Source organism: Astatotilapia calliptera, chromosome 18 (genome assembly GCF_964374335.1).
Source record: "Astatotilapia calliptera chromosome 18, fAstCal68.1, whole genome shotgun sequence".
Classification (NCBI taxonomy): domain Eukaryota; kingdom Metazoa; phylum Chordata; class Actinopteri; order Cichliformes; family Cichlidae; genus Astatotilapia; species Astatotilapia calliptera.
The window spans coordinates 1,831,062-2,062,500 of NC_137439.1; the positions used below are offsets into that span (position 1 = coordinate 1,831,062).

General features: G+C 46.3%; 3 protein-coding genes and 1 long non-coding RNA gene across 33 annotated transcripts; 2 read left to right on the forward strand and 2 right to left on the reverse strand.

The window, feature by feature from the left end:
- Positions 1-11,097: 11,097 nt before the first annotated feature.
- Positions 11,098-74,733, forward strand: rasal2 (RAS protein activator like 2). 7 transcript variants are annotated; one of them, XM_026149132.2, is made up of 19 exons: positions 21,370-23,758; positions 38,480-38,607; positions 38,691-38,817; positions 53,297-53,403; positions 55,355-55,467; positions 60,871-61,024; positions 61,382-61,480; positions 61,661-62,215; positions 62,617-62,761; positions 64,099-64,243; positions 66,544-66,783; positions 66,860-67,061; positions 67,740-67,939; positions 68,311-69,259; positions 69,338-69,472; positions 69,558-69,760; positions 72,506-72,593; positions 72,722-72,752; positions 73,991-74,733. In XM_026149132.2, exons 1-19 carry the CDS (start codon positions 23,266-23,268, stop codon positions 74,125-74,127), a joined length of 4,251 nt encoding a protein of 1,416 aa, XP_026004917.2. In that variant the 5' UTR covers positions 21,370-23,265; the 3' UTR covers positions 74,128-74,733. The 7 variants fall into 7 exon arrangements, with proteins under 7 accessions (XP_026004919.2, XP_026004917.2, XP_080148467.1 ...); XM_080292341.1 differs by having other exon boundaries at positions 67,761-67,939; XM_026149134.2 differs by lacking the exons at positions 21,370-23,758; positions 72,722-72,752 and adding an exon at positions 11,098-11,740.
- Positions 42,360-43,583, reverse strand: LOC145421735 (uncharacterized). Its single transcript, XR_013903099.1, has 2 exons — positions 42,924-43,583; positions 42,360-42,785 (listed from the first exon to the last, which is right to left on the reverse strand). It is a non-coding gene; the product is annotated as an uncharacterized LOC145421735 (long non-coding RNA).
- Positions 74,734-75,705: 972 nt separating the features above from the next.
- On the forward strand, positions 75,706-85,718 carry LOC113010216 (uncharacterized). The gene is made up of 2 exons (XM_026149191.2): positions 75,706-75,987; positions 78,263-85,718. The coding sequence occupies exons 1-2, from the start codon at positions 75,807-75,809 to the stop codon at positions 80,254-80,256; spliced, it is 2,175 nt and encodes a 724-aa protein (XP_026004976.2). The 5' UTR covers positions 75,706-75,806; the 3' UTR covers positions 80,257-85,718.
- dlg1b (discs large MAGUK scaffold protein 1b) lies at positions 85,315-186,413 on the reverse strand. Of its 24 annotated transcripts, none has more exons than XM_026149166.2 (27): positions 185,625-186,413; positions 182,052-182,183; positions 163,017-163,180; positions 158,488-158,559; positions 124,456-124,620; positions 119,280-119,426; positions 103,434-103,529; positions 102,744-102,797; positions 101,978-102,028; positions 100,834-100,958; positions 99,985-100,154; positions 99,379-99,515; positions 98,234-98,378; positions 96,485-96,614; positions 96,127-96,283; positions 95,803-95,905; positions 95,300-95,414; positions 95,040-95,216; positions 94,580-94,646; positions 92,289-92,385; positions 90,245-90,286; positions 89,085-89,135; positions 88,873-88,974; positions 88,619-88,791; positions 88,417-88,526; positions 88,249-88,340; positions 85,315-87,592 (listed from the first exon to the last, which is right to left on the reverse strand). In XM_026149166.2, the coding sequence occupies exons 1-27, from the start codon at positions 185,641-185,643 to the stop codon at positions 87,486-87,488; spliced, it is 3,000 nt and encodes a 999-aa protein (XP_026004951.1). In that variant the 5' UTR covers positions 185,644-186,413; the 3' UTR covers positions 85,315-87,485. The 24 variants fall into 24 exon arrangements, with proteins under 24 accessions (XP_026004951.1, XP_080148471.1, XP_026004946.1 ...); XM_080292345.1 differs by having other exon boundaries at positions 92,289-92,388; XM_026149161.2 differs by lacking the exon at positions 92,289-92,385 and adding an exon at positions 91,947-91,980 and having other exon boundaries at positions 185,625-186,412.
- Positions 186,414-231,439: the final 45,026 nt, after the last annotated feature.

Sequence of the window (231,439 nt, forward strand, 5' to 3'; positions counted from 1 at the left end):
CACACTATATTATCCAATATCATATGGCATTATATTATAATATGTTATATTTTATCCTCTTTCACATTAGAGCCACAACAGGACCCACTAGAACATGGGAACAAGTAAAAGTGAAATATAAGAATATTCTACAGAATGGTAATATTTATCACTTATATTGCTTGTCGTCTCTTGGAAAGAGACCCTGAAATAATCTGTTTGTTTATAACAGCAACCAAGAAAAGGGCAGAGGAAAAAAAGACAGGTGGTGGTCCTGCACCCCCTCGTCAACAAGTTGGTTAAGTAAATAATACCCTCACGGGAATATCGATATCTCTCTATGAGCACACTGTCGCGCTGAGCTAAAGGATCCTGTCTATCCCGCAATATACGCTGAATTCTGAGGACTCTCCTTATCAATCTTGCACCTTCCACAATGGGTGGCTCGCGTATACGGACAGGACATGGCTGCGACAGACTTCCCAAATCCACCTTCGCTTTTATAGCCGTGGTCTCTCATCTTGATTACACAAAGTAATTTACTATTACTACTCTGAAATATGAATTACATCTGTAATAATCACATACATGTGATAGAATGTTAATAGTACATTTCCCTTTTTTTAGGAAATGACCTGTATGTATCTGTGTGACATCAATGAAAGGATCAAGTGCTGCATTATCTTTAGTTACATTGATGTTATTTATTTATGGTGAAACAGTGGTGGAATATTGCTGTTGCTTTCGTATGAATGACGCGGACATACCTGCGTGGCCGCGATCTAATCCTGTTTACATAAAGTAAACCTGCTCCCGAGCAGGTTTACGCTTACGGCTCTGTTGCTATGACAGCAAGTCCCGGATGAGCTTCGGGGAACCGAACGATCCAGGATCACGCGAAATCGTCAACAATCTCATCCAGCTAACTCACTTAGCGCGGTACGAAGAACAGGCCCCAGCTGTTTAAATCAGAGCAGATGTGAAGAGGGATGTGCACGGTGTTGTTTCAGCCTCCTAACCACACAGAGAGACAGTCCACCAACTGAAGCAGCATCATTCAGCACGGACAGGAAAACCAGGCTGCTGCTCCACACACCGAGACAAGAAGCAAACAGAGAGACAGAGAGCTGTTTTACATAAAACTCTTTATTATAAAGACTCAACACTGACACCAGCACACTCACCTGCTTCTGTCTGCCGTCGTCAGTCAGCTCTCACAGTGAAACTCTCCACCATTTGACCTTAGAACTGAAGAAGCTTCTCGGATGAGAGGTGAAACGTCTTCAAGTAACTTAAAGAAGTCCAGACACTTTTCTTTGCAAGCTCCTTTGACCTCACAGTGAAACTGAGTTTACAACCCAATAAAAACTATGAAATGATCCATATTTAAAACCGATGTCTATGAGTCATGGTTGCTGTCAGCACCTCAGTTCACCGTCAATAAAAGTACTGCAGACAAACGTCTTGATGCATGCTCAGTCATCCAGGTGAGAGATACTGCAGACAAACAATGAAGCCCCAACTTTAACTTTACTAAAATACAATGAAAAAGTACATCAGCGCCTTCATTGGTTGATATATCAGAGGACTGATGGCTCACAAATCTAAAAGCAGCTCATAAAAGCAGACATGATGCTATTTAGAGAACAATCACACATAAGCAACACTTTAACACTTAGAGTCCCCCGAGAGCAGCAGTGCCCAGCCTTCCACCTTTCTATCTTTAAAACCCGCCTTCCAAATGGCTGGTAGGCTTTTAGCTAGGCTTTAGCTTCAGCCAAGTGGAAGCTAAATTGTCTAGTCATTCATATGTAAATTAGGTTGTTACCTGGGAATTCTGGAGGGGAGTGGGGGTGTGTGAATGAGGGGGTGGGGGGGCTGCTAAAAGCTGTGAACTTCCTTTTGTGTTCGTCTTGATGCATTCTCAATCATCCAGGGAAATAAATCTCCAAAAGTCACCAACTTGGAGTGTTTCAGTTTGCCATCTTAGGGAGAAATCAACACACATGGGTGTAGGTCCTTTGTTGCTGAGATTTATTGATAAAAACAGTACAAAAAACCAACCATTTGTACACATATTTACAAATAATAATAAAAAGTGAGTGAGTACTGTGGTGTATTCATAATTGTCTCTGGTACATTTGTTGTATGGGCAGTATGTGTTCACTGTTTGATTGTGTAATTACGTGTTACGCACTGGCAATGCATGCCGGTAGATGGTCATACAGAAGGTAAAAGAGATGGTCTTACCGCACACAGTGGTCCCGCGTACTTATTCAGATTCAGAGTAAGAATCACACATGGTGTCAGAAGTGCTGTGTGACTTGTAAGACTCCATACATCTGCCGAGTGTGAGGAGAAGAGGAAGGTGGAAACACAATGCCGAATGACGACGTAGACGATCGTCCGAGGGCAGGAGTTAGCACCGCGGCTAGCACTCCCAGCGCTACGTTTAGCATCCAACCACCGGAGCCCTTTGATTTTTCCAAACCACACGAATGGACAAGATGGGTCCGTCGCTTCGAGAGATTCCGCCAGGCAAGTAATCTGTCTGCGAGCTCGGAGGAAAATCAAGTGAACACTCTCATATATTGTATGGGAGACGAAGCGGATGACGTCCTGAGAGGACTAAAGTTAAGTGATGTACCGTATTTTCACGACCATAAGGCGCACTTAAAAGTCTTAGATTTTCTTCAAAAAGTACGGCGCGCCCTATAGTGCAGTGCGCCCTGTGTGTTGTAAGGAGGACGTAGTAGAGAACACCATGAGAACGCTAAAGGGTGAAGTGTGGGCGCAACCCTGAAAATGGCAAAGAGACACGCTTATGAAGCACAGTTTAAACTGAAGGCCATCAGCTACGCGGAGGAACATGGAAATCGAGCAGCGGCGAGAGAATTTAAGATTAACGAATCGATGGTTCGCAAATGGAGGAAGCTAGAAAACAAGCTCCGGCAGGTCAAGAAAACGCAGCTGAGTTTCCGCGGACATAAGGCGAGGTGGCCCGAGTTGGAGGAAAGACTCGAGTGGTGGATCATCGAGCAAAGAACGAGCGGGAGAAGCGTTTCGACGGTCACCATTCGGCTAAAAGCAGTTTCACTTTCACTTTTTATGAAACGGTGCCATTTTTCCATCCGGACCAGGACTACGATAGCGCAGCAACTTCCAGCGGATTATAAGGAAAAGCTGGCCATCCTCCACTCCTACTGCAGCAAACACATCGGCGACAAACACATCCAGACCAGCCACATCACAAACATGGACGAGGTCCCGCTCACTTTTGACATCCCGGTGAGTCACACTGTGGAGGAGAAGGGGACCAGCACGGTAGCGATACGCACAACGGGGCACGAAAAGTCTTCTTTTACTGTTGTGCTTGGCTGCCATGCTAATGGACAGAAACTGTGGTGATTTTTAAGAGAAAGACTTTGCCTAAAGAGAAGTTTCCAGCAGGAATCATCATTAAGGCAAATGAAAAGGGCTGGATGGATGAGGAAATGATGAAAGAGTGGCTGAGGGAGGTGTATGTAAGGAGACCAGGTGGTTTTTTCCACGCATCACCATCGCTCTTAATCTCAAATTCAAATTCAAATTTTATTTGTCACGTACACAGTCATACACAGTACGATATGTAGTGAAATGCTTGGACAACTGCTCGTGACCTAAAGAGAACAAAAAAGGAAAAGGCTATGAATAAGATAGGAAATAAATATGAAAAATTAAAAAGGGTAAATTTAACTAGGAAGGAATAAAATATAAATTAAGGTTAATTAATTAAGGTAATCTGTGACTCTATGCGTGCCCATCTCACAGCCGATGTGAAAAAACTAGTGAAACAAATGAACTGTGAGCTTGCTGTCATTCCGGGAGGCCTGACAAAGGAGCTCCAACCGCTGGACATCGGTGTGAACCGCCCGTTCAAAGTAAGGCTGCGAGCGGCCTGGGAGCGATGGATGACCGGTGGAGACCACAGTTTCACTAAGAGTGGAAGGCAGCGCCGGGCGAGTTACGCCACAATTTGCGAATGGATTGTAGATGCTTGGGCTAACATGTCTGCTGGCACTGTTGTTCGAGCTTTCGCAAAAGCCGGCATCATTTCCGAGGAGCCGCACGGCACGGAAAGTGACTCTGACAGTGAAGAAAGTGAACCTGGCATGTTTGATGGAGATTTAGCGCAGCTGTTCAGACACAGAGGATGAGGACTTCGATGGGTTTGATTGATGATAAAAATGTGAGTACCAAACTTTGTTTTGCTCCTGCTTTATTTTTAAGTACGCACACTTGTATGCTTGTGTGTTGTTGATGATGACGATTACTGGTAATAAAAATGTGAGTAAGGTACCGAACTCAGGTTTGCTCCCGCTTTATTTTTAAATACGCATACGGTACTTGTATGCGCCCTATGATCCAGTGCGCCTTATGTGTGTGTTAAATACAGTAATGGCACACATAACTGAGACTGCGCCTTTTAGCACAGTGCGTCTTATGGTCGTGAAAATACGGTAGACCAACGGGACTATGCTAAAGTGAGAGATAGCTTCCACAACTTTTTCATTGTCAGGAAAAATGTTGTTTATGAGCGCGCACGTTTTAATATGCGCAAACAAGAGCCGAATGAGACTGTTGATGCATTCGTGACTGCCTTGCATGCATTAGCAGAGCACTGTAACTACGGACCGCTCCACGATGAGCTGATAAGAGACAGAATAGTAGTGGGCTTGGCCGACACGAGGCTGTCTGAGCGCATGCAGATGGAAAAAGACTTGGACTTGGATAAAGCTATACATATGGCCAGGCAGTCAGAAGAAATCAAAAAGCAACAGTCAGCTTTGAGAAGTGAAACAAATGTAATGCATGTAAATGCGAAAACAGTTGACAGAGTGATACAAAAGCACGACAAAACAAAGTTCAACATGTTCAAAAATAAAACTGTCAAAACACAACAGCAATATAGCAAGAGACAAAGTAATAAATGCTACAAGTGCGGAGGCTCTCCACATCCGAAACCTGAGTGCCCAGCAAATGATGCAAAATGTCATTTATGTGGAAAAAAAGGTCACTACCAGCGAGTCTGCAGACAAAGCAAGACAGTGCAAAGTATTGAGGAGGAAGAGGAGCAAGGTTTCTTCCTCGGCTCAGTTTCCAGTGACGGCCAGGCGTGGACAGCCATCATACAAGTGAAAGATGCAAAAATCACTTTCAAACTGGATACTGGAGCAGATGTGACTGTAATAGCTGACTCGGACTTATCAAAGATTTTTGCTAACGAACACAGACCAGTCCTCCAGCAGCCAGAAAAACCTTTGTTAGGCCCTGGAAAAACACCACTGGACGTTGCAGGTTTTACAAAGCTACAGCTCAACTACGGAGCGAAACAGACAACAGAGAAGGTCTATGTTGTAAGAAACCTGAGCACTCCACTGCTAGGCCTGCCCGCCATTACAGCTCTTGGCCTGCTGGTGCGAGTTGACGCGGTTTCAATGGACACTCTGAAGACTACTTAACCTAAACTTTGCAATGGTCTAGGGAAAGTGCAGCGGGCCTATCACATTAAACTCAAACCGAATGCTGTGCCGTACTCACTCACAACTCCGCGAAGGCTTCCTCTGCCTCTGATGGGAAGGGTAAAAGAGGAACTCCAACGAATGGAAGAGCTTGGTGTGATTACCCGAGTTGAGGAACCAACGGATTGGTGCACCGGCATGGTTGTTGTTCCAAAGAAAAACAGCCCTAGGCTAAGACTTTGCGTAGACTTTACCGGACTAAATGAGTATGTGTGCAGGGAAAAATATGTGCTGCCATCGGTTGAACAAAGTCTCGGAATGCTCGCAGGAGCCAAAGTGTTTAGCAAACTGGATGCCAACATGGGCTTCTGGCAGATTCCCCTGTCCGATGAGTCTGCCAAACTCACCACCTTCATCACACCCTTTGGGCGGTTCCACTTTAACCGCCTACCGTTTGGGATCAACTCAGCGCCCGAACACTTTCAGCGCATGATGGCGGAGGTCATCGAGGGTCTCGAAGGAGTGGTGTGTCACATTGACGATGTGTTGGTGTGGGGACGTAACCATCAGGAGCACGATTCCCGTCTCCATGCTACACTGCAAAGACTGGAAAAAGCAGGGATAATGCTGAATGTTGAAAAATGCAAGCTCTCCCAGAGCAAGGTTGCTTTCTTGGGTCACATCATAGCGGATACAGGAATCAGTCCCGACCCGAAGAAAACGGAGGCAATTACAGAAATGACAGAGCCAACTAATGTGTCAGAGTTGCGCAGTTTTCTGGGCATGGTGAATCAAGTGGGCAAGTTCATCCCCCATTTAGCTGAAAAAGACAAAGCCCTGCGAGATCTTCTTTCCAAAAAGAACGCATGGTATTGGGGAACTGACCAAGTGAGAGCTTTCAAAACATTACGAGATGCCCTGACCTCACCCCCAGTGCTCGCAATGTATGACCCCAACAGAGACATTAAAGTATCAGCAGATGCTTCATCCTATGGTCTCGGAGGTGTTCTTTTGCAGCTGTGGGAAGAAGGATGGCGACCAGTGGCGTATGCATCGAGGTCCCTTTCTCCTACAGAACAACGATACGCACAAGTGGTAAAAGAGGCACTGGCATCTACATGGGCGTGTGAGCGTTTTCGTGATTTCCTGATTGGTAAACATTTTTGTCTTGAAACGGACCACAAACCTCTCGTTTCCTTACTGGGAGGACAAGCTCTGGATCTCTTGCCACCCAGGATCCAGCGATTCAGAATGAGACTCATGCGTTACTCGTACACTGTGCAGTACGCCCCAGGGAAATCGCTCTGGACAGCAGATACTTTGTCCCGCTCACCTCTGAAAAAACCAATGAACCTGTCAGACAAAGAGCTGATGGAAAGCACAGACATATATGTGGACAGTATTGTAGCAAACATGCCTGTCAGTTCATCATATATGCAAACACTGAAGGAACAACTGAAAAGCGACAGTGTGTGTGCTCGCGTCATGGACATGTGCACCGAAGGCTGGCCAGAACATGCAAAACAAGAGCCTTTACTGCGAAATTACTGGCCTGACCGAGCCACGCTCACTGTTGAAGACGGCCTTTTGTTAAAAGACACACGGCTTGTCATTCCTTCAGCAATGAGAAACGAGGTGCTGGAAAAACTTCACGAAGGACACCAAGGTGTGGTAAAATGTAAAGCTCGTGCATGCCAAACAGTGTGGTGGCCCGGGCTGAGTCAACAAATCTCTGAGATGGTGCTCAAGTGCAAAACGTGTATTCAAGAAAGACACAATAACAGTGAGCCACTCATGCCAACAGAATACCCTGCCCGCCCATGGCAGAGAGTGGGCACAGATCTTTTCGAGCTGGGAGGGAAAACTTACCTTCTCGCTGTTGACTATCACTCTAGATTTGTTGAGATTGCTTTGTTAAACAGGACAAAATCAAACGACGTCATTACTCACCTGAAATCTTTCTTTGCCCGTCACGGCATCCCAGAGGTCCTCATGTCTGATAATGGACCACAGTATTCAGGTCAAATCTTTACAGACTTTGCAGCAGCATACGGCTTCAAACACATCACAAGCAGTCCCAAGTTTCCGCAAAGTAATGGAGAAGCAGAACGTGCTGTGCAGACTGTAAAAAATCTTCTGAAAAAAGCAGCTGATCCTTATCTAGCTCTTCTTGCCTATAGAGCTACACCACTGCAGTCCGGATACAGCCCTGCAGAGCTTTTAATGGGCAGACGTCTGCGAACCACACTGCCGATGCTTCCATCGCAGCTGGAGCCCACACTGCCGGACAACGCACTGCTCGCTCGAAAGGAAAGGGAGAAGAGGATGATGGACATGGCAAACTTCAACAGGCGCCACCGCGCAAAACCTTTATGCAGCCTGTCCCCAGGAGAGCAAGTTTGGGTGACTGATGTCAAAACTACAGGCACTGTTATCCAAAATCACTCTACACCCCGATCATACACAGTGGAGTTACCACAAGGGACTGTGAGGCGTAATCGTGTGCATTTGATTCCTTTAAGTTCACCTGTGCATGAACCTGCTAATGTGCCTGTGTTGCAGAAGCCTCAAACACCCAGTGTGACCCCTGCTACACCTGTTAACACTGATGTGGTCAGAACCAAGTCAGGGAGGCCAATAGTTAAACCTAAAAAGTTAGATCTGTAAGAGAGAAAAAAGGTTGTTGTTATGTAACTGTGTTATAATGGTTTTGTAGAGCACAGTAAAATAAAGCTAAAAAGAACAAGAAAACAAAAACAAAAGGTTAAAAATGTAATGCAGATTGTTTGCCAGATGTTCTTGTATGGCTTTGAAAAAGAGAAAAAAAAAGAAACAAGAGGTAGTCTGGTTGGAAGTTCTGTCCTGAGAAAAGTAATATTCTGTTTTTGTTTAAAAGGGGAGATGTGGTGTATTCATAATTGTCTCTGGTACATTTGTTGTATGGGCAGTATGTGTTCACTGTTTGATTGTGTAATTACGTGTTACGCACTGGCAATGCATGCCGGTAGATGGTCATACAGGAGGTAAAAGAGATGGTCTTACCGCACACAGTGGTCCCGCGTACTTATTCAGATTCAGAGTAAGAATCACACAAGTACATTTCAACATTTTCAGCAATCACTCACAATCCTGGCACTGCCATGGTATCTGTAGTCTGCATTTACCACATGTGTATCTGTAGCAGTGAACACATCGCTCAGTGGCATGATTGTTCTTGCATTTGTGTTTGACCTGACACGTGGCTCTTTTTCCAGGGCTCGGTGTGGAGGGTTGTGTCCAAAGCAACTGTTCTTTTCTTGCCTTCTTCGCAGCTACATGAGAGTGAGCCAACTCTCTTGCAAGCTCCACCAGGAAGTCCACCCGTCTTTCCTTCGTCCCGGTGCATGCTTGATACAGCACATGTGCATTCAGTGCTGCCATGTCAATCATGTTGTAAAACACGGCGACTGGCCAGCGCCGTGTTCCTCTGCGGACAGTGTACTCCCGAACCATCTGGTCCATCACATCCACGCCACACTTTGTTTTGTTGTAAAGGGTGACAGTGTTTGGCTTCCTTTTGGTAGTGTTGGGAAGCTGGGAAGAAGGCAAGAAAAGAACAGTTGCTTTGGACACAACCCTCCACACCTAGCCCTGGAAAAAGAGCCATGTGTCAGGTCAAACACAACTGCAAGAACAATCATGCCACTGAGCGATGTGTTCACTGCTACAGATACACATGTGGTAAATGCAGACTACAGATACCATGGCAGTGCCAGGATTGTGAGTGATTGCTGAAAATGTTGAAATGTACTCACTCACTTTTTATTATTATTTGTAAATATGTGTACAAATGGTTGGTTTTTTGTACTGTTTTTATCAATAAATCTCAGCAACAAAGGACCTACACCCATGTTTGTTGATTTCTCCCTAAGATGGCAAACTGAAACACTCCAAGTTGGTGACTTTTGGAGATTTATTTCCCTGGATGATTGAGAATGCATCAAGACGAACACAAAAGGAAGTTCACAGCTTTTAGCAGCCCCCCCACCCCCTCATTCACACACCCCCACTCCCCTCCAGAATTCCCAGGTAACAACCTAATTTACATATGAATGACTAGACAATTTAGCTTCCACTTGGGTGAAGCTAAAGCCTAGCTAATACGTTCATAGTTGAAGTGCTGATGACGTGAAGTCCCGCAGCGTCCAGCAGGGGGCATCAGAGCGCTGCTTCGGTGCCTGTATGACAGCGTGAGGGAGATTCATGGATGCAAACACACACAGAGCGCGCACGGACACGGGAGGACATGTTTTACTGCTGCTGGGACACGTTTTTAGTGGGTTTTTAGGATCACGTGATTCCACCGTAATTTAAACGTCCAACGTGTGACGTCATGAAGGATTTTAATCTGGAAGTTTCTGATGAGACTCTTTAAAAAGTTTATGAATGGATTATTCAGTGACTGATGAGTGTTTGTGTTGCATTAAATGTATGTTCGTGTTAAAACGATATAATAAAACTAAGTCAAAGTGTTTATTTGTCTCTTTTGATCTGATTTTGTGGAAGTATTCATCTTCTTCATTTTCCATTTTTATTTATTTATTTGCATCCTGTTGCTGCTTTCTGAACACGCGGTTGTGATGAATGTGTTTTCTGTCCTCTTGTGATCATTTGGAAACTTTTTAATTTTCTTGTGTGACGTTTTTCTGAGCTCGTTTTGTGTTTTTATCGTTGTTCGAGTTGTTCGAGGGCCGCTTTGTTCTTGTTTCATCATCGGGCCTGTTTTGTGTCAATTTGTTATTTAGCATGTTTGTGAGCTTGTTGTTTTGTTAGAATTCATTTAATGTTTTTGTTGGATTGTGTGTCCACAGGTGTTTGTACTTTGCGTCGTAATAAAATGACGGTAAAAGGCTCCGCCCACTTCCTATCCATGTCTTACCATGCAACGACTCTGTGAATGGACTGGAGAAGTGTAGTGGTAGAGTCCTCCGTCAGGAATGAGATATGTGTGTCGACTTTTTATTCTCCCTTAAAATTATTATGCCATAACGCTGCACAGAGCAGCTCTGCTAACAGTTTTTTTCATCTTTTTGATCGTTTTCATTATTGTTTGTTCTTGTTGTTCTTGTTTGTGTTTATATAAAGTATTGTTGCACCTGTTTTCCTCGTATTGACGTGTCTTTCTGATCTCGTGGATCTGTTTTGGCTGTTTTGAGGCCCTTTTTTGATCACCCGGGCTCTCTGGACTCGTTTCGGGCTTGTTTGTTAGTTTGGTGGCATTTTTAAAGTTATTGAATAAATGTCCTTTTGTTCTGAGTCTTTGTCTCAGTGGGTCACTGGACTTGTTTTGCAGGTCATCTTGTCACTTGTTGTGTGCATGTTTGTAATGTGAGTGTTTTTGTGGATGTTTATTACAGCTTGCAGTCGGGTTGGGTTTCTTTTCGGGTGTTTTCGGTCGTTTGCGTGTCTGTGGGGTTACTTTGCTACACCTACGCGGTCTTTTGTGTCGTCACGTTGCGTGTCTGTGGGCTGAGGCCGAGCTCTTATACAGCCGGACCTCAGTGCGGATGCAGAAGATCCTCCGGGCTCATTAGAACCTGGTAATACTGACTCGTGTCACGTGGTCAGGTTCAGGGAAACATCCCGTCAGCCAGACGTCCCTGCGCGCTCCTGACTCTCCTGGCAGGAGCGCGCCCGGTCAGGCTCGTGCCCGTCCCCGTGCGGTGGACTGTGAGTAGCGGCAGCGGCAGAGAGGGGCAGCCCGCCGGAGGCACAGAGACCACCGCGTGACTCTCGGTGTCTTCCAGCGGCTTTCGCGGACCTAACGGCTGCCTCTGTGTGGACTTTTCTCGGGGACAGAGGTAGGGCGCTCCCGGTCTCACCTGGACGCTGGTTTGGAGGAAGTTTGCCCCTTCAGCTACGCCGAGAAGCGGAACAATGAGGGAGAGCCAGCCGGGCAGCCGGACCCGAGCTAACGGCTAACAGGGAGCAGCTGGGCGGTGAAAGCGACCAAACTGTCCCGTAACGGATCCTCCCGACACTTTTTCCGCTTCCTCTCCGCGCGTGGACACTTGGACTCGCCGCTCCGGGACTGTCTCACACTTGTGGAGGGACACTTGAAGCCACAGCAAGTTTTTTTTCTCTGCTTTCGGACATGGAGACGGACTCGCTTCCAGGCGACGTGGATTCTCTGCGCGGCGGGCTGAGCCTCCTGGATCCGCTGGTGGACCGGATCCTGGGGGACGCTGTGTCACAGCAGCAGGGCTGGCTCCGGGTCTACGGTAAGAAGAACACACTGGGGGGGCAGGACCGAGACCCGGCGGCCGGGCGGGTCTCGGGACCGGGGTCAGCAGGTAGAGAGGGCACCGGCCACCTTTCGGATAGCCAGGTATCCGCCTAGAGCCCAGGCCGAGGTCATGGAGGCCACCGGGGGGACCGGGAGCTGCAGCTCCGTGAGGTTTCGACTCAGCCTCCTTGAGAAGGGTTCCTGGGGCCAGACTCTTAAACTGCTCTGGTTCCCTTACCCTCTTAATAATCCCTTAAAACTTTCTTGTTCTCTGAAGGTTCAGGGTTTAAAGCTTAGACCTCCTGAGACAGACTGTCCTTACAGGAAGCACTGCAGCGTTTAATCGCAGCTGAAGCAGAAAAGGTCTCCCTGAGTTTAGTTTGTCAAAATAAAGCAACAACACTGCTCTTAATCTGCACTCAAACCAGCTGACCTCAGTAATCTGAATCGTCGGGGAACCTCTCAGATTAGATTAGGGTCACACAGTCCTGCGTGTATTCAGGAAGCGGCTCAAAACCACAGAAACGTCCCAAAACATTCAAAGTAACCATACAAATGCCACAAAACAAGAGTGTTCACAACGCGATGCAAAAACACCACAAAAGCCCACAAAAAACAAACAAGTCCCAAGTGACCAAAAAGAGACGCAAGATGAACCAATAAGGATGCGAGATAACTTCAGAAACGCTTAAATCTTATAATAATCAAAACATGACTAAAGTCTAAAGTGTCCAGATCTTTAGAATGAGACGTAAAGTGATGGGAAAGGAAGTGCAAACAGTGGCGTTAGTCCTGAGCGCTGAGTTTATCCGGTGTGTTGAGTTTTATTCACAGGTGGAGTCGCTGATGTTACTGTTTTAAAGCGAACAAACCTCAGACACCCACAATAAAGCCACATGAATACAGCCACAAGTTTCCAGCTTCCAGTGTGTAGCGAACGAGAAGCTGACAGAAAGGTCAGAGGTCGCTGAAACTGTAAGGAGACGTCTTATTCGCAGTCACATGGGGCCGTGTGGGGCTGTGACTCACAGCGGCGTCCTGTGAGGCAGAAAACGGTAACATGACTCAGTTTTTCTGCGCGGACTTCACACGAGAGGCCGGTGCTGCAGCTGCTGTCTCATGTTTCCCTGCAGGACTGCTGCTGCTTCACTTCCTAAAATAAAAGCTTCAGAGCTCTGTGAGACCGAACAGTTTTCCAGGACAGGCGGTCACATGGCGGCGTTGGCGAGGACTGAGAATGCACTGAGTAATCACTGATGGCTGCAGTGAATTACAGAAACTCTTCTGTGTTTATTTAAATTCACCTGAGGGACACAGCCTGCAGGTGATGTTGATACTTTCAAAGGATCCTGAAAACATGGGAGAAATGGGCGTCTGAGTCGCTGCTCTGAGTTTGGACCCGACCCTGATAAGGATGAGCAGAAGAGACTGGATCGTGTTGCTTAATGTGACATCAGAGGGCGAATTTTAGTGTTTTTCTCCTTTCAAATCTCCTTTTAGATTCAGAATGGAAAGTCAGAGTCATCCAAAACACTCAAAATAACCAAAAGACATTCAGAGCAGCAAAGTGTTCAGAATGAGACGTAAAGTAACTGGAAAGAGTCTCCAAATGACCACGAACACGTGGAAAGTCATTTCTTAAACACTCAAAATGAACAAAAAAAGAGACACAATGACAAAAGAAACACAAACAACCACAAAGAGGCTCAAACTGGCCACCAAACAATGAAACACGACTCTAAAACACAACATGACGCTAAAAATGGAACAAAATGATCACAAAGGGATGTAAGCAAAGAAAGCCACAAAAAACCAAGTCAAGAACTACCAGACAGATGCACAAATTAATAATAATAAGGTGCAAAACTAAAAAACCAAAGTGTTGAAAGACAAAACCAGCACAGAGTGAAAACACTGAAGAATAGTCTGACTGCCTTTAATCACCTTAATGATCCCAGTTATAAAGTTTAAAACTTCTAAATTCATTCAGTCTCAAACTGAACCCAGAGTTTCTCGATGTTAATGTAAGAATAAAGTCGTGTTTGTCACTTTAGACCTAAAGGCTCCGGCGGCCCATGAACTCATCCGAAACTGGGAATAAAGTGGATGAGTGAGGCTGAAGTGGTGGTGACGTCCTGTGAACCAACAGGGTGGAGCATTGAAGGCTGCTATGACCCATCACTGATGTGTTCATGAACCTGAGCGTGATTATAACTCGGTTTATTTTGAACGTAGATGTGCACGCTCACAGAGGCCTGAATGCAGCGCTGCTATCTGTAGCTGCGAGGCTGCATCAGGATGTTTGCTCTTCCTCCTCCACCTCCTCCACCCTCCCGCTGTTGGCAGGGTGTGATGTCAGCAGCCAGTTTGTGCCGGTGATCTCACCGGGCAGGACTCCGGCTCTGGCATCGGGTCCTCGCTGCCCTCCGCGGCTCGCATTCCTCAAATAGATTCAACAATGGCTGCCGCCGTGCTGCCTTCAGGTCCACCTCACTGCAGAAAAATGCAGCGGCGGGTCGTTTGTGTTTTTCTGCTGCATTCACGTTACATCAGAGGGTGGGGTCTCCTCCACCCTGCCGGTGTATTTACAGAGCAGGCTGGGGCCTCGTGTCAGACTGTGTTGAGTTTGTGCTGCTGAGACGCTGTAGCAGCTTCCCGCTCAGACGGGAGGAGGTTAGCGCTGGAATTTCTAATCAAAGAATACCAAAACCTGCACTTCCTCTTAACGTCCACTGGAGGCTCCAGCTGTGAGTCTGTCCTACAGATGCCTGTGTTAAAATGTGCACCTTTACAGCAGAAACAAACGTCTTTTTAAAGCCTGTTTAAAGTTAGCATGATTAGGGGGTGTGGCCTCTTTGACCGACAGGTGGATGGCGACTCAGGCGGCTGTAGCTGCTGGCGCTCTCCTAGCTGTCACCCCTGTACCATGTTGGTGCTGTTGGAGCATTTTAATGACATCATGTGACCTATAACGTTCCTTCCTTTCTGAGCTAACCAGGTGTGAGGTGATACCTCAGTGATCCACCCTCTGGTCTGTGTACAGTCTCCTCTGGGCCCAAGAGTCCAGCCTGCCCGATCCTGAAAGCAGAGAGTGTGTCCGTGTTTGTGTGTCTGTGTGTGTGTTATGTTGTGTTGCAATAACTTTATTTGTGGTGGGCGTTCTGCCCCGATGGACGTACGACACTAAGAAGCGACGAAAGAGCGATCGATGCGAGACGTTGATCAAACTGCAGGTGAAGCTTCCTCCTGCCGCTGTTTGGATCCAGCGTCTCTCTGAAAGCATCGACAGAGTGCATTATCCAGAGAAAGGCTGCTGTACGTAAGCCTATTAAAGCTGACCGCAGACAGACGCTTAAACACATCGCAGAGCCTCCTCCTCCTCCAGCCCACCGGCTGAGAGTGTCAGGAGTTAACACGAACGTGTTGTGTCATTTCATCCCGTCACGGATTAATCGTCAGGCCGCTCCGAGGATTTATCCGGAGAAGAAACGATGATGTTGGAGGTGTCTGGACAGCAGACTCGCACTCCGAAGGTTTCCTTCCTCCTGCTGTCATGTTGAAGCCCCACTGAGGTTCTCAGCCTCCATATTGGACGGGGATTCTGGGAGTTTGCTGCCGGTGAGCCCATTCACACCTGAGCTTCCTGCGGGACTGACGGGACGTCACGTTCCTCTGAGGCTGCACGTGAGAAACGAGCAGAAACGGATGTTTTCTTTGGCCGAGTCTGTTCTGTAAAAAGCGTAAAGCTGTCGTGAGTGGGTGCTTTCCCAACTTTTGGGATAAATATAGTAGATCTTATCTTGGAAAACAGGATGTTTAGGTCCAGAAAAAAGGTTTACTGATGGGACAGATGTGCAGGAAAGACGAGCCGGTACATCAGCTGTGGTTGTTTTACTGAAATGCAATCAAAGTTTGAGAAAAACAAGGTGATGGGTTGTTTTTTTCTTCCAGCTTTGATCAGATTCCTTCAGATGTGAAGTGGAATAAAATCCATCTGCCTGAACATGGATACAGAGCCACACGAGCTGATTATTTAACAATATGATGGTTTCTGTCAGCGTTTCAAACTCGTATTGAAATACTTCAATTTTCTGATTCCTCCTGAGCTGGAGCTGTCTGCACGAATCAAAGAAGCTTTTATAAGCAGGAAGAAGCTGGAGAGAAAGGGGCGAAGCAGTCTGTGAGCAGTCTCCAGGGTTGTGGACAGACTCGGTCGGTTGCACCACGTGAGAAATCTGGCTGGAAATAAGCGGTTAGCTCAGGGAACAGCTCGATCTTCTGTATGAGTGTGTGTCGTCTGTGACGGCTGAGAAAATCCTGGATCTTTTGTGTGTGTGCGTAAACAGACGGGACAAGATTTAGAGCTGGATCCCAAACGCAGGATCCAACCACGGGGCTCGCCTCAGCGCTTGGCGTGGGCGTGTCCGTGCCTGACCTTTTGATGATGAGTTGGTGAGGACTGAACGATGGATGTGATCCACTGGCGTGTGTTTGAAGTGCTTCGTGTTTGACGTGGAGGCTCCGGGGCAGGAATGGAAGACGCGGTCGTTTGCTCTTCAAACTGAGACGCATGTAAACATATTTTCTAAGAGTCGGATTGATCTTCGCGGATCTTCAAGGAATCTCCGCCCAGAGTCTGCGTGTCTGAGTGGCGGTGTGGTTCATCAGTGTCGGGGAATGGGTTCAGGTCTGAGCGGTGGTCTGCAGGACAATGGAGGCCGATGGGAGCAGGAAATGGAAAGTTCCTCACAGGCCTGGCTGTTTTCAGGATGGGGGCGGTGAGGCAGGATTTCCTCTCTGAAACAAAACAGGAGCAGTCCTGCTTCTCTGGACCAAAAAAAGCTGCTGTCTATTTCAGGGCAGGGTGGGAAAAGCACCGGAGGATCCTCGGGGACGACACGCACTCGGCGTAATCACACAGCGCTGGATGTGTGTTTTTATTTGTCTGATGCGAAGGGAAATCAGTGCTGTGGTAATCAGGGTTTGTTTTAGATTCAGGAGAAAGAAACCATGAATAAAAAGATTTGTGTCTGTTATTTATAGATGTCAAATGAAATAAAATGATCGTTCATCCTATACCTTTACAAAGAAACCCTCTCTTATGTCTGTGTGTTTTATATACTTTGCATTTTGCTCTTACACTCTACCAGACTCCATTCACAAAATCTATGATTTTACATCTCATAACACACAAGCTGTTTGTCTGCCTCCTTGAATGATTATTGTTAGTAGTCTTGGACCTGAATGTTTTCACTGTTTGTTTGGGATCTAAACTGACCAATAAAAATGCAAAAGTCACACAAAGTAAACCAGCAAGGCGGTTTTTTACCTCGAGGTAAAAGATGCTGTTGTCAGTGGACTGTGGACTGCAGTGAGTTAAAGGGTTTTAGTGGGTCAGTCGCAGCAGTTTTGGTCTCTATAGCTAATTTATCTACCTCATTATAACTGTGGGGTCAGGTTTTTATAACACACCTGATTCAATTGTATTAGGGCCTAAAGTTTACAAAAATAGGGGTGTGGCCTCTTTGACTGACAGGTGAATTTTCCAGATGCTTCGTATTTTTCTTCCCTTTTCAGACGTTAATGAAGGGAAACCAGCTTTCCTGTTTATGTGTCACATGATAGCAGGCTCCTGCATTCAGCAGGAAGTAATCAGATTACTTCAGAGGACGTCTGCCGCTCTGAAAGCTGTGAGCGGAGAGCAGAAGTGGATCACTGTGTCAGAGCGGCTGCAGATTAAAGCCTGAGTTGTGGATGAAAATTGGATTAGTCAATCGTCTGAGCACCAAACGCTGCTGCTGTCTGAGGAGGACGCTCACGCCGCCAAACAACCAATCAGACACCTTGTTTGTAGTTTAAATCAACACCTGAGTGTTTGGGCGATTAAGCCGCTCAAAGTTAACTTGACCTCGAGAACATCAGCCGACTCGCTTCCTGTTTGTCGCTTCACGAGGCTCTAACGTAGATATTTTCAGCTCTGTTTAGCTTCAAACTCGGATTAGAAGTTGACTTTATTGCCTCGGGGTCGGTGTGTTAGCTGCTGTGGCTTTCAGTCACCTGCCAATTAATTTGGAAATAAGTAGTTTATCCATCAGAGGCTTTTATTTTAATATGCTCCTGGAAGAATCATTGATTGATTTCTCCAAATGAACTTGTGACTTTGTAAAATGTTGGACGGGCCCCTCTGGGTTTTAGCTAATCTGAAGTATGTGTGAATGATGGGAAGTAGGGCTGAACGATATATCGCATTTGCGATAATATCGCGACATGATCAAGTGCAATTTTCTAACCGCAAAGGCTGCGATTATACTCTGGACATGTCCAAATTCATGGGCTGCATCCTCCTGAGGCCGCATTTGTAGACCGATTACGTCACAGCGACGCGCCGAAGGCTGTCCAAATTACTACCATATCCCAGAATTCATAGCGCGGCCCAGCCAAACTCCAGTTTCCAGCAATGGCGGCCGCTACTAAGTTTTAAAATTACTCATACTAATCTTTCTGGGTCACAAAATAAACTTTTAACATATTTTCAGGCGAGAAAGTAGTTGTGTAAACATCAAATATCTGCTCGGTTTATCAAGATATCCCATATTTGCAAAAGTGCTTCGACGTTTTCAGAGGCGTCTGCTACCCACCAGCTCGACAGCTAGCCGGGAGCTCGAGGGTTACTGATGCGGCCGAGAACGGCACAACTCCCGGCACATCATTTTCAGATCACCGCGGAGTTTCGCTGCTCGGGTTAAACGTAATATATAAGTCACTTAGACAACCTAAAAATGTTATTGTTGGGCTTTTTTCAGTGTTTTGTTTGTTCGTGAGTAAATCGGTTTGGCTGAGATTAAAGTTATTAGATTAGATAAAATAAAACTTTATTAATCCCCCGGGTGGGTTCCTCCTTGGTTTTCACACAGCTGACTAAACGTCAAACAGAAAACTTATTAAACAGAAGTATGAGACAGTCGAGAATTTACACCAGTGTCTGGTTATATTTTAGATAGCAAGAAGCAGACGGCCGAGTTTATTAAACTCCACCGAGACAGCGGTGACGCTAATCAGAACTAGACCGTCCAATTCCACGCCTTTAAATTTTAAAGGCGTGTTTGTGTGTGTGTTTATACAATTGCTATTATGTTTGCACTTTATGTGTAATGTTACTGACTGCAGAGATCAGTAAGATGTGTGTATTTTTTATTTATTAGTTTTATTTATTTAATATTATTTTTTAATTGAATGACTGTCTAGTAGTTCACAGATGTCGAAAAACTGAGTGTGGTAAAGCCACTGATTTTGTTTATGTATATTTCTGCAATCTGCACATTGTACTGACTTTCATTTTAATGTTTACACCAGGGTTCCTTGTCAGCACTTTATGCTCAGATGTTTGTAAGCTAAAAATAAACTATTGTGTATGTTCAAATATACTGTTGTGATTGAAGAAGTTAAATAAAAATGTCAGTCATCAATTCATGCATCACCTCATGTCATCATAACAGAGGTCTGTCTTCCAGGAAAGAACAGTTTAAAATTAATGTAATATAGTATTGGCCATACTATATGATGTATTGCTTGTCTTTGTTTAATAATACAGAAGACAAAGACCTTAAAAAATAATCGCATATCGCATCGCAATCGCAATATTGGGGCAAAAAATCGCAATTAGATTATTTTCCATAATCGTTCAGCCCTAATGGGAAGGCGGCGTGTGGTGGTGTCACAGACCGCTGCGTTGATCTACCGTGCCACTGCTGTCACAGGCTAAAATCTGGAGCTGCTTCGGCTCCTTTCAGATGATGTTTTTGAGTGTTTCATGCGGCCTCCTCACATCCAGCCGCTGATCTTGAACTTCCTGTTTTCTGGAAGTGTGCTCCGTCCTCAGACCGTCGAGGGCCAGCCCGCCGGCCTCCAGCTGAGACTCCAGCCTGGATTCCTGAGCTCCGAGTGGCTTTGGTGCTATCAGCTGCTGATTTACAGCTCTCTTTATGGCTGCGAGTTATTTTTAGCTGGAGGCTGCTGCCGCTGCCCGCTCTTCTCCTGGCTTCCTGCAGGACGGAGATGAAAAGTGAACAAAGTGGTGCCTGATGAAGGGACCAGCAACTTTAAGCTGTTGCCCCGGGTCAGTCCTGCAGCCTGTTCTGCTCACTTTGCAGCAGTTTTATGTGTAAACATGTGGGCCTGGAAGATTTCTGCATCACGTCTTGAATGAATGCAGACACATTAATGAAGAATGAGAGAAAGTGAGCAGTCGAGTCTGTCAATGAGGAAAAACGACCGAACTAAGGCTGAGCTGAGTCTGCAGTCAGTGAGAGGTTTCTGTCGCTGAATCTGACAATCGATCACGGATCAGTTTGTGCTTCTGATCCACTCTGATTTTGTGCAGAAGTTTTCATAACACTGATTCATTTTAATGCAATAAGACTAAATTATACCACAACACTCACCAGAGAAGTTTTAATCCACGTCTTCCGTGTCACTGCTGGCTTCCACCTGACTTCCTGTTTGTCTCCTCTCTTCCTGTTTTGTTTCCTTTCTCTGGAGGAGCATAAATGTTTGTAGGACTTCCTGTTTGGCCTTTAAACTCAGGAAATTGGGGAGAAGCATCAGTCCGGTTCAGTCAGAGTGAGCTGTTAGAATCGGGGCTGGTATCTGAATGCAGGTGAAATGAGACCTGCCTGAGCCTTGATGTTCTCTTTGCTGCTTGATGGCTTTTGGGCGACTTTTCAGACGAAACAAAGGACTCAAAGCATGCGTGGCTTCTGAACTGGCGGTCCACTCCTGGAAATTGTAATTTAGATTTGTAATGTTGTCTGAGGTATTTATGTTTGACGTTAGCGAGCCGGTTTCGGTCTAAAACGTCCCATTCCTTCGATCTTATTGGAAGTTTATCCTGAATCCATCCATAGAAATCTGTCCACAGCCTCTTAAGAGGAGCTTTCATTATTTGTAAGATTTGTTTTTTGCATTTGGCCTTTTTTGGACAGCACGGTGTAGATCGGAAAGCAGGGACAAGTACGAAGGAATGAAACGCAGGAAACAACCTCGGGTGGACACGATAGCTTTCGTTTGCCTGATCAGTCAGGTGAGCTGTAGCAGCGCCCGTGCTCTCATTTTTTAATTTCTAAAGGAAGTGTTTACAGTTGTGCGTTTAGCTGCTTAGACTTGGCGTGAACATGTGTTTAAACTGACGTGGAAGAGGAACCGCTCGTCCTGATGTTGACCTCTGGCCTCAGACTCGGTCAGTTGCCGCTGGCTCGAGGAGGACTTGCCTCCCTCTGATTCCGCTTAACCTCCCCGAGTCTTAACTCTGACCTACATGCAGCGTCGCTTCATTATCCAATCAGGGCTGATATGTGGGTCAGCCAGGGCGGCGTGCCTTTAAAGTCCCAAGAAGAAGAAGGTTGATCTGAGAGTTGGAGAGAGTTTGATCTTTTTCCTAACTGCATCAGGGCCACGAGGAGCACATGTTTGAATCCTCCAGGAGCTCAGCTCTGTTTTCTGTAACGCAGTCTCACGGCAGTTTGTAACTAGTCAGGGACTCTGAACATGATCGTTCATCCGTCCGCTCTCTGTTTGTACCCATTTACACAAAATGAATATTCTCAGAGGTTGGAGATGTTGGGGTTTTGCTGCTCACAGACCACATGTTGATTCTTAAATGTGTCAGAAGTTTCTATTTATTTTGTATTATTTTGAAAATGTTGGCATTATTAAAATATGTTAGTAATAATCATTAAAACTATTTAGAGCGACTTTTTGGGTTTAAATTCTAAAAAGTTAAAACTTCTCCCAAAGCGCCGTTTTCTTGGTACTGCGTGCTCGCCAAAAACTACTCACAGGAAATGTACTTCCTGTTACAAAGCCGCACTGACCATCTCATAAAAACAGGTCAATTTGTGTCCACGATCAGGGACAAACGATTTTTATGAGACCAAGCCGACCAAGCTGGTGAGGTCATTGTTGCGGGTCCCACAGACTCCTCCTCCTCCGCGTTGGGCTGCAGTAGATCTACGTGTCGCAGACAGGGATGGTCCTCCTGTTCCTGTGACCTGAACGGTCACTCTGACCAGAACCTGCCATAGGTGGAGAACTGGTTCATGAGCCATGAGGTGAAAACTATCATCACAAGCTTCGTTCCACAACAGCGGAGATGGAGTCCACTTCCAGTCCGGCCACTGGGGGGAGGAGCTTGTTGGAGAGCTGGTTGATATTTGTTTTTTTTACTGTCACAAAGTGTGTGATGATATGTATTCGGGGGTTGTTTGCAGCCTGAGATCGCCCTCAGCTTGTATCTTGGCCACGTTTGGCCTGCTGCAGGTGAACCTCCAGCTCCACGTGGAGGACTGAACGCTCTCACATGTAACCTGCAGCCTGAACAACAACGACAACAAACCTCCTCATTTCCATATTATGAAACTCGCGGAGTGAGCTGCGGGGATTTTTCTATCTCGCTTCTGCTGCTTCAAAGCTTCTCTATCAGCGGGGCTTGAATAAAGTGTCCTCAGAGCTCCTCCCTGCTCTCTGGGACTCTGCTCCTGTTTCCTCTCTGGTCACAGAGGCCTCGGGGGGCGGGGGGACATTCTTCAGTCCTCATGAATATTTAGGGCTCACAACATGTATGGAGGCCTGAGAGCTCAGAAATTTAACCCAATAAACAGAGAATGACTGGCCTGAATGTGGGTAAGAGCTTGACTAAATTACACTCAACTATACCAGTTAAATGTTTTTGTATCAGCGCGTCCAGATTGTGTTCTGGCCTGTGTTACTTTCATAGATAGTAAACGTACAGATCTTGCCTCCTATTCTTCAGATCCTTCTCTGCTGCTACGTGTAGAATGAATGGAAATGGGTATTATAAATATTAGAGGATATCACTGACTGAATTTGGCACTCTGTGGGTTACTTTTAAGCTACCGAAAACCTTTTTCTTTCCATCCACCTACTATTTCCAGCTGCCCACCCTACACCACAGACTACAACCCATCCTGGTCCCTCGCAAAGTGCATAAATCGCCAATGTGGGAAGTATGAAAGGGGGATTTCCCGCCTATTTTGGAGCAAAATTCAGGCTGTTTGCAAACTGCAGCAAGTCTACAGATCTAAATCCATCCATATGATTCATTATGAGAGCTCTGCGTCATCGTCATCGTCGTTGCTGCTGAATAAGAACCAAACCAGGAAACTGATCAGAAAAAGGAGAAGCTGATGCTCGACGCTGTAGTCTTCATAGGGGAAACCACAGTCTGCTGCTTTGCCTTTGCTCAGCCCTGATTGGCTGGCCTCGGTCTTTCTCTGGCTCTTGACTTCCTCCCAGGAAGACGAACGTCAGCCCACAGAAAGCGAGCGAACGGCAGCTCCAGCTCGGCGTGCACATGAGGACAACCTGACGAATCCTCATCCGTCCGACCCGCCGGGGTCGTGTGTCCGTGTCACAGCACAGCTGTCGGCGAACCAGCAGTGACGGCCATTTTGGGGGCCTCCATCTGCTCGTTGCTGCCTGGAGGAAGCTTGCGTGTGCTAGACTATGAGTGGAAGTGGCGCCCACCCTTTGATCGGTGAGGGTCTAATCCAGGGGACCTTGTACCACTGGCACTTTTACAGGAGGCCCTGGCGGAGAACCAACACCCCACCGGCTTCTGAGCAGTTATTGGACAAATACAAATGGGAGACATCTGCTCGCCAGGCGCCGAGGTCGGCCGGTACGTCCACTCCCGAGGGCAAAGCACAAACCATGGAGCCTTCTCACCGGCGATTGCTCAGCCTGCCGAGGTTCGGCACCCTCCCAAACCCGAAAAAACGTAGCGGGGAGCCCGGCGCCCTGCAGAGGATCTTTCTCCGGTCGATGTCCGAGCCCGGCGCCAACAACGACAACAATAGGGAACCGCTCAGGAAGGTAGAATCGGTCGCCGAGAGGAGCACGCCATCCGTCAGCAGCTTCTTTAGCTCGCTGTCTCGAAGGATCGGCAAAGTCCTGAGGGAAGAAGGCGGAGGCAGCGAAGATGAAGGAGGAGAGGACGGTAGGGGTGTCTACGTCATGCTTGTGTCCTCTTTTAAAAAGTTTTCTTTTTAACAGCTTCATTTTCACTTAACATATTAAAAGCACGATGAGATGAAGAGAAGACAGTTGTGTTGCCTCCGGCTCAGAAGCTTTGACGCCAACACAAATAGACACCAGGAACTAGCCTGAATTATTCTCTAAAGGGAATCCCCCAGAATTCTTCCCGGGTGGTTTTCTCTCAAACAGCAGAACTTTCAGAATAAACAGGAACCTCGTTCGGGGGGAAACCGAGCTGTTAAAACAGAGTTTTAAATCCTTACCTGAATGTTAAAGAGCAGTCCGTTGGTGTGTTCGCTTCAATGTGCTCAGAGTTGGTTTGTTTTTTGGGATCAAAGTTTTGCATTCGTAGGGGGATGGCCTCTCTCCCTGGCAGGTGGATGGAGACGCAGGCGGGTGTAGCTGCTAGCTGTCCACTAGGCTTCACCACAGCTAGTTGGAGGCCCTGAGCTGGACCTCTGGGCCATGCTTGTGCTTTTGGAGCCTTTCAGAGCTTTTTTAATGACATCATCTGACCAGTTATGTGGCTGCTGTGAGGTTACTGCACTTAGACCGTCACTAAGGTCTGCAGGGTTCTACGATTTTATTTGGGCATTAATTAGCAGGTATCTGTGATGCACCACATGCAACACATTCAGCATAATTTGTTTGTTTGTCTGTTTTCTTTTTCTTGAACGTTGTAATGTCGCTCTGGCCGTGAAAATCTCAGCGGTCAAATTAAATTAAGAGCAGTCCGATTTAGCTGGATCGCGCAGGTCTATAAAAAGCATTAGCATCATTTGTGTGAATAAGGTAGAGCGAAACATTAAAACGCAGTTCAACCAGTCTGTCTTATCAATATGGTATAATTACCTCCTCATTTACCTCCACTAGATCACTGCCTCAGAAACTGACCTGAACTATTATTATGACGATGATACAAAAATTCCCACATGGTGAAGTTAAAGCAGAGTGATGTTTCTCTCCTGTGGCCCCTGCAGCTTCATTCTACTCTAAGGGAGGAAAACCTCGGCTGTCCTTTGTGCTCTCAGAGAGGTTTCCTCCTCCTCCTCCTCCTGCTCCTGCTCCTGATTGAAGGCTGGAAATCTGTCTGCAGCTGCTTCACCAAACATTTACATTCATGCAGAGTGTGTAAAGCTCAGACAGGCAGCCAGTCTGAAGGTTAAGTCATGCTAATTGCAGTTTCCACTACAACCTCACATGAGGAAACATTTAGAGCCTGCAGATAATAAATGTGTGTTTTCATGCAGAACTCGCTGCTGCATCAAGTCCCATTAGTTCTCCAACACAGCTCCTCTGAATATGAATAATTGTCTGAATTAATTTTCTTTGGCTGATATCAGAGCCACAGAGATCTTTGAATGACGAAGTCTATAGAAATTCAGAAAACACAATAAAATACCCATGTATGTACGCAGAAGCAGCTTTTGAACATCAGGGAAAAAACAGACCCGATTCTGAAATCAGTTTTATGCAATCAGAAACGAGTCATTGCAAAAATCCATCTCAGTCCAAATTCAAGATTTAAACCAGCCAAGTGTGAAGCAGTCCTGGAGTCCAGTTTGTTCGGGCCTGAATTATAAATAATTTCAGGGCGAATGAAACCAGGAAGTAATGAAAGTCGCGCTAACCTGTGCACAGGTGCACCGAGCAGAACCGGGTCTGCTTTATCCTTGGTCTCCTTACTGCTGTGCAGGTTTGGATCTTTGGCAGCGTGCCGGATCTCCTCACCTCGCCGGCTCTTGTTTACCATCAGAGCTCAGGCTGTCCTTTTAAATCAGATGCTGCACGTTTCACAGACTGCACATGCAGAGTAAATATTTCATGCTCAGGCGCATGAGGGACTGAAACGCTGCTCAAAACACGTGATGTAAAAAACACAAAGCAGCTGATCTGAGTTCACCGTGAGCTTAAAGACATGCACATACATGTTCCTGTGAGCTTACTGATAAAAGGATTCAGGGTTGGGACCTTCTCATAGTATCGATGTGTGAACTCGAATATTTTCTGACTCCAGAGGTTCCTTATCACAGATTTTATTCCACCTCCTGTCTGTGACCTCTGACCTCTCTCTCACTGAAAGCTTGTGTTATGAGGGAAATGGGATCTGTTGTGGTACACCGTTCTGGTGACCGTGTCAGATTAATGTGTGCCTTTGGGCATCGTGTCTCTGCTTCGCCAGAGTCCGACCTGTTTGATAGACGCATATATTTCTGTCGTCATCCATCATCCTGAAACGGAGATGATGCGTGTTATCTGTGAGCTCCCAGCGTCCCCGGCATGCCACGTTCATCGGAGCGTTCAGCCTCGCCGGAAATTTGAACACAGCATCGAGGAGGAGGAGGAGGAGAGCTGATCAGGGATGTAGAAAAAGATTTAATTTAATCTGTCTGAGCTGGTGGTTTATGGGAAACTGGTGTGAGAGCAGAGTCAGAAACAGAAGCTGCTGATGTGCTGGGAGCACTGGTGGGAGCTCAGAAGCAGAACACATCTCAGCCTGCAGAGGCCTCATTTGCTTTACTTCTAAACCTGCTTCAAATTATTAACTCAAGTTCCCATAATGCTTTGGGGAATGTAGAACTGTAGCATGAACTGGGTATCAGAAGTTCCTGCTTGTGGTTTTACCCACAGATGTACAGAAAACTGTCAGATTTTTACCTCAGTACTGACGAAAACTTAACAATTCTCTCTGAACTCTTTCTAATCAGGTCCTGACCTGGTTACTGACATGATGCTCAAAGCAACCTTAGAGTGCTCCTAAAATCAGTCCAATACTATGCCCAGAAACTGGTCTGCAATAAGTTTAAAACCAGTTCTAAACTGAAATCAAGTGTGGAACTAGTTTTAAAGCAGACCCCACAGCCTGGGTTTGGGCTTAGGTTTCTTTACTCATCACCTGCTCCATCCCAGTCTCAAATCTACCGTAAAACGTTTCTAAAAAGTCCAAAGTCCAAAACATTTAAGCCCGTAAGTGGTTTAAAACCAGTCTGAACTCAATCCCAAAATCAAGTTTGAATCCAGTTTCAAAGCAGTGCTAAATTAGACCTAAAACAAGCCCAGGCTACAGTCCAAATTCAGTTCCAGAGCAGGTTTTAAACCAGTCTTGATTCAAACTGGGAACCAGTGTAAAATCAGTCATGAACAAGTTTTAAAACTTGGCCTAAAATCAGTTTTAAAATCCGGTCTGAGCCGGTCCCACATGCGGTTGTGATGAGTGGTAATCTGACCCTGGCTCAAAACTTCAGTTCACCAGATATACTCTTCAGGGTCGCCGTGCCCTAGAGCCCGTCACAGGGCGAGAGGCGGGGCACACCTGCACAGGTCAGCAGCCTGCTGCAGGCTGTTCTTCCTTTTACTTTCAGTCTTGTGTCAAACTATAAACTACAGCTCCTACAATGCTCTGGAGGCTGTAGAAAAGTGTGCGTATTAGTTCCTGCTGTGGTTCACCCACAGATGTACAGCCAGCTCGGTGTATTTCTTAAAAACATGTGAACGCTCGGGCAGGTTCAGCACGCAGAGCTTCTGGTTTCTACACCGTCGTGTGGTCGCTCAGAGCGGCGATGCCCCACCAGCCGTGCCAGCAGGGTTAGTCAACACGACATGACTGCAAACAAGAAACTAACCCAGGTCTTTATTGTGAAAACTTTTTCCCTCTACTTTATGATCTGTCAGTTTGTTCTGCCTGAGACTTTGAAGTAGTGAAACCCAAACAGACCAGAGTCTGTGAGAAAATTCAGCATTTTAACAAAAATAAATAAAGATCGGCTTTCCTCTGCTTTCTGTTGCTTAACTTTAATCTGCAGAAAGCCTCAAGTCACTGTGTTTGATTCTGCTGTGACTCAGCAGTAATGAAGAGCACACAGAGCCGTACAGCGTGGAGCACAGTGAAGTATTTGTACACAGTTTCAGGACTGCAGTAAATGTGTCTGCGTGAACAGAAGCGGCTGTAAACAGACACAGTGTGAAAGTTTCCAGCATGCCCAGAGCATGCTGGGTAATCAAAACCACAGAGCTCTCACTTCTGTAAACACACACACACACACACACACACACACACACACACACACACACACACACACACACACACACACACACACACAGAGTTGGGTTAATTAGACCCCACTTAGCAGTAGCTGTTCATTTTCACATGGAAACTGAGTGTGAGAACTGGGAGGGTGAATCAGGCTCTTTTCTCTGTGTGTGTGTGTGTGTGTGTGTGTGTGTGTGGCTGAGGCAGGATATGTGTGGTGGTGTTCTGGCTCACGGCATCCTACAGAAACCCTGTTAATCAGCCGTGTGTGTGTTTGAGGCCAGGACAGCTCCTGCATACTCAATGAGGTGTGTGTGTGTGTGTGTGTGTGTGTGGCTGGCTTCAGAGCCAGCTCAGCTCGTCCTCATTCCCAGAGATTAAATGAAGCAGTCTTATTTGGTCTGCCTCACCTAACTCTCCGTTTTTCAACCCTAACCCAGTGTTTTTATGCCTAACACTGTTTGGTGTTTGGACCTCGTGCACGTGAGCACAGACTGTAGCGCCACAGACTCTTTATCAGTCTCTCAGCTCAGTCTCTTACCAGACGTTATCTAACATAACCAGTACATCAAGGCACAGATACAGAAAAGTGTGATGAGGCAGAGTCAACGCTGGTCAGGTTCAGGGAGGAGGTTTGTGATCATGTGACCCTGTGTGGACAGGAAGTTCAGACAGCACTTCCATCCTTAAAGCTAAACTGAAGGTCCAACTGATGCGTTATGTTAGCGAAGGTCCTCACACTGACAGAACAACGTGTGTGTGTGTGTGTGTGTGTGTGTGTGTGTGTGTGTGTGTGTCTTCCTTTTGTATGTAAATTGGCCCTCCACAATAAAAGCTTCTGGGTAACAAAAGCAGCCCTGAGCTCATTAACCTTTCGGTGCTCCGAATAGCGGCGGTGGGAACGTGGAGGCTCCCACATGAATGCGTCTGAAAACAGGTTGTTTTGTGTTGCAGCCAGAACCCTCCAGACTGGACTGTGTGACGGCGCCGTCCTGCTCCGGGTCCACAGGCGTTTGGCAGGATAAACCCTTTTTAAGGGGAAAGATTTTTTTTTTTTAACCAGACTGCTGAATATTCAATTCAATTTTATTTATACAGCGCCAAATCACAACAACAGTCACCTCAAGGCGCTTTATATTGTACAGTAGATACAGAGAAAAACCCTACAATCATATGACCCCCTATGAGCAGCACTTTGGCGACAGTGGGAAGGAAAAACTCCCTTTTAACAGGAAGAAACCTCCAGCAGAACCAGGCTCAGGGAGGGGCGGGGCCATCTGCTGCGATTGGTTGGGGTGAGAGAAGGAAGACAGGATAAAGACATGCTGTGGAAGAGAGACAGAGGTTAATAACAGATATGATTCAATGCAGAGAGGTCTATTAATACATAGTGAGTGAGAAAGGTGACTGGAAAGGAAAAACTCAATGCATCATGGGAATCCCCCGGCAGCTTACGTCTCTTGCAGCATAACTAAGGGAGGATTCAGGGTCACCTGGTCCAGCCCTAACTATATGCTTTAGCAAAAAGGAAAGTTTGAAGCCTAATCTTGAAAGTAGAGATAGTGTCTGTCTCCTGAATCCAAACTGGAAGCTGGTTCCACAGAAGAGGGGCCTGAAAACTGAAGGCTCTGCCTCCCATTCTACTTTTAAATACTCTAGGAACAACAAGTAGGCCTGCAGAGCGAGAGCCAAGTGCTCTAATAGGGTGATATGGTACTACAAGGTCATTAAGATAAGATGGGGCCTGATTATTGAAGACCTTGTATGTGAGGAGCAGGAGTTTGAATCCTGGATTTAACAGGAAGCCAAAACAGGAGAAATCTGCTCTCTCTTTCTAGTCCCTGTCAGGACTCTTGCTGCAGCATTTTGGATCAGCTGAAGGCTTTCAGGGAGTTTTTAGGACATCCTGATAATAATGAATTACAGTCGTCCAGCCTGGAAGTAATAAATGCATGAACTAGTTTTTCAGCGTCACTCTGAGACAGGATATTTCTAATTTTAGAGATGTTGCGCAAATGGAAGAACGCAGTCTTACATATTTGTTTAATATGTGCGTTGAAGGACATGTCCTGGTCAAAAATGACTCCAAGGTTCCTCACAGTGTTACTGGAGGCCAAGGTAATGCCATCCAGAGTAAGAATCTGGTTAGATACCATATTTCTAAGCTTTTCAGGGCCGAGTACAATAACCTCAGTTTGATCTGAATTAAGAAGCAGAAAGTTAGCAGCCATCCAATATCAAAGCAAATGTGATTTTTAGGATCAGAGACTGGAAAATATTGATGGATTATTCTTTTCTGTTCTCACATCTGTGTCTCGTACTGTGAGCAGTCCTCTTCCTGTCGAGGTCTGCAGGACCTCCTTTGAGGGTTATCGATCTCTGATCTGCTGTTCACTCGTTTGCGAGGCCGATACCCGTGATGGACTCGTGCCCGGGCTTTTCTTCATCAGATCGAGTATTTGACACTTTACTGAAACGTTAGCTGTGAGCTGAACTGACCAGCGACTGAGTTTGAGTGTTTACGGAGGTGTCAGAGGGTGCGCTTGATTTATAACACGGGAAATTAAAAAAAGCTTTGCGGTGAAAAGTGATTTTTTTATTTTTAATAATTTGTTTTCTGCTGGAAACTAAAATTGCGACTGAAATCAAAATCCAGCTAATCTTGCGGCTCTTACGTGGACACCGCACAGTTGAATGAGGTCAGGATACTTTCCACCCCTCCCACAGGACATGTGACAGCTGCGCTCATCGGCATCTCGTGACATCACAAGAACCGGTGGGTTAAACAAAGCCGTCGTACCGGACGTTTCCACGTGTGCTGCGGCGCCTGTGTGAACACAGCAAACCTCCTTCAGTCCTTCGGGAGCTCCTCTGCTGCTCCCTCGGGTGATGGGAAGCGACATTGCCGCTCACCTTTGACCCCTTCAGACCGCCCCCCTCTGTGCAGGCTGCCGCCATGATTGACAGCAGAGAGAGAGAATCTGCTTTGCAGATGCAAATGCAGCAGAGTACAGCTGAAGTCAGCACGTTTAAATATTAAACCAGCCGCCTTCACTTCAGGCTGAGCATCAAAGAGCCGCCGTCGCTGCTGCCAGGACGCGTCGAGTACAAGCGATAACAAAAAACCATCGATTAATGATTGATTGGAGACTCAGACTATTTATTCATTATCAGAGCAGCAGCAGGAACAGTGTGAGGGGCCAGCAGGCTGGAGCTTCACACATAATGAGATGTGAGAGAATCAGATTTAGCTGATTCATTTTCCACAAACCAATAAAATAAAATGAACTCGACATGATTGAGCAGGAAAACTGCAGCTTTCCCCGATCAGCAGAGCGGAACTTCACCGTGTCCCTCGGAGTGGGTGGGGGAGGTTGGGGGTTGGTACGTGTGTTTAGGTGGCATCCACACGAATAACTGGACCCAAAGTTTCCCAGCAGAAAGCTTCACTTTAACCAGGCGATCAGTGTTTTCAGCCAGCGATGTGGCTGGTTGGTGGGCCTCGGGCGGCCTGTTTGGGCTGTGCTCGCTGCTCTCGCGCGGCTGTTTTTGCAGGTTTAAATGCAGCGAGGAGCTGCAGCACAGTTCAGTTTCTGCTGAAGTAAAATGTCATAAAAATGACCTCCAGACCGTCCCTGTACGCGGCGTGAGGAGCTGTTAGCAGACTCGTGTTGACGTTTCTGTGCTGCTGAGCTGAGTGCTGTCTGCGTCCTCTCCAGAGAGCAGCGCTGACATCAGGAGGACCTGCAGCAGAGCGAGCTTCGGCTCATCCGGCACATTTTTACAGCTTGAACTCACAACACAGCGCAGCGGCTTCATGTCCCGTCCCTGGAAGTGTTAGTGTACAGATCCTGCAGTAAATTCCCCAAAATGAGCGCACTGATATTTCTAACAGCCCTTTGTTTTATTACGTCAGTCTCACGGCAGCTCTTACAGCCATAAACTATAAAGTGAACCTTTAATTTTACACAACGTCCATGTACACGAAGGGAAGTTGTTAAATCAGGAAGGTTTAGACACGTGAAAGTACTGATCCTCAACTCATAGCGCCACCATCAGGCCAGAGTTTAAATTTGTCACCTTGTTTATATTGACATTTATTAGCTCCAGCTCTGTCTGTGATTGGTTAGGTGTGGAAACACCATCGCCACCTAGTGTCCAGGAGGTCTCATGATATATTTACATAAATCCGAGTTTTGGAAACTTTTCAAAGATACTTCAGTTTGTCCCCTCATCGATCATGAAAACACGTTTATTTCTCACACTTGCAGCTTTAACGTCTCCCCGCAGACGTCCACAACCTCGACGGTTTTTTCCTCCTCCCGCCTGGACGGAGGGCAGCTTTATAAAAACACTGTTTCTCTGTCCAGGCTGCTAATTGCTGTAATTTCCTCCCTCGGACAAAAGCTCCCCTGCAGCCTGTTTAACACCTCAGAGCTGCCGATGGCTCCTCTGGGTTTAACGGCTGAACAGCTGCCTGCAGAGAAATACCAAAGCACGGTTTCCAACTGTGCGCCACAAGCAGACAAACGCTGCTATCTGCAGGTTGGCTAATGCGATGCCGTGTTTGGATCGGCTGTCGCTCGGCTCAGAGTCGTTATGGTCTTCTGTCAGAAGACGACTGCGGCGGTTATGCTTGATGTGTTGGTCATGTTGGGGTGTGCACAGCTAGTTGACCGCATGGTTCAACCTCACTGGTCACAGGTCGGTGTCCTCCATGTGCCGATCCCAAGCACGGATAAATGGGAGCTTCTGGAGTAACATGTGTGCCGAATCAAACGCACGGCTCCATCTGCTGGAGCGATTCCTCAGGAAGGGGAGGAGCTGGCCGTACCTTATTAAATGAATTATCTTCATTTTTATTTTATCGACTTCCAGCGACACGTTTAATCTCCTCTCTCCCATCAGCACGCCAAAAATAAATTCTGCTCTTATTCCTGTGAATTTTCTGCTTTGCTTTCCTCGTCTTATCCGATCACGTGATCAGTTTTCACCAGGATCTCTGCACTCCCGTGAAAAACTCCACCCTCACTGTTAGGACTTAGGAGGGTCAGCCAGGTGCTCGTGATCAAACACATTGACTGATCTCTGCTATAAGAGCAGAGCATTTGTCAGTGTGCAGCCCTGGAGCCTTCTGGTGGGATACAATCTTCAAGCTTCAGAGAGCTGTGCATAAACAAATACCTGCAAACCTCAATGAACTGAATCAGCGCTGTAACGAAGAGTGGGCCAACTCCCTCCACAGTGATGCGAGAGGCTGATAACGCCACACAGAGTGCTGCTGCTGAAGGAGGCGCCACACGGGGGGAGCTCAGGTCTGCACAGGGTAAACCCCTCTGACTGCATGTCCAACAAATCTTCCCATCAAGCCTGAACAGCTGCTGGAGCAGCAAATATTTTATCATCATGCAAATATAACAAATATTCTCTTGTTTACTTCTCCATTACTGGTTTGTGCTGCTTCCCTGATGTAAGGAGGACGCATGTTCTCCCTCCATAATCACGTTTTCCAGAACTGCGGCAAAGCTGCACAGAGTTGATTATATGTGTGTCACATCAACATCGGGGCAAGCACAGGTCTCTCAGAACATTTGTAATCTGAAGAGTTCCGTGTCTTCGTTAAGTGATATATTCGATTACCTTTATTTAAGTCAGGAAACAGTTGAATTAAGTTTGTGCAACATCTGAGGAGGAGTTGAACCTTTAGGTGTCAAAGTGCAGCCTTTCACCTCTGACCTCCACGTCTGATCAGAACAGGAAGTGTGTGCTGGTATTGATCTGTGTGCGTTATCTGCAGCCTGGGTCAGTCTCGGTGACACACCCCTCTCTGTTCTCTTTTTGGTTTCACCTCCCGACTTCCTGTTGGACCGTCCCATCTTGATAAAGCAGCAGTGTGATGTCACCGCAGTATGATTGGAGGAAAGCGTCCGTGTTTACCGGCTGCTATAGCAACTGGGCCTGCCTGCTGCTACAGGTTGACAGACAAAGCGGCCTGTGTGTGTGTGTGTGTGTGTGTGTGTGCGTGTGTGTGTGTGTGTGTGTGTGTGCGTGTGTGTGTGTGTGTGTGTGTGTGTGTGTGTGTGTGTGTGTGTGTGTGTGCGTGTGTGTGTGTGTGTGGGAGCTGTGGTGTCCCGGCAGGTGTTAGACACGACTTTGGGAACAACACAGCAGGATTCTTATTCCCTGAGTTTGACTTTGAGACTTTCGTTGATCTGTTTTTGAACGATTTGGGGAGAAACTGGTTTTAGTCACACATGTATGTTTTTGTGACGCGCTAACTTCACCTGTCTAACTTTTCATTGGTCCGCATTTTTGGGCGGCGTGCAGGTGTTCGGTTTGCGGGGTCGGGTTTCTGGCAGGTGGAGTTTCAGCCTCCGTCAGTCGGCAGCACGAAAATAACCGTGTGAAAAAACAATTAGAGCGAGTCCAGATATACTCATGTAAACACAAACACACTGAGAGCGTCACGGGCACGCCCAGGGTGTGTGTGTGTGTGTGGAGAAACCTGACTCCGGCCAAACCTCCACTGGGAATGTCTGAGAGTCCACCACCTGTCCCCACACACACGCACGCACGCACGCACGCACGCACGCACGCACGCACACACACACACACACACACACACACACACACACACATTGGGATGTCCTATCTTGTGGGGACATCTGATTGACATACTTTCTCTGACCATAACAACTGTAACCTGTTACTCAAACCACATTTTGTGTCTCAAAAATGTCTCTAAATTTGTGGGGACGTGGATTTTGGTCCCCACAAAGATACGAATACACACTCTCACACACAAACACAAAGTTTATTTTGCTCTTGCCTCGTTGTGACCACTGCAGGTGCTGTGCTCATGGGCACGTGAGCAGTTGATACGAGTGATTTGAACACAGTGGGAATGAACGTCTGTGAGCGGTGAGGGGAGACCTGTTCGGTGTTTTAGACCGTGAGTTTTGGAGCGTGTCCACCTGCTGTGTGAACCCAGGTCGAGTTTTTTATGTTTCAGTTTCTGATATTTCTGTGATGAGCATCAGAAGACTTTTATCTGCAAATAAATGAGTCGTCGTGTCAGTGTGTCTGCAGCTGGAGTGGGACAGGTGTATCCTGGTCTCAGCTGTGACTCAGAGGTGAAGAAGCTCATGTTCGGCTCAGACGTTGGCCATAAAAAGCTGGAATCCATGACCCAAAGTGCACAGAGCAGTTCAGCCCGACACGCGTCCGCTTTGCGTGTGAGTGGAGCGCATGGATGACGGAGATCCAACATCTCACTTCGCAGTCGGACGCGCCTCGCCGCCGACATCGAATCGCTTTATAAGAAGAGTTCATCAGACCATCACGCGGCCTGTTTGGCTCATCAGCTGATTAACGCTCTGCAGATTGCGGCGTGTCCGGTAGCAGCAGACAAATCGTTTTCACTCTCTGGTGAGCTCGTCATCCCGCCGGCCGGTTCTGACCTTTTCACCGGGCCTGGATCATCCAGCCGCTCGGCAAATATAGAAGCTTAATCCATCACGCAGGCAGGGAGGCAGGCGGCAACAGAGGGGGGGGACTTCCTGTGGACCGCCACCTCACAAAGACCGCAGCGCAGTTTCACAGACGGAGACCGAATAAGTCGTCTCCACTCGTGACGGAGTGCAAAAGTCCGATGTCTCCGGCTGCTTTCAGTCTTCATCACACGAGCAGCTTCAGGTTCTCGTTTCCTGGAATCCTGCCAGATGAGTTATGGCGGCGGTTAGCTGCTAATCTCAGCAGATATGGCGATATGAAAACGTGTACAGTGATGACTCTGCCCCACGCACAGCTGATGACACAAAAAGCTTTTTGTAGCCGAACACCGAACATGTTCAAAGCTGTAAAGTTGGATGTTTTAACGTCGGAGCCTCTGAGGCATGACTCGCTTGTACACCTCAGAGAAGGTGCAGCTTTTGGAGTTTCACTTTTTTAGCCCTTGAAGTTGAAGTTACTTCTTCAAATTTAACGAGCCTCATGATTAAAAGTTAATAATAATAATCAGTTGTGAGAGAATTGTGAATATATGTGGAGCATGTCAGATAGAAACTGGGGAGGAGTGATTTCCCTGCAAGAAGCACGAAAACAAACATCTGAAGCTCCGCTGGTCTCTGATGGGTGGAGCTGTGTGGAGCTGTGTGGGGTTTAAAGCAGACGAGCTTTGTCTCTCTCCTCCTCCTCCTCCTCTCCTGGCCGAGCATCTCCGTGGCGGTTCAGGCAGGTTCGTGTTGTTATGTAAGGCCGGCGTGCGGCGGCGTCCCATCTCTGCTTCCTGTCTTTGTTCGGCCCTCTGAGGCGTCCACATGTCTCATCAGTGGCAGCAGACCTGAGATCAGCTAATTATCCGAGCTGGAGTCCCTCGTGGACAGGACGAGACAGAAACATCCAATTATCCTTCTGTTCGTGCTCGCCGCTCTCTCGCTCGGCGGCTCTGAGCAGAAGCAGGTGTGCGTCCCCTCGCCGTCTCGGGGGCTTTGGAGGCCCGAGCGTGACGTGGGTGATTTAGTATGCAGCCAGAAATAGTCTGCTGAAAATGTAGCTGCTCAGCTGCTTTCTGCAGCAGCACGGCATCCTCGGTGTTCTCCACCTTCTGCTCGGAGCCCAGACACAAAGGTGGTGCAGGGTACCTCCACAGACCTCCACCTCAGAGTGACCCGAGTGTGTTTGCAAGATTGTGATGGAGCTTTTGTGTTAATAAAGTTACAGATTCACAGATGAAGACCGGTCTGGTTTCACAGTTCCAGATAAATCGACCCAAATAACACATCTGTTTGGTTTATTCTTAATTATGTTGATAATTATCCTACGAAATAAAATCCTTAATGAACTTTTTGTGTATTTGCAGTGTGTGAGTGTAAATAACAGACAAACTTTGGGTTTAGTTCTTTTTTTAATTAGTTTTAAGCTAATTTAGGTTGTTTAGTTACAAGAGGACGTTTATTTAATGATGTATCTTCAAGTAAAGTCATTAATTAAAAACAGCAGGGGGCCTAAACTTGAACCTTGTGGTATACCTGATGGAATATGAGGAGGAGCAGAGCTGAAAGCAGATTCTAGGAAACTTGATCCTAATCTTTAGACGATGAAGGACTTAAAGAGGTGACGCTAAGAGCCAGACTGTAGATTTCTGCTTTTTATTTCCACCATGCTGAGTTTTGAAGAATGTGGAAGTTGATAACGTCTGCTTGTCTTCCCTTTTCTCTGCAGCTGTAAATTTAACCTGAAAGGGAAGAAACTATAAAAAATGTGGAACATCTCGAGCTGTTAAAAATATTAAATATTTACAAAAACAATAAACACGAACAAGTGAATTAAACAGAACAAAGCCACAGCCTGGATACTGTGTGTGTGTGTGTGTGTGTGTGTGTGTGTGTGTGTGTGTGTGTGTGTGTGTGTGTGTGTGTGTGTGTGTGTGTGTGTGTGTGTGTGTGTGTTTGCTTGCAGAGCCACACAAACACTGAATGATCCCAGCACAATTAGGCGCAGTGACAGCACTGTCTGTTTACTCGAACAGACGCCGGCACACACAGCGTTGTCCACCTCTTCACACACACACACACACACACACACACACACACACACACACACACACACACACACACACACACCCTCACCCTCTGCTCTGCTTTTACCCGTCTGAAGGTTGATGAGGTTGATTGTGTCAGGTTGTGAAATCTGTTTCCCTAGAAGAAAGTTTCTCAGGCTGTGATGAACCTGCGTCAGCACATGAGCACAATCTTCATGTAACAACAGTAACATAATAACGACTGCTTCAGTGAACGAGCCCGTCAGCCTGCAGCGCAGAGCTGTGTTCGTGATGCTTACATCATCGTGGGAACTTTTTTTCTTCTTATTAATAATTTAACAACAAACCAACAGCTGATTGGCTGAAAGTAAAAGTGAGAAATCAGAGCTGAGCAGCTGGAGTGTGAAGACTTCCCCTTTAATACACAGTGACGTGACCTCTGACCTCTGCTGAGTCAGCTGATGCCTCACATCACTTTCGTTTTTATTTGCCCTTCTTCCTCCTCTCCTCTGCTGGAGCTGAGAGCAGGCTGGGAAGTTTAGATCCACAGCGCCCCCTGCAGGAGCAGCCAGAGCTCTGCAGGCTTCAGTCTGACTGCAACCTGCACATTTATCCACCCATCCATCGTTTTCTACCTCTTATCCGGGTTGTGGGGACAGCTTCAGACCTTCTGTGCTGATATTAGACTTTCAGTGGATTTGACTGAGATTAATATAGATTTGAATGCTGGATTATTTCTGGATTAATAAAGAATTTAGTGTTTCAACTCTGGAATTTTAATATAAAAAATATTAAACTGAAACAGAGATATATATGGAGAGAGAGAGATCTATATAGATATTTAAAATAATTATTTTTGCCAATAAAAACAGTTATCTTAATGTTTTTTTTTAAACTTGTTATTTAAATTCTATGAAACGACTGGAGGCCTTTCTTTGTTTTACGTGAGGAAAGTAGAACGGGAACAATTCTTTGCTCAAATTATTCTCATGTTATCTCTCCATCTTTCTGATGTGTTTGACGCCACTAATCGTAATAAAGTCGTCTGTCCTGCGTCTGTCGCGCCTGACTGGCAGAAATCTTCCTCTGATTTGAGCTACTTCTGTTTCCAGATGTTAAAGGTCCTCCGGCTCACCGATTCTCCTGCGGTCAGAGCCCGTACACCAACAGCGGCTCCTGGGACAGGAAGTTCTGCATCCTGACCGACACCCAGCTCATCCTGCTCAACAAGGATGATGAGGTAAAACTGAGCAGCTCCCACAGGTCGTGACCTCTCCACAACACACTCTCTGACTTCCCTCTCCTCCTCTTCCTCCCCCTCAGGTTGCAGGTGACGCTCAGGAGAGCCCCACAGACTCTGCGAAGGCTCGCAGCCTCCGCAGGACGGTCAGCGTCCCCTCAGAGGGACAGTTCCCGGAGTTCCAGGCAGAGGGCGCCACCACCATGCTCGGTAAGATCAGAGCTGGTTATGTAATACCAGGTGTGTGTGTGTGTGTGTGTGTGTGTGTGTGTGTGTGTGTGTGTGTGTGTGTGAGGCCAAACCCTGCTGTCATCAGGAGGATTAGAGTGAAAACAAAAGAACGGCTGTGATGAGGAGGGTTTGAGTATCTCTGTGACGATGTTCACGGTCATGTGATCACAGACAGAAACCTGCGTCATGTGACGTCACATGAAGCGGAAGCTTCATCCTGGACTCTTCAGAGCTCTGTGTGTGTGTGCGCGCGCGTGCATGTGTGCGCGTGTGCGCACGTGTGTGCGCGCGTACGTGTGTGCGCGTGCGTGTGTGTGTGTGCGTGCACGTGTGTGTGTGTGTGTGTGTGTGATTAAAAACTATAAAACAGATAAAAATTATTTTAGCGTCGAGCTTTTGTGCTTGTTGGCGTTTTCGGCGTCACGGCGACCTGTGGTTTGACTTTAATACTGGGTTAAACACTAATCCTATATTGGTTTAACTGTGACGTTATACTGGGTTAACTAGACTGGAGAAATATATTTATACTGGAGACTACTGGGACGATATTTGCTTAGAAGCTGGATTCATACTGGTTGTTGTGGTGGTTTGTATGAAGCTGGGCCCTGATGGTGTCAGTCTGGGATTTATGTGGGTTTGAAACTGGTTTTACCCATAAACTCGGTTCTATCCTTGGTTTCATACTGGTTATTTGATTTTTAGTGATCCTGTTTTCATGACGTTTGTCGGCATCATAACAATCATTGTATTAAAGATTTTTCTACTAAATTAAGGATTCATATATATTTTAAATATAAGATTTAAAAGTGTAAAATATAAAAAAGTCTTGATTTTATTCACTTTGTTTGCATCTAAAAGAAAAAGCGAATATTTTCATGATGTCTCCTACACAAGTTTGAAGTTAGAAACCAGTCGTGGAGCATTTCTGGTGAATTTCTGCTGGTGGATGTTTCAGCTGCCAGATGTTCACAGCTGTCTGAGGCGTGAGAGTTTTTGTGTGCAGTTTGGGAGGTTTGTGTGTAACCTGTGATTGCAGCTCTGGCTCCTGTGACGTGTCGGCGCGCTGCGTCTCTCAGGTGGATGTTTGTCTGCTGTAATGAGGCGTTCGGGTGCAGCCTGTAATTTTGCGGCTCTGTGTGGGAACGTCGCCTCTGACCGAGGAATGCCTGAGGACAAAGCGTCCAGTGTCCGTCCGTCTGAAGGAACGCGGGTGACCCCCGCTGCCCCCGACGCCCGGGCTGAGGGGATTCCCACCCAGAGCTGCAGGGGTCCGCGAGGCTGTCGGGAAACAACACGCCGACAGTTTAAAAAGCTTTGACTCGGAGTTACCCGCATTGATGAGTTTATTGATCAGCTAGAGGACTGATAGAAGCCCCCCCCCCCCCAAGCTCACCCCCACGCTGACCCTCACCCATCATTCAGCCACACAGGAGCCCATTCATTCAATGACCTCCTTAATCCCCCACCACCCACCGGCCCCTCACAGGGGGGAGGTTATTTATATGTTAATGTGGCCGGTCTGCCCCCACAAAACAGGCCCCTAACAACCAGTATGAACTGGATCTCTACTGGGATTATTCTGGTATTAAATCAGGCAAGTGAGTGTGTGGATACTGGTGTAAATACTTGTTTGAAAAAAAGCTTAACTGGTTTAATACCAGGCTACTGGTGGGAATGTAACACTGGTTTTTAGCTTGGGTACAATATCAGATTTATACTGGTTTCATACTGGAAATTTACAGGATCTAATGATGGAATTTTCTGGGTTTAATGCTTCATTCAAACTGATGTCATTGAAAATGTTCCTGTGTTTACAGTCAATACAGCATTTATACTGGGCAACATTTATACTGGGCAACATTTATACTGGGTAGGGCTGCCACAAACGATTATTTTGATAGTCGACTAGTCACCGATTATTTTTGCGATTAGTCGACTAATCAGATCATCATCCACTGGACGTAAAACTACAGCTTATATAACTATCATTAGCTTACAGCTTTAAGTGTTTCAGGTGCTAACTAAAAATAAAGACAAGATGATAGTTTATTCAATTTTAATGAAATTTGCAGATTGTTTCGGTGAAGTTTAATAAACTCCTTGCTATCTAAACTATAACAGGACACCGGAGTAAATTCTGGAGCATCTCACACTTCTGATAATCAGCTGTCTGCTTGACGTTTATTCAGCTGTGTAAAAACTATAACTTTAATCTCAGACAAACCGATTTACTCAGGAACAAATAAAATACTAAAAAAAAGCCAAACAACAACATTTTTAATTTATCTAAGTGACTCATATATATTTAACCTGAGTAGTGAAAGACGGCGGTGGGTTTGAAAACAATTTGCCGGGAGTCCGGTGTTCTCACGGCGCTAGTGACCTAGCCCCCGGCTAGCTATCGAGCTAGTGGGTAACAGACGTCTCCGAAAACGTCGGAGCGCTTTTGAAAATATGTGGTGTCTTGATAAACTGAGCAGATATTTGAGGTTTACACAGCTACATTCTCGCCTGAAAATATGTTAAACGTTTATTTTGTGACCCAGAAAGAACAATAAGAGTAATATTAAAACTAACTAGCTGCCGCCATTGTTGGAAACTAAGCTGGGCCGCGCTATGAATTCTGGGACACAGCTACTTCTTCTTCTTCGGGGTTTAACGGCAGCTGGAATCCTTGTACGTGCAGTGCTGCCATCTTCTGTTTCAGTCCGTTATTACACTCTTAAATCCTGCTATTATTCCTGCGTCTTTCAGGATCTTACAAAGCTTCAAACGACGCGTCGACTATTAAATCAGTCGTCGACGATTTTGATAGTCGACGTAATCGTGACTAGTCGACAAATCGTGGCAGCCCTAATACTGGGCAACATTTATACTGGGCAATCGTTGGTTTAACACTGGAGTTTCCTGGTTTTTATTGATGGTCCAGCGCAGACTCACCCTGAGTTTATACTGGTTTAACTGGGTTTATAATTCTGGGTTACAACTGGTTTTATCTGCAAAAACCATTTTGTTGTAGTTACTGGCAGATCTGGATTAAAGCTGGATTATGGCTGGATGATGTGTTTGTTACTGGGGATGAAACCAGTGTCTGTTGGCTGTTAATACTGAATCTGCGGTTTAATACTGGGTTGAATGTTTGATTTTAAAGGTCTGAGGCAGTTTAATAAGTTATACTGGAAATACTGGAAATTGTGCTTGATGAGTCACTGGTTTCACACTAGAATTTTCCTGTATTTCATGCTGGATTTAAAGTGGATTTATTCGCAGGTGTAGACTGTTCAGGATTAATACGATGAGCGATCTTTGTCTGTATCCTGTTCCAGTGCTGTTAGATTTATTTGTTCTGTGTTTTTAGCTGAATTCAGTCTGGAGTCAAACTGATTCGTCTTTACTGTTCAGACTGTGTCCAGAGCGTTTTTGAATCAAACATTTCTGACCCTTTCTCTGAGTTCACTGGATGTTTTGAAACACCCGACGCTCTCTGAGACTTAAAACCAGGGCGTGAAGCAAAATACTAATGCAGGAAATTAAACCCTGTTTTATTCTCCTCCTCCTCCTCCTCTTCCTCCTATGCTTCTTTTTGCTTGTTGTTTGCAAACTGAAGGCCGAGCAGCAGTGACAGAGCTGAGATATAATTGTAGTCCTCTGTCTTCGGTACAGTCTAATTACAGTGCTGACTGTGTGCTCATTAAGTGTCTCAGCTCTGCAGCCTCCTCCTCCTCCTCTTCCTCGCTCTGACACAGGAGCGTCCAGCTGAGGTTCTTCCTGGGCCGCGGCCTGATCGCAGCAGATGATCTGTTTGTGAACGTAGCCCCAGGCCTCAGGTCACGCCTTCGCTCACCTGTGCAGGTGACTTCCTGTCAGGCTGCAGGTGGTCACAGCAGGAGAGTCTGTAGTTAAAGGTCAGTCGGTCAGTTTTGAGGGTCACGGGACTGGAATCCAGGCTGTCAAATAAAAGCAGCACTGGTTTAACTGGAGTAATACTGGGTTTAGGTAAGCTGGACTACTGTAGTACAGATTTATGGTTTAACCGTCTGACTGAGGCTGAATGATGAGTTTCATACTGTGTGTGGCAGACTCACTCAACATTGGTTGGATCCATTCGACCAATCAGTGTTAGTAAAGACATGACTGCTGAAGGGTCGTCTCTCTGGTCACGTGATCGCTGTCGGGCTGCTTTTGAATCGTTTCACAGCTCTGAGATTTTCACTTCTCTCAGCCAACCGGAGTACGAGCTGGAAGTCACACAACACATTTTCAGAAATCCCAGGAAGTCCGGCGACACCTTCTCCTCTGCTCCGTCCCGTCTCAGTACAAATGCACGGGAATTTTTTCAGAGTGGCCGTACGGGAACCATTGCACTTCCTGTTCCCCGTGTACTTGTATATTATAGATACATTATTACACGTGTCTTATTACACACGCACAAAGACATGATTGTGAAACGTCTTCGTACTGAGTTAACGGCACGGTTCTCCTTCATGTGTTTGAAGCCAGACCTTTAACCTGAGCTCTCGGAGTGCTTTTCAGTGTGCCTGTCTCTCCGCGTGGGTCCCACACAGGCTCTTTTGTTTGGGGCTGTTTTTAAAGCTCTCGCCACTCTTTGCCGCGCTCTCTGTTCAGCTGCTGCAAAAGTCTCCAAAACGGGTTTTTGTCTTCGCTCCTCGTTGTTGTTTCAGGCTGATCTCTCGTCTCGCTTCATCTCTGGATCTGCTGCATTCCTGTCTGCTCTCCACCTGTCTGCTCCACCACAATAAAACCACCACCTCCTGCTCCAAACTCACCTTCAAAGTAAAAGTCTGTGACACAAGTCTGGATTCAGTCCATAAATTCCTCAATAAAACAAATGCTGCTGATATTAAAAGTGCTCCCTCAGGCTACATGTGACTCTGTCGTGTTCACACAGACTTAAATCATTCAAGTCAGATCAGTTCGGTCCATCAGCAGCAAAACTACAAATCTGAAAAACACCATTTATATTTGCATCATTCAGATTTATCTGTTCTTTGACGTGTCCTCGGCCACTGATATTTAAACTGAATGCACTGATACTTGTTTGTTTTTTTCACTCTAACGGTTAATTTTTCCTCCCGCTGGACGTGGCAGATTATAAAGGGGCTGTCCACCACACTGGATGTGATGTAACTGCTGGTCTTGAGGGTTGGCGAGTGTCTGCAAACACTCTCCAACTGCTCTCTAAGCAGGTTTAACATCTAAACATCACCTTTTTTTATTTATGTCTCCATCATAAAAGCCTCCGAGAAGCTTTTGTTGTTGTTTTGTGAGGTTTGAATTTAACTTGTTGAGCTCGTTGTGTAACGGGACACAAATAGCAAGAGAGAGCCACGAAAATAAAACTGCCAACAAGCTGCTTTAAATGCTGGCTCGTTGTGTTAGAGAGCCGTGGGTTGTAAATGATGTTATCACAGTTTTATACTGAAGGCCGAGCGCTTCGCTGACAGCGCAGTTTCCTGGTTCGGACCTTTATTGTGAAGGTGCGGGGGAAGTGTGCGCTGAGCTGCTGTTTGCTGACGGAGTGAGACCGTCCGGACTGAGTGAGGACATGACTTTAGAGTTATCGCGGTTGTGATGGACTTTCCGGGTGAGTGTCTCTCTCTAACCCTCCGGTCGGACCTCCGGAGGTCGGGCAGACACCGGGAGAAGCTCGGTCTGCTGCCCGCCTCCGGAGCGCTCTCCGCCGGCTGCGTTCGGGCGCGTGTTCGGTTGAAGTTTGCCTGCAGAGCTGCAGCTTCAGGCTCCGCGAGGAGTCGGACCGAGAGGAGAAGTTAGTTTCTCCGATCAGCAGCCTGGCATCAGTTATCGATCAGTTATCGATCACCATCAGAGGTGAACGTGTTCAGCTGATGGATCAGTCGAGCTGCTGCTGGTCTGAATTTTATTCAGACATGAAAGAAAAGAGACGTTCAGCTCTGAGCTTTAACAGGTGCAGTCATAATCTTTCTTTATACAGCGCTTTCAAACACAAACGGCACAAAGAAGTGACGACGAAGATGTGAACAATGATGACAACGTTGTGATGATTATTCAGGAGAACACATTTCTGATTTCTCAGGCCCCAGAATTTGAATTTAAGCTCGAGTGTCTTTTAGTAAGATCCTGACAGTCAGCAGGACTGAGGTGATGAGAACTGCTGGGTGTTTCTGCCTCAGACGTCTTTGAAGGGATGACTGTGCATATAAGCACTAAACAGTTTTTATGTCAGCTCTGTGGGTTTTGCTCTGGAGGAAAGCCAAAACAGCACAGTGGTTAGCACTGTTGCCGCACAGCAAGAAGGTCCTGAGTTCAATTCCACCATCAGGCCGGGGTCTTTCTGTGTGGAGTTTGCATGTTCTCCCCGTGTTTGCGTGGGTTCCCTCCGAGTACTCCAGCTTCCTCCCACCGTCCAAAGACATGCAGCTTGTGGGGATAGGTTAATTGGTTAATCCAAATTGTCACTAGGTGTGAATGTGAGTGTGAATGGTTGTCTGTCTCTGTGTGTTGGCCCTGCGACAGACTGGCGACCTGTCCAGGGTGTACCCCGCCTCTCGCCCTATGACAGCTGGGATAGGCTCCAGCGCCCCCCGCGCCCCTGAAAAGGATAAGCGGAAGCGAATGGATGGATGGATGGATGGATGGAAAGCCAAAACCTCTCTGTTATGTGTTCATGTCGTCTGTCCTTCCCCTGCTCTCGGCTCGCAGCGATGCAGCTCCTCGCACACGGAGTGGAGCAGGCAGTTAACGACATGCTGTGTTACTGTTATGGTGCAATAAAAGCTTCCTAACAAGTGTTAACCTAACGCAGCGAGCGTGCCAGCAAGGTAACGGGCTGTCGCAGCGCGGCACTTTAATCACCTTTTGGTTCTTTGGTCCCGATCATTGCATCCCTGTCCTGCAGCTCGGGTCGTCAGGTGTACATGAGTGTGTGATGTGGGCGGGTTAAAGCCCTGTATGTAACAGGAAGTCTGTGCAGAGTAGCTGAGGTGGGGCTGTGTCAGAGTCCACATGATGGAGGCTCATGTTCCTGGAGAAAACATGGCTGCGGCCCGTTGGTGATTTGAATGTCAAATCAAAGCTCCGTGTCAGAGGTCACGCCCAGACTGCAGGCAGGATGCGTGATGGCGGAGGACAGGTGAGAGTCAGAATCATTTAGACATTAAAGGTAAACATGTATTTAGAAATGATGATGCATTAAAACCTCCACGCTGAGATCTGAAGCAGAACCGACTTTAGCTTTCAGATCGTGGTTGAACTTTAAAACCAGCTCTCGGAGCATGCTGGGAGTAAAACCTGCTCCAGGGTTATTACACTGGACTGAGACTACAGCGAGTGTGTGGAAAAGAACAAGAGCTCGACTGTAGGAAAAAATAAGATCGACTAAACCTGTATTTTATCAAACCGACCATTATTTCTAACCAGGTCGTTAGAAACCAAGTGCACATGACAAAGGTTGAGAAGGCTGTGGCCCTCGCTCTCCTGACTCACAGTCCTCTGACTTAATCAGCAAATAAATGTTTTCCAGCTCGTTTCTCTAAAATAAATGATATATATTTAAGTGTGAAGCATCAGCTGACAGTCAGCGGGACGTTGTCAGTCCTCAGTAATGCAGAGGTGTGACCTCAGCCAGTCCTGTAGTCACCTCAGCAACAAATCTGGTGACACCTGAGGTCAGGATTCTTCCTCTTATCTCCGAGTTCATTCACAACACATGATGTCATCTTGAGAAACCGGGCGAGCCCCGCCCAGTCTCTTCTGCCTGCGGTCTGTCATCACTTCCTGTGTGAGGACAGTTTAAAAAACAAAAACCTGTGTGGCTGCAGCACCATGGCAACCATTATCACAGCTTACAGTCATTCACTGCTCGGAGTCGTCAGCGTCCGTCCCATGATGCACTTGTTGCTCCAATGCAGAGCCGCTCGTCATCAGGGACAACAATAAAGATCAAAGTGACCTCTGAGTGACCTCAGTTTCATTGTTATTAGTGCTCAGTAATGACCTGCTAGTTAAAGCGTATTAACGAGCTCATTGATGATGGTTACTATAACGGCCAGCCTGAGTCACACTCAGTGTGCAAACATGACTTCAGCCTCTCAGATCTGGAGGTACGCTGACGTCTCCTTACTGCGGGCGCCTGGTGCTCGGCGGCTCTCACGTTTCTTCCGGCTCCGTGCGCTCGGCTGCTCGTCATTATTAACGTTAGCCTAAATCGCGGCGCTCCAGCTGTCCCCGCTCCTGCTATGATTAGATCATTGTGTCCCAAATTTCCCGAAGACGACTCCCATCTGAGGATGCACGCAGCATGACGGGAGCTCCCTTTAAAGGAGCACGCCACTGTTTCCTGCAGTTTTGTTTTTAGAGAGTTTGACCTTTGACCTTGCAGGAGGCGGCGTTATGAAAGACCTACAGAGATGCTTCGTGGCAGCAGAGACCACGCGTCTCCACAGGCGCCTCGCTCGCTCTGATCGAGGCTGTAACTGTGATTCTGTCACTCTGGAGTTTAATGAGGGCGGCGTCCTCGCAGCACGGGAAGACGACTGACCCCAGGTCAGATTCGACTGTTTGTAACAGGAGTTTGCAATAATAGGACGAAACAAAATAACATTTATTCAGACTAAAGGTTTATTCCAGAACTTGGAATTAAGAGCTGTGGAAACAAATCTGAAGTCAGCCACAAATTCACGCTTTACATTCGAGCTGATCTGAAATTAAAGTGTCGCAAACAATAATGTAGAGCTCAGAACAGCAACGGGACTTTAAAGAAGCTTACCAAATAACAGAGCAGCAAATGTTTTCAAATCCAGAAACATTTGAGTTAAAAATCAGGTGAAGACGGCGCAGCGTTCAGAGGCTGAGCTGCCAGGAAGTACCAGGAAGCTCCCGGCTCACCGTGTCTGTGCTGATGTTAAAGTCAAATTCTGCAGCTACTGAGTCAGCAGAGCGGCAGCAGAGCGTCAGCAGAGCGGCAGCGACTTTCATGCATTAAACTGCATCAATGTCCCTAAACACGACTCAGCAGAGTCGCTGCCGCTCTGACATCAGCACAAACGCTGCACCGCGGTGGCGTCCTGTTGCAGCCCACGCTCGAGTTCACGGAGCTGGATCTCGTACACCTGTGGCATCCAGACTGAAAACACCTGAATTCAAAGATACAAGCTGCGGCTCAGGACTGCTTTTAAATGATCCCAGTTTGAGCTCTGTAGGTGAAGATGACCTGATGCTCCACACTGTTAATGAAGCCACAGCTTCAGGAGGTCTGATGAAGCAAGAACGTTTAAGGTCTGCGAAATGTGACAAAACGATCAAAACTTCAGCTTTGATTACCTGTAATAGAAATAATACGTGTAACTGAGTGTGTGGACCAGCTGTTTATTATCCGACACTCGTTCCAAACGTCTTAAATCTGCCCCGACATTCCTCATGACAGAAACAAAGCGAACGACATCCGAGCCGATCGGGCAGGTGACAGCAGGTTGAATCCTGGCGCCGTGGTCGTGGTTTGAGCAGCGGCAGCGGGGTGAGCTGGTGGCTCAGAGTTTCACTGATACTGTTAATTTATTCAGAGGAATGTGAAGCGACGCGAGAGGAGGCGGCCGACGCACACGGGCCGAACGAGGCTCGACAAACAGAACTGGTTTCATTATGTGAAAAGAAATTCTTTGAATATTTGTTGTGAAAGCGGAGCTGAGTGTGAGGAGGAGGGCTGACGGGGTCTCGTTGTTTTTATCATTCCTGCTGAGAAAAACTCTGATGACAACTGAAGAGAAGGAACAAAGCCGGCACAACAAGTTTAAAAAAGGCGAACGCCAGAGAACGCGGTCGTAGCCCTCCACAGGATCCACGCTGTTCCTACCGTCAGTATTTTCACATTCAAACACTTGAAATTGTTTAAATGTGGAAAGAAGTGATCCCTTCACCCACTGTCACTCTTCAGTGTTTTTTGTTACACGGCTCCGTTAAGAGGAATCTTTTAGTTTGTTGTTTTCTAATAATCATATAAAATATGTGAGATTTGCTGCAGGCTGACAGCCGTTAATACAAAAAACGTGTAAACACTGATAAATGATGTCATGAGCCATCAGACCTGTGATGTAACGGCCGTGAGCCCAGACGCCTGATGATGTTTGGACATGAGGCTGTTTCACCTTCATGCAGGCGCTGTGGCCTCACGGCTCTGCTCTTAGACACGCTCCCACTTTGGGAAACATTCGCTAAAACCAGGACTTTCTGGGAATCTCACCTTATACCTGCTGCTGTGAAAGCTCCGCCCACTCTGCCCTGCAGACAGCTTCACACAAAGGTTTCTTTGTGCAGCAGACTGGTGTGTGTGTGTGTGTGTGTGTGTGTGTGTGTGTGTGTGTGTGTGTGTGTGTGTGTGTGTGTGTGTCAGGTGTGTCAACTCCTGAATGAGCCAGAGTTCAACATAGGTCAGCTTCAGCATTCCTCGCGCTCCTTTCTGATGACATCACATCCACCCATTCATCTTTTCTGAGCGGTGTCACACTACTGACCCACACACACACACACACACACACACACACACACACACACACACACACACACACACACACACACACAGGTGACAGGTTGAACCACTTATGATGGGAGGAGGGTGCTCACGGTTCAGTGTTTACCTGCTCGCTGTCTGCTGAGATGTGATTGGTCAGTATTACCTGGTTGTTTATGTGCAGGTTTCTGTTTGTGGAGGTTTGTCCTCACAGAGCTGCTCATTCATCAGGCGGTCGAGTCGATAACTCAGACATTAAACTAATCAGCCAGCTGTGAGCGGACAGATGTTCAGGGAGCCCTCGGAGGCCGACGGGATTTTAAACTCAAACAGGCTGAAACCATCGCGTGCGCCGACACCAGCAGCTGATGGATGACTTTCTCTGACACCCGATAGCCTCCTCCTGTCCCTCGGCTCTGCCTCTCTCTGCCCTCAGGCTTATTTTTAGCAGCGGTTTTCCCACGAGTCCGTCCGGGAAGCTCGATACCTACGAGCCGACACGTGAGCCGATTTAACCCAAAGTCGTGGTGGTCAGAGGGAGGGCGGCGGAAAGATCCAGCAACTGAAAGCCGTCCAGAGTCCCTCAGTGTGCATCTGTTCACACGTTCATGCTTTTATACCTGCAGTTCCTCTAATGACCACTAGAGGCTCTGGCAGTGAGTCAATGCTTGCAACATGTTTACAGCCTGCTTAAAGTTTGTATTATTGGGGGCGGGGCCTGTTTGACTGACAGGCAGCTGTAGCTGCTAGCTGTCTGCTAGCTTGACCTGAACTGGACCAATGGCGCGTGTTTGTGCGGTTGGAAGCTTAATGACATCATCTAGCCAATAACATGGCTGCTGTGAGGTTACTGCTAACAAACGTGGGTGTTAGCACTAATTAGCAGCTAGCTGCATCAGCTGACAACTTTGTTTTTTTTTAAAAGCATATTTAGATGAAAAGGTGCAAAGTTTCAGAAGCAGTGCACGTGCATGGTTTTACCTCAGTCTGTTAGCTACAGTGTTAGTGTAAGCCACGCCCACAGGTCACAGACCTAAGCAAAAATAGACCAAAGCACCAGACTGGCGAGCTGCTGGTCTCTGGTTTGACCGTGACCCCGTCTGTGAAGGTCGCGGTCTCTGGTGGATCCGCTGAAACGACAGATTGAGCCGAGTTCCCGCTGATCAATATCTCGTTAGCAGCAGCAGGAGGAGGAGGAGGAGGAAGGTGAAAACCTGAGCAAACTGATGATTACTGTTGATCACACGTCACATGTTTGCTGGTTCGATTCCTGGTGTGGCTCATCTGCTGATTACTTGTCTCAGAGTACAGATATTTGAGACACAGCTGATCAATAGATATTTATAGATGATCAGAGGATCCACTGAGTGTGACAGAGGACACTTGGTCATGAGTGGGTTTAAATTTTGCTGCACTGAGTCTACCTGTGTGCCAACAACAGCAGGTGTGGACTGATGCTGATGGTCTGAACGACTCAGGTGCAAAAACAGGAAATAATATTTAAGCTGAACAGCAGGCAGAGCGTCTGCAGACGCGTCTGATTACTGTTTCATAGTCTGCACGCAGCTGCAGGTACAGTTTCTAAAAGTTTCAATAATTTTCATTTTAGAGCAGATCATTAAGAAACTCTGAAAGTCTTCAGACTCAGAGACAGGCGTCGGATCCTGTGCTGAATGGTTAAAGAGCCAGAGTGTGAACATTTGTGTTATTAAAAAGCGTCGACTCTTCAGTGCCGGGTCACCGATGACATAAATTATGCTTTTGAAAGTGATTAATGGTGATTAGCGAGTGATCGGATCAATGAACAGACTCTGAAAATAGAGTTAATTTGCAGGCCTGATGTGATTCGGCCCCCAGAGTTGTGTCCCACATCAGCCGGCTGAGGGGAAACTTATTTGGTAATTATCCTCCGAGGGCAGCGATAAACGCAGCGAGAGAGGAAGAGGAGGGAGAGGGAGGTGCTGCAGAGACAGAGAGAGAGGGAGAGGGAGAGGAGGGTCTGCAGAGAGGAAGGAAGACACGAAGAGGAGGAGGAGAGACAGCAGAACGGAGCAGTTTGTGGGATTGATTGAAGAAATGCGGTAAAACCTCAGCGAGCGGACGAGCGAGACTTAGAATTACTGCTGAGTGGAGAGAGAGGAGGAGGAGATGGGAAAGGAGGCAGCGTGAAGGAGGAGGATGCGGTGCTGAGGAGGGAGGGGTGGCAGAGGGGAGGGCTGGGGGATGCCAAAGTGGAGGACGGGACAAAGACGGATGTTTGCAGCTTAACCTCATTGGCTGACAGGTGGCAGCGGCTCCGGCCAATCCCGTCTGACTCTGTGTGTGTCCTCTCCTCAGATGATGGGGAACAGCTGCGATCGAGGTACCGTCTCCCTCTCTCTCCCTCTGTGTATGTCTCTGTCCGTGTCATGTGACCGACCTGTCATACCGGGCTTCCTGCCGCATGTTGCCTCAACTTTGTCCCGGGAGTGAAAGACCAGCGCTGATGGCGTCCCCGTCAGCGCTCCTCTTCCTCCATCGTCAGGGGTGGTTTGGTTGGTGGGGTGGGGGGGGTTGCATGAAAGTTTGTCCCCGGCTTCCTCGCAGCGCTGCATGCCTGCGGCGTGCATGCGGCGAGCGCCTCGTCCTGCAGCTGGAACCTGATACAGCTCCCCGCTGCTGCATGCTGCGCTCACTTCCTGTTGCAGAGCAGCACGTTTTGTTTCCTCAGCATGTAAACATCATGTTGGCTCCATACGCTGCCGGTCGGACGCCAGCGTCTCTCGAAATGTTGTTCTGGTGTCGCCATGACGCTGCTGGCTCCGTATAAGGTGGCGGCGGCCTGAGCTGGGTCGGGGTGGAACTCCCACAGCTGATTGTGGCTCGTGTGTGTCTTCATGCTCCAAACGGCTGCGTTATGAACTCTCATACAGAGGTGTCAAACATGTGGCTCGGGGCCCAACCCGGCCCACTGGATGTGTTTGCAGAGAGCTGCAGAGGAGGACGCGGAAATGTTAGACTCTGGTTTCTGCAGCAGGAAGCTTGGCGAGCTTCACAGACGGGCCGATACAGATTATTAAAGAGGAGGAGAGACAGAGGAGCGATATCTGAATGATTTACAGGTGCAGAAAGAATCCGGCGTCATGCTCTCATCACTGATGTTATTTATTATTAGTCGTGTACTTTTGAATCCTCTGTCATTGAGCCGTGGAAATCCTGGTTAGTGTTCATATTAAATAACGTAGAGATGGTCCCAGCACTGCTTCTGTCTGCTCCTCTTCTGTTTGCTGTTCACATGTTCAAGTTTTAGCTGAGCTGGTTTCAGGAAGTCTGAGGCTTCCTGTCCATGTAGCTGCTAGCATAATTTAGCCTTTTTGCCATTAGCATAGCCGCTGTGGCGCCGTCACAGCTGATTTGTCTCCATGTTTTAAAGTTTGTCTCATTAAAGTTACTCTCTTATTATCGTGACTCTTTCAGCTCATTTGTTTTTGCTGCTTCAGACTGAATGTGTTTCTCTGTTCTCAGTTCTGATTGGCTTTTACTTCTGATGTGTAACCAATCAGACTCTCCCGTAGACCTCATGTGGAACATCTGCCTTGACTTACAGTCCAGTAAATGTTTAAGTTTCAGTTAAATGTTAAATCAGGACACGACCCATAAGACGTGGCGGCTCAGATGATTGCACTGGTCAGCGGCAGTCGTCATGGTTACGTGCTGTTGGCGCTCTCTGGTTTTCTTCCTATTTGAACCTTTCAGTCCGTTTGCAGCACTTTGGTTGGTGAAAATGACTTGAAGTGTGTTGGCGGCGTGATTACTGGAAGAACGTTTGACAGAAGGTGTAGATATCTGCGACCCGATGTCTGTCCACGTCCTCCGTCATGTCTGAACGTCTTCGCCTGTCCTCCGTCGCTCAGCTCAGAGGCTGATGATGATGATGCTGGTTAACCCTCCCTTTCTCTCTCTCTCTCTTTGCAGAAGTTTCTTCGGAGAGATCTCCGAGGAGGAGGAGTATTTCCGGTTTGGGGAGCTCGGAGAAGAGCGTCGCAGTCGACAATCCAAACACGTCTCCGTTCAAAGTGCCGGTGAGTAACGGGAACGCGTCTCTGCATGTATTTATTTACTGCACGCCATCACAGAGATCTCAGGCCCGTCTCTGCTCCGTCGTCCTCTCTGGTGTTCCTCCACCCTCAGAGCACGGACACGTGTCGCCTGTTTGCTGTATATCAGGCTGTACATAAGGCAGAGTTCCTGTTACCAGCAGGTGGCGCTAAAGTCTGAATACTTGATATTAATAAGTTACGTGTGTGTTTAGGTCGTGGCATCACTCATCAACGCCTCGTCAGTTTTTCACAGCCAGAAGGGAGGGTGGCATGCTAATGCTAACTAGCTTGGTTATCAGGTTATCAGGAAAGTGCTCAGTAAATAAAATGTCGGTGCAATCGAACACAGGATATTACTGCAGCTGTTGTTTTTGTTACTGCAGCTGTTGTTCTGTTAGTTTCCAGCGTCTCTGAAGCTCTGCTGCGACTGTTTTCCCGTCGTTAGCACTTTGAAGCAGAGCTGAAACTCTGTGCTGAGAGTTTGTGTCGCAGCTCTCAGGTCGTATTTTTAGTTTCAGACGTCTTCACGCAGATTTAAGTAAACACGGCCGGGGAGCATGCTGGGAGTTCATCAGTGGTGAGGAAGTGACACGAAGCTTTCAGTCGTCTGTTCAGCGATCCTCAGAGACCAATAATCGTGATCAATAGGTGTGATTGGCTGTTTGGTGGAGGCGGTTTTTAAGGGTGCAGGCGGCCTGTTTGAAGTGTTCCTCGCTCTCTGGCAGGATGCGTCTTTATTCTGATGCATTAAAAGGAGCCAATGAGCCTGAAGGGAGTCTGCAGGGGAGGGGGGGAGGAGGTGATGCGTTTGAGGATATTAATATCTCCGGAAATGAGGCCGCTCACTTCCACAGCTCTGCACGGGGCTTTTATTGTGACAGACGACCTGAGAGCTGAAGGGTTTGATCAGAGTTTGATCATAGATGGAGATACAGGGATGACTCATCAGTGTGGAACCAATCAGCACTCAGCCTGAAGCAGGCCTGGGTGGTGTCGGTGTGTTTAGATGTCAGAGTGATTTTTAATACCAGCAAAACAACAGACACATGAATCTTCTACCAGAAGTCTCAGAGTGGCTGAGCTGAAGACATTTATTGTTTCTCCTGCATGAAAACGCCACCAGGGGGCAGCAGGTGCTGGTCAAACATGCTGCTGAGCTCAGCGACCTGTGAAACATTACACTACACTGTGCTGTGGACGACTCAGACCCCACTGCCTTTCACTGCAGCTGGCGCAGGCGAATATCGCTGTAGAACTTGGAGTTGTGTCTTCAGTGCAAACGTGACGGAGTTACAGTCGCTCTAAAATGAGCTGAAACGCACAGGTGTGTGCGGATGCTGTGCTCACGTCATTTATTCCACCTGCATGAAAACACCACCAGAGGGCGTTTTCTAGTCGAGGCACGTCCACCTGAGCCCGTTCATCGCTGCTGAATCGCGTACAGTAATCACCAAAATAATGAGATTAAACCTGACTGCAGCTGAAGGTGGTGGTTTGTGCTGAGGACTGAGGGTTGGTGCTGCTGCATCAGTGTTTCATCTTTCTGGTGGATCACCTGGATCCCGTGAGTTGAGTTTGTGAGGTGGAGGATGGAGAAGTGTTTCTGTGAAGGACCTCGCTGGCTCAGAGCGGAGCTTTGTGTGAGCCACAGCAGCATCGCTCACAGCGAGGCTCTTGTGACAGAAACAGGATGGAAAAAGGACGTGTGAGACGCTGTTGAGAGATCTGAGAGTTTTTAGGGTGGATCAGTAGAAACAGGAGCTGCTTTTATTCTTGGAAGGCGGTTTGAGGTTACAGTCGAATATCTGAAGCGATTACTCACCGATCCAATGCTCATGAAAGTCCACGTTAACGTGTCTTTGTGAAGATCAGTGCTGCTCTCGTGAAAATCACCATCTGTGACTGATTCTGACCTTTGCTGTTTCTCCTTCAGGGGTTTTTCAGTAAACGTCTTAAAGGCTCCATCAAAAGGACGAGGAGTCAGACCAAACTGGACAGAAACACCAGCTTCAGACTGCCCTCCATCCGGCCCGCCGATGCCGACAGGTAACACCTCCAGAGCTCGAGCTGTTCTTCAGCTGTTCTTCAGCTGTTCTTCAGCTGTTCTTCGCTCAGATTTGAGTCTTTTACTCCATTAAATCTAAACATAAACACACTCCAGCCTTGGTGCAGACGGGATGTCTGTGCACAGTCCTTCCTCCGCCTGCAGCCTGATGATCTCCACCCGCAGGCGACGCTGTCAGGCCTCCTGTTGCGTGTTCGGGGTCCACCTCGGGCTCTCTGCTGGTTCTGCAGGGTCCAGATGGACGGTTCAGACCCCCCTGCTAGAAACAGGACAGCCTGGCCTGGAACAGGCACTGAGGTCCTGCACAGTGTGTTTCCACGTCTGTTCAGTTTAATTTCATTATTTAGGACAGTGCATGTTAATGAACATAAATGTAAACAAATTACATGAATTTACGGACAAATGTTCCTAAAATTCAGAATTTATAAACGTAAACTGATCATATGAACACAGACGAGCCAGGCTGAGTGCTTTTACCCCTGATATGAGCAAACAGCATCACGTCTGCCTTTCACATGGGGGTCTGTGGGGGCGACTCACTTCTGAGCCTCTAGTGGACTTTGGTGGAACTGCAGGTTTGCTCAGGCCTGCGGGGTCGACTGAGTCGGTCTCTAACAGCGTTTGTTATGAAGGAGGAAACTGGCTCCATAAGAGGTCTGCTGGGAATCGTGATGTGACGGTTTCCTTCGGTCTCGGCGAGCCGGTGACGGTTTGATTGGTTTGTTAGAGAGAGCTTCTGACTGTGGGCCGGGTCAGAGTCGCGGACGCGTCGGTTTGAGTGAATCTGCAGTTCGTTCATGCTCAGTGACGCTGAGCAGCAGACTCTGATATTGCAGCTCATTTCCTGCTCTGGCTGCTGCTTCTGGTCGCTCTGCGTTTCCTCCAGTAATGACGCCCGGCGTCCTTCTGTCACATGTGACAACTCTGTGCGGCAGACAGAGGGCGGGTCGGAGAATATGCAGCAGGTCTCTCCTCCTGCCGATGGTGGAGGTTGTGGGTTTTCCCTCTTTCCATTAACCCGCCCAGCCTTCCCAGCACTGCCTGGAGGTGGTTTTACTGGAATCTGCTGCACTCTGCAGAGGTTTGGTGGGTTTGTAAGAGAAAGGTTCCTCCTGAGTGTGTGAGTGTGTTTTCATGAGATCTTTTCCCTGGAAAACTTCCAGGTATGACTCTGTTTTCCTGTTAAATCATTTTTAAAGTCGTGAATGACTCGTTTCCTGTCTGAGCTCTGATCCATGTGTGTCACCAAGAAAATATGTCATTCAAAAACGTCCTTTAACAAAAATGTTTTTCGTTTCCTCGGCGATTTTGATGATAGTAAACAAAGATATTTGACACAACAGCAGTCGGACGGTTTGTACAGCTGTAAAGACTCGACACCAACCATCACCTACAAGCAGCACTGGTGACAGTGAGGAGAAGAAGCCCCTTTAAGCAGGAGCAGGCTCAGAGACGGGCTGCCGTCCACCACGCCCTCACACGCTGTGGTAGCACTTCCTCTCATTTCCTGTCTGCTTTTTTTAAGCGACAGTTTAACCAGTCCAAGATTATTTTTCCTTTGAGGGAAAATAATCAGATTTAATCCGAGCATTACAGCATTTATCACCATGGTTACTGAGTCCTGACTTATTAAGACAATCGGCACTGTTAGAGTCAGCATCGAGGTGAGTGTGTTTCCTTATATGGAGAAATGGGGGCGTGGCAGATTTCAGACCGCAGCGATTAACCTGATTCACCAACATGAGAACAAACATGGTAGGCGTGCGCGTGTCATGACAGGAAACTGTGAGTGAGGAATTAATCCAGATGCAGGTCTCCTCCTGGATTCATGCAGGTGTGGGAGGAGCTTCAAGCCTGAGCGAGGTTTAACGGCCAACAGGAAGTGTGTGACACCAGGAAGTGTTTGCTGAACCTCTGCACAACATCTGTCCCAGCCTCTGTGTGCGTGGTGCTGATGCTGAGTGCAGCTTTATAACCGACAGAGTGACAGCCAGCTGGACATCAGGATAATGCTGCACACTCACACACTCACACACACACACACACACACACAGACACACACTCACGCACTCACACACTCACACACACACACACACACACTCACACACAGACACACACACACACACACTCACACACACACACACTCACGCACTCACACACTCACACACACACACACACAGCCTCGCTCTCAGTCAGCTCTGAGCTCTGACTCCTGATGGATGGTTCGTCCTCTCTCCTCCGCAGAGCTCGGATAGCTCAGCTCTCCAAATCGCTCCGATTCAGGTAGGACTGCACTCGCGCGTGTGAGATGAAAACGGTGCGTTGTGATTGGTTGACTGACTCCTGCTGTCTTTGGACGGGAGTCTCCGGGTTTGTGGGCGATGGAGAAGCGCTGACAGACGTCTCAGATGAAGTTTGAGGTTGAGCTGAGCCGCAGGGAGCCGCACCGCGAGCTCCGGTGTTATCTGAGCGCAGCGGCTGAAGTCGAGCTCGTTACGGAGCAGAGTTAATGTCCTGTGGTGCCGCAGAACCCACGCGACGGGTCGACAGCCAAAAATAAATCTGCGAGCAGCCTCAGAACCGTGAAGGTGACCCGGTCTGCCGAGCGCGGCCTCGTTGCTGTTTGCTGCCGCTTCAATAATGTTGCTACGGGAGCCCCGAGGAGCCAATACTGTACACAGAGAGGTGCACTGTGGGAAAAACTTTTAAGAAAACTCTGGATTTCTGTGTCTCCTGGTCTCACACCAGAAGATGTTCTGAGCTCTCGACTTCAGCGAACTGAAAACTTCCTCTGATTCACCCAGCTGTGCCCTTCATCATCATCATCATCACAGGAATTACCATAGACAGAGATTGTGTGTGTGTGTGTGTGTGTGTGTGTGTGTGTGTGTGTGCGTGCGTGCGTGCGTGCGTGCGTGCGTGCGCTTAGACCTGTAAGTGCTTCCTCCTCGTCTTCCTCTGGCAGCAGAGTGGATCAGGTTTCTGTCCTAATGCAGGAGACCAGCCCTTCCTGTGTGTGTGTGTGTGTGTGTGTGTGTGTGTGTGTGTGTGTGTGTGTGTGTGTGTGTGTGTGTGTGTGTGTGTGTGTGGTTGTGTGTGTGTGTGTTTACACTCTGCTGACACTCAAAGAAGCAGTCAGGTTGTGTGTTTTATGACTGTCTCTTTTATTTGGTGAAACATGGCTTACTGTGTTTCACCGATGGAGCGTTGCGGCTGCAGGTCACATGACCAGGCAGGTCTTAGCAAACGTCTTCTAACCGGAGCGCTCGATTCCTCTGCTCGTGTTTGAACTCGCGCTGAAACTGCAGGTTTTTGGATCTAAAGCAGGTCGTGAGCGTGAAAAGTTTCCCACTCCTGGGTTTGTGTTGATGGGTGCCAGCTTCTGCACGTGCTCAGTAGTGGTTTAGTTTTAAAATTGTAGTACCACAGGCGACCACCAGGGGAAATTAGTCTCGAGGCTAGGAGCTGCCTTCAAGGTTAATTAATGCATCCACAGTCTGAAGCTTCGAGCTGCAGGGATTTCCAGATAAGGAGTTTTTTCCTTTAATCATCCTGACGCACACCTGATCAGAAATCAGCTGACGGGACAGGAAGTCAACCCCACAGACTGTATACAAACGATGCGTGTGCTCACACGTTGGTTTCTGCACTGTGTCGGCATCTTGATGAAGTCCTGCTGTAAAGCTGGATTTTAACAGGCCGGTGTATAAGACCTGACTCACTGCTGGAGCCTCTAGTGGACGTCAGAGGAACTGCAGGTTTGAGTGAAACTTGGCGAACTGCTGACCTACAGATAGATCTGAGGTTATTTGTCGTACACCTGAATTCAGTGAAAGCGTGACGATGCTTTAAAATGAGTGAAGAGCTTCTTCTGGTTGGTGCTTTGTGGACGGAGAGTCAAATGTCTCGGATTAGTCAAATGCACAGCGATGCTTCCAGCTGAGCGTCGCTGTTGGTTTGTGACCAGCCTTGATCAGGATGGCAGATGATGAAGCTCGTGCATCGCTCGGTGTTTAACCTTCAGTCTCAGCTTTAATAAAAGCAGTTTTTTAATCACGAGGCCGACAATGATGGAATCTAACGGTCAGAGCGTTTAATTCAGCATCATGATGTCACAGCATCACTGCTGATCTCAGGCTGGTAATCCGGGTTTATGTAACTCATCTGACACAGCGGGAGGATTACACACACACACACACACACACACACACACACACACACACACACACACACACACACACACACACACACACACACACACACACGTTTCCATCACATTGATTAGTTTCCTTCTGGTTTAACCTGGACGTCTGCACAGGAAACCGTGATGATTCACTTCACGCTGTTGTTTTTGTTGCTCTCAGTGTGACTCTGCAGAAAGAGCTGCGTCGTCACTGCATCAGCAGAGAAAGTGCACAAACACACTCAGTGAATTCGAAATGACCCCTGATCTCATGCAGAGCAGTGAACGCTTACACAACACGCTGTGGTCTGCAGATGCTCCACGGACGGGTCTCCATCTCATGATCCAATCAGAGGAAACTCTGGTGTCATAACCGTGTGTGTGTGTGTGTGTGTGTGTGTGTGTGCGTGCACATGTGTGGGAGGGGGCTACGAACCAGCCGACCCTTCGATGAGCTTCGGGGAAACATTTGGAAACCAGCGCTGGATAAACACGGGGGAAGTGAAACCACCTGAAACAGGAGCTTCTCAGAGACGCAGGTTCAGATTTTATCTGCAGAAAACTTTGTTTGAGGCTCAAATAAAAAGCAGAAGTTGTGGTGTGGCTGATGTGAGCGGGTCCAGCCGGTCGGAGCATTAAAGGTAAAAGCAGCTTCACCAGTTTCTGTTTAAAAATCAGCTCTGAACTGCAAAAGCGCCGTCGGCGCCGTCACGTGACCGTGAAGCCTCGCTGCAGAGTTTATTCTGATTTATTGGAGCTGTATTGAATGATTCAATATTCTTCTGCTGCTCGTAGCGCTGCAGCTCTTCCTCGTTATTGCGTCCTCTGAGACGCTCCTCGCTGCGTCACACTCGCTGCCAAGCGCCGGCTGTCCCAGCGGGGGCCGCTGCCACGGTTACGGTCCCGCAGGCAGGATGCGATTGGCCGTCTCAGGATTTGTTTACCGGCTGCTGGACTGTGTGGGTGAAGCGCGGCGGCGGCGGTGACCAGAGCTGCTGCGCGTCTGCCGGAGGGTCGAGGTGGGAGGGATGCTCTGGGGCCCCCCCCTCTCCTGGCTCTGTGGTTGTTTTTCGTAGGTGCTCTCGGCTCGGGTGGAGTTTGGTGAAGCCGGTGGCGCCGCTTACCGGGCTCAGCGGCGCCCCCTGTGGTTTAAACTCGCCCTAACATCCGTTTACCTTTCCATCTCCTTCCTGTCTTCCAGATCTCGCGTGCTTCCCAAGCTGAAGGAGTCGAGCTCCCATGAGTCTTTGCTGAGCCCGGGCAGCGCGGTGGAGGCTCTGGACCTGAGCATGGAGGAGGACGTGTTCATCAAGCCTCTGCACAGCAGCATCCTGGGACAGGAGTTCTGCTTCGAGGTGAAGCACGGCGAAATGTCTGAGCTGAGCTTCAGTTAAAGCTGATGATTAACAGCAGAAAGATTTTCTAATTAATTGTTGTTTGTGTTGGAGGGCAGCGTTCGTTTTTACTGACGCTCGTGAAGTGGATCCACGCTGCTCGTTGTGACTGATGTAGCTCCACTTTCACGTCACAAAACTGATAAACGATGAGTTTGATCAGGTCCTTTCAGCGCTGTAGAATAAATAAAGACGGATATAGAAAAGAGCAGATATGTTTTGTTACCTTTGGATGTTTTAGCAGGTACCTGTAAGTAGTCGTGTCACTTTGCACCCCTGGTCGTTTCGATGACCCTCCCTCTCTGTCTCACCTGTCAGGTGACGTACTCGGGCGGCAGCAAGTGTTTCAGCTGCACGTCGGCCTCAGAGAGAGACAAGTGGATGGAGAACCTGAGGAGGACGATTCAGCCCAACAAGGTGAGACGAGCTCTAACTAGAGTTTGTTCAGTTCAACCCCGACTTCCTGTCCTGCTGCACCCATGAAATATTTACTTCTGCTGTAACGCCTCTAGTGGCCATCAGAGGAACTGCAGTTGCAGGCCGTTAGTTTGTGCTGTCACAAAATCAGTTTAACAAACGGTGTCTTTGCGTTCGCAGGACAACTGCCGGCGCGCCGAGAACCTGCTGCGACTCTGGATCATCGAAGCCAAAGACCTGCCGCCTAAGAAGAAATATTTCTGCGAGCTGTGTCTGGACGACGTCCTGTACGCCCGGACCACCAGCAAGACCCGCCACGACAGCCTGTTCTGGGGCGAGTACTTTGACTTCTCCAGCCTGCCCGGCGTGCACAGCATCACCGTGCACATCTACCGCGACGTGGACAAGAAGAAGAAAAAGGACAAGAACAACTACGTGGGCCTGGTCAACATCCCGGTGGCGAGCGTGACGGGCCGGCAGTTCGTGGAGAAGTGGTACCCGGTGAGCACGCCCACCACCAGCAAGGGCAAAGGCGGCGGGCCGTCGATCCGCATCAAGTCGCGCTTCCAGACCATCTCCATCCTGCCCATGGAGCAGTACAAGGAGTTCGCCGAGTTCGTCACCAATAACTACACCATGCTGTGCTCGGTGCTCGAGCCCGTCATCAGCGTGAAGAACAAGGAGGAGATGGCGTGCGCGCTGGTCCACATCCTGCAGAGCACGGGCAGGGCAAAGGTCAGAATCAGCCACGCTGACGTTTGACTTCCTGTTAGCTAAACATGTCGACCCAGAGGTTTAAACTGCAGGTAGCGCTCGCTCTGGACCCGCCTTCACACGGGTTCCTGAATATCAGCATAACAGCAGAAAATCGGACCCAAATACGACGGCGTTTCCATAAATGCTCGCTGCCGGAGGATTCCCATCCTCGATGATTCCAGTGAATCCGTGCAGATTCAGTAAAAGCCCAAAATGATCCATAAAGCACGTTTACTCCATTAACATTAACCAGAGTTGGTCAGTGAAGCTCATGTCATGGATCACAGAGGAGGCGTGCAGCGTTTGTAAATGCACCAATGTTGTAAGTGAGCCGATTAACTATGATGGCGCCCTCTTCATCTCCGCCTCTTCTTCCTCAGGACTTCCTGACAGACCTGGTGATGTCAGAGGTGGATCGATGCGCCGACCACGACGTCCTGATCTTCAGGGAGAACACGCTGGCCACCAAGGCCATCGAGGAGTATCTGAAGCTGGTGGGACAGAAATACCTGCACGACGCGCTGGGTGAGCCTCGCACACACCTGTAACCTGCCGTCTGGTGGGCGGAGTCACCTTGTTTATCCTGTGAATTTTTAAACTGTTATTGGATCCAGAGGTTTACAATTAAGAAAACAAAATATCCAAATCTAGTCTCAGAGAGGTCTTAAAAATGATAATCAGCTGTATTGATAATTGGCAGTTAAATAATTAATTAGCATCTAATCAATGAATCAGAGTTATGAGCAGCGCCGAGCTGCTGACTAACCGTGCAGTTTCACACAGTTTTTGTACTCTTGGATTCGTACGATGTCATAGAGATGAGGTATCCTTTTATAGTAATCTCAGAAGCCACGCCCACCCGCCGTTTCTGAAAGTTGGTTTAAAGGAGGAGGAGCTAAAGCTGCTTGTTTCAGACAGGATAAACTGAGGAGCTGTACAGAGTCCTGGTGTCAGATAAAGGAGGATTATTATGAACTGTGAGTCATGCAAAGCTGCTCCACAGAGCAGACGCCACCTCGCCGGCAAAGCTGACGCCACGAAAAAGAAAAAAACACATGAAGAAGAAAGTCGGTGAAGATTTTGTCAGCAGACTGAGTTTTTAAATTATTTTTAATTATATGTTTGCTCTGCTGCATCATCCTCATCCTCCTCCGGCTGATTCTGCTCTGCTGTGAAGAGACGCTGTAAATAGTCGAGGCCGTGACAGCAGAAGGCCCGCTGAGACCGCCGCCATTACAAACCAATAAAGCTTCTTCAAACTGTTACTGAGAGACGCTTCAAAGACACGAGCAGCGTCACCCTCGTTAAAATATTTATAGCTTCATGTCTGGAAATAGAAATAAGTTCCTGCCTCCTCGGCAGGTTTCATCGATTAAAGGCGTTTGATTGTCACAGCGACTTTTTATTGTCGTATTTTCAGCTCATCAAATTTTCAGCTCGCGCTCGCCGAGTCATCGCGCTGTGTCGCCCGTTAAACAGTCATCAGGTTCAGAGGGCGACTCATTAAAGATTAACAGGGATGGAAGCTGTAAATACAGAGTTTCTCTGCTGACAGTGAAGGCCTCACTCTTAATGAGAGAGCCAGAAAGGTGAAACCAGTCGCTCCAGTTCATATTTAAATTCATACTGGTTTGGACCTGGCTGCGTTTCACTCTGAAACAGCATGTGTGACAGGTGGCTCCTCAACACAGGTGCTCAGATAAGATAATGTGCTCAGACGTGCTGTGACTCGTGAAACGTTAAGAGTATGAAGGGAAGACGTGTCCAGTAAATTCAGCCGCCTCCTAAAAAACTGTTTCCTGTGTGGTTTGATTCGCCCGGTCGTCAGTTTGTCTTCATGCATCGTCCGTCTGTGTCTGCAGGCGAGTTCATTAAAGCTCTGTACGAGTCGGACGAGAACTGCGAGGTGGACCCGAGCCGATGCTCCACCGGAGACCTGGCCGAACATCAGAGCAACCTGAAGATGTGCTGCGAGCTGGCCTTCTGCAAGATTATCAACTCCTACTGGTACGACTGGGTCCCAGCAGCTGAGGGTGTTTGAGAGGAGTCTTCAAACTTCTCTCAAACACCCCCTAAAGAGCTTGGCTTGGTATGAAAACAATGGCAGGGCTACAGACCAAAGCTAAAAGTAATATCACGTTAGAGGGGTTTACCTCTGACAAACGTCTGGCATCAGTCTCAACAGTTTTTACCTGCGTTTTGAGAACTTTGACTGTTCTAGGCAGACCGGCACCATCACTCCCCCATCATGTTGTATTGATGGGGGGGTAGCTAATCTCTTCAGACACACTAAGAGTAAGAGTCCTGGACCTGACAGCGTCTGTGGACAGGTACTGAGAGCTTGTGCAGATCAGCTGAGTGGGATTTTCACCTTATCTTCTCACTTTCTTCAGAGCTACAGACGGTGCCTCAGCTTTGGAAACATGCTGTCATTGTTCCTGCTGCTGAGGGCAGTTCTGCTAAGGCACTGAATGATGTTAGGCCTGTGGCTCTGACTTCTTTAGTGATGAAGACATTTGAGAAGATAATTAAGAAGATTTTAATGCATGTTGAACACCATCTTGACCCCGTCCAGTTCGCCTGTAGAGCAGGGAGAGGTGTGGAGGACGCTGCTGTCACACTCCTGCATCTTGTATAAGCATCTTGAGGCCCCCCACACCCACGCAAGATTATTATTTGACTTTTCATCTGCATTTAATACAATTCAACCCTCTTACTTGCTGACAGGCTTTACAATCATTTTAAACTAGTGTGGTCGGCTGGGTGACAGACTGTCTGTGTGAGGGTGAATCATGTGTTTCCTGATGTGCTCTCCTGCTCTGCTGCATCACCCCAGCGTGCTGCCTCCTTCTGTTCATTCTGTACACGAGTGAGTGTCGCAGCAGTTTCACAAACAGACACATCCTGAAGTTTGCTGACGACACAGTGATCGTCAGTCTTCTAGTGGGGGCGAGTCAGGCCGTGGACAGGTTGTAGATGATTTTGTGGATTGGTGTGATGAGTCCTTCCTTTCACTTAATGTGTCAAAAACTAAAGACATGATTATAGATTTTAGGAAGTCCTCTTATAGCTCATCACCCTCCATCATTAAACCCGCTGATATTGGGATCGTTGAGAGTTATAAATATCTGTCTGTGGTACTTGATCATAAACTGTTTTGAATCTCATGCTGATGCCACTAAAAAAGTTCAACAACGACGGTTCTTTTTAAGGAAAAGGAGATCTTTTAATGTCTCATCTCATCTGTTGTCTTTGTTTTATAGAAGTTTTATCGAATCTGTGACGTCCTTTTGTATCGCTGCCTGGTTTGGTAACCTGACGGTGAAGAATAAGAATCGGTCGGGACTTCTGCTAAAAACTGCTAGCAAAATTTCAGGGCGCAGATGGACTTTGGCCACTTACAAAAGAAACGTGCTTAGAAAGGCTCATTCTGCTGTTAGTTGTTCACAGTGAGTTTGAGTTGTTGCCTTCCAGCCGCTGCTTTAGAGTATCTGAGAGGAAGACCAGACGACTGCAGCTCTGCTTCATCTCTGCTGCATCTTGTCTCATTAAAGGCAAATAACCATTATTTATTTACCTCTAATTTTATTTACACGTGCGCGTGCGTGCGTGCGTGCGCGCGCGCGTGTGTGTGCGCGTGTGTGTGTGCGTGCGTGTGCGCGTGTGTGTGCGTGCGCGTGTGAGGACATTTAAAAAGACAAAAGAAGCAGAGCAGGAGTAACTGTGTTACTAACGTGACAGCATCAGGGATCAGATAAAACCAGCAGAGCTCAGTGAAGGTCGTCTACCGTTAACCTCTGCCCCCTGCTGCCACCGGGAGGCCTGTTTGTTCCTCTGAGCTGACCTTTGACCTGTGAGTTTAATCAGGGTCACAGCAGGTTAACATGGTGATTGGATGAAACGGCAGCAAAGTGTTACAGGAAGTTGTGAGGTGGCGTCTGATGTTTGAGCTCTGCTACTGAAAATGAGCGAATTAAAAGCCTTTGAAGGTGAGATGTTTCCTGTTTGTCCAATGAGCAGCCAGACGACGGCGCTCCGGCTTTGATGGAGACGTTTTATGTTTTCTGGGGTAAATTAAAGTCGTCCTCCTTCAGATGCTCGAAGGCCGTTCGGTCTGACCGTGAAGCTGTCGCTGGGATCGGTTTGAGTCTCAGAGACAGGAAGTTGGGATCCGTGTGTGTTGGCGTAAACGACGTTATCCTGCTCGCTGAGGCGTATTAAAAGCCTTCAGCGTGTGGCGGGAAGCAGCAGCTACCTGATCCTTCCTTCCTTCTCTGAGTGCTGTCGGCTCCTTCCCGTCTCCGCAGCGTGTTTCCTCGTGAGCTGAAGGAAGTGTTCGCCTCGTGGAAGCAGCAGTGCGTCGCCCGCGGTCACCAGCAGGACATCAGCAAGCGCCTCATCAGCGCCTCGCTCTTCCTGCGCTTCCTCTGCCCCGCCATCATGTCGCCCTCGCTCTTCAACCTCATGCAGGAGTATCCCGACGACCGAACGTCCCGCACGCTCACGCTCATCGCCAAAGTCATCCAGAATCTCGCCAACTTCACCAAGTGAGTATCTGCAGGTCAGCGGCGCCGCCGGGGTTGTTCTGAAAAAACAAAATCTCACTTTGCGTTTCCTCCAAAGGTTTGGAAACAAGGAGGAGTACATGGCCTTCATGAACGACTTCCTGGAGCACGAATGGGCGGGGATGATGCGTTTCCTGTCGGAGATTTCCAACCCGGAGACGCTGACCAACATGCCGGGGTTCGAGGGCTACATCGACCTCGGCCGCGAGCTGTCCGTCCTGCACGCCCTCCTGTGGGAGGTCGTCTCTCAGCTCGACAAGGTACAGACACACGAACCACCAACACAGTGTGTGTGTGTGTGTGTGTGTGTGTGTGTGTGTGTGTGGTGAACACTGACTCACACACAGCTCAGGTGCTGCAGACTCAGCAGGATGTTGACCTGATGCTGAGCGAGTCGAAGTGTTCCTCTAAGTTTTTTGAGCAGTTATTAAAGCAACATGTTGCAAACTGCACGATGCTGGACTGAAAACAGCCCGACCAGGCCGGTAGCAGCCACGGGCGGCGTCCTCACAGGACACCCTGACCCCGCTGGATGACATCACTGTGTGCAGAATGTGTCTATCAGCTGATCGCTGAGTGGTGTGTTCGATGTGACATGTTTGACTTCATCTAACCACATTAACGCTGCGTGGCTGAACATCACAGCATGGCCTGAACTGCTCCTCCCCCACCCTCCAGCTCACCCTCCACTCCCCCCCTGCCTCACCCGTCTCAGCATGGCTCTGCTGTGTCGGTTCTGGTTCTGTTCAGTAGAAGCATGTCGTTCTAGTTGTTTTCGTTCTCATTAAGTTTCCCTCATGTTTTTTCCTCCCCCCCCCCCTCTTTCTGTTCACTTCCTGTCTGTTATGTGCTTCCCCACCACCACCACCACCGCATCTTGGTGCTTCCATTCAAACCATCCACGAACAAACACACAAACGCACACACGGCGACCACAGGGTGAAAATTCCTTCCTGCAGGCCACCATAGCGAAGCTGGGCCCGCTGCCGAGGATTCTGGGAGATATCACTCGCTGCCTGGCCGCTCCAACGCCCGTCCAGCAGCAGCTGCGACGCTTCCAGGACCACAGCTCCGCCCACAACATCAGCGGCAGCCTGTCGTCGGGATTGCAACGAATCTTTGAGGACCCCAGTGACAGGTAACCAATCAGCAGACAGATCAGGTGTTTAACAGGTTTCTGGTGTCTTCACCACAAAGATTCATCAAACCCGCTTCTGTGCAACACTTCCTGTTCCTGACATGCATGAATGTTTAAATAGGTGCACAGCTGTTTCAAACAAGCTTAGCTTCATAAGACATTTCTGAAATATGTCAGAAGAGATGAGATTTGCAGAAGATGGAGGTATAAAGGGGAGTCATCAGAGACAATGCTGTTGGTGTGATTATCAGAGACCCCAGAATCGGTCCCTGAGGGACGCCTAACTGCACGAGGCTTTCACCTGAAACGTTTGGAATCAGCCATAAAAGTTTCATTTTCTCTAACTGCTGTTCACGTCTCACTTCCTGCAGCCGCAGCGAGGTTCGCAGTCTGCAGACACCAGTTCGGGGTCAGCGCCCCCTGTTGCCTCAGCAGCATCCCTCCAACCACACCAGCTTCTCCGACCAGGAGGAGCGCGACACGCTGCTGCCCAACGGTCGCAGCATCTCTCTGGTTGACCTGCAGGACGCTCAGAGCCTCCACGGCCACGCGGGGCCCCCGCCACACCACGAGGCCCCGCCCCGTCTCAGCAGGGTTGGCTCGCAGGCCTCTGTCGGACATGCCGTTGCCCCGGTTACCTACTCCCACTCCAACCCTCTCACACCTCAGCCGGCACCACACCAGGCCAAAGTCCCGCCCAGAGATGGACAGCCACAGAGCGCTCCGCAGGTGAGGCGGCCACTGCACGCCTCCGTCAGTCAGCAGCGCAGCCTGCAGCCGCTCTCGTTCCAGAACCCCGTCTACCACCTAAGTAACCCCGCCCACAGCACGACAACACGCTCCGCCCACTCGCTGCGGCAGGACTCCAGCTCCGAGAACCTGAGCACCGAGAGCTCCCACAACAGCCACAGCAACTCTGACGACTTCGGCAGCCAGGTGGGGGGCAAAGGTCGCGCGCCGTCCAACAGCAGCCTGGACGAGGTGGGCAGCAGGCGGAGCACGCAGAGCGAGGACTGCTCTACGCCACGCCGCCATGCCCTGCAAGACCTCCCACCCGGCACCGCCACAGCGGTCGCCATCCCTCGTCAGAGCACAACAGCAGGCACCGCCCACATCATAAAGGTGGAGCAGCAGAGCAAAGGGGGCGGGGCAAGGACGCCACGGTCCGCTGCACACAGCGCCTCACTGCGCAGCAGCAGCAGCGCCAACACCGAGCCAACGCCCACCCCTGCCGCTGGCATCATCAACCGCCAACCGTCCACCTGCTCTGTGGAGAACGTGGCTCCGCCCCCAAAGAGCACCACCAAGCAGATGCCACAGGTACGACAGAAATCCGCCGAGTCTCAGACTTTTAGCGTTTCAGGTGTGTTTCTGATGATGTCACTGCTTTGTGTGCAGGTGGCGTCTCCAGTGGAGGCGGTGGCGGTGGCGATGTCTCCCGTGGAGAGGACGGCGGCATGGGTCCTAAACAATGGCCAGTACGAGGAGGAGGGAGGGGAGAGGAGCAGGGAGGAGGGCAGGAACACAGAGAAGGTAACAGGCACACCTGGGCTGCAGGCGAAGCCCATAAGGAAGCGACGAAGGCTCATATCTGTGAAACTGCTTCCTGTTTCCACAGTACGAGCTGGAGATCTCTCGGCTGAAGGAGCGCCTGCGCGTGTCCGGGCGGCGCCTCGAGGAGTACGAGCGGCGGCTGCTCGCTCAGGAGCAGCAGATGCAGAAGCTGCTGCACGAGTACAAAAACCGGCTGGAGGACAGCGAGGAGCGACTGAGGAGGCAGCAGGAGGAGAAGGACACCCAGATGAAGAGCATCATCTGCAGGTACGCACACACAGGTCACATGATGGAAGGGGCGGGGCTGATGTCACAGAAAATGGGCTTCAGGTGTTCAGGAGGAGTTTAAGTAAATCAAACCAGGGTCGTGTCCAAATTCATGGGCTGCATCCTCCTGAGGACCCGGCCTTCGCGGCCTACGTGGGCCGGGTCCTCAGAAGGTCGGGTCGGCCGGAAGTAAACGGCCGTGGAATTGGACGGTCCAGCCTTCAGATCGGCGTCGCCGCTGACTCGGTGGAGTTTAATAACCTCAGCCGTCTGCTCCTTGCTGTCTAAAACATACAGTGAGATGCAAACGTTTGGGCAGCCTTGTTCATAGTCATTATTTATAAATCGTCAGTTAAATACATCATAGAGGAGACGCACGCAGGGATATTTGAGAAGTGAAATGAAGTTTATTGGATTTACAGAAAGTGTGCAAGAATTGTTTTAACAAAATCAGGCAGGTGCATAAGTTTGGGCTCCACAAAAAAGAAATGAAATCAATATTTAGCAGATCCGTCTTTTGCAGAAACTCCAGCCTCTACACGCTTCCTGTGGGTCAGTGAGAGTCTGGATTGTGGTTGAAGGTATTTTGGACTGTTCCTCTTTACAGAACATCTCTCGTTCAGTCAGGTTTGATGGCTTCTGAGCATGGACAGCTCCACAGGTTTCAATAATACTCAGGTCTGGGCTGAGATGAACGTTCCAGGACGTTGTCCTTGTTCCTCTGCATGAAAGCTTTAGTGGATTTTGAGCAGGTCGTTGTCTCATTGGAAGATCCAGCCCGGGCGCAGCTTCAGCTCTGTCACTGATTCCTGGACATTGGTCTCCAGAATCTGCTGATACTGAGTGGAAACCATGTGTCCCTGCACTGCCCCCACAGCGTGATGGAGCCACCACCACATTTTACTGGAGGCAGCAGGTGTGTTTCTGGGACTGCTGTGTTCTGTTTCCTCCGTGCATAACGCCCCGTGTTATGCCAAATAACTCAATGTTAGTTTCATCTGTCCACAGCAGCTTATTCCAGAATGAAGCTGGCTTGTCGAGATGAGATGAGATGAGATGAGATGAGATGAGATGAGATGAGATGAGATGAGATGAGATGAGATGAGATGAGATGAGATGAGATGAGATGAGATGAGATGAGATGAGATGAGATGAGATGAGATGAGATGAGATGAGATGAGATGAGATGAGATGAGATGAGATGAGATGAGATGAGATGGCCTTTATTTGTCAGTTGCAGGTCTTTTGCCCACAGCCGAGATGACAGACCTTGCCGACCGTACATACAATACAAACATCACATTGGGGAGACAGGTCAGGCTAGGTAGCAGGAAAAAACAATGTGTAAGACAAAAGGGTAATACAGGAATGCACAGATATCAACACACCACAGCACAATAAACACAGACAGCAACATGGGGAAGAGTTCCAGTGTGGACATCTGATCTGGGACCGCTGCGATCTTCGACTGCGCCTGTCTGTTTCTCGGTCTGACACTCGAGCCTTAACTTGAGCTGAGCCTGTGGTCTTTGATTGCCTCAATATGTTCGTAACTGTGGAGACAGACGGCGTAACTCTCTGAGGCAGCTTTCTGTGTCCTTCCCACCATGATGACAGTTGTTCTGAGACCCCCGTGTTGCTACTCTTCAGAGGAAATTAAAAGAGGAGGGAAACTTTACGATTGACCCCCTTAAATTGGATTCACCTGTGTATGTAGGTCAGGGGTCACTGAGGTTACCAGGCCAATTTGAGTTCCAGTAATTAGTTCTAAAGGTTTTGGAATCAATGACATGACAACAGATTTGTGCACCTGCCTGATTTTGTTTAAACAATTCTTGCACACTTTCTGTAAAGCCAATAAACTTCATTTCACTTCTGTGTGTCTCCTCTATGATATATTTAACCAACATTTTTTTATTGTAACAACCAACAACTTATGCAGGAAAATAATGACTATTAACAAGGCTGCCCAAACCTTTGCATCCCTCTGTAACAGGACACTGGAGTAAACTCTCGACCGTCTCACACTTCTGTTTAATCAGTTTTCTGTTTGACGTTTATTCAGCTGTGTGAAAACCACCCGGGGCATTAATAAAGTTTTATTTGATCTAATCTAATAACTTTAATCTCAGCCAAACCGATTTACTCACAAACAAATAAAACAGTGAAAAAAGCCCAACAAGAACATGTTTAGGTTGTCTCAGGTACTTATATATTACGTTTAAGTAATAATAAGCCTAACCTAATTCTCGGCGGCTCCAGTGACCCTCCAGCGCTCGGTCAGCTCTCCAGCTGGTGGGTAACAGACGTCTCTGAAAACGTCAGAGCACCTCTGCAAATATGCGATGTCTTGATAAACCGAGCAGATATTTGATGTTTACACAGCTACAGTCTCGCCTGAAAATATGTTAAAAGTTTATTTTGTGACCCAGAAAGATTAATAAGAGTAATATTAAAACTTAATAGCGGCCGCCATTGTTGGAAACTGGAATTGGCTGGGCTGCGCTATGAATTCTGGGATATGGTGGGTCACGAAGGACACACCTGACCCATCCTTCAAATTCGGGGAAAAGGAGGACGCGTGTGTCGGCCGCATTCGGAGGAATTTGGACAGCCTTCGGCGCATCGCTGTGACGTAATCGGCCTACAAATGCGGCCTCAGGAGGACGCAGCCCATGGATTTGGACACGACCCAGATGTTGATATTTAAGGTGATGATGATGATGATGTTCTGTACATTTGCAGACTGATGGCGGTGGAGGAGGAGCTACGGCGGGACCACGCAGAGATGCAGGCAGTGATCGAAGCCAAACAGAAGATCATCGACGCTCAGGTACAGACACACCTGTGGCACAGGTAATGGGTTTCAGAGGGAAGCAGCGATGCGTCGTGTTCGAGCAGCAGCTGTGACCGAAACTTTAAATCTTTTGAAACGTCTCACAGTCTCTCCACTGATTTCAGGTCAGTAACGGATGTGAAATAAACCAATCAGGCAAGTAACTGTAGCCCCGCCCCTTCCTCCTCCGCCACTACCACCAACGCCACGCTGTGTGTTTTTTGTTTTTATGAATTTATTTTTAGGGGGGGAAAAAACACTGCCAACACACCTGACACCTGTTGAACCAGCCAATCAGAGCGCAGAGTTTCAGCATTGAGTTTATCAAGAGCTCAGGATTAGTGCAGCTGTCGGCGCCCCCTGGTGGGCGCCCCCCTCTGGTTCACGTGGGGATAAAAAACTCAATTTGACAAAAGAACGTTATTGTTCACGAACAGCGTCCTTCCTTCAGTCACAGTAAATAAGAACATTTATTAATAATTAAATATTTTCACTCAGCTTCATCTTCAAAGTCGTTCTTGGGCCTCGGGGGCTCCTGTAGTTCAGCTGACGGCTGGTTCCAGCTGCTCTGTAATACGTTGGTGTGTCGGCGTGTTGCGCTCTCGGCTGGTTTTGTTTAAGTTTGGCTGCAGACCCCACCTCCCCCTCCCCACACCACCTCCCATCCCCCTCCCTGTAAACCACCACAGCTTCTAGTTCACCCTTTCAAAATAAAGCGAGTCGTCAGCAGGCTCAGGAGACGGCGTTGGACTTTCACCTTTTTGTTTTTTCGCTGGTTTGAGCTTTTTTGGGCTGCTGTTTATATTTTCGGCTGCTGCCCTCAAACTTCCTGTGGTTGTTTTTGTTTTCACGTCGGGTCAAAACCACGTCGCCGCTTTTATTAAGCTGAACCGTTTTTAGATTTTGTGTGAGCTGGTCTTTTTTTCAACCTTTTTAAATCATTTAATGTTGCGTTAAGAGGCCAAATCGTCCTTTTAAATCTGCATCGTTTCGTCGGTCGCACAGGTTTTATTTGAACGTGTCCGATTAAAGATCTTTGTAGTAAACTTTGTGTCACTGAACATGTTTCACTGATAAATCCATTAGTGTTCAGAAAGCTGTGAAATGTTTTCATTAAAGCCTGATTTGGATTCAGGTGATTTCAGGAGCTCAGGGTTAAGTCGTTTTTATTAAAAATCTTTTTTCTTTAGTTGTTTCTTATCCGTCACCTCGTTTAATCAGTATTTTAATAAAAGTTTCATTAAAGTTTCTTGGATTTAAGTGATGTTACTTTCTATTTTTCCTTGTGTGGTTTTGACCCGACTCTCCGATCAACACCAAACTGCTTTGTTGTTGTTGTTTACCTGTCGGTCTGACTTCCTGTCCCGCCCCCTTTCTCATCTTTATCCAATCAGGAGAAAAGGATCGGGTCCCTGGATGCGGCGAACTCACGGCTGATGGCGGCGCTGACGCAGGTGAAGGAGCGTTACAGCACGCCCAACCTTCGCAACGGCCTGTCGCCAAGCAACCCCACCAAGCTGTCAATCACTGAGAACGGAGAGTTCAAGAACAGCAGCTGCTGATTGGTCCTGCCCTGGGTGGGGGTGGGGTTTAAAGTATATAACTCCCTCGCCCACGAGATGAGCTGCAGACATCAAAGAGAGAATTTAAAGATATAGAATCTATAACACGAGTGTAAATACTGATGTTTGATCTGATGTACAGAGTGTGTGTGTGTGTGTGTGTGTGTGTGTGTGTGTGTGAGAGAGTGAGTGAGTGAGTAAGAGAGTGTGTGTGTGTGTGTGTGTGTGAGAGAGTGAGTGAGTGAGTGTGTGTGTGTGTGAGAGAGCGTGTGTGTGTGTGTGTGTGTGTGTGTGTGTGTGTCACAGAAGCACAGCGAGGAAGAAATAAACCAAAAACTGAAACGTTTTCTAATCGATTTTTTATGAATTCCTTTCGAAGCTTCTGTTTTCGTTTCTCGTAGCGTGGAGTTCCCGTTGTTCTTGTTTTTTACCTGACGAGTTGTTTTGGGTTTTAATTTATTCCCCCTCGTTCTCGTCCTGTTGCTGATCTACTGAACAGACTCCTGGAGGATCAGGGTCAAAGGTCACGCCTGTCTGCTGTCCCTATGTTGACAATAAAGTCTACCTGAAAGTTTGACTGTGGTCCGATTCCTGTTTGGCGTGCTCGTGTTTCTTTGATGCTCACGCTGCCGTCGCTCTTATTTCATGTTAATTTTGTTCTGAAGTGAAAACGAACATCGGTCCCACAGGTGAGCGCGCACCTGAGGAGGATCAGCGCCTCCTTTATACCATCGCCATTGGTATAAACTGCCGTCGGGCTCAGTTTGCGTTCGTGAGGCTGTTTGTGGTGGTCAGACTGCGAGTAATCCCAGATCTACTGCGGCTGTTTGTAGGAATGACGAAAATGGTCAAAGGTTCACCTGGACACGATGTAGCTGCAAACAGACGCTTCACCAAACATCAGCTGTGATTTAAGCCGCACCGTCATTAAGTTCAGTGAAATCGTTAAAAGCTCAAAACTACCCCAACATTCACGCCGCCGAGGCGATGGCAGCGTTTAACTAAGTTTATCATGAAACTTTGAAAGAAGTCATTTTAAGGTGTCACAGTCTCGGGCAGAAGTTTAGGAGGCTGCTGTATTTCCCACTGACACCAGTCTGGATGACATCATCAGCGAGTCATTTCTGACCAGGACATGATCTGTAACTGCTTCTTTCATCTGATCAACATCTCTAAAGTTAGAAACATCCTGTCTCAGAGTGACGCTGAAAAACTAGTTCATGCATTTGTTACTTCCAGGCTGGACGACTGTAACTCATTATTATCAGGATCCCTGTTAAATCCAGAATTTAAAATCCTGCTCCTCACATACAAGGCCCTAAATAATCTTAATAACCTTATAGTACCATATCACTTTGCTCTCATTAAAACTGCTGAGCGTGAGGAGCGTGGAGCCAAAATATGAAACACACTAAAGGTAAAAAATGATCTCTCACTCTGGACTCTGTCACGTTTTATTCTGAAAGGGTTCCCTCTGCACCTCCGAGTTTACGTTGTTTACACTTTTATTGTGAAAGGCAGGAACTGGAAGAATCCCTTTTCGCACATGCGCAGAGCACACCGGGCTTTCCGGATGGACGGCGGAGTTAGCATTAGCTTTAGCTTCACTGAAGTTTAATCTCACGTTTTTCTCTCGGCTGCATCAAAAATGTCTTCCCTTCAACTTCCGGCTGAGTTTGTCACCGAGGCCGTGACTGCTGACGGAGGAGGAGGAGAAGCAGGAGGTGGCAGAGAGTTTGAACAACGCACCGAGGAGGAGATGGACCGCGAGCGCAGGCGCAGACTGCTGGACATCACCTGGAAACTTGATAGGCAGCCGCACCGGACAGGTGAGCAAAACCGGAAACGATCAGAGAGACACTGGCTGTGTCCCAATTCAGGGTCTGCACGCTTGAAGTACGCATTTCAAGTGCGGTTACGTCACCGCCACGCGACGACGGCTGTCCCAATTCGAAGTGTACTTCAAATGCATACTCCAAATGCGCCGTCGATTTCCCCAAATATCACGCTTCGTATATCCCACAATTCATAGCGCGGCGGTGGGTGTGGATAATTTTGCCGCAAAATACGGCAGAAGGGAGCGGCCGAAGAGTGAACTGTCAAAAGTACTGAATATGACGTCACTTATTTATGTGCGAATGTGTAATAATTAAAGTCAGTCATATATCCACAAACACAACAAGCTGAAAGTCAGATATATATATCATAATAATCTGACAATACTAGAATATTGTCAGATTATATTTACATTACCACAGTGAGATGACTTTAGTCTCATGAACATCAGCTAATTGTTATTTACTAACTAATCTTAGTAAAGATTACTAAGATAACTAATCTTAAATGACTGTTCAGCACAGAAATGAAGCCCAACAATCATGTTTTACAGTCCCGTGGTCTCAGCCTCAGATACTCAACTAAAGTGATGTCATGACAAAAATGAATGACCAACAAAACATATTTCTCCTTCATTTCTGTCACACAAAGCTGTAACGTGTCTCGCGGTTAGTATCATGGTTGCTAGGCAACCTGAACAGCGCGACGAAGCGTATGCCGTCCCATTTCACAAGCCTCTCACTTCCGCACTTCTCGTACTTATAGTACGCACCGTACGTAGTACGCGTAGTGCGCGTACTTCAAGCGTTCAGACCCTGAATTGGGACACAGCCGAAGAGAGAAAAGAAAGCGGGTGATCTGCGTCATAAAGGATTCTCCACAGGTGGGCTGTTAAATCTGAGCTCACCTGTTTAATGTTTCCGGTTCACCTGGCGGCAGCTGGGTCATAAAAGCCGATTCAGCTTTTACGCGGTTTGACGACCGTGTTTCGGCTCCTCGTGAAACCTTCAGCTCACTGAACGGGACATTTCCCTCCAGGACAGATCCACAGGAGCCATGTTTCTCTCTCCAGCTGTGAACATCTGTGTGACAGATCCACGAGCAGGAGTTGGTACCTGGCTGTTTGATTACAGAAGTGCATTGTGGGTAAACTGGTGGAAATTCTACAGTAAAATAAAAGTAATTTTTTCCGCATTAAATTCAGAAAAAGGGAGCGTGTGCAGGTAAACAGGTGTGTGTCATCAGCAGGGTGCACAGGCAGGAGCCAATCAGAGCTCGGTGTGACAGCGAGCCTTGCTGTCGTGGTCATTATGTGGACGTCCTGCGTCAGCTTTTGCGGCCATGCCTAAATGTTGCCATAGTTACTTTTAATTGGAAGCTCAGTATTGCTGCTGGATCAGCTGATGCTGTCCTCCAATCATGGGCTGCCTTTGTTTAAACAACAGAATCCCTTCCAGGGGCGGAGCTGCTTGACACCTGGTTGCCAGCGATGGTGGTTAAATTCCCATACTTCCCAGTTCTGCTTCCACCAAAGAGTCACACGAACACTGTACAGCCAACAACAGCTGGATTTAGTCTGCCTCACTATTCAGTCCAGCTGTTCACTGTAAACGTCCTGCATTGGCTCAGGCTGCAGGTTTCCAGATGTTCTCTTCCTTAGAGACATGAATCAACAGGGTCACCTTCTAGCTTCCAGCTGTGCTCTCTTCACCGCTACAGTCTGCTGGTCCACCACTGAATGCACCTGAGGGTCTGCAGGGTTGGATCCAGACTCCCTGGAAGCATCTGTGGTGGACAGGAGAGCCTGTTCAGATCCACACGAGCACTTTTTGCGTCGAAGAGCAACTTGGGGTTTAGCATTTTCATGTAGACTGGATGACCTGCTCTACCTCCTGAGCTACAGGTGGGACTTTACCCAGCTGGTCTGCGTCTTCCTCGTGAGACCTTATCTCTCAAGCAGTGAGCTCTTCAGCTGCATTTCCAGCAGCAAATCAGACTTTTTGCTGCTGATTGTTGGACTTTGTCGCCTGTTGGAGTGATTCTGCTCATAATTTGGGTTGTGGGGACGGGGGGTGAAGGAGTCCTCTCTGGAGGTCTCAGGGTCGAGTAATGACCTCTAGCAGCCACTGTGATGGCTTGCAGAGTGTGAAGTAGTCCCACCTGAGGCCACGGTTGTGATGGACGGCGATGATGATGATTGTCTAAAGGGTTTTAATTTTTTTTTTACTGTCATCACATCTATAACATGTTTGTCTCTTTGTCCTTCAGACATTCGACAGGAGGAGGAAGAGCTCTGCAGCCAGGAGAGGAGCAGCAGTCTGGATCAGGAAGCGCGAGAGCTGCCACAGATCAAAGAGGAAGACGAGGAACTCTGCACCAATCAGGAGGAAGCAGAGACTGAACAGATGAAAGAGGAAGAGGAGGAGCTTTCCATCAATCGGGAGGAAGAACAGCTCATACTGGAGTCTCAACGTAACACTGACAGTAGCTCGAAGTCCGTGCAGCACAGCGTTTACGCAAAAGTGTTTAAGACAGTGTCGCAGACGAAAGACGAGCACACGAATAAAAAATCTCACGCCTGCGAAACGTGCGGAAAGACTTTTAGCAGTAACTTCCACCTGGTGACTCACATACGCACCCACACAGGTGAGAAGCCCTTTGCTTGTAAGACCTGCGGAAAACGTTTCAGCCGCAAGTTCGACGTGAAAGCTCACGCAAGAACCCACACGGGCGAAAAGCCGTACACGTGCGAGCTGTGCGGTCAGAGTTTTAGAAGAAACTATCGGCTGACAGTCCACATGAGAAGTCACACGGGCGAGAAGCCTTTTGCATGCGAATTTTGCCGCAAAAGTTTCAGCTGTAATTCTAATCTGAAAATCCACCTGAGAATCCACACAGGTGAGAAGCCTCACGTTTGTGAAACCTGCGGGAAAAGCTTCAATCGCAGCGGTCAGCTGAAGATCCACCTGAGAAACCACACAGGGGAGAAACCGTACTCCTGCAAGCTGTGTGGAAAATGTTTCAGCAGCAGCTCGTCACTGATAGGCCACATGAGAACCCACACAGGTGAGAAGCCTCACTGCTGCAACACCTGCGGGAAACGTTTCTGGCAAGCAGTGTCTCTGAAAATCCACACAAGGAGCCACACGGGCGAGAAACCGTATTCCTGCCAAACGTGTGGTAAAGGGTTCAGCAGCTGTGACTCGCTGACCGTCCACACCAGAACCCACACAGGTGAAAAACCTTACTCCTGCAACACCTGTGGAAAGAGATTTAGGCAGTCTTCGGGACTGAAGAGTCACATGAGAACTCACAAAGGTGAAAGGTTGTACTCGTGTGAGACGTGCGGGAAAAGCTTCACTAAGAACGTCAGCTTGCTCCTGCACAGGCGGACCCACAGAGACAAGAAGTCTTACACCTGCAGCACCTGTGAGGAAAGGTTCATCTGCCCTTTAGAGCTGGACAATCACATGAGAACTCACACAGGTAAAAAGCTTTATTTCTGCGAGACGTGCGGGAAATGTTTCACTCACAGCTCCACTTTGGCCGACCACATCAGAACGCACACAGGTGAGAAGCCGTACGCCTGTGAAACCTGCACCAGGCGCTTCAGTAGTCGCGCTTACCTGAAAGTCCACATGAGAACGCACACAGGCGAGAAACCGTTTTCCTGCAAAACGTGCGGAAAAGGTTTCAGAAGCTGTACTCACCTGATAGCCCACGTGAGAATCCACACAGGTGAGAAACCTTACACCTGTAAAGTGTGTGGGAAACGATTTAGCCGCTCGTCGGGACTGAAGAACCACATGATGACTCACACAGGTGAAAGCGCCTTTTCTTGTGAAACGTGTGGAAAAAATTTCTCTAGCTGTCCTCCTCTGATAGTCCACATGAGAACCCACACAGGTGAGAAGCCTTACTCCTGCGACACCTGTGGAAAAGAGTTCAGTAGCACCTCTCATCTGAAAAAACACATGATTGTGCACACAGGTGAGAAGCCGTATGCCTGTGATCTCTGCGGTAAAAGCTTCACTAGCAGCTCCTACCTGAAAGTCCACATGCGGAGCCACACAGGTGAGAAACCGTATTCCTGCAAAACGTGTGGGAAAGGTTTCAGCAGTAAGCCGCCGCTAATAGTTCACATGAGAACCCACACAGGTGAGAAGCCTTACACCTGCAATAGCTGCGGGGAAAGATTTACGTATGCGACGGTGTGGAAAAATCACATGAGAGCTCACGACTCTCACACAGCATCCTCTTAGGAGAGGAGCAGCTGAGGAAACATTTGAGGTCATCAGCAAACGGGAAGAATCGGCGCGGTTTCGACCAGGAGGGATTGACTTCAATCTGAAGTGACCAGCACTGACTGGTTCTTTCAGATTAAAGGACAAAACTTGAAGGTCAAGTAAGCTGGAGGCCGTGTTGGAGAACCTTATTCTTTGACCGCAGGCTGTAAAGGCTGATTTATGGGACTGAGTTTTGTTTTTATTCTGGTGTTCGATGTTTTCTCAATACACTGGATGAAATGCTTCATCATGGTTTCCATAAGTGTTTTGTACAGTTTGGAGTCAATGATGTGATTCATGGGCTTTATATATTATAAATGAAACAAAGAATGCAGCAGTGATGCAAAGCTTTCTATCAATAAAGACATTAATAAAAATGAACATCGTGTTAGTCATGCTTACAGCGCCGAGTGCCACAGAGGTGGTTGTAGTTCAGGAGGTGGAGCAGCTCATCTATTATTGTACTGTTTATATTGTGCAAAATCACAACAACAACTCAAAGCACTTTATATTTGAAAGTAAAATCAAATATAAAGTGCCAAATATATACTGTGTGTAAAACAGGGGTCTCAAACTCGTGGCCCATATATTGGGTGACGTTACTTTTTTTGTTCAGAAGGATTTGTTTGTTTTTGAGTGCAATGTTAAAAAAAAATGATTTAATGGAAGACAATATGAGCAGAGTACACAAACACGCAGAGGGATAGGCTGTTAGTTCAGTGAGAGTCAAAAGCTAATGTGTTCACTTATGTCTGCGTTTTTAATGTGGTCATCTGTCTGTCTTCCTTCTGTCACCCCAACCAATCACAGCAGATGGCCCCGCCCCTCCCTGAGCCTGGTTCTGCTGGAGGTTTCTTCCTGTTAAAAGGGAGTTTTTTCTTCCCACTGTCGCCAAAGTGCTGCTCATAGGGGGTCATTTGATTGTTGGGTTTTTCTCTGTATGTATTATTGTAGAATCTACTGTACAGTTTTTTCAAAAAGGTCTCAAAGACTTTAGAGTCAGACCTGTTACAGATCGTCAACTTTTCTTTAATATCAGGTGTGTTTCCAGAACCACTAAAAACTGCTGTAATCAAACCTATACTGAAAAAGGACAATCTTGACAAGACACAAATGAAAAACTACAGGCCGATCTCAAATCTCCCGTTTTTAAGTAAGATCATTGAAAAAGCAGTTTCTCAACAGCTCAGTTACTTCTTAAAACAGAATAACTGCTACGATGCCTTCCAGTCAGGTTTTAGACAGAACCACAGCACTGAAACTGCTCTGACCAAAGTGTTTAATGACATATGTCTGAACACAGACAGTGGAAAAATGTCAGTCCTAGTTTTACTGGATCTCAGTGCAGCATTTGATACAGTTGACCACAACATATTACTCAAACGACTGGAGAACTGGACAGGTCTTTCAGGAACTGTACTAAACTGGTTCAAAACATACGTAGAAAACAGGAAATACTTTGTATCAATAGGTAACTTCACATCTGAGCAGACAAGTATCACATGTGGAGTTCCCCAAGGTTCCATCTTGGGACCCCTTCTGTTTAACATCTACATGCTCCCACTGGCACAGATTATAAACAACAACAAAATAAACTATCACAGCTATGCAGATGACACACAAATATATATCACAATGTCACCAGGAGACCGAGGCCCTGTACAGGCTCTTGGTAAATGCATTGAGGAAATTAATGACTGGTTGTGCCACAATTTTCTCCAGCTAAACAAAAACAAACTGAGGTAATAGTCTTTGGCGCCAAAGAAAAACGATTACAGGTCACCAGAGAACTTCAATCTATACATCTAAAAACCACAAACCAGGCGAGAAATTTGGGTGTAGTGATGGATGCAGACCTAAACTTAGAAAAACACATTAAGACAATAACAATGTCAGCTTACTATCACCTCAAGAATATATCAAGGATAAAAGATCTGATGTCTCAACAGGACCTGGAAAAACTAGTCCATGCATTCATCTTTAGTAGGCTTGATTACTGTAACAGCATCTTTACAGGTCTACCCAAAAAATCAGTCAGACAACTACAGCTCATTCAGAGCTCTGCTGCTCGAGTCCTCACTAAGACCAAAAAAGTGGACCACATCAGTCCAGCTCTGAGGTCCTTACACTGGCTGCCTGTCCGTCAGAGGATAGACTTTAAAGTTCTGATGCTGGCCTATAAAGCTCAGAATGGTTTAGGACCAAAATACATCAATGACCTCCTGACCCAGTATGAACCTTCCAGATCCCTCAGGTCATCTGGATCCGGTCTTTTATCAGTTCCCAGAGTCAGAACCAGACACGGAGAAGCTGCATTCAGCTTTTATGCTCCTTTATCCCTTGGAGATCCTTAAAAAAAGACATCCACCTTTGCTTTTAATGGACATAAATGTCCATTCCCCAAAAAGTGCTATAAAAACTTTATATATTAATATTTTTTTCCACTTTAAATTGGTCAGTCTTTTAAAACTACTTCTCCCTGAAATATTCATATAAAGTTTTAATTATATTTTCGTTGTTTTAACCCTTTAAATCCCAGTTGTATTACACGAGCGCCCTGTTTTTTTAGCCCCAAAAAAACTAAATATTTTCCAAAAAAAACATTTGAAGTAATATTTGATTGTTATTATAATTAGGCCTTTAGATGGTCCAAAGATTGGCACCAAAATTCATTTTGACCTGCCATTATTTTTTTTGCAGGAGCACATTAAAAAAAAAATGCATCCACCTTTAAGCCTATGTCCATTCCCCAAAATGTGCAATAAAAATATTAAATATTAATTTTTTTTTCACTTTAAATTGGTCAGTCTTTTAAAACTACTTCTCCTTGAAATATTCATGTCAAGTTTTAATTACATTTCGCGGATTTTAACCCTTTATATCCCGGTTTCGTCACATGAGCGCACTGCTTTTTTTTGCCCCAAAAAACATAAAACTTGAATATTTTCCAAAAAAAACATTTGAGGTAATATTCAATTGTTATTATAATTAGGCCTTTAGATGGACTAAAGATTGGCACCAACATTCATTTCGATCGCCTTTTATTTTTTTTTCAGGACCAGAAAATGGTCTCCAGGCGGCAAATGCTCCTCCTCTAGGCCGAAATAAGTGCATCTTCCCGGGGTAAGTCGCGACGATTACCGGGGACTCCTTTTTCCAGCACGTACGTCCGATACCACGTGACAACAAATACGTCATTTCCTGTTGACTAAAAAAAAAAAAAAAAAAGCACCCTCTCACGGCCCTAGGGACCGAAAATGGTCCCGCCCGATCAGCGGGCGAAGCCGCTGCTGCACGCCGGAAATGAGGCTTCATTTCCCGCAGGTCTGTCTAAGCAGCCCGGGGTCAAATGTGGAGCAAGGTCGCCACCAGGTGGACAAATAAAAAAATTACAACTCTAAGGCCCGTCCTGCAAAACGAAACGGAAACATAAGTAATCACCAAGACATTAACGGTAATAATTCTGCAGTGAAAAATAGCGTTTATAATGGAAGTCAATGGGGACATTTTTGTCCGAAGAGACTAAGGTGGATGCATCTCTGTAGCTTAGCCATTTTAGGCTAATTCAATGAATTTACACCACAATTATAAAATATAATTAAAAAGAAAATTCTTTGACAAATTTGGCTATATTCCACTCAACACAGTGAAAATGGTTTAAAATTAAAAATGCAAAAGACAATAAATGTCCCTAAGGACCTCTGAGGGTTGTTAAATCTGGAACAAACTCCCAGAAAGCCTCAGATCAGCTGAAACACTCAGTTTATTTAAATCCAGGTTGAAGACTCACCTGTTCTCAGCTGCATTTGAATAAAGCACCAAATCCACACTTTTAAGCTTAAATTTCAAAACTTACGTTTAACTACTGATTTTATGTTTTGATTTTATCTGTTTTGATTTTATATACTGTTTTGTTTGTTTGTTAATTAGTTTGTTTGTTTGCTTGTTTTAATCAATTTTAAATCATGCTTTTATTTGTTCTTGTTTCTAATGTCTCTGTAAAGCACTTTGAATCACCTTGTTGTTGAATTGTGCTATACAAATAAACTTGCCTTGCCTTACAATAGAAAGTGCCTTGAGGCAACTGTTGTTGTGATTTGGCGCTACGTAGAAAAATGAGAAATAAAATGAGAGCAGGGGTGCTGCCACATGTGTGGCCAGAAAGAGGACCATTGTGTTTATTTGGTAGTTCATTGAAGGCTTCAGTTAAGAGGAAGGAAAAAGAAAAATTCACGTTAACAGTAGCAGTTTTGTCCTCTTATACAATATTTGAAATTTGGGAAATATTTGTGGGTGTTTTCTTGTTTGTTTTGCATTATGTGAACACTAAAGTGTCCCTCACATTAGATGACAGTGCCAGCAGTGGCCCACAGCTCGTTTGAGACCCCCGATGTAAACTATATGCTTTAGCAAAAAGGAAAGTTTGAAGCCTGAACTTGAAAGTAGAGATAGTGTCTGTCTCCTGAATCCAAACTGGAAGCTGGTTCCACAGAAGAGGGGCCTGAAAACTGAAGGCTCTGCCTCCCATTCTACTTTTAAATACTCTAGGAACAACAAGTAGGCCTGCAGAGCGAGAGCGAAGTGCTCTAATAGGGTGATATGGTACTACAAGGTCATTAAGATAAGATGGGGCCTGATTATTTAAGACCTTGTATGTGAGGAGCAGGATTTTAAATTCTGGATTTAACAGGAAGCCAAAACAGTAGAAATCTGCTCTCTCTTTCTAGTCCCTGTCAGGACTCTTGCTGCAGCATTTTGGATTAGCTGAAGGCTTTTCAGGGAGTTTTTAGGACATCCTGATAATAATGAATTACAGTCGTCCAGCCTGGAAGTAATAAATGCATGAACTACTTTTTCAGCGTCACTCTGAAGATCAAATAAAAATGCAGTTTTTTCAGCGACGTCGGGACAGACGAGGGTTTCTTCTTCCTCTTCAGAAATCTTCAGGCGTCGTGGAGGACGTCACCCGTTCAGTGTTCAACACGTGTTCAGGCAGGCCGACTGAAGTGTGACTTTTATAAATGAACACACAGGTTTTCTTGTTAAGTTTTTATTATGCTTAAAAAAGAAAATTAAAAGACAGAGGAGGTGGTGATCAAAGAAAAAGAAAAATATATATTCATATTCAAATATCTTTATACTTTTCTATTCATATATGATTAACAATGCAAAGAAAATAATTCCCGTAGTAGTAGTGCTTAAGTAAAGTTCAATATAGACTTTATTATAACAAAATAGGCAGTTTACCGAGGGTTAAATATCTGTCAAAATCTCATTGTACAATAATCGTGTTTCCGACACCTGTGGACGCCCGGAGGTGGCAGCTCGTCTCCGGGCTCGCCGCGCGAATCGCATGATCGACATCGTTTTTGTGGTAAGACACTGGCGACGCTGATGGACGTCACCGCGACGACCGGCGGGGTTCTAACTGCAGAGGGCGCCACTGCATCACGCGACTGTGGACTCGTCCAAGTGAGAAAAAAAAGAGACCAGAATTAAAAAAAAAAAAAATCAGCTGAAGAGAATCTAAAATCAGGAGTTCAGATCTCACGAGACACTCGTTGACGTCGGCGTTACTTCCTCGTGTTGTCCTGCAGCTCTGACGTGCTTTTAAATATTTTTAATTTTTCATAAGTGTTACAGTTATAATTTCATTATAATAAAATAGATTGTTGTAATAAAAGTTAATATAATTCTTGTTTCACTGTTTACAGGAAGTTTTATATTTTGGTAAAATAAAATCTTTTACTTTTTAGGTTTTAGGGGTTATAATAAAATATTAAGAAATCTATTTTGTCCTGTGATTCTGGTGTGTTTGTAAATAAAATATGGATTTGGGATTTTAAGTTATTCTAAACTTAAAAGTTTCACGCTTTTCTAAATTCATTTATGTTAAAACAATTTTAATTTGTTTTGCATTTTCTGGTGATTCAAATTCTTTTTGTATTAGATTATTTTTTCCTTGCTGTTCTGGATCTTTCATAAAAATCTGTTTTTTATTAATTATGAGCAGTTTTTCTAACAGGCGGAAAATGTTTGTAGCATTTTTCTTGATTTTAATATTTAATTATCTTAAATTAGATTTTATCATAAACCATATTTGGCATAATCAGAGTTTCATAAAATTCTGAGATAATTTTCTTTAGTAAATTAAAATAGTTTGATTTTATTAGATTCTTTTGTTATTTCTAATATTGAGATTTTTCTGGTAATAAAATAAACATATTTGGAAATTTCTGTCTTGCATTTGGTGTTTTAGTGAAATTAAACACGTTAATGAATAAAATATTTTTTATAGATATGATTTATAATTTTTGATGATTGCACTCAGCTTATTTTCATCTATAAAAATATTTATATTTTTCTGTCTCTTTGTCTCGGTGGTTTGGTGAGAAACAATTCGACGTCTGCAGAAACATCAGAGCTTTTATTTTTTCATCCCTGAAATCAGAAAATCTGTCAGATTCTTTCTCATTGACAGAAAATTATAAATGTTAAAACCGTTTCCTCTAAAAACAAAGTAAAGAAACTGTCGTTTTCCTTCGTTAAGCCTTGCGGCGCCCTCTAGCAGCAGAGCAGGAACCTCGCAGCGTCCTGACGAACATCCAGCAGCAGCGAGGAGCGAAAATAAAAAACAAATGAAACTTGAGTAGAGTCTAAAAAACGAGCAGAAGAGAAAAGCGGTGACATCAGACGTGAGGCGACGGGGCTGATGGGAAAATAAACGGGATTAACTGACATGCTGTTAAAGCTCAAACGTGCAAAGTTTTGCTTTTTGTGTCTCCGCCTCCTCCGGACCGACAGACGCTGCCTGAGACTGAAACTCCGCCCACCAGCTTACCTTACAAGACAAAAAAAGGGGAAAAAAACCCACAAAGAAAAAACTAAACATAAAATCCACTTCGTACGTTTCTTCTCGTCACTTCCAGGTACCTTCCTCGTCTCCTCTAAAGTTCTCCTCCCTTAAACATTAAGGAGCTGTACCGCGGTGAGTGTGATGTCATCAAACTTCCTGTGTGCTTTGCTCTGCTGGTCAGGAAACCCAAACATGAAGTCTTATCAGGCAAAAAAAGAAAGAAAAGAAGCTAAACTGAACTCGGGTCGGCCGCTGCGTCGCTGATGGGGCGAGTGGAGGGTGAGGCGTGGGGGAGGGGACGTCTGCAGGTCGACTCGTCCGTCAAAACGAGGAGGAGGAGCGGCCGTCTTCATAACTTCTCCTTGGACTGAACCCAGATGAAGGGACCCGACTGCTCCTCGATGATCTGCTTCACCTGGTCATAGATCTCCTCCAGCGTGTCGCCCTGCACGATGGCTGCACACACACAGAGCAGAGTCAGCGGCGAGCGCGTGACATCATCAAAGACGGGCACAGCCCACCTGTACATCACTCATCCCGACTCCGCTGACGTTTATTATCGTTTTTAAATGTTTGTAAATAAAGTTATGATTGGTGCCTCTTGTTGCATCAGCTGTGATGTCATTAGTGCTGTGGACGTGTCAGAGCGCTGCTTGTGTCTGAAACCAATCAAAACACTCCTTTCATCTCGAAGTTTAAAAGCTCCGCCCATAAAAATAAAACTACAAACGTATTTAAACCTGGCTGATCGATCCTTCGAGCTCATTTCTCGGACTTCCTGCTCTCTGATAAGGCGGCGCCATTTCTGCTCGTTATTAAAGGTCCCGGCAGGGTGGTATAGCGCCAGTCTGCGTGAGGAACTTCCATCAGGATGCACGCTCGCAGAGGTGCACGAGGACACGACCTCGAAGAGGAGATCAGCCAAATTTAAAACGTCACGTCTCAAACAAAGACTCGTCATTTCCTCCCGTCTGCTGCACTAATGTTGAGGTGCAGCTCCAGCACGTGACCAGCAGGGGGCAGAGAGGAACCACATGCGAGACTGTAACGTGGTTTCGACGGCGCGGGTGGAGAATCACCTGAGCTGAGGCGGGTGGAGCCAGGGCACTCACCTGTGAAATGCTCGGTGAACTCCTGCTCCAGCTTGTTCGCTCGGTCGAAGGTCTTCTTGCCCTGCTCCTCCGTCAGACGCTTGTTCATCTCCCTGCAGAGAAAAACCACGTCACCTTCACGCTCGTGTGGGAGAACTGAGTGGAGGCGTTTCCTGTGAAGTGACTCACATGATGTTCTCCACAGATTTGGGTTTGATGAAGATGGCGATGGGGTGGAGCTGAGCCAGCTGGAGTCTCTTGATGGCGTTACCTGACACGTCCAGGATGCAGTGTTTGCCCTGAAAACAGCAGGAGAACATCTCAAACCACACGCCGCCGCTTGAATGAGGTCAGAGCGGGGTTAAAGGTCAAAGGGGCGTGTCGCCATTACCTTCTCCGCCACCTCCCGGACCGACTGCACGCTGGTCCCGTACAGGTGGTTGTTGTATTGCCCCGCCTCGATGAACTTGTGGTCCTGGATGTCCTTCTCCATCTGCTCTCTGGAGATCACGAAGTGATAGTCTCTGCCGTCCACCTCGTAGTCCCGCTTCGGCCGGGTCGTGTCTGCGGGCGGGGTCAGCATTAAACATCAGGTGACACGAGCGTACAACGCAGCCTCTGTTTACAGGCGTTCGGCGGACTTACGAGGGACGCAGGATCCGAACTTGTCGGGGAACTCTGAGATCAGGTCGTCGTTGATGCGGTCCTTCATGGGGCCGAGGATGATGACGGGGCGGGTGTAGTTCACTGTGGGACAGAATCGAAGCATGTCGAATATGCAGGAACACCTGAGTGCTGCCTGTGGTAATCAGATTACTTTAAAAAAAGAAAGCTAAGCGAACACAGAGATGTCTCACCTTCCTGCTGAACGACGGGCTCGTAGGACAGCACGTACTCCTCCTGCCCACCTGGAGACACAGAGGTCGGTTAGTTTCAGCGTCCGGAGCTCAGACGGGAGTGAGGTGTGATGAAGGTGAAGAGGAGGAGAGACGGAGGAGAGGAGGGAGGATGGGATCTACTGAGGTTGGTTAGTAGGCGGAGTCTGAACCTGCGGGATTACATCAGTGTGCTCAGGAACTAAAATTCTCCCGTTAGAGAACGGCGACGGGAGCAGAAAGCGTTTAAACAGTTTCAGTTACGGCTCTGGAATCGGAGACGACGCCGACTTTGACGTCTGCACGTCTAACAGCTCACGATCCAATTTTCAGCATGCACAAACGCCGCGACTCCTCACATACTCATGCTTGTTTAATCTGAGCTGTGTGAGCCGCGGTCACCTTACATCAGTGGCGGGGAACTCCAGGCCCAGAGAGCCGGAGTCCTGCAGGTTTCAGACGTGTCCTTGATCCATCACAGCTGATCTAAATGGCTGAATGACCTCCTCAACATGTCTTGAAGTTCTCCAGAGGCCTGGTCATGAAGTAATCACTGGATTCAGGTGATACCTAAAACCTGCAGGACACCTCGAGGCCTGGCGTTCTACACCTGTGCCTCATCTTTATTTTCGGGGTATCGGAGGTTTTCTGCTGCAGTCACAGCTCAGCCTGCGGGCTTTCACTCCCACTGCTGTGCTGCTTCAGATTGATCCGATTCCATGTTTAAAGGAGCCTTTATCTCTGATCGGGTTTGCTCGCTGAGCTCGTTTTTAACCGTTAATGGTTCATAACAGTGCTCTCACAACATCACCCGAGTCTGCAGCGCTCGCTGGGTTACAGGTGATGCTGTGCGTTTCTGGTTTCCAGTTTTAAGGTGAAATATTTTTATAGTGGCTTCATGAAATCAGTGAACTGTGCCGACATGCTCGGTGTGCGGTGTGGCTGAAAGAGTCGCTCTCTGCGAGGCGGCAGCGTCCATGCAGCAGCGGGGGGAGGGGCAGACTGTGAGGGTGTGAGGTCATGCTGTTACTGGCCAATCGGCAGTCTGTGCTTGTTAACGGCGTCAGTGAGGGAGTTAGCGGGTTCAGTGACAGGTCGCGCCGATCGTTAGTGTTTCCTGCGAGTCATCGAGCGGCACTTACGGTAGCTACTCTCACTATCGCTGGCGTTAGACGTCACGTGTTCTGGAATCACAACACAAACAGGACACGACAGGTCACATTGCCGTCCCACAATGCTTTGCCCCGAGCCGTGATCACGCAGGGGGACTCGAGGCGGCAGATCAATCACAGCAACAACCACCGTCCGACTCTTTTCAGCCCAATAATGGACACATTTAAAACATTTCCCAAACTTCCAGGAGTCTTCCCTGACCTCAGATCCAAATATAACTGCTTCACGTTCAAAGACTCGACTCTGAAAACTGGGCGATGTGGATAAAACCAGACTGTATATAAACGATGGAAGCAGCCACCGTGACATCATCCGTTTGCTTCGAGCAGAGCGATTTAGGCTGAACCAGGGAGGGAACTGAGGGACACGGCGCACTCAGTGGGCAGCGACTTCCCCTCCATCACCTTTTAAACATTTTACTTAGACCAAAATTAACTAAATAAATATCCCGTTTTTAACTCAGTAAGACTTAAAACTAAAGACTGAGACCACAAACTCACCAGGACAGCATCGCCCCCTGCTGGCCATTAAAAAGAACGCAGCTTTAAGACGCTTCCCTCCTTTATATACAGTCTGTGTTTTCAGCTCGCTGATGATCATATTCAGATAAGAAAATAAAATCAGATTTTTTCTGGGATATTAAACGTTTTCTTTAGATCGTCAGCTGGACAAACATCTGGAAACATCTGGAAACACCACCAAGACCTGAATACACACATTTTAAACTGTAATTTAACCAAAACTAAAAATGTTCCCTGGTTTATCGATCAGCCGTGTTTGTGGGCGGGTTTATTTCCCGATGACTGAGCGAGCGGCTCGGCTTCAGATCTGCTCGTGTCGGTCGCCGTGTTCAGCTTTTAGAGCTTCCTGTAACTTGTACACGTTTGCCATGAAACAGAAAAACAAAGGTCTCGTGAGAGATGAAGAGCGGAAACTCGTGGCCAGAGTGAAGAGCGCCGGCCTGAAGGATCCACGAGGGTCTGTGGTGAGGAAGAGGAGGGGGAGGGGTCTCAGACTCCACCAGGAACCATCATCAGACTCTTCAGTTTAGCGTCTTTTACGGCATTAAAACTAAACGCGCTGATCCGGGCCTGCCGACAGCAGCCTTCACTGACACTCGACACACTGACATAAGAAAAACTGAGATTTTATCTTCATGTTCTGGATGAAATATAACAAACTGATCCGGATCAGAGCTCCTGTCAGTCGGGAACTTTGAACCTGCTGGTTCTCTGTTACGTGTTTGACTGGTTTTTGTGGTTTTCTGAGTTTTATTTGATAGTTTTGGTCCCATATGCAGTTTTATGAACATCATTTAAAATCTGAATAATCACTTTGATCAAAGGCTGATCAGGAGTCGTTGATGCTTCGTCTGATTTTACTTCACAAAACAAACAAAATAAAGTCGTCTGCTCTAAAACATGAAGCTGCTTTTAATTCAAAACAAACAACCAGTAGAATAAACCTCAAATACAAATCGGGCGGCGTAAAGCTCCGCCCCCAGAGGTTTTAGGATGGAAGGATGCTCGTGCTCACAACTCATAAACTCGCTTGTAGAGCGAGCGGCGTCTGTACGCTCTGGTTATTTAGTGGAGCTCTCGGGAGGACACTGGTGGAGACCGAAGAGGCTGATGGGAGTTTTGGGGGAGGGGGTGTTGGGGAGAGACTTACTGTGTCCTTTGGACAGCACGTCCTCGCTGTTGTCCTGCAGCAGCAGAGCCGAGTGAAGGAAGGAGGGAAAACAACCACAGACACAGTTACTGACAGAGCGACAGACTGAGAGAGCAGAGGGAACGCCGCCGGGGCGCCGCTGCAGGGCGGCCATGTTGGCTCTGGTTTCAGGTTTTAGAAACGGCTTCTAATCAGATCGCACGACCGCGGCCACGCCCTGCAGCGGTGACGACCAGCGCGCGCTCAGCACGCCGTCGCCACCTGATCTCTCTTCCTGTCGCCGGCCAACCTCCTTTCAGACCGCCCGCCCCGCCCGCCCCGCCTCCCCGCGCTTGTACTTACGGTCGACATCGCTGGTCTCCTGCTCGCTCGCCTCTTTGCTCTTGTAGAACGGAAACTTTCGGGAAAAGAGGTTCTTTTTACGCTTGTCATTGAGAGACTGCTGAGGAAGAGGAGGAGGAGGGGTGATGGAGTAAAACAAAAACAGAGGAGGAAGAGAGGGAGATGAGGGGGTGTGATGGGTGTCTGAGTCTGCGTCTGACCGGCTCACAGTTTCAACATTAAACACAAAAATCACAAAGTTTAAACTAAAACACTCGGACACAGAGGCCCCGACCCTGAACGCAACCTGCTCTGACGCCCCGCTTCACACGCCGACAGTGAAGGCAGCGTCGGTCGGAGAGGAGGATGAAGGTGAACATGCTGACGACATGCAGAGACACAGCAGCGACAAGCTGGGAGAAGCCGTTTGGTTATTTCGGCGAATCGGCTCGAAGATGGTGCTGATGCGATGCCTTCAAGTGCATCAGGAAAAGTCGTTCCACAGAGCATTTATGTTCCTTCGTGTAGCACTGAGGAAACACTGGTGCTACAAACCCCAGGATTACAAACGTCCCGTGGGTCGGGCTCAGAGGCCTTCTCAGCTTTACGTGGTTTCTTCATTTGGACTTCTGAAGCTTAAATTTAGCTTCAAGCTTTTGCATTTCGTTTGTCTTGAAGTGTAAATGAAAGCGTGACGTCACCAGTCAGGCTGTAAAGGTTACTGTGGGGTTAACACTGATATTTAAAATAAACTCATCCAGATGTGAGGCTATAACAAAACGATATCGGCTGATGTCATGGCAACCAACCAACAAATATTAGGTTTATTTAAAAAGCGCCGGCAGCTGCAGTCGTCTGAGTCCGGCATCCACCTTCTTTCAGCTCCATTGTTGGTCTCCACCACCTCATGGCTGCAAATATTGATTAGTTGAGGCTACGAACGCTAAACCTACATTTATGTATAAATAGAAGCCAAACACAGAACAGAGTCGTGTCCCTTTTCCTTTAACCGTCTGTTACTATGGTAACAGCTTGGTCTCAGTGGGTTCATTCAAGCTTGTGCGATGACACAAAACCAAAACCAGGAGCTGAAAGGGCCTAAAAAGGTCTGTGTTCAAGTTATTGATTAGTTCAACTATAAATGGGTTTAATGGCTCAACAAGAAGAACAAGCAGACATTTGAACCGCTGCGTGTCGTTCATCAGCAGGAGGCGGGACCTGTGACATCATTAGCTCACATGCTGCACTTTGATGTTACAGAGCAGGAGACGGAAAACAGGGTGAGGAGGGTGAGTGGTGAGGAGGAGGAAGGTTTGAGAGCAGCAGACGTCAATGTCAAGCGTTTCGCGAAGAGGCGGGGAGCAGACCGCGGGCACCATGCACGTTCTACGGTTTGCCTCCCCGCCCTCAGTCTGCCGTGTTAGCGTGGCGGCTGGCGAGCAACGCCGTGGAGACACGTATTAAAGCGGCACACGGTTTAAAGGTGGCGGGGGAGGGAGGGGGAGGCGCTGCTGCGATTTGGTGAAGAAGAAGAAACGCCTCAGAGATCGTCATGCTGTTAAACGGCCGGCTGCTTCAACATTAGTCAAACACTCATTAGTAGGTGGAGATCAGGTGGCTGTGGCTCAAACACACAGAGGTCACATGATGCACACAGCTGGCGCCAAACACCTGAAACGTGTCATCAACCAGCTCAGAATCAGCCGACTTTATTCAAACACGTTTCACCTTCACACGAATTAATCTGGTGCAGTTTAAAGTGCGACACGCCGACGCTCGGGGAAGGTCAGAAAAACAAGCACCCGTCACACTCGAGGTGGCGGGCGCCGCGGGCAGCCATTTCCCTCACTGCCGTGTTTCAAAAAAGGCGGGCGGCGCAGACGGACTTATCCAGTAACGTCCGGTAACTGATGAAAACCCCAAAACCGAGTCGTTAGCTAACAGACTGAAGTCTGTCACAACGGCCCAAACACGCGTGCACTTCAACCGCCTGTACGAAGGTAACACCGCGCATGGCTTCACTAACCTGCACGTTACACGTCACTGCGGGGAAAATAAAGTCGGCTGATCCTGAGAGCATCAGATGGGACGAGTCACTGAAGTCTAAACAAGTCCGACTCGTTCTATCAGGTCGAGTCTGGAAAACTGAGCATCTTTAAAGACGCAGAAATCAAACAGACAATAAAAGCAATAAAAAATGTTTTACAGCTTAAATACAAAGAACAGAAAAACGTCTTTGTGTGTAAATAAAGTCGCGTTACTGGAACTAAAACACGTTTCTGACTCCAGGGACCGTCTACGCCGTCACTCACCCCTCTGTCCCGAGACTTGGCGTTAAACTTCACCGTCTTTAACCTCGCCCTCTCCTTCTTCTCCACCCTGTGGGAAAGGTCAAAGGTCAGCAGAGATCACAAGGGAACCAGACTTTATGCATGAATCTGTCAGATACTCGCGATGAGCTCCGCCTCAGAGCTCGAGGGCAAATCGAGTGAGTCGGCAGCTTGCCGCCACTCCGCGAGCGTTCCTCCAGAAACTGGAAGGTTTTGCCTTTCGAGTCTCTGACGACATCCTGACCTTACAGTCTAACTCTGCCTTTACCCTCGGAGGTCACCTGGTAAATGTTCAGAGCGTCACTGTGAAGCTCTCGTTCGTCGCAGTGACACCTGTACAGGTGCGACCCGGATGTTTGTTTAAATAAAGTTACAAACTCCAGCCAAACGTCCTCTCGAGCTCTGAATCCTGATTGGTGGAGCAGATGTAACTGGGACTGACCGTCTCTTGCTGGGGATGACCCCCACCTCCTCCACCTCTCCCTGTGCCGTCAGCTGCCTCGCCTGCCACCACTCGTCGTCGGAGGCGTTCACCACGTGAAGGATGTCTCCGAACTTAAAGTTCAGGCCCTGACTCGGCAGACCGGAGTCTCTCGTCTTATCGTAGTCGAACAGAGCTCTAAAACACGAACGACAAACAAACCGATTAAAAACAGAACACAGGACGTCAGCACGCGAGCGCCTTCCACGCTTTAGGCCTACCTGACGTACAACGACCTCTTCTGACTCGTCCGCAGAGACCCAGAGCCCGAGCTGATGCTGCTGTTCATCATCTGCTCCCTCAGGTCGTGGATCTTTGCCTCAAACCGGCTGTACTCTGAGCGGACACAGAGGCCATCCAGGGGTCAGAGGTCACAGGAAATTACAGAAACACGTTAGAGTCTCTACAGAAGATTTTTATGAAGCCAAACAGAATCTGAAACTTTTTAAACTGGACTGTTTCTCTGGTAAAATCAGAGGTAACTGCTGGTTTCAGTTTCCCACAGAGATCAGAGCTGAAACATCTGTGAACAGCTGGATTAATAATCAATCATTTTAAAGTGAAAATAATCAAACAGCCAAATATTCTGATACCAGCTGCTAAATGCAGAGGATTTGTTCCCTTTCCTGCTCACACCCGACTGTAAATATACTTAAATGTAGTTATTTTTATTTAAGCTGCTGCTGGAGTCATGTGATCCTGCAGGTGCGTGCTGCTGTCCCACCTTCTGGTCTGTAGTGGGCGACGATGGTCACTGTCTGCCCGGCGTTCTTCAGGGCGGCGGCGGCCTGTTCGTGGGTGGCGTTACGGAGGTCCACGCCGTTCACCTGAAAACACAAAAACAATGTCAGACGCGGAACGACGACTCAATCGGGGAAACGAGCGGCTCAGTCTGATCCAGCACTTCTCTAAAGGTGCAGCTTTTAATTTGAAAGTCAACCGCGTGTTTGCCTGCGTGTGGCGAGCGACCGGCAGCGACTCATCACTGACTCAGACAGACACTCTGGTTTAAGTTGTTGATCTCAGAGTTTAACGCGTTGTTACGTACGGAGACGAGTCGGTCTCCTTTCCTCAGCTCTCCGCTGAGGTCAGCAGGTCCTCCGGCGAGGATGAAGGAGATGAAGATCCCCTCGCCGTCCTCCCCGCCCACGATGTTGAAGCCTAGTCCCGTCGCTCCTCTGTGAAGCACCACCTTCCTCGGCTCCCTGCAGGAAAAAGCACTGCAGCCGTCAATCATCTGAAGTCATGTGAGCAGGGTCCCACTCAGACTCTGCAGGTGTGTGTTATGACGGGAGGGTGTAACTGCAGGTGTGCACCAGCAGAGGGCGCAGCAGCTGTGGTTCAGCTACAAAAACACTGAAACGTTTCAGTGCAGGCGTGCGCATGCACAGTGTTTCTGTTCTCACCGGGTGACGTCGTCGTCTCCCAGCGTGCTCTTCGGGGTCGGGGAGTAACGCCCCGAGGATGCTGGCGGAGGGACGGGCTGACCCAGGAAGTTGGGGGGGCTGATATGGTTCTCCATGCGCTGGGAGTACGCTGGAAGAGAAAGAGAGAAGACCATTAAAACCAGTCTGATCACAGCCGCTGTGTGTCTGACGCTGAGCTGCTGCATCTGCTCGCCTGTCCGGCCCCTGTAACCACCTGATTGGCCGAGCCCGGCAGCCGTCGAGGGGGGTCGTAAACGACACCGGTGAGCGAGAAACAACCACCTCCCAACTCAACCCTGTCACATTTCTGCTGAGGATCAGCTGTAACCGCAGCATCAGAGCGATGACAGAGACGACGAACACGCAGTCAGTTTATTATGATCTGTGACAGCAGCACCGAGAGGATGAAACCTGAAAATAGTTTCCATTCGTCTCCATTTTTAAAAACATTTGAAAGTTTGATGTTCGTCTGATCGGAAACTGTTCTCTCTACGAACAGGACACTCCCCCGGAGACTTAAGGTTAAACAAATAACGTCCCTGCATAATTAACAGAGCGATGGTTTTCCTGCCACTGCAGGAGACGAAGGGCGTCGTTGGTCCACGACTCGGTTTAGACACAAACTCAGAAGCTGAACAGCTGATCGACTGTGGCCCAAACTTCAGATATAATCAGAGCTGTCAGCACAAGGCTGTAGGAAGCACTCGGTTTTAGGGAGTCTGTGTTTCACATGGATGAGTTGAGGCACCTGGTGGCGTTTGTGAGAGCCGAGCTGCCAAACATCGTTCTTCCGCGACTCGGGATCGGATATTTTGTGCTCGTTCCTCGTTTGGCTTCAAACCAGCACCAGCCTGCTCGGCTCAGAGTCTGTGTTAGATTTAAGGATGTCAACTCATGATGATTACTCAGATTATAACGTGCAACACTTCCTGCAGCCTCCGTGTCTTCCTGTGCGTTCCCATCAGTCTCTCCTCGGCTCCGGATCCTCCACAGCTGCTTGGAGCTCCTCGGTCTCTATAGCCGAGGAGCCTGACGCGCAGCATCTCTGAGGGGTGTTTCCTTCTTTGGCATCTCCTCAACAGCTCGGTGCCAGCTTCGAGTCTCCGGGATGCAGGTTTGTCCTGCAGTATTACAGTTTCAGAGCGCTTCCTGTAATTTGCAGCGAAGTGAGAGATGTAAAAACAAGGTTCAGAGCTGGGCCGTCTTCATCCCTGCTAAAGCTGCCGGTTCAGAGAGAAATGTTTTAAAGGAACCGGCCTCGTCTGCACTTTGAGGCGTGTCGTTTGACGAATCCCCGCCCCACTTGATCATCAGAGACTGCGGCGGTCCACACCGGCTCAGGGTCGGATGTCATCCTGACCACATGAGCCAGGACCTTCTAATCTGCTCGACGTCAGAGCAAAAATCCACCGCAGTGTTCAAGACAAACCAACAAGCCTTCAGCTGGGACTCCAGAAAACCGACAATCACACAGGGAAACCTTTAACTCAAAACCAGGTCAGCTGATTTATGTGAGACCTCATTTATCTGGAAGATCTTAAAACGGAAAACAATTCAGGATAAAAAGTCCAGGGAAGTTTTCAACTATGGGTTTTCCAACTGTTTCTGGAAGCCTGAACCCAGAACAAACTGAAACGCGACCGCAGCATCAAAACGTTTCTCTCTTCAGCTGCAAACACAGAAGCAAACTTTAGTGGTGAGGTCACAGGTGTGTGTGTTTGCACTCACAGTTGGTGAGGTCGGGCGGAGCGAAGCTGTCGTTCATGAAGACACTGTTGGGTTTAGCCACTTTCAAGTAGACCACGTCGGGAGTGTTTTTCAAGGCAGTGACGGCGTGTTCGTGGCTCACCTCCTCCAGGCAGGAGCTGTTCACCTGAACGCGGACACACCAAGAGAGGAGCGGTCAGACACGCCTGTGCTTTTATTCTGAAGGTCTGCTGTTTGGTAGTTTGTGGTGAGGTGCGCCTGCACCGCAGATTCAGCGCGTCTTCCCTTAATGAAACATTTTATACGTTTATAATTATAAAATGTTATAAGGGTGAAACTTTATCTTATTGTTAAAACCTCAGAAATATTCATGGTGCTCGTTCTTCACCGTCTACTCAGCAACTTCCTGTTTTTACTGCAGATCTAAAACTTTATTTGTTCGTTAGCACTGAAACCTGTTTCTACTATTTATACACGTGTTGGTTGTTTATCAGAAATATTTTACTTTATTTTAATTTATTTTATTAACTCGCTGACCTTTAACCTGCTTTTATTATATTTAACTTTTATTAGTCTCATTTTTTTCCTTTTTTAAAATAATGTAATTTGTTTTATTTTTATTATTTAAATCAGGCTTTATTGGTTTTAATTAACATTAACAGTTCTTTTTGGTTTATTGATTATTTAAAAGGTTTTAATTAAATTTTTTTTTAAATATTTTATTTCTTTTATGTTAACTTCCAGCTCTTTCCTTTAATCTGCCCATTTTCTGTTTTTATTGTTATTTTAATTAATTTCTAATTGTGCTTCTTTTTTCAAATACAGTATTCTGTCTTGTGTGTCTATTGATTTTTTTTTACGGGTCTATTTTTGTTTTTTATTTATATTTTTCTACTTTTAGTCGTCTTTACTTCTATTATTTCTTTCCTGCAGTTACTTCATGTCATAAGTTTAAGCTTGTCTTAATTATTATTTCTAATTTTACTGGTTTCAAATTTGAGTCTTTATTAGGTCTCATAAATAATCTCATCAGAGCTTTTCTTAATTATTTTATTGCACTGAATGTTTGTAACTCTGTTTGACTTTCTCGTGTTTACTTTTTTAGTTTGTAGCCGTGGTGTAAATAAATAATTGGTCTGATGTGATTTCTCGTGTTTGATCCTTACAGCCAGCAGTTTGTCTCCAATCTGCAGCCGCCCGTCTTTATGAGCCGCTCCGCCTTCGATGATCTTGGTGACGTAGATGCTGTTGTCGCCGGGGATGTGCTGGTTCCCCACGCCGCCCGCTATACTGAAGCCGAGACCTGCAACACAAAGAACCAGAAGGAGGGTGCAGGGTGATCAGACGGGAAAAGCATTCTGGGTAAAAACCCTCAAACTCTGGAGTCTAGCTCCGTCGCCTGAGCGTCCTTCACAGGGACAAACTTTAAATAACAACCACCCCACGAAACGCGCCGCTGCTGGTTTAACACGGGAACGAATCAGGACACATAAATGCACAGAAGCATATTTCAGGATGTTTCCGTGGAAACCGAGGCTTTGTTCTTGAGCCGGGCTCCTCGTCTGAATAATCATGAGGCCCGCGGGGATTTCACTAAAGCTCCTCAGCAAGCGGAGACAATCCAGCAACACGGCCGGCACACATCCACGCCATCTGCCTAGAGCTGCAGCCGTGAGCCAAAACATTAGGAACACTCACAGGTTTAATAATGAGCCTGCGCTCAGACAGGGCGCCGGATCTGAGCGCAGGCACAGTTTAAGCCTTCACGCTACCTTTGGGTCCTTTCACCAGCTTGATCTCCATCACTTTCTCCGAGACGGGTTTCCTCCTGCGGACGTAGAGTCGGACCAGAGATCCCGCCTCCTTCAGCGCCTCCACGGCTCGGCTGTGGGTCACGTCCCGAACATCCACCTCGTTGACTCTCAGGATGACGTCATTGACCCTGAAACAGAGCGTGAACACCGCGCTGTCAGTCAGGTCACCTGCTTCAATAGAAACTGATGATGTCACAGCTTTTCTTTCATTTATTGGAGCTAAAGCAGGAAGTAGAGTCAAACTACGGATCCAAACTTACAAACAGTTTAAAGGAAACCTGAGACCGTACTCTTCATCCTCATCATCACCTGGATCAGGTGTGACAGACTTTCTGCATTATGAATGAGCCATGAAAGGCTGCAGGGCACAGCGGGGGTCCGGCTGTGAGGACACCACCACGCAGACCGAGGGACAGAGGTCCTTCTCTCTCTACATGTTTTTATACGAGGCTGAATCCGTCAGGCCAGCTTCAAGCTGAGCCGGTAAAAAGTGAAAGCTCATAAAGTTTGTGATCTTAGAAAGGTTAGTGTTAGAAACCTGTGTGAGTCACACGTTGTTCCCTCTGTCCCACTAACTGCTCCCTGATCAGCTTAACAGCCTGTCCTCCACAGCAGCTACGCTCTAAAGCAGCAGCCTGGAAGGAACTGCTGCAAAGCATTCTGGGTGTTGTAGGAGATGCTGGTTTTCAGTTTAAAAGAAAATCTGAGCCCTCCTCTAATGAGGTGACAGAGGGATCAAAAATAGAAGGAGCCGCTCAGACATCAGTCACACCTCCTTCACCAACCAACAGTTTCCTGCTGCCTCACCTGAGCCGTCCATCCTGCGCCGCCGCTCCTCCAGGGATCACCTTGGTGATGAAGATGCTGGGGTCTTCACCGATGTGAGGGTTGTCGGTGCCGCCTGCGATGCTGAAGCCCAGCCCCGAGTTTCCCTGGAAACCACAGTGATCACAGTAGTAATGATAACGATCCGAGTCTGTGAGCATGCTCAGGATTCACACTTCCTGCCAGCGTTTCACAATAAAAGCCTTCCAGGTGAGCGACGATGCTGCTGAGCAGTGACGACTGAAGTTTGACGCCGTGTTGGAAAACCTCGAACCGCAGCCAAGAGGAGCAGAAGTGACAGCTGGAACAACGAAGCATGAACACGTCTGCAGGTACCGCTACGCGAATCCCCCGGCACGAGTTTGCACCAATCAGATAACGTCAGCAAACATCCAGAACCCGAGAGCGTGCACCGGCTCCGAGGCGCTGTTAAACATTTTGTTTTTACCTTCACTGGTTCAAATACACTGCTGTAATTACCCAGCATGCCGTTCTGCACTGAACTTTTATAAATGTGCAGTTATTGTGTAGAATGGCTGGTTCCTGCCGCGGTGGGCGTCCGGCGTGTCCACTGCTGTGGACGGGCATCAGATTCAGTTTGTGTCATGTGTGGAAACATTTTGGTTGTGATGATAAAAACAACACGAGGCCGGTTAGACCGCAGACAGAACGACAGGCAGACCCTGTGAGACTTTTTTAAAGCTGTGCTAATAATTTGCACTTAAAGGAGCAAAATTAGGACAAGAACAAAAGGAGGAAGACGGTAACAATGTGGAGGATAATACCAGAGGCAGCGAGGAGGATTAAAACAGAGCTGATTAAAGAGAAACTGTTTGTGTGAGAGGATCAGAAACTTTTGCTTTGTTTAACAGAATCTGGTTCATTCGTTACGTCCTCGTTTCCCCCGAAATCTCAGACGGTCGGGAGGTTTGGTGCAGGCAGCGGAGGTCCATGAAAGCAGCGCCTCAAAGTCAAACAGAGCATCAGACAGCGGGTCGCCCGTCCTGCGAGTCATAGACCGCGGCTCGTTTATGTGGCTCGTAAAGACGCGACGGAGTTACGGCGGCTCTCGCGGCGAGCAGCACGGCCGTCACTCACAGGGAAGTAAACAGTAAAGGCAGCTTACCCGCTCCAGCGTGATCTCCTCGTACTCATAATCAGCCTCCGTCCCGTTCACCTGCAAACACACACACAGGTATCAGCTCACCTGTCGGCTCCTCCCAGCAGCAGTTTATAGGAAGCAAACACGTTAGTAGAACACAGACTCTACTGTACTTCATTAGAAACACTTCACTGAGTCCAGGGTTCAACTGAGCCTCCTCCTGCTCCTCAGGCTCACGTCTAACCTCGGAGAACTGAAGAGTTTTTATTTCCTCCTCTTAAGCCTGAAGTTCAAGGTTCGTGCGATGCAGCCGTCTGCCCACAGCTCCTGCAGGCTCCACTCACCGACTCTGATCTAACACATTTCCTTTAAACCGTCCAATTAACAGAAACGTGCTGCAGCACTGAACACTGAACTGATGTGGGGAGAGGAGAGCGAAGCAGATGCTTCTTCAAATATTTCTCCCCGTCAGGTGAAACTGAAGCGACGCCGTGCTGACAGCGGCCGGAGTCCACGGGAGGCAAACATCAATTTAATAAAGACGGGTCCAGTGCTAGGCAGGTGAGGCTCCAGCTGGACCGACGGTGAAGATGGAGTTACCAAACATCTGCAGATCCACAGAGTCCTGCATCCTAGCCATTGTCTGTGGATCTACCCACCCACCTATCCACCCATGACTCCATCTTTATCCATAAAATCATCAACACAGGTATCGTGCCTTCATGCATCTGTCATCATCTTCCAATCTATCCATCACTCATGCATCCATTCAGAAATGAGCAGCACTCACGTATGGAGGTGTGTCCAGGCTGTCTGCATTGACCACCACAGGCGGAGGATTGGCCTGCAGAGACGAGGAGACACGTCAGAACATCACAGAGGGAAAACATCTCCACCCTACAAACACCCTCACAATAAAGAAACACCCCTGAACCTCCACCCCTCCGATCACACCCCACGCTGCGCCCGGGTCGGCCGCCGCGCAGCTGCTAAAAGACTAACTCTCCTCATGATGCTAAAACGGGAAGCCCGAGGATTTGAGCACAGATTAGCGAGCACGAGCGGTACGTACATGGTGGCGCTTCACGCTGCAGAAGATGCAGTTCTGAAGCATGAAGCCTTAAATGAAGAAACAAATCAAGAAAATCAATCAAATCCAGTCGTGCAGGAGGGGAGAAGCTGCTCCTTCACCTCGTCTTCCTCGTCTACTCTGACTCTCGCTCGCTCGCCCGGGAGGAGCCAGATGGGCTCTGAAAAGTCAAACGGGGGGAGCGTGGCATTCCTCCCGCTGTTTCTATCTCTAATCTGCTCACTTCATCAGCGCCACAGCTGGACGGCCGACACTGAAAACCGAACTCGACAGAAAGCCGCAGAGCCAAATGAGCGAGGAGGGAAGTGAGGATGGAAGGAGGGAGGGATGGAGGGATCGAGCAGAGAAGAAGGAGAGGAGGAAAGTCAAAAAGGAACAAAAAAAGGAGACCTGTGACGTTGGAGGGATGGCGGTGGTCTCGGCTGGGATTGGCAAGATTGGGATCACGGGGATTATGGGTGAGGAAGGCGGGGCGGCCTCGGCCTGCTGAACAATAGCATGGTGAGGGGTCAAAGGTTAGACACAGATGAACAGCCGGTGAAGGAGGAGGAGAGGATGTATATGTGTATGTGCATGCTGACTGATAGGGGGCGTTCGTTTAGGTCGAGCCGAGGTGCCAGATGGGAGGAGTTTGACAGAGAAGGACCGCCAAGTGTCAGAGAGGTCGGCCAATCACAGGAGGTCACTGTGTGAGTGACACCTGACGATCCTGATGTGTCAAACTCGCCCATCTGCTGTTCTGAGGATTAAAGCCATCTCTCGTGTGTGTGTGTGTGTGTGTGTGTGTGTGTGTGTGTGTGTGTGTGTGTGTGTGTGTGTGTGTGTGTGTGTGTGTGTGTGTGTGGTAAATCCTCAGTCCCTCGGTACAGCTTCAGCAGGGGGCCGATGTCCTTTATGTCATTACTGAAAAGCAGCGGATATTTCAATCTGGGAGCTTTAACCCCGACAGCCAGTGATGACATTGGCACAGACCCTCAAAGGTCAAAGGTCACAGCTGTATCTGCGACCTCACGTCCGAGTTTCTACTGACGCTAAAGAAGCGCTCAAACCGCACACCCACATGTTCACCATGACGTCACTGATCGTTTCACCTTCAACTCCCAAAAATCAAACGAAGAGCTCGAGGACCGATTTCATTCAGCTCCAATAACACGATCAGCTGGCAGGTTTACAAGTAAATATCTGCAATTAACGTTAAATAAATGTACCTGAACACGGCACAGCTGCCAAATTAAGACACGCCTCTTTGCTCCACATTAAAACTACGATAGCATCGTCCTCGCTGCTGTCGAGTTTCAGCTCCGACTCAGTCTGGCGACACTTTTTGCTGAACGCGTTTCTATTGTGGTTCTATTGTTCTCACAATGCTGTCGAGCGTAACCAGCGTCGCCTTCAGGCCGTGTTTTTCACTCCACAGCAGCCTCTTCATTTCATGATGGGCCCACTCGGCGTTTGATTCAAAGGTGAACTTGGTAACTGGTTTTAGTGGAAACATCATCACTGGTCTGAACGAGCCAGCAGCTGGCCAATCACATGCTGCGTATTAGACGTCAGACGTCTCGTTGCAATGCTACGTGCTGCTGGGGAACTACAGCATCTGACGGATGTGTTTTTGACCTGAACACTGCAGAACAAGCTAACTTTAACTAGCACCAGCGCTCCCCGACAGCAGCAGCCTCCGCACAATCTGCCCATGAACGCCACACCGGCAGCAGCTCCACTCGTTTGTTTCAGCTCGAGAAACAAACGGCCTTTAAAAGAGTGGATAGTCTTTCTACTGCAGCCATGCTGCTGTTTATTCATCTACTAAGAATGAAAATACACAAAATAAAACCTTTGTAAACTGTTCAGACACAACCCATAAATGTGTGTGATGCACGTGAATTAAATGAATTAAAAAAGGATTTTTTAGATCTTTTTTCTGTTTCCTGTTTCAGTCAAAGATTTTCTTTCACGTCTACGTGTAATTTAACACCCCTGCATGCACATGAAACATCACAGAGGAGCGAGCGGCGGCCCTCACCGCTGTGACCTCTGTTATGCAACAGCAGGACCTCGTGAAGCTGCTGGCAGGAAGCGCCGCTGCGTTTCCAAGAGGCTTAATTGTTGTGCTGCAGCAGCAGAACCTGGAGCCCGTGGAAAACCAACAGCCGCTAAAATTAGCCCCGCACATCGACCGCATTGATCCGCCAGCCCTACTTCTGCGGCTCCGCTCGCCAGAAAGCTGCTGACAACGAGGCTTAATTACTCCCAAAAGACACAAAACTGGTTTAACAAATGCAGCGACACAGAGAGGGCAGAGGTTATGATTTCATCTATCAGAGAGCGATCGACGATACACCATCAAATCCATAACAACAACCAAAACCAATCAGACGCCCAATACGTCAATCGATTTATTGACCGATCAGGTTTCCAAGCTGATGTTTGACCCCGATGAACTTACACCACTGACATAACATCAGTCCTTCATATAAATATCATTAACACAGCTGAGCCCACCTGGAGTTTATAAAATTACACAATTAGTATTTTTAATTTTTCTCTCAGAGACTTTTACAGTTGATGATTTTACCTGATGACATCTTTTCCACACGACCCCAAACTTATCATCGCAGTCTGTATATAAAAGATGGACGGCCTCAAACTGACCATTTTCACCATCTTGACCTTCAGTCAATGACATGGTAGCCCCGCCCTGAATGTCCCGTTTTAGTCCTTTTAACTTTAATGGTCCTTCATCTCCAACACGAGCACCAACACGAGGACACAAAACTGGAGCCTGAAACCATGAACTCATCAGCGGAGTCTTAACCAAGGTCAGAGGTCAGAGGAGTCTCCCCCTGCTGGTTTATTACAGAGAATCTATGTCCTGCTTTCAGTAAATGAGGCACGTGTGTCACTTTAGTCTTCAGTGTACCAGCGAAGCCACACAGATCAAACAACCCCCCCCCCCACTCGAGCCCCCCACTCGAGCCCCTCGTTAAAAGTGTAGCTGCAGTTTTTTCTTAGCTCACTGCATCCATAACATGGATCTGAATGTCCGCTGGTGGGAGGAGCCACAGACGCTTTGGACCGAATCGGTGATGAAGCCATAACGTAGCGACGGTGTGACCACAGACCACCACTTAAAGATGGGAGCTTGAAATGTGCAGCAGATGAATCCCCAACCAAAACACGTGGATCACACCATTGCTCATGTATTCGGTCGTAAACAAGACGAGCAGCTGGAGAGTGTTTAAGTATGGATTTAAATGTGATGGCAGGGTGATGTGGCTGTCACACGTGGACAGAGTCCATCGATTCTCCGTGTAGTAACTCGATCTGACCGACCGCAGGTCTCATTCACACACACTCCTGCTACAACACTGTACAAACTGCTCTGCATGTCACCACAACCACCATCACCAAAACAGCCAGTTCTCCAATGTGACCTTGAACTCACCACAGCAAACAGGAGTTTTGAGCAGCAGCAGGTTTTAGTCTGTTTCATATAAAGACTCCGACACTGAGTCTCCTGAAACCTGACTGTAGTTTTTAGTCTCAGCTGATTTTACTGAAACTCTACAAACATCAGCACTTGTTGATCTGACTCTGTGCTACAATCTGTGTGTCCTTTAGAAATCAATCAGTGGTTAAAGGGGAACAACCTCCATCCATTCACCCGCCCACCGTCGGCTGCTCGTTTCTGTGGAACAGCCTTTAGCTCCCACTCTCCTTTCTAACAAAGCGATCTTTTACTTCTTTAAACGTACGGCGCTCAATCGACAAAGTTTTAGTTCCCGCAGTGGAAAAAGTAAAAATCTCTGAACAGGTCACATGATATCGCTACCTTGCTGTAAGCGAAGGGCACCCAGGAGATCTCCTTCCTGGCGCTCTTGAGGACTTTGGCCGTACTCTTGGTCGGGCTTTTCTTCACGCTGTCCCGCAGGTTGAGGAACCGACTGCGAGCTCGACAGGACGCCGGCACGGTGCAGGCGGTGAAGGTCGACAGCGACGCCTGGACCTGCGGGTGATTGAACGACTGTTGCTGCTGCTGTCGGTGGAGCTCGATGGCGTGCTGCCTCTGCAGAGGGTGCAGGTGGGCGATGGACTCTTGTAAGCTGGCGTTGACCCGCGGCAGCTTCTTCTCGCCGTTCACAGCTTTAGACAGGAAGTCCTGCTGCAGGTAATGAGTGGTCATCTTCCCAAACGGAGGAGGAGGAGCTGGGGGAGGAGGATAAAGAGTAAATGAAAGATGCTTCCTTCGAGTCCAGAATGTCCAACGCCTACGACGAGACGGCGATACTTCCAAACTCTGCCGTGTTACTCCACCTCCGGCACCACAGCGCAGTAACACTCCCTCTCTTCTCTCCCGGCTCACCCCTCCCTGCCGGCTGCTCTTTCTCTGTGACACCCTCCCTCTCGTCTTCTCTCGTTCTCCTGCCAATTAATCGGCTCCAGCGAGCGAGGCACATGTCAGCGCGAGGGGGGGTGACGGGCAGCTCCACTCGCTGCATGAATAATCGATGCTGCCCCCGGATTCAGACACAGCGGCGTGCGTGTCAGCAGCGAGGGGGGAGTGCGACGAGGACTCCCGGTTAGCGGCAGGCGGGCAGGAAGCCGCTTTAAGCCTCTGCTGTAGAGAAAAACCCGACGATCCTCACAGGCTGCTGCGTCTCCACAGAGCTCCACCTGAAGCTGGAGGTGAAAAACATGCAGGCCTTCTCTCTTTTCACTTAAATAAAATCTGCACCGTGACAGCAGCGTGGACGCTCCTGGTGGATATATACTCCATCAGACCTCCACGGCCTGGTTACAGGTGCAGCTCTGCAGGAACGTCGCTCTGACACTGTGTTTTCCTCCAAGTGAGGTGATAAATTATTCACATTTAGCAAAATATTGTTGAAACTGCCCACAGATTATGTTGGAAACACTTTTAAAAATGCCAAACTGTCCCAAAGCTACATAAACAAAAGATCTTGGCTCAGAAATCATAAATGCAGATTTTGTTTCCTGGGATTTCCTGAGTGTGCATGAGGAGAACGAGCTGCAGCAGATAGAGACGTTTAACACTGAAATCTCACACTTATACCTGCACATCATATACTCTGACATTTCCACACCAACATCCAAAAACTGCGTTTCACTGAAAATAATCAAGTCTGTACCAAAACTCAAAGCTATGAACGCACTTCCTGTTGTGGCAGATGGTTCATTATATGGACTCAGAGCATTCAGGCTCGTTGTGAACAGACAAATTAATTATACGACAGAATAACCATCGCACAGGAGGCGGCGTGGGGTTCATTGGACGGAGGTTTGATTTCGTAAATGGATGTAAAAAAGCCGAGCGGCCAGAGCCAACAGTGTGTTCTCCCCACAGTCCCCGAACGCCTCCCGATGGAGAGACACCTCGACTTTCTACTGGTGTAAATCTGCTCATACGACGCCGTCATGGAGGCTGAGCCAAATGATTCACAAACAGCAGAAAGTCGACGCACCGAGTGTGTCACAGTAAACAAACACATCAGGGCTCATCTCTCTGCTCCTTCATCACCCAGCGTTTACAGCCACATCACGACTCCACGGTGAGGGCCGAGGAGAAGCACCAAGGATCTGCTGGAGATTAGGATTAAACTGCTGCTGTGTGTCTGCAGCTCCACCTACAGGCCACTCACGTCAGCACACGGCTGCACTGTAAACAAACCAGCGATTCACAAATACCAACAGCTTTTCAATGGCACTGCTTGTTCTACACAACATGGGTGGTTTTAGTCATGTAAAGGAGCTGTGGAGGATTAACCTAAGTAGTCTTCCTCCTTCCTCGTTAATGTGCAAATTTATGCAGCAGGAGCTCTGAAGTCTGCTGCAGGGAAAGTGGTTTATACAGACTAAAGCTTCTCTCGCCGTCCGTTCTCCAACACTAAAGAAAATATTAATCTCAGGTGTGAGAACACAACACCCGGCCTCCAAAATAAAAGTCTGGCTGAAGGTGTGAACAGTGCAAACATCTTTATCCACATCACAGAAACCGAAAGTGGCCCCATTTTAGAGCTGGGCGATATAAGATTTTTTCATATTGGGCGACCGTGGCTCAGGGGGTTGGGAATCGCATCTGTAACCGGAAGGTCGCCGGTTCGATGTGTTGTGTCCTTGGGCAAGACACTTTACCCTACTTGCCTACTGGTGGTGGCCAGAGGGGCCGATGGCGCGATATGGCAGCCTCGCTTCTGTCAGTCTGCCCCAGGGCAGCTGTGGCTAAAACCGTAGTTTGCCTCCACCAGTGTGTGAATGTGAGAGTGAATGAATAGTGGTATTGTAAAGCGCTTTGGTTACCTTGAAAAGCGCTATATAAATCCAATCCATTATTATTATTATTATATCACGATATGTTTTTTTCATTTCAGGCGATAACGATATCTATCACGATATCAGCCAAATAACTATATTTGTAAGATTTAAATGTGCCGTTGCTCACAAGTAAAATGTGAAATAATCAGCAGCTTGTTTTTATTTAAATATTTATTTCCCATAATAAGTTCAACAGGGTAGATGTACTTAAGGAACATGAGACTTTTTCAGATAGATAAAGGCAAATATTGCAAACTACACAAAGGCAGCCGCTAAAGCGTTTAAGTTTCAAAATAGAACAAACGAAACAGACTAAGTTGTCAATTCCACTTAGAAACAAAATATTAATTCTAAAAATAAATCTTAGTTTGTTTTACAGAAGAACAGACAAAACTGACTAACTTTTGTCAATATCAAATAAACTGAGAACTAAAAGGAAATTCTCAATCTGTCCTTGTTGTATAGCTGAGCTTTTCAAACAGTTTTAACAGTTACTTTAGTCTGACAAAAGCCAAATGACGAATTAGCGCTTCCAGTCAGAGACTGAGCTGCACCGCTTTATTGTATTTCCAGACTTGCGTTCGGCACATTTACAGTGCAGCTGCTCTGTTTTTGTCAGACTTGAAATAGCAGAAATACCTTCACACTACGGAACTTCTGTGGCTCTTCCACTCGACAATCTCTCCGGCGTTGGAACCATCATCTGTTTTATCTTCGGTAACCTTCGGTCACGCTCTCAGTTGATTTTTCTCTAGTCGGCACGCTCATTTCCTCCATTACCCGGGCGGCACGGCGGCTGGCTGCTTGCCAAACAAATACGTGCGGCGCCAGTGTTCTGGGAATCCATCCTACCTGGCAAACCATCCTACGCGTTGTTTCTGCGCACAACACGAAATTCAGTGGCAAATTGTCCTACCTTTGTGAATATTAGCTAGAAAAATACTCTGACCGGTAAAATTAACTGCCAAACCAACCTACCTTTGTGAATGTTACCTACAAGCATACTTTAACGGGTAAAATGAAGTGGAAAACCATTCTGGCTGTATGCATATGAGCAACAAGCATACTCTGATGGGCAAAGTTGGGTGGCAAACCGTCATACCTACTTAAATTGATGCTGGAATTGCTCTGTGACAGCAGAAATGTGCATAAACTACTTACAGTAGCATGTTTTGCCAAAGTAGGATGGTTTGTCAGAACACCGGCTTGGGACTTGTGCTGTATGTAATAAGTCACGTGACGTGACGCTGTGGCTGTGATTGGTTCGGCTCTGCGTTACTTAATTTGGATTGGCTGGGTTTTTTTTGTTTTTTTAAGAGGACAAGAGAGATGAGGCCTATCGCAATAGTTAAATTTTTCTATCGAGAAAAAGTTATTTCGCAACACATATCGTTCTATCGCCCAGCTCTACCTCATTTCACAGGAAACTGCAGGAACACAGCAGGTTATCAGCAGAACCGTGGAGGCCTTTTACGACCAGCTTTAGGAATGATCCATTTGATTTTGTGCTTTTACAAAACGACATCATCTGCATATAGCGATAGTTTCCGGCCTGTTTGTGTTACTCCATAACAGCAGCAGCCAGAGGATGTGAGATATTTCTGTCACGATTTCTGCTGTTTGCTTTTCTTTATAAAAACTAAGAGAGAAAAAATCCACAGATTTGTGTTCAGTGAGTTAAAACAGATTCACGGACTTAACTACAGGTGGGTCAATCGTGCTTACTGAAATTCCAGAAAATTACTTCAGAACGAAATCATTTCAATTCTGTTCAGGTTGGTTCAGTTTGAGAATCAGAGAATCCCAACACCACCACAATCCCCCGTTAGCAAATATTTGGCAACGACTGAGAAGAACCCCGTTTTATGGGTGATTGCAGCGTTATCACTGAAGTAGCTGACCCCATGTTGTTAGGGTTTACCTTCAACTAGGGGTGGGCGATGGAAACGATAGAAACCATATAAATTTGGCCAACGATAGAGATTTTGACTATACCGCTCTATCGCGATAGCGCATGTTGATGATGTCATCAAATTGCGCCTGTTTTGATCGAAAGCATCGCAGCGGCTAAAACCATTATCATCTGCAAATTATGGCGATTGACAGTCACAGCAAAGAGATGAAGCACTTTTAAAATAAGGGGAAAGCGAAAAACTGCGCTTCCTCCACTTCCGTAACATTGATTCATTAATGCTGAATTCTCTCGCAGCTGCTCTGTTCCCATGTTGTTGCAGTATATTAATAACTAACCTCGTATTGTGGATGAATGATCTCAGTTGTTCCCCTGACTGAAGTTTGCCCGGTGTACAGCATCCTGCTATGCGATTTCATTTGTCCCAAACCACCAGAATCCCTCACGTTAACTTCTAATGAGTGGAAAAAAGTTGGCGTTCATCCTCCAGCTTCACTGTGCTAAAGTTATGCTAACATAGCTGTGTCGCTAGCAATCACGTAGCACAACATGTTTAGGTGGAAACTAGCGAGCGTACTTCCTGTTAACTTCTAACTCCGTTAAATTGAATAAATTCTGTTTTCATGGACGTTAAACTTAATTGTTACACCTGCTAAAGCAGCAACGCTGATCGTTTTATTACAGATGAAAGAATTGTGTTGACATGAGTCACACCTGACGGGACAGGAAACAGATTACAGCCATGAATCAGAGCTCCGAGTCACGTCTGGACTGCTCTGCCCGAACACTAAACAACCCACGAGGGAACAGAGGAGTAGAACTACCAACCCACCCAGGAGAGTCACTTTGGATCTGACAGTAAAATCTTCCATTTAACAGTTCAACTGTCAGAATGAAAGATGAAAGATTTGGACTTCGGTGATGTCTGGATGTAATTAGAGTAACTTTGACATGAACACAGACCTTCATCAGGTTCGCCTGCCAAACAAAGTAACGTCTGCTGCTCGGGGTAAATTAAACCGTGCATTTCAACAGCCCCGCACCAAACACAGCACTTCAGTCATCACGTCACATTATTACTCTTTCCTCACACTGTGCTCATGTACAACAGTCATTAATGGTGCTTTTAGCTCTGTTTGCCTGCTGGGTGTCATATCTCTCTCTGAAGAAAAGCAGCTAATGATCGTCTGACAGCTGCAATCTCACGATGACTCACAAACTATAAACAATCAAACTTTCCCATCATCAGCTCCAGTCCTCATCTCACCTCCTGCGTGGCCTCTGATCCAGGAGTCGTCACAATCAGCTCTGAAACTACAAAACTACCCGAGGTTTGATTCCAGCTGTGAGCTCGCTCGTCGGCGTGATTGTTGGGCTGTGACGTTCGTGTCAACAGCTGGATTATCACCACTCGTATTATTTTCCATGAAAATGTTGTCCGCTGACTTCATTTACCTAATTATAACTAAACTCAGACGTCCATCTGTAAGTGGTTTATCTCAGTCTACCATTTCCACAACTTTATGTCACCAACCTCATGACAACATTTCAGCCAATCAGCATTCGGACTACGCACCGATGATGTGCTGCTCGCCCCCTGAAGGACCACACCTGTGCATTTCACATCATTCCTTTCTGTGTGTAGTCGAAGAACAATGCTAACCCACAATGACCACAAGTCTGACTTCAGACTCATGTTAACATGTTTAAGAGTTGAATCCTGCCAGGACCTCCTGATGTGACGATGAGAACAGCAGGAACGATGAAGCAGACACTGATGAGATATTTGGGTCACAGGTGAATCGGCCTGTGGACAGAGCCCACAGTGGCAAACATTTCACCCACTGCTCAGCGTTTTACTGGAAAATAAAAGGATGACTTCCAGTCTCTTTCTCACAGTGAGGATTACAGAGTAATATTAACGATGCTACGTTGTCAGGTGTCGTAGGAACGGCATCAGAGATGGAAAAGTTGGATCAGTGCGTCCCTGGGAAGTCCAGCGTGTTCCCGTTTGTAACAGAGTCTGATCCTCCACCCGGAGGCAGCACGAATAAACTGAACAACAACATATGATCCGACTCGGGAGGCGTGAAAGCACCTGAGGGGAATTATCGCCTCTTTAGCTGCTAAACGATCCTCAGCTGGTTCGTTGCCACCGAAAACGCCTTCCACGTCGTCCAGGCGTCGCGTCATAGCCCGCTGTAACCATGACGCCACCCGTTACAACCTCGCTGTGATAACAATACAGCTGCAGACGAGCATGTATGTTAACGTATGAGTGTGTGTGTGTGTCAGTAAACGGGGGGAGGTGGTCGGGTAGCGCTGTGTGTCAGGAGCCTAGAGGTTGCTAGGCAACGCCAGGGAAGGCATGTGCTACTGCAGGGGTTCCTCACATCTGCCCAGAACATGATGCTGCTGTTTATGCAGGTAAACCTGTTCAGCGTAGCCACACAGAGGCAGAGAGCGGGTCAGGGAAACCTGCACAGGTACGACACCAACACGGACCCCCGAGACTCCGAGCGCCACCTCGTCCTCGCCGTCAGATTCAAAGCACAGCTCTGGAACATTCACACATTGAGACGACACGTTAATGTAAAAACCCGCTCACGGCCGCTGCAGCCTTATCAACAAATCACCTCAGTGACACACACACGCGCTGCCGCATGTTCTTTATCACGACGTAAATCTGCTGGATGCGGATCGAGGGCGTTTCTGGACCAGATGTGAGCGTTTGTGCGCGAGCCGACACATGACGCAGCAGCAGCAGATCTCCTGTTGCAACTTTTACACATCAGCCAGCAGCGTCACGCAGCAGACGGCCCGATCAATACGTTCACCACACACACACACACGGGGGAGTGCATGACCGTATGAACACACGTGCTAGGAAATGAGTCACGCTGCACGCTGCAGCACCTCCCCCTACCTCCTAACCTTTGGGAGGATTTATTTTCCTCATAGGTGGGAGGTGGAGGAGCTGGAGGAGGGGGGGGGGCGACCTACCAGTAGGCGCCGGTGGAGCCGCTTGGTTCTCCTCAGGGTGCCCATGATGCGGCGGCCCATCTTTTTGGCGTACCACACAGAGTTGAGCATGTTGATGCCGCCACTGCTGCTGCGCTGAAGGTGGTGTGTCGCCTCCTCTGCGCCTCCTCGCTCCTGCTGCAGGCTGCGGGGTGGCAGAGGTGGTGCTGGCTGGAGAACAGACGATGGGAGGGGGCTTCACTCCACCTTGGGTCCCCCCCCCCCCACCCCACCTCCTCGTCTTCTTCCTCTCAGACACAAACAGGGAGGCTGCAGAGGAGCCGACGGAGGTGACCGGGAGATGAGCCGAACCGCGGTCGTCCTCTTCCTGTCAGCGGGGATAAACGCTCATCATGGCGCGGGGGTGACGGGGGGAGAAAGCGCGGAGCCTCTGGGGGGGGATTAACGTGGCGACGGGGTGAGAGAGCATCGCTCGGCAGCCGGTCGGCGAGCCTCCGTCTGTGTGGAGCAGACAGCAACAGCAGACTGCAGGGCTGACGAGAGGACGAGCGAGAGAGAGAGCGTGTGCGTGTGTGTGCGTGTGTGTGCGCGCGTGCGTGCGTGTGTGCGTGCGTTTAAAGAGAGCGCAGGCAGGGAGGAAGTTGGTCCTCTGATCTCTTCTCTCTGCAGTCTGGAAACCTCACACAGTCTTCCTCCTCCTCCTCCTCCCTCTCAGCGGGGTTGGTCCAGCTGACCTTTGTCCTACTTCAGACTCCGAAAATGAGTCAGCAGGGAAGACTCCGAGTTTTCCCGGTGTGGAGATCACAGGAGTGGCGGTCACGACAGCACAGTGAGTTCATTTAGAGCAATGGTGGCAAACATGTGGTGCTGGGGCCAGAAACAGGCCACCCAGGGTCCAAATCCGGCCCACAGGAACATCAGAGATCAATGGACGTCTGCACGTCTCAAGGAGACCACTTTTTATTTCTGTAGCGCAGCATTGATATAATTTTGATAAATCTAGAATACAACATTTTTCTTTAGTCATTTAAATGTTATAGATTAAAAACTATGATTTATAACACGCAGCTGTAACCTGCACTCATCATTTGTTTTTAAATGGCTATTATTCTGCAATTTTCACTTCATTACGTGATTTTGTACATTTTCCTTTTAAGGTCATAAACCTGAGAACAGAAGTACAGATGAATCCAAGTCTGTCACATGATGAAGCAAAGTGTCCGTTTCATTAACATGCACCGTCAGCATCAGAGTCACATCACTCTACGTCAGCTCTTCGTTCTTTACTGCCTGCTAAAAAAATATATCCGTATGTAAGTGGTGCTAGTCTGAAGGCTGGGCCAAAATGTCAGTCTGGTTTTATCCACCTGCTCGCCTGCTTCCTTTTGTCCAAACGAAATAAATGTTTTCTTATTAAAGTATGGTGCATATACTGCATTTAAAACTGTCAAACAGCTTTAATTTGTATAATTTTTACTAGATTGATATCAAGAATCTAAAGTTGTGGTCATATTCTTAATAAAACAAGACTTTCTGGTGAATCATGTTTGTCTCAATTTTAGTCCTTTAAAGGTTTTCTGCTGTAAGCGCCATGTTGGGCCTGAGGTCACTGATGAAAACAGTGATTAAAAGCTTCTCTTACAGACACTAAACCTCTGACATGGTGTCCCACCAGGCTCTGCCCAGGACACGCCTTTCAAACAGTTACCTGATCCATAAGCCAGAGGAAACACACCTGTACGATGATGACACCCCGCTTTACGTAGCAGCTGATCCTGATGACCTGAGGCCACCGTGTCCTTTAAACCAGGCTGTGGATGAACCCCAAAGACCAAACTTCATTTTATACAAAGAGAAGAGAGCGATGAGTCAAAAGCTTCACATTTATTTGATCTTAAGATGAATTTAAGAGTAAATATGTTGAGTAGAAGTTCTGAGGTCAAGACTCTGAGTTGTACCGAGGTTTGGATTTTTCTTTGTTACTCAGTTTGTTGCACACTTTCACCGTTTCTCGATTACACGAAAACTAATGAACCAAAGTTCCTGAAAACTGAATCGGTACAAACGGGGCAAAAGGAGGAGCACGTTTGGTCCAGATGCAGAACATAGTGTTTAAGGGAAACATTGAAGCCTGTTTGCAGCAGAAACCTTAGTTTCAGGAGAGAAAACCTCAGTAAAACATGTTAGAAATGCATTTTTTTAAATAAATTAATAAATTATCTCACTGATGTGATGAAGAAGAAAACCTGGCACATAAACTTTAAACTCATGTAAGTTTCTGTCTGCTGTGAGATCGGCCACTCGTGTTTCTTCTTACAGTGTACGAACCTATCATAAATGCTTAAATGAACACGTTTTCCCCGCCATCCACGAGTTTCCCGCTCATGAAGACGTCCGCACCGACATTGAACGGTTTCCCTGAAACTTCATAAAGCTTTAAATAGAGCTGGCCCGTCCTCCCCGGACCGACGTGCAGCGGAGACGATGAAGGAGCCCTCGTTTCATGAGCTCTGCTGCTAAATATACTTGAGAGCAGCTGTAAATCTTTTTGTTGGGGACGAAGAGGAGGGCAGCTCTCCATTTTATCATCACCCCCTCACAGTGTTACTGAAAGCCTCACTAAATCGTTCCTTGTCCTTCCGTGCAGGTTCACCCCTCCTCCTCCTCCTTCTCCATTTTCCTGCCGTCTGGATTTTCTTTGTCGACATTCATCTCCTGTGTTGCCATGGCGCTGCTGAGGACAGCAAGTCGAGTGAGAGGTGGAGAAAACGAGATGAAAAAAAAAATGAAAGGGACAATAAACACAGGGGCGTACAGTACGTCCTCGCGGCCCTCGCCGTCTTTGTGGGATGTGACAGTCCATTTGCTGCGTTATCGCCGTGGAGGCGGTGGAGATAGCATCCACCTGCTGACGTCAGGCAGGGCGGCCGCTGCAGATCAAACGTTTAAGAAACAATGAAGAGCTGGATGAAGAGATTCCTCCAAAGAGTGTTGGAGGTGCTGAAGAGTCTGAGGCACAAACAGCTGCACGGATCAGGGCCAGAACCCCCCCACCTCTGTTCTTTATCTTTGGACAGTTGCAGGTAAAACATGTGAAAAACAAATCAGTGACATTCAGTAAAGCTGCGGGTCAGCGGGAATCGAACAGAGACCTGCTGCTGACTCATCGGCACGCCTGCCAACACAGGAAACTCCTGCAGTTTGCAAGACCCTCAAACTTCACTACAGATAAGTTGTGCACACAGCCAAGTTTGCGGTTTGGTCTACCGTTGCTCACGTTTCCTGCACTCTGCACATTTCACTCTCAGCTCCAGCTTCACCACCAAACGTACCACAGCAACCAGTGAGGAGTCGAGATGTGTGCGGCTCTTTGCATGTGCGACATGAAGACTTACAGATTCACAAGTGTGAGCTTGTAGAATGAATACCTGTTAATGCACACACTGAAAACAGAAACGTCTCCACGCTGAAGACGATGTTTAGTCCTTTTAAATCGACCTCGGGTTAGAGCTTGGTGCGGGTCGTTTGTGCAGGTGTGATTGAAAACAAACCGAACCGCAGTCAAAGCTACAGGTTTACAAACTCATCGACCGGATCAGAGCAGAGCAAACGACCCACAGGTGAGAAAACGGCCTGAGATCACTTGTGTGACTCAAAACATGCAGGACTTCATCTGCACTGAGTCAGTGAGACAGTCAGCTATTACACCATCACCCTTTAACCCTTTAAAGCCGGTCGGAGCAGCACGCTACGTTTTGGTAACTATTTTTAAATCCCTGTAGAACCAGAACCACGTAGCTAGCTCAATAATTTTTTTTTTTTTTGCATATGAAACCGGAGGAGTTGTACTTACATCTGATGCCATCAGCTTGTCCTCGGTCACGGTTTCCTTCCACATAAAGCTTTGCAAAAATTACATAAAAACCACAGTAACAAAAACATAATATTCCAGAAACACGCTTTGCCGATCAGCTGTTTGTAACACTTCCTAGGTTGGAATAGACGTCAGCGCGAACTATCGCATGTCCGCCATTTCCTGGCCGAAACCGAAATGTAGTTTTTTTAAATTTTTTTTATTTACTTATGGGCCTTATAAGCCTATACTGGTGTTTTTAAAAGTCATGCTGGACTTCATGCTTTTCTGAATAGTTGCTGGGATGCTTAGAACAGAAATTGCACTGCTTTAAATAGTTTATTTTGATGCACCTGCTGTTTTCTTTGCAAATTTGCATTATAATATTTAATTTTGTTTTTTCTGCAGTATATAAAAATTGGTGTATCTAAAAAATAGAACGATAAAGACACTCAAAATAAATTTGCTGTTGCTGTAAACTATTTTTTGCAACTTTTCTCTAAGTAGAAATATGTGTAAAATATGTGTATTGCACTTTTTTGCAATTTATGTAGTTACTGTGGACTTAATGCAGACATATTACTAAAATTTGGGCTATAACAGTTGTATTGATGTATAGCAACTTGAAATGCTCCCACAAATGGCTCCACAGCATGTAAAAATATAAAGTAAGCTCTGGCAGACTTGGTTCTATGGCAGGGTTAAACACCAGAATTAGCATGTTAGCAAGCTGTATGGGTGCATCACACAGACACCGGCTCACTGACGCTCAGTAACCTCCAAATACAATCCTAACAGTTCCCCAGCGCTCGCGCTCAGACTTCTTGGACGGCCTGTCGGTACACTAACCTCACAGCAGCCATATTACTGTCAGCTAATGTCACTAAACACGCTCCAAAACACTCCCACAGCACAAACACGCACAGCAGCTACAGCCGCCTGTGTCACCATCCACCTGTCAGCCAAAGAGGCCACGCCCCTAAAAATGCTAATTTATTACAGTTTAAACATGTGAGTTTTTACCACAGAGCAAATCATTTGTAATCAGAGCACGTCGTGCTTCAGATAGGTGTGAAACATGATGGCGATGTGAAATAATACAGCAGTACCAAGAAAACAACCCGGCGGGATGGGAAGGTGAGGGGTGGGGGTTTACCTGGATCGGGGGGTAAGGGTTGGAGGAGCAGGAGGGGAGGGGGCTTTCCTCTCCGTGGGGGTAGAGAGTGGAGGACGTAGGGGAGGGGAGCTCCGGGTGATGCTGTCCTAAAGTTGAGCCGTCAAAGATGCACTCCAGAGACGCTACCTAAAGGACAGAGGAGCAGAGGAGGAGACACGGCGGCTCGCTCAGATACGGCAGGAGGAGCGTCACAGACAGACAGACACGGAGGAGCGCTCAGGGAGGCGTCTCCGTACGGATGAAGGTGACATGTTTCTACACTGAACGACCAAAACAACACAGCAAACACTGGACAGACAAACATGGTTCCCTCTGATTGGCTAGTGCACTCGTCTCCACCACCTTTCTGCTTTAACGATAGTCGCAGACACCTCCACCCCCGGGGGCCGCACACATGCGAGACCTGATCCAAGACTTTCGGTCAGCAGGACCTTTTACCTTCGTTCATCTACAGATTCAAACCGACACTCTGTAATTTACATCAACTTCCTCTGAGTCCACTTCCTGTCAGAGGGCAGATTCACCCCATCATGTGATGTTACTGCAATTTAACATTTTCTGAACAATTTGTACTATTGTGCAAAAACATACTGTGATTTATCACTATTTTAAACTGAAGTTAAACTTTGTCAATTCAGTTTTATTTATTTATACGGCGCCAAATCACAGCAACAGTCACCTGCAGGTCCTTTAGACTGTAAGGCAGACTCCACTACAATAACTTCATCTAACAGCATAATGGTTCTCACTGCAAAATGAGACTGACAGACATGGACACAATGAACGTAGCACAGTCAGTTTAACCTTAACCAACAATTTACTGTGAGAAATCATAGAAAATCACATCTCTGTTGCCGTCTGTCCACACAGAGGTTCACATGTAGTTGTTACACGAGTTTGTCTGTTCTACATGAATCTAAGCAGGATGCCTGCAGCTGCCTGACAGACTCAGACTGATGCCAACCGGCTGTCTGCGTTTGTAAAGTAGATGCACTCATTTGCAAACCTTTGACAACGAGTGCAGTCAGAGTCAGACTGCCACTGTTTGCAGAGAGGTTGCCCTCTCGTTTGTAGTATTCAGACTGTACACAAAATATTGCAATGCTTTGCTGTTTCGATTTTTCACCAGCCTGAAAGGTTAATGCTGTAAAACGGGATGTTTTCATGCACGCTACTATCTTTGGCTAACCCCGACCAATCAGAAGTCACTGCCTAAAGACAATTTAGTGCTTTTAGACAGTTGGGCCCAGCTGAGAGACTGAGGGACTTTAGGCACTTAAAGCCTGGCTGCTAATACAGAGAATAAGCCGTATTATTTTTATCTTAATATTCATGACAAACTCTCGATGAGCTGCAGGAAATATACAACTCTAGGCTGATAACTGATTCCATTTATTGAATTTTTGGTTAATTTCCACCAAACAAAGAAAAATTATTGTTAAAAGGGACGATTTGAACATCTCGCCAGAGTTAAACTCAGAACTGGACATCATCTCGCATACCGATGTTTACGCACACAGAGCGCCTCGATGGTTTGAATCTGTAGATGAGACCTGACGAGAAGAATAACAGAATATCATCAGAGTCTGAACATCATTACAAATGAGGTCAGATCTGCTTTAAGAAGAAATCTGAGGGAGAGGAATCACAGAAACCTGAGCGTTCACAGGTGAGCGAGCGATAAACTGATGAGGAGGACGAAGAGGAGGAGGAGCTTTGATGGTTAACGGCGTGACCACAGGTCAGGAGATCAGTGATCAATGAGCCTGCTGAGGTTTGTCTTTTTTATTCATGTCGATTTATTCAGTAGAAACAAAAATGGGTCAAACATTTATGACTTGATTGATTCTGCAGCACTTTTTGGTTCATTTCTGTTACTTTGAGGCTTTTACTGGACGGCAGGCTGAACCCTCTCAGAGACGAGTCCATCACACTGTCAGGACCGAACACACAAGTCCGAATCAGGCGTGAACGCTGCTGCAACACACGTGTGGAAAACCACATACAACAGGGGGACACACACAGTGAACAGGTGAAGGCTACAACACATCACAATAAACCTCCAACTACACCACAGAACTGCAGCCCAGAGGCCGACGTTAGCTCACACACAAACCAAAACAGCTTTGACTTCATTCTCCTCATCCAGTGTTTAACATCTGGCCCAAAAAAGCCTCATCGAGATCAGTTTCTCTCTTTAGATCAACTAAAACTTTATCGTCTGCACTGAGCGGATCTTTCTCCAACCCTCGGACCACGATGGACTCACTCAGTCACGTGAACAGAGTTTTTTATTCATGCCTTCTGCTCTCTGAGGCTTATCTGACGCTGGTCCGACTGTTTCAGCGAGTTTGGCTGGTCAGATGTGAGAATGCGCGTCCTTCCCTTCGATCGACGGAGCGTTTGAACCGTTTGCAGCTCGACTGTTTCGTGTTCGGCTGTTTTTTCTTTCCTTTTCTTTTTAACGGTAATTGTTTCCTGCATAGAAACAAAGTTTAGAGGAGTTTCTTCTCACATCATCTCAAATCTTTACACCAAACACAGTGCTCCTCTCAGCTCTCCACATTTACTGTGGTGCATTTTTATTCCAGGAGTTCCAGATGTTCACGTGAACCTGTGTTGGCGTGAGCCGTGTTTTCAGCACGAGCAGATTCCCAGTTTTGACGCTGTGGACGCCGATGTTAAGCGTTACTTTGACATAATTATGTCAGCCGCTGTCTGAACTATGTGGACGTGCCTTATCTTTAAAATTAACGAGCTTTTTATTCTGTTTCAAAGAACAAAGCATCAAAAATCTGACAGATCTCGAAAGTCTTTAGAATGAACACAAATCTTTCTATATTAAGAGAGATTATAAAACATGACTCGTTCATTTCCCTCGTTCATGTGATTTATGATGTAATACCCTTCACAAACACTGGGAGGCAGTCACCTACAGATTTCATACAGGTCTCATATTTAAAGCACGAGACATTAAAAAGAAATTAGAGACATTTTTGAGATTTCTGTTAAATAAGGTTTAAATAAGAGACTGAAGCCTCAAAGAAAGTCGGGTTAGATCCACCTGGTGCGGCATCAACACCCTCTGTGAGGGCGCTTTGGCCTCGTGCTGCAGATGATCTGATCTCCACACGATGGCAGCAGAGCTCCATCTGCGAATCACAGCCACCCAGCTTTGATCTGATCCCATGTTCTCCGTTACCACGAGCAGTGCAGCGTGAAACGGGTCAAACCTCCGTGAAATATCACATCTCAGCTAATCGGAGATCGGATTAATCAGCTCTGAGCACGAAACACGGAGGCAGATTTCAGGCAGGAGGCCTTTCCGTTTGTTCTCTGGCGCCGCTGCACACTGATGAGGAAACACATTTATGTGACAATCAGCTGGAAATACAGCGACATCTCACCGAAGCAGCCTTTGTTTTTATTTAAACTGATCTTTTATTAAACGATTTATTCATCAAACGTGGGAAGAAAAAGTCATTTTAATGACTATTTATAATTCATCACCTTCTTTGTCAAGAACGGCTTAAACTGAAGGTTATTTTCTGTATCCATTTTATTTTTACAAACTTAAAGATAATTTCAAACGTTTTGAAAGCGTTAAAGAGATTTTCAGTCTTACTTTAACAGCTCGTCAGAAAAAAGCATCTTTCTAAATACTGTCCACTTGTCCCTAATTAATCGGCCAAGCTACAAAAACACTGGATCCTACACTTCCCATAATGCACCGTGACAGCTCTTCTCCACAGACGATGGGCACACACATTAACGTGGACGTGTGGAGTTGGTGAAATGCTCCTTTAACGGCACACACAGTCGTTATGAGAGTAACGTGGAGGCCCGAGCGGCGACAGACACAAACACAGCGGGCGCTGACAGAAGCAGCACGAACAGGAGGCAGAGTCACGTGACTGGGAGCACGCCAAATTCCCCTGGTCGAGCTTCCAGGACGGCGAGAAACAGACCGAGCGCGATCTGGTTTCCAAACCGAGGCCCGGCTGTGAGAGAAGCTGCTCACATCACACGAGGAAAGTGTTTAAATATCAGCTCGTGCTTTTGTCCTGAAGCGTTTGAGTCACCTAAATTATTTTCAGACTGGGAAAATCCGGGAAACTAGTAGGAAGCTCTAACAGGGCGTTCCAGCAGCCAGGGCTGCTACTTCCCTCTCAATGTTTGGATGAAACATCAGGAGCTGGATGAATCCATGTTTGACAGAATTTCTGTCCTTTCACATTTATGATCGCACAGCTTTGATTCTGTTCATGGAAAACTTTAGGAAGCATCCACTAGCGGGAACTCCTGGACGGCCTCAACATCGAGACCACAAACATCTAATCCTGTAGGTTTACCTCAGGGGGAATTCTCAGGCTCCGCCCACAATACCATGCGGTGATCTCACCTGGACTTTTACCTGCTGCAGCTGTAACACTGAAACGTGGACCAGAGGAATTTGAAAGGTGTGTGATGGCGCGATGACAGGAAACAGGTGTGAGCTTCAGAGCAGCGTCAGCATTTTAATGGGTCACATGATGCAACACATACAAGCAACAAGCCTCATCCTCCACGTGTGTGTGTGTGTGTGTGTGTGTGTGTGTGTGTGTGACTAAAACAGATTAAGATTAAGACATTTATACTCATTTTATGACAAAAACCTGCTTCGTCGATTGATCGACTGATTAAAGTGGAATGCGGCGACTGATTGGTGTGCACACATAAACACGAAAAGTCGCCATCAGAGAGGAAACAAATGTAAAGACATGAGAAACACATGAAAACATTTAACTTCACTGGCATTTTAACAAACTCTGGCTCGTTCGTGCACCATGAAACGTTCCCGTTACATGAATATTTTATGAGCTGAAATCTTGGATTTTGCCTGAATGTTGGCTCAGCCATGTCTTTTCAGAAGGACCGTTGGACTTAAAAACATTACATTAAAAACCTCCAGAAGCAGGTTTTCACTGAAACTGAGAGCAAGCTTTTTATTTGCTGCAGCTACAGAACATAATGATGCACCACTCATCAATGATCTGACTGTGACGGACGTCTGAAATGAAGGCTGTGGCTCGCTGACTGTTTGAAAGAGAAGCCAGTAAAGTCGCCGTTTGGACCAATGAGAGAGACGGGAGGCTGAGACAATGCCATCTCCTACCTTCATCGGTGAGATGTGAGCGTGGGTGACGTAGCCGTGCACATTCTCGATCAGGGAAAGGTTCTTCTCTGCTACCTGGACCAGCTCTGGGCCCCCCGCCTCCTCCGTCAGCTGGGGGGAGCTCTGGTCCTGGGGGGACGAGTCCTCATCGTGGTGCCTGTACTTCTGCAACAGGAAAACACAAAAATCAGCAAAACGGGGCCAACAGCAATGTGACAACAACTCTAGTTCAATGAGTTGAACCGCTATGAGCAGCGACAGCGGGGAGGAAGAACCACCAAAAGAATCAGGCTCGGGGAGGAGCAGCTGTCACGATTATACACGACACATCTTCATGAAACTCTCCACTCGAGCACAACAACAGTGCAGGCGGCTCCACCATGTGGTGAGAATCAGTAATTACGGGTTCATTATTTACAGAGAAGAAAACGCAACAAACTAACAAAACAAAAACCTCAACGTAAAGAAGGGAAAACAAAGCGATAAAAGACAAACAAACCAGCAGAGACCTCATATTTAAAACCTTTTTTGTAATAAATTTTAAACCCAAACATGAGCTAACCTGCTTTTCTGTGTTTCAGCTTTCTAAACGGGCAGTTTTTGGTCAGTAATGTGACCCACGGGTCCACAGAGCCAAAATTCTGGGGGCTCTGATTGGCCTTGGTGAGCTGGAGGTGTCACCAAGTGAGTTTGTTATTCCCAGGAAGGAATTCAGAAAGAACGCCAGCGTGGCAGAGCCGATCAGCCACTAACTGGAAGGTCGGTGGTTCGATCCCAGGCTGCTCCAGTCTGCATGCCAAATATACTTGGGCAAGATACTAACCCATGTTGCTCTCCGATGCAGCCATCGGAGTGTGAATGTGTGTGAATGTTAGATACTTAAGCTTGGAAGTGCTTGTATGAATGGGTGAATGAATTAGTTGTATAACGCGCTTTGAGTGCTCAGAGTAGAGAAGCGCTATATAAGAACCAGTCCATTTAAAGGATAATCCTTCTCTGATCCTCTGACTGCTTTTCTCAACAAAAGGAGGTGACTCACTGCTCGTCAGCACCAAACCCTTGTGACTGAATCATCGGTGCAGGTGAAGAAAACCTGTGCAAGAGAAGAAACTCAAGTCCCAGAGTGCACCTCTCCAACAAACATCCAATCACAGCTTGGGTCTCTGTTGTGGTCAGAGCTCCAGTCGGTGTAGTTTATAAAATAAAAACAAGGATATAAATGGAAAAAGAGCAGAAGTCCTCCTCGGAGGCCTCGTCCGTTGATCGGCAGCCTTCACATCTTGATGAGTCAGAGCTCTCCAGTCTTACTCATCTGTTTTCTGGCTTTGGGAGGAGAGACGCTCAGTGTGACAGGTGAACGACTCGACGGTCCTGCACAGATGCGGTTACGTAACCAAACCGAGTGATGGGCACTTTTCAGAGCGCCAACTCGCTGAGCGGGAGGAGGACATCAGAAACCTGAACATCACGGAGGTGTAACAGGAATTCAACCGACTGAAAACATTTCAACCAAAAACTAAGATCGCAGGATTTATTTGTTTCCTAAAATCATAAAGTTTCTTTATGAAAGTAAGTCTTTCTTTTCCCTATTAAAAAAAGAAAAAAAAAAAACCCAGTGAAGGAGCTACGGACTTAAACGCTTCAGCAGCCAATCACGTTGCTCGATCTGAGGGCAGTGGTAACATTGTTGCAACCTTCCGTCTGTGTCGGCCTGACTTTAAGAAACACTTTTATGGACTAAATTCGTCTCCAGTCCACTGAGAATTAAACAGCTGAGACAAACTGTGAGAACATGCAGGCAGCTCGCCCACGCTCAGGAAAATAGAAGTTAATGCAGCTCCAGTAAGTGCTGCGAAAGTAAAAACACTCAGTCCACCATCTGAGGCTCGGCTAAAGAAACATCAGCGCGTTTTTATTATTATTTCATCTCAACACTTCGAAGAGTCTTTGAGGAGTCTGAAAAGAAAAATGCGAGTGTTTCTAATTGAACACGAGGAGCATTAAACGAGCCCCAAAGGACAAGAACTAAATTCAGAAATGAGAGTGAGACCAACAGAAGTCGATTTAAAAGACTCGATACGTGTGAATCCCGACCTCAGAGACTAAAACAGTGTTTGTTTCAGTTCTAAAGAAAGTCAAACTGTGCTCAGCTCCAACATAATGATGAGTGTGGCTGATGAATGGAGACAACACCAGCGCAGCTTTGGAGGGTTACCGACGCCGGGCAGTGTCTTGGTTAGGCTCGTATACACACAGCAGCACAGGAAGCGCGTTGGACGAGGCTTTCAGGTCACATGACACAAACAGACACGTATGATCACAGTTTAGCCACAGTTTCATTTGTGCTGTAACACTAAACAGTTTCTTTATAACTGCCGAGCTACTCCAACGCTTACATCCTCTTCACTCACAGCTGGATCGGCATTTCTCAGCGTCAAAGTCTTATTGTTTGGTTTTAATATCGGAGCAAAGAGAATAATGCAGAGAAAATCCAAGGGTTTGAGCTCTCTGCTGGTTTTCATTCTGCCTGCTTCAGAGTCGGAGAAATGGGGGTTTGTGAGTGTTTCTGAGGAAATCCTCGGCTTTCAGGGGCTGTTTTCACTCAGGGATTTTAAAGAGGGGGAATTATTCAACTTTAATGGGTTAAAAAGGAGGGGAAAAAAAATCAGGAGTAACCTGAGTACATTTATAACGTGCTGACAGGATCTCGGGATGATTTCAGAGCCGGGTGTTGGCTCCAGTGTTTTGGCTTTTTCTCGATCAGGGTCTCAAACACTGATCCTGCTTTGCTGCAGTCGGAGGTTTTGCCGTGAGGCAGATTGGTGAAACCCTGACGGCGCTCTAAGAACCTCGGAAACTTTCAGCAGCAACTTCAAAGAGATGCTAAGCTGCGGCTGAACGGGATTATCCCACGCCTGATTGGCTGTGGGCCGGATCAGCCGGCAGGTCAGAAGCTGAGCTGTTGGATGAGCAGCGCCTCAAACTGCAGACCTCCCATCATCGCTGAGGGCCTGAACCTTTAACCTCCTCCCGATCCCTCTGCTGACCGGCGCAGAGCCAGCAAACAGCGCGAAGGGCAACACCTCCGTTCATCAGGCTGAGAGGCGCCAGCCGGCCAGCGTTTGGTGAATTCAAGAAGGACGACGACAGCTGGCACAGAGGCGGCAGCGGCACGCAGACGACACCCACAGATGTAGAGTGTGAATCTGAACAAGTCTGAGGCACAGCGACTCATTTCAACTTCATAACAGCACCAAAACTCTGGTGTCAACACGGCCTGGTCTAAAACATCCACACCATGACTTCCAGCTGCTGAGTGCCATCACATTCTTCAAAAACCTCAGTCTCATTTGAAATGCCTCTGATGCAGCTCTCAGCAGCATCGTCAGATTCATGTTTCAAACTACAGCAGTCCCCCTGATGTCGGTGCAGGTGCCTCCATCACACCTTCATCCTGTCAGACTGGCTGAATTACAGCTGAGCTGCTGTTACAAAACCCGTGTAGGTCTGTGAGGCTGCAGGAAGCCTGACTGTGAGCTGATGTTTCTCAGATCCAGCAGGAAGTCCAAATGGAAATGAGGTCGAGGCTGCGTCGGCAGCAGTCGGATCTGCACAGACATGGAGTCTGATGCTGACCTAACCCGACTGCTGGCTCTTTATGGAGGAACCGGCTGTGGAGGCGTCAGCTTTTCTCTCACTGTCACACACAGGCTGAGGATGGCAGGACACACAATTCTGATCAGAGGAAGACCAAAACAAAGATGCAAAAACTAGCAGCAGATGGCGTGGTCCCCACAGAGCTCCGATCTCTGCATCATGAAGCCGGTCTGAGAGGAGAGACACATGATTAGCCCAGCTGGGACAAACACAGAGGAAGGTCGCAGGAAGCTCAGGAAGCTCAGACATCCGGCCGTGAGAAGGAGCTCGAACTGTCCAGTCTGAGATGATCGTCCTGGAAAAACACTGGAGTAGTTTCTGTCTCCGAGTCGTGTTCAGCACTCTTGACTGCTTCCACCAAACCTCTCTGTTATTTTATCAAACTGAAGCTGCGATTTCTGCCTCCACGCCTGCTTTAACTGCTAAACAATGCAAGACACCGCTCAGCTGTTAATGACAGCACCACACAGAGGACTGTGTGTGATGTCACGACCACTGTAGCTTATTCTATGGAAACGAAACAGTTTTCTCCTCGTCCACTGAAAACATGGATGATGCCGCCATGAGTCACCCGTCGACTCGCTGAAGCTCTGAAGGTTCAGAGTAAGGTCGCTCGAAGGACTATATTTAAAACAAACCTGTGTAAACTTCAGAATAAGTGGATAAATAAGTGGATTAGCTCAACTCTTCTAAACCTGCACAGCCTGGCTGCTTATGAATACAGTGATGAGGGAGGCGTCAGCTCCAGAGACCAGGCTGTAAACATCTTTATTTCTGCTGGAGCCTCTAGTGGTCATTAGAGGAACTGTCACCCAGTGTTTGGATCAGTCTTTCTGGCTCACTTTAGTTTGCTCACTTATGACTTACAGTCAGCACATCATACAGACATGACCTTCACAAGCTAAAAGGTTTTAACTTATTAGTAACTTTTTACTGTTTTGGGCTCTGCACGGTTTCAGGTCAGCGGTACAAACGTTACGCTGAGCGGCGAGCAGGCCTCGTGCTGTAACTCAAACATGTCTGCTGACGTGTTTTTGACCTCTCTTCAGATGACGGTTTGCTGTCACACCTCACAGTAAAACTGAATCTTGCTGCTTCAGCCTGAAGATCATCACTAATACGAACACTTTCACTTCAGTTAATCATTAAAAATAATGATTCGCTGCAGAAATCTGAAACGCAGATAACCTCGATTAAGAGGAGGAATAATTTCACGGGTGCATGATTACCGTGCAGCTGGACGAGACTCGTGTTAATCGCATGCTGCCAATCACATCGTCTGACTCTGCTTCTGCAGAACGTCCACCGATCACCTACAGCTGCACGGCCTCTGTACCTACGTCCCCGAACAGCCGGAACCCCGGCGACGGGAGACCACCGCTGAGATGAAAACTTTTAGATTTACATTTTCATGAGCTTCTGTGACAGCAGCTGCTCGCGAGGTCAACAGTCGCGCGAACAGTAAGGCGAACATGTCCACGAAGAAGTGTTTTCACCATGGAAACCGAACCTGCTCCAGAGAACATTATGTTGTTATGGTAACAGATGAGCAGGTGTGGAACCACATCCTACAGACTCTCAGAAGCAACTTTACTCCAGCTTTCTCTTGTGTGGTTTTGCTTCATGTGTGATCCTGGAACTGACCTGATATCAGATATTTGTAATCAGAGCTTCAGCTGGAAGAATTAAACCGTCTCACACGCGTCTGAACTTTCACTTAACGGAGTATCTGCTGTAATCTCCGACTCCTCCACAGCTAGGATAAACCCCGGGCAACTTATCCAGTTGATAACCGCTTCGTGTGACCTCTCAGCCCGATTGATCGCATTGGGCTCAGCGAAGCCAGAGAAGGAAAACACATCGTGGTGAGCGCGCTCTGTAGCGCTGTGGCCTGATTATGTCATTTGAGTATTTGAAAGCAGGAAGTGAAGCTGAACGCTGGTGTGCGGGCTGATTAATTCCTGCTTTAATTACTGGAGTAACTGCTGGGATTCCCTCCACAGATTAACACAGATTACGTGACCGAGGGGAAGCACCGCTGACGGTTCAGCATCTTCAGCCTCCTGCTTCCTGCACAGAACTGAAAAATCAGCTGAGACAGCTGGGAAGGGACCGGATGGAAGGGGCCAGGTCACATGACCAGGAGCCCAGGGGACGCGATGACTTGCAGCTAAGGCGAGGTCGGGTCGCCCGCCGCCGCTGTCGGGGCATATGGTGCTGAAGAGCAGATAAAAGTGAGGGCGGCAGCAGCTGAGGTCAGCGTAGAGAAACGCTCCTCTGCAGCTCAGATCGAAGGCTTCACCAAGGCGCCGCAGCACTCGAGGAACAGCGAGGTTACTCATCACTCGTCCTGGCAGGAAACAGGCTTTTGTTTTTGAGTGGGTTCAGCGAGATTCCTAAACCTAAAATAAGAAAATCTCTCCGTTAGAGCTGTGAACTACAAGCATGTAAAGTCTGCACGACAGTGCCGCCGATTTTCTCGTTGTTAACAGTCATCAAGTCGAGTTACACCAGCAAACAGTGAGAATCCAGCAGAGTGAGCGTTTGTGTTTTCTCTGCTTAGAAAACACAAACGCTAACGGCTCTTCCTGTCCTCAGAAACGCTGATCATCGATCCTGTTACCTTTTTCAGAGCCTGCTCCATCCACAGACTGTAATCCACTGAAACCACAGCTGTGTGTGAAACCTGTCAGCTTACATATAAACTATCTGGCAGAGAGCAGCACGGGGAGTCTAAAGGTCGCCACAGCTCGACTCCTCTGAGGTTAAAGTTTAGTTACTAATTATTCATAGTTTTCAGCCATCTCTCCTACAAACATTTTAAAGTCATCATCAGGGTTGTTTTTTTGTTTTATTGGTCAAAGATTCAGTTTCCACTGCAGGCGCTGCTCTGACCTGACCTGTGACTGAACACGAGAAGCTTCTGCTCTGGTTAATCATCCAGGTGCTGCATGTTCGAGCAGTTCGAGCTGGATGTGAAGCGGCAGTCGGCGAAGCATCAGGCAGCTGCAAGCAGATCGAAGCGCTGCGACGCTCACACGCAAACCAAGCATCAGGTCACAGGTTCGAATCCCTCTGCCCGGGCCCACATGGGCCACATTCAAAGAGAAATAAAGGTTTGAAGCAGCGATGCGGCGTAACGTCAGAGGGTCCATCAGCGAGACGCCGAGCCCACTCACCGTGGACCGCGGCACAAATGGAAGTGTGGACGTGGGAGGCAACGGGGAGGTTTCCACTGATGACACTCTCTGCATGAAGAGAGCTTCCTCCTCTCCTCCTCCTCCTCCTCATTTCTCTGAGAGCTGTCGAGGAGGAGGAGGCGGCACAGCGCCGACTCCTGCCTGCCAAAAGCTGCTATAAATAGGAGCATCACCGCAGAGAGGATGTAGCAGGATGTTCAGGACGAGGAGGAGGAGGAGGGCTGCTGGATGATTCAGGGGGTGATGAAGAGGAATGCAAAGAGAAAGATAGAAACAACCGACGGAGGACTCACTCACCACCACCTAACTGGAGGACTTTGCTGTTTGTGTCGTTAAAAGCCGCAGAGCAGAACAGAAAAACACGCTAAGCACACGCTGCTGGTCTGAGATCAGATTTACTGCCCATTTATTTAGCTTTTAAACATGCTTTCTACACGAGTGAGGTAAAAACTCAAAGGACAGTTTATTAGGTACACTGTTTGGCTGCAATCTACATGTTACAGTCACTGATAGGCCAAAGAGAAGCTCTGTGATTCAGGCCCTTCATCAGGACCCACAGGGCTGTGTGATCAAAGTGAGATGACTAAATTAAACAAGCCTGCGACGACACGAGATGGTAAAAACCACAGTGTTCATGAGCTGTAACTGGTTTCAAGCAGCGTCTGACCCACAGGGTGACAACTCTGTAAAGTTCACCTGAACTTTTTGAAGTTTCCTCCAGTGAGCGATGCTAAAAACATCCAGGTCCTGGTCTTGTTCCTGCTCGTCTGTGCCACAGACGTTAAACTGGTGCAGTGTATCGACGGGCCTGAGGCTCCAGACTCTAAATCTGCAGTTTTTCAGGGCTGGAATTTTAAATTCGTCTCTTCTTCCAGCTTTATTAATAACATGTGAAATGAGCTCATTAATATGCGCTCTGTGAAGAGCAGAAGGTCCTCATACGTCGCTCTCGTTTGAATCTGACAGCCGTCGGTCTGATCTGTGAATCGAGATGATCTCACAAACCCGGAGAGACGGCCGTTCAAAAGTCTGAAAATGGGTTCAGAAAAAGACAGCAGCTCCCTAAATACTCGACGCCACAATGATTGATAACTTCCGGCACAATGTATCAAGTGAGTGGCTGTGAGAGCGGTCGATGGCAGCCGATCAATGGGACTTAATTAAGACTAGTCTGTGAGTCTAGCTCTGTGAGCAGAGCAGAAGTGGCGGCGGCGGCGGCAGCTCGCACTCCGACCGTCTCCGTGTGAACGTCTAAGCTCCTGATTTATGAGCATCCCGATCCCGACAGATTAACACCAGATTCCAATCAAACCCTGATCCACACGGGAGTAATCCGAGCGGCTCCTGAACCACAGCTCAGAGGTCAACACGCTGCTCCACATGATACCACAAACCCCTCCCCCTCCTCCTCCAGGCGATGGGTTATTGCCCAATCAAAGCCCAGAGGGCCAAGAGGTCAACTGGGACAGACGCTGCTCTGAGTCTGAATAGCTTCCCCTACTTCTGCTGTGACATCACCTGAGAGCCAGTCAGGTCATAAACGGGAGGACACCGCCAAATTAAAAGCACCAACTTTAAAGAGACGAAGGGTTGGGATCAATGAGCTCCGAGAGTTTGGTTAAAGGAGTTTCCAGAACAATCAGATGCTCTTACGAACGTTAAAAACATCCCATTCAGAAAACATCGCGTTATCGGTCGGACCACCTTTCAGTCACCACCAGCTCGTGGTCACAGGCGAGGACAGGAACATCAGTCCACCTGCAGATCAACAGCTGAGCCCTCACTACCAATCCGTCTGCCAATCTCCAACTCTGGTTTTCATCAAGAGAAAAAGACTTTGAGTTAAGTTCAACAACCTGGAGCTGCCAATCCATGTTTTCCAGCTGAGAATCGGTGCAAGTTTTCCGAGTTTAAGCACTTGATTTAGTTCAAAACACTCAGGAAAAACAACGGCTCAACAGGGCAGATGGAAAATGAGAGCTTTTGGGGTGAGCCGTCTCCTTTAAACTTCCTGTGAAGCTAATCCGGGCTTCAGTAGTCTGAGCATCTCAAATCAAGAGAAAATCTTCCAGTTTTTCCCGCTTCAGTAAAGAATTCCTTCTTTGTTTTCCTCGGCTGTAATTTCATGCCAGATCGTTGGAAGAAGTCGACTTGATCTGACCAACAGAGACATCTGAAGCCTCGGAGTTGAATCAAGTAAAGGAGGACGACTGTGACGTGTTGCTCACTTACACAGAAATCACATTAAGAGGGGTCGTTCAAGGGCCGGCACGAAGAGAAGAGCAATTACGGAAACGAGCTGCGAGACATGAAAAATGGAGCCGTTTGTTGAACAGCAAAGTTTTTACGCTCATCGTTTCCTCAAAGACGCTCAGACACAGCCGCACAACAGGAAACAGCCGAGCAAGATCAAACCTCCAAACCAGGCCGGCGGACACGATCAGGAGAGGCTGAGCCACCACAGGTTTAAAGACACCCCATCTCATACACATGGAGCATTAAAGAGCAACTGGGGTTTAAATCGGGACATCTTCCTGAATTAACTTGTTTGTCATAATAAGTTTAATCCAAATTTACTAAAACATGATTTGAAACGTGGAAAAACAGATTTATTGTTTTTCTGAAGACGTGTGAAGCTGCTCACAGCAAGTTCTTTAAATGAAAGGTTGTTAAAGTAGTTTATACGATCACTTTGTACATCCTCGGGTCTGCTGGTGCCCCTCTGACGACTGGCTGAGTTTAAAAAGACACCTGATCTGTCTCCTCCAATCAGTGATCTCCAGAGTGTAATCCCCACTGAGACATTAAACTGCGTAGTTACTCTGCCTTATTCTCACAACACTACAGTTTGTAATAAATGCAGAGATCATGCACAAACTCGCTCCCAGAGACCTGACTGGCATCTCTCTGGACTGCCTGCTGTGAGGCCACCACGCTGCCATGATCATTGTAATTCAAATACTCCGTCTACTCTCTGACATGACGTCATAATTATCATAATTTTACTCCCTGAAGGTTCTGTTTTATTGTTGCAGTCGTGATATCACCTCTGTAACCGTGCAGCTCGTGGGAAACTTTCTTGGCTTCTACAGATTGATCAAAGTCAAACATGCAGAGGTGGTGAACAGAAAGCAACATGATGAAATCTGTTAACTGTAAGTGCGTCTTTACTTTGGATCCTTTTCAGGTTCATTTGTCTCCATATTTGTGCATTTATGGGTTTTTTCTTCAGTACTGAGACAGTAAATCTGTTAAAACGTGTGAATATTTCATGAGTTCTGCAGAGTCTCTGTGTGCACGCCGTGCCCTGACGTCTCTCGGCTGACAGCAGAGCTCACGAGGGAGCGAGCTTTCGGTTCGCTGGCGTTTCCCTGCACAGCACATGATGACCACACACGCACGTGCCCTCCAGCCTGCCGCTGACGCTCCCCGCCAGCCAATCGCGCCTCAGCGACGCTTCAAACCCAGCCTCCGATTGGACGGTACGGAGAGCGGGGCGCGACGGGCAGCTCGGGCGGCCAATGGCATGGCGTCAGGTCACAACGGTAAACACAGCCGCTCGGTGACAGCCAGCGAACACGGGTTATTTCCCCCTCAGCAGTCGCCTGACAGGAGCAGAGCAGGAGGACACAGCAGGAGCAGGTTTATATGTTCATCGTTTTCAGGGTTGTGATTCGCAGCTCGTCTGAGTGTGCGTTTGACAACGTGCCCTGCAGCTTTTCTGTCTCACCCACACACTTCTGATTACGCTCACAGTCCAGCCATCGCTGCTCCTGCACAGCTTTATGTAAGAAAACATCAGCAGCTACTGATTGGTTTGAGTTGTAGAAGTAAATTTAGACCCGTGTGACTGCAGCGGCGATGATCACCATCAAAGATTTATTCCATTTTATCACAGGAGCAAATGTTAACGACTTCTCTGTGAGACCGCCGGCTCATTTTAAAGATCAGAATAATCTGGGCTGCACTCTTCAGCAGGCCGGTGTAAACACTTTCATTTAATACCAGCTCGTCACCGAGGAACCTGACGGCACATCATCAAGCTTTGGAGCTCCATCTCAATGAAGATGAGCTCGATTTACTCTGATTACTCCACACGTGTACATGCACTGAAGTGTAAACAGCATAAATACACACATACAGCAACTTTATCCTGTGTTTGAAATCACGCTGACGTTTAAATGCAACAAAGTGTTTGATTTAAATAGGAAATCATTTCGTTTTCATCCATTTAAAACACAACCCTGAAGAATCCTCACAAATGCAGCTGTGGAGGTGGATTATGGGAAATCTAAGAGTGTGTTTCCGGAGCTGGAGATGAAAGACGGCATCGTGTACGGTGAGCATTATAAAACTGATGCTACCTACGAGACGCCCGCAGCATCCTAGCAGACGGACGAGTGCGCCAGAAAGACCGATGAACAAACGGAGAGCTGACGTTTTTCTTCCAGAGGAAAGATTTTCGCTGCTGTAGCTCAGTGACACTGAAATGTAGTCAGAACCACGAACAGCGCCGCTCATGGTTTTAAATTTTTTACCCAGAAATCATTGCTGGCCAGCGCCTCCTGATTTATAACGCCCAGAACGACCATGGAGGTGTGACATAAAAAGGTTAAATTCTCCTCATCCAGCACGGCGACCATCGTCATCAAAAACGTCGTCTAGTTTCTGTTCGTTTCTTATTTCTGGAAATAAACGGACAAATCCTGTGATCCCATGATGAAACGCTGAAGTCTCAGCACTTATCGCTCTGACTGGATCAGGATGACCTGATCAGGGCCAATCTGGCCTCTGCTGATGCAAACGTGAGGACAGCGATTCCCAACGAGTTTGAAAATCTGCACTGAACCTGGGATCAGTTTCAGTTTTGTTGGGATGAAAATGTTTACCTTCCGTTGAAGCCGCTGCTCAAAGACGGGACATCTTCAACTGTATTAAACTCAGCCGAGGATCGTTTGGGGGTCGGCTCGACGACCCAACCTGAGGTTTTGTTTTTAGAATCATAAATTCGGCGCTTTTCAAGATTCACAAAGATTTAGACAGTCAACAAAAACAAAACAACAAAACAGCAAAAGAAATCGTAGTTAACTGGTAAACGACAGTCATGTGACCCGCCTGTCAGGCTTTCGCGTTCAGACGTTGAGCAGCTCGGCGTCTGCAGGAGGATTCGTCGCCGAGCGTTCAGAAACATTTCTCCGAACTCGTTTTTGTAACTTGTGACGTTCTGGCATCATTTAACGATGATCGGGAGACTTTTCCTCAAACTTTATTTTGGGTTTCTACTTTTTAACCTACCACAAACCAACCCAGCCCCCTCGCCGTGACCCCACTTCACCGACGACCCCGCCCCCTCCTACACCCACCTTGCAGCCGAACATGAGGGAGATGGTGCTGTTGGTGCAGGCCACCTTGCAGTGGCACAGCATGGGCGAGAAGCACTCCACCTTCTTGCTGGGGGACATCTTGTCGACGCCGGGGCAGTTTGCCGACAGCCGCCTCCTCCGGGAGCGCTGCCGGCTCCTCCCGCGCCGTCCGCCTCCGGCTGCGGCTCCCCCAGCAGCACCTCCTCCTCCTCCGCCTCCACCTCCTGCCTCTCCACCTCCTCCACTGCTGCTGCTGCTGCTGCTCCCTGCTCTCACCATCCGCCCTCATTCCTCGCATCGCTCCATCACGGCGGGGAGGAAACGACTCCCAGAGCTCTTCCTTCATTCAGGGAGAACCTCCCCCTCCTCCTCCCTGCTGACCCCTCCTCCTTCTTCTTCTTCTGCTGGTTGAATGTTTTCCTCTCCCTCTTGACCTCCTCTCAGGCGCACGCCCGGACTCCTCTCTCCCTCGTCCTCACGCTTGTTTTCCTCCTCTATCTTTCTCTCTCTCTCTCCCGCGATGATGACGAGAGAGAGCGAAGGCTGCTGTGTGTTCGTAAAGCGTCCCTCTGTGGGGGTGTGATTGGTCTCTGGGGAGCGGGGGGAGGCGAGAGAGGTTGGTCACATGACTCATCGGAAACGAGGAGGGTTGAACGAGAGAGAGAGAGAGAGAGAGAGCGAGAGAGAGCGAGAGAGCGAGAGAGCGAGAGAGAGAGAGAGCGAGAGAGAGTGGGGGTGTATCCTCAGGGAAGGTAGAGTGATGTAGGACAGAGTCAGTGATGTGGAGGAGAGGAGGAAGAGCGAGCCCACACACAGCAGCGAGCGCTCCCTCCATCAGAGAGGTGCGTTTTAATCTGACAGCGAAGAAGAAGATACGACAGGCGATTGGTCGGCTGGGCTGACGGCGGCGTTACATAAAAGATGGACGAAGCTTCCGGGTTTGAAAAGTGAACCGGCGCACAGATGCCTCAAACCTGCCGCCTTTCTAACAGCCACCAGGGGGCACAACTTCCTGCTGAGAGCATTAGCCCGTGCTTCTGATGAAGAAAACGATCCTGGATCCACATCTGTCCAAAAGTCTCTTCCAGGACGGACTAAGCCCCACGTTTCATGGAAATCTGACGGGAACGAGCAAACGGAAGACGAACCATCCGATCAGCCCGGATCATTTTTATTTCTCTCTCTCTCCTGTCGTTTAGCGCGACAGTGTTAAATTCATTTCATGACAACGACTTTTAACTTTCGTCACTTTTACTGCTCGGCTGGTTTTTGTTTCTTTGCACCAGTTCTGGACAGTAAAGTTGATATAACTGCTCTAAAGTTTCACTGATCACCGTTTATTCGTATTTTTAATATTCATTAATCATCTGACTGAATCACACTTCATCTCACTACAGACGAGCTACAACAAAAACAGCAACCGACATAAACCAGGTCCTTCAACCTCGTTAATAACTTAAAACTAATGGCAGAAATGTAGAAACTAGTCTCAGACACTGAGTCTCTTTGTAAACACATCGACCCTCATCACCACTAAATCAGGAAAAATAAAAATAGCAGCTTTTTAACCTGATTTGTGAACATTAGCTGGTTTCTGCAGTAAAGCTGCTGCTGATGTTGGCTGACACAGTACATGTTTAATAATGTTTAACAATTTAAACACTGTGACTAACATTACCTAACGCTTTAACTGATATTACAGTAGGAGGTTTGGCAGCATCAGTGCAGACTGCCGTTTGTGTCCTTTGATTCTCGTTTAGTCTCTGGTTACAGTTCAGGAGGATCTGAGCACGCGGCGGGATCACGAGCTTTTGTGCGTCTCCCATCAGCTCTGAAACCACAACGCACAAGTTACAGTGGTTTGCAAAAGTATTCGGCCCCCTTGAAGTTTCCCACATTTTGTCACATTACAGCCACAAACATGAATCAATGTTATTGGAATTCCAGGTGAAAGACCAACACAAAGTGGTGCACACGTGAGAAGTGGAACAAAAATCCAAACATTTTTTACAAATCAATAACTGCAAAGTGGGGTGTGCGTAATTATTCAGCCCCTTTGGTCTGAGTGCAGTCAGTTGCACATAGACGTTGCCTGATGAGTGCTAATGACTAAATAGAGTCACCTGTGTGTAATCTAATGTCAGTACAGATACAGCTGCTCTGTGACGGCCTCAGAGGTTGTCTAAGAGAATATTGGGAGCAACAACACCATGAAGTCCAAAGAACACAGCAGACAGGTCAGGGATAAAGTTACTGAGAAATGTAAAGCAGGCTTAGGCTACAAAAAGATTTCCCAAGCCTTGAACATCCCACGGAGCACTGTTCAAGCCATCATTCAGAAATGGAAGGAGTATGGCACAACTGTAAACCTACCAAGACAAGGCCGTCCACCTAAACTCACAGGCCGAACAAGGAGAGCGCTGATCAGAAATGCAGCCAAGAGGCCCATGGTGACTCTGGACGAGCTGCAGAGATCTACAGCTCAGGTGGGGGATCTGTCCACAGGACAACTATTAGTCGTGCACTGCACAAAGTTGGCCTTTATGGAAGAGTGGCAAGAAGAAAGCCATTGTTAACAGGAAACCATAAGAAGTCCCGTTTGCAGTTTGCCACAAGCCATGTGGGGACACAGCAAACATGTGGAAGAAGCTGCTCTGGTCAGATGAGACCAAAATGCAAAACGCTATGTGTGGAAAACTAACACTGCACATCACTCTGAACCATCCCCACTGTCAGATATGGTGGTGGCAGCATCATGCTCTGGGGGGGGCTTCTCTTCAGCAGGGACAGGGAAGCTGGTCAGAGTTGATGGGAAGATGGATGGAGCCAAATACAGGAAGAAAACCTCTTGGAGTCTGCAAATGACTTGAGACTGGGGCGGAGGTTCAGCTTCCAGCAGGACAATGACCCTGAACATAAAGCCAACAATGGGATGGTTTAAAACAAAACATATCCATGTGTTAGAACGGCCCAGTCAAAGTCCAGATCTAAATCCAATCAAGAATCTGTGGCAAGATCTGAAAACTGCTGTTCACAAACGCTGCCCATCTAATCTGACTGAGCTGGAGCTGTTTTGCAAAGAAGAATGGGCAAAGATTTCAGTCTGTAGATGTGCAAAGCTGGTAGAGACAGACCCTAAAAGACTGGCAGCTGGAACTGCAGCAAAAGCTGGTTCTACAAAGTATCGACTCAGGGGGCTGAATAATTACACACACCCCACTTTGCAGTTATTTATTTGTAAAAAATGTTTGGAATCATGTATGATTTTCGTTCCACTTCTCAAAAGCCTTAATTCTAATCAATTAAGCCTCCTATTAACCCTTTATTCCTCCTGTAACAGCAGCGACGTGTTTGTGACTGCAGCACGTCTGAGGGGCTTTCTGTTTAAGTCACTTCCTTTCTTGGTCTCTTCTAAAATATGTTGATACCGAAGAGAATCTTGAATACATCAACATAAACAACCCCCCCAATCTCATCCTGTGTGTGTGTGTGTGTGTGTGTGTGTGTGTGTGTGTGTGTGTGTGTGTGTGTGTGTGTGTGTGTGTGTGTGTGTTGCAGAGTAACGCTCCAATTAAGAACCAGCACAGAAAGACAAACAGACAGCAGTCGGTCGGATTCACTCTGTACCTTCTGCTCCACCCGAAATCTGCCGCTTTATCTCCGTCTCTCACACTCTCACACACACACACACACACACACACACACACACACACACACTCTCAGACACACACACGTCCACCCACTGTCTGCCGCTCGCCTCCTCGGTGTGTGTTAGTCATTCAGGGTGAAGAGAGAAAATGTGAGAAGTGAGAAGAAAGGAGCTCTGTACCATTAAACCAGATTCTGAGGAAGCTGCTTCACATCAGAGGAATGAGCCGATCGGGCTTATTGACGACTAATCTGTTGATTATTTCTAAAATCAATCACTCAGCCCACATCAGGAAACTACAAAAGACATCAGCTTTAAATGTTTACATTTGTAATTTTACAGGCTGGAGTCGGCAAATAGTTTGAGTTTTTCATTATTTTACTTCATCAATACTGAAAATATTCATTTAGTTTAACATTATTTTCCATTTAGTGTCCAATCAATAAATCCACCAACAGTTTGAGCTCCAATATTTCTGGTAAACGACTCAAAACATCCAAATAAAACTTGTTTATCCCACAGCTGCGGGCCTAAAGAACAGCAGACACAGCTCCCAAGTCCCAGTACCTGCAACCTGAAAACCAGCAGCGCATCATCCAAACCCAATCCCCCAACAGCAGCTAAGGATCATGGGTAGTGAGCGGTTACCACAAACAGAAGTGTGCAGAGGAGAAGTCCGTTTACTCATCGATGACCTCTGTATTATTTTCAGCTGTTCAGAGAGAGCTTGTGCTGCTGCTGGAGGCAGGAGCTCCTCGGCTTCGCCTTTCTGCTGACGAGTCGATCCCACCCCGGCTTCTTAAGTCCAACTCGACTGAAACATCGCTCCCCACTAAAAAGTTCAATAATCACAAGATGTTTTTAAAGGTAATAACAACCATCAAGTTCAGGCTTCAGACTGGGTGAACTGTGCTTTACTACCATCACACTGGACCCAGGTTTAGCAGCGACTGAGGATCATGGGTAGTGTAGTTTTAGGACTCAGGTCACCAAACTTACTGCCCTTCAAAAAGAAAAAAAGAAAAAAGACACACACCAATCACGGCGCTTGATTCAGACGCCTTAAACCGAGCACAGACAGACTGGAGCAAGACGCTCAGGCTCTCATTACACTTTAGACACTTCAACCAATCAGCTTCCATCTGGGCGTGCGTCTGTCTGAGTGCCTTGTTATGGAAGTCTGAGTCAGGCTCGCACACGTGCAGACAAACAAGAAGCCTGCACATGCTCAGAGACGGGAGAGCAGACTGAGCGTGTGCAGTGACAGCGACCTTGCTGCTTTTTACACGCCACTCGGCGACCGGCCGCCACACCGAGGAGCTTGCAGAGAGACGCAGGGTCGTTTCAGGAGCACGTGAGCGGGATCAGGTAGTCTCAGTCCTCTCAGGGAGTTCAGACAGAAAACAGGAGTATAACAGGCTCCATCGCTGCTGTTCATGCTGGTTTTAGGCCAATTTCCTGGAATACAGGTGTTAAAATAATGTTGCTTTAATTTATTTTTTTAAACAAACAAACAAACAAAAAAACAGAAGAGTGGGAGGCATTTTAGACGCCTGCAAAGCAAACGAGCCCTCTGAAACGCCAGCTGGAAATCAGTCAGGAAACAAAAGACCCGATCAAACCTGCAGCAACACCTGAGTCAGGTGAATGCCTGCTGCAGGACAGCTCCCCCTAGTGGTGGCAGATATCAACATTTCCAGCTGATCTATGTTCTACTTAAGTTGCACATTTGTCTCCTTTTGGGCTGGAATAAAAATGTATTTTCTTCAGGAATTTATCTTGAAGTATTTTAGTAAAAATAAATAAAGAAACAGGTAACATAACACCTGCAAACACAGATATTCTTCCCAGTTTCTCACAGAAGTTTCATGCAAACCTCAGGTCAGTCGTGCAACCCAGCGACCTACAGCCCGATCCAGCAGCTCACCTCCGCACACCTGTGATCTCAGCTGCTGCTTCACGCCTTCAGCTCTCATTACGGCAGACGCCGTACACTCGACACGATAAAAATACGGAAACAGAAACAACAGCGAGCTGTGGGGTTCACGGCTTTCTTCTCATCGCTGGCCGCAGCAGATGTTTCACCTTTCAAAGCTCTTTGAAAGCTGATTTGTTGGAACTTCAATAAGGAAACATTTCACTCAAAGTCACATGTGTATAAATCCTCATTTTGACCAATCAAAAGCCCTAAACTCAGAGATGGTCTTCACATGTCTGCACATTCATCAGTTCATTAAAACTGGTGATGTTGATTAGAGAAGCTAAACTCTGAAACAAAACTACAGAAAAGTCTGATCCAGGTGTTTGCAGCTGTTCACACACAGCTGGTTTGACTAAGACTTTGGGTTTACATAAGGCACACATAGTTTGTCATGCCACATGAAAAACAAAATCTGTAAATTAAACTTTTTATCAGTTCCAGTCAGAACAAACTGCTGCCTGTATCTGACCTGCACAGTCAGGTGAACAGCTGTAGAGGTGGCGCCCCCTGCTGGACCTCAATTAGAGCTGAATGAAACCATCCAAACAGAGAGATGTGCTCCTCTGTCAGAGTGAGGACGCTCCGAGCTAACCAAACAACCTGCTGAAGATCCCAAACATCCAAAATCCACCAAAGAAAGACGAAACCAGCCGACCTCACGGTCCAGAGGAGACCAGCTGACAGCAGCCGAGGGCTTCGTTTTTGTCAAACACACTGAGAAACGGAGAGCTGAACACCTGAACACTCCTAAAACACGACTCCAGCAGATCTCAGATCAGAACAAATGACAAACCTCACCGATCAGCTGATCTTCTGCCAGCAGACGACCCCGAGAATAAACAGGAGAAGATCGTTGCTGCGCTGTGTGCTCACTGTTTTTGTTCGTAGTCCTCAACCACAAACATTAAACCCCCCAAATATATTAATAAGAGCTGCTGGCAGCGGCTGGTGCTAAGCAACCAGGACTGAAATCTTACAAATCTCTGCCAACTTTAAACACCGGCTGGAACAGACCGATCAATGTGCAGGAAACGAGCACCGCCACAGACCAGCAGCAGGGGGCAGCACAGCCTCAGCCACACCAAAGTTTCCTTTCCTGCGCTGCAGCTGAACAGACACTGATGCACCAAACTGAATGGAAAGCTTTCGCACAGCGTGATCCAGCCTTCATTTCCCAGAAGTATCAGAGATAACACACTGTTAATAATTTAATATGCACTGAAAGCACACAAACTAATTATAGATGAAAAACACGTACTCCCCACGTATCAGCTGACCAATAATCATCCAATGACAGCTGATGGCGTTGGGGCCGACGTGCTCCTTCATAAATAAAAGTCCACACGTTTGATAACTTCCTGTGAAGCTTCCTGTGTTCTCCTTATTCCTCCAAGACAAACTCCAACAAAGTGCCGTGTTTCATCCGCTCATAAACTATGATCACCATCCAGGTTTTCTGTCTCACCTGTACCTCAGAGGCCACGCCCCCTCGTTCAGTGTTTCTAAGACGTCTGCCTGTGAGTGTTTTTGTCCCAAATGACAGTTTGGCAGTGACTTCTTGTGCCTGTGCCGACCCAGATGGCGAGGAGTCGCCCTGAGGCGAGGGAGGAGGAGGGGGGGACGTCGGAGCCATTCGAGGTCGCATCTTAGCGTCCCTGTCGTATCTGCAGCGGCTCAGCGCCACTCCCTACCCACAATCCTCTGTGCTCCCACGCTGCAGCAGAGAGAGGCAGGTTTTAAAATGAAGACTCCTCAGCTCTCTCCAGAGAACAGATGTGCAAACCAACCTGAAGTTACTGGCCGTCGGGTCACACGTGCACACAAAACGCCTCTGCATTAGTGCACCAATAAATATTGATCATGAAACGCCGCCAACCCAAACTATTTTTAGTTTAGATTGCAGTAAAGCCGCAAGAAGTACTGCTTTAAAAACACGTCCTTAATTATCAAACGATCGATTGGGTCCATTTGTGGTCAACAAGCAGCGAAGCAACAATAAACACATCAAACACGCTCACTCGTGTTTGTGACGTCAAATCTAAACATATGTATTATTCACTGTAATCCAGCTGATCAGTAAAGATTTAACAGTTTAACAGTTATGCCCGTAACATGTTAAAAAGCAAACAGCGACACTTATAATGAAGTTCACATCTAACATCTGGAAACACTTCCTGGTCCAAGGACGTCAGTGAGACGGATTTTCCCATGTCTGTCAAAACCCGAGCACACAGGAGGAAGAAGATAAACTGAAGAAGAAGAAGATAAACTGGAATCATTTACAGATAAGAACAAATCAGAGACGTTTCCTGCGAGCGGTCCGTGATGACCAACCCGCTAAACTCTAGAAGTCTGCTGTGGTGAGTCAAAGACTTTGTAGTCAAACAAGTCTGAATCATCTAAGCAAACCTGAGGAGACAAAAGTAAATCAGCATAAACAATCGCAGACAGAAGAGTTTTCTAAAGCGGATTTATTCCTGAAAAAAGAAGCCAATGTTTAGCTTCCAGTGAGATCATCGACAATTCCATTAAAGACACCCACGTCATCTTTTTATGAAGCCAAATACTTTCAATCGGTTTACAGTCAAGATGTTGCGTAAATAACAGACGTCAGAGGCCCGTGTGAAGACAAAACCAGCAGCTGCTCCAGATTATCACATAATTATAATAAAGATTATTCTGGATCTGCAACGTTTAGTTTTTACCTAAAAGCATGACTATAAAGACTCTTTAAAGCCTGTAAAGAAACTTTAAAGTTTTAAATGTTTATGCTTTTAATTCTTCTCCTGTAACTGTGCAGGTCAACAACTGAAGACGTCACAGTGAAATTAAGGAGGCCGGGAACACAGCGGGCAGATTAGCTGCAGTTCTACTTCAATCACCTGATTTCTCACCGTTATTTAAAGAAACTGACAAAACCATAATTGTAATAATTGCCCAACAGCTTTGAAAGCTTTAGCAGCCCAGGAGTCCGTGATTATCGTCTCCAGTCGTCCACCGTTTCCACGCAGTGACCTCATTGTTTCACTTTCTGTCTGACCAGCAGGTCAAACCCAAAAGAATATAAAGCAGACGCCAATCCATTCTCGTCGAATAATAACTGAAGTTTAACTCAACGACCATAATTAGCAGACTGAACGGACCACAGGAAGTCCTCCAGGTGTCACACAGCTGCAGGAGAGACTCAGGTAGGGAGAAGTCTGACCTGAGATCAGCTCGGGCTGCAGACACGCAGCGAGGCCGAGGCTCGCAGCACGTTTCAGGAGAAAGTGGCAGCTGGAAAATCTTTCAGCGCAGTGCAGGCAAAGGAAGCCGGAGCTCTGTGATCTGCTCTCTATGGGAAAGCCCTGGAGTGAGTCAATAAGGCCGCCACTTCCTGTTTCGACAGCGGCCGCGACAAACACTGAGAGAGTCAGAGGCGGCGTGAAAACAAAGACAAACTACCAGACTGCACTGAGAGGCGATTCCCCTCGGAGTCTGCAGCTCGGGTCCTCCTGCCGTCCAACATCACGATCTCTGATCCCCGCGGGACTCTTATCACCGCACAGGAAGGAATCTCTGCTTCCTGCCATTTGAAGCAAATGTTTTCACTAATTTGTCATGCACTTCCAATTTAATTTATCTACCAACATTAACTGAGTTCTGCTCATCAGTGCCTGCATTTATCAGTCTGCTGCAACCTAAAAATACACTTTAATGAAAGGAAACCCAAGAACTGACAACAAATGTTAATACAACCAGAGTGTGCGACTGTGCGGTGTATGGGGCACCGACATTTAACAAAAACCCCACAGCTGTCTCTCAAAACAGCGTGCATGTCATGTTTTTAACAGCATTGTCAGGTCCTCACAGTATATAAAGCAACCTCAGGCGACTGCTGGTGTGATTTGGTGCTGCATACATAACACTGACTTCAGTTTAATTTAAAAAACAAACAACATAAACCTAGCTTCCTAAACAAGTTTCTGTTACGGAACATTTTTTTTCACATAAAATGAATCAAACAAGAAACCTGAAGACGTCACATAGTTGTGCTTCTACTTTAGTTCTAGTGTTTTTATTGTTTGAGTGACGGCGGAGCCCGTTTTCATGCAGCCGTGCGGTGTATGGGGCACAGGAACAAAATATATTCTTCTACAGATCCAACATTAACAAAAATCTATTCATACGAAGCTTATTTATTATAACGTGTCTGAGTGCATTAGCTCCAAATATATTAAAAGCAGACTGAAGTAGAGCTTTTTTACTTTACTTACAGTGTAGTATATTTAGTTCTTATGATTGATTCTCCTTCATTTGAAAAAATACATTTGCAGAGAGCATTAAGAGATTTTGCAGTGTCTACCAACCACAGCTGGTAAAAATTAAGTTTGGCCGAAGAGTTTTTGATTAATCTGTTAGTTCTTTTGGTCTAAAAGTTAGCCCACCCTTAAAATGTCCTTCTTTGCCCAAATAACAGAAATCAAGCACAAATCAAAGACCTCACACTGGAAAGACTGGACCAAGTGATTAATTTTCCATTTTGGAGCCATAAATAAGTCAAACGATTACTTGATTAATTTTCCTCCTCCTTTCTTGTGGTTATGAAGGGAACAGCTGCAGCTCTGTGGCTTTAATCAAACATTTACTCTCCAAATTCAACATTTGTCCTGTGATTTTGCTACTATAAAAGGATCTGTTTAATAATGGAAATGAATCATGTTAACATATTGCACATTTCTTTTCCTTCTGCTCTCTGTGTTTTCATCCTTCTCTATTCCTTCATCTTTCCCTCTCTCTAAAACAAAGAGGGAAAATCTATTATTCAGCGCAGCAGAGATATGACAGCTCGGTTTAATATGCAGGGAAACCACAGAGATTCTCCATCAGCATGCATACAAATGGAGGGAGAGGGGGAAAGAGGGGGGAAGCCCGGGGGGAGCAGAGGATCAGAGAGGAGGAGGAGGAGGAGGAAATCTTCCTCTGCTGTAAAAACGCCTGCAGAGCAAAGCATCAAGCTCTTAAGCACAATAACAGCATGTTTAACCACAGCCTAATGAAGACTTCAACACGACGGAGACGAGAAGCAGAAACTCGACTGAAGCAGAGAAACAGAGATCCAGAGAAAGTGCCGCAGACTCGTGAGAATAAATTAGAAGAATAGAGATTATTTCCATCAAAGTGATAAAAGACGTGGATGACAGCGACCCACAAACGTCACAGTTAATGACGGGTGTTTATCATCTGTTTGACTTCCGTCTGTTCATCAGAGAGAAAACAGCAAAGTTTCACACAGGAACAGAAAAACTGACAAAAATAGATTTTTAAAATAAAATCTGATGCTGTTGCAGCCTTTTTGTCTCGTTATGTGAATGAATGGCTTTTTAGCAGATAGCTGATATCACCTTATGTCCACTATTCAAAGCAGGCGATATCACTCATTGCTATGTGTAAACGACTGAGTTGCTCCACCGCGGCTGCTAGCGCTCAGTGTTATGGTGGGTGGATAGCACAACATTAACCAAGTGAGAATTTAAACTGAAAATCCACAAATGCCCAGCTTCTGTCTTTGGTGACAGAGGGTAGAGTCAGCACTGATGCCCGGAGTAACACAACCAGCGGAGGTCACGTCTGAAACAACCTGAACAACATCTGGCAGGATGAGGTGAATCTGGGTGCCCCAGCCCAGCGGATGGTGTCAGGGGTGGTGTGGTTAAACCAAAACAAACACCTCGTTGCTGTGATCCCAGTCAAGCTCGTGACTTTTGGTCCACCTGCCCTGCAGCACTGACAGGTGGATAGCTTGCACCTTTCCCAGTCCAATGCTGTGAGTTTGTCCACCAGGGGGCAACGTCCCTGTCAGCAACGTCACAAACAGCAATCGGCTGATCCGAGTCGAGCAGAGCATAAGACGAGTAGCTGCCAATAAAGCAAATTATTTTCAGGCACTGTCATATCATCTTAGTAAGGATTCATAAACAACTAAACATAACAAATGTTATATACAGTCTGATTTTACACAAAACGTTTTTAGAGTCAGCACACAGAAAGTTGATCAGTTAAACAGCAACAGAAGAAACCGACTCAAACAGCCAACACACACCTGTGTTACCAGACGCCTTTCAAAACTATTCAACCCCCTGCAGCAGTATGGAGGCGTGAGGCATCAGCTCCAGTGTGTAACAGTAACAGAATGAAAGCTACACATTTTCTTAAAAAGATGACACCTTATACTTGAAGTTTTGCGATAAATGTGTCGCACAGCTGTTTTTAGGGTTGGACACAGTCCTGAATGAGGCCAGGTGCTCTGCAGGTATCCAGCCACAGACTGAAACAACAGACAAATTAAAATGTTGACCTGAAGATTCGTTTATTAAACAGCGTCAGTGTGAACCTTCCACTCACTCACAGAGAAGCTTCTTAAGAAACCTGCCAATTTAACTCCCAGTGGTGCCACGCGATTATGGCATCATCAGCAGAGGTCAAGGGTCAGAGCGCACAGAAAGCAAACAGAAGTGAGAGCCAGTCTTCTGCCTCTGTTTTCATCTCAGCGCCCTGCCCACGCTTCCCAGCATCCTCTCTGTTCCTCCTCCTCTCCAACCTCTCCTTCTGTTCTCCTCACCTCCCTGCAGACTGCTGGCAGCTTGCTGAGTGTGTGTGTGTGTGTGTGTGTGTGTGTGTGTGTGTGTGTGTGTGTGTGTGTGTGTGTGTGTGTGTGTGTGTGTGTGTGTGTGTGTGTGTGTGTGTGTGTGTCTTATTAAACTGCATGGCTGCTCCTCTCGGCTTGTGTCCTCCTTCAGGGCCCATCAGCCTCTTGCAGTGCAAACACAGCCATTAAAAATTCCTCACGGCGCCTCGACGTCACTCACAGCAGGAGCGCCGTTACAGCGAGGGGAGAGATAGCTGTTGAGCTTCCTGTGCCGAGCTTCGGCCGCCACAGCTGGACTCGACACGACGTGTCGCGCGGTTTATCTGCTGGGTTAACACCACCAGCTTAGAGCAGAACAGGTGAAACCAGTAGAGCAGGGCGATAGGACCAAAAATATTTATCACGATATACATTTGAAAATTTGCGATAACGATATAACTGACGATATAATTGACACCAGACAAAACACTTTACAACTCCTCAACTTTATCCATTCGCTTCCGCTTATCCTGTCCAGGGTCGCGGGCGGTGCTGGAGCCTATCCCAGCTGTCATAGGGCGAGAGGCGGGGTACACCCTGGACAGGTCGCCAGTCTGTCGCAGGGCTTTCATCGAGGGTTTGTTTCCTCCTCCGGGCATCGCTTGAACATCAGCACATCTGTGTGGATATTTGCTGCCGTCCTGTCAAACTACAGCAAAGAGAAAATAAACCGCATCTCACGACCGTGCGACAGATGTGACCGCAGAGAGTCATGTGACCGGCTTTACCGATAAAGGTTTGGGGTCAGAAGGTTTAGTGTTTCCGAGCAGCTCAGGATGTAGTTTATGCACATAATCATCACTAATAGCTTCAATGCAGGTGTTCATCTCTGGGCCATGAAGTACTGCAATACGGGCTCTGAAAGTACTTAAGACAGTATTAAAATGAAATTATACTTTAAAAGAACTTACATATAAAAAAATACCAGATATATAAAGTTATTAAAATAAATATAAAATTACTTTAGTATTAAAATTATTTAGCAAAAAAGTAATAAATTAAAAATGCAAACTTTAAAAGTATGAATGTTATTGACGACATTAAGCATTAAGTATATATCAAATCAGAGAAAACTGTCGAGTAAACTCGTGAAAACCTAAATAACAAAATGCCATCAAGGTCATAAAAAGCTTTAAATGAAAGTAAATTAAAGTATTTTAAGTTGAACACAGGTAAAAACAAAGGTAACGACCAACAGACAAAAGTCAATCTAGGAATGATTCCATGTTTCTAACTCTTCGTGCTCGCAGGTTCACTCTCCTCGCTCTGCCCGTAACCATCATCAATAATTCAGGCGGCTGTTTCCAGGCGCAGCGGCGAGCTGCTGATCGAAGCATCAACAGTCCGACAGCACGAGCTCGTTACGCTTCTCTGCAGGTAGCGGCCGATCAGCCTTCCCATCAGCCCTTGCTACTGCGGTTGTTTTCTGGAAGGAGTGGAGACGGCCGATTTGACCTCCGACCTCCGGCTGCAGCAGACTGCGGCTCTGAATGTTTCTGCGTTTGTGAGGACGACTCCGTGTTTAAACCCACAGTAACGAGCTGATTTGTGATTGGATAACTTCTTTCCCACCCACACACTCGTTACAGGTTCAGTGCTGTGTTAGAGCTGTGAGGACGCACAGACTCACATCAACAAGGAAATGGACAGTAACAGGACATGACTGCACCGTAACGGAGACGCTGAAACGCCGCGTCCTGTCACAGAGTCATAATTAAATTAAACATCATCTCGTGCTTGAATTTTCGCTCCGGGGGGTGAGGACGTCGACATAAATAGACTTCTGACAGGAAGTGTCTGAATCTGCGTGAGAGCGCCTGCACTGCTGGTTTCAGCGTGGCGAGAAACACAGCAGAGAGATTTTATACACATCAATCAATTTATGTCATTTTTTGCATCTCTTTATAAACAAAAAAGATGTTTTATTTTCCTCATTTCCTGTCATTCACGTTGTGTTCCAATGATCAGGCGTCAGACTGCTCTAAAGCTCTCAGTTTATCAGGGTTTTTTCTACTCTTGGACCTGAATGATGTCACAGAGAGGGGATACAGCCACCACTCCCACTAGGTGTTCAAACCTAATCAAAGCTAATCAGGCTGGATGAACTGAGGGGCTGCATCGAGGCCTGGAGGAAGACAAAGGAGGATTGTTTTGAATTGTGGATCATGCAAAGCAGCTCTAAGAGGGGCCAGGAACAACAACAGGTCCTCGTGAAACATCTAAAAACACAACTGCCTGAAACCAGCAAACTTTCTATCAGTGATGAGCCACCAGGACCTGAACTCCCGGCCAGGTTCTGATCCGAGCACCGACCTCCAATCGGAGGCTCCAGCAGTGACTCAGTTCCTACATTGAAATGTTTACAGGCTGAACCCACATCAGTTTTGGTCTCTGTGGATAATTTTCACCATATTTCAAACTGTAAACGCTGGTTTTGGTTCTTAAGTAACATATTTAGTCACCCGGGCAGCGTGCGTCCTGTAGCCGTGTCCTCAGGTGTTCCTCGAGTGCTGATCTGTTGGTGTTCCTGTATTTAGACCGAGCTGACTGTGCTTTGTCCTGCTGAATCACCGAGCTGCAGCTCGTCGTTAATAAGGAGCTGAAAATAGCGCCAACGCCGAGGCGCTGCCCTACAAACACACACCTGAGGCTCTGACACCTTTCCTGTGCGGGGAGGAGACGCCTGAAACCAACAGGAACACGGAGGTTGCTGGTTCAAATCCACTGAGGACTCGTCATCAGTGCTCAGCGGGTGCAGGGAGAAAAATGTCCTTTAAGTTTAATGTCACACGGAGGGAGTTTTTAAGGACGAGGCGGCGGGGGTTCAGATCAGTGGAGAGACACGGATCACAGAAATGGGATTTCAGAGAAGAGATGACGGCCTGCAGGGACACTGATCCCAGACCAGCTGGAGACGCCGCATCGGGACGTTAACCTCGTTTACATACAGCCACTAACGATTCAGCCCAGCAAACACATTTAAGAGACTGAAACTCATCTTTCAGGACAAAGTTGCTCCTTTAACGCTTCCCACAGACAGAACATGGACACTGACCCGACCTCCTGTTCTAACCTCAGCTTCTGTTTTACTGCTTTCATTTCTGCTCTATCGTTGGTTTTAGAGGCGTCTCTCTCATTTCTACAACATCTTCCTGTCCTCTGTCACCTTTACAGCAGATGTTTTAAAACCCCCATTAGACCGTTTCACCTCGAGAAGCTCAAGTCATGGATACGCGCTGAACCTGAAACTTATTTCTGAACTTCCAGGATAGGAGCAGCAACTTCAGCGCACAAAGATGGCGACTGGCTGAAGTCTGACAGTGCCTCAAAAAGCCAAATCTGAACTTCAGGAAACACCAGCACCACTGCTGCAGGCCACCCAAACCTTAAATCACACGACAGGTTGAGAAGTCGTCATCATAACCAGATACATGCAGCGATATGTTCTGTTATTGAACGTCATGGTTCACGTTTGGTTTTTAAACTCATGCTTGTTGTTTAAAACAACATCATAAAGGTTTTTTTTTTTTACAGTTTGAAAGTACCAATAAATAACTGAATAAATGTTTTTGCCCTAGTAGCTTTTATAAACCCGATAAAACAACCAAACACTATGACACAAAGAGAAAGTGCATCACGGAGTAAACCTGGGATTCTTCAGGTTGACCATGATGCTCAAGGACACAGGTAGACATGTGTCACCTAAAAACACTCATAATGAATTTAAAACGCTCCATGGATCTCAACAGACAATGTTCAGTTATCAATCTTTCCCTGACCTACGAAACTACAACTTACAGACTGTCCAGGAACACAAAGAGCTCAAAATAGCTTCAGTAAGGTGACGGCTCCAGACTTCCAACTGGTGTGGGAAAAAAAAAAAAAACGTGAAAGCGCAAAAATCAGCTCTGTCTCGTTCAGCAACTACAGTGACGCCACAGGAAGCAGAGAGCAGATCACACGCAGCATTATTAGCTCTGTCACATTATTACATGTTAATAATGTGATAAAAATGAACAATCAAAATGTCAATATGTTCCGGATGCTTTCAAATTTCATTCACAGCTCTAAAAACACCAAGAAGCCTGTGTTCAGTTCAAAGTCAGACCCCACACACTGCCAGCATAAAGTGAAAACAGTCAGCTGGTAACTATCCTGATCAGTAATCAATAAATGGATTGAACTGAATCCCAAAAATAAGTATGACTTTAAAAAGAGAAGAGGCTTAATAAACCAAAGGCGTGAAAATTTCAATTAAATTTAATCCATATAGCCTCAAATCACAACAACTGTTGCCTTAAGGTGTGTTATATTGTAAGGTAAAGACCATACAATAAGATAAAGAGCAAAGAAAATGTCACGCCAAACTCGCATTAGGAAAAGTCAAATTTATTTCTAATCCTTATTTTTTAGAAAAGAAACCGATGAGTAAGAATAAAAGGCTTGGGGCTGTATATGTCCATCGACTTTTCTTCAATTCGGCAATGATACAGTAAAATGAATGGTTTTACTTTCCCTACAATCATCGCTTCATATCATCCAAACCGGTTACCAACCTCCGTTCATTAGCGATGCTGCTTTAATGGGTATAACAGGCTGGAATGAGGCGCGAACCCTTCAGAAAAGTAAGTTTTTTACTGAATAAAAAGTCGTCTTTATTATAATATACTAGCCGAATTGACCATCGACTCACAATTAATGACAACATACCACCTATTAGGAGGTAGCACTATTTTTGGTCGAAATCTCACTTTTATAAATGTATCGTCACAAATCGATACTAACCACTTCATCAGCGGTGCTGTTTTAATGGGGACCAACGGCGGGAATGAGGCGCGGACCCTTGAAAAAAGTGAATTTTCACCTAATTAAAAAGCCGTTTGAATGATGTAATGAAAGCCGAATTTAACACCGACTCACTCTTAACTAAACTCGCCCTCCAGTGTGTGCGTGTGTCGGTATTTTATGAGCTTTCTTCAAGCGTTACCTTTGTGGTGACAATACAAATGCAGTCCATCGTTCCGAGCCGGGAGTGAAGCCCGGGAACATCAGCATCTCATCTCCGTCCGTCCTTCCTGCTGAGCGAACTCCAGCGAGGCGCCACTCTTCATAAATGCTTCACATTCACTCACAAACCGACCGACTGCGGTCATAAATCTGCCCAAGAGAGAGAGTGCGCTCACCGGAGAGCCACCTCATCCCTCCCCCGGTCCTCCTTCATACCGTATCCGGAGCTCAGCAGGAGCAGCGCTCAGCGAACCCGGCTCCTCCACACACACAAGCTGCGTTCAGGCGCTTTGGAAAAAACCCACTCCCTCCAAGTTATGAGGTTAAAAGATTAACACGGGACTATTAAAACCAGTGTATTGTATTGTTTGTTAGCGAGGTTACAGGAGATAGAAATTATTAATATAATTTTATCCAGTCAAGTTTTCACTTTAAACCGATCAATCAAACGCGTTTTGACTGGAAAAATAGTTTCAGAGTGTATCTGAATGCAACACTAAATACCTGTACTGTAATGATTGCGTAATTGCAGACCAGCGTATTTATTAACACTTAAAAAAAATAAACAAAGACATTAAATAATACATTTTGGAGCAGCTTAAATTATGTAGTTAATTATTTATCATATTATAAATTTACACTAATTAAAATATGAATTTATTCTGTAATAAAGAACTGAGTCAAGTATTTTTACCTTTCAGTAATTACATTTGCCATCAGGTATTGTACTTTTAACCAAAACCAAAACAGTTTTGATGCAAATATGACGTAAATGTCATGTGATTGAAATCATTACAATTATTATTTTTCTCCCCTGCAGGTTCTAAATGGCAGGTTCTGAGCACTCAGGCATGAATGATATCTGCAGATGACGATCTGGGCTGAAATTAGCTTGTACTTATCAGTGAATAATACTGTTTTATTACAAGTGCAACATGACTCTAAAAAGACTTGATTATAGATAAATTTCAACTTGATAGAATAAAACAGTTATTTCTTCAAATAATCATGTGAAATAGTGACTGATATGATATGTGACTATTCCCTGATATTTTCTACATTAAACAAACAGCTGAAACAGCAGTATGTCTGACATTTTTACATAAAAAGGATTCATGAGTAATTTTTCTATCAATCGGCTAACTGGATTACGGACTGGTGGCTGCGCTGTAACCATCAGTGTGTTTTAAAGTGTCCCTGAAGCGCTGTGACGTCCTACTCAATAATAGACCACAAACTCATCTTGTCTGAGTCAGACTGTGCCTCGGCTTTTCCTCTTGAGGTTTGAAAACACGCTAACTGCTGCTGATGACATGTATGACTCAACACCAAATGCTCGTGGAGGTGGAGGAGGAGGAGCAGTGTCCCTCTCAGCAGGAGCAGGGGGAGGAGGAGATGGGGCAGCGTGGGCGTTTGGCAGGTGGGAATCTTTCACAGCTCCATGAATCCGTCATGTAGCTGCGTCGCGTCTCATGCGTGTCATCATCATCATATGGCGTGTTTCACACCTCGACATTAACACAGAACAGGAAGTGATGCGAGTGGCGTTTTCCACAGAACAGTTTGCCGGGCTTTACATTAAAGTGATGAGCTCTTTTGCCCTGAAGAGAAATAGTTATTAGTGCTTTTGTACTTGTTCTCCAAGCAGCTGAGAGCATCAGAGCGATCGATCGGAGTTTAAATGAGCTGCAGCAGTTTAACGTCTGTGCGCAGCAGCAGGGAGAAGCATGCCTGCATGTTTGACCCGTTTCTGATAATTCACTGCAGAAAAGTTTAAAAAACCTTTATCGAGCTGCTGTGACCCACAACTGTGTTTAGCACTGGACTTTTGTTTCACAGTAACATGAAAAGAACAGTTTAACCCTGCAGAGAAGCTGCAGAGAAGCAGCACCTGCCTCAGGTGTGCACATCTCAAACCGCTCACAGCGCCGTGGTCGTCACACATCACGAGCGTTATCAGTTAAAGTCAGAGTGAAAAGCTTTGCTGGTTGTTCTGCTCTCTGCACGGCTGCCCAAGCAGCTTCAGCACTGTGGAAACATTTCAGGTAAAGTCGAGATGATGTGAGCGCCTCTGAAACACTACTTGTTCACCACCTGCTCACCAGGTACACAGCAGGTTTTTTAATTGGTCGATGAGCATCTTACAGGACGCGTTCACAGTTCGTCCGTGTCCAAGTCTCCGCCTCTTCCTGCGATGATGCTGTGGCTCTGTGGGTTCCGACTACAGACTGTAAATAAAAGATGGATGCAGTTTCCAGCTGTGCAAAATGAAGCCAGTGCATTCTTCTGAATGTCCAGCAGGTGGCGCCTCCTCTGACCCTCCAGCCTGATCATCTGATCCTGATGAGTTCATGGTCTCAGTCGCTGCTTTCAGGTGTCATTAAACGCAACAGTGTTGATTGTGTTGTTCCCATTAGAGTTTGTAAAAAAAGACAAAGAGGGAGATGCTCATTGGCTAACAACTTGTGACTGAAAGTCATTCACCAATGAGCATACAGTACCCTTCAGTGACTTCACTAACAAACAGGTGACGACGCTACGTCCATCTGTTTTATACAGTCTGTTTCCACTGCAGCTGAGAAGCCTCACCTGTCAGCAGGTGTTCTCCACCTGCAGCCTGACGACAGTGAAACAATGTGGGATAAAAAGGGAGCTGAGCCTTGATAGATGGTTTGACTCACTGAGCAGCAGCAGCCTCAGACCACAGCTTCATGTTGTGTGAATTATTAACTCTTTCCAGGCCGAGGCTCTGAGCCGCTGCTGCCTTGTGGTGAATAATGTTTGCTTATGGACGAAGCTTCGCAGGTAGATTTTGCATAAGTGGGTCACAGCAATGTGAGGTCAGAAAGTCCCCCGGACGAGCTGCGACGCTCAGAAACGTACAACACTGAGAAACACATGAGGATGGTATTTGAAAGCAGCACGAGACACACAGGAGCCTGAAGAGGCGGCGCAGGACCGAAGCCTCACGGAAACCTGAACTGAAATCCACACGAACCACCACCACGAAGGTGCTGAACGCCAGTACAGCTCCAGTCTGTCCGGGGGAGGCCTCGCAAGGCTCCTTCACAATAAAAGCTCCACACATGCAGACTCAGGGGTCAGGAGCAGGCAGGCTCTCAGCCTGGCTGCAGGGTCATACCCGGTGTTTTTTAACAGACTCTCTCACTAACAGCTCAAAATGTAAAGTTGACCCATTTCAAACACTACTTTTTATCAGCTGATATCTGAGACATGCTGACATGAATTGAGTGAAGTTTGAACGTCTATTTGCTCAGTTTGGATAAAATAAGGAAGTGAAATTCAATCAAAAACAATAAACATGAACTGATCGAAGAGTTTCACTTCAATTTCAGACTCATTTGGACTTGAATGTAAATGAAACCGTGCTGCAGAGCTGAAATCAGGAACTAACATCTGCACGGCGCTAACGAACAAACTTCTGCTGCCGTATCCTGAGCTTAAAGTGAATTTTTAATCTGCATCATTTAAAGAGATTAAAAGCATCAGTAAAATGTTCTTAAACACATTTACTGCTGCTGTGAACAGCTCTATTAAATCTACTGTGTTTCTATTGTGCTGTGGGTAAATGAATCTATTTCATCTGGCTTCAGTTTGAGACCCTCGGCCAGTTTTAATCCACGTTTAACACTTTAAATGATTTTAATATCACTTTAACTTTGATTTACAGCTTGTTTTGGAAACACTGGTTACATTTTAGGTTTGTTGTTCCAGTAAAGTGAAGCCTTTGAGCACCAACTGTTCTCAAAGCTCATAACTGCAGAATAACAGCTCACATGCATCTATTAGCTAGCTGTGATGTTTTCATGTGAAACATGGTGTCTCGTTTTCCATTTATGGTCACAGCGTGAAAAGAAAAGCTCGTCACACCTGATTCGATGCGTAAACTCTAAACGACTGAAGACTCACTCAACGAAAAGTCGTTCGTGTAAATCAGTTAATAAAGTTTTTACCACATCAGTGACAGCTGTGTGTTAGTGTGTGTGTGTGTGCAGCTCTGAGGACCGGAGGTGTACCGTTCAGACCCGACAACATGAACCAAAACGAATGAAGCACGATGAACCCACGACCCCTGAACACAGCACAGACAGCCTCGACGTGCCGCCGCGTTCCTGCTGACAGAAATATTTAAACACTGAGACCAGACGTGAAGATGGAGGATGAAAACTGGAGGAGCACAGCGTCAGGTCAGAGTTCAGCTCACACGCCGACCATGAAGCCACGGCTCCTCGGTGAGAGCTGCGAGTTTGTTTTATTGATCAGTGTTAAAAACAACCCTCAGACTTCAGCTCTGGTTCCACTTTCATCCAAACTCAGATCAGAACGACTCAAAGCGACACGTTGAGGCCGTCTGGGCGAACCTGACCCCTGACCCCTGACCCCCACCCCTCCGATGGCCCAAAAAAAGCACACGAGGACTGGATGGGACATGCGGCGAAGGTGGACGACACCGACAGCCCCTCCCACCAACAGCAGGCAGTACTTACTTGTCCGTCACGGCCAGGCGGGCGCTTGGCCTGCGCCAACGTGTGGAGGATTTCGTTTAGGAGGGGGGAGTCCTACGGGGGAGCATGAGCATTTACAGTTGGGAAAAAGAGGAAAGAAGAAGAAAAGCATTCAATCAAACAACACAGCAGGTTGAAACATCTCAGCCAACGTCAGGTTTGTGCTCCGATCTAAACATGATGCGTAAGTCCCGCCCTCCATCTCTGACTGCTGAAATATGTCCACCTCACACTGACGCATGTTTGCCTCCGTTCATGCATCTGCAAAGGACTGAAACCCAACCAGCTGTGCTCTCACTGACACGAGTCCCCACCTGCAGCAACGTGTTATGGTGGCTGGCAGAAAACTCCCGGGGTCATTATGGCTGTCACGTTCGACCTGTTCTGAAAATAAGGAGCCAGTTTATTGGCTCCAGAGGATACAGATGGAGTACTGATCGCCTGGTCAAACAACCAGCTCACCTTTACACCCATGTGACCCAAACCCGGGTCCTGGACAGCTGAAAGCACAGGACTGAAAAACCAGGATGAACGAGCTCAGTCCGGCTCTGGAAAAGCTCCTCACACAACAAACGGACTGGATCAGGCGGGAGCAAACAGACAAGCAGGTGAAAGACGTTCTGGAGAAGCTTCTCGTGTCATTTTTAAATTCAGACATTTTCCTTTGTCTTCCTCAAAGCGAGAAGCCCGATGCCTCACTCAGGAAGTGCAGGCTTAGCTTTGCCTGAAGAGAGGAACGGTTGGCCAGCTCCATCGGATGAGAACCGTAACCTCCACTTAACCTGGATGTGCCGCTCACTCACATAGCGAGCGTCAGAGTAAATCCTGAGCGTGCATCAGCTGCCCCGCAACCCTGAACGCTAACCTCAGGCCAGCCGCGAGCGGATGAACGTCTCCGTCCACCTGCCCGAGTGCACAGCACAGGAATAATGATGCATTACATCCAGACTCCAGCTGTTTGCCACGGCAACCTCTGCAGACTTTAGCTTTAACCCCCTCCCAAAAAAACAATCTCATACAAAGACACAAAATAACATTTTCTGGATTATACTCCAATTTCTGGCTGATCCCATCTGCTATTATGAAAACACGGGATTAGAGCGAATGAAAGAAGCAGAGGAGGCAGACTGCTCCGTTTTCGTTTCACTAACAGAATCGCCGGCTTTCACGTTTCACATGTTGGCGTTCACCACAACGTCGCGAATCACATCTTGGAGACGTGTTTGTGCCGCAGACGCACAAACACCGAGGTCTCAGGATTTAAAGCACCAAACAAACAACCTGCCGCCTCTGCTCTCGTTTTTCAGGAAGAGAAAACAGAAACTTTACTGAAAATAACTTTAAAAGCATGTGAAGCGTGCAGACTGATGGAGATCGCTGGCATTAATCTCTCACTTTTACCAATAATCAATCGATTGTTTCAAATTATAAGACGTCAGAAAACTAAAACATCAGTCACCACTTTCACTCTGTCTTTTTCCCCCGTTTTACCTGCAGAGTCACTTTTTCTACTAAACTGAACATTTTCCATGAGTTCTACTTTCAGCGAGTCTTTATTTTATTTGACTTTTTGTCCCATTTGATTTGGTTTTGTGCGATTTTATCTTCTGTTCTGTGACGTTACATTTTATCGAGCTGCTCTGTTGTATTTCTGATGTTTGTTACAGACTGTTGATGTGCTGCATTGACTCTGGAACTTCACAACATCTGGAATAAACCAAGTTGTAGTTTGAGGGTTGAGCAGCAGGTCTGCACACACACAGATTCATTCTGCAGGTAAAATAACTCCAATAATAAACTGATCAATGATGTCTTTGATCAACTGTGAGATCAACACGAGAGTGAAATCTCAGCGTCGGTGACCTCGGACTGTTTTTCAAGTGAGAAGTTTAAACGTCCTCACAAAGGTTTACATCAGATCAGCACAAAACTGGAAACTGGAGGAGATTTGTTCTTCTTATATTATAGAAAGTGTAACTTAAATCTGTGGATTTCCAATCAATAACAGTTTGATGTTCAACATTATTTCTGTTTGTTTTCTTGTTGAGATGCGTGTTTAAAAACATCAGACAACAACAATCGTTTGTTTTTTCCCTGAAACTGAACGTCGTTTGGATTTTCGAACATTAATGCGTTCGCTTTGATTCAGGGACTAACGAGGGATCAGTTTTAATGTTTTCTGGTCGTTTTATAACCAAACAATCAATAAATTACTGACGTAACCAAACTGCCAGATGGTGATGAAGTGTAACTGATGACAGTTTAGATAAAAATCAGGTGGAGGGAAACAGTTGATCTTTGCTTTCCCTTCACACACACACACACACACACACGGCCCCTCAAACATGTCATCAGGAAGTCAGAAGCACAAAACCACACCTGAGGTTAAACACAACCTCAGCGAGTGGAACACACGCGCCCACACACACACACACACACACACACACACACACACACACACACACACACGATGAAACCAGCAGCTCCGCCTTTAATAACTTTGGATGAGCTCCACGAGCGCTCACACGCTTGACTGTCGTTGCAGAAGGAAACATCACTCGTCTCATTTTCACTTTCCTCGCTTTAACTGCACAACTCATGAAGTTTGTTCTTCCTCAGGCTGCTGATCTAAATCTTCTTCATCATCATCACTGTCCTGTGGACTAGTGAAGGACATCTGACGCCATCGTGTCCTCCAACACAAACGTCGTGTTTTAGCTCAAAGCTGCTGCGGAGGCGCACGGTCACGTACAGACGAGAGAAACTGAACAGTTGCTCTCATGGCTGAAAATCAGACCCAGTCAAACATTTAAAAGCACTTTGGTAGAGTTTCTGTTTTCACATCATTTAAACTCAAGGTGAAGAAACGCCGCTCCAGATTTATGTCCAACACACCTGTGCACAGCATGAAACAGAAGCTCAGGCTGAATCGCGACTTTCATTTTGTTCAATACCAATTTGTACCACCAGATGGCGCAGTGATTACATGTTTTTAGTTAACATGTGAGAGCAGCTAAGAAGAAATGCCAAATGTTAAAAACAGCACAAACTAGGAAAGTGCTGCCGAACGAATTCTGCAGAACATAATTACTAAAAGTTCATTTGAAACATGAAAAATTAAGTAAACATTTAATTCATGATCAAAAGAAAACCTGCAGTTCCTCCAATGTCCACCAGAGGCTCCGGCAGCGAGTGAGTTCCCACAGACTTTTTAAATAAAAAGTTCACAGCCGGATACGGAAACCGCTTTGGTCTCCAGAGCCGTTTAAGGGTTTACAGTTTGTAGTTTCAGGGGCGTGGCCTCTTTGACAGGTGAATGGCGACACAGGTGGTTGTAGCTGCTAGCTGGCTCCCAGGCTTGAGCTGGTATTCTGGACTGTTTTAATGACATCATCTGACCAACAGTGAGGTTACGGCACTAACAGACCGTCCAAGAAGTCTGACTTCCAGATTTAATGAAATGTAACAATTTAAATTGGATGTTAGCATTAATTAGCACCACTCCATGTCTCTGAATGCATGCTTGCTAGCATTACCAGATAACTGAGCATTTAAGTACCTACATGTTCACTACTGGCTCCAAACAAACCAACATGGTGGCAGCCAAACTGCTAAGACTGAGGACAAAACCAAAGGGTGACATCACTGTGGTTACGTCTATATTTTAAAAAAGCCCAGAAAAGTAAACAGGAAAGAAAAGGTTTCATTTTGGCTTCTCCAGTTACGAACGCCTAAACACCACCGTGTCATTCTCTATTTTTAAATCTCTCATGTATGAGTGATGACTGTTTCTGTCACTGCCAGGAAATACCAAGACATGGCTGCTGTAACTGGTAAACAAGACAGGAAGATCCAGCTCTTATTTCAAAATAAGAGCAGGAGGAGTGATAACAGATGGCATCCACACACTGACTGAGGGGTTTTCTTGGCCTTTAGGAGACGACCGACCACAACCGCTCAGCGTAGCGTGAGCTAAAGATGCATTTATGTGTTTCAGGGTTTTGGAAATCAGAAGCACAAAACTGTATTTCAGCTCCTGTAATTTTAACGTTCTGGATAAAACAGTCTCATCACAGTTTTTGTGAATTTTCTTTTGAAGGAAGAAAACCGACACTTAATGAGGCTCCAAGCAGAAATATTATTGCTGCAGTGAAACGAGTTGCTCATCAGCCCAAACTAATCAAACCAAACACGCTGTGACCAGGAGTTCGACCCGTTTGTACCCGTCGAGGAGCCGGCGCTGGCGGGAATCCTGCTTTTCCTCGTTTAGTGCGAGCGGGGAACAGATGGCGTCAGTTTGTCCATCGAGCTGCTTTGCAAATCAAATGCAGCTTCATTTTTCATCCTGCGAGGTCTGAAAGGTTTGATCTATTTTTACCGTTTTCTATTTTTAACCAACGGTCGGCGTCTCTGCTACAGAGCAGCAGGAAGCAGGAAAAAGAACCCGAGTGTTGGTGGCACTTCCTGTCCTGACAGGCGGAGCGGCAGCTGTCAGCAGCTGGAGTTCTTACCTCGATGCTGGTGCTAAGGCTGGGCAGCGTGTCCGAGGTCACCGTTGTACTTTGAAGGCTGGAGAAGTCCCATAGGTTGACGGGCGCCATGGGGTCCGCCCCCTTGGAAGACTCCACCCATCTCTGACTGTCCAATAAGGTCACTTCGTAAAACTCCTGGATATCTGCGAGGACACAGAGAGACACGCAATTGGTAATGGAGTCGTTTTCAGCTTCATTTATTTTATTTGTCTTTGACTGGTAGACTCCTCCCTCGCTCTTATTTTGAAGGCTCCGTCTATTTTGTCATTTCCTGTCTAACAGCTTGCACGTCCTTTGCTCTCCCTGGCGCAGGTCGCAGGTGTAATTAGAGTAGAAATATATTTTATTTAATCAGAATTAAGCTGAAATCTGATCAGTTTCCATTACTAATTTTTCACAATAAAAGCTTTGATAAGAAGTGAAAGGTTCCCGTCTCATAAAACATTTTAGATTTGAGTATTTCTTCACTTAAAAATCTAATTCGCTGAGCTCAGAGCTCACGGAGCAGGCGAGGGAGGCCAGAGTGGAGGACAAACACCGACCTGACACTCGTCGGGGTCACGACCGCGGGTTTTGTTCGAGGCGGAGGCGACACACAGGAAACGGCTTCATCAGGCCGACATTAACGTTCAGTAAAAGTACAGCACGTGACACGTTTTGAGGTTTTCCTCTGTCATTAAAAACTTTTAAAACAGATTAAAGAAATGCTGCTCACGCTTTCATTTATAGGTCAGGATCAGGTTTCCACAGGTGAGTCACCTGATACACACCTGTCACATTCAGAGAAATGAAGAATAAAGCAAACAAAAAACACTGAATCTCAGATGGAAATCTTCCTGCACAGTGACTCATTTCACTGTTAAAGCAGGAGTAAAAGAATCAGACAGATCAGGAGTTTTAAAGCAGAGCTTTTCAAAATAAAGCACCTGCATCTCTGTGAGTGTTCGAGCAGGTCTGTCCTGTTTTTAAAGAACTATGAATCGTCTCCAGGGACGATGGCTGACTTTAACCTGAGCTATCATACTCAGCCGTACATGCTTCTGCCACACTGTATGGATGCTTATGATTGGTTGTTTTATTATATGCAGACGTTCCTGATGAGGCCACAAGCTGAAGCACGTCGCTCAAATAATGAAGCTTTGACCGCCTCGGTTTGAGCTCAGCAGGTCAAACTGCTGCAGCGAGGGACTAACAGCGACTGACGGCGTGATTGATATCATGACTCCACGTTCAGATGTTTACAGTAGGCTGTTATTATAAAAAGCTTCGCCCTGGCAGCCGCATCCAGCGAGCTTTTTTTACATCCCGAAACGCGCTCACAGCGAGCGGATCTAAAATAAGCGGGCTTTCTTTGGCTCGCCGTGGCAGCTGACCGCCCAGCCGGCACAGATGTTTCCCCCTAAACCGTCAGATCACCACTTCAACAGCTCCTCGGGATGACCACTGGCCTTTAAATCTCTGGCACTCCCCGCCGTCAGCCCGCAGCGGCGTCTCGCTGCCTGTTAACCCTTTCCACACAGATTTCTAACGACCTCAGAAAGTACCGAGCTCAGTAAAAATGTAAAACGAGTGCAGCGCCTGGATCGATCCGAGGAAGCAGAATCATGACTAATGAGTAATCCCAAACATCCTCCGGGCTCCTGGAGGCTTTACAGCCTCTATTTTGGAGCTTTGGCACATCGAGTGCTATAAATAAAACAAAAAGCCGCTCCGCCATAAAGTCTCCTACTTTTACACCCACTGGAAACTTTCATTGGGTCCACATTTACAATCCGAACCAATCAAATAAAAGCTGCTCCGGCTCCACCTCTGCAGACCGTCGCCTGTCGACAGGCAGCGGATCACCTTCAAACTTCCAGCTCTGCTCGCCATCTTACCCACTGCAACCCACCTGCATCCTGACCCACCCCCACAGACCTTTCTCTGCTTTCCCAGCACAAAGAAACACGACTGCTTTTCACAGACAAACATCAAAACTTTTATTCTTTCAACCTGCCCACTGTTTTCTCAGCCTCTGGGCTCTTTGCCTCTGCAGCTTTTAATGACGGTGTTATCTGCTTTGTAACAGTCCAAACTAAACTACGTTCTTTCTGAGCACTCAGGGGCTTCCTATGCTCTGCTCTTTCACAATAAAAGCCTCTACCATGGCTACCAGCAGTGCCACGTGGAGCTGCAACGTCTCTAACCTGCAGACTCACCCTGAACCGGGCTGAATTATCACATTTATCATCAGGTGTGCTTCGTGGGCCGGTCGGTCACATGACTGAGAACAACATGGAGCCAACATCAGTGCAGGAGAGCGCTGTGATTTTCTCTGACTGCAGCTTCTGTAAAAGCCTTTGATGACTGAAAATAGCCTCAGATATCAGCGCAGAAGCTGATGCAAGAACTAAAAATACAAAGTCGCCTCTTTGTTTCCACAACTGTGTGAACTCTGTTCGTCTGCAGCATCCTGGCCCCGAACTGAAGAGTCTCAGCAGCAGCTGGATCCCATCAGGCTCCCACACTCATGACCCCACAGGGTGAAGCCCACTGACTGTTTTACCAGTGACACCTTTGGCACTTAGTGAAAGACTTGACGGTGGAGATCCATCCAGACTTTAAGCTCAGCTAGCGTACAGACACTTTAGCTTTGGATATCTGCTGATACTGAGCCGCACAGTCATAAGCTGTGCGATTGACACTCTGTGATAAATCCACGCTGCGGACACGTCATTAGCCGCAGGCCGACACCTCCCTGGAAGAGTAACTACACGTCGTCTCAACGCAGCGCCTGTGACGGGCCTGCTCAGTAATTCTTGGGAACTATCAGAAAGGATGTGAGGAAACCACGACAAACAGCGAGGACGCCAGAGGGACGAAGCTGCAGCGTTTGGTTTGTTTCTAAACCACCAGGACGCGACCACCACACACCGGCATCAACAGCGGGGTAGGTTACATCGTTACAAGATAACAGACCAATACACAGAAGTTATTGATGAGTGAAATAATCCTGAAGAGTGCAGCAGATGTGCACCTCCTCACAGAGTGGAGCAGAGGGAGCTTGTTTCAGTCGGAGGAGGAATGAACTGAGACAAAGAAGGATTATTCTTAGCGGAAAAAATCATGCAAAGCTCAAGTTCAAGAATCAAAATCATGAGCTGGAAATGAGAGAAGTTAAAGTTAGAGGATAAAACCTCCACCAGTCGATGTCAGCAGACTGCCGGCTGATAAAAATCCAGCTTTCTTTCCTCTGGGAGAGGCCGTAGCACTGTGTTCCTCCAGGCTGAGGTACTCCAGTCTGACTGAGGAACATGACGGTGTTTTTAACAGATTCATTATAAGTTGTTAGTGGATGCATTAGTTTAATGGCAGATTTAACTACATGCTGTTGCATCTGTTTTTATGAGCATACTCACTTTTTCTATTAACCTAAATAACATTTACTGACCGTTCCTTTAAAGACGACAAAGTGAAGGATATCATAACATTTTAACGCCGGCCTGCATCACTGTGTGCAGCATGTTGCAGTTCCTCCTGCAGAGACCAGATGCTGCACAAAGCGTAGATTTAAACAAATACAGACACAGATAGAAAGACAAAGTTGGATTACAGGGAGGTGGAGGTCACCATGAGCAGGCTAGAGGATTAAACGATGAAATGTGGAGACGAATGACGAGAAATAAAAACCAGAAATGATGCTCAATGTCAAGTCTGCTTTTGTTTTCCCAGCCAGCGCCCCCTAGAGGCTGTGACATGCAGCACACACTCAGCAACTTTAATTTCATTGGTGCCGGGATGTAAACAGCATGTGCAGTCACTGATCAGATTTTCAGGGAAAATTCTTTTAAAAGTTTCTGATTATGTCTCAAAAATGGTTTTAAAACACTTTTTCCTGACAGTTATGCTCCAAACACCAAATATTTACCTTCGGGACTCTTTCAAAGACTTCTCTGGTGAACATGGCTTTGGTGGGCAGAGGTTAGTGGAAGCAAACGCACACAGCAGGAGAAGAGCTGGTTTATATAGTCCAACAAAGTGGTGGAGAGCGTGCGACAATTTAACAGCCAGAAGTAATCGAGGTCACGTCACTGAATACACGGATGTTCACTGAGTATTTAGTTTCCAGACTTCTGTAAATGAACCAAACTGTTAAACTGAGGAGACTAACAGGTCTAATCGAGAGCACACACTGACCTGCACTTCAAACCAGCTTAAGCTGCTTCTTTCACTGAAGGGTTTAATGCAGCTTTTTTATTCTTTAAACTTAAGCAGTGCAAACTGAGCCCGAGTAAATGAAAGGATCCGGGGTCACCTGACCGTGAGAGCGCTGGTTTCCCTGCTGTCAGTCCGTCTGTCCTCGGGGGACGACCTTAAACACGGCGCTGAATTGATGCCCAATAACAGAGAGACCTCTGTGGAATTGTGGGAGACTCGGAGATCGTTTTACAGTGAAACCAGCGAGCTGCTTCCCAACTTAGAGCTTTCTGTTTGACAGCCTCTGCTGTGACCGCAGAGGCTGTCAAACAGTCTGCAAGACGAAGGAACCGCAGAGACCCTGAAGCTGGAAACACGGCAGCAATCTGGGATTTTTTAAAAGCAGGAATCAAAGAAAGGTTCAGAATTTAAACACCAAATCATTACTTTAAATAAAAGAGTAAAACACAGCAGAGACTCCCTGATTTCAGTCAAACATGAAACTTTTCAAACCCGAGCAGCTTAACCACAAAGATGATGCTTAGTTTTGTTTTTACCCGAGACTTTCTCTCCACATTTAATTATTGACCGAGACCAAAATGCTCGACGGCTGCAGGACGGCAGAGGAACTCTGGGTGACTGGGAAGCAGAGCAGCACATCATCGGCCTAAATGCAAAAACTGATCTATTAATCAGGTTTAATAAATCGTGTACACGGTGCATAATCCACAGGTCTGAGATTTCCACAGTGGGACGTTTCCTCAGACGTCTTCAGCTCTCGTTTCTGACCTGCAGGACTGGGATTTAATTAAAACCAGCTGACAGATAACTGGCCCAGTGACTGTGATCACATTAGCCAGTTAGAGCGAGTCGGACACAGCAGCATCTGTTGTCCGCTCTAAGAAAAGACCACGCCTGTTTAGACTGCAGTCGCCATCAGCACGACCACACTGCAGCGGCATGAACTGGCCACACCCAGAGCTCGCAGAGGTCAGCAGTGCAGATCAGACGCGGATTAATCTAAATCCCACCGACGACTACAAACAAAAGCAGAACGCTGGAAAGTCTTTTTGAAAACGACGAAGAACAAAGGAAACGTTTACACGAGTCTCTCAGCCGCCGCTGTTGGTCACGGCATCGCTCGCCTTCCTCGCAACCTTCTCGCCAAAGCTGCGCTTTAAACCATCTCCAGGTTTATGAATCTCACTGAGCCCGGAAACAGCCGCAGACCAACATGCAGTCACAGAGAGATTTAGAGTCGATGCAGGGTCAGCTTTGTCACAGCAGAAAGAGAAACACGAGAAAATAAACATTAGATCAACCTGATGAAATACTGACGACGACTGATCGCTGGAGTCAAACTGTTTGTCTCAGGTGCTCCTGAAAACTCACTCGTATGTGTTTCACCTTTAACGTCATGAGAAGTCCCTTTGTTCTCCCTGCAGCCGCTCGTGTTTACTGATAAACATACAAACATTTTGGGGTTTGAGCCTGTCTGTGATATGAACACTCAGTGTCAGTGGAGTGGGCAGGTGTTTTTCCTTTAATGTGTCACACATCTGCCTAACAAACAGGTTTGCTGCTCAGCTGAAAGTCAAAGCCGTGCACGTGTGAGGACGTGTGTGAAACACGACTCACGTCAAACGTGTAGTTCAGTGTGCGAGCGTCTCTCAGCTGTTCCACACACAGTAAACACGCCACATAAAAGTTTCCTGATTGCAGGAACGACACCACGACTCTTAAAACGACCCACAACAACCTGTTTCACAAGCCTGAACATGACACTGCGAGCATGTTTGTACATCGTGATGTGAATCTGTGCGTCTACTCGATTCTCCCATCGCACACAGAAACGCACCTCCACACTCACATTTCACAAACACCTTCCTGTAGTTTCAGAATAAGAGCGCTGCCTCGTGACCACGGTGCAGCTACAAGTGGAACGACAACACTCAGCTTCCAGAGGATGAAACTGGGCTCGAGTTTGAGGAGAAATAATCAGATTCATGTTTCAAAACGATGCTCCGAATAACGTCGTTGGGTGTTCGTGTGCTTCATCCCATGAACTCTGACTCGCTGACCGCGGCCTCTGTGAGTGACGTCGGGAGGATCGCAGAGGTCCAGATTATAAATGCAACATCAAAAGCTTCACTTAAAACTGATCTGACTCAACATATCGTCACGTCTTCAGAAGCCGGCGCCGTGTTATTCCCACGTCTCTGTGCAGCCCGAGGCCTCTTAAACCTGCTGAATTATCACAGCTTTAGTCAGAATTTGTTGTGTTGAACATTTCATTGTGTTTCTTGATGCTACCTGTTCTGACCCGTCTACCCGACGTGATGTTTGTGTGATGTACGTTTGGTTTGAAGAGGTCCGATTTCACTGCAGCAAACTGCAAGTGACAAATAAAGCTTCATCATCATCGTCATCATCATAATTATTCCCCAAATCACAAACAACAACAACCACAATCAGAGGAGCCTGGATCCTTGAGGCAGACCTGGTCCTGCAAACGGACTGCTGAGAAACATCAGCAGACTCGAGCTGGTTTCGATAAAGGCGTGGTTTGGACAAACTCACGCACTCACAGACGTGACCGTACACGTTAAATGTGCAGCTGTGTGAGGAGATGAAGACGTGGAGATTTCCTGTGTTCAGTGTGTGGTCCTCACGGCTTTAAAAAAGGAGGGGCAGAATTATCACACAATAAACTGAGAGGTGATGCAAACGTTTCCTCTGTGTTTCTAACGACGCGATCGGGAGCAGCTCAGCAGCTCCACATTCACTCAAAGTTGTACAAACATTTCGTATTTCAGGCTGTTTTGCATCTGCGAGGACACCAGGTCTCCGATGTTGCCAAATCCTGCTACGGCACAATCTGTCCAAACATTCCCGGATCAATGAGTCCGATCGTTTCCATTATTCCTGCTAACAAACAGCAGCACATCAAACCAAACGTATAAACACTTTTTCCTGGAGGGAACCTAAAATATCATCAATGCAAAGATGAAAGCAAACCGACATTAACCCTTTAAAGCCGGTCGGAGCAGCACGCTCCGTTTTGTGTAACTATTTTTAAATCCCGGTAGCTCTGCAACCACGTAAGCTAGTGCAATAAATTTTGTTGCATATGAAACCGGAGGAGTTGTACTTACATCTTATGCCATCAGCTTGTCCTCGGTCACGGTTTCCTTCCACATATAGTTTTGTAAAAACAGCATAAAAAGCCCTTCTAGCAACAAAAACATAATACTCCAGAAACACGCTTTGCTGATCCGATCAGCTGTTCAAAACATTTCCTATGTTGGAACAGACGTCAGCCCGAACTATCCCATGTCCGCCATGACCTGGCTGAACCGGAAGTGACGCAGTTTTTTTAACCTTCGAGGCCTAATAAGCCTGTACTGGTGTTTTTAAAACTCATGTTGACTTCATGATTTTCTGGGATGCTTAGAACTCACATTGCGCTGCTGGAAATAGTTTATTTGTGTTGCTGTTTTTTGGCAAATTTGCATTATAATATTTATTTTTCCTGCAGTCTATAAAAATTGGTGTATCTCAAAAATAAAACTATGAAAACACTCAAAATAAACTTGCTGTTGTTAGAAACTATTTTGTGCAACTTTTTTGTATTTACAGTTTTGAGGGATAAAATTTCTCTAAATAGAAATATATGTGTAAAAAAACCAAAACAAAAAAAAAAGATTTTAAATTGTCTGTAGTTTATTGCTCTTTCTTGCAATTTATGTAGTTATTATAGACTTAATGCAGACATATTATCAAAATTTGGGCTATAACGGTTGTGTTGCTGTATAGCTACTTAAAATACTCCCACAAATGGCTCCACAGCATGTAAGAATATAAAGAATATAAAGATAAGCTCTTAAGGTCTTAAAGGGTTAACTCACATCAGTTATAAAACACAGAAGATGCATTTAAAATGTTTCCACTCAAAGTCCAGGAAACAAAACTCTGTGCAGTGTTGTTGGGAACGTGATGTTGATGTTAGAGTCCGAGTGACTTTAAAAAACTACAGCACATCTCGCTGCCCCGTCCTACTGTCATGGTTCACCTACAGTGGTTGGTAGGTTAAGTTACTTTAGTTTTGGTCTGTCAAAGCTCCATTTTCCAGTTTGTGAAATACTCAGAAACAATCAGAAAATCCACAGTTTACATCTTATAACGTGACACAAGTTGGATGCTTTTCCTTCCACCTGAGCTTTTCTGAGGCGGGAATATCTTGGTTTAATTATAATAATTATGAGTCGCAGTTTTGACCTTCAGCGCTGGAAACCTAAATTCTGGGGCAGCCAAAAGCAGCCGAGTTCAGAGCGGCAGCAATTAGCAGAATAACATCCAAATCTTCTGGGCTGAAAACCCGATGTTGATTTATTAAATTGAAAAGATTCGCGGGACGCCATCTGTTTCTGACGGAGGAATCAAGCCGGTCTGAACAGAAAGAATGAGAAGGAAAACAGACTGAAGCTGGCGGCTCGCGCTCTCTGCAAATCAGCGGCGGCGGGGGTGGGGGGTGGATTATGAACCGGGGGTAATCGTCGTGTCCACAGAGGGATTACACCATGCTCGGCCTGCTGCACACGTCTCCTTTTGGTGAAGGGGGGGTTGGCAGATTGGAAAACTGTGTGGCAGAAATCTATTTTTCATCAGGGATGCTGGGACGTCAGGGTGAGCGTGACAAACACGCCCAGGCCTCGGGCACGCAGAGCCAGAGGAAGGAGTTTGGGAAGAAGCTCGGCAGCGTCAGTCAGACGGATGAAGGTGATTATTACTTAAAGTCATGAGTCACGACGGCAGAGTTCAGCTTCTAAATGTAAACTCCAGCTCAAATGCAGGCACTCGTTTCATTGGCCCGCAGCTGCTTGAATGAGAGGTGATTGGTTGATGAAGGCAAAGGGCAGGTGGAGCCGATTCTCTGACCGATGCTAAAGCACCGCAGGAAAACGGGAAACGGCGTGAAGAGTGGAGAACGACTGAAACCCACGGCGGTAGTTTTATTCATTAACACGAGGTTTCCTCATCGCGCTGCACAGACGACGTCACAGGAAGTCTGTATGATGCCGAGGTCACGTGACACATGCTAACGTTACTTCCACAAACATGACTGCTACATGCAATGACTATTTTCCTTCTGAAGATTAGCAAAACAATCCGGACAAACTGACTTATTTTCTTGCTCGTTTCCTTTGTGCTGTGTTATGAATCAAACGCACCTCTTTGCAGCAGCTTCGACTCTGTCCAAACTCACTCGCTGCTGTGGATGACAGAGCTTTAACCTCCTAAGACCCGAACTCGTTCATGGCATGCATATTTATTTTTCCTTTGCTATTTGGGCTGATTGGGACCTGATGAATGTCAAAACAAAGAATTACCTGAGATCCACATATGAGGACATTGGTTTTAAATTTTGATAGCACAGTGGCAGCATAATGTCCTTGGAAGTGGATATCAGGCCCTTGTAGAGCAAAATGAAGTATTTTGGTCTAGACGTCCCAAAGAGGAAGTACAACTCTGTCTGTGGAGGACGTGATGCCTGCAGGTCTTCAGTGGGGGTCGGTTAGTGAGATCCTTCCCTGCACAGGACCCAAAACTCCCTGCCAGACATCCCCGTGCCCCCCACCACCCGCCCCATTGTTCTCCACTCATTTATTTATTTATAAGTTGAGGAAATTCTCTGTAAAGAGCCACGTTAGAAAACTCATTCAGCAGCACAGAGAGTGTTAATCCAACACTGCAGCTCCTGATCTAGCATTTGACCTCTCTGTGGATTATAAGATCATACCGGGTTATAATTCTGCTCGAGCCGCTGTAATTTAAAACCGCAGGCGTACGTCTTCTATACTGGGATTCATGCGCTGAGCAAAGCTGCAGCCTTTTGTCGACGCAGTTTTCTCGTCTTCCCGTCACGTATCTGCTGTTCTCGTGGGAATGTTCAAGCTTCTAATGATGAGGCGAGTGAAAGTACGAGCAAAGCTCACCTCAGAAGCCCCATCCACATTCTTACGAGGGGCAGCCAATGAGAATAAAGTTAGCTTAAATGTAGGGATGAACTGATTGGCTGCCCAGTATAAGACAAACATGCAAAGCTACCCTAGGAGTGTCCAAGAAGACAAATATGAAGCTGCAAATGAACAGGTGACGACCCCTTTAAGTCGCCCCACCAACCCGCTCTTCAAATGCTTTGTTTACGAGGGGCAGCCAATCAGAGGAAAGATGGACAAAACACAGACACACACCGACCCACAGAGCATCTCACGTCAGCCCCGATGTCCCAAAAGGAACTCTTCACAGCCCCCTTCATAAAACACACATAAATAGATAAATAAATACTAAAAAACAAACTATTAAAACGATTAAAACCAGGATTTGAGGCTTTTGTCCTGATATAAACTGACTCGACGTTTTTCTACGCATCTACTACACCAGTATCCTTCCACACCACCTAAATATTAATGTCAGTCAGAAAGAAACGTAATGAATACAGCTGGGTCCAATTATTTTTGCACGATGGTCTCAGTGGTGAAGACTTCTCCAAACAAAATGTTTTGTCTTTAAAATTACAAATTAACTTTGATCAGTGCGGCTTGCAGAAAGCTCATTAAACAGGCGCTTTGCATGAAACTCGGAGAATCAACATTAATAAGCTGCAGCTGCCATAATCTGATGAAGATAAAGAGCGGAGACGGAGAACGTCTGTCAGCAACACGCCATCCGTTCGGCTCCGAGCTTATCGATCTGAAACCAGATCAAAACCGAGCCGTCGTCGGGGGAAACGTCGGCGTTCCCCCAACAGGAAAATCAGCGGGAAATATTTTAATCACTCAAAGCAGGGCTTCGTTTACTGCAGCAGGAATCACATTTTTACCATAAATAAGAAAAAATTTATTAATTTCCTTTGAAGTACGATAACACAGACTTGAATATGTGGAAACCTTTGGTGCTTGTGTGCGTGACCAAGACCCCACAAAGACCCGTGAGTGTGGAGAAAGCCGGCAGGAATTATTTCTATGAGCCAAAACAAAGAGCTAAGATTAGAGGAAGTGTGACGGAGGACTAACAAAAACACGTCACAGGTTTAATCCTCAAATACTCAGCAGCTCACTTTGTGTCACAGATAAGATGTTTCATAAAATGTCTAAACTCTATGAAATCAATTATGGCCCCTCAACAAAGATCTGACTCGGTGGTCTCTCCTCCCCATGGATATGAGTAATAGAATAGAAATAATTAAAATGAACATTCTGCCACAAATTCTCTCTCTCTTCCAGTCACTGCCCCGGAGATACCCCAAAAACAATTTGACGAATGGGATAGATGGATCTCACGGTTCATCTGGAACAGCAGAAGACCGAGGGTCCAGTACAGAACGTTGCAACTGAAAAAAGAGACGGGAGGGAGAGCTTTGCCGTGCTTACAAGATTACTATTATGCTGCACAACTGAAACCCCTGGTAAACTGGTGTTCCCCGAATCATGAAGCTAAATGGAAAACCATGGAAATTACTCAATTAGACTTCCCATTACAGTCTCTTTTAGGAAATAAAAACCAAGCTGAAAAATTTTACAAAAATTTGAACCATTTGACCCAGTTCACCCTGAAACTACGGTTCAGGGTAGTGAGGAAACTACAAATAGAAGAACAGGCTAGGACCTTGAATTGGATAGCTTATGACCCGGAGTTTGTGCCTGCCAGGCTGGATGGGACCTTTAAACAGAACCTTTAAACTGAGAGGAATTACTTCTTTTTGTTCACTAGCAACAAACGGGGGATTTCAAAGCTATAAAACTATTTCAGATACATACGGATTGGCAAAGCATGACTTCTATAGATACTTGCAAGTTAGAGACTATTACAACAAGACGTTACTATTCAGAGATGAAAACGAATACAACCTAATTCATATCTTTCAAGAGGCATACAAAAAAAAAAGTACTCTAAAAAGTTGGTCTCAAAAATATACGGAAGTATACAAGCCTCTAAAAATCACTCTACGTTGTATATTAAGCAAAACTGGGAGAGAGAATCAGGCTCACAAATATCAGAGGACAGCTGGTGGGGAATATGTGAGTCTCAGGCTACCACTGCAAATTCAAGGTCCTTAAGAGAGTTTGGTTGGAAAAATGTTGTGATATTTTTTATCACTCCTAAATTCACAGCTCGGCAAACAGGCTCACAGAGCCAGGGCCTATGTTGGAGAGGTTGTGGAACCCCCATGGCAAACCATTGTCATGTCTTCTGGGCCTGCCCAAGGATCCAGCCATATTGGGGGGAGGTGGCCACAAAATAGTCGGGATAAAAATAGACTATTCATTTGATACGTTGTATCTTGGCAATTTACCTACGGCGCTTCCACATAAAGATAATTATTTATTGAAAATACTTTTGGCTAGCAGCAGAAAGGCCAAAACCCGAAGATGGCTAAAGGCTGACCCTCCAACTCGGGCCCAGTGGTTTGGGATAGTGGAAGAAATTTTTGGAATGGAAAGACTTACTTTTGTCCTTAGACTTGAGCTTGAGAAATTCAAGAAGCTCTGGGAAAAATTTATTGTGTAGTCCTTTTGTACTGAACAATTAAATATTACCATGATGTAAGTAGATACTGATGTTGAGACTGTGTATGTCTTCCATGCTGACCTAAAGTTTTGTATTCTCATACTGTAAATTAATAAATTAAAAAAAGATGTTTCGTAAAAACAGACTTTACTCGGGCTGCTCGTCCAGCCATCGTCTACCACAGTTTACATTTCACTTCCTATTTTTATATCCAAGCAACAGAATGATGTCATCTCCTCACTCTTATTTTGAAAGTTCAGCCCTTAGTCATTCTAGCCCTGCACTTCCTGTCTAGTGTTTGCCTGTCCCAGCAGTCTCAGCCGGTCTCTGGTTGGTTGATCCTCGATGTGATTCAGGTTCCTCTTCAGAGTCTCGCTCCATGGTTGGGCGTGCTCAGCTCCACCTTGGACTGGGACCATTACCCTCTCTTCTTCTCTGCCTGCAGCAGGCACTGGTTGGTGAGCCGCTACACCGACCAGAACGAGGACCCCCAGCTGCATGACGGAGGAGCTGGAGTTCATCACAAGATGAGGCGGGTTTCAAACGAGACACATGAAGACGAGGAAAACTCTTCTGATGCCATAAAGACTCAAACATCATCTAATCAGCCACATCTTCCAGCTCCTCTGGACGTGCAGAGCGACATACAGGACACATGATCTCTGTCAGTCCACCTTAACAGGCTCCTGTTCAGCTCATCTCTCTAAGAACACGAGCTCATTTCTGCCTCTAACACCGGCCATTATTTCCTCCTCTTTAGGAACATCGACCAGGAAATCAGCACCTCTGCCTTCACACTCAGCTCTGTCTTAATCACAGCGGATCAGGAGAGCATCCACCAACCCGCCTCTACCTGAGGCAGCAGCTCATCCCCGCCCTGGAGCAGGGACTCCACCCTTTTCAGACTGAAACCACGACCACAGACTCGGCCTCTGCTTCACACCTGAACACAAACATCCTCAGAGGAGCTGGAGGGGATCGCACGTTGAGCACCCAGCAGCGACGAGACCACCTCCACCCACTGAATGAGAAAGTCGTGAGCGTGGCGTGACTCGGCTATAAGCTGCAGAGCAAACGTGCAGGCGGAGGACGCAGGAAGGCAGGATCCAGGCCAGTGATGATCTCCACTCATGTATTAGTGATGAAGACAGAGCGGCGCTGCAGGACACGCAGGACTGAGGGAAACGAGCCGCCGTGCTCGAATTATACTTGAGGAATATTTACACCAATCACACGACAGCATTTCAGCTTCCTGCTGATGAAAGGAGGAAACACGGAGGAGGAACGATAGACTAATCTGTGACAGTTTTCTTTCCTCGTGACACAAAGATGGTGATGCTCGGCTTCAAACTGAACGCTTTTGTCTGCTGCTTTATGATAAGGAGGTGAAAGTGCTGTCCAAACTGATGTAGCAGCAGGACACTGAGGGTGACCTCTACAAACAGCTTGCTCCTGCCCACTCAGAGCCGTGTGAGCCGACAGAAAGGCAGCACCGAAGCCTGAAAGTTTAAAAAGTTAAAGCGAACGTCCAGAAAGACTTCCTGTTGTTGCCGAGTCCCGGGGCACAAACACACTCAGTGTTTGAGTCTTTCAGCGAGTCGTTCCTGGGAAACTCAAACACATCGGACCACATTCCTGCTGCTCGGCGTCCGTTAACCCTGCAGCTGCTTCTGCGTTTACTCGGAGAGTCCCGTTAGCCGGCAGCGAGGCGACAGCCAATCGGAGAAACATGACGCTGGCAGAACATCAGAGAAACGCAGACATCTGCAAACCTGCAGGGCGACTTCTGCTTCGCCGTAATTACAGAGGAGAGGCGAACAGTTAAATAACAGATTTGTTGTTTTTCTCAATGAAACGACCGTCTGCAGGAAAAACTAATCGATATTCACAGCAGAGGCCGACACGCTGGTGCACTGTGGAGAAACACGTCCACGGCCAGGAGCTCAGCCGTCTCATTATCACAGCCTGACAGCTGATTATGTGAAGCTCGTGAGTCACGTCAACCTGGCGTCCCTGTGAAAGACGTGACACTTTGGGTTCATCCATGCTGGATGGACGGAGGAGGCGTCGGTGTGACACGGTCAATCTAAACTTTGATGTTCGGACTGCGAACAGAAGCTGCTCAAGAACCAAACCCACGTTGTATTAACTGTGATCTGTGTTGTGTGTCTGGGCTCGGTCACTCAGAGCTGAGCTCCTGCTGCTCCGGCCGAGTTGGCTCAGAGTATCAGGATGTGACTCCGTGGAAAACCGACGGACAAAAAGCAGGTTTGGTTTAGTTTAACAGGATCTCCTCGAAAATTAGAGGGAACCCAGATGACCCTGAGGGCAGGACGCAGGGAGTCAGGCACATTTCACAGCTTTCGCTCTACACGGATTTTCTTTTTTTAAATCAAAGGCTATTTTCATCATCTCGAGCCAAACTGAACCACGAGTGCACGTGGACTTTTTGGGAGAGGTGAAGGAGCGGCTCTGTGATGGACAGAGGTGCCTTTCAAACGAGGCAAAATATGAGTTTTGTAACAAAAAATAAAAAATGTTCCCGCAGCACAGAGTTATTGTTTTGGAGCCAAAAGCGACGATGTCACCGCGATTCTTTCACACGGGTCATCAGAGGACTGAAATCAGTCGTTAAGCTCTTCATCACACAGTTGAAGATGTATCAGCACAAAGCTGATGACACAATAAGCATAAACATCTTATCAGCCGACAAGGTTTCAGTGCAGTATCAGTCTGTTTGATTTCATCGCTTTGCATAATGTCAGGATGAAATGAATGTGGACATGTCTCAGACTGCACTGTCAGCACTCAGTTTTCAGGGTTTAGTCGCAGCTAAATTGTTGCAGGTCGGCTTGTTAAGGTGGTAAATTAGCAACAATGCAGAGCTGATATATGATGACCCTGATCCAGTAAAACTGTGCGAGTCTACAGAAAACAGCTCTGCACACGAACACAAACTTCACGGCCTCTCGCCCCACTGTGACGCCTCACAGCAGAGGCAGCCACGAGTCACGAGGCCGTTTCTACCCTACAGACCCACAAACGTGACGAGGTCAGAGGTCACCTGCAGGTGGAAGCACATTATCGCTTCAGTGATAATTATCATGTGATATTTGACTTTAAATAAAGGATTTAATTAGTGGTTTTCTCCACATTAGAGCTCAAAAATCAACTCCGGTTACGTGGACGTGGTCAGAGCGGTCCAATCAGACGCGGTGTGTGAGGGATGCTGTTCATGTGTGGCTCACATTTCATTCGTGTGTAATGTTTTGGGTCTACTTTCCTCAGCGAGCGGCCGCAGCGCGTTCATTTAACTGCAGGCCAGCTGACTTGGACACGAACGAGCTGCACATGTGCAAACGATGCTGCGAGGACCCAACACTGATCTGCATTGTTGCTTTGCTCCTCCCGTCCGTGTCGTTCTGTCTCTGACTTTCACCCGCAGAGCTGAATCAGAGCTCAGGGAAACGTCACCGTCAATAACGGTCTGCGCCGCCAAAAACATACAGAGACATGATGTCAGGTCCTCACAGACCGACTCAGCTGTTTGATATTTGTTCACTTAATAAAACACAAAACAACAAATCCTTTAAAAGCTCTTTGTTAGTGGAAACCTCAGCGTGACTCATCAAACAGCTCTGACACTGAGGAGGACAATGAACGTGGCAAAAGTGCCTCCATAACATCATCATCATAATAATGACAACAATAATAAGGATTGATGACACATCTGGGGCCCGTTCTTCGTACGTCGCTTACTACATCCAAGATCAAATGACACACCCAAGATCAAATCATCGCGCTAACCGTGAGCTCGCTAATCCGGTTCCCCGAACACACCTGCTGTTGACGATTAGTACAGCTGGACGCAGGAATGTGACATCACTGGGTGTCGTAAAAGGGGCTACGCATCGATAGTAGAAACATTGATCGGCAACCCACTGATTGGTCGGCGAAAATGTCCAAGGGGCGTGCTCGGTATTTTCCGGCAGCAGAGCAAGAACTCATGAGTGAGGGATTTCAGGAGTTTCAGAGTTTAATTAAAACGCAAGAGAAAACTGCAAAGGCTGCAAAAGCAAGGAGAGAGGGCTGGCAGAAAGTTGCTGACAAATTAAACTCGTAGGTAATTTAATAATAATAATAATAATGGATTGGGTTTATATAGCGCTTTCCAAGGCACCCAAAGCGCTTTACGATACCACTATTCATTCACTCCCACATTCACACACTGGTGGAGGCAGCTACGGTTGTAGCCAGGCTGCCATATCGCGCCATCGGCCCCTCTGGCCAACACCAGTAGGCGGTAGGGTAGATCTATCATATGACACTATATTGTCCAATATCATATGGCATTATATTATATTATAATATGTTATATTATATCCCCTTTCACATTAGAGCCACAACAGGACCCACAAGAACATGGGAACAAGTAAAAGTGGAATACAGGAGTATTCTACAGAATGGTAATATTTATCTCTTAGATTGCTTTGCGTCTCTTGGCAAGGTAATACTGGCCTGTAATACTCTGTTAGTTTGTTCATAACAGCAACCAAGAAAAGGGCAGAGCAAAAAAAGACAGGTGGTGGTCCTGCACCCCCTCGTCAACAAGTTGGTTAAGTAAATAATACCCTCACGGGAATATCGATATCTCTCTATGAGTACACTGTCGCGCTGAGCTAAAGGATCCTGTCTATCCCGCAATATACGCTGAATTCTGAGGACTCTCCGTATCAATCTTGCACCTTCCGCAATGGGTGGCTCGCGTATACGGACAGGACATGGCTGCGACAGGCTTCCCAAATCCACCTTCGCTTTTATAGCCGTGGTCTCTCATCTTGATTACACGAAGTAATTTACAATTACTACTCTGAAATATGAATTACATCTGTAATAATCACATACATGGAATAGAATGTTAATAGTACATTTCCCTTTTTTAGGAAATGACCTGTATGTATCTGTGTGAAATCAATAAATGGATCAGGTGCTGCATTATCTTTAGTTACATTGATAATATTTATTTATGGTGAAACAGTGGAAAAATATCGCTGTTGCTTTCGTATAAATGACGCGGACATACCTGCGTGGCCGCGATCTAATCCTGTTTACATAAAGTAAACCTGCTCCCGAGCAGGTTTACGCTTACGGCTCTGTTGCTATGACAGCAAGTCCCGGATGAGCTTCGGGGAACCGACTGATCCAGGATCACGCGAAATCGTCAACAATCTAATCCGGCTAACCTACTTAGCGAGGTACGAAGAACGGGCCCCCGATGGCAAACAGACACTGAAACATCTTCAGATCCATGATGTAAACACACATTTTTACACAACATGTGAACAAGAAATACCAAAAATACCCCAAAACTCTTCCCAGGTTTGGAAGCCCACCATAGACCCAGGTCCACCAGAGCTCATCTTAATATTTTTAGATGCTGTAGAGACATTTTTGGGAGTAATGTTATACATTACTACAACCGTTATATCGGAAATTTTAATAAGATGTAACGATTAAGTCCACCAGTAACTAGATAAATTGCAAAAAAGTGCAATAAACTACAACAAAATTGAAAATCGTTGTCCTTACAGAAACTTCAGAGGTTTATCCCTCAAACCTGTAAATGCAAACGTTGCACAAAATAGTTTCCAACAACAGGAAATTTATTTTGAGCATCTTCAGTTTCATTTTTGAGGCAAACTCATTTTTATAAACTGCAGCAAAAACTAAAATGAACATTATTGTGCACAATTTGCAAAGAAAAAAGAAAAACAGCATGTGCATCAAAATAAACCAAAAAAAAACAATGAACAGCTGATGGGATCAGCAGCGCGCTTCTGGATTGTGATGTTTTTGATGTCACAAGCGCTTTTTATGCGATTTTTGCAAAGCCATATGTAAAAGGAAACTGCGACCTGGGACAAGTTGAATGCATGTTATGCAAGTACAACTCCTCCGGTTTCATATGCAAAAAAAAAAAATGATTGCGCTAGCTTATGTGCTGTGTACACAAATGGGAGCGTGCGCGCTTCGATGGGCTTAAAGGGTTAAATAACTCTGTGGTTGTGTCACCTACAGATAAGCTCAGTGTTCTCATGTCAAGACTGTGACAAACTGCTGAAGTACAAAGACTGCTTCTTGTGATGTGAAACCTTTATCAGGCCAGGTCCTTATTTTCCAGGGTTATGTTCCAGGACTAGAGACGTCCTGTTTCCAGGATGTGTGGTAACCGTGTGAGGTGTTCTGTGGTCAGAGAGGCGACCGTACCTATGAGAGCCTGGAAGAGATTGCTCTGGAAGATGTCGATGACCCTCTGGATGGAGTGTCGGAGCTGCCGGTCCTCGGTGTGGTTCAGCTTGGCCCGGTACTGCTCCAGCAGCTGCAGCGCTCGCTGTGCGTCTGTACAACAGGAGGAAGCAGCGAGAGAGGTGAGCCGGGGATACGACAGAGCCGAGGCTCAGCGACTAACGAGGACTGATCTGAGACGAGATGGCAGCAGAGGGCCGCTTCAAACCGTCAGACGGGCACAAATAATCCCTCTGTGCTGAAACGCTGAGCTGCACTGGCAGCCAGCACGCACCGGGAGAGGGAAATAATACTTTAAAAATCCAAACATGCATGCATTTAAGACTGCGGGCAGGTTTTAAAGGAGTATAAATGAGTTAAAGAGGCCTCTCCCCAGCGGATAAGTATAAAGGTCAGAGTATCAGGCTCGGCTCAGAGGGAAGCATTAAGGACAGATTTACTACATGTCTGCTGCTGACAGTCACATTCAGACCAAAGCAAATCTGATAAAATGATTAAGCTGAAAGTAGTAAATAGAAAGTCGCCTCAAATCATGACCCGAAGGCTTCATTCAGAGCTTTGTTTTAAATTCAAGGCTTCAACTAAAGATCATTTTAATGCAGATCATCGTCCAAAAACACCGATCGATCACAGACATGCAAACAGTAACACGCTTCACATCGCTGGACGTGGAGAAGATTCAGGACTTTGACTGTAACCCTGTTGGATGGTCACATTTCTGCTGGTTTACTTGTTGGTGAATCAGCTTTAAATAAAGGTCAGTGCGTGACTGCAGCACGGCAGCGAGAGCGTCGGCTCGGCGCAGAGTTTCAGGAAGTCAGAACCCGAAGGAATCTACCGAGGTCGTTATTGTTGAGCGATGTCATGTGACTCTTACGACTTCTAATTAACTGGATCATTTACAGGACAGAAGAACCTCACACAGACAGCTTCCTGGACAGTTATGCACACAGCGACACATTTACCATCACATTGTTGTTTCTACCATCATTAACCTGCTCTCTCACTTTGATTCATGCCTGCTGCTGATTGGCTGTGAGTCTCGCCTGTAAATAAAACACACAAAGCCCGAGGAGGCGGCGCGTTGGGCCTCTCGCCTCCGTCAGCACTGATTTAGATGAATTGGCAGTTCGCTGCGTCCTGCTTCTGGTCTTGGTTTCATTATTGTTGTTTCAAGCCTAATTTAGGCAAGAAGCCTGAATCCTTCGGCTCACGCTGGAACCAGCAGAGAAAACTCCGACTAAGACATAAAACCATCAAAACCATAAAACAACGTGGAGCTGGAAGTGCTGGCGGCAGGCTGCTGGTGTCGCAGTCGGTCACAGAGAGGACGCTGCACCGGAAACATGGTTGTGGTTGCTTCGTCACGTTGGATTGGTCAGTTTAGGAATACTATTTTTCCCGTCTCCAGGCCTGTGTGACTGAACGGTTTTATCGATACGCGTTTGAACATTCAGCCATCACGAAAGTGACGTGATGAAAGAAACACGATGTCGATAAATGTCCCCTCGCTCACGAATGTTCGAGTGTCTGTAACGATCCTGATATCTGCCAAAGTGTGTCTCAGAGACTCTGCCAGCATTAAACTGCCCGAAACACAAAGCCTCGGGGTCCTGTTCACTGATAACATCCAGGAAGGAACCAAGTCTACGTTCACAAAGCGCCAAAAACTGTCTAACTCAAGCTCAGAGCGAATGTTTCACTGAATGAAGACCTCTCGAATCAAAGACACCAACTTTAATAACTTTATGGTCAAGAGCTTTAAGAAATAAAGCTTTTCAAGGGCTGCTGAAAACCTGCACACACGCCCGAGTTAGAAGGTGTAACACTGTAGCTGAGGTGGAAAGCCACAGATCTCATTTTAAAAGCCACATTAATTGAAAGTATGAACTTGAAATACAACATAAAACATAAACCAGGCGATTTGTGTCACAGCGCAGAAGACATTTAATATCACACTCCTCCGTCTTCTGGTTTATTAGGAAGTGAAAGTTTGAGACAGATTGTGACGGCCTACAAACCCTCAGCTGACCTGATGCTTCAGCCTGATACGCTGACCTCACAGCTGACCTCACAGCCCACATGTCAGTTTCTAAACAGCAGAAAATTACCTCAGCCAATTAACAGCTTTAAATTAAATTCTCTCCGTTAGTGTCGGTTTTTGAGGTTTGACCCAGATCAACATATCTGCGCGCGTCGCTGTGAGCGCTAAAACGTGGAGCTTAAATACACGATGGTGAACGCTGGTGCGTTATGTGGTGTGAGCTACAATGGAAGCTGCCAACTTTAAAAGACTTCATTTAAGTATCAGCTGATGTCTTTCTCCGTCCTTCAGCTGCATGAGGTTTGTCAAATATGTGGCCCGAGGACCAGAATGGACACGGTCCTATTCAAGACAGTGATTAACAGCTCACACTTTCCAATAAAACACACGTTTTATGTCTGTGTCGTTTCACTCAGGAGTGGGTGTGTGTGGATTTAATATTTCTATATTTAAATATTTGTTAAAGGCACAAAATGCTGCTGTTTAGTTAGAAAATCTCCACCAGTGAAGGTTTTTAATGCAGAGGGACAAATACAGCAGTGATGTCTTCGTAGTTCAGGCTTTTACACTGAATAAAAGCAACGTTTTTTAAACTGCAGTGGTTTTGCTGGTGCAGCCCACCTGAGCTCAGACTGGGCTGTACCTGAACTGCAATCACTGAAACACTGAAACACTGAATACTTTGTGCAGTGACTCATCCACACTGATGGCACAGTTTAGGTTTGTTTTTGCAGTTTGCAGAAAAAAAACGATCATTAAAATGTTTCTTGTCTTTTCATACTGAGGGAGGCTAAACATAATTACTATGGATAATTAGGAGGCATTTGACGCACCATTTGCAAGGCTTTTGAAATTATCTTTATTTTTCCTGGGATTAAAGTGGAGGTCTCCGTACTTATGAATGAGTTCACTAAATGAGAACATTTTTCTAAATTTTTACAGTTCATCTAGTTCATGAAATGTGCACTTAGCGCTGGGAACGAGGTGAATCTTTCATTGACTTAAATAAGTGGCTTTTCTTTAACTCACTGCCTCCACCGCCCCGGGCACAATCTTTATTTTTCCCGGGATAACAGTACAGTTATACACGGTTAATAACGTGTAAACTAACTCAGAATATTTTTCTAAATTTTTACAGTTCATTATATTCCTAAATCGCGCGCTGACTGCTGAGGACGAGGTGAATATTTTATTCATATTAGAGTTTATTTTTAGTTCTCCACACAAGGTGCCCCATTTACAACTTGGTTAGCAGCAGTGGCTAACCGGCTAGCTCCTACTTTAACTGACTTCACCTGACTTGGCACGGCTCCGCTCAGCTCAGCAGGGCCAAGGCGAGCCGTGTGGGCCGTGTTCGGCTCGTGTGGCGTGTGAGCCGCTGCGTGTCCCGTGTTTGTTCGAGTCCTGTGTGTCTAAGCGAAGGAGCAGCCGGAGTTTGAACGGCTAGCCTGCTAGCTTGCTAGTTAATATGTGAAGTGAAAGCGGCTTACCTTTCTTTCTCACTGGCATGGTGGTGGTCTGGCTCGGCTAGATCCGCCTCAGCCGCATGCAGTCCTCACACAGGACGGTTTTTGTTCGCGGTTCCGCCGGATAAACCCGCCGCTGTCACCGCTCCAAGTCAGGGCTGAAGAAAATCCCTCCGAGCCAAAAGCCCTCCGGACGGAGCGTCGGGGGGCAGACTGGCACAACAACAGCGAGCCTCCGGGGACGGCTCAGCCAGCAGTCCCGCTAACAAGTGAAGCTCCGCTGAGCTGCCGACTCTCACAGATGTAGTTCCCCGCCGGAGAGGCTGTGTGCGCCGGCGTGCACCGCGCAGGCTGACTCTGGAGCTGGCTCCGAAAAGTGCAGATCTGGCTCGGACCGAGCGGGACCTGCAGTGTGCCAAAGTCCGGGAAACACCCGCTGCTGTGCAGGCGGCGCATGCATGAGCTGCCCGCTGCTGCTGGGTGGAGGAGGAGCGGCTCCGGAGCGCTGCGGGTTCGTCCAGAAATAAAAAAAAACTTCAAAGCCAGGCTGGCGGCACACCTACACTCACTTATCCCGCACTGGTCCGCACTGGTCCGCACCGCTCCGCCGTGTCCCCGCCTGCGACGTGCACTCGTGTCAAACTTCTGTGAAATCCCTCCTCCCTCCTTTTTCCTCTTTTCTTCTTCTTCTCCTTCTCCTCTCCCTCTCCAGCACCTCCCCAGGTCTACAAATTCCCAAACTTTCCTCCAAAATGGCGACTCAGGGAGCTGGAAACGTAAACCATGTGATTTCCAAAAGCCTACCCCTCCGACCTACCGCCCAATCATGCAGCTCACCTACAAGGCCAAGGAGGAGGAAGAGGAGGGTCAGGGAGGAGGGAAGGAGGCAGGGAAGAGGCAGCGGGGGGATAAACTTTGTGAAGGGGGGGAAAGTGAGAGGAAGGAAGAGGAGTGAAAGTTGAGGAAAGCAGAGAGAGGTGACAGGAGATGGAGGTGAAAGCGGGACAGATGGATGAAAACACAAAGTCAGGCTTCTGTTTTTATTTAAACCAAATAGAAACGAAAACAAACACACGTGGAAAACAATGAGATAAAGAAAATGTAGATCATAGGAAGGATTAAAAATAAATCAGCTGAAATAAGAGGCGAGAATTCAAAACGCCCCGAGGACTCTCACTGTGTCTCCTTTGTGTTCAAGGTTTAATTATAACCTGGTAAAACTGGCGTTTTGTCCATCGAGCCACTCCTGTATTAGCACGAGTCTCTGAAGGCGTGGCACACCTTGGTTTGGGCAGCTTCTTATTGGACGACCCATTTACCTGCATGTGTGAACTCACTGATGCTCAGAGAGCCTGAAGCATCTGCAGCGGCTGCTTCAGGCTTCTGTGTTTCACTCAGTTCTCACTGAGTTCAGAGAAGAAGGATGAATGGATGCTGTGTGCAGATGGCATGTTCTCCCTAACATGTGCGCTCACTTACATACATGTTAACAACCCCATCAGGCTCCGTTAGCCAGCCTGTGCTTCACATGATGGGCTCCACCCTCCCGCAGCTGATGAAGCTGTTAAAACAGTGGATGGATGCTCCAACTGCCCAAACACAGTCCACAGGTCCAGGTCAGGGGTGAGCTGAGGTCAAGCCTGTGTCGCCATCCAGCTGTCAATCAAAGAGACCACGCCCCCAACAATGCAGGTTTATGACTTAATACAATTTAAACAGGTGAGTTATGGCAGTACAGGTGTTACGAAGCGGAAGTACTGAAACCGTTTTGTATCAGGCTGTAAACACGTTTATTTCTGCTCTACGTTTTTAACATGACTCCATGCGGACTCACTGTTGGAGCCTCTGGTGGACGTTAGAGGAACTGCAGGTGTTGACACGGCGCTCAGCAGCAGCAGTGATCCAAACACGATCACTGCTGAGTCCAAACAAACAACACGGCAGCTGCCAAAACAACCCGGTGGACGACGCCGAGAGGGTTACGTCCATATTTAATGTGGTTGTAGCGCCAGTGGCGAGGAGGTCAAGTGTAAGTCCCACTTTGCTGTTGTTTGTATTATTTTATTTCTTAGTAATTTGTCCTAAATAACCTGAACGCATCAGGCTGACCCCACTTTGAGCTCATACAGTGGCTTACTGCACCGCACTCACACTGACCTTTACAGCACAGCTCATTTATTCTCTGAGTGCTAATGGACACTGTGAGTCACGGCTTTCCCAAAGAGAGCATCAAAAAAGAAAAGGGAGAAAGGAGAGAAGGCAACGTGATGGAAGGCTTTCTGAAGGAAGAACAGCGAACAGGCTAAGGATGGTCTGGCTATCAGCAGCTGTGAGATCTGCTGACATCAGGCAGCCTTCAGCTTCACTGTCTCCAGACCTGCTCTGAGGTAACGGGACATTTAACATCACAGCGACAGCACTTCCTGATTCAATAAGAAGCAAAGAGGAATGTGTGCAGGGAGTCACATGTGTTTCCTTAGCTTTAGTTCACTGTGATGAAGCACAGGCAGCACACTGGCGTACCCGTGTACACTCTCTGCATCAGTGAATCAGCAGCTTACATCTGCAGGACCATCACACTGCTCCGTGTGACGTCTGCAACTCGTGGGTTCGATATCGTCCCAGAAACAATAAAAAACATCAATCACATCGCTGCAGATACACCTGCTCGCCCACAGCGCGGGAACTCTGCTGCTACGGTTTCAGAAACACAAAAATATCTGGATACATATTTAAAATTCACTCCATATAAAGATAATGACATTGTTTACAGTTATTTATTTTTTGCTTGTCCCGTTTGGCTCTTTTTCATCAGAATTATTGTCTAAAGGTAAAGAAAGATGCCCAACGGATTTACTTTACCAAATGGACCAAATGATTCACCTTTTACTGTTTATTTTATTTTCATTTGCTGAACACGGGACAGACTTGACTGGGGAAAAGAAACAGGAGAAAGAAAGAGGGAAAGAAAAAGAGCGAGGAAGAGGGACGGGGATAAAGTGCAAAAACCAACAAAACCTGGGTCACCTGCTGAGAAAGAAAAAAGAGAAAACAAGCAAAGAACAAGAGCAATAGAATAAACAGCATCACAATGATATATGGGAATATGACAGTAAATACTGAATATTAAACATTATTGTGTAGCACATAAGATCAACAGAACACAGTGTGCTTTGAGGTAGGAGCCAAAAAGGGTGTAGTTTGTGGGTGTGATCACCCGTGTGTACACCTGTGAGCATGGACGCGCTTGTTTTTTGTTTTTTAAAAGGTTCCTTCATGTAATAATCTGCTAGAGGGTGTGGGGGGGCCACAGCCCCGTCCTCCAGGGCATGAAGCAGGTATGGAGGAGATCAAAACTCCAGACATCCAGAGGCCCCCAGAACACAAGAGACCAAGGAAGACCAACAGAGGGGCAGCCGCGCCACTGTCCCAGAAAGAGCTGAGGAGAGTCCCAGATGAGGGCTCACTCAGCAGCCGCGGAGCAGAAGCCAGGGGGAGTTGCAGTGACGCGCCCGTGAGCTCCGCCGGCAGCCAGCTGTGCCTGAGTGACCGAGCCCCAGGCCGAGAGGCCGGGGGCACCCCACCTCCGAAGTGGCCCGAGCGAGCCCCAGGCTCCAGGCCCCGATAAGCAGAGTGAGCCGGTGTGTACCCGGACACCCATCCCCAGACACAAAGAACCACCAACGCACCAATGTCTGAGGGAGTCCGCCACTGGCAGGGGAAGTGGTGGTGGAGATGGGCCTCCATACCTTGGAGGGCCTGAGATGTCCCTGTTTACAGTTATTCTGATGTGCCGTGATGATCTGGATGTCTGAGTGCTGCAGGATGATGGAAGCAGGGACCGTGAAGGTTGCTCTGAGGCTGATGGGAAGGATGAGGACTGAGTGTTAGGAAAGGTTTAGAAAACAGACTTCACATTTTTAGAGCTTTTTATCTCACAGGAATCATAAAAAATTCAATGAAAACAAAGAAAAGAATTCATTCTTCAGCTCAATAATCCAAGTAAAACACGTGTAACCGTGGTTAAGCTGTGAACGGCTCTATGGTAAAAACAGAGGAGGTCAAAATGTGCTGAGACTCATGGACGCGCTACAGATCTGTCAGCAGTTAACCGTTCATGTCCTAATAATCAGTGCAGCTGTCCGCACAGCTGGATGAACGAGGTGAAGGGGGCCCACAGAGACTCTGTGACCATGGCCCCAGAGTTCTGTGTCACGGCCCTGGGCAGCAGCCCCAACCTGAAACTGGACTCAGGTGCATTTTTGCCACAAATGCATTTTACAGTATTTGTGCTGATTACAGGATCCTGACAGTCCCGATGACGCTGCCGGTGGGACCGCTGGTGTTGTGGAAGTTTGCGCTCTCTCACGGACCTCCATCTGTTATCATGCAAACATGTTTTTAAGTGTCATTAAGTGAAATACACAAAGATTTTCCCTCTGTGAGCGTCTGATTGAGTCTGATTTAGTCTGATTTAGTCTGATTTGGTCTGATTTAGTCCTCAGCAGGTATTTAAGATGTTTCAGCATAAAGACTGAAAACAGAGCCGACAGCTGAATAATGAACACGTCTGCTGTAAATCCAGGTTTTCTTTCATGTGCCAACATAAACGTGCTGTAATGAATCCTCTGCTGTGTGCTGAGAAACAAAATGAATTTAAGCCTTTGATTTCCACACAGTAAGGTCAGAGGTCGCGCTGCGTCCTCATTGAAGTACAAATCCAGCGGCCGGTCACTGTGAAGATGAAGCGCCCTCCTCCTCCTCCGCCTCCCGCTGTGAAACATCCCTCTTTGTCTCTCTTTGTCTCTCGTGTCGCCTCTCGTGTGCTGATGCAAACCACTCGAAGCTCTGGCCCAGATTAAAGAGCGCCGTTCTGGTGAAAGGAGGAGGCCTTTATTTTTAGACGGTCATGTTTAATGAATGACCTCGCCGCGAGTCCCGGGCTCGCCGTATGAAAGTACAGAAGGAGAGCCCGCTGTGCTCTCACCGCCAATCCACACGCCTCAAACACGACGAGACGGAGCGATGACCCGAAACCAGAGAAGCTGCTGATCTCCAGCCAATCAGAGAGACTCGTGGTCCGATACCTTCAGACTGTTGTGATGAAGAGAGGAGCAGATCACGTGATTCTGATGTGGGAGTCACGTTATTCTAACAGCGTCCTTCATTATGAATGAGCTGCAGGGTTCCTGAGCCTCTTCTGGTAATTTTATTTTTACATCCTTTTAGATGTTTTTTGTGTCTCATTGTGCGCTCTGACCCACAGCCACGACGTTACTGACCACCAATAAATAACAGCACATATCAGAGCGAGACACAAAGTCCACACAATGAGCCTGTGGCTCATTTTTCCTTTTTTACTTCCACTTTCACCCTGTTGGTTAGTTTTAGCTGCTCAAAATGACCCAACCAGGGTTAAAACAGATGTTTTGGGTTAAATCATGTTGTAACCTTCAAACAACGCCCTGACATATCTGAGAAACTTCCAAAATGATTATTTGGCATCCTGAGAGCAGCTCAGTATTTATGTCTGCTCGTTTGTTAATAAGACCTGAAATTTACGGTCGTTTTGTGCATCTGTCCAGCCAGTTATTGGTTGTTGTGCACCTCTTCACGGCCCTCTAGCACAGTCGTCTTCTGAACTATAAACAGTGACGATGATAAAATTGGAGCAAACGTTGCATCAGCTCTGATGAGGGAACAAAAGCCGTCCAAACAGACACAAAGCAGTCGCTGAGTTTTCTGCAAACATCTCCTGAAAGTCTCTGCGTGTATCTGATCTGGAAATGCTAATTGGATACCAGCCTGTCTGAACACTCGTGTTTCCAGCTTGGTCAGAAATGATGTTCAGAGTTCACAGGAGCAGCAACGATGAGGTCACATAACAACACTTTGTGCTTTTGGAGCACTTGGACATGGAGGGTTATCATCCAGCATCTTTTGGATCATTGTTGTTTGGTTTCACTTTTGAACTGTTTAGTTTAAACTAAAATCACTGTTTTGATCTCACTGGTTCTTAGAGGTGTTTGGTCCGGGATAATAAAAGGTTTCGTCTCTCTTACATTAACACTGACGTTGAAAAATGATGCGCTGGGGGACAGACGGCTGAGATTGTTTTGTGTTTGTGATCCAGGACTGTGGCCCAGCAGGCCTGTTTGCTGCCATATAACCGTTTAAATTGAGCTAAAGCAAGATATGTTTATAATTTTATATTATATTTAATATGTTTGTTTAAAACTCAGTGTAAGGTTTCTTTACTGCAGCAGAGGGAAAGATCCACACAAAGATTTCTTTCTTTAAACAAAGCAAAGTCTGTCTTTGACTCAGTAAAACCAGCAGCTGTTAGTTCGTGTTTCTAAATCAAACTAAAATTTAAAAAACATTTAAAATAAATAAATATTCATTTCTCTGGAACCTTATCTAATGCGACTTTTAGACGTTCTTATCAGTTAGAAATAATCTCCAGCAGAACTGTAGAGCTGATTATAACAGCAGATTAACAAACTCCACGATCACTGGACAAAAGACATCATTTCATTTTGACTGCATCACTTTTATTCCTTGTATTGCTCCTGCAAATAATAATAAAAAGCTTATAACATGTACTGAAGATAAAAAGTTGCGCTTCTTATGGATCAGTGTCCTTGTAGCAGTGAAAGTTAACACCTGCACCTGGTTAACCTCTCTCTCTGCAGCGCCCCCTGGTGTGGATACTTCAGTTTGCAGGCTGATCATTAACCAAATTAAAGTCTGTATCATATGAAAACATCAGAAATGAGAAGTTTATAAATGTTGTTCTGTAGTGGGTAGAAGTGATTTCCGGCTCTGGTTGCATTTTTGTTCTGACTCGCTGAGATTAAAGTTCAGTTTAAAGAATAAAGAAGCTGAAACAGTGAAGAAGGTCAGAGAAAATGAAACTGCAGACAGTGGAGGAAACAGGCTGCAGGTGTGTTTCCCTCCTTTGTTGATGCTGATTTGTGCCTGTCCATCATTTCTGAGCTGCTCCATGTTAAACTGACGTAACGTTGTTTGTGTTGATTTTTACACAGCAGATGTTCAGCGAGGCGATGATACGATCTGCAGGAGTTCATTTCATTTCCATAAATTTTCACTTTTTTTTGAAGATCTGTTTCCCGTCTGCCTCCACTCAAACCAGGTTCCTCTCTTTGATTTCTATAATATGACTTATCCTCAGCGCCCATGACTTTGGGTCAGCTTATTGTTAATGACGTTAGAGAGCAGAGGAACCATGAATCATATCCTCTGGACTACACTGTTACTGTACAGTCTTCTTCATCATCATCACATTTTTCTTTCAAGCAGCAGCAGAAGCCGATGAATCACCTGTGATGACCTGATGTTTACAACACTGAGCAGCACTAAGTCCACTTCTGATATCTCAAAGTCGTCACCCAGAGCATCACTTCTGCATAGTTTGTTTCAGGATCCTCCACAAATACGACCATAACATTACTGATGTGTATAAAAACACACATCTGTTTGCTTCCATAATCATTTTTCAGTGATTAAAGTCCATGTCCAGGGATCCAAAGCAAACGTCTGAGCTCAGGTGGCTGCTGAGAACCTCGTTACAGGAACGTGTCACTTTCCCAGGCATCCAGAAACCAGGGCGAGCCTCAGACATGAAACAAACTCTTATCTGATTCATCAAATGACGAAAAATCAACCTCTAGCCAGTCTGATGATTAAGTAGATGTAATTTTTTATAGTGCAAAGTTTGTTGATTTTGAATATTTCTTTCAGATTTTGAAAAATACAGGAAAAGTCCGAACATGTGGAGGTGCAGCACTGTGATGTGAAGCCACATAATCTTGTTTTAAGTTGTTTTTTTTTCATCATTGTTTTTATTGCAGATTTTCCTTTAACACGACAGCGTCTCGACAGTAGACACAGAACAACAAAACAGTACAAACACAAAACGTACACAACAGCTCTTAAATAAGGCATAATACAAGATACAAAATACAAAATATAACATACAAGAGGTGGTGAGTCAGTCTTACAGCGCCCGGGTGGTGATCACGTGTGTAGTAGTCCTTTGAATAAGATAGCGGAAAGGTCCGGTCCAATATAGTCCAAAAAGGGGTGCCACATCCCATAGAACTGACCCACACTGTGGTGTATAACGTGTGTGAGGTATTCCAGAGGAATCAGTTCAAAAACTATTTTGCGCCAGCCACAGACAGTGGGAGTCCTATCGTTGATCCATTGTAAGAGGATATTTTTCCTGGCTGCAAATGTTAGAGTGTTATACAATCTTTTGTTGGCCGCCGCTTTTAGGCGGTCACTTGGAAGACCTAGAATCAGGGACAAAGGGTCCATCTCTATATCAACGTGGAAGATTTTCCCCAGTTCACCTGTAATGTCAGCCCAGTATTCTTGAAGCTTATAACAGGATCTTGTTTTAAGTTAAACGATCTAATGGTGAGAAACCACGACAGCAGATAATGAGACATTTTTAAAGAATCTTTGCTTAAAAAGATTCTCATCCGGGTCGGGGATGAGTTCCTGCCCCAAGTGGAGGAGTTCAAGTATCTCGGGGTCTTGTTCGCGAGTGATAGGAGAAGGGAGCCGGAGATCAACAGACGGATTGGGGCTGCAGCTGCAGTAATGCGGACGCTGCACCGGTCCGTCGTAGTGAAGAGGGAGCTGAGTGTAAAAGCGAAGCTCTCAATTTACCGGTCGATCTACGTCCCTACCCTCACCTATGGCCACGAGCTGTGGGTAGTGACCAAAAGAACGAGATCGCGGATACAAGCGGCAGAAATGAGCTTCCTCCGAAGGGTGGCTGGCCTCTCCCTTAGAGATAGGGTGAGAAGTTCGGCCATCCGGGAGGGGCTCAGAGTAGAGCAGCTGCTGCTCCACATCGAAAGGAGCCAGCTGAGGTGGTTCGGGCATCTGACAAGGATGCCCCCTGGGCGCCTCCTGGGAGAGGTGTTCCAGGCATGTCCCACCGGGAGGAGGCCCCGGGGCAGACCCAGGACACGCTGGAGAGATTATATCTCTCGGCTGGCCTGGGAACGCCTTGGTATTCCCCCGGATAAGCTGGAGGAGGTGGCTGGGGAGAGGGAGGTCTGGGCCTCTTTGCTTAGGCTGCTGCCCCCGCGACCCGGCCTCGGATAAAGCGGATGAAGATGGATGCTTAAAAATATGTTTGTCATTCATAGTATGAACTTGATTTAAACCGTTTCTGGTTGAGTTTCCTTGATATATTATGAATATGTGTAGATGAGATAGAGTCAAGATGTCTGTGAGTGTCTGTGATGTTTTGATTTGCAAATCGTTTAGTGTCAGGAAATGTATACATGAGGGATCAAAGAGAGCTGTGAAGTGGATTAGAAAGAAACAGCACAGCATCATCAGAGTAATCAATGGAATATTTTCCACTCTGGGAAGATGATCAATAAGCTTGTGAAATGTTCCACTGCAGCCTTACAGCGATCATGTGACGGGTTATTAGGATGAGTTCCTGATGACTTCAAACACAGAGAAACAAAAGCAAAGCCATTTTTATCAAACACAAATGACAACAAATGAAAATACTGTTGTAAAAAACTCAGAGAAATGTACAAAAATACTGATTTTGACTTACGACAGGACTGACATGGGTAAATCGGGAGCTGTAGTTCATGTTCCACTTCAAACTGGTTTTGGACTGACTTTGTATGGAAATGAGCAGCTGCACACTTAATAAAATGCTCCCTCCAGCAACTACACATCTCTCTGAACGCTGCGTGAATGTTTAGGATGGATGTAGAGGGGAAAATATCCTCATCTCCTCTGTGAAGGACATGAAGCATTTTTCCAGAATTCCTCCTGCATGTTTGCAGGAATGTTCTCAGTTCGACACCACGACTGAAACACATACGAGCCTTCAGACCTTCAGCGGCGGCGGCTCAGATGCTTCGTGTAAAACATGTGGCGAGCAGGATTTATCCTCCCATCTGCACCACACACAGCCGTGTGTGAACTGTAATGTGATTACTGCACATGTCATGTCAGTTTTCATCCCGATCTGGACAACATGCTCATAATTAATCTTGGCATAAATCGGGACTTTGGCAGCCTGAGCCTGGCGCACACACACACACACACACACACACACACACACACACACACACACACACACACACACACACACACACACACACACACACACAGGGTTTCAGCACCTCTCAGGACGACATGTTGACTTACATTCATCTCCTGGAGATTTTAACACCAAAGTTTAAACTGAAATATTTTATATGACATTTTTACATCATGGATACATTTTGTTCTCAAATGAAAGTGAAGTGCTAACACCATGAGTAATACAAATACGCACACAGCATGCAGCTCAGACACTCCTGATAATCACTGATGCCGCCAGTCTGGCTCCCACTTACATCATCACGCCATCGCCTTTACTCATAACATAAAAACATGTTGTTACATGACATGGTTACATATTTTCACTTATATTTTCACAACAAATAATCCTAATAGAAGAAACTTTGCACGAGGTGATGAATCAATAAAAAGCCTGAATTAGAATTAAGAAGAACCCCATCAGTGACTCAGGGCTACAGAATGAGTCAAACACAGCCCGTCTGATATTTGACAGCAGATTTAAGCCACAGATGAACTTTGATGATGAGGAAATGCTGTGAAGATTTGTTGGAGTTTAATGGTTAAATCAACAAATAACTGTTGGTAAAAACATAAACAAATAAAGAATGAAATGTGATTGGAAGCAGCAGCAGGACAGCGTTGGCTCCTCGACATCGAGCTGGATGCTTCAGAGATGATGTGGTTGGTGAGGAGCGCCTGTTTCACTGCTGCTGTGCAAATGTCTTTAAATATTCAAAGACTGGAGAGAAGAAATGCCCGGGACTATGCTTTGCTTCTTATCATTGAAATATATTAAAGTGGGCATGAAATACATATACGGGTAAACTTTTACCAGCCTGCTCTCAAAACTGTCACAGATTTCGCTGTTTGTGAAGCTGGATTTCAAAAAGTCTTTAAAATCAGTTGTGAGAACATGTGCAGCGCCATCTTGTGCCAGTACTTGTTAGCTGAGCTGAAATTTTAAACAGTCTTCATTACTTCTCAGATCACTGGTTTATTGTCAGCTTCTTTTCTAATGTTTAAACTTTATTTTGGGACAAAGCTGCCAAAACTTTGAAACAGTTTTTATTTGATTCAACTGGCTGTGGAGCACAGGCGTGTACAACGATGTCATGGTGTAGTTATATCACGTGCTTCCCTGTCACATGATTCTAAAATGGTAAATGGTAAATGGCCTGTATTTATATAGCGCTTTCTACCGTAAGTGTTTCTGTTATGTCCATGTTGGAGCGTGCTGCCCTCTTGTGGCAGTATGTTAGCGGTCTCTGAAAACTAGCCTACTAGCGGTTATACGAGATCAGAACGACGCCGCCTTAAAATGAAATTGAAAAAAAATTGTAAGCAAAAACAAAAAAATTACAGTTTGAATTAATCGTTTTTCACTATCAATTTTTTTTTCACTTTCAATACAAGATTTTTCAGTAAATTTTTTTTCAGTTTCATTTCAAGGCGGCATCATTCTGATCCCATACCGTTACGGCTCTGCACTACGTTTAATTTGTGGGCGTGGCCACTGTCCCCTTAGCAAAGACTGGAGCTGAGAAAAAGAGCGGAGGAGCAGTTTTTGAATTTTCTACACATGCGCACTGTGGATAATTCCCTGAGGTTGGAACGGTAGCTGCATAGACAGACCACGTGACTTTCGCGCATTGCATGCCGGGTCCTAGTGGCAAAACAATTAAAGCAATGCATCAAACGCAAGCATTTGCACAAACGCGCTTCCACTTAATGAGATCGGTTATAATTCTTACACGCATGCGCAGAAACGCGAGGCTGCTGCTGAGTTTGGGCTGATTATAGTTTATAATTTTAATGAATTATGATACAGAGGAGTCCGCGGGACACAGCTTCATCACGTCATCACTGCAGGTAATGAGCATCACAGTTATCGTAGTTTGTTTCTGTGGTGTGTAGCAGGTGCAGCGGGTTTGCAGAGGGCTTTTCAGCAGGTTTACTTGCAGTTTTCAGTTCAGCTTTGCTAGTTTCACTCTCTTCATCACTTTATCACGTCCCAGTGTCAGGAAACAAACGCACCCCTCGCTGTGACTGTGACCTCAGGGTTGACCAAAACTGACCAGCTCTACATAGTTTGGATTTTCATTGAGCTCACTGTAATAACACTACAAGTACATTTACTCAAGTACTGCAGAGTGAAAGTAACTTTTATTGACTCGGCCTGAGGAATAAATTCAGTTTGTGCTGCACTACATTTACTTTAGTTACATGAGAATGTGTAAATATTGAACCCGAGGCTGTAAATCAGAGCACACAACAGTGCGTTTACAAGGAGAATGACCTGCAACGTGTTCAGCAGCAACATACAAAAAGTTAAAAGTACATTAATGCAGGACTTTTATCTGTACTGGAGTATTTTCTATATTGTGGTATTACTGCATTTACTACCTGAATGTCTCCTCTGCTGTTCGTTGTCATTATTCATTTTTATTATTAAGTTATTTGTTTTGAAAGTAAATTTCTGAACAGCATATTTGATCTTGAACAGAAGCGAAACAAAACGTGTCACAGTCCAAAAACTGATGGAGTCACATGTCTGTGCATTTGGTTCAGTGTGACTGGAGATCAGTGGAATAGTTTGCAGTAAAAGTCACAGTAATCAAAGTATTTTTACTTAAAGCTCGTTGTGTGTATTTTGACATCAGACGTTCTCACCGTGGGAACGTCGGACGTACGGCTCACCTGTGAGGAGCTGTGGTGGATTTTTGTCGAGGAAAGTCTCACGTTGGCTGGATGTCGAGCAGAGCACCAGGTCAGTGTGAACACACACACACACACACACACACACACACACACACACACACACACACACACACACACACACACACACACACACTGTTGTACCATTGTGGTTCAGATGAATCAACACATTCTAAACCAACACTGGCCCGTTATACGAATGATTTGATTTTGTGTGTGCGTGTGTGTGTCGTGGGTATGGAGTGTGTGTTGTTAAACAAGCCCTGCCTGTGTCAGCTGATCGCTGTGTCAGCTGATCGCTGTGTCAGCGTGTTGGAGCATCAACAACGACGCTTTTGTCACCGCTGACGACACGAACAGCCGCCTAGAATCACCATGCTCGCTCGCTCTCTGTCTCTCTCTCGCCAGGGCTGCAGATTCGCTGAGAGCATCGTCCGTTAATCCCATTGTCACCTGAACGCCACAAACCTTTGTCACACCGCGGGGCGTGGGGGTCAGGCAGCTGTGTGGCGATGGCGGCGTTTTGTTTGTCGATCATTATCTGCTCGTGCAGGAAGAAGAGGATCAGTTTCTGCTTTGAGTGTTTGAAACAACAACACGTTCACAACTTTACAAACTGTTTGGAGACAGAAGTATAAACATGTTTGATTTCACTTTTAAAAGAAACCAGATTTGATTCTAAAGATCTAAACTTGAGTCTAATTTTACAAGCTTGAATCCTCGTTTCCATCTTTCATCAGTTTAGTTCTGTTTCCATCATTGAACCTGATTCATTAGATTTTATTTCTGTGCCATGAATTTCATCTCATTCAGCTGATTTCTGCAAATCCAGCACGTAAACATTTAAACCTGTTTCAGAGGCAGAAGTCTTTTTACCTCGGACATCCTCAGTGAACTTCCTTTGGTCTGGGACCAGTCTGAATCCAGGTCTGGGAAACTGGGTGATATCGCAGGAAATTCCTGCACCAAATAACAGCAATTTAATAAAGTTCAGGCCTGCAGGCCGGAGGAGACGTGGAGGCTCCGAGCTCCCTCTGCTGCTCCAGGAAGGCTCACAAACACAAACAGACTTCAGAGATGTGAAGGAGAAGAAAAAAGAAACAGCTTAAAATAAACTTCAGTCCCAGCGACGGTAACGTCACCAGCCTTAATCCTCAGACCACACCGATGTTGTTACGCTGAAGCGTCGGGCAGTTTCAGGACGCTCGGCTCAGAAGATGTTTGTGAAGAGTGAGAGAAGAACACAGACTGCAGAGACACGAGGAACGAAACCATCTGATGGACCTGCAGGTGAGTCTCAGACCGTACGGATCATCTGTGGAAGGTACGTTAAAAATATGAATTTAAAACAGAAGGTCGGGACCAAAAACCACCAAACCCCAGGAACAGGACCCAGATCAGCACCATGACTCACAGCTCACACCAACCAGCACTGAGCTGACATCAGGTCATCAGGTCAACTTCCACAAACTCGAGCTGTTCCTGGATGTTTTTAAATGTGACGGCTTCAAGGACAAAAAGCTGCTCAGCGTTTAAAACCTTTGATTTTTCACAGGTTTGCAGGAACAAACGATTTAAATATAGCTTTAAAATTTCAGTTTAAAAAATATCTTCCAACTGTGATTCTTCAAATCCTCCAAACTGTCTCCAGACAGCAGGATAAATGATTAATATTAACTGTACTGCAGCATCGAGCTCTGCTGTCAGCGATTTACTCAAAAGCGTCTCGTTCACCTGATTTTCTGCCACATTAATCAAACGCTGTCAGTTCACATTTTTGCCTCATTGATCCATGAATCACTATCGTATCACCCTCATCAGCTAAAGTGGGAGAAAACCTGCGAGGTGACACGAAACTGTGACGTTAATGAAAGGGGACGGGTCAGCAGCAGGTATAAACTCCCGGTGGTTGTTTGAGGACACAACCACCAAGGTTCAAGGTTCAAGGTTCTTTATTTGTCACATGCATAGTTATACAAGTATAACACACAGTGAAATGTAGCCTGACACGCTCCTCGACATGTGCAAAAATTGGGGGGGGGGGGGGGGGGGTAGAGGAAGAACATTATATATATATATATATATATATATATATATATATATATATATATATATATATATATATATATATATATATATATATATACACATATACATATAGTATATACACCAGGGGGAGCCACACAGTCAGGCTGCAAGTCTGCTGGTGATCGATCAACTTTATTTGGATGAATGAAACGAGCAGATGTAGCAGCAGGAGAGCAGCTGGACACAGGATGACGGTATGAAGATATTATTTTATTGTGAATGAAAAAGGTGTTTTCAATGAAACGAGTTGTGTTGTTTAACAAAGTAAACAGCTGTGATTAATTTGACCTTGAAACATTGGTTATAAATAATGAATGTGTTGTTATTTCAAGCTCAGCCATATACAGTTAATGCAATGAGTCAGTGTTAGCTTGCGTTTAGGAGCTCTGTTATTTCTGCCCTTGCACTAAGCAAAAATGTATTTTATTGAAATATTTTGACCTCTGACCTCGTCCTTTGTGCAGCTGAGTGATCCGAATCAGACTTTTTACCTACTTTGACCTCTGAATGGAGGTCAAAGTCTTTACCTGTTCGTTCAGACATGAGCAGCATGTGTTGTTTGATGGTTGGATGTCTTACATTTACATTTCTCTGTAACTTAAATCCATTAGATAATGTACTGTCTCTGATTACAATGTATAAAGTGATGGGAGTTATTACAATAACCAGGAAGTAATTAGCTAGGTTGGTTAGATTCCTACAGGTCTTAATTAATTCACATAATTAAAGTAAGTTTTACATTTTTAGGTTACATTTTTTTATAAACTGAGCTGAAACATCACAATCTGAAGATCCAGAGTTTTACTAACTTTTAATGGACACTTGTGCTATAATTCTGGTTTCAGAATAACATGAAAAAAGCCTGAAAGAGGCAGAAAGACCTTCAGTCAGCATCTGGGACGCCTGAAGACGTCCTGACCTCCTGTCGCTTCATATGAGGATGTGTACAACGTGCCCGTTACGCTGACTGATGGAAACACAGCCACCGACTGTTATGGTTTTATAAAACCTTTATGATACTTACTGCTTTTTTTTTTTTTTTTACCTGGTTTCATGCTTAATTCTTATATTTATGTTGTATGGGGAAAAACATCCATATGGCTTTAGAGACACAGGCCAAACACAGACTGATGATTTTCCAGGACTCTTTCTGTTTGAGCTGCTGGCTTTGGAGTGTTTCTGTGCATCACCTGCAGGGATCTATGATATTATCAGATATATCATCAGGTGAGTCTTTGTGGTTGGAGAGTGGTAGCATCCTGCGTCCTTGTACTCTACAGCTACAGTTTTATTGATGCGTTCAGGTAACTCACAGACCAACAGAGGATTAGTATTCAAGAGCACCCTCTGCTGGTCCAAAAGCAGAACTACAGCAAAAAAACGTAAAATGTTTGCTGTCTTTCAAGTGGTTTTTTTATATGGTGATTTTTGTGGATTCATGGGTGTCTGCTTTCATGGACATCACATCAGATGATATCCTTAGGAAGTCTAAGGTACTGTTACACTCATTTAAAAGATCAGTGATGTGAAGAAATGACAAAGAATGGGGGGGAAAAAAGCAGACAAGCCGGCACGACTCACATTTGAATAATATTTAAATTAAAAGAGACAGGCCGCAGTCAACATCAAAAGACAGAATACAACAAAACCTGGGAGTAAGTCAACAACGACAAATGTTGACCAAGGTGCTTACAATTAAGATGATCAAAAGAAATAAAAACATAGGGAGACATGGTCAAAGGAGCTTGCAAAGAAAAGCGTCTGGACTTCTTTAAGTTGCTTGAAGACGTTTCACCTCTCATCCGAGAAGCTTCTTCAGTTCTAAGGTCAAATGGTGGGGAGTCCCAGATATAAACCTAGTGGGAGTTTCTCCCCACAGAGGGACAAAAGGACCCCTGATGATCCTCTAATCGCCTGAGCCAAGGTGTGAAACTGGGTGTGGGTCCCAATCAGCCAGAGTTTCGGGTGAGCTCATTGTGAAACCTGGCCCCACCTTATCATGTGATTTCCTGAGATCAGATGGCCCAGGATGTGAGTGGGCGTTAAGGCGTCTGGGAAGGATCTCAAAACTGGATTATAGATGGCAGAGAGTTGGTGTCGTAAACCCCGCCTCTGTTCAAAGATGGTCGCTCACAGTGGACATAGATGCTTCTTTCACTCCTCTTTCAAACCATCTGTCCTCTCTGTCCAAAATGTGAACATTGGCATCCTCGAAAGAGTGTCCTTTATCCTTAAGATGCAGAATACAAACTCATTCTGATTTAAAAGTCATGGAGTAAAAGTGTGTTTTCAGACAGGTTTTAAAAGTGTCCAGTGTTGGGGAGGTCCTGATGTGAAGGGGCAGCTTGTTCCACAGTTTAGGAGCAGTTACAGCAAAGGCCCGATCTCCTCTCTGCTTTAATCTGGACCTCAGGACAGCCTGGAGCATTTGATCCACAGACCTCAGTGATCTTGTAGGAGTGAACAATTTAAAAGATCCGAAAGGTATGAGGGTGCTAACCCGTGCAACGAATTAAAAAAAAAAAAAAAATCTTAAAATTAATTCTAAAGCTAATTGGCAGCCAGTGTAATGATGCCAGTATGGGAGATGTGTTCTCTCGCTTGCATGTGCCAGTTAGTAACCGTGCTGCAGCGTTTTGGACCAGCTGCAGGCGGCTAACTGATGACACTAACACCAGAGTAAAGACTATTACAGTAGTCGAGGCAAAGATGAAATGAAGACGTGGATAGCTCTCTCAAAGTCTCTAAAACAGAGAAATGGCTTCACTTTAACAAGTAGCTAAAGATGAAAGAACCTGGTCTTGATTACAGCATTAATCTGTTTATCAAACGTTAGATTAGAGTCAAAAATCACTCGTAGGTTCCTCGCGAAAGGTTTTTTAAAAAATAAATTTCTAAGGGGCCAAAGTCGCAGTGGTCACAGGGACCAAACACAATCACCTCTGTTTTCTGTTCATTTAGGTTAAGAAAGTTTAATGCCATACATGCCTTAACATCCTTTAAACAATCTAGCAAACTCTTCAGAAAAGAGTCAGAGTGGATCGCGGCGGAGGAACAGTGATACAGTCTCTAAGCGCATCTGTAACCGGAAGGTCGCCGGTTCGATCCCCGGGCTCTCTGTCCTGGTCGTTGTGTCCTTGGGCAACCTACCGCCTACTGGTGTTGGCCAGAGGGGCCGATGGCGCGATCTGTCAGTCTGCCCCAGGGCTACAACTGTAGCTGCCTCCACCAGTGTGTGAGAGTGAATGAATAGTGGAATTGTAATCAATCAATCAATCAATCAATCAAAGCTTTATTCGCCACATGCAGGTTGCCCTACAGTGAAATGGGACCCCCCCCGACCTTACAGACACAACACAGACACAATTTTACAGTGTTTATTTACTTTAACTTACTTTAAATAAATAATTTTAATGTCACCGTTAATACTGTCCCCCAGGCGGGGCCGTCCAAAGTCAGAGGCTGCATCCACCTGAGGACCCGGGCTTCGTGGTCCAAGTGGGCTGGGTCCTCCGAAAGCCAGGTAGGCTGGAAGTGAGCGACTGTGATGATCTAGCCTTCAGAATTACGTCACGAGCTCTCTGGGTGGAGTGAAACTCAGCCGTCTGCTCCTTGCTATCTAAAATATAACCGGACGCTGGTGTAGATTCTCGACCGTCTGACACTTCTGTTTAATCAGTTTTCTGTTTGACGTGTAATTAGCTGTGTGAAAATCCTGGAGGAACCCACCCAATGATTAATAAAGTGTTATTTAATCTAATAATCTAATAACTTTGATCTCAGCCAAACCGATTTACTCAGGAACAAATAAAACACCGAAAAAAGCCAAACAATTACATTTTTAAGTTATCCGAGTGACTTATATATCATGTTTAACCTGAGTAGCAAAAGAGCGGTGGTCTGAAAACGATGAAGCCGGGAGTCTGCTGCTCTCGCTGGCTTGAGTGACCATTGAACCTCCCGGCTTGCTATCGAGCGGGTGGGTAACAGACGTCTCCGAAAACATCGGTGCACTTTTGCAAATATGCAATGTCTTGATAAACCAAGTAGATATTGTTATGAGTTCGAAAATGCTGAGCAATGAAACAAACCCACAGAGGCCCAGAAGAGTTCAGTCAAACAATGATTTATTGAGTACACGCGTGGGAAGATGTATACTGCAACACCAGCATCGATCTTCTCTGAACAGCTCAATTCAGAATGGTTTCATTCATCAGGGTTACGCCCCCTCATGCGTCACAAATGAACATAATATGCATCAGTTACAGTAAATGGTCAATCTTAAACCCCTAAAATTAGACAAAGAAGTTCCTTTTCCTATCACACCTTCCATACAAGGCAATAAGTTGCAAGCCTAGATGGTCCCTGATGGCTTGTCCTTTTCTTGACTTGTCTTCTGTCACCTGTTACTAGGCAAGCTCAAATGCAGTTAGAAGCAAAATGTATCTCAGGCCTTTGGCCTGGAATCAATACTGTCATGTGTGTTTGTAAGCGTGCATGCTTTGAACCTTCTATTGCTCCAAGTCACCCACAATATATCAACTGAGACATAGCGCTCAGTGAAGCTTAAAACCTTCACGAGACCAAGCATCAACTCTGCTAATGAGCACAATCACGCAATGTGTATAAAATTATTATAGCTGCACCTGTAAGTAAAAGGTTAATAACAGTAAGTTTCATAAAGATCTTTAATGCAATATCAATGCTATAAGGAGTATTATTAATGCAATGTTAAAAATGCAAGTTATATTGTAGCAGTAAAATAATTTATTTTATTTCCCCAATATTTGTAATTTACACAGCTACTTTCTCGCCTGAAAATATGTTAAAAGTTTATTTTGTGACCCAGAAAGATTAATAAAAGTAATTTTAAAACTTAGTAGCGGCCGCCATTGTTGGCAGCTGAAATTTGGCTGGGCCGCGCAATGAAGTCTGGGATATGGTGGGCCACGAAGGACACACCCGACCCACCCTTCAAATTCGGGGAAATGAAGGACACATTTGTCGGCCGCATTTGAAGGAGTCGAAGAATTGGGACAGCCTTCGTTGCCTGGCTGTGACGTAATCGGCCTTCAAATGCGGCCTCCGGAGGATGCAGCCAACTTTTTGGGACACAGCTTCTGTGTTCATTGTGTTTAGTTTTACATTTCCCCTGTGATGTCGTTAGGTTCATGTGTGTCAGCTGTTTCCCCATGTGTTGCCACTTCCCCTGATCACCTCATGTGTGTATTTAAGTCCTCTGTCATCCTGTGTTCAGTTTCGCGTCCTCCCTCATGGCTGTGTTTCCCTGTGTGTCAGTTTTAGCCATGTCCCAGTTTAGTTTCTTTACATTTTTCATGCTGTTTTGTAATAAAGCAGTTTTTTGAGTTTAATTCCTGCGTGGTGAGTTTTGCGTTTGGGTCCTTCTTCTGCCTGCACACAGCCGTTTTGTGACAGAGACACAACAAATGAGTACTAAGAACTGTGTGTGAATTCTTCAGTTTGACTCGGCCAGGTGCACAGATCAGACTTTCAGGGACACCTTAAAGAGCACTGTTCCTTGATGAGGACTGGTTCATTACCGGCCGTAATGTCTGAAGGCCAAGAAAGATGCCAAGTGGATCATCATGGCCTTGCCATATTGGTCCATTTGATTGACCTTTATTATAATTATGTATTTATTTTATTTTCATTTTTTAAAGACGGGACAGACATGACTGGGGGATAGGACAGGGAGAAAGAATGAAAGAAAGAGAGGGAGAGAAAGAAAAATAGAGGGGAGAAGAGACGGTGAGAAAGGGGGGGAAGAAAAAAAAACAGAAAAACAAGCAAAACACCTGGATCACCTATATGGAGATAAAAAAAACCAGAAGAGAAAACAAACAACAAAGAGCAACATAATCAAAACAACACCATCACAATAAACTAGTAGATACTAAATATTACATGTTATTTATTTATTTTTTATTTTTTTTTAATTTCACCTGTTGCGAATGAAAAAAGAAAACAGGCAAAGAAAAAGAGCAATATAATTGTAATGGAGACCAGGGGTTCCATTACCTGGTGGCTATTGTTAATAATAAATTGTTGGATTGGGAATTTAAAATAGGGTAATAAAGGAAACACATTAGTTCTTATGGAGTCTTTTATTAGGTTATTTGACATACGATTAAATTGACAGCTTGTAACAGAAAAGAGACAGTGGGACTGGCCATCCTACCTGTGTCGGAGAAGAGCCAAAGTTAGAGCTGCTTGCAGTTAATCATTTATCAATAACCTAAACATATGTGAAATGAGAACTTGTAAAGGTACTCACCTGTCCTAGTTGCTTCTTGCAGAATGTGGAGCAAAAGAGTGAAAGCGGCTCAATCACCTGTTTAAGAGCTCTTGGGGCAGACCAGTGTGCCAGGTTAGGGAGTATGGATAAAGAGGGTTTTAATTTAGATAGAAATGGGTGAAGCTTATGTTATTGGTTTGTTTATAGTATGTGTTGGAAATATGTATATGTTTGTGATGTGCTTTAATGTTATTGTATGTTTGTTTGTGTGGAGGGTTATGTGTTCATTTTGATTAGTTAACCCCCATACTTGGGCTATTCCGGATGCTCACCTGGAAAAGGTAGAGTATAAAAGGAAGCCATTTTGTTTAGTTGTAGTTAGTGTTTTGCTGTTATCATGCTCCTTCTTTAATAAAGTGCCAATCCATGGATGTCTTTTACTCCAGTCTCGCGTCATATTATTGGACAGAACCTATGACCGCCGGCCAAAACTGACAAGTGGTGTCAGGAGTGCTGCCTCTAATGAATGAGGTAAATATGATGACGAGAAGTGGAAAGAAGAATGACAGTAATGAAGTGGCAGAGGATGGTGAAGGTGCTACAGCTGATCCAGTGGCTAAAGCAGGAGCTAAACCTGGCGATAGACTGGATGAACTGACAGCTCTGGTGAAATCATTGATGCAGTCTCAAGCAACAAGAGACCAGAGAATGGACAGAGAATCAGCCCGACAAGAACAAAGATGGAAAAGTATGCAACATCAGTTTCAGCAAATGCAAGTTCAAGTAAAAGAAATGACAGAACAGCAGCAGGAACAAGAGGACAACCAAATCGAGGAGGGAAGTGAACCTGATGAGGGGCCTAGTCTGACTGGTCAGCAGATGTGGTCTCTGCCAAGACAGGAACCATTTCACCAGAGAGATCCCAAGTTGTTGCCACTCACTCCAGATGATGATATTGAGCATTTTCTCACTACTTTTGAGAGAATGGCTCAAGTTTGCCGTTGGCCGAGAGAAGAATGGGCTGTTCGACTCGTACCTCTGCTCACTGGAAAAGCACGTAGTGCTTATGTGCATATGGACATTGCTGATTCAGAAGTCTATGATAAAGTAAAAGATGCCATTCTTGCTAAATACGAAATAACTGCTGACACATACAGAAGAAGGTTTCGAGCCCTGGTGAAACTCCAAGAGAACTTTATGTGCGATTAAAAGATATGTTTTACAAATGGGAGAAACCTGAAAAATCTACAGTGAAAGACATTTCTGAACTGATGATCTTGGAGCAGTTTCTGAGGATGGTCCACCCAGATCTGGAGGTGTGGATCAGGGAACGTGCCCCCAAATCTGCAGAGGAGGCTTCACAGCTAGCGGAAATCTTCATCTCTGCCAGAACAGGATCGAGAGGAACCACCTTTGGCCAGGACAGCTTCATGACTGGACAAAGTAAGTCTGATGGGGGTGTAAGGAGTGGTGGTATAGGCCAGAGTAGAAGTTATCCTGGAAGCAGACATTTTGTTTCTGGTAAAAGTAACAACACTAAAAAGTCACATTCAGGTTCAAAATCAGATGTTAGATGTTATCACTGTAACCAGATAGGCCACACTCAGTATACCTGCCCAGCAACAACACAAAGTAGGCCATCCCTTTTGTGCTCAGCCCCCAGACCCACATCGCCAGGTCCTGATCATGAAGCAGTAAGAACAGCACCTGTACTTGTTAATGGTCAGCGTGAAGAAGCACTCTTAGATACAGGGAGCTTTCAGTCAGTGGTTTTGGCTAGTTTAGTACCAAGAGAGCTATGGAGTGACACAAGGACTAAAATAAGCTGTGTACATGGTGATGAGAAGGATTATCCCATGGCTGAGGTGTATTTGACTGTAGGTGGCCAGACATTTCTCCTGCCAGTGGCTTTAGCACCCAGACTACCATATGCAGTGATATTGGGCTTAGATATACCTACACTGCTAGATTTGGTGTCTAATGAAGTTCCGGGACATTTGCATACAGTTCATGTAGATCAGGACCACAACGTACAGAAGCAAGACATTATTCTGCAGGCACAGCCAGAAAGTGCAATCCCCAGTTTGATCACCACAAGAGCTCAGAGTGCAAATGACCCGTTAAAAGAGCTACCTTTCTATGATGAAGAATTAGAAGTAAGCCCAGCAAAACCAGCTAAATCTCGAGCGCAAAGACGAAGAGAGAAATTTAGGGGTTCATCCAGGTTAGAGGGTGTAGACCAGAGCCCCAACCTCCCTCTGGAACTTGATATCCCACCAGATATCTCTTCACTTCAACAGGCAGATCTATCATTAAAATCCTGGTTTGATAAGGTGTCTGAGGTTGATGTGTTGGCAGATGCAACCTATGTGCTGAGAAATGGTGTCCTTTATGAGTGTAAAGGCAAGACTGAAGCCATAGCATTACCACAGGCACTAAGAAACAAAGTCATGGAACTTGGTCATTCTGTACCTTGGGCAGGCCATCTTGGTTTTCAGAAATCTCTACATAGGATTGCAAGCCGTTTTGTCTGGCCTGGCATGTACACTCAACTACAGCAGTTTTGTAAGTCGTGTCAGATATGTCAGCTCACCCTAAATAAAGGAGTGGCCCGTGCCCATCTTCAGCCATTGCCTGTCATAGATACACCTTTCGAAAGAATAGGAATGGATGTAGTGGGGCCCCTTGAAAGAAGCTCATCAGGTAATCGTTACATCTTGGTCATTTGTGATTATGCCACTCGTTATCCTGAGGCTTTCCCCCTAAGATCAGTGAAAGCGAGACAGGTTGCCAATTGTCTCCTGCAGTTGTTTTCTAGAGTAGGTATAGCTAAAGAGGTCCTGACAGACTGTGGCACAAATTTCCAGTCTAAATTTCTACAGCAGGTATATAGATTACTTGGCATAAAAGGTATTAAAACCACCCCTTACCACCCCCAGTCAGATGGACTAGTAGAGCGTTTTAACCAGACACTAAAGAACATGCTGCGCAAATTTGTAACAGACACTGGCTCAGACTGGGATCAGTGGCTGCCTTACTTGTTGTTTGCCTATCGCGAAGTGCCACAGGCCTCTACAGGATTTTCACCATTTGAACTGCTTTATGGCCGTCAAGTGAGAGGTCCACTCGACCTGCTGAAAGAACAATGGGAGAATCCAGAGCCTGATGGAGATAATGTAATAGCTTATGTGCTGAAAATGAGAGAGAGACTAGAACAAATGACAATACTGGCACAGCAAAACATGAAAGTGGCTCAAAACAAGCAGAAAACCTGGTATGACAAGAAGGCCAGGGAAAGAACGTTCCAACCAGGACAGCATGTGTTGCTGTTGCTTCCTACGACAGACAGCAAACTGCTAGCCAGGTGGCAAGGCCCCTACAAAATTACAAAACGTCTTGGCAATGTTAACTATGAGCTGTACATGCCTGACAGGAGGAAGAAACATCAGGTCTTCCATATTAACCTGTTAAAAGAATTCACGCAGCAGCAGCAGCCCACCACGCAGCAGCAGCAACTGCCAATGCAGTCCATGCAGCAGGTAAAACAGCATTGTCTTGTTCGGGTAGTCAAGGACGAAGAGGAGGGAGAACAGTTTTTTCCCACAGGCAAATCAGGGCCAAGTTTAGTGTCACTGGCCCATCTTAAGCCCTCCCAGCAGGGAGATTTAAGGGCTCTTCTGGATCCAAATTTGTTCCAGGAAAAACCTGGTTTTACAAAACTGGTACAACACAAAGTCCACTTGAGGGATAATGCTCCACCCCGTAGAAAATTCTATAGGATTCCTGAACGCCTGGTTTCACAGCTGAAGAAAGAAATCGACCTAATGTTGTCACTTGGGATAATTGAAACATCAGCGAGTGAATGGTGCAGCCCAATTGTTCTGGTCCCGAAAAAGGATGGAACATTGAGGTTTTGCATTGACTTGAGATATCTCAACTCTGTCTCAAAGTTTGACCCCTATCCAATGCCTCGTATTGATGAGCTCTTGGAAAGGGTGGGGAGAAGTAAGTTCATTACCACTCTTGACCTAAGCAAGGGCTACTGGCAGGTGGCCCTAGCTCCAGAGGCAAAGGAACTGACGGCCTTCAAAACCCCGTTTGGGCTGTTTCAGTTCAGGGTGATGCCGTTTGGTCTCCAAGGGGCACCAGCAACGTTTCAGCGGCTGATGGACCAGGTCTTGAGGGATGTGTCAGACTTTGCTGCAGCATACCTAGATGATGTTGTGATATTTAGTCAGACCTGGGAGCAGCATGTGGCTCACCTGCGACGCGTTCTAAAGTTAATCAAATCTGCTGGTCTTACTATCAATCCTCACAAGTGTAAGATCGCACAGAGGCAGGTGGAGTACCTTGGATATGTGGTTGGACATGGACAGGTGAAGCCTCAGGTGGGGAAAATGGAGGCAATCCATGCATATCCAGTTCCTACAACCAAGAAGAAGGTGCGGGCATTTATAGGCTTAGTGGGCTGGTACAGTAAATTCATCCCCCACTTTGCAGAGAGGGCAGCACCTCTCACGGATTTGACAAAAGCGTCGGCGCCGAATAAGGTGAAGTGGACAAAAGACTGTGACAGAGCTTTCATTGACCTTAAGTCAGCCATCACAAGTGATTCTGTTCTACACAGCCTGGATTTCACTCAGCCTTTCACACTGCAGACAGATGCTTCTGGAGTAGGCTTAGGAGCCGTGCTGCTGCAGGAGGTGGAGGGAGTGAGGCGCCCGGTTGTTTTCCTCAGCAGAAAGCTTCAGGACAGAGAGTCTAGATACTCCACCGTGGAAAAGGAGTGTCTTGCTATGAAGTGGGCGGTGGAGTCACTGAGGTACTATCTTCTAGGCAGACATTTCACCCTGGAGACAGACCACCGTGCCCTTCAGTGGCTGCACAAGATGAAGGAGACCAACATGCGTGTTGCGAGATGGTATTTGTCATTGCAACCCTATGATTTCATAGTGCGGTATCGTCCAGGCAAATCTAACTGTCTTTCACGTATGTATGAAGATTGAAGTACAGTAGTCTAAGGAGAAGGGGGGAGGAAATGTAATGGAGACCAGGGGTTCCATTACCTGGTGGCTATTGTTAATAATAAATTGTTGGATTGGGAATTTAAAATAGGGTAATAAAGGAAACACATTAGTTCTTATGGAGTCTTTTATTAGGTTATTTGACATACGATTAAATTGACAGCTTGTAACAGAAAAGAGACAGTGGGACTGGCCATCCTACCTGTGTCGGAGAAGAGCCAAAGTTAGAGCTGCTTGCAGTTAATCATTTATCAATAACCTAAACATATGTGAAATGAGAACTTGTAAAGGTACTCACCTGTCCTAGTTGCTTCTTGCAGAATGTGGAGCAAAAGAGTGAAAGCGGCTCAATCACCTGTTTAAGAGCTCTTGGGGCAGACCAGTGTGCCAGGTTAGGGAGTATGGATAAAGAGGGTTTTAATTTAGATAGAAATGGGTGAAGCTTATGTTATTGGTTTGTTTATAGTATGTGTTGGAAATATGTATATGTTTGTGATGTGCTTTAATGTTATTGTATGTTTGTTTGTGTGGAGGGTTATGTGTTCATTTTGATTAGTTAACCCCCATACTTGGGCTATTCCGGATGCTCACCTGGAAAAGGTAGAGTATAAAAGGAAGCCATTTTGTTTACAGGAAGTGCAGAATTATTAGGCAAATGAGTATTTTGTCCACTTCATCCTCTTCATGCATGTTGTCTTACTCCAAGCTGTATAGGCTCGAAAGCCTACTACCAGTTAAGCATATTACGTGATGTGCATCTCTGTAATGAGAAGGGGTGTGGTCTAATGACATCAACACCCTATATCAGGTGTGCATAATTATTAGGCAACGTCCTTTCCTTTGGCAAAATGGGTCAAAAGAAGGACTTGACAGGCTCAGAAAAGTCAAAAATAGTGAGATATCTTGCAGAGGGATGCAGCAGTCTCAAAATTGCAAAGCTTCTGAAGCGTGATCATCGAACAATCAAGCGTTTCATTCAAAATAGTCAACAGGGTCGCAAGAAGCGTGTGGAAAAACCAAGGCGCCAAATAACTGCCCATGAACTGAGAAAAGTCAAGCGTGCAGCTGCCAAGATGCCACTTGCCACCAGTTTGGCCATATTTCAGAGCTGCAACATCACTGGAGTGCCCAAAAGCACAAGGTGTGCAATACTCAGAGACATGGCCAAGGTAAGAAAGGCTGAAAGACGACCACCACTGAACAAGACACACAAGCTGAAACGTCAAGACTGGGCCAAGAAATATCTCAAGACTGGTTTTTCTAAGGTTTTATGGACTGATGAAATGAGAGTGAGTCTTGATGGGCCAGATGGATGAGCCCGTGGCTGGATTGGTAAAGGGCAGAGAGCTCCAGTCCCACTCAGACGCCAGCAAGGTGGAGGTGGAGTACTGGTTTGGGCTGGTATCATCAAAGATGAGCTTGTGGGGCCTTTTCGGGTTGAGGATGGAGTCAAGCTCAACTCCCAGTCCTACTGCCAGTTTCTGGAAGACACCTTCTTCAAGCAGTGGTACAGGAAGAAGTCTGCATCCTTCAAGAAAAACATGATTTTCATGCAGGACAATGCTCCATCACACGCGTCCAAGTACTCCACAGCGTGGCTGGCAAGAAAGGGTATAAAAGAAGAAAAACTAATGACATGGCCTCCTTGTTCACCTGATCTGAACCCATTGAGAACCTGTGGTCCATCATCAAATGTGAGATTTACAAGGAGGGAAAACAGTACACCTCTCTGAACAGTGTCTGGGAGGCTGTGGTTGCTGCTGCACGCAATGTTGATGGTGAACAGATCAAAACACTGACAGAATCCATGGATGGCAGGCTTTTGAGTGTCCTTGCAAAGAAAGGTGGCTATATTGGTCGCTGATTTGTTTTTGTTTTGTTTTTGAATGTCAGAAATGTATATTTGTGAATGTGGAGATGTTATATTGGTTTCACTGGTAAAAAGAAATAATTGAAATGGGTATATATTTGTTTTTTGTTAAGTTGCCTAATAATTCTGCACAGTAATAGTCACCTGCACACACAGATATCCCCCTAAAATAGCTAAAACTAAAAACAAACTAAAAACTACTTCCAAAAACATTCAGCTTTGATATTAATGAGTTTTTTGGGTTCACTGGAAACCTGGTTGTTGTTCAATAATAACATTATTCCTCAAAAATACAACTTGCCTAATAATTCTGCACTCCCTGTAGTTGTAGTTAGTGTTTTGCTGTTATCATGCTCCTTCTTTAATAAAGTGCCAATCCATGGATGTCTTTTACTCCAGTCTCGCGTCATATTATTGGACAGAACCTATGACCGCCGGCCAAAACTGACAATAATAAACAACATCACGATGATCTATGTGAATATAACAGTAAATACTAAATATTAAACATTGTGCAGCACGTAAGATCGACAGCACACAGTGTGCTTTGAGGTAGGAGCCAGAAAGGGTGTAGTTTGTGGGTGTGATCACCCGTGTGTACACCTGTGAGCATGGACGCGCTTGTTTTTAAAAGGTTCCTTCATGTAATGATCTGCTAGAGGGTGTGTGTGTGTGTGTGTGGGCACAGCCCCGTCCTCCAGGGCATGAAGCAGGTATGGAGGAGATCAAAACTCCAGACATCCAGAGGCCCCCAGAACACAAGAGACCAAGGAAGACCCACAGAGGGTCAGCCGCGCCACTGTCCCAGAAAGAGCTGAGGAGAGTCCCAGATGAGGGGTCACTCAGCAGCCATGGAGCAGAAGCCAGGGGGGGTTGCAGTGACGTGCCCGTGAGCTCCGCCGGCAGCCAGCTGTGCCTGACTGACCGAGCCCCAGGCCGAGAGGCCGAGGGCACCCCAACCCCGAAGTGGCCCGAGCGAGCCCCAGGCTCCAGGCCCCAACAAGCAGCCACCAAGGAGTGAGCCAGTGTGTACCTGGACGCCCATCCCCAGACACAAAGAACCACCAACGCACCGATGTCTGAGGGCGTCTGCCACTGGCAGGGGAAGTGGTGAGGGGAGATGGGCCTCCATACCTTGGAGGACCTGGGATGTCCCCAGAGAGGTGGCGTCTGATACCCGACCTAACATATGGTGTTATGGAAACTGTAAAATAAAACTGCAACCACCAGGTGAGTGTGTCTTTAAAGTGAGGTTTATTGTAATAAAAACACTGCAGTGGAGAAACCGTTCAGGTCAAACACCAACCCGTTTTCTGAGGAAGGACACCGCCCTGAACAATTTTATACCTTCCCAAACACTCCCAAACAAAGAACATTCCACAACATATCATATATCACTATACCCTCAGTCCAACTCATCCTTGACCCCCCCCACTCCAAGGAAAGTTACGACCATCCGTCACCTCCCTAAAAGCAGGATGGCTGTAGACCTTCAACTTATATTAACTAACTGTTAATATAGAGCGTTATTAAATTCATTGCTAATGCAATCATATGGCACACTGACCTCTGAGGAAATTTTAAATGGCACTCGCCATCAGAAAGGTTGCCGACCCCTGTTATAACACCAGAATATTTGTGCTATATGTGTAAGGTCGGGGGGGGGGGGGGGGGGGGGGGCATTTCACTGCAAGGCAACCTGCATGTGACGAATAAAGCTTTGATTGATTGAGAATACTACAACTAGCAAAGCTTAATAAGCCTGAAATTCCTGAAATGCACTCCTGTCTAAAATGAAAATAAATTATTATCCAGTTCTTTCCATATCAGTAAATCAGTTATTTTTAAACCCAAAATAGAACAAGTAATAACATTTCTCTAATGTCCTTTTATCAAGCAACCTATTATGGTAACTTATTATGTCTGCAGAGTAAAACGTCGGCCCCACAAATACATTTCTCTGCAGCCCACACACAAGCATAAGCTTCTTTTTCAACAGTTGAGTACTTTTGTTCTGTTGCAGACAGTGTGCGGGAAGCAAACGCCAAAGGTTTTTCTGTGCCATCAGGTTGCACTTGAGCAAATACAGCACCAAGCCCATAGTCACTTGCATCAGTAGAGACCACAACTCGCGAGGGTCAAACAGTGCGAGTGCAGGACTATTCACCAAGAGTTTTTTTACTTCTCCAAAACTCGCTTGTGCATCTGAAGTCCATGTGAAGGTGGTCTTGTCACTAGCACAGGCACGCATAGGGGCAACAACAGTTGAAAAGTTGGGCAAGAACTTGGAGTACCATGACACCAAGCCCAGGAAGGATCTCAAAGCAACAGCATCAGATGGGGGAGGGGCTCTCAAAACAGCATCAATATGCTCCTCATCAGGAAGAATGCCATCAGCAGTGACAACATGACCTAGGAAGTGTAGCGATGTCTTCCTAAAATGGGATTTGTTTTTGTTAAGCACAAGTCCAGCATCTTTGAGCTTCTGCACGACAGTGCTAATGTTTTGGTCATGCTCAGCTGCACTTTTACTGTAGACAATAAGGTCATCCAGGTAGTTTTGAACACCTGGGAGGTCTTTAAGGATTTCAGCCATCATTTTCGGAAAAGCTGAGGGGGCAGAGGCCAGTCCATAAGGTACTCTGCAGAATCTGAAGAGGCCATCATGTGTAATGAATGCTGTCAAATCTCTGGTATCTTCATGCAGGGGCAGCTGGTAGTATGCATTTTCAAGATCAATTGTAGAAAACATCTTTGCACCCTGTAAGCTGGCAAACAATTCATCTACTTGTGGTAAGGTGTAGCAATCAGTGATCACAGCTTGCATCAGCACACATGCATCAACACTACATATGAGCAGGCGGAGGGAGGTTTGGAGTCTTCTCTCACCCCCGTTCTCTGCGGCCTGCTGGAGCAGGGGGCTAGGAGGAGGAGTTGGCCGTCCGATCGGGGTCTGGAATGTGGGGCCTCCCTGCTGCTGCCGAGTCGGGGCGGTCTGCCTCTCCCCACCGCAGGGAAAAGGGTAACACCACCTGGGTCTGGGTGCGGTTCCCCCCTCCAGGGGCAAGGGTACCTAGACCCGGTTCGTAGAGTACGCTTGGGGAATGTGATTGTGTGTACAGCGTCTCTTTATGTCTGTCTCCACGTTGGTTGAGTGTGGAGTAAGTGCATATGAGAGCATGAGGGTGGGAATGGATGTTTGTGTCTGTGTGTGCCTGTATGTCTGTGTCTATATGTCAGGTTGGGTGTCAGGCGCCACCTCTCTGGGGACATCTCAGGCCCTCCAAGGTATGGAGGCCTATCTCCCCCCACCACCACTTCCCCTGCCGGTGGCGGACTCCCTCAGACATCGGTACGTTGGTGGTTCTTTGTGTCCGGGGATGGGCGTCCAGGTACACACCGGCTCACTCCTTGGCGGCCGCTTATCGGGGCCTGGAGCCTGGGGCTCGCTCGGGCCACTTCGGAGGTGGGGTGCCCCCGGCCTCTCGGCCTGGGGCTCGGTCACTCAGGCGCAGCTGGCTGCCGGCGGAGCTCACGGGCACGTCACTGCAACCCCCCCTGGCTTCTGCTCCGCGGCTGCTAAGTGAGCCCTCATCTGGGACTCTCCTCAGCTCTTTCTGGGACAGTGGCGCGGCTGACCCTCTGTTGGTCTTCCTTGGTCTCTTGTGTTATGAGGGCCTCTGGATGTCTGGAGTCTTGATCTCCTCCATACCTGCTTCATGCCCTGGAGGACGGGGCTGTGGCCCCCCCACACCCTCTAGCAGATCATTACATGAAGGAACCTTTTAAAGACAAGCGCGTCCATGCTCACAGGTGTACACACGGGTGCTCACACACACAAACTACACCCTTTTTGGCTCCTACCTCGAAGCACACTGTGTTCTGTCGATCTTGCGTGCTGCACGGTAATGTTTGGTATTTGGTATTTACTGTTATATTCACATATATCATTGTGATGTTGTTTATTCTGTTGCTCTTGTTTTCTTCTGCTTGTTTTCTCTTTTTTCTTTCTCAACAGGTGATCCAGGTGATTGATATATGCATTTTCTTTTCTTTCTCTCTGCCCATTCTGTTGGTTTTTGTTTTTTGCCCTTCTCCCCCGTCCCTCTTCTCAGCTGTTTTTCTTTCCCTCTTTCTTTCTCCCTTTCTTTCCCCCAGTCAAGTCTGTCCCGTATTCAGCAAGTGAAAATAAAATAAACAATAAAAGGTGAATCAAATAGAACATTATGGCAAGGCTGGGATGGTCAATTTGGTAAAGTAAATCCGTTGGGCATCTTTCTTTGCCTTTAGACAATAATTCTGATGCCAAAAGAGCCAAACGGGACAGGCAAAAAAAAAAAAAAAAAAAAAAAAAAAATATATATATATATATAAATATAAATATAAATATAAATATATAAATATAAATATAAATATATATATATATATATATATATATATATATATAAATATATATATATATATATATATATATATATATCACCTGCCCCACCAGGGGTGAAAGGACACTGGACCACTGCTACACTACGGTCAACGACAGCTACTAGGCAGAATCTTGCCCTCCGTTTGGCAAATCCGATCACGCCGCCATCTTCCTCATGCCAAAATACAAACAAAGGCTAAAACAGGAAGTTGAGGTTCAGAGGAAGGTCGCGCACTGGACGGACCAATCGGTGGCCGCGTTACAGGACGCACTCGATGACGCGGACTGGGACATGTTCAGAAACAGCTCCAATGATGACGTCAACGTGTTTACGGAAGCGGTTGTGGGATTCATCGGGAAACTTGCGGATGATAACGTGGAGACAAAGACAATCAATCAATCAATCAATCAATCAATCAATCAATCTTTATTTATAAAGCACTTTTCATACAAAAAAAAAAAGTAGCACAAAGTGCTTTACATAGTTAAAAGCAGCCCACCCCACCCTCCAACTCACTCCCCACACTCTCATTAACATAAATGATGTGAATACACACATATCCCCCCCCCCGCCCACACACACACACACATACACACACGCACACTTAAAGAGTAAAAATTGGGCTGGGTTCGCATGAGCCAAGTGAGGAAACACTATAACAGGGAGCCGTCTGCACCGGGAGCCGGTCACAGACCGCAGCCTCCAGGCTGGGCACACAGCAGGAGGGAGGCCAAGGAGCCCCCCAGCCAGGCTGAGAGGACCCCCAGAGACCCAGCAGCCACGGTCAATCACAGCCCCGGTGCAGAGAGCGCCCTCCGAGGAAACACTGGAGATATGACACAATAGGATATATACAGGGTAAAACGATTAAATAAATAAGAACAGGATACAATATAAATATAAATATAAATAGAGTAAGAAGATTAAAAAATGAATAAGAATAAAATCAATAAATATTAGGTAAAGCCTAAATTAATAATAGAATAATAGGATAGAATAAATAAGCATAAAATAACATTTCCCAACCAGAAGCCGTGGGTGGATAAAACCATCCGCGACGCTCTGAGATCCCGCACCGCTGCCTACAACACTGGACTCATGACGGGGGACATGGACCCGTACAAAGCCGCGTCATATAACGTGCGGAGGGCGGTAAAAGAGGCGAAGCAGCGCTACGGGAGGAAACTAGAGTCACAACTCCAACAGAGTGACTCTAGGACCTGTGGCGGGGACTAAGGACAATAACGGACTATAAAGCACCAACAACCAGTATGACGAACGTGGTCGTGACTCTGGCAGACGAGCTGAACACTTTCTATGCTCGCTTCGAGGCTGCAGCTAAGGACTCCAACAATGCTAGTGCTAGCGGCGCTAACGGCTGCAGACAGGAAGATACTGCCAGCACCGGAAACGTGCTCATCATCTCCGAGCATGATGTGAGGAGAGCGTTCAAGAGAGTGAACACCAGGAAAGCAGCAGGACCAGACGGCATCCCAGGTCGTATCCTAAGAGACTGCGCATACCAGCTAGCTCCTGTGTTCACTGAGATATTCAACATCTCTTTATCTCAGTCGGTGATCCCCACATGCTTCAAAGAGTCCATCATTGTTCCTGTCCCGAAGAAACCCCACCCTGCTTCTCTCAATGACTATCGCCCTGTAGCCCTCACCTCAGTAGTGATGAAGTGCTTTGAACACCTGGTCAGAGACTTCATCATTTCTTCACTACCAGACACACTGGACCCACTACAGTTCGCTTACCGTCCAAATCGTTCCACAGACGATGCCATCTCTCATCTCCTCCACACATCACTTACTCACTTGGACACTAGAAGGGGGAATTATGTTAAAATGCTCTTCATAGACTACAGCTCTGCATTTAATACCATAATTCCCTCCACACTCACCACCAAGCTGGAGCATCTGGGACTCAGCTCATCTATGTGTCAGTGGATCTCCAACTTCCTAACTGGCAGACCACAGGCAGTAAGGATGGGCGGACATGTCTCAGCCTCCACCACTCTCAGCACTGGAGCCCCCCAGGGGTGTGTTCTGAGCCCCCTGCTGTACTCTCTGTACACATATGACTGTGTGTTCACTACCAGCTCCACCACCATCATCAAGTTTGCTGACGACACCGTCGTGGTGGGCCTGATCTCTGATAACAACGAGACGGCCTACCTGAAGGAGATTAGGAATCTGGAGAACTGGTGCCAGAGGAACAACCTCCTTCTAAACGTCAGTAAGACAAAGGAGCTGATAGTGGACTTCAGCACTAAGCAGGAGAGGAACTACCAGACCCCCGTCATCAACGAGTGCCCAGTGGAGAGAGTGGACAGCTTCAAATACCTCGGGGTTCACATCACGCAGGACCTGTCATGGTCCTGTCACATCAGCACCGTGGTGAAAAAGGCCCGACAGCATCTCTACCACCTCAGACGCTTGAGAGACTTCCAACTGCCCTCCAAGGTGCTCAGGAACTTTTACTCGTGCACCATAGAGAGCATCCTGACGGGAAACATCTTAACCTGGTTCGGGAACAGCACCATGCAGGACAGACGAGCTCTACAGAGGGTTGTGCGGTCAGCTGAGCGCACCATCCGCTCCAAGCTCCCTGACCTGCACTCAATCTACAGCAGGCGGTGCTGGACCAAGGCCAGGAAGATCGTGAAGGACCTCAGCCATCCCAACAACAGACTGTTCTCTCTGCTGAGGTCAGGAAAGCGATTCCGCTCCCTGAAGACCAACACAGAGAGACTGAGGAGGAGCTTCTTCCCGCAGGCGATACAGTCTCTCAATCACACCACCACACAGTACTGACCCACACATACAGTTCTTACACACACACTGGACTTTCTGGACTTTGTTTACACTAGTGGCCACTGCACAACTACACTGTGTGGTCATCTAATCAAATCACTCACTTAGTCACAAGTCACTTAAATAAATCACTTTTAAGCATATTTGCACTGCACAAAACACTTAAATATGTGGATTGCACAACCCTGGACATTACATTTCTTTCATTACCATTTATTACTCATACAGCTGCTCTTATTGTTTTATATTTCTTCATATATTCTTATATATTTTCTGAAGGAAATTGCCGTCCCGGGTTTCCTCCGTGGCGTGAGCGATAAGCAGAGTTCTGTCCTTTCCTTCTAAGATTCCTAATTATTTAAAGTAACACTCAGGTATGCCATTCAGCGTGTTAGTACGAGCTCGGGAGCAGCTTGGGAGAACAAGAAAACAGAGACTGCTTTAGGTTGCCTTCCCAATCGACTCAAAGGTTTATTTGATACACAGCAGTTTATATAGAGAAAAAAAAGGTTCGTGTGTCAGCTTTCCCAGTTCAAACCGGTACAGACTAAATAAGGAAACGTCTTCCTGCCTTCTGAGCAAAGTATCCCTTGTGTAGTTTATCAGTTCAGCTATAATTTATGATCATCCCAGCAAAATACACTCCTAGACATAAAATACAGAGTTCTTTCATTAGTGAATTCTGAAACAAACCACCTAGCCTTTAACGAGCCTTTTCCAGGAGATAAAGAAAAAGGGAGGATGGGAGTAAGGAAGTGGTCTCATCTCTGTGGTGTTTTTGACCTTCGGGTACCAGCTTGTGAGTCTTACACATTAATTCTTGGGTCACAGAGAAAGAGAAAAACAACTAGTAGATCGGCCTTATTGAGTAACAGTTTTCCTGTAAATGCTAACCGTGGTATCAAAATATCATAACAGTTCTCCCCTTTTATCATGGAATGATAACATAGTATAAAGACAGAATGTAATAACATAATATAAAGACAAATCATAAATGTGAAACAAATCATAAATGTGCCTTCGAGTGAGCTTAATATCAAAATCTTAAAAAGAAGAAAAGAAAAAGAAGAAAACGTCAGTCTCTTCTTTGACAATCGAGTAATTCACAATCTAATGCTCAATACATACATCAGGATCATCATCGACGACATCTGACACATAATCTGGGTCAATTTGTGCCAATTGCAAATACATTGAAGTAGCTGTACTAGTAGCTATACGGGTTATCATTGAACGTACACAGGGTACCACACAACAGACAATAATCATCAAAAACAAAATAATACATGCTACAATGGTTACAAAAGCTACAATTAGTTCCTTCCATTTTCCAAACGTGTCCTGCAGCCACTTGTCAAGCCACTGACCGTGACCTGCATTGGCTCTTAGTTCTATCTGTAATGCTTCAAGTTTATTCATAGCTAGTGTGAATGAACCGTTAGGGGCGGTATTATTGGGAATGAAAGTACAACAAACATCTCCGAACATCGCACAAACACCTCCTTTCTCAGCTAACAGCATGTCTAAGGCCATCCTATTTTGCATGGTCATTAAAGAGGTAGCAGACATCTGTTCTCCTAGGGCCTTAAGGGCCGTATTGGTCAAATTAGTAAGTCTTTGCTGATTGTAATAAACATAATTGATCCAAGCTACATTTTTGTTTACCTGTATATGCGGTATTAGTGAGACAAACCCTGCGGATATTTCCCCTTGTGCCTTTAATTCCCTTGGTATCCCGCGTGGAACCCCTATAGCATCTATGTAAACGTTATGTGAGTAAGTGGAGCGTCTTGTACGTTTGCTGGATACAGGCAGATCTGAGGTTTGTTGTATTAGTAGTTCTTGAGCTAAAGTTACTAGACCGCAGGTACCGGTCCAATTAACAGGTAAAGCCACTCTAAGGGTATTATTGCACATCCAATAAGCATGTGGGATTGGTCTGGTCAGGCGCGAAGCTGTAAAGCCTTTTAATATGCCTCCCCAGTACGAGTCGTTTAGTGTGTTGGGCGAATGCAGGATTGTGGAGTTATCTGAATGCGTACTTATATATGCATATAGATAAAAAAAACATATGTCTATGTTGTGTCCTGTCAACACTCGCTGCTAGCCATGTTTCATTACAGCGTGCTCCTGGAGAGTCAGAAAAAAATGTATAGTTTTGCGCGTCATAATTTATGTTTTCAAGTTTTGGTCGGTGGATGCATGTCATCAAGATATTTGGGTGATGGCGCACCTGTTTTGGGGGCGAGAGAGAGGTTCAGTGCGGTCTTCGGGGCGCTTCATTGGGTTACAGGGGTGGGTAGAGTCGTTAATCATGCTGACATCCTTACTAGAGACTTGTCCTGTATATATGAGTAAACAATCTAAAGGACTTAGTTCTACTCGCACCGCTTCAATCAGGGTTACTGTTAAGGGCCCTTTTTCATCATTTTTGAATAGCATCTTTGTCAGGGGAAAACCTGAGATTGGGTATCCCACTATAACCTGTTCTGGATTACCCTTTGAACAGACATAACAATTGCTGTTTCTTAAATCACGAGCAGCTGTTCTAGCATTTTCATACCAGGAGTTGACTCCTGCTCTAGAGGGCGCATAAAATGGTTTATTAGTGGCGTCTATGTTGCTATTTACTGATTTTAGGGAACGTGAGGAGTGCATTAAGTAGGTGTCTTGCAAAATGGAGCATGAGGTATAGTCAGCAAAATATGACCTGCAGAAATGTGAACATGGTTGCAGTTTACAATACAACATAGCAAAGAAAAATCCTAAGGTTAATGCGATAAGTATGATAAATAACCTAAATATATAAGGAAAACAGTTCTTCAGTCGTCTCCTGGCCTGGTCCCAGGTTCGAGAGACATTGAATAAGCGTCGTATGATGACAATGGGCATTTCATTTTCTCCATTATCAGGATGGAGTGAGTCTAGCTTTATCAGGTTAGACATCATGTGGTACTTTTGGCTTTCTATTCCTGCTGGATGTTCGAGTACCTTGCTGTGGCTCTTTCAGACGTTGTGTGTTAATCAGTGATTGTGTGTGTATGTACATTGGATCCTGGCGCTGGCTCGCCTGAGATGTCATCTACCCGTGTGTGTTTATTTGCTCTGGATCCGGGCGCTGGCTCGCCGGAGATGTCGTCTGCTTGATCCGACGCCTGAGATGGTCCGATTGGGCTGGTCTTAACCCTGCTGGCATCAATCCACTGAGGTTGTCCGTCCGTAAGGATGCTGGTTCTTCGTCACTGCCAGTACAGTCTGGGGCTGGAACACGCGCGGCCTCCCAGAGTGTCCTTGGTTTTAGTGGCTTCTCCAACATGCATCTCCTTGTCTCCACTGGTGGAACTGTGGAGGGGAAAGGCTGAGAGAGACAAACTTTCTGATAGTTATTATTCAGTTTTTCTACCAGGTTGTGAACATCAGTGGACAATGCAATATACATCACCTTCTACTAGCGGTGCCCCTCTGGAAGCTGACCATGGTGTTGGAAATAGTCTTATTTCAAATGGAGATAATTTGGTTACTGCAGATTGAGTCATTCTAATCTCACACAGGACTTGAGTAAGTAATTTGACCCAGGTCATTAAAGTTTTAGCACACTTTTGAATTACTTCTAATGTGAATGAAGGTCCTCTATCACTGTTAATTTGGTGAGGTATTCCGAATCTGGGTATTATTTCATTGCTCAACTTTTGACAGACTACTTCTGCAGTTTCTTTTGAGGTTGGATAAGCTTCTACTCATTTACTAAATTGATCCACTATTACCAGTAAGTACTTGATGCTTCCTTGTGCTGGCATATGTGTAAAATCAATTTGTAATGTATGAAATGGAAAATCTGGTTGTGGTAAATGCTGATGTTTTGCTTTTGAGCTACCTACATTAGTTCGCGCACATGTTAGACAGGTTGCTAATATGCTTTTTACTGCATGCAATGTTTTCTCAATTACAAATCTTGATTTTATTGCCCCTATTACCCCTCTTTGTCCGACATGACTCACACAGTGAAAATGTCGGACAAGGACTGGCATCAGGGAATATGGGAGGGCAATCAAACCCTTAAGATTTTGTATAAGCCATCTCTGTCATCTAAGGTACAGTCATTATTCTCCCAATAGGTGTAATCAGATGCAGAGGCTTGCTCTTGTATGAATTTTAAATCAACATTTGTTTCTAAATAGTCTGGGAGTGTAACAAGTGGCAGCTGTAGGGGCACAGATAATACTTCCTGTGGAGGTGGGAGCTGTGATGCAGCTGCAGCTTTGGCTGTCACGTCTGCTAGAGCATTACCTGTTGCTTCGTCTGTGTCAGCTGTACCGTGTCCTTTCGTTTTTACAACTGCAACGGCCGATGGCAGCTGTATAGCCTGCAAAAGTCTCTGCACAAGATCAGAGTTAGCAATCGGTTTTCCATCAGCAGATCTAAATCCTCTTTGTCTCCACAATGTGCCAAAGTCATGTACGACGCCAAACGCATAGCGGCTGTCTGTGTAAATTGTCACACGCTCATCCACATGTAGCTCACAGGCGCGTATTAAAGCCATGAGCTCTGCTTTTTGTGCTGAGTGAAATGGTAATGAGTGAGCCTCTAGTATGATGTCAGGCAATGTCACCACTGAATAGCCACAAAGAAATGAGTTGTCACTCGGCCTTGAACAGGACCCGTCCACATAAACCGTGGCTGAGTCTGGGATAGGTGTTTGCTCTAAATCTGGACGTGGTGCTGTGGATTCCTGTATACGTGTCATGCAGTCATGAACGTCAAGCCTGTCTGAGCCATCCTGTCGGTCAGAAGAACACAGCATATGGATCAATAAATGTGCTGGCGAATTGGGTGTGCTGCTCGCTTTTATAGTGAGATTTGCATATGTTGTGTAGTTATGTTTGCTAGAATGGTCGTGACCTGGTGATTGGTGTGTAGAATAGTGTCATGTGAGAGTGTGAGCTTCTCGCAGTCCCTTATCATGATAGAGCAAGCTGCTACTGCCCTCAGGCAGGCCGGCATTCCTGAACAATTCAGGCAGCACCTTTGAGTGGCGGAGGTCAGCACTCCCTTTAATGCATTGAAAGAGGCAGTCATTTCTGTGGATCACAGTATTCGAGGAGGCTTCTCTTTTTTACAACAGTCACGCAGAATGTGGTCATGAAAAGAACAGTCTGGTATCCACTGTCTGCAATAGTTCACCATGCCCAGGAAGGACAACATTTCCTTCTGTGTAGTGGGACGAGGGACAGAGGTCACAGCTTTGACCCTGTCTGCAGTCATGGAACGTTTTCCGTGAGACAGTGTGAATCCCAAATATTGAACAGAAGTCTGACAGTACTGCATTTTCTTTGCTGATGCTTTATGGCCAATCTTTTTGAGGTGCTGGAGAAGCATGTGTGTAGCAGTTTGACATAGTTTTTCACTTTCAGCACAGAGGAGGAGGTCATCCACATGTGGATCAGGGTGCAGCCCTGGAGGAGTGAAGCACCATTGAGAAAGCAGCAGAGCTGTCTATCATGCCTTGGGGCAAACGAGTCCAAGTGTACTGCTTATTTCTATGTGTGAATGCAAATAACGGCTGTGTGTCTTCATGAGAAAAAGGAGCGGAGCATAAATCCACCACGGTAAAGTGTGTATGCAATGCATGTCAATATGCTGTGAACATCTGAAACGAGAGGTGGCAGAGGAATGTTGACTGCATTAATTTGCCTTAAGTCTTGTATGAAACGCCATACGCCAGGTTTGTTAGGCTTTGGCACAGGATTGACAGGAGTGTGGGCTTTATTGCTCCTGTAGTCAATAAATCTCCTATCATGACATCTAGGGCTGCGGCTTTTTCGGCAGAAATGGGATGTTGCTTGACATATACTGGCTTGTTGTGTTTTAATAGGTGTACGTGATAAAGTCAATAAATCCTATATCATTCTCACCTTTAGACCACAGTGTCATATTCTGGTATTCAGCTGGCAACGTAAGTGCAGAAATAGTACAGTGGATAGGATAGGTTAGATCTATGTGACGACATGGTGTAGTTATGTCATAACCTATGTCTGAGTTATGTGACAAAACCACTGTTTGGCCTTCACTTGTGTGAGCAGTTATCATGTTGTTGAACAGTGTGAGAGAAACAAAAGTGTGGCTCCCAGATATGGGATTACCTGGCAGTGGTTTTTGAACACGTCTTTGGCACAGTGTGTGTCGTGGAATACCAGACAAAAAGGTGTTGAGTTCATTCTCTGCTGAGCCGTCCAGCTGACACAGAGGCTGTTCCTTCTCCATGGTACATAAGGCAGAGAAAACATAGCTGTTATCAGTATCAGCAAACATTTCACCTTTTGTGTTAAATGAAATACACAAATTCATTTTTGCCATTAGATCTCTGCCTAATAAATTCACAGGCGAGTTTGGAATAATTATAAATGGATGATATGTGATTTCATCTGGTTTAGAGCCCCAACGTGTCTTTAGAGAATGAGTTTTAGGGCATTGCACTACAGTTCCATTAATTCCCATAGTGTTGATGCACACAGAGGACACAGGCCCATTATAGAATTTCCCAGACAGTGAACTTTTAGTGGCTCCACTATCCACTAAAAATGGGTATTTCTTACCATCTATTTCTACTTGTAGCATGGGCAAATGTTCTGTGTTAGGGGACAGCTGCAGATGCAGCATCGTGTGTAGTGCTTCACACTGCTGTCCCTCATCCTCACCTGGGCCTCCCTAGTAGCGACCCAGCCGGGGATTATCAGGTGATGGGAAAAGATCATGGTGAGAATTGTAACGCACCCTTTCCCTTTCTGATTCATGCTCTGGGTGTCTGCGGTTACTGGAAAACTGAGCTAAATTTGCACCTCTAGCTTGTCTGCCTTGTGGGTTATAATGTGGGTTGTAAGGCTGCAGCCTAGATGTGGGGCCATTATTGCATGTTTCTTGTGGTTGCCAGTTACCTTGACTGGAAGAGCTCTGCTGACGCCTAGTGGCGGGAACTTGTACTGCGTTCTGTGGTTGAGGCGTGTGTGCCCTGTTGGTGGCTGCAAAGCGACATTCTCTGGAAGGGTAGGACATTCTCTGTCCTACCCTTCCACAGTAAAAACAAACATCCCTATTCTTACCATTCCGTCCTCTGAAACTTCCTTGCTGTGCTGGAGCGGGTGATCCTGCATACATTAATTTCTCACTTTCCTCTGAGCCTTGAACATCAAAATTCAACATCATCTTAACACTGTTAGCTTTTGTGATAGTAGGAAAAAGGTCTGCACTGGCCTTCAGTTGTACAAGCTTTAAGAAAGCATCTTTACTCAATTCGTAGAGATTATCAGTAGCTGTCACTTTTAGCAACTGAGAGCATTCAGGGTGGATATTGTTCAAAAAGGTGGTGATGAAAATCTGATCATTACCATCCTCTGGCATGCATGCCTCATCAGTCCAACAGTGCATAAAGCGTTTTATGAATACTAGGATAGATTCATCAGGCTTCTGTTTACACATAGTTACTGCATTTAAGTCAATTTTGTCTCTGGACATTGTGAGCAGGAATTTCTTTAGATTCTTAAAGAAATCGGCGACTTTGTCATTATTTACCCACAAAAACTCTACAGTTGTGGATGCTTTATCATGCTTTGGGTCTAATTCACCTATCTCTCTTATGAGTTGTGACTCGGTTACTCCAGGAATGCATTGACACAATATGTACCTGTAATCCGGACCACCCAAATGGTGATATCTGGTACTTCTCTGTAGTGCAGAGACAAAGGCGGTAGGATTTTTAAGAGGATTGGGAAGCTCTTTAATAGTTGTCACTAATTCTGAGATTTTAGGGGGCTGAATACAACACTGATCTCCTATTATCATAAAGGGGTAAGCGTCATTGACGTCACTAGATTTTGGGTCTGTTTGTTTACTACCGCGAGTGTTGGCGTAAGGACCTTTGTCATTCCGGCTTTGTTTTTCCTTTTTTCCTTTTAGATAAGTCTTTATTAAAGTTCGGGTAACAGGTATTTCTTTAGCTACCTCTAAACCTCTAGCTACGATATCGTGGCGTTTCATGTGGGTGTCTATCGTGGACACTGCCTGATGCAAAAGTTTTTCTTCATAGTCGTCTAAATTGTTTTTCATAAGTTCCGCACATTCTTCTTTCAAAAGTTTTTCTCTCTTTCTATGTTCTGCTAATTCTTCCTCGCGGCGTATATATTGTTTTTCCTGATCTTGTTCAATTAGGTGGCTGAGACCCGTTGCATGTGATTCAGGTTTTTTGTCACTGTCTTTTAAGCTGGTTGGATCAAAGCGCTGACGTTGTTTGCATGCGGCTGCGGCAGCAACTATTAATTCGGTCTCATCTTCGTAAGGCGGCGGGGCTGTGGGCTGAATGGCTGAGCATGCAAGACTAGCTTTTCCTGCGGTAGATTTATTTTCTATGCTGGAGCCTGCACTAGTTTTATTTGATGTAAAAGTATCTACACCTGGTTCCGGTCCCTTTTTCCATAGTGGTAACATTTGATGCATCACGTCGCGGCATTCTATCATATATTTTCTACAGGACTTTTTAAGCAGACTACTTTTCTTATCACAAATGATATTCAACATTTCTACTGACCTGTTTTCTGGCGATAATCGTTCGGGATAAGGCTCCGGAAATAAATTAGAATGCATTGAACTTATAGTCCGTAAGTTGTAAACAAAGTCAGTCACATAAGCACTCCCGCATGTTCTGGATACGTAATCATGGAAGTCTTCGCCGATTCGTGGACGTGGGTTACACGTAACCGGAAATGGGAGTCGTACTGAGCTGTTGTTTGAGACTTTAAATTTAATTTTTTTTGGTTTTACAGGTAATTTTGATTTTTTATCGGACTTGTCTGTGGTTTTTGAATTATTCTGACCCATGTTCAGTGATTTCCAGAGGGGTTTACACGCTTGAAGGATTTATGTTAGTATTTTAGCTGCGGCACAGCTGAGGTCACTTTAAATTTATTGCTAGCAATTTTTTTGTTTGTGTGAGCAACTCTCACTTAGCGAGCAACTTCTCGCTTAACGAGCAACTTCTCGTAAAACAACAGGCAACTTCCTGTGTCTTTCTGCTTTTAATTTACTGCTTTTAACCCTTGTATGGTAATCGGGTCTGTGAGACCCGTGTTCAGTTTTTTTTTTCGTTTTTTTTTTAACAAAATTAAATTTAATTATTTACTAGCTTTCTGTGAGTGAGCAACTTCTCACTTTTTAACGTACGTTTCAAGACAACAGGCAACTTCCTGTGTCACTCTTTGGTGAGCAACTTCTCACTTAACGAGAAGTATTTAAGACAACAGGCAACTTCCTGTGTCACTTTTTCTGAGTGAGCAACTTCTCACTTTTTAACGTACGTTTCAAGACAACAGGCAACTTCCTGTGTCCACCAACACCACACAAGGGTTAATTTACTTTATTCGGGGACTGAGGAAGTCGTCAGTGTATCTCTCTGGATCACTAAGTGAAACTTCGTCAGCATATCCCGTTTCTTTATGGATCGATCACTGAGAGAGGCATAACACGGTCTCATATAAATATTAAAGACGTGTATTTACCTTCTGTCAGCTATCCCACTTCTGACACCAAAATTGAAGGAAATTGCCGTCCCGGGTTTCCTCCGTGGCGTGAGCGATAAGCAGAGTTCTGTCCTTTCCTTCTAAGATTCCTAATTATTTAAAGTAACACTCAGGTATGCCATTCAGCGTGTTAGTACGAGCTCGGGAGCAGCTTGGGAGAACAAGAAAACAGAGACTGCTTTAGGTTGCCTTCCCAATCGACTCAAAGGTTTATTTGATACACAGCAGTTTATATAGAGAAAAAAAAGGTTCGTGTGTCAGCTTTCCCAGTTCAAACCGGTACAGACTAAATAAGGAAACGTCTTCCTGCCTTCTGAGCAAAGTATCCCTTGTGTAGTTTATCAGTTCAGCTATAATTTATGATCATCCCAGCAAAATACACTCCTAGACATAAAATACAGAGTTCTTTCATTAGTGAATTCTGAAACAAACCACCTGGCCTTTAACGAGCCTTTTCCAGGAGATAAAGAAAAAGGGAGGATGGGAGTAAGGAAGTGGTCTCATCTCTGTGGTGTTTTTGACCTTCGGGTACCAGCTTGTGAGTCTTACACATTAATTCTTGGGTCACAGAGAAAGAGAAAAACAACTAGTAGATCGGCCTTATTGAGTAACAGTTTTCCTGTAAATGCTAACCGTGGTATCAAAATATCATAACATTTTCTATATTGTGTATTTTGTTGTACAGTTATTTTATTTTTAACTTTTATTTTATTCTTTCCTAGTTAAATTTACCCTTTATTTTAATTTTCATATTTATTTCCTATCCTATTCATAGTCTTCTATTTTAGGTCACGAGCAGTTGTCTAAGCATTTCACTGCATATCGTACTGTGTATGACTATGTATGTGACAAATAAAATCTGAATTTGATTTGAGATGTTGTTCTGTAATAACTATACCATATCGCACCACTAGAGGGTGGTGTTGTAAAATAAGAGTAAAGT

Coding starts and splice junctions, on each gene's coding strand:
- rasal2 (XM_026149132.2), top strand. CDS start 23,266: ATGAGTGGAAGTGGCGCCCACCCTTTGATCGGTGAGGGTCTAATCCAG. Junction 53,404..55,354: donor CGTCTCCGTTCAAAGTGCCG/GTGAGTAACGGG, acceptor TTTCTCCTTCAG/GGGTTTTTCAGTAAACGTCT. Junction 69,761..72,505: donor ATGAAGAGCATCATCTGCAG/GTACGCACACAC, acceptor GTACATTTGCAG/ACTGATGGCGGTGGAGGAGG.
- LOC113010216 (XM_026149191.2), top strand. CDS start 75,807: ATGTCTTCCCTTCAACTTCCGGCTGAGTTTGTCACCGAGGCCGTGACT. Junction 75,988..78,262: donor TAGGCAGCCGCACCGGACAG/GTGAGCAAAACC, acceptor TTTGTCCTTCAG/ACATTCGACAGGAGGAGGAA.
- dlg1b (XM_080292345.1), bottom strand. Junction 99,516..99,984: donor GCTGGTGAAAGGACCCAAAG/GTAGCGTGAAGG, acceptor TTTGTGTTGCAG/GTCTCGGCTTCAGTATAGCG. Junction 87,593..88,248: donor GTTCACCGAGCATTTCACAG/GTGAGTGCCCTG, acceptor GTGTGTGTGCAG/CCATCGTGCAGGGCGACACG.